The sequence below is a fragment of the Jaculus jaculus genome, chromosome 13 (assembly GCF_020740685.1).
Source record: "Jaculus jaculus isolate mJacJac1 chromosome 13, mJacJac1.mat.Y.cur, whole genome shotgun sequence".
NCBI classification, from domain to species: Eukaryota; Metazoa; Chordata; class Mammalia; order Rodentia; family Dipodidae; genus Jaculus; species Jaculus jaculus.
The window spans coordinates 48,565,787-48,813,677 of NC_059114.1; the positions used below are offsets into that span (position 1 = coordinate 48,565,787).

At 41.8% G+C, this 247,891-nt stretch overlaps 4 protein-coding genes across 10 annotated transcripts; 2 read left to right on the top strand and 2 right to left on the bottom strand.

The window, feature by feature from the left end:
- The first annotated feature begins 31,721 nt into the window (after positions 1 to 31,721).
- On the top strand, positions 31,722 to 113,169 carry Fam13b (family with sequence similarity 13 member B). 4 transcript variants are annotated; one of them, XM_045132292.1, is made up of 24 exons: positions 31,722 to 32,001; positions 40,967 to 41,133; positions 42,223 to 42,348; positions 43,474 to 43,664; positions 44,080 to 44,292; positions 47,873 to 48,050; positions 48,574 to 48,715; positions 68,398 to 68,552; positions 71,539 to 71,580; positions 76,458 to 76,590; positions 78,965 to 79,029; positions 81,898 to 81,943; positions 83,370 to 83,514; positions 89,122 to 89,187; positions 90,661 to 90,871; positions 93,008 to 93,137; positions 93,893 to 93,974; positions 97,124 to 97,353; positions 103,229 to 103,312; positions 103,496 to 103,591; positions 107,616 to 107,699; positions 107,791 to 107,954; positions 109,966 to 110,067; positions 112,997 to 113,169. In XM_045132292.1, the coding sequence occupies exons 4-24, from the start codon at positions 43,508 to 43,510 to the stop codon at positions 113,118 to 113,120; spliced, it is 2,649 nt and encodes an 882-aa protein (XP_044988227.1). In that variant the 5' UTR covers positions 31,722 to 32,001; positions 40,967 to 41,133; positions 42,223 to 42,348; positions 43,474 to 43,507; the 3' UTR covers positions 113,121 to 113,169. The 4 variants fall into 4 exon arrangements, with proteins under 4 accessions (XP_044988227.1, XP_044988226.1, XP_044988228.1 ...); XM_045132291.1 differs by lacking the exon at positions 42,223 to 42,348; XM_045132293.1 differs by lacking the exons at positions 42,223 to 42,348; positions 89,122 to 89,187.
- A 19-nt stretch (positions 113,170 to 113,188) lies between these two features.
- On the bottom strand, positions 113,189 to 212,903 carry Pkd2l2 (polycystin 2 like 2, transient receptor potential cation channel). 4 transcript variants are annotated; one of them, XM_004652468.2, is made up of 14 exons: positions 212,873 to 212,903; positions 212,280 to 212,381; positions 209,775 to 209,908; positions 207,271 to 207,527; positions 200,688 to 200,909; positions 188,679 to 188,907; positions 186,362 to 186,532; positions 184,590 to 184,771; positions 161,710 to 161,830; positions 156,329 to 156,430; positions 149,230 to 149,294; positions 145,775 to 145,829; positions 118,578 to 118,690; positions 113,189 to 113,255 (listed from the first exon to the last, which is right to left on the bottom strand). In XM_004652468.2, exons 1-14 carry the CDS (start codon positions 212,901 to 212,903, stop codon positions 113,204 to 113,206), a joined length of 1,836 nt encoding a protein of 611 aa, XP_004652525.2. In that variant the 3' UTR covers positions 113,189 to 113,203. The 4 variants fall into 4 exon arrangements, with proteins under 4 accessions (XP_004652525.2, XP_012802957.2, XP_012802956.2 ...); XM_012947503.2 differs by lacking the exon at positions 113,189 to 113,255 and adding an exon at positions 117,266 to 117,367 and having other exon boundaries at positions 186,362 to 186,467; positions 188,680 to 188,907; XM_012947502.2 differs by lacking the exon at positions 113,189 to 113,255 and adding an exon at positions 117,266 to 117,367.
- Positions 212,904 to 222,568: 9,665 nt separating this feature from the next.
- LOC123454060 (transcription elongation factor 1 homolog) lies at positions 222,569 to 222,817 on the top strand. The gene has a single exon (XM_045132144.1). The coding sequence runs from the start codon at positions 222,569 to 222,571 to the stop codon at positions 222,815 to 222,817; it is 249 nt and encodes an 82-aa protein (XP_044988079.1).
- A 5,620-nt stretch (positions 222,818 to 228,437) lies between these two features.
- Positions 228,438 to 229,089, bottom strand: LOC101615900 (histone deacetylase complex subunit SAP18-like). Its single transcript, XM_045133047.1, has one exon. The coding sequence runs from the start codon at positions 229,087 to 229,089 to the stop codon at positions 228,607 to 228,609; it is 483 nt and encodes a 160-aa protein (XP_044988982.1). The 3' UTR covers positions 228,438 to 228,606.
- Between the last annotated feature and the right edge of the window lie 18,802 nt (positions 229,090 to 247,891).

Here is a 247,891-nt window from a genome sequence, read left to right on the forward strand (position 1 = left end):
TTTATTCACAGTGTCCTTTGCTATAAAAAATCTTTGTAATTTCATGACATCTGTGGCTTTATTGCCTGAGCAATTAGGGTTATGTTCACAAAGTCTTTGCCAAGACCAATATGTTGAAGGGTTTCCCTATGTTTTCCTCTAGCAGTTTCAGAGTTTCAGGTCTGGTGTTAAGGTCATTAGTCCCTTTGGACTTAATTCTTGTGCATGGAGAGAGAGAGAAGAATCTATTTTCATTCTTCTACAGATACATACCCAGTTTTCCCAGCACCATTTGGTGAAGAGGCTATCTTTTCTCCAATGAATATTTTTGGCATTTTTATTGAATATCAGGTGGCTATAGCTACCTGGACTTACATCTGGGTCCTCTATTCTGTTCCATTGATCTACATGTCTGCTTTTGTGCCAGTATCATGATGTTTTTGTTATTATGGCTCTGTAGTATAGGTTAAAATCAGGTATAGTGATACCACCTGCCTTATTTGCTTCGAACACCATTTTACAACCTTTTACCCTAAGATAGTGCCCATCCTTTGTGGAAAGGTGGGTTTCTTGGAGGCAACAAATTGAAGGATCCTACTTTTTAACCCAGTCTGCAAACCTATGTCTTTTGGTTGGGTTATTGAGGCCATTGATATTAAGAGATATTATTGAAAGGTATGTACTTATTTTTGCCATTTTTTGTAGTTCTTCGTTTTACCTTTGCTCTCTTGTATTAACTATTATTTGGGTATAGTTTGTTTTTTACAGGTTCCTTGTATGTGTGCTTTTCTTTCTCTTCAGCATGGAGGATCCTTTCAAGTATTTTATGTAGAGCTGGTTTTGTCTTCAAATATTTCTTTAGCCTCCTTTTGTTGTGGAATGCCGTTATTGTTATTTCTCCTTCTATTTGCATGGATAGCATTGCAGGATAAAGCAACCTTGGTTGACAGTTGTTATTTTTCAGAACTTGGAATACATTACTCTAAGCACTTCTGGCTTTTAAAGTTTGTGTTGAGTAATCTGCTGTGATCCTGATGGACTTGCCTTTGTAGGTAACTTGATTTTTCTCTCTAACTGCTTTCAATATTTTTTCTTTGCTTCTTATGTTTGGTACTTTAATTATAATATGGCAAGGAAAGAGTCATTCCAGGTTTTGTCTGGTTGGTGTTCTAAAGGATTCCTGTTTCTGCATTCGCACCTTTTCCCAATGCGGGGGAAGTTTTCTTCTATGATTTTGTTGAAAATGCATACTATGCCTTTGGAGTGGAATTCTTCTCCTTCTACTATACCCTGAATTCTTATGTTTGACATTTTCATAGTGTTCCGAATATCTTGAAATTCCCATTCATACTTTCCTATTAGTTTGTCTTTTTCTTTGTTGGATTGTATTAGATCTGCCACCTGGTCTTCTAGTTTAGATATTCTGCCCTCTTCTTCATCTGCTCTACTGGTGAGGTTTTCTACAGAGTTATTTTTTATTTTATTTCATTGACTATGTTCTTCATTGCTAGTAATTCTGACTAGGTTTTCTTTATTATTTCTATTTCCTTATTTATGTCTTGTATTGATCTCTTTATTTCATTAAATTGGTTTCCTATGTCTTCTTTGAGTCCTTTGATTTTCCCTTTGACTTCTTTGAGCATATTTATAATCATTCTTTGGAAATCTTTTTTGCCCCAGCCAGCGGGGAGCCAAACAAGGACTCGAGGAGAAGCTAACCTGAATGGGGGGAGGCAAACAGATACATGAAGGAGACCAAGCTAGGTATTTGTCAAGGTCTTGAAGTTTATTTTTACACATAGGTTTTTATAGGGTTGTAGGGGGAAGGAGTCATAATCAGGCCAGAGATCACAGGGTTACTGGCTAAATGCAATTTCTTTGTTTCTTCATCAATTACCGGCAGCACCAGGAGAGGCTGTCACCCAGGCATAACGGCTCCTTCGTTTCTGGTAATAGATCATTAGATGAGGAAATAGAAACTTAACTTGCTATATGGCGGTTTCTGTCAACATGGCCGAGGTTTGGTTCATAGCTCCCAACATTTTTCATTGCCTTCCTCTAACTCATTCTCACTGGAGGTCATTTCTGATGCATTAATACTTTTTGGTGGATTTATATTGTCTTGATTTCTGGTGTTTCTTGTGTTATAACGTACATATTTTTGCATCTTGGATTAATTTAATGCTTGGATTTTCTAGTTAGCTGCAGTATTGTTAGACGTACCCTCTTTAGTTAGGGTCTTCAAAGATGTGCTAGCCAGTGGGTGACAACTCAAGCTGTTGTGTTCACTCATTCACATTGCAAAGCTTCTGCAAGCACAGCTTCTTTCTCTCAGAAACAGCATCCACTATGGTCCAGGAAACACAGAGCCTTAGACACTCTTAGAAGTTAGGGCATTTACCTGCAAAGCCTAATGACCAAGGTTCGATTCCCCAGTTCCCATGTAAGCCGGACGTACAAGGTAGCATATGCATCTGGAGGTCGCTTACTTGAGGCCCTGGTGTGCTCTCTCTCTCTCTCTCTCTCTCTCTCTGCCTTTCTCTCTCACACACTAAAAATAAATAAATAAATGTTTAAAACAATAAGAAGTTCCATGTAGGGTTGGAGAGATGGCTTAGCAGTCAAGGTGCTTGCTTGCCTGTGAAGCCTAAGAACCCAGTTTCAACTCCCCAGAACCCATGTAAGCCAGATGCACATAGTGGCACATGTGTCTGGAGTTTATTTGCAGTGGATAGAGGCTTGGTGTGCCCATTCTATTTCAAATAAATAAATAAGTGTTTTGTCCAGGCGTGGTGATGCACTCTACCTTGAAAAACCAAGAACCAAAACCAAAAACAAAAACAAAAACTCTTTCTGAATGGGTGTGTGATACACCTGTAATCAGTCTACCATACTTTGTTTCTTCAAGACAGCTCAGAATGGAATGTTGTCAAAGGAGTATTAATTCTGATGTGACCTACGGACTACACAGTGTGAATATCCACTTCCAAACATCTCTTGAGTCCATGAGAAAATTCTTTGGAACTTCTTTCTGGATGGCAAAGGCCTGTTTTTGTTTTTTTTTTGGGGGGTAGGCAGTCTTTCAAGGTAGGATCTCACTCAAGGGCAGGCTAACCTGGGATTCACTATGTACTCTCAGGCTGGCCTCAAACTCACAGCAGTCCTCCTGAGTGCTGGGATTAAAGGTGTGTGCCACCATACACTGCAACACCCAGCTTTTTAATGATTAATTTGAAAAATTAAATTCCTTTGATTAAATGTCATTCTGAAAACAAGCAACTATTAATGGAACTAAAATTAATTAAACTGTAGGAAATACATACAATTATTACATCCTATCTAAAACATTTGTACAAAAATGACATCTAAAAAAAACAAAATAACTAGAATGTGTCCAGTATGCTATCAAGAGATTGAGAGAAAAAAACAGGATCTCAAACGTACAGAAAAAGAATTCCACTTCAAAAGAAAGCACATTTACAGAGCATTTGGGAACATGGTCTCTAATTCCTAAGTTCAATATGAGTCATTTTACTGGTAGCTGGAGTGGTGCCACATGCCTTTGATCCCAGCATTCAGGAGGCTGAGGTAGAAGAACTGTCTTGAGTTTGAGGCCACCCTGAGACTACATAGTGAATTCCAGGTCAGCCTGGGCTAGAGTGAAACCCTACCTCAAAATAGATAGATAAATAAATAAATAAAAACAGTCATTTTACGTTTTGCTGAAGTTCTGAGTCTCTGAACACCTGCACTCAATCAATAAAATGTGTTAAAGTAAGAAACCAAGCTGGGTGTGGTGACACACACCTTTATTTTATTTTTAAAATATGTTATTTTTATTTATTTGAGAGAAATAGGCAGAGAGAGAGAGAGAAATAGAGAGAGAGAGAGAGAGGGAGAGAATGGTGCACCAGGGCCTCCAGCCACTACAAACGAACTCCAGCCAGATGTGTGCACCCCCTTGTGCATCTGGCTAACGTGGGTCCTGGGGAATTGAACCTGGGTCCTTCGGCTTTGCAGGCAAGTGCCTTAACCGTTAAGCCATCTCTCCAACTCGATGCATGCCTTTAATCCCAGCACTGGGGAGGTAGAGATAAGAGGATTGCCATGAGTTCAGCTTGGCCCAGAGTGAGACCCTATCTCAAAACACAAAAACAAACAAACAAATAAACAAACAAAGACCTAGCACATAAGATTCTGAGACAGTAAGTAAATTTATTTATTTATTTATTTATTTATTTATTTATTTATTTATTTATTTATCGAGAGAGAGACACAAACACAGAGTATATGGGTGCCAGGACCTCTTGCCACTGACAACAAACTCCAGATGCATGTACCGCTTTGTGAGTCCAGCTTTGTGGGTACTGGGAAATCAAACTGATGCTGGCAACCTTGGTAAGCAACTTTTATCACTGACCCATCTCCCCAGCCCTATATGAAGAGTTTTTTTTTTTTTCAAGTAGTGTCTCATTGCAGCCCAGAGTGACTTGGAACTCACTCTGGCCTCAAATTCACAGTGATTCTCCTACCTCTGCTAAAGGTATGCACCATTAAGCTGGCCTTATATGTAGTTTTTCTTTTCTTTCTTTCTTTCTTTCTTTCTTTCTTTTTTTTTTTTTTTTTGAGGTAGGTTTTCACTTGAGCCCAGTTGACCTGGACTTCAAAGTCTAGTCTCAGGCTGACCTTGAACTCACAGCAATCCTCCTACCTCTGGCTCTCGAGTGCTGGGATTAAAGGCATGTACCTCCACAGTCTTGCATGTAGTTTTTCTAATCAGTGTTCTATATAAATAGCTTCTTAAACTGTTTGGATCTAGTTATTTAACAGAGACATTTCTTTTAGCCTCAGAGCAGAGTGGAAAATTACTGAGAGCCCATGAGTTCTGTGAACAGAGAGTGTTTGGCAACCTCCAGCATATGAAATATCCTGTCACACAGCAGGTGCTCAACAAGTAGTAAAAATCATTAAGTAACCCTGTAAAGAGAGCTGTTTCTAGACGCCAGGTTAGTAAGCCACTTCCCATCTGCCCCAAGGGCAGAAATATCTTAAAGCAACAGCAACAGATACATGGAAAATGTCAGCTGAGCAAGTGAAGGAAAAGAAAAGGGCACCGGGCCCCAGGGACAGGACCACCAAAGTGAGTAATCTTTTTTTTTTTTCTGAGGTAGGGTCTTGCAGACTTGGAATTCACTGCGTAGTCTCAGGCTGGCCTCAAATTCATAGTGATACACCTATCTCTGCCTCCCAAAAGCTGGGATTAAATTCATGAGCCACAATGCCTGGCTGAGTATCTTCTCCTTTTTTTTCAGAGTCCCTTTGTCTCTTTCTCACAACTTGCACTTAGCACTCCCCCCATCCCCTGAGGTAAGATCTTGCTCTAGCCCAGGCTGACTATGTAGTCTCAGGGTGGGCTAGAATATACGGCAGTCCTCCTACCTCTGCCTCCACAGTGCTGGGATTAAGGCATGCGCCACTGCGCCTGGCTACAATTTTAAAATATTTTAAAAAATTTATTTGCAAGCAGAGAGAGACAGAGAGGGAGAGACAGAGAGAGAGAAAGAAAGAAGGAAAGAAACAAAGAGAGAGAGATTGTATACTGGGCGCACCAGGTCCTCTAGCCACTGCAAATGAACTCCAGATGCATGTGCTGCTCTGTGCCTCTGGCTTAAATGGGTACTGGGGAATTGAACTTGAGTCTTGAGGTTTGGCAGGTAAGCACCTTAACCCTTGAACCATCTATCCAGCCCTGTATTTAGCACAATTTATTCAAACCACAATTTGTTCTTTCCAGAAGGCATTGATCTTTCATCCTGTTTTGTTTTTTAAGATTTTTTTTTTTTAATGAGAGAGAATCAGCATGCCAAGGCCTCTAGCCACTGTAACTGAATTTGAGACATGTGTGCCACCTTGTGCATGCGTCATCTTGTACATCTGGTTTATGTGCGATCTGGGGAGTCGAGCATGGGTCCTTAGCCTTTGCGGCAAGTGCCTTAACTACTAAGCCATCTCTCCAGCCCTTTAGTCCTGTTTTGTATCATTACATTGCTCTGTTAATAGAATTTCAGCTTAAAGATATTTCCATATATTCCATCAGGTTTGGAACCTAGAAGTTATAATCTGGACTGAGTTTGAAACAGACTTGGCTACAATGTAGAGTTGCTCTTCAAGTATAAGTTGGTTAAATTGCCTGCAAAGCCTAAATACCCTGGTTCAATTCCCCAGTACCCACATAACACCAGATGTTACATACATCTGGAATTGGTTTGCAGTGGCTAGAGTACCTGGTACATCCATTCTCTGTCTCTCTTCTCTCTTTCTCTGCTTGCAAATAAATATCAGTATTTAAAAATTAAAGCCAGGTGTGGTGGTACTTGGGAGGCAGAAGTAGGAGGATTACCTTGCATTCAAGGCCACCCTGAGACTACCTAGTAAATTCCAGGTCAGCCTGGGCTAGAGTGGTGAGGGCCTACCTTGAAAAAAATTTAAAAATTATATAAAATATTCATTTACTTAGGAGATAACTATTAGATTCCCAAATAGTATGGGGCCAGACCATTCTCATAATGCACTCGGCTCAGTATTTTCAGTTAGTGGTTTTCATTCCTTGGTTGCAAAATACCTGTTGGGTAAGAGCTAGTAACTTTTATTTTTTTAATTTTTTTCTTAGGTAGGTAGGGTCTCATTTTAGCTCAGGCTGACCTGGAATTCACTATGTAGTCTCAGGGTGGCCTCAAATTTACAGCAATCCTCCTACCTCTCCCTCCTGAATGCTGGGATTAAAGGCCTGTGCCACCACGCCTGGCTGAGCTCGTTAATTTACCTAACAGAAACAAATCAGTCTTAGAAACTGTGCCTTCCTTTTCCTTGGCTTTTATCCAAAGAGTACTTTGTACAACATGCACTTCTCTGTTCCTGGTTCTGTCAGTTAGGGAGCTTTCATGCCAGGGAGACAGGTTTACTAAGCACTTTATTCATCGTAAGATGCAAGACACAAACTTGGACTTTTGTTTCGTGACACTTATTTCTTCGTTTAAAAATTAGGATGCCGGCGCTGGAGAGATGGCTTAGTGGTTAAGGCGCTTGCCTGCAAAGCCAAAGGACCTCAGTTCGATTCCCCAGAACTCACGTAAGCCAGATGTACAGGGGACACATGCATCTGGAGTTTGTTTACAGGGCTGGAGGCCCTGGCACACCCATTCTCTCTCTCTTTCTCCCTGCCTATTTCTTCATCTCTTTCTCTCAAATAAATAAAAAAATAAAATATTTAATAAAAATTAGGATGTGGGCTGGAGAGATGGCGTAGCGGTTAAGCACTTGCCTGTGAAGCCTAAGGATCCCGGTTCGAGGCTCAGTTCCCCAGGTCCCACGTTAGCCAGATGCACAAGGGGGCGCACGTGTCTGGAGTTCGTTTGCAGAGGCTGGAAGCCCTGGCGCGCCCATTCTCTCTCTCTCCCTCTATCTGTCTTTCTTTCTGTGTCTGTCGCTCTCAAATAAATAAAAAAAAAAAAAAAAAAAAATTAGGATGTGCTGGGTGTGGTAGCACATGCCTTTAATCCCAGCACTCAGGAGACAGAGATAGAAGGATTGCTGTAAATTCAAGGCCACCCTGAGACTACATAGTGAATTCCAGGCCAGCCTGAGCTACAGTGAGACCCTACCTGGGTGGGGGTGGGGGGAGATGAATAGTGACTAAGGATGACAGCCAATATTGATTGATTGATGTAAGAGAGAGAATGAGAATGGTTGCACCCAGGCCTCTAGCCACTGCAAAGTCCAGATGCATGCACCTCTTGTGCATGAGCAGAGGGTGGACATCACCCCTGACCAACATCAGCTGGACAACAGGAATAGGAGAGTGTGCAAACACTGGCAAGGGGCAACTGGCTATAACATCCATAAGCCCGACCCCTTGAATACACCACCACCAGGAGGCTTTAATTTCCAATTGCCATCAGCTAGGGACCTAAGTTCAGAACACCTAAGTTTATGGGGGACACCTGAATCAAACCGCCACCCCCCCCCCCATGTTATAGGGCTGGAAAGATGACTCAACAGTTAAAGTGCTGGCTTGCAAAGCCTGATGGCCTGGGTTCGATTTCCCAGTATCCACATAAAGCCAGATGCACAAAGTGGCACATGCATCTGGAAGCCCTGGCATGCCCACACTTTTCTCTCTCTCCTTTCTCTCCTTACAGATACACACACACACACACACACACACACACAGAGAGAGAGAGAGAGAGAGAGAGAGAGAGAGAGAGAGAGAGAGAGAAAGAGACAGAGAGAGAGGGAGAGAGATACAGAGGCAAAGACAGAGATTGTGTTTGTTTTGAAGTAGAGTCCCACTCTAGCCCAGGCTGATCTGGAATTCATTCTGTAGTCCTAGGCTGGTCTCAAATTCACTGCAATTCTCCTGCCTCTGCCTCCCTAGTTCTAAGATTAAGGTCATCGTCCACCACGCTTGGCCAATTAAAAGAAAATATTTAAACTGGGCGTGGTTGCCCACAGCTTTAATCCTAGCACTCGGGAGGCAGAGGTGGGAGGATCTCCGAGAGTTCGAGGCCACCCTGAGATTACATAGTAAATTCCAGGTCAGCCTGAGCTAGAGTGAGACCCTACCTCGAAAAACCAAAAAATAAAAATTTTTAAAAAAAGTTACAAAAAGGTCTATTGTTTCGCAAGCGCTCCTTTCCCTAACTTGAAACCAAGAGCCGCGGGGAGGAGCGGGCTGCACACAGGACCTCCCCACGACCGGCCGGCGGCAAGCTTTGCCCGGAGGAGTCAGCCAACCCCGGCTCGCCCCGATGAGGTAATGCCCCTAGCCCGCGCCTCATTGGCTGCCCGCCGTCGCCTGGCCTGGTGTTCTGTAAACTGGGAAACGGATGTGGGTTTAGGGATCATGGGAGCTTTTCCTTCCTTGTCACCTGCTCTTTCAGTCTTCCTGGTGGAGGGGTTTGCCGGGAACAGGTGCCGCTTTCAGAAGCGCTTAGAAGCCACACGCGAAAGCTCTCCGTGTCTTGGGTGACCTACGACTTGAGCCAGTTCTTCCACACGGGGCTGTAAAGGTGTCTGGTCTGACCACTCACCCCACCCCCACCATCCCTTTGTGAGCTCCCAGGGTGGTCAGAATGGGAACCAGAACGAGAGGGTGTTCTGAATGCAGAGCATATTCTGCAACCTCGAGACCTCAGAGTTTCACTTCTGAGCCGCTTTTTAATTTATTTATTTATTTTTTTAACAGTGTCTCACTCTAGCTGAAGCTGGCATGGAATTCACTATGTAGTCACAGGCTGGCCTCGAATTCACAGCGATCCTCCTACCTCTGCCCCCGGGCTCCCGGGCTGATGACGAGGGAAACAGGGGCATCTTTCTTTTCTCTCTGCATGCCACATTGCCCATTTTCTCTGGGAAACTGTGTGGTCTACATTGTAGCGGCAGGAGGTGTGGTTTTTCTCCTCTCTCTCTCTCTCTCTCTCTCTCTCTCTCTGGCTGTGGTTGAACCCAGGACCATACACATGCTAACTCCATGCTCTACCACACCCCTAGCCCAGGCTGGGTTTTGCCTGTAAACTCATGCTTCTTTTTCCACACTTAGACAACATAGAAGTAAGAAGCCTGCTCCATTATAGCTGAAGTGTCCGAAGCAGTTTTTCAGGGCTAACAAGGTGACTTTCTAAAGAAATGGACTGGCCTGCTGTGGTAGCATTACCTGGAATCCCAACACCAGGCCAGTCTGGGTGGCACAGCAAGTTGGAGGCCAGCTTGGGTTAAATAGTGACTTAGTTATTTATTTATTTTTGGTTGTTCAAGGTAGGGCCTCACTCTAGCCCAGGCTGGCATGGAATTCACTATGTAGTCTCAAGGTGGCCTTGAATTCAGCAATCCTCTTACCATGGCCTCCTGAGTGCTGGGATTAAAGGCGTGCATCACCGCACCTGGCAATAATGAATTTTATTTCAAGAAAAAGAAGTGTCTTGGTATGGTAGGTAACACACGCCTTTAATCCCAGCACTCTGAGAGGTAGAGGTAGGAGGATCGCTGTAGGTTTGAGGTCAGCCTGAGACTACATAGTGAATCCTAGGTCAGCCTGGGCTATAGTAAGACCCCACTTCATAAAACAAAACAAGGGAGCCAGGTGTGGTAGCGCGCACCTTTCATTCCAGCATTCAGGAGGCAGAGGCCGGAGGATCATTGTGAGTTCAAGGCCAGCCTGAGACTCCATAGTGAATTGCATGTCAGCCTGGGCTAGAGTGAAACCCTACCTAAAAAAAACAAAAGAAACAAACAAACAAAAAAAAATGTGTGTGCGGGGACCAGGGGGGCTGGAGAGATGGCTTAGGGGTTAAGGTGCTTGCCTGTATGCTGGACTTGGCTGTGCATACCTGCAACAGCCTCAGTGCTGAGGAGGCAGGGACAGGAGGATCCCTGGGGATTGCTGGCCAGCTACTCTAACCTAGTTGTTGAGCTCCAGGCCAGTGAGAGACCCGTCTCAGAGGTGAACAGTGTTCCAGAGGTTGACACCCAAGGTGGTCCTCTGGCTTCCACATGCATGTGCACGTGTGCCCTCCCCATGAACAGATATACATGCAGAATACACACACACACACAAATGAAGCAAGACAGAATCTGTGGACCCTGAGGGGTGAGAGTCACAGGCTCTCAAGGTAGATGGGAATGCTGCTGGGGCCATTGTCTGAAGCAGATGATCAAACTATTTGAAACAGTGGAGCTTAAATGTCAGTCCTGCCTTTCACATTAAGCCTCACCAAATCAGATTCAGAAAGTTGAAGACAATGAAATTTTCCTCCATTTTGCTATATGAGCTTGGGAAAATGGCTCTTTTTCTGTGCCCCAGGTTAACGGTCAATTAGGAGAATCACCTGGCTTCAAAGGCGATTGCAAAGTTTTTTAAAAGGTTGGAGGTTTCAAAGTTTAGAAGTTTTCCAAGATGTGGTAGCAGCACTTAGGAGGCTGAGGCAGGAGGATGGAAAATTCCATGTCAGCCTGTGTTATATAGCCAGACTCTATCTCAAAAAATCAAAAGAATGAAAGAAAAAAAATTCTGAAAATATTGCTAACAGCAGCCTGAAGCTAACCCCACCCAGGCCTCTACCCATGGGATAAAGGTCTCTCTCCATTCCTCCCACTGACAGAGATCTGGTCCTCCCTAGATTAGATTATCCCAGGAAAACATTGAAAGACCAGGAAGAAAAGGAATGATAAAAAGCAAAAGGCTCCATCAGCGTTTCCCAGTGGCCCCAGGTGGAGTTTGCAATCATAATATGCTTTTACTGAATGAATCCAATAATAGCTTTATGAAAGTATTTTGCAAGCTCTTAGCATGGAAAATGGGATTATTGCCCCTCAGAAAGAGAGTGATCACATTTTACTTATGGTAGGACTTCCAGTGCTCAGCCCATTGCCTGATACCTTTTTATTTATTCATATTTATTTTGGTTTTCCAAGGTAGGGTCTCACTTTAGCCCAGGTTAACCTGAAATTCACTAGGTATTCTCAGGGTGGCCTCAAATCACAGTGATTCTCTGTGCGCCACCATGCCTGGCTTTTTTTTTTTTAATTTTTATTAACATTTTCCATGATTATAAAAAAATATCCCATGGTAATTCCCTCCCTCCCCCCAGCTCATTTTTTAATTATTACAAAAGAATAAATAATATAGAAGTGAGAAGAACGTGTTTGCACATATCCATTACCCAATTTCAAACTTATTTCATTACACGTGTTTAATGCTCCTACAAGGAAGGAAGATAATCTGTCAGTTTCTCAAATATAACTGACTCCACCTTCTTTTTCTCTAAATGATTAGTATAAGTAATAAGGTATGAGAATCATTTCATGTATGTTATAAACTACCAACTTAATCAGATTTGAAGATAAAAACCCAAAAGAAAAAAGCTGTGTGTGTGTGTGTGTTGTGTGTGGTGTGTGGGCTTTTTGAGAGAGGGTCTTATTATGTAACCCAGGCTGCCCTTAGACACAAAGCAATCCTCCTGCCCCAACTTCCTAATTGCTGGGATCGTAGGTGTGAGCCATCACACCCAGCCAGATGAGAACCACATTTTCATTATGGGTTCATTAAAAGATTATAAAATAATCATTTTGATTTCATAAAGAGCAGAGGCAAAGACAGTGTATTTGTTATTCATACCTGTGATTAAATGGTCAACATTAGGGGCTGGAGCTATGGCTTAGTGGTTAAGGCGCTTGCCTGCAAAACCTAAGGACCCAGGCTTGACTCCCCAATACCAATGTAAGCCAGATAGATGCACAAGGTGGCTCATACATCTGGAGTTTGTTGGCAGTGGCTGGAGACCCTGGGACACCCATTCTGTCTGTCTGTTTATCTCTTTCTCTCTCAAATAAGTAATTTTTTTTTCAAGGTAGGGTCTCACGGTGGTCCAGGCTGACCTGGAATTCACTATGTAGTCTCAGGGTGGCCTCAAACTCTCAGTGATCTTCCTACTTCTGCCTCCCAAGTGCTGGGATTAAAGGTGTATGCCACCACGCCCAGCAAAATATTTTTTTTTAAAGAGGTGTACATTAGCCAGGTGTTGAGGTGCACACCTTTATTTCCAGCACTTGGAATGTAGAGGTAGGAGGAGTGCCATGACTTTGAGGCCAGCCTGAGACTATATAGTGAATTCCAGATCAGCCTGGGCTAGAATGAAAGTCTACCTTGAAAAAAAAAAAGTTCTCCGAAACTCATCAAGGTTTCACATGATTGTAATTTCAGCTATTCAGGAGGCTATTGCAGGAGGATCACAAGTTTGAGACCAGCCTGGCTCCCATAGAGATAGTTTAGTAGTTAAGGCACTTGCCAGAAAAGCCAAAGGACCCAGGTTCTGTTTCCCAGTACCCACATAAAGCCAGATGAACAAGGTGGCATGTGCATCTGGAGTCTGTTCTGGTGTACCCATTCTCTTTCTATCTGCATCTTTCTCTCTCTCTCTCTCTCTCATAAATAAGTATTTTTTTAAGTTAGCTTAAAAAGGGGGGGGGTTGCTGGGCTGGAGAGGTGGCTTAGCGGTTAAGCACTTGCCTATGAAGCCCAAGGACCCCAGTTCAAGTCTTGATTCCCCAGGACCCATGTTAGCCAGATGCACAAGGGGGCACACGCGTTTGGAGTTCGTCAGCAGCCCCTGGAGGCCCTGCCATGCCCATTCTCTCTCTCTATCTGCCTCTTTCTCTCTCTGTCTGTCACCCTAAAATAAATAAATAAAAATGACTAAAATATTTTTAAAAAGGGGGTGCCTAGGATGAAGCTCAGTAGAAGAGTTCTCATCTAGTATGGGTAAAGTATGGGTTCAACTTCCAGTTTGTGAATAGAAATGAAGTTCTTTTAAGACTCGGTTTTAAAAACTGGAGCACATTAGTTGAGTGTTGGGAGGTAGGTGGAAGTCTAGGGCTTATTTGTCAGGCTATCAGCTCTTTGCTTTGACTGTGATAGGGATGGAATGGGGCCAAGGTCTCCATGTTTCTTAGTGCTTCTATTTAATTTATCTTCGACCCTTGTCCTGCCCTGCCGGCTTGTTCTTTATCTCTAAGGACACAGATAATAGGCAGCCAAGTTTGCCGAAACAGCCTTTTGGGTGGATTTCAACCTTATTTTCTAGAAGAGCCGCATGGTGAAAAGCCCTGGAGTGATGTGGATGGAAATGAGTTCCTACCAGGCTGAGTGCTGTGGTGAGTCACTGCCCTCTGGGGTTTCCACGCATGAATAAAATGAGAAAGTGCAGCTTTTAAAGTAAAATTGAATAGGGTCTAAATGTCATCTCTATGTAGATGTTTCTTAGATTTCTCATCTCCCCAATTTGTTGCTTTAACAAAGAGTTCTCTTAAAGTCTCTAGGGAGAAGGGTGGTGCATGCATCTAATTCCAACACTCAAGGTTGAGGCAGGAGAAACTGCTAAAAGTTTGAGGCCAGCTTGGGTTCCACAGTGAGTTCCAGGCTAGCTTAAGTGAGTGAGACTGTGTCAAAAAGACAAAACAAAGCAAGTAAACAAATAAAGTTGGCCAAAGTTTAAGCAAAATTTAAGTGTTATTCCTTTTGTTGTTCCTTTAAGGCAGGGACTCATTCTAGCCCAGACTGTTGTGGAATGTACTCTGTAGCCCAGGCTGGCCTCAAACTCACCACGATCCTCCTAGTTCGGCTCTCTAAGGATAGTCATGAGCCATCATGCCCAGCCATTTTTGTTTTATTTTGTTTTGTTTTGAGCAGGGTCTCATGTGGCCCAGGCTGACCTCAAACTCAATATGAATCCAAGGATGGCCTCTACCTCCCAAGTACTAGGATTAGAGTCTTGTGCCACTGTACCAGGTTTCATGTACCGAGGCTCAAACCCAGGGCATTTTAGGGGAGCACGCTACCCACTGAACTACACCCTCAGCCCATGCGAAGCTTTCCTGTTTGTGGTTTCTCACAGACTTCTCTGTGCTTACACATTTAGCTCACACCACCACAGACAATATCTGGGTGACAAAACCTTACTCAAGATAAGGATGGGAATGAGAAAAGGAGATCTTGTTTTAATCAACTATGAAAAGAGTTAAGAAAAACATCGTTCTAATCTTTTAGAATTCCCTGATTTTGCTGGGTTTGGTGGTACATGATTTAATCCCAGCACTTGGAAGGCAGAGGTAGGAGGATCGCTGTGCATTTGAGGCCAGCCTGGGATTACATAGTGATTCCAGGTCAGCCTGGGGTACAGTGAGATCCTACCTCAAAAAAATGGGGTGGGGGAAGGCTAGAGAGATTTCTTAGTAGTTAAGGTGCTTGCCTGCAAAGCCTAATGACCTGAAGTTCAATTCCCCAGTACCCACAAAAAGCTAGATGCACAAAGTAGTGCATGTATCTGGAATTTGTTTATAGCGGCAAACCCATATTTTCCCTCTCTCCCTCTCTCTCCTTGGACAAAAATAAAATATATCTGAAAAATGGGGTGAGGGAGGACTGGCATTGAAGTAGTGAAGGTCTGCATGGGTACAATGGTCCTGCACGCCATCATATGGCTAGTTTACTTCTTGTGAATATTCAGAAGTATGTATAATGTATGTTTAAAGTTGAAGGGCTAAGAGTGTTGTTTAGGTGGTAGAGTGTTTGTCTAGCGTGTATGCGGTCCTAGGTTTGGTCCCCATTACTGCATAAACCTGGGCATGTTGCCATATGCCTGCAACCACAGTGCACAGGAAGTAGAAACAGGAGGATCAGAATTTCAAGATTATCCTTGGCTACATCGTGAGTTTGAAGCTGGCCTGGGTTACTTGAGACCCTGCCTGAAACCAAAGCTCAAAGAATAATTATGAAAATCAAGCCCCAGGTACTCTCAGCTTGAGAAGTAGAGTCTTAGAAAAGCCCGTGTGGGATGGCACAGTCTGGGCACTGCACAGGGGTGCCTTATTAGGGGAGGGGAACATGGTTTCTGCAGAACAGATCCTTTTCCTTAGGTAGAAAGGTACCATTTACTGCTAGACTGTGGGTCCATGTGTGTCCACCCAGGAGAAATGGCAGTCTCTAGTCTCTCTGTCTAGTGATTGCTCCTTTTCTTGGCTCATGGGTCATTCACAGGATAGTGAAATTGTTCCTGGGTTAGGGTTAAATCTATATGTCCATACTCTTCACTAGAAGTCACAATTTCTCTCCAGCCTCCACATTATTTTTCTTTTCTTTTTTTAAAAAAATTTTTGTTTATTTTTATTTACTTATTTAGAGCAACAGAGAGAGAGAGAGAGAGAGAGAAAGAATGGGCAGGCCAGGGCCTCTAGCCCCTGCAAACAAACTCCAGATGCATGCGCCCCCTTGTGCATCTGGCTAATGTGGGTCCTGGGGAATCGAGCCTTGAACTGGGATCCTTAGGCTTTACAGGCAAGCGCTTAACTGCTAAGCCATCTCTCCAGCCCTGTTTTTCTTTTCTGTTTTATCACATGTATCACTGAACTAAGTGTCTCCCTTCGTGCCATTTGACATTGTATTTTTTATAATTAATTAATTGGGTTTGATTTTTTTGTGCGAGGTAGGGTCTCATCTGTCCAGGTTGACCTCAGATTCACAGTGATCCTCTTACCTCAGCCTCCTGAGTGCTGGAATTAAAGGCATGTGCCACCACACCTGCTCATTTTGTTAAAAATACATTTTTTTTAAACTGGGCATGGTGGCGTGCATCTTTAATCCCAGCTCTCAGGAGGCAGAATATTAAGTAGATCACTGTGAGTTTGAGGCCAGCCTGAGACTGCATAATGAATTCCAGGTCAGCCTGGGATAAAGTGAGACCCTACCTTCAAAAAATCAAAGAAATTTTTATTATTATTTATTTGCAAGAGAGAGAGAATGAGAATGGGTGGGCCAAGGCTTCCAGTCTCTGCAAACTAACTCCGGATGCATGCACCACTTTCTGTATCTGGTTTTATATGAGTACTGGGGAACTGAACCTGGGTCATTAGGCTTTGCAAGCAAGTGCCTTAACCTCTGAGCCATCTTTCCCACCCTCATTTTTAAAATTTTTATTAATTTATTTTCAATTAAAGGGGGGGGAGGGAGAGAATGGGTATGCCAGTTCCTTCAGCTGCTTCAAATGAACTCCAAACCCATGTGCCACTTTGTGCATTTGGCTTTACATAGGTGCTGGGGAATTGAATCCAAGTCGTTAGGCTTTGCAGGCAAGTACACTAATCACTAAGCAATCTCTCCAACCCCTCATTTTAAAAACATTTATTTATTTGCAAGGAGAGAGAGAGAGAGGGAGAGAGGGAGAAAGAGAATGGGTGCACTAGGGCCACACTGCAAACAAACTCCAGATGCATGCACCACTTTCTGAGTCTGGCTTTATCTGGGTACTGGGGAATCGAACCAGGGTCATTAGGCATTAGACATTGCAGGCAAATGCCTTAACCACTAAGCAAAGCAATCTCTCCAACACCTCTTCTTCTTTTTTTTTTTTTTCCAAGGTAGGGTCTCACTCTGGTCCAGGCTGACCTGGAATTAACTATGTAGTCTCAGAGTGGCCTCAAGCTCACAGCAATCCTCCTACCTCTGCCTCCTGAGTGCTGGGATAAAGACATGCGCCACCACACCCAGCCAACACCTCATTTTTTTTAAAGTTTTTTTTTTTTTTTTGAGATAGGGTCTTGCTCTAGCTCAGGCTGACCTGGAATTCACTATGTAGTCTCAGAATGACCTCAAACTCACATCAGTCCTCCTTCTTCTGCCTCCTGAGTGCTGGGATTAAAGGCATGCATCACCACACCCAGCTTTAATATTTATTTGCAAAGCGGGGGGAAGAGGGAGAGAATGGGGACACCACAGCCTCTGGCCACTGCAAATGAACTCCAGATTCATGCACCACTTTGTGCATCTGGCTTTATGTGGATACTGGGGAATTGAACCTGGGTCCTTAGGCTTTGTCAACAGGTGCCTTATTGCTAAGCCATCTCTCCAACCCTCTTTTTTAATTTAATATTTTCATTTATTTATTTGAGAGAGAGAGAGAGTAGGGCCTCCTGCCACTACAAATGCACTCCAGACGCCTGCTTCGCTTTGTGTATCTGGCTTTCCTTAGGTACTGGGGAATTGAACCCGGGCCTTCAGGCTTTACAATGAAGCACCTTTAACTGTTGAGCCCTCGCTGCAGCCCATTGTTTCCTTCTTTGGGAAGCAGCTTCTGTGTGAATTGAACCAAATTTGATTCTAGGAGAATCATCTTTGGCATCCAGCCATAGGCTCTTTTCAGTTCAGTTTGTTCTTTTGGCAGCTGCTAGGAAAGTGTCTTCTACAGGTAAATATGTTCTGATCTCCAACACGGAGGAGCAAAGTGAGGTTAGAAAGGTGAATGTGAGCCAGGCGTGGTGGTGCACTCCTTTAATCCCAGCACTCGGGAGGGAGGCAGAGGTAGGAGGATTGCCATGAGTTCAAGGCCACCCTGAGATGACAGAGTTAATTCCAGGTCAGCCTGGACCAGAAACACAGTTGGCTGTGGCAGATACCGGGTGATCTCAGGGTACTGACTGAACATTCAGTGGGAGTCTGCCATGCCACAGGAGTTCATACTGCATTCACCACAGGCAAGAATCATGCTGTAAGAGCTAGCCTGAAAATGCAGTGTTGCAACATGGAGCACAGTACCATCTTTTTCAACCTTTGTCCATTGTTTTCATTTTCATTACATGGAGATAGGATGGGAAGAAAAGAAAGATATCTATTATTTGGCTATTTTTCTAATAATAAATGGGTTTTGATTGTAGAAAAAAATAGCTGATGATAGAAATTTAATCAAGAAGCCAAAACAAATTAGTCTTAGAACTAATGATCACATTGGCTTACATTATTGTCATACACTGAATTCCAAGCTATCAGGCCAAAAAATGTGGTCTTGGCAGAGATAACAATTATTGTCAATTGTTCCTCTTCCTCAAACTGGACGTGGCTGGCACCAGGGGCTCTGGGAGTGAATCTAGAAGCTGAAATGCACATTATGTTGACTTTGGTCCTATTCCAAAATGCTCTATTGTAGAGATATGTAAGATGAAGCTTTTAGGGACAGAGATCATTAGCATTAGTCTCTAGCACATTATAATAGTTACTCAAGAACGATGTATGAAATAAATAAGTGACACAAAGGTTACTTTGAGTTGCTAAGAGCAGAACAGTATTTGCCATTATTTTGGATGCTCGCGTGGGATTTGTACACTCTGGAACAGTTTCTTCTCTTTGCAACCAGTAATATTTTTATGTTTACGGAGAATGCACATTCTTGCACCCTGGTCCAAATTGTGCGGGGCAAAGCACACAGGCAGCCTTGCAGTACATTCTTCAGAAGGCCAGCGATATCAGACTCTAATGGTGAGTTGCTTCTCTTTATCAGAAGATTTTTGTTTGTATTTTTTTTTTTTTGTTTTTTCAAGGTAGGGTCTCAATCTAGCCAGGCTGACCTGGAATTCACTATGTAGTCTCAGGGTGGCCTCGAACTCACAGCGATCCTTCTACCTCTGCCTCCCGAGTGCTGGGATTAAAGGCATGAGCTACCATGCCCAGCTAAGATTTTAATTTTAATGGGGTTTTAGTTCTTCCTTTCTTCACAATAGAGGTGAATACTTCAAAGAAGAGACAATTGATCCCCTCAGACCAAATTGCATATTGTTTCACTGCTCTGCCAGAATCAAACGTCATTACCACCTCCTTTCCCTAGATAGCAATGCCTCCGTCCTCCTCCTACAAAAAAACTGCATATATTTTCCCATTTGTCTACAGTCATGCTTTATATTATAAGCAGGAAGGATAAACATGCTTCTAATTAGGGAAAAGGATTTTTGTTTTGTTTTGTTTTGTTTTGAGACAGGGCCTTGATATGTAGCCCAGGCTAGCCTTGAACTCTCTATGTGGCCCAAGCTCTCCTCAAACCTGCATTGATCCTCCTGCTTCTGCCTCCTGAATGCTGGGATTTGGGCATGTTTTACAATGCCTGGCAGGATGAGGCGTTTTCACTGTTGTTACAACTGTCAAAGTTTAGATCTTCAAATTGGCAGCACGAGTTTGGAGGTTCTTGGTTTTCATTGTATTTATCTATTTATTTATTTGTAGATTTTTTTTTTTTTTTTTTTTTTGGTTTTTTCGAGGTAGGGTCTCACTCTAGCCCAGGCTGACCTGTTGTAATTCACTATGAAGTCTCTCAGGGTGGCCTTGAACTCATGGCAATCCTCCTACCTCTGCCTCCCGAGTGCTGGGATTAAAGGCGTGCGCCACCATGCCTGGCTTTATTTGTAGATTTTTGCTTGTTTGTTTTTTGAGGTAGGGTGTCAGTCTAGCCCAGGTTGACCTGGAACTCACTCTGTAGTCCCAGGCTGGTCTCTAACTCACAGAGATTCTCCTACTCTGCCTCCTAAGTGCTGGGATCAAAGACGTGTGCCACTAAGCCCACCTATTTTTATTTATTTGAGAGAGGGAAAGAGAGACAGAGAGAGAGAATGGTCTGGGCATACCAGGGCCCTTTGCAGCTGTAAACTCTAGACACATGTGCCACTTTGTGCATCTGGCTTTATATTTTAATTTTTGGGGCGTGGGGTTTCAAGGTAGGGTCTCACTCTAGCCCAGACTGACCTTGAATTCGCTATGTAGTTTCAGGGTGACCTTGAACTCACAGCAATCCTCTTATCTCTACCTCCCAAGTGCTGGGATTAAAGGTGAGCACCACCACACCAGGCTTGCATCTGGCTTTATGTAGGTACTGGAGAACTAAACCTGAGCCAGCAGGTTTTGCAAGCAAGTGCTTTTAACCACTGAACCATCTCTCCAGCCTAGTTTTCATTTCATTTTATTTTATTTTGGTTTTTCAAGGTAGGATCTCACTCTAGCTCAGGCTGACTTGGAATTCCCTATGTAGTCTCAGTGTGGCCTTGAATTTATAGCAATCCTCCTACCTCTGCTTTCCAAGTGCTGGGATTAAAGGTGTGCACCACCATGCCCGGCTAATTATTTATTTATTAATTTTTAAAAATTTATTTACTTTATCTGAGAGAGAGGTGCAAAGAGAGAGAGGAAAAAACATAACGGATGTCCCAGGGTCTTCAGCCACTGCAAATGAACTCCAGATGCATGCACCATCTTGTGCATCTGGTTTACATGGGCACCGGTGAATTGAACCTGGGTCCTTTGGCTTTGCAAGCAAGTGCTGTAACCACTAAGCCATCTCTCCAGCCCCTAGTTTTCATTTTATTTCTTTTTTTTTTCACAATTTAAAAAGACATTTAATTAATTAATTAATTTGTGCACAAGAGAGGAAGAGGCAGAGAGAAAGACAGAATGGGTATTCCAGGGCCTCCAGCCACTGCAAACAAACTCCAGATGCATGCACCCCCTTGTGCATCTGGCTTATGTGGGTCCTGGGGAATCGAACTGGTATCCTTAAGCTTTGCAGGTAAATGCCTTAACCACTAAGCCATTTCCCCAGCTCCTCATTTTATTTCTTATTTCTTAATTATGTGTGTGTGTGTGTGTATGTGTGTGTGTGTGTGTGTGTGTATATATATATATATATATATATATATATATATATATATGTACACATACATACATATATACATCTTTTACTTTGAGAGAGAGAGAGAGAATTGGCACACCAGGACCTCAGCCACTGCACTCAAACTCCAGACACATGTGCCACCTTGTGTGCATGTGCAACCCTGTGCACTTGCATCATCTTGTGTGTCTGGCTTATGTGGGATCTGGAGAGTTGAACATGGGTCTTTAGGCTTCATAGGCAAGTGCATTAACCACTAAGCCATCTCTCCAGCCCTATTAAATTTTTTTTGTTTTTGTTTTTTCAAGGTAGGGTCTCACAGGCTGACCTGGAATTCACTTTGTTATCTCAGGGTGACCTTGAACTCATAGCAATCCTCCTACCTCTGCCTCCCAAGTGCTGGGATTAAAGGCATGCACCACCACACTTGGCTGTATTTTTTTATTTTGGTTTTTCAAGATAGGGTTTTCCTCTAGCCCAGGCTAAGCTGGAATTCACTATGTAGTCTCAGGCTGGCCTCAAACTCACAGTGATCCTCCTATTTCTGCCTCCTGAATGTTGGGATTAAAGACATGCACTACCACACCTGGCTCTCTCTTCTATTTTAACATCATTTTTTTCTCTTATTATTATTTAGGTCTTGTGCAGATAGTCTTAGCCACTGTGAGGTCATGAATTCCATGGCCACTTTGTGTCTGAAAGATAGTAAGCATTCCTCCCCTCCCTTTGGCTCATTATCTTCTTTCTAACACCTCTTCCATGATGGTCCCTGAGCCCTGGAAGGTTTGATAGAACTGTCTCAGTTAGTGCTGAACACCCCACTGTTATTTCTCAGCACTATGGTGTCTTGGATCACCCCAGTGGTCACCATCATCTGAAAGGAGAAGCTTTTCTAACCAAAAGTGAGAATAGCATTAATACATGGGCATACAGAGAAGTATTTAGAAAGCAGTTTGGTGGGCAGAATATATGCACTTAGTCAGGCAACAGTAGTACTTTCCCCCTTAGAGCTTATGACCTCACAAGCCAAAGGCTTGCCTGGGTTTTCAGTACCCTCTCATGGACCAGGCAAGTCCAATCAAAGCAGTTGTCACCCCCCATAATAGACGTACCACCATTGCACCAGTTGGCACATTTGGCTTGGTTGTCCAACTGTGAAATTTATAGGATCCACAGTTGGTTGAGACCACTGGTGACTTTTCACCTCCCAAAGGCCTCATGCTGCAGAGCTCTTTCCAGCATGCTGATAGCTACTCAATAGGAGGAAGTTTCCAGCTCAGCTTCACCTTGACTTCTCAGTGACCCTGCCACTCAAGCAGGTATAGCCTTTAGCAATAGGATCTTACCATCTAGCTCTTATGGCAATAGCCTGTAGTATTTGGGAGCCTCAAGGTCCTCTTTGTTTATTTGTTTATTTGAAAGCAGAGAGAGACAAAGAGAAGAGAGACAGAGATGGATTTATGGATGTAGGAAGGGAGGGAGGGAGGAAGAGAGAGAGAGGGAATGGGTATGCCCCATTTAGCCACTGCATACCAACTCCAGACACATGTGTCACTTTGTGCATCGGGCTTTACATGGGTAAAGAGGAATTGAACCTGGGTTGCTGGTCTTTGCAGGCAGAGCCTTAACTATTGAGCAATCTCTCCAGCCCTCAACAGCTTCTTTGATCAATAAATCCTGGAAGGTATCTCACCGTAGCACTGAAATTTTCTAGTAACAATCTATTGATCCTAGGCACAGCATTATCTGCTGCCACAGGATATTTCTGCCCAAAGTCTCTTTTTAAGCATATACATTATTAGCTACTGAAGAAGTAGTTTTCTATATGGCTTATTCATACATCTTAGTTTTTTTGTTTGTTTTTTGAGGTAGGGTCTTGCTGTAGCCCAGGCTGACCTGGAATTCACTATGTAGTCTCAGGGTGGTCTCAAACAGATGGTGATCCTCCTATCTCTGGCTCCTGAGTGCTGGAATCAAAAGCGTGTGCCACCATGCCCAGCCACATCTTAAATTTTTTTTGTTTATTTTTATTTATTTATTTGAAAGTGACAGACAGAGAGAGACAGGGGCAGAGAGAGAGAGAGAGAGAGAGAGAGAGAGAGAGAGAGAGAGAGAGAGAGAAAGAATGGGCGCACCAGGGCCTCCAGCCACTGCAAAGGAACTCCAGACGTGTGTGCCCCCTGTGCATCTGGCTAATGTGGGTCCTGGGGAATAGAACCAGGGTTCTTAGGCTTCACAGGCAAGTGCTTAACCACTAAGCCATCTCTCAAGCCCACATCTTAAATTTTGATAAATCTTCCACACCTCCTCTCCTCCTCCCCTAGCCCCACTAAGACCATTTAACACCCATAAGCCCACCCCTAACAATACACCCACCGCCTCCAGGAGGTGTTAATTTCGAAATCTCCATCAGCTGGGAACCTAGCACTCAGAACACCTAAGTTTATGGGGGACACCTGAATCAAACCATCACACCGTCATATCCCCTCCCTCTCTCCATTAGTCTCTCTTTTAATTTGATGTCATCATCTTTTTCTCCTATTATGAAGGTCTTGTGTAGGTACTGCTAGGCACTGTGAGGTCTTGGATATTGAGGGCGGTTTCTGTCTGGACAGTTGTATGTAAGGAGTGGTGCCCTTCCTTTGGCTCTTACATTCTTTCTGCCACCTCTTCCTCAATGGACCCTGAGCCTTGGAGGGTGTGAGATGTTTGGTGCTGGACACTCTTCTGTCCCTTCTTTTCATCACTGTGTTGCCTTTTGGGTAATTCCAGTGGTCATCGCCATCTGAAAAGAGAAGCTTCTCTAACCAGAAGTGAGAGTAGCATTGATATATGAACATGAACATTAAGTATAGTGCTTTCAGGGCAATTTAATGAGAGTAATATATGCATTTATCCAGACAAGAGCAGGCTTTATACCCCTAAAGATCATGACCTCTCCTGCCATAGGCTTTTGAAATTTTTTTGTTTTAGCTTAAAATTTTTTTTTTATTTTTATTTATTTATTTGAGAGCAACGGGGGGGGGGGAGAAAATGGGTATGCCAGGGCCTCCTGCCACTGCAGGACGAACTCCAGACATATGTGCCACCTTGTACATCTGGCTAACACGGGTCTGGGGGAATAGAACCTGGTTACTTTGGCTTTGGAGGCAAACGCCTTAACAGCTAAGCCATTCCTTAAGCCCCATTATTTCATTTTTATTTTCTTTACTTTTTTTTTTTTTTTTTTTTTCGGAGGTAGGCTCTAGCCTAGGCTGACCTGGAATTCACGATGAAGTCTCAGGGTGGCCTCCAGCTCACATCAATCCTTCTACTTCGGCTGGGATTAAAGGCCTGGCTTCTCTTCTTTTTTGACTAGTGACAACTTTCACAAGGCTAGACAATAAATCACGATAATACTCTCCCAGTTGCAGGTTGTGACTCATTTCAGAGGAAGGCTGGCTCCTGCTTCTCACCTCAAGCTGAGTGAAGGGTGTTCTCAGTCAGTGTAACTGCTCACCAGTCCTGGAGACCATGTCTTGCAGTGAGAGGGCAGAGGGCACTTTGTGTCTGACTCCCTGGGCTGGCAGCTATTTTGGCAACAGAGCAGAGGAATGCCAAATCTGCATCGAGATTGGCTTGTCCTCCTATGTTTGTGCAAGAAGTTCATGTGTACTTCCTGCTGTCCACGTGAGGGCCATACATAGCTGCCACTCACCTAACACAGTTCTTCCAGATACTTCATTCATTTCCATCATATTAACATTAGTCATTAATGTACAGAAAACACTTTACTGCCACCTGCTGGGAAAACTATCAAAATTAATACGTACACAGTTCTCCAAGGTGAAGGCTAAGAAATGGTCCCATAGGTTTGATAAAACTATCTTGTACAGTAGTAAGGAGAGGTGAGGGCCTTTTGCAGAGTCATCTTACAGCCCATCTGATGGGGCCCATACAAAGATGAGTAGCTTTTTATAAATAAGAAGTTGAAGGTGTCTCACCGGACTTTAGGGGTTGAAACAGGGAGTGAGACCTGCCAGAATAGTGTGTGGCTCAGATGAAAGTAAATATAAGAAATGATGAGGGCTGGAGAGATGTCTTAGCGGTTAAGTGCTTGCCTGTGAAGCCTAAGGACCCCGGTTCGAGGCTCGATTCCCCAGGACCCATGTTAGCCAGATGCACAAGGGGGCGCATGCGTCTGTAGTTCCTTTGCAGTGGCTGGAGGCCCTGGCATACCCATGCTCTCTGTCTCTGTCTCTCTCTCTCTCTCTGCCTCTTTCTCTGTCTGTTGCTCTCAAATAAATAAAAATAAACCAAAAAATTAAAAATTAAAAAAAGAAATGATGAGAAAAGGGGGATAATACTGGTCTCTGAAGTAACCATGAAAATATCCATCAGAGGGCTGGAGAGATGGCTGAGCAGTTAAGGCACTTGCCTATAAAGCCAAAGGACCCAAGTTTGATTCCCGCAAACTCATGAAAGCCTGATGCACAAGTGGCACATGTCTCTAGAGTTCGTTTGCAGTGGCTGGAGGCCTGGCACATCCATTCTTTCTCTACTTCTCTCTCTCTCAAATAAATAAAAAATTAAAAAAATTCATCAGAAAGAAAATCAACTTTAAACATTTTCTTAGCCCAGGGAGTGTTAACCTATCATATGGGAGGAAAAAAAATAACCTTCCTCTCTTTTCTTTTCCTCTTTTCTCTCTTTCTCATTTTCATTTTTTTGTCTTAAACCATTTTTTTATTAACAACTTCCATGATTGTAAACAATACCCCATGGTAATACCCTCCCCCCCACTTTCCCTCTTGAAACTCCATTCTCTATCATATCCCCTCCCCCTCTCAATCAGCCTCTCTTATTTTGATGTCATGATCTTTTCCTCCTATTATGATGGTCTTGTGTAGGTAGTGTCAGACACTGTGAGGTCATGGATATCCAGGCCATTTTCTGTCTGGGGGAGCACATTGTATGGAGTCCTACCCTTCCTTTGGCTCTTACATTCTTTCTACCACCTCTTCCACAATTGACCCTGAAACTTGGAAGGTGTGATAGAGATACTGCAGTACTGAGCACTCCTGTCACTTCTTCCCAGCACCAAGATGCCTTCTGAGTCATCCCAAGGTCACTGCCATCTGAAAAGAGAAGGCTCTCTACCAAAAGTGAGAGTAGCATTAACATAAGGGTATGAACATTAAGAGAAGTGCTTACTGGGCAGTTTGATAAGCACAGTACATACATTTAGCCAGGCAGCGTCAGACTTTACACCCCTAGGGCTCATGACTACCCCTGTTTTAAGTTTTCAGTGTCAGGCATGTATTCCCTCCCATGGAGCGGGCCTCCAGTCCAACTAGAGGGCAGCTGGTTTCCACCATGACAGATGTACCACTATTGCACCTGTTGGCTCATTTGGCCTGGCTGGCCATATATAAGGCTTGCAGTGCTCACTGTTGAGTATCTTCACTGGTGATTTCTCTCTCTCCCTCCTTTTGAACTTCATGCAGAATGGTTTCTTCCAGCTTTCTGTCAGCGGGTCTACATGGAGGAGGTTATCAGCTCAGTTCCAGCAGGATTTTTCAGTGGGCTTGCAGCCCAAGTATGTGGAGTCTTCAGCAATAGGGTCTTACCATCTATTCCTGGTGGGAAACCAAGTCTCTTTTTATTTTTTTTAACTTTAATTAATTAACTTATTTGTGTGTGTGTGTGTGTGTGTGCGTGTGTGTGTGAGAGAGAGAGAGAGAGAGAGAGAGAGAGAGAGAGAGAGAGAGAGAGAAAGAGAGAGGGAGAGAGAGAGAGGGAGAGAGAGAGAGAGAGAGAGAGAGGCAGATAAAAAGAGGGAGAATGGGTATGCCATGGCCTCTAGCCACTGCAAACTTCAGACACATGTGCCACTTTGTACATCTAGCATTATATGGGTATTGGGGAATTGAACTGGGGTCCTTAAGCTTTGCAGAAAGCACCTTAACTGCTGACCCATCTCTCCAGCTCCATTTTCTCTTCTTTTTGGTCTGTCTGATCAGCTGGGAGAAGAACATTAGATAGGGTTACAGAAGATAAGTTCCTCATTTCAGAGCAATGAGCCTCTGTCCAAAATTGGAGAGAAAAGCTTCACTGTGACTCAATGACCACAGGCCTCTCTCAGGGAACACAAAGCTTTTGAAACTTGTTTAGGCTTTCAATTAAGTGTGCAATTTACTCCCACTGTACAGATTTAGGGGGTCAGCAAAAGATTAAAAGGTTTTGAATTTTTCTTTTTCTCTCTCTCTCTCTCTTTTTTTTTTTTTTTTTTTTTTTTTGCCTTTGTGGGAAATTGTATTGTTTGCATAAACAAAATTTGCTGGGTGTGGTGGCGCATGCCTTTAATCCCAGCACTCAGGAGGCAGGGGTAGGAAGATCACCATGAGTTCAAGGCCATCCTGAGACTACATAGTGAATTCCAGGTCAGTATGAGCTGTAGTGAGACCCTACCTCAAACAAACCAAAACAAAAACAAAAGTATGAAAAATTTAAGGCATAGTGAACAACTATAAACATTACAAACTGGCCACTATGGGACAAACAACAAAAGGTTTTGAGTTTTTTGAGACAAGGTCTCCCTATGTAGTCCTGTTGGCATGAAAATTAGTGATATAGCTCAGGCTGACCTTGAACTTTTAGTGGTCCTATCTCTGACTTTCACTGGGGTTACAGAAATGTGCCACCATGACCCACCAAGGTCAGTTTTTAAAATTATACTTATGAGTCCTACATATTGAACATAATTGGTTCTATATTGTCAAGTAGTATCTAGAAATATTTCATGCAAGACTGTCCTTTGGAGTATTCCACAGGGGAAATGATCACTGAATCAATTTCACCTTTTTTTTTTCGGGGGGGAGGGTTGAAGGTAGGGTTGCACTCTGTCTAGGCTGACCTGGAATTCACTATGTAATCTCAGGCTGGCCTCGAACTCGTGGTCACCCTCCTACCTCTGCCTCCTGAGTGCTGGGATTGAAGATGAGCGCTACCATGCCCAGTGTTTTGTTGATTTTTTTTTTTGTTGTTGTTGTTTTGAACTAGGGCACATAAATGTAAGGGAATCCTTGTTCCTGGGTGCTAAGATCTTAGATTTTATACAAAGTACTTATTGTAGCCAGTTATGTCAACAGGGGCCTGTGCTGTGTAAGTGGGGAAGGATAGAGAGGGTTTTTTACTCACTCATTATTTTTTACTTATGATTATGCCTTTTTTATTTTGATTTTTTTGGTGCTGAGGACTGAACCCAGGGGCCTTGCCCTTGCTAGGCAAGCATTCATCTGAGCTAAACCCCTAACCCCTGATTACGTTTTTTTTTTTTTAATTGTTTCTTTCTTTGTTTGTTTTATTTATTTGAGAGCAACAGAGAGAAAGAGGCAGATCTAGAGACAGAATGCGCGCTCCAGGGCCTCCAGCCACTGCAAACGAACTCCAGATATGTGCGCCCCCTGTGTATCTGGCTAACGTGGGTCCTGGGGAATCAAGCCTTGAACCCAGGTCCTTAGGCTTCACAGGCAAGCGCTTAACTGCTAAGCCATCTCTCCAGCCCTGATTATTTTTTTAAATTTTCATTAGCATTTTCCATGATTATAAAAAAATATTCCATGGTAATCCCCCCCCCCCCACTTTCCCCTTTGAAATTCCATTCTCCATCATATTACCTCCCCATCTCAATCATTGTACTTACATATATACAATATCAACCTATTAAGTGCCATCCTCCCTTCTTTTCTCTTCCCTTTCTGATTATGTTTTTAAAGCAATCATATTGCCCGTTTTCCAAGTATGGATTCACAGGTAAAGCTTCTATTTAAGCTGTTTAATTTGGCAGACTTTTCAATTTTGACAAACACTTTCAAAGTCTTATGATAATTTCCAACATTTTTCCCTAAGTTTTATATTTCTATAAATCTAAGAGTTATGAAATGCTTGATGAAAATTAATATAGGTATATTGCTCCCAAGAAACCATCATTTGAAGGAACTACTGTAAAAGCTGTAAATTTACTATCTTTATCAATGGCTCATTCTTAAAAGTGGAGCTCTCTACTACTATGAGTTCTCAATCCCTCCTCACACAGAAATATTGAATTGAGATAACTATAACCGTGCCTGAATTTAACATGTATATTTCCTTTTCTTTTTCTCTTTCTTTTTCTTTTTCAAGGTAGGGTTTTGCTGTAGCCCAGGCTGATCTGGAATTCACTATGTAGTCAGAGCAATCCTCCTACCTCTGCCTCCTGAGTGCTGGGATTAAAGGCGTGCACTGCGCCCCTTGCGCATCTGGCTATTGTGGGTTCTGGGGAATCGAGCCTGGGTCCTTTGACTTTGCAGGCAAACGCCTTAACCACTAAGCCATCCCTCCAACCCAAACATGAATATTTCAGTTAAAAATTTTCTCACAGTAAAAGAACATGTTTAAAGAGAGCTACAAGACTAAATGCACAGTCTTTATCCTAAATGGCTTGCTATGAAACCAGACTTTCATCATCAGTTTTGCAGATTTAGAAACTGGCATTTGATTTTGCTTGTTTAGTTAGGCTCTGAGAAACTAATTTGGATAAAACAACTTCATAATTCAACCTGTTGGACATAAGTTATACTGTTAATTTGTTGAGACTGTACAGTTACTATAACTAGTCTCACTCATGTGCCTTGGACAATCGCATTTAACTAGGTATTTTCATTTACTTGAGAGATCCCGTGTATAATGGAAAAGCTGCTTGTTGAGTCTAGAATCACACTGTAGGACTTTGTATGCTCAAGGATACACAAATTTAAAGTTTGCTAGGATATAAGCCCCTTGAAGACAAATATTTTATTTGCTGATACATCATGAGATATATATAGCTAACTGCTCAGTAACTATTGACTGAATGAGTAATTGGATAAGAATTTGTTTTTCTTGAGCCAGCCTGGGTTACAGAGTGAGACCCTGTCTTACAAAACAAAACAACTTAATTTTTTTTCCCTTGTGGTACTGATGATTACTTCCAAGACCTGGCATCTACAAGTGATGGCCCACTAACCTGTACCTGCCCAGCTCTAAATGAGCTTTTAAAATTGCTCTGATAATGGATATTTAGTCCTGGTCATTAGAACCAATCTCCTCTTTACTGGACAGAGTGGGAGCCTCACAATACCTTCTCATTCAGATTATGTGGTTAGACTTTTTGTGGACCCCACCCTTCGTTTATGATATCATTTGGGCACATGACAAAATTTGATGAAATTTGGGAGCTACTTTGATTTCTGTCACATTTCCAGGTCATAACAAAGGGTGAATTTCTTCCTCATATTTTTGTCTTTTTTTTTTTTTTTGCTTTTGAGGTAGAGTCTGAATTATAGATCAGGCTGGTCTTAAACTGGCTTGCCTCCCCCCCCCCCCCCCCCGCTTCTCCCCTCGCGAGATAGGGTCTCACTGTAGCTCAGGGTGACTTGAAATTTACAGGGTGGCCTCGAACTCACGCTCGGGTTAAGCTGGTTATGTTTATCTGAGGATGATCTTGAACGGATCACAGGCCTGAACCACCACTTCTGGTAATTTTACTTTTTTATAAATCTTGTCCTAAGGTCTATGAGGCTTCTTGTGCTACATTTTTCTAGGTCATTTTCTAGGTCAGGCAAGTAGGAAATTGAATTATTGTGGTTGTTTTTGAGACAATCTCACACTGCATATAGCCCAAGTTGGTCTTGAGCCATCTTGGGCTCACTTTATGTGGCCCTACGCTGGCCTTGAACTCCCAGTGGTATTTTTCTGTCTCTGCTTTATGAGTGCTAGGATTACAGATGCATGCTACCAGGCCAGCCGTCAGTGGTTCCTTTTTTTTTTTTTTCCCCAAGGTAGGGTCTCACTTTAGCCCAGGCTGACCTGAAGTTCATTATGTAGCCTCAGGGTGGCCTCGAACTGTCGGCGGTCCTCCTACTTCTGCCTCACGAGTGCTGGGATTAAAGGCGTGCCCGTCAGCGGTTCGTATTTTTTAGAACCCCCCCCCATGTTTTTTGAGCAGGTGTGGATCTCCATGCACCCGGAAGTAGTCTAAAGGCTGAACAGGTTTTCTCAGCTTAAGATCCTAATGCCCCTAACAGACTAAGATGGGCTGCAGGCTGGGAGTTATCCTAGGTTCCAAGAACCCGTCTTTCTACCCTTTTCCACATCTGCTCCTGAAGCTCGGGTTTCCTGTGCCAAGTTCTCCCGTGAGCAAGTAACCTACTGACTTCCCCGTTTCCCCAGCCCTCGGGGCACCGGGGGCTCCGGAAAGATCTTCGGAGTGCAGGTCAGGTGCCTACACAATGGGAGCCGCGGGCTCAGGTGCAGCCCGGTGTTCCCCCTCCGCCCGATCTAACGTGAAGTTAACCGTGGGGCCTGTAGCGCAAGCTTCCGGCGGAGGTTCCGGTAATCCGCACCGGGCCATCCGCATCCCCGGCCAGGGACGGGGCACGGCGATTAGGTGTGCCCTAAGTGCTCCGCTACGTCCCCGTCCCCACTGTGCTTCTCCCCATCCTCCTCAAATCCAGGATCCCCAAGAAAGCGGTCAGAGGCCCGCGGGTGCCTTCTCGCCACGGAGCCCCGGTGCGCGGGTGCCGGGGCTGAAAGCACCGCCCTGCGGCGCCCCGCCCCCGGCCGCCAGGGGGCGCCCGCCCGCCCCGCCCCGCTACGTCACGTCACGTCCGGCCCCGCCCCCGCCGCCCGCCGCCCGCCGCCCGCTCGCCGTCGGGGAGGCTCTGCGCCTCAGCCGCTGCCTCCTTCGCCGCTTCCCGCCCCCTCTTTTTCTTCCGCGTCCCTGCCGCCGCCACCGCCCGGGGTATCCGGGGAAGGTCGCTACCGGGCTGGCCCCGTGCCACCGTCGTCACTTCAGCCTCGGCGCGGAGGCCGCCTCGGGAAGAGACCCGCCGGCCGCGGTGCCACTTCGGGCCGCCGTTCTCGCTTCGTCGACGTCGTCAGGGGTTCTGGAGAAGCGGCCCAAGCCGGGGAACGGGGCTTCGCGGTTGCAACGGTGGGTAAGAAGGGGGAAAAAAAAAAAAGACGAGACAACCGGGCGGGCACCCGGCACTGCGCATGCGCGGGTCGCCCAGCTCCTCGGCCCTTCCCTTCCACCCCCCCACCCCCGCTCTGCCGCCCCGCTCCCACCCCTCGCCCACTCCGCCCCGTTTGGCTTTTCGGGGTTCGCAGCAGCACGGGCACAGCCCCGTGGGTGGGCGTTGGGTAGCCCGCTCTTCCTTCTGCGGGCCGCGCCCCTGGTAGCCCGGGGGGTGTGGCAGCGGTCGTGGGCTTGGAGCCGCTGCAGTGCGCGAGCGGGCGTGTGCGGGCCGCTCCTCCGAGACCCCGGGGGAGGACGCCGCCGCCCCCGCCGCGTGCGACCCACCGCTCCAGCGCCCCCTCGGGGCCCACTTCCTTCCAGCTGGGCTATGGAGTTGATGCGGGGTGTGTGTGTGTGGGGGGGGGGGGCTGTGGTTTATTCTAGGCTCAACTGCGCCCCTTCTTGAGGTCACGTGAGCAGAGTGGCTGCCGACTTCCTCAAGTCGCTCCGACAGTGTAGCCAATTTTTTTTTTTTTTTTTTTTTTTGCATTGGGGCTCCGATGCCTCTGTGACAAGCAGGCCGGAGGGGTCCCAATGTAGGGCATTTCAGGGGGCCAGGCTGCCTGGTTTCCTAGATAAGGTTGTAGGAAATGGAATCAGTTGGCTCACTTGCCAGTAGGAATTGTTAAACTGTGTAATCAATTGAAACCAAACTGACATAGGAAAACGGTTGCATAATTCCATCCGGTTCCCTATTAACTCCTAAGAAGTGAAAAATGTTGGGGGTATTTTACCATACTTTTTGAAGGAGCTAAAGTGCAAATGGCCACCGGAGCTACAGTTAGGCGGCTCTGATCATCACGTAACTGGGGTGTGCTTGCTTATAGCAGACATTAAAGGATAGTTTTGGATTACTTGGCTTCCTGTGGTTGAGTTAGTGTGAAGCTGTTATCTTCAGCCCTACTTCGTGTAACCTTGAAATAATACTGGCCTGAGTTTTCACAAATACTAAGTATTTAACAAATACTTGAATTTTAATGAGTTGGTCATTATTTGTGTGCCCTTTAGGTGCCTCTTTATTTAAAATTTTTTTTTTAATTTATTTGAGAGAGAGAATGGGTGCACCAGGGCCTTTGGCTGCTGCAAACAAACTCCAGACGTGTGCCCCCCTTGTGCATCTGGCTTATATAAGTCCTGGAGAATCGAACCTGGGTGATTGGGCTTTACAGGCAAGTGCCTTAACTGCTAAGCCATCTGTCCAGCCCCTCTTACTCATTTTATTTTTTGTTTTTTTTTTTTTTTAGGTAGGGTTTCACTCTAAAGCTCAGGCTGACCTGTCCCTGCCACCACACCCAGCTTAAGTGCTTCCTCTTTCTTTCTGGTCTTCCTTTTAGGGTAATGGAGTCAGGTGCCTTTAATCCCAGCATTTGGGAGGCAGAGGTAGGAGGTTCTCCTAGAGTTCGAGGCCATCCTGAGACTACATAGTGAATTGCAGGACAGCCTGAGCTAGAGTGAGACCCTACCTCGGAAAACATAAAATAAAATTAGGGTAATGTTCTTTCCAGTTTATGTTTGGCATCTGTGTGCAAAGTATAAGTTCTTGAAGTACTTGGAAGGTTATATTCAGTGGCTTAGCATTCTACATTGCATGGAGTAACTTCGATTGTAGTTTTTTTTGGGGGGGGAGGGAGCTTGGTTTTTTGAGGTAGAGTCTTGCTCAAATCCAGGCTGACCTGGATGGTATTCACTAGGTAGCTGAGGCTGGCCTTGAAGTCACACAGTCCTCCTACCTCAGCCTCCCAAGGGCTGGAATTAAAGATTTGTACCACCACACCCTAGGTAATAGGCTGATTTTTTTAAAATTTTATTTTTATTTATTACAGAGAGAGAGAATGGACGCTCCAGGGCCTCTAGCCACTGCAAATGAGTTCCAGATGAATGTGCCACCATGTACATCTGGCTTATGTGGGTTCTGGGGAATCTATCCTAGGTCCTTAGGCTTCTCAGGCAAGTGCCTTGACTGCTAAGTCATCTCTCCAACCCAGAGGCTGATTCTCTCCCCCCACCCCTCCAATAGGGTCTCGCTCTAGCCCAGTCTGACCTGGAATTCACTCTGTATTCTCAAGGTAGCCTCGAACTCATGCCTCCTACCTCTGCCTCCCAAGTGCTGGGAATAAAGGCATACACCACCACACCCAGCTTTTGGGGCTGAGCTTTTGGAAAAAAAAAATTCTACTTATTTGAGGGAGAGATTGAGGCACACAGAGAGACAGCCAGACAGGCAATTCTCCCACAAGGGCCTCTAGGCAACTCCAGACACGTGTCATCTTGTGCACCTGGTTTTAACTGGAGAATCAAACCCGGGTCCTTAGGCTTTACAGGCAAGTGCCTTAACTGCTGAGCCATTTCTTCAGAGTGCTAAAAAAAAATATTTGCAAGGAGAAAGAGTGAGGGAGGGGAGAGAGAGAGAGAAAATGAAAGAATGGGTGCACCAGGGGCCTTTTGGCTGCTGCAAACGAATTCCATATGCATGCACCACTTTGTGCTTCTGGCTTTATGTGGGTACTGGAGAATTGAACCCAGGCCATTCAGCCTTTGCAAGCAAATACCTTATCCACTGAGCCATCTCAAGATGAGATATAAATCACCCCAAGGTTGATTCTATATCCCAAAAATGTAGTTAGTAGGTCTCTATTTAGGTCTCTACTTGACATCCATTAGTACCAAGAATCTATTTCTGGGGCTCCAGATGTGGCTCAGTTGTTAAGAGTGCTTACATAGCCTGCATGAAACCATGGGTTTGATTGCTAGCACTGCATAAACTGGTGGCACACACTTGCAATCCCAGCAGATGGAAGGTGGGGAGGCAAGGGGTTCAGAAGTTCAAAGACATCCTCAGCTGCATATGGTGAGTTCTATGGGCTGTATGAGACCCTGCTTTAAAAACAACAGAAAAAACCCTGTTTTAATCAATGAATAAATATTTCTCAAAAAAATTCATTTTATAAAGTATCGTATAACATACTGGGAGCAAAGGAGATGGTTATTATAGAAATAGAAGGTATGGAGGCTGGAGAGATGTCTGGGGGGTAATGTGCTTGCCTGTGAAGCCTAAGGACCCAGGTTCGATTCCCCAGTACTCACATAAGCCAGATGCAAGGTGGTGAGTGTGTCTGGAGTTCATTTGCAGTGGCTGGAGGCCTTGGCACGCCTATTCTCAACTAAGTAATAAATAGAGGATATGGAATATGTGAACTTGACCACAAGTTGTATTCATCAAATGGGATGTGTGTGTCCAAGAGGGACTGAATGCTAATTTGTGAGAGCTGAATCTGGCTAGAAATGGAAACAGTGGAATGTGTTTTGAATGGTGTATAAGAAATGAGTTGCTGTTTCAATGTACCAACTCATTTCAAATGATGTATTAAATAGATATCAACTGCTCTCTGCTTGACTTCATACATTTCAAGGAGATTGAAAAAAAAAAACAAAACTCAGGCTGGAGAGATGGCTTAGCGGTTAAGCACTTGCCTGTGAAGCCTAAGGACCCTGTTCAAGGTTCGGTTCCCCAGGACCCATGTTAGCCAGATGCACAAGGAGGCACATACATCTGTAGTTCATTTGCGTGGCTGGAGGCCCTGGTGCGTCCATTCTCTCTCTCTCTCCCTCTTTCTCTCTCTGTCTGTCGCTCTCAAATAAATAAATAAAAATAACAAAATAAAAAATAAAAAAAACTCAAGAGATGGACAGACTGTTAGCAGTTAAGGTGCTTGTCTGCAAAGCCTAAGAGCTGGCATTTGATTAATCAGTAGCCACATAAAGGCCATATGCACAAAGTGGCACATGCATCTGGAGTTTGTTTGCAGCAGCTGGCTGCTATGGTGCAGCCATTCTCCTTGTCTGTCTCTGCTTGCAAATAAATATTTTTTTTTTTTTTTTTTTGAGGTAGGGTCTTGATCTAGTCCAGGCTGACCTGGAATTCACTAGTAGTCTCAGGGTGGCTTGAACTCATGGTGATCCTCCTACTTCTGCCTCTAGTGCTGGGATTAAAGGCATGCGCCACCACGCCTGGCAAAAAAAAAAATAAAATAAAAATAAAATAAAATAAAATAAAAAATTTAGTGAAGGGGCTGGAAAAATGGCTCAGTAGATAAAGGCATTTGCTTGCAAAAGCTGCTGGCAGTGGTTCAAGTCCCCAGCCATCCATGTAAAGTGTAAAGGTAGATAAGCATTTATTTGCAGTAGCAAGAGATCCTGACATGCTTGTATGTGGGCACATGCACTTAAAATATGTGTAATTCAAAAATTTTAAAAATGAAGTGAGAATTACAGCTGCTTAGAAAGAGCAGGCACCTAAAAGCTGATTTAGTTTAAATCACAGATTCAGTATCTTAGAATGTTTAATTCTGTTCCCTTTAGCTTTTTTTTTTTTCTTTTTCCTCATCTGAAAAAGGGCACTGTGAGTAATCTACCCTCATCACACAAAAGATGGCTGGAGGACTCAGTTTGGTAGTGAACTGAAAAGCATTGGGAAATGACAGCACCAATTCAAGTGCTTGGATTCTGCTATTTTATTTTATTTCTTGTGTTTTTTTAATTTTTAATTTTGAGAGCAAGAATGGGCCCCCAAGGCCTTTCAGCCACTGTGAATGAACTCCAGATGCCTGTGCCTCCCTGTGCGCATGTGCAACATTGCACCCTTGTGTCACTTTTGTATTTGGCTATGTGGGATCTGGAGACTTGAACAAGCATTCTTAGGCTTTGCAGGCAAGCACCTTAATTGTTAAGCCATCTCTCCAGCCTGGATTCTGCTATTTGTATTTAGAAATTGGGAAACAAAATGAAGTCAGTCTTGTGATTTCTTTTTTTGCTCAAAGTTTACAATCGAATGTGGAAGGTATAAAAATAAATTTAGTCACTTGTCGTCCCCGTCCCCGTCCCGTCGTCCCGTCCCGTCCGTCCCCCGTCGTGTCCCCCCCCCCCCCCGTTTCACTCCTGTCCAAGTTGACCTGGATTTCTATAGCTCCAGGCTATCCTGGAACTCATAGCAGTCCTCCTCCTACCTCTGTCTCCCAAGTGCTGGGATTAAAAGGTGTGTCCCTTCACACCCAGCTTTTTTTTAAAATTTATTTTTATTTTTGATAATTTTCTTTCTTTATTTGCAAGTAGAGAAAAAGATAGAAGAGAGACAGGCATACAGAGAGAATGGGCACGCCAGGGCCTCCAGCAGCTGAACAGATGGCTTAGTGGATTGATAAAGTAGTCGCAATGCAAGCTTGAGTTTCAATCCCTGAACCCCCAGAACAGCCAGACCCTGTAGAACCTACCTAGAGCAAGGTGGAAGGTGAGACACATCCGAAATTGTTTCCTGAGCTCCACATTTGTGTCAGAGCATGCACAAACACACACGTGTAATAAAGTCACAGAAGGTGATTAAAAATAACCTATGCAACCTGGGTGTGGGGGGGCATGCCTTTAGTCCTAGCACTTGGGAGGCAGGGGTAGGAGGATTGCGGTGGGTTCAAGGCTACCCTAAGACTATGTAGTGCATTCCAGGTCAACCTGGGCTAGAGTGAGACCCTATCTCAAAAAAAAAAAAAAAAAAAATCCTATGCATAAGTACTCACATCTATCTTGTTTTCCTTAATGCTAAAATCTAACTAACTTACTTTCTTTTTTTTTTTTTTTTTTTTGTTTATGCATAGTATGTGTGGTGTGGTATGGTGTATGTACAGATGAAGTACCTTAAGCAAGTGCCTGTGGAGGCCAGAAAAGAATATAGGGTGTCCCCATCCATTGCTCATCCACCTGTTTTTCCTTGAGATGGAGTCTCTTACTGATTCTAGACTCTGCTGTTTTTCACAAGGCCTCTGCCCCCACAGGACTGGAGTTACAAATGTGCATGGCTACACCCAGCTGTTTACATGGGTGCTGGGGTTAGTCTCAGGCTCTTATGTTTGCAAGAGAAGGACAAGACCACTGAGCTCTTTCAACTCCTTTTATTTAAATATTTTTATTTTTGTATTTAAGAGAGAGTGAAAGAATGGGTGCACAAATGAACTCCAGATGCATGCTTCTCCTTGTGCCTCTGGCTAATGTGGGTCCTGGGGAATCAAACCTGGGTCCTTTGGCTTTGCAGGCAAATGTCTAAACCGCTAAGCCATCCCTTTAGCCCTCCACTCTTTTCTTAAAAAATATTTTTATTATTTATTGATTTATTTGAGAGCAAGAAAGAGAAGGGGGCCAGATAGAAAGAGTGGTATGCCAGGACCTCCAGCCACTGGAAACTCCAGTCACATGCACCATCTTGTATTTCTGGGGTCACGGGGTTACTGGGGAATCAATAACTCAGGTACTTAGGTTTTGCAAGTGCTTGTCTTAACTGCTGAGCCATCTCTCCATTCCTTCCCCCCCTTTTTTTTCGAGGTAGGGTCTCATTCCAGCTCAAGCCAACATGGAATTCACTATGTAGTCTCAAATTGTCCTTGAATTCTCATGGTGATTCTCCTACTTCTGCCTCCCAAGTGCTGTGATTAAAGGCATGCGCCACCACACCTGGCCCCTTTTTGTTTTTTCCAGACAGATTTTTAGGTAGCCCAAGCTGTCCTCAAAGTCACTGTATAGCTTAGGTTGGCCTTGAAATCCTAAAATCCTTTTTGCCTCTACTTCCTGAGTCTACAAGAATCTTACGAGTCTACAAGACCATGCCTGGTAAAAATACTATTCTTTCATCTATTTATTTATTTGGGCAGGGGCAGATAAATAGAGAGAATGGGCGTGCCGGGGCCTGTAGCCACTGCAAATGAACTTCAGACACATGTGCCACCTTGTGCTTCTGGCTTATGTGGTGGGTACTGGGAAATGAAGCCTAGGTCCTTAGGTTTTGCAGGCAAGCATCTTAACCACTAAACCATCTCTCCAGCCCCTCTCCCTGGCCCTTTTTATATATTTATTTTAATTTATTTTTTTGCTTTTCGAGGTAGGGTCTCACTCTAGGCCAGGCTGACCTGGAATTCACTATGTACTCTCAGGGTGGCCTTAAACTCACAGCAATCCTCCTACCTCTGCCTCCCAAGTGCTGGGATTAAAGGTGTGCGCCACCAAGCCTGGCAACATCTTCAAAACAAAACTTTGTAGTTCTGAATTCTGTATGAGTTGTGGTTGGTATCTGATAGATTAACAACAGTTAATATAAATTTAATGGTAGGTTCAAATGAATATGAATATTGACAAATACTCCCCCCCCCCATACAAGGTCTCATGGAGCCCATATTGGCTTTGTACTTGCTGTATAGCCAAGGATGACCTTGAACTTCTAATCATCTTGTCTCTACATCCCAAGTGTTCTGGTTATACACTAACACCCAGTGGATCTTGTGTTGGGATCAAATCCAGGGCTTTGGACATGCTAATCACTGACTCTGAATTACTTTCCCAACCTTTGTTTTGTAGCCCAGGCTAGTGCACTGAGCTTGTTAGTTTTTCTGACTTAAGTCTCCTGAGTGCTTGGGTTTTTGAGGTAGGGTCTCACTCTAGCAACCTAGAATTCATGGTGTAGTCTCAGGGTGGCCTTGAACTCATGGCAATCCTCTTACTTCTGCCTTCTGAGGGCTGGGATTAAAGGCATACACTACCACGCCTGGCATGTTTTGGTGTAGTTTTTCAGACAGGATCTCACTGTGTAACTTTGGCTGACCTAGACTCGTGATATAGACCAAGGTGACCTCTAACTTGGGGCAGTCCTCCTACCTCTGAGTGCTGGAATTGCGGGTGTGCACTAGAATACTGAGCTTTTTTCTTTTCTTTTTCTTTTTCTTTTTCTTTTTCTTTTTCTTTTTCCTTTTCTTTTCTTTTCTTTTTTTTTTTTTGAGGTAAGATTTCCCTTTAGTTCAGGCTGACCTGGAATTCACTATATAGTCTCAGGGTGGCCTTGAACTCAGCAGTGATTCTCTTTTCTGGTGCTGGGATTAAAGGTTTACACCACCATGCCTGGCTAGGTTTTTGTTTTCAAGCCACAATGAATGATACAACTTTTTTGCTTATCTGAAAGTTGTATAGGTACTGCAATGTAGCTTTCTGAGCTTTTTGTTCATTACCAAGGATGATGAGTTCAAATGTTAAACATGTTGTCAAGCATGTTCCCCTCCTTGGGCTATTTACTGTATTTTTGTTTTTAGCATGCAAAGAAGAGAGGAAACTGATTCTCTACTACATACATACATTATCTTAGCTAAGCTTAATGGCTGAATAGGTATTATTTATACAAGGAAACCTAGGTATGGGACATGGAAGTTGTTTGGTGTCATATGTCTATAAAAAATGTGGAGTTGGTATTTGAATCTAAGCCTTTCTGGTTCTGCTGTGTCTGCTGTGCCGTTGCTGCTCAGAAGCTATATTGTTTATTCTTTGATCTGAAAAGAGTTCATGTTTAATTCTGAATGTATGAGGAAATGAGGACAGAATGGGGTGGGGTAGAGTACAAATGAAGTGTCTATTGAGAAAAATGGATTATTTGAGCTGTGGAATCCCTGTCAGGAATTCTCCCTTAAAATTCCTTTATTTAGCTGAGCATGGCGGTGCACGCCTTTTAATTCCAGCACTTGGAAGGCAGAGGTAGGTGGATCATCATGAGTTTGAAGCCACCCTGAGACTACATAGTGAATTCCAGGTTAGTCTGAGCTAGAGTGAAACCCTGCCTTGAAAAACCAAAAATAAAAATAAATAAAAAATCCTTTATTTCTCTTCAGCAGAAAGATAAATACCTATTTTAGCCAGCATAAGTTGGAACCTTTGTGTAAGCCTTTAACTAGGTTACAGGTTTTTCTGGCAGAAGAATGCCTTTCTGAACAGATAACCTCCTAAGCGGACTTTCTGCTTATTCTAGTCTTTTCACACAGTTAAAATGTGGGAATTTGAAATAATTCTTTTTTCCCCCCTGTAGATTAACTGCTGAAGTACTGATCAAGTTCTGCGTTTCTTCAATGAGGAACTACAGGCTGATCTTCTGTCATAATCTCAAACAGCCATAAATGACAAAAGAATGCTTGCTCAGTGAGGGTAGCTGGTGCAGAAGACATTTTTTAAACTTAGGTGTTTAAGTAATCAAAGGTAAGCCTTCAAAATGGGAATTGTATTATACTGCATAAGTCACAAAGATTTTTGGGTTTGCCCCTTGTAGCTGCTATTTTGGTTTTATTTTTGCTTTTGCATCAGTTATTCTTGTAGCTGCTTGTTTGACTGATTTTGAGGCTTTAATAACTATCTGGCACCATTTGTGTCAAATAATGGATGTTGCTTTTCTAAGATTATGAAAACTAATGGCATTTTGTCTCTTGAGTTAATTTCTACTGTCACTGCAAAATGGCTGGATTGTCTCCTAGTCATGTGGTAACAGTCTTGTTCTCTAGCTTGAAGGTATACAGTTGGTCAAGTGGGCTGATTTTTTCAAACATCAGAATCTCCAGTAGATTTATCTTTGTGATCTGGAGTTGGTGTCATTTTGTCATTATCAGTATTTGAAAATGGCTTTTCTGCCCCTCTCCCACATAAAGTAACGTGTTGTAGAGACTAAAGTTTTCTTGGGATGAGTTATTTAATGCTTAAATATTGGAGACTGTCATCTGAGGCATTATTTTCTCCAGTTACTTCTTTACTGATTTTATTTCTGACAGAGTTAAGAAAAATTAGTCTTTCTTTTTGAATAAAAATTTGTTTGCACAGGCATGCCAAGGTCTGTGGCTGCAAACGCCAGATAGATGCTTGTGCAACTTTTTGTGTCTGGCTTACATGGGTGGTTTAGGAATTGAACCCTGGTCTGGCAAGTTTTGCAAGTAAGCACCTTTAACTGCTGAACCATCTTTCCAGCCCCAAGACAAACTCTTTTGAATTAATCTGGGTCTGGAATGTCTTTTCTTTTTAATAATTATGATGCAGTTTTGTTAAAAGACTTTATTCACTAAAATTTTTCCTTGAAAAAATTTCAAAAATGCCAGGCATGGTGGCACATGCCTTTAAACTCCAGCACTAGGGAGGCAGAGGTAGGAGGAGCTCCTTGAGTTTGAGGCCATCCTGAGAGACAGTGAATTCCAAGTAGGCTAGGGTAGAGCGAGACCTACCTCAAAAATAAATAAATAAAAATAAAAAATGTGCTATAGCTGCACTATAGAAATAAATGCCAGTTATTTTTTTCTAATTTAGCTCTGAAATTATGCCTGCAGTCCCAGCAGTTAGGAGGCTGAGGTAGGAGAATTTTGAGTTCAAGAGTTGCCTGAGCTACATACTGAGTGAGACCTTGTCTCCAAAAAAAGAACTGATTTACTGCAGGTAATTTCTTTTTAAAGATTTTTAAAAATTTATTTAAAAGAGAGAAAGAAGCGGAGAGAGAGAATGGGTGCACCAGCCTCTGCAAACAAAGTCATGCACTACCATGTGTACCTGGCTTATGTGGGTCCTAGGGAATTGAACCTGGGTCCTTTGGCATTTCAGGCAAACGCCTTAACTGATAAACCATCTCTCCAGTCCAGTTGTTTTTTAAATATTTTATTTATTTAAGAGAGAAATAGGTGGGGAAGGAGTGAAAGAGCGTGCAAGTGCATTTCTTAGCCCAAAGAAGAACTCTCCTTACTTTAAAATGTTTTTATTATTATTTTGAGCTTACACAGTTTAGAGATATTTTTTGAATTTTACACTACCTTGATCACAGTAGAGAGCCAGTAATGATGGCAAAATCTATCTCAGTAATTTTTTTTTAATTAAAAAAAATTTTATTTGCAAGCAGAGAGAGAAGAGAGACAGAATGGGTGTGCCCATGGCCTCCAACTGCTGCAAACAAACTCCAGATGCATGCTGTACCCTGAGCACCTGGCTTTAAGTGGGTACTGGGGATTTGAACCTTAGGCTTTGCAGGCAAGCACCTTAGCCACTGAGCCATCTCTCTGGCCCAAATTATTTTTTGAAATAAACATTAAAAAAAAAGTTCACCAGCTCATCAGTTTACAAAGTGATTCTTTACCATTTAAGCATTTATGAATTGTGGGATTAGATGAGCTTCATACAGCAGAGTACAGAAGTGAGTTGGATTTTGTCTTTTGACTTAAAATATGTCATTAGTAAGCTTTTGAAGTAAAGATCTTTGGGTCAGATTTACCCCTTAATTGTCTTTGATATATTAATGTCATGTGCCAAGTTTTGTATAGTTTTGGCATTGTTGAATATGAAGACACCACAGAACATTCAGAATTAATTTTGTAGTGGAGAAATTGCTTAGATAATTGTATTGAGCTTTATTTGTAGACTACATCATGGGGCCTGATAACTGGAATGTATGTAAGATAACACATTCAGGTGTAAAGCATTTTTCTTTAATGTATTTACTCATATTGCCACCTGTTAATCATTATAGTCTTTTTTTTCCTTTTTTATTTTTATTTTTTGTCTTTCATTTGGCAGAAAAGACAGCTTTGATTCTGGCTGCAAAAAAGATATGAGGAAGAGCTCCTCCCCTTCCTTGAGTAACTGCAACTCCGTTCTTGCTAACAAAATATTTGGAATTCCACTTGATGAGCTGCAGCAGGGAGGACATCCAGACAATGAGGTTCCGTTCATAGTCCGCCACGTTGTGGACTATATTGAGGAACATGGTATACATTTCCTTGTTTTGAGGGCTAGCTTTTGTTTTAATAAACACAGCTTATCCCTTTTTGATTGTGAATTTAATTTTTTTAAATGGTAGTGCAAAACATGAAAAATGATAGAAACCCTTTTTAAGGTTTTAGAATTTTTTTTTTAACTTAAATTCATATACCTGGAAATGACAGTTACCTAGCCTAGAACATTGTTAGTTGGGGTGATAAGGATATTTTTAATGGATGTAAAGGGTGGGATGAAATGGAATATCCCTTAGAGATAGTATGTTGCTAGATAACTTACTTGGAGGTTTTTAGTCAAATTTGGGGAGTCAAGAATGGCTTTCCGAAATTACGAGTATTTTAAGTTGAGAATGAATATAGCCATGTAGTAGAACTTTGGGTTAACTTTTGCCTTAAACTAATGTAGGAGGTCTGGAGCAACAAGGACTGTTTCAAGTCAATGGAAATGCTGAGACAGTGGAGTGGCTTCGTCAGAGATACGACAGCGGAGAAGAGGTGGATTTGGTTAAGGAAGCAGATGTTCCTTCAGCTATTAGTCTTCTTAGGTTTTTTCTTCAAGAGCTTCCTGAACCTGTTATACCTGGAAGTTTGCATATTCACTTGATGCAGTTTTCTCAAGGTAATATAATTGATTCACTTAAAAAAAAATATTTTTATTTGTAAGCAGAGAGAGAGATTATGGGTGTGCCAGGCCCTATTGCCACTGCAAACAAACTCCAGATTACATACACCACTTTGTGCATCTGGCTTTATGTAGGCACTGGAGAATCAAACCCAGGCCAATAGGCGTTGCAAACAAGTGCCTTTAACTACTGAGCCATCTTTCCAGCACTCCCCACCCCTTTTATTTTTGTTTTTTTTCAAAGTAGAATCTCACTTTAGCTTGGGCTTACCTGGCACGCATTCTGTAGTCCCAGGTTGGACTCGAATTCACAGCAGTTCTCCTACCTCTGCCTCCCAAGTACTGGGGTTAAAGGCATATTCCATCACTGCTGGCTCCCACCTCTTTTTTGTCACTAGCTATCCCCCAAACTATTAAAAAATATTTTGGGCTGGAAAGATGATATAGTGGTTAAGGTGCTTGACTATGAAGCCTAAGGACCCAGGTTCTATTTCCCAGAATCTGCATAAGCCAGATGCGCATGGTGGTGCATGTGTTTATAGTAGCTAGAGGCCCTGGCATGGCCATTCCCTTGTTCTCTCCAATGAGTAAATTAATATAAAAAAAATTTTAGAGCTGGTCGTGGTGGCGCATGCCTTTAATCCCAGCACTTGGCAAGCAGAGGTAGGACCGCAGTGAGTTCGAGGCCACCCTAAGAAGACTACATAGTGAATTCCTGGTCAGCCTGGCCTAGAGTGAGACCCTACCTCAAAAAAACAAAAATTAGTAAATAAAATTAATAAAAAATATTGTAAGCAGAGAGGATAATGAGAATGAATGAATGAGTGAGTGGTTAAGACAGGGAATTGTCATGCCAGGGCCTCTTAACACTGCAGTTGAATTCCAGATGCATGTGCCACTTTGTGCATCTGCCCTTATGTGGGTACTGGGGAATTGAACTCAAGCTATCAGGCTTTGCAAGCAAGTGCTTTTAATAGTTGAGCCATCTCTCCAGCTCAGTTAATTGTTAGTCATTTATTACCTTAGAAATCTTGCTGAGTAATCAGTAAGTATTGTATTTGAGTTTTTCTCATTTGCCCTTTGGGCCTTCGTGGTATAGTCAAGGGAATGGTAATTATTTGGATCTCTGTAGTACTTTTTAAAATATGTTATTTATTTATTTATTAGAGAGGGAAGGAGAAAGCAAGATAATGGGCATACCTGGGCCTTCTGCCACTGTAAACAAACTCTAGACGGATGTGCCACCATGAGCATGTGGGTTCTTGGGAGTTGAACCTAGGTCTTTAGGCTTTGCAGGCAAGCACCTTAACTGCTAAACCATCTCTCTAGCCTTTTTTTTTGGGGGGGGGGGGTTGGGTTTTGTTTTTTGAAGTAGAATCTTTGCTCTAGCCCAGGCTGACCTGGAGTTCACTGTGGAGTCTATTCTGGCCTTGAATTTATAGTGATCCTCCTACCTCTGATCCTCTCATCTCTGCTGGAGATTGAAGGTCTATGCTACCACATCTGGCTCTTAGCTAATCTTTTTTTGTTGTTGGTGTTTTGGCTTTGGTTTTTCACTCTAGCTCAGGCTGACCTGGAATTTACTCTAGTCTCAGGGTGGCCTTGAAAACTCTGATCCTCCTACCTCTGCCTCTCAAGTGCTGGGATTAAAGGTGTGCCACCATGCCCGGTTTAGCTGCTGTTTTATAATGGCTTTTTGTTTTATTTTGTTTTGATTTTTTTTTTTTTTTTTGAGACAGGGGCTCGCTTTGCAGCTCTTGGCTGACTGGCCTCAAAGTCGTGAGTGATCCTCTTGCTTCTGCCTCCTGAGTGTTGGAATTACAGGTGTATACCACCATACAGGTTATTTTGTTTGGTTTGTTTTTCAGGGTAGGGTCTCACCTTAGCTCAGGCTGACCTGGAATTCACTGTGTAGTCTCAGGGTGGCCTCAAACTCATGGTGATCCTCCTACCACTGCCTCCCAAGTGCTGGGATTAAAGGCTTTTGCCACCACGCCCAGCTTTGCCCAGCTTTTTCTTTTTTTTCACAATGCAGCTCTTGGCTGACAGGCCTCAAACTCTTGAGTGATCCTCTTGCTTCTTGAGTGTTGGAACTACAGGTGTATACCACCACACAGGTTTTTATCGTCTGTCTGGTTTTTTGAGGTATGGTCTTTTTAGCCCAGGCTGATCTGGAATTCACCATGTAGTCTCAGGTGGCCTTGAACTCATAACCATCCTCCTACCTCTGCCTCCTGAGTGCTGTGATTAAAGTTGTTTACTACTAAGCCAGTAACCATAAACTTCTACCGAAAGTTTGTTTTTTTTTTCCTTCTTGGTGCTGGGCATGTAGCTTGGTTGGTAGAAATGTATGCACCAAATACACTAGGCGTGGTGGCAGCACACCTGTAAACCTAGCGCTTGAGAGAGAGATTCATAAGTTCAAGGTTAGCTACATAGTTTGAGGTCATCTTGAACTACTTTTGTTTGCTTTTGTTTTTTGATTTTTCAAAGTAGGGTTTCACTCTGGCCCAGGCTGATCTGGAATTCACTATGTAGTCTCAGGGTGGCCTTGAACTCACAGTGATCCTCCTACCTCTGCCTCTCAAGTGCTGGAATTAAACGCATGTGCCACCATGCCCAGCTTGAACTACTTTTAATTTTAAAACTTGTAGAAAAATGGAAAATGAAATATGGTTGGGTTGATATTCACTGCCAAAGCAATAAATTCTTTTATTTCGAGGTACCTCTTGACAAATCTAAATGAGATCATCAACAGTTGATTGGGTTAACACGAGTCTGGTTTCTGTTGTGAAAACTCATTGACACGACAACCACAGGGCCTTAGCTTCTGTGAAAAACTTCACTTGAAAGTAAACTAAAAGAACCCAAACCCAGTTATGGTGGTTGATGCCTGTAAACACAGCACTGAGGCAGGAGAATTGCCCATGATTTTGAGGGCAGCCTGGGTACATAGTGAGTTCTAAGTCAGCCTAAGCTACAGAGTGAGACTCTGTCTCAAGAAAATAAGCCCATCAATTTAGGGAAGAGAAAAGGCAAATGAGAAATGGAAGACATTTTAATTTAGTTCTGTTCATACTACTATAGTCATTGTTCTTTCTCAGTGTGTACAGAAGAAAAAAAGTCCCTTTGTCACATGATTCATTCATTGTTTTCTTATTTAAACAGAAACATAGTGTGTTGAATTGTGTGTCTATGGTGACTCCTTAGTAGTAGTTCTTGTTAATTGGCAGGTCAGTTTATTTTGACTTCATATACTTGGCAGTAGTTTGGAAACACATGTACAGTCATGCAAGAGACAGTATAATGAAAATTAAAAGGAAAATTAGTGGGTAATATGTGAGGAAAACATCTTTAAGCAACTGAGTGGCTGAGTTTCCTCCACCCTTCCCTTTCCAATTTTCCACTTGGTAAGTGAAATGAAAAGCCCTGAGGCATTTGGCCACTCCAGAGGAAGCGAAAAGGTTTTGAATTGTTACAGTTAAAAAGATAATGTGGGTGGAATAATGTGAACCTGGCAAAATATCTGAGCTTTACTTTTTATTTCATTAAGAAAACCTGTCATTATGTTTTACAGATTATAATAATGAAGATGAATTTGGACGAAAGTTGAGATTTCTCTTGCAACAACTTCCACCTGTTAATTATAGTTTGTTAAAGTTTCTGTGTAGGTTTTTAGCTAATGTAGCATCACATCATGAAGAAATTTGGTCTGCAAATTCCTTGGCTGCTGTCTTTGGTCCAGATGTCTTCCAGTAAGTCATTCCCATTTTAAAAAAAAAATTAAAAAATTTGGTGAAATAGAAGCATTCTAGGTTATTCCAAGGATCATAGAATACTCTATAAACCATTAATATTATTTTAAATTATTTATTTTTTTATGAGACAGAGAGAGCAGAGTGAAAGAATTGGCACACCAAGGCCTCCAGCCACTGCAGTCGAACCCCAGATGTGTGTGCCATCTTGTGCCTGTATTACCTTGTGTGTCTAGCTTACGTGGAATCTCGAGAGAGATTGAACATAGGTCCTTAGGCTTCACAGGCAAGCGCCTTAACTGCTATGCCATCTCTACAGCCCTGATCCATTATTTTTTATAGTTGATCTGATTAATCTTCAGCATTGCTGTGAACAGGGTACAAATTAGGTAGGTTTTATGATGGGAAAACTGAGCACAGAATGGTGACATAAATTGTTCAGTTTCATAAAGTGACTCATTGGTTCTCTTCTAATTTTACCTGTAATGTAAGAACTCAGTTTAACTTAGACTTTTATTCTTAGCATTTATACAGATGTGGAAGATATGAAAGAGCAAGAAATTGTGAGCAGGATAATGGCAGGACTTCTGGAAAATTACTATGAATTTTTTGAGAGTGAAGAGGAAGATTTTTCATCAAATGATTTGAGTTCAATTACTGAACAGGTGAAATATCTTTACATGCTATTTTGAAGAGAATTTTAGAATGTGTTTTTAAGGGCTTTATACAAACTTATACAGAATTTACTTACTTAACTATAGGTGATTCTCTTGATTATTATATGTAGTAGGTCATATGTCTATGTAGCATTTGGTTGGATATCCCCTTCAAACAAACTTACTCTATACTCAGTTTGAATTTTCATTTACTTAAATTTTGTAGTGATGAGGATTGAACCTGGCTGGTCCTTAGAGCATGCCAAGCAAGTGTTCTCATACTGAACTAAGCTCCCAGCTAGGAAAAGGCATTTGGGCAGAGCGTATAGTAGGGATTTTATTTCCCTTTAAAAATTATTTGTTTGTTTGTTTATTTATTTTTTCAGTTTTTCTTTTTTTTTAAATTATTTATTTATTTATTTGAGAGCGACAGACACAGAGAGAAAGACAGATAGAGGGAGAGAGACAGAATGGGCGCGCCAGGGCTTCCAGCCTCTGCAAACGAACTCCAGACACGTGCGCTCCCTTGTGCATCTGGCTAACGTGGGACCTGGGGAACCGAGCCTCGAACCGGGGTCCTTAGGCTTCACAGGCAAGCGCTTAACCGCTAAGCCATCTCTCCAGCCCTTTTTTCAGTTTTTCAAGGAAGGGTCTCACTTTTGTCCAGGCTGGCCTGGAATTCACTATGTAGTCTCAGGGTGTCCTCAAACTCATAGTGATCCTTTACCTCTGCCTCCCAAGTGCTGGGATTAATGGCTGTGCCACCACTCCTGGCTCTGAAATTCTATGCACATACACACTTTTTGCTTTTTCAAGACAGGGTCTTATGGGATTCATTATGTAGTTCCAGGCTGACCATGATCTTGTGGTAATCTTTCTACCTTCATATACCAAGTGCTTGGATTAAAGGCATCACCACTATGCCTGAGTACAACATTTTATACTGTGGTTTCTTTTCAGATTATACAAACTTTTTTTCCTTAAAAATATTTATTTTAATTAGCTAACAAAGTAACAAGCTTCCTTATGGAATTTTCATACCCACTTGAGTTTTTAGTCTTGGTTGATTGTTCCTTACTTTCCTCATTATGTCCATTTTCCTGCCCTCCTTTCCCTGCTATACCTTCTATTCGCAGTCTTCCCTTCTCCATTTTTTAAAACTTTATTATTTATTTATTTATTTGAGAGAGAGAGAAAGAGAGGGAGAGAGAGAATGGTTGTGCCAGGGTCTCCAGTCATTGCAAACAAACTCCTAATGCATGTGCCCCCTTGTGCATCTGGCTTACTGTGTCATGGGGAATCAAACCGAGGTCCTTTGGCATTGCAAAGAAATGCCTTAACTGCTAAACCATATCTCCAACCCCCCTTCTCCATTTTTATAAGTCATGTGTCCGCTTTCCCTTAAAGCCTTTCTTTTCCATCTTATGGGTCCCTTTCCTGGCTTCTACCCTCCCTTACTTCTGCTTAAATACACATGTTTAACAATTAGAAGCTAAGATCCACTATGAAAGACAATATGCAATATTTGTCTTTCTTGGTGTGGATTACCTTACTTAATATTTTCCAGATCCATCTGTTTTCCTGAAAATTTACTTTTTGGGGGCTGAATAAAATTTCATTGTGTGTTTATACCTTATTTTCAATGCCCATTTATCTGTTGATAGATATCTAGGCTGATTCTATTTCTTTGCTATTGTAAAATGAGCAGCAATAAATGTAGAAGTGAAGTTATTTCTGAAGTAGGATATAGAGTCCTTTGAGTATTTGCCCAGGAGTGGTATATAGCTGGGTCATATGTTCTATTTTTAGTTTATTGAGAACTTTTTACTAATTTCCATAGTGATTGTACCAGTTTCTACTCCCACCAACAGTGAATAGGCTCCTCCCCATTCCCCATACCCTCACCAGTATTTTGATTAGGGTGACATGCAGTCTCCCAAGTTTTCTTTGTAATTATTTATTTAATTTTTTAAAATTTATTTGAAGAGCTAGATTGTGTGGGTGAGTATGGGCACCCCAGGATCCTTTGCCACTGAAAACAAACCCCAGATGCACGCACCATTTAGTGGATGTTTTATGTGGGTACTGGGGAATAAAACCTGGGCAATTAGGCTTGGCAAGCAAGTATCTTTTTATTTTATTTTATTTATTTTTTTTTAAATTTTAATTAACATTTTCCATGATTATAAAATATATCCCATAGTAATTCCCTCCCTCCCTACTCATTCCCATTTGAAATTCCATTCTCCATCATATTACCTCCCCATTACAATCATTGTAATTACATATATACAATATCAACCTATTAAGTATCCTTCTCCCTTCCTTTCTCTTCCCTTTATGTCTCCTTTTTAACTTACTGGCCTCTGCTACCAAGTATTTTCCTTCTCACGCAGGAGCCCAATCATCTGTAGCTAGGATTCACATTTGAGAGAGAACATGTGGCGCTTGGCTTTCTGGGCCTGGGTTACCTCACTTAGTATAATCCTTTCCAGGTCCTTCCATTTTTCTGCAAATTTCATAACTTCATTTTTCTTTACCACTGAGTAGAACTCCATTGTATAAATGTGCCACATCTTCATTATCCACTCATCAGTTAAGGGACATCTAGGCTGGTTCCATTTCCCAGCTATTATAAATTGAGCAGCAGTAAACATGGTTGAGCATGTACTTCTAAGGAAATGAGATGAGTCCTTTGGATATATGCCTAGGAGTGCTATAGCTGGGTCATATGGTAGATCAATCTTCAGCTATTTTAGGAACCTCCACACTGTTTTCCACAATGGCTGGACCAGATTGCATTCCCACCAGCAGTGTAGAAGGGTTCCTCTTTTTCCACATCCTCATCAGCATTTATGGTCATTTCTTTTCATGATGGTGGCCAATCTGACAGGAGTGAGATGGAATCTCAATGTAGTTTTAATGTGCATTTCCCTGATGACTAGTGACGTAGAACATTTTTGAGATGCTTATATGCCATTCGTATTTCTTCCTTTGAGAATGCTCTATTTAGCTCCATAGCCCATTTTTTGATTGGCTTGTTTGATTCCTTATTATTTAACTTTCTGAGTTCTTTGTATATCCTAGATATTAATCCTCTGTCAGATATATAGCTGGCGAAGATTTTTTCCCATTCTATAGGTTGCCTCTTTGTTTTTTTCACTGTGTCCTTTGCAGAGCAAAATCTTTGTAATTTCATGCGGTCCCAGTGATTAATCTGTGGTTTTATTGCCTGAGCAATTGGGGTTGTATTCAGAAAGTCTTTGCCAAGACCAATATGTTGAAAGGTTTCCCCTACTTTTTCCTCTAGCAGTTTCAGAGTTTCCGGTCTGATGTTAAGGTCTTTAATCCATTTGGTCTTAATTCTTGTGCATGGCGAGAGAGAAGAATCTATTTTCATCCTTCTGCAGATATATATCCAGTTTTCAAAACACCATTTGCTGAAGAGGCTGTCTTTTCTCCAATGAGTATTTTTGGCATTTTTATCGAATATCAGGTGGCTATAGCTACTTGGGCTTACATCTGGGTCCTCTATTCTGTTCCACTGATCTACATGTCTGTTTTTGTGCCAGTACCATGCTGTTTTTGTTACTATGGCTCTGTAGTATAGGTTAAAATCAGGTATGTTGATACCACCAGCCTTATTTTTGTTGCTCAGTATTATTTTAGATATTTGAGGTTTTTTGTGATTCCAAATGAATTTTTGGATTGTTTTTTCTATATCCATGAAGAAAACCTTTGGAATTTTGATAGGGATTGCATTAAATGTGTAGATTGCTTTAGTTAAGATTACCATTTTCACAATATTGATTCTTCCAATCTAGGGACAAGGGATGTTTCTCCACTTTCTAGTGTCTTCTGCAATTTCTCGCATGAGTGTTTTAAAGTTCTCATTGTAGAGATTCTTTACTTCCTTGGTTAGGTTTATTCCAAGGTACTTTATTTTTTTTGATGCAACTGTGAATGGGAGTGATTCTCTGATTTCATCCTCTGTGTTTTTGTTGTTAGCATATATGAAGGCTACTGATTTCTGTGTATTTATTTTGTATCCTGCTACATTGCTGTAGGTTTTGATCAGCTCTAACAGTTTGCTAGTAGAGTCTTTAGGGTCCTTTATGTATAGAATCATGTCATCTGCAAATAATGATAACTTGATTTCTTCCTTTCCAATTTGTATCCCTTTTATGTGTGTCTATTGCCTTATTGCTATGGCTAAGACTTCCAAAACTATATTAAATAAAAGTGGGGACAGTGGACACCCTTGTCTTGTTCCTGATTTTAGTGGAAAAGCTTCCAGTTTTTCCCCATTTAGTAATATGTTGGCTGTAGGCTTGTCATAAATAGCCTTTATTATATTGAGATATGTTCCTTCTATTCCCAGTCTCTGTAGGACTTTTATGATGAAGTGATGTTGGATTTTGTCAAATGCTTTCTCTGCGTCTAATGAGATGATCATGTGATTTTTGTCCTTCAACCTGTTTATGTAATGTATTACATTTATAGATTTGCATATGTTGAACCATCCCTGCATCTCTGGGATAAAGTCTACTTGGTCAGGGTGAATGATCTTTTTGATATACTCTTGTATTCTGTTTGCCAATATTTTGTTGAGAATTTTTACATCTATGTTCATGAGGGAGATTGGTCTGTAATTTTCTTTTTTGTTCTATCTTTGCCTGGTTTTGGTATCAGGGTGATCAAGCAAGTATCTTTAACTGCTGAGCCATCTCCATCCCTTAATATTTTATTACTTTATTTATTTATTTTTAGTTTTTTTTCCCACTATGTAGTCTTAGGGTGGCCTCAAACTCACAGCAGTCCTCCTACCTCTGTCTCCTAAGTGTTGGGATTAAAGGCATGTGCCATCCACCACACCCAGCTTTTAGGGTTTATTTATTTATTTTTTTGTCGTGTGTGGGTGGGTGTGCATATTTGTGTGTTTATGCAGTTGATCTAAACATCCAGAGAGGAAAAGGCATTTAAGTTAGAGTATATGGTAGAGATTTTTTTTTTTTGTCTTTTTTCCCGTTATCTTTAGCATTGTTTATTTTGTCCAAGTAGCTTTAAACTTTAGTTTCTCATGTTTCAGCCTGCTGGGTTTTGGGGTTATAGACATGTCAACATAGCTGGCTAGACATAATTTTTCTTATTTAGAGAAAATTTTTTAATTCTGTGACTGTAGATTGTTAAACTCTATTTATTTGTGTGTAGACTTATTTTTGGTCTTTCTAGGTAGGGTCTTGCTCTAGCCCAGGCTGACTTGGAATTTTCTGTCTAGTCTCAGGCTGGCCTCACCTCACCTTACAGTGATCTTCCTACTTCTGTCTCCCAAATGCTGGGATTAAAGGCATGTGCAACAACACCTGCCTCTCTTTCTCTTAAATTTTTTTTTCTTTGTTTGATACAGAGCCTACACTGTAGTCCAGGCTGACCTGGAGCTTACTAGGTGGCCAAGGCTATCTTCAGGCTCACCGTAGTCCTTCTGTATCAGCATCCTAAGTGCTAGAATTGCAAGTGTGTGTTACCATGCCTGGCGCTTTAAGATCCATTGTTTAAAACCACATTACGATCTTTTTTAAATTTTTTGTTTATTTATTTGAGAGTGATAGAGAGTGGGAGAGGGAGAAGGAGAGAATGGGCGCGCCAGGGCCTCCAACCACTGCAAACGAACTCCAGACATGTGCTCCTCTTTGTGCATCTGGCTAATGTGGGTGCTGGGGAATCAAGCCTTGAACTGGGATCCTTAGGCTTCACAGGCAAGCGCTTAACAACTAAGCCATCTCTCCAGCCCAACATTATGATCTTTTAATTAATTTTTTTTTCATGGAACAGGCATCTTTATAAATTTTTATTTTTTCCAGGTAGGGTCTCTTTCTAGCCCTAACTGGCCTGTAATTGATTATGTAGTTTTAAACTGGCTTCACACTCACCAGAATTCTCCTAACTCGGCCTCCCAAGGCAGTAATTGGAATTTTTGTAAAACCATTATTAGTAGAGACTTCTCAGATTTAGAATATGTAATTTAAATGTCTCTCTCTTTTTGGGGGGGGGGGGTTTCTGAGGTAGGGTGTCACTCTGGCCTAGAATTAACTATGTAATCTCAGGGTGACCTCGAATTCATGGCAGTCTTCCTACCTCTGCCTCTTTAAGTGCTGGGATTATAGGCATTCACCACCATACCTGGCTTTAAATCTCTGTCTCTCTCTCTCTCTCTTTTTTTAAAAAAGGAATATTTTTAGAGAGAGAAAGAATGCGTATATTAGGGCCTCCAGCCACTGCAAATGAACTCAAGACACATGTGCTGCCTTGTGCCTCTGGCTTACGTGGGTTCTGGGGAATCATTCTTGGGTCCTTAGGTTTTGCAGACAAGTGCCTTAACCACTAAGCCATCTCTGGCTCTCTTTTGTTTGTTTTTTGGGGTAGGGTCTCTCTCTAGGCCTGGCTGACCTGGAATTCACTATGTAATCATAGTGTGACCTTGAACTCACAGTGATCCTTTTACCTCTGCCTCCCAAGTGCTGGGATTAAAGGCATGCACCTGGCTTTTAAGATGCCACTTTTTTTTTTTTTTTTTTTGGTTTTTAGAGGTAGGGTCTCACTCTGGTCCAGGCTGACTTGGAATTAACTCTGTCATCTCAGGGTGGCCTTGAATTCATGGCAATCCTCCTACCTCTGCTTCCTGAGTGCTGTGATTAAAGGCGTGCGCCACCACGCCCGGCTTAAAATGCCACTTTTTAACAGATGTTTTTATTTAGTGATTTACCTTTGAGCAAAGCAAAGAGAGTGAGTACCTTGTGTAACAGGGTCTCTTGCTGCTACACATTAACTCCAGATGCATGTGCTACTTTGTGTATTTGGCTTTTACATGGATATTGTGGGTAATCGAACCTGGGTCCTTTGTCTTTGCAAGCAAGTGCCTTAACTCCTAAGCTTTCTCTCCATTCCACCCCTTTTTCTTTTCTTTCCTTTTTCCTGTTCCTTTTCCTTTTCCCTTTCCTTTCCTGTCCTGTCCTTTCCTTTCCTTTTTGGTTTTACGAGGTAGGGTCTCACTCTGGCCCAGGCTGACCTGGAATTCACTATGTAGTCTCAGAGTAGCCTTAAACTCATGGGTGATCCTCCTACCTCTGCCTCCCAAGTGCTGGGATTAAAGGCATGTGCCACCATGCCTGGCCACTCCTATTTCTTTAATGGATAATAATGACACTTGTTAAAAAAAAACAAGAAGTAAAAGAAAAGCCCGGTTTGGTGGCTCACACGTTAATCCCAAAACTTGCGAGGCAGAGGTAGGATCTATTTGAGTTTGAGGCCAGCCTGGAAGTGAGTTTCCAGGTCAGCCTGAGACCCTAACTTGAAAAACCAAAAAAGGAAAATGACTGTAAAATGTCTAGTTTTCACCTTGTGCTTCTGGTTTACTTAGGTCCTGGGAAACTGAGGTTGGATGGTTAGGCTTCTCAGGCAAGTGTGTTAACTGCTAAGCCATCTCTCGAGCCCCTCACGTTAATTAGATTTTCATTCATTCATTCATTCATTCATTTTTCGATGTAGGTTCTCTCTCTAGCTCATGCTGACATGGAATTCACTGTTTAGTAACCTTGAACTCATGGCTATCCTCTTACCTGTGCCTCCCAAGTGCTGGGATTATCCATGCCCAGTTTACATTAATTTAAAAAAATACATTTTACATTTTCTGATATTTCTCCTTTTCTGTAAATTCCTTATGTATGTTGAAATATATTTGTGTCTCACATGTAATATATCAGTTTTTTCCCCCCTGAGGTAGGATCTTGCTGTAGGGTAGGCTGTCCTGGAATTCACTATGTAATCTCAGGATAGTCTCATACTCATGGCACTCTTCCTACCTCTGCCTCCTGAGTGCTGGGATTAAAGGCATGAACTACTACACTTGGCTTATATATATATTTATTTTATTTTATTTTTTATTATTTATTTATTTGAGAGTGACAGAAAGAGAGAAAGAGGCAGAGAGAGAGAGAGAATGGGCGCACCAGGGCCTCCAGCCACTGCAAACGAACTCCAGACGCATGCGCCCCCTTGTGCATCTGGCTAACATGGGTCCTGGGGAATCCAGCCTTGAACCGGGGTCCTTAGGCTTCACAGGCTAGCACTTAACCACTAAGCCATCTCTCCAGCCCATATTTTTGTTTTTTTAAAGCACTGTAAATATGTCTTTAAATATGTTGTGCTGTATATTAAATACAATGGTAGTTAAATTTAGCAACCCTTGGAGCATATTGAGAATATTCTAAGTAAATGGGTAGTTACTCTTTTCCAGGATCTGTTTTCTTAACCATTTTAATTATAAAGTTATAAAGTGAGTTGCAAATAACAAAAGTATAGGTTTCTGTGAAGTTGTTTTTTGTTTTTTGTTTTTTTTTCCCTGAGGTAGGGTTTCATTCTAGCCCAGGCTGACCTGGAATTCACTAGATAGTCCCAGGGTAGCCTCGAACTCAAGGGTGATCCTCCTACTTTTGCCTCCCAAATGCTGGGACTAAGGGTGTGTGCCACCATGCCTGGCTAAGTTTGTTTTTCTTAAAGCAAAGATGCTAACTTCAGCTTGATTTTTGTTTTTTTATTTGAGAGGATAGAGAAAGAGGAAGGTAGATAGCGAGAGAATGGGCATGCCTGGGCCACCAGCCACTGCAAACCGAACTACAGATGCATGCACCTTGTTGTGCATCTGGCTTAAGTGGGTCCTGAGTAATGGAACCAAGGTCCTTTGGCTTTGCCGGCAAACGCTTTAACCACTAAACCATCCCTCCAGCCCCTCATGGCAATTCTTGTACCTCTGCCTCCCAAGTACTGGGGTATTGAAGGTGTGTGCCACCATGCCTGCCTAATAGTTTTAATTGTATGGGTTGAAATGAGAAATAAGGACTGCTTGGAAAAGACCGAGTTGACTGGACCTTGTATGGAATCTTTAAGTGAATACAAAGCCTGTGGGGTAGTTTGAAGATGGAGGTGATGATAATGGTTGTTAATATATTTGAGAAAGCAGAGCAGCATTCTTCACAAGCTGGAGTTTGGAGAGCAGGCATTTCACAAGGTCCTAGAGAAGGGAATTACAACAGTCAAGTAAAGAAGAGATGTAAGTATGGATGAGGGTTTTCTGTAAGCAGAGACAGCTGCATAAATAGGCCAAATTCAAAATAGCTCATGAACAGAATAGGATGTTGGTAAGGAGAAGGTCAAGTTGACATGTGTATTAGTTGCTTTCTTGTTGCTGGGACAAAATACCTATTCAAATGCAGTTTAAGGAAGGAAAGTGTTTATTTTTGGCGTAAAATTTCAAGGGGAAGTGTCCACTATGGTGAGGAAGGCATGGGAGGCCTGAGCAGGAAGTTTGTGTCACATCTTATTAGTAGAGAGGAAATAGCAAGAGAGAGAACACCCAGTGGAGCTGGACTATAAAACTTTAAGTCTTTCCTTCATTAACACACTTCCTCCAGCAAGGTTTATGAGGTCAAAGAACATTTTAAGGTATGAGGTCAAAGAACATTTTCCCGTCTTTCATGTGTATGCTTAATAGTTCATTCAGCTCACCCCCTCCCCCATGTAGGGTCTCCCTCTCTAGCAATTCACTATGCAGCCTCAGGGTAGCCTCATCATGGAAATCCTTGTACCATTGCCTCACGCCCCGCTTTGAATCAGTTCTTACTGGAGGGAGTTAGATTGGGGGAATAAGATGCACCCGCTCTTGCTTGTTAATTTTCATAGTGTTGATGGAAATAATGAAAATGCCAATTACATAAGCTTATTGATTTGAATATGCTGTATTCTATATAGGGGAGTATAAGGATTTCATAGTTTCTTTTTTTTTTTTGGTTTATTTTTATTTATTTATTTATTTGAGAGCAGCAGACTGAGAAAGGAAGAGGAAGAGAGAGACAGAGAGAGAGAGATAGAATGAAAATGGGTGCACCAGGGCCTCCAGCCACTGCAAATAAACTCCAGACACATGAGCCCCCTTGTGCATCTGGCTAATGTGGGTTCTGGGGAATCGGCCCTTGAACCAGGGTCCTTAGGCTTCACAGGCAAGTACTGAAGCACTAAGCCATCTCTCCAGCTCAGTTTCAGTTTTTCTTTTTCTTCTTTTGTTTTTGGTTTCTCAAGGTATGATCTCACTGTAGCTCAAGCTGACCTGGGATGCATTATGTAGTCTCAGGGTTTTAATTGTATGGGTTGAAATGAGAAATAAGGACTGCTTGGAAAAGACCCAGAGTTGAGTGGACCTTGTATGGAATCTTGAACTCACAGCGATTGTCTTTCTTCTGCTGCTATACCACTACTATACCCAGCTTGGCTTTCTTAGTGTCTACGGACTTACTTTTTTTTAAATTTAAACATTATTTTTATTTTCTATATTTTATTTATTATTTGAGAGAAAAAGTCAGAGAGAGAGAGAATGAATGGGCTTGCCAGGGCCTCCAACCACTACAAATGAATTCAAGATGCATGCACCCCTTTGTGCATCTCACTTACGTGGGTCCTGGAGAATTGAACGGGGATCCTTTGGCTTTGCAGGCAAATACTTTAACTGCTAAGCCATCTCTCTACCCTAATAAAAATTTTTTTTTGACAACTTCCATAATTGTAAATAATATCCCTTGGTAATTTCCTCCCTTCCCCCACTTTCCCCTTTGAAACTTTACTCTCCATCATATCCCCTCCCCCTCTGAATCAGTCTTTCTTTTTATTTTGATATCATCATCTTTCCTTCCTATTATGATGGTCATGTGTAGGTAGTGTCAGGCACTGTGAGGTCATGGATATCCAGGCCATTTTGTGTCACCTCTTCTGCAGTGGGCCCTGAGCCTTGGAAGGTGTGATAGACATATTTTAGTGCTAAGCACTCCTCTGTCACTTCTAAGCGCCATGGTGCCTCCTGAGTCATCCCAAGGTCACTGCCATCAGAAAAGAGAAGCTTCTCTAACTAAAAGTGAGAGTAGCATTAATATATGGGTATGATAATTAAGAGAAGTGCTTACTAGGCAGTTTGGTGAGCATAGTATGTACATTTAGCCAGACAGCAGCAGATGTTACACCTCTCAAGGCTATGACTACCCCTGTTGTAGGTTTTCAGTATATGGGATGTATTCCCTCCCATGGAGTGGGCCTTCAGTCTAATTAGAGGGTGATTGGTTTCCCCCATAACAGACATGCCACTATTGCACCCATTCCAGCAGGATTTTTCAGTATCCATGTGGTCCAAGTATGTGGACCCTTCATTAAAAGGGTCTTACTGTCTATTCCTCGTGGGAAAGCAAGGGCCTTGGCAATGGCCTGTAATGTTTTTGGGGTATCAGGAAACTCCCTAGCCAACAACTCCCTGGAAGGTATTCCATCCCTGGCACTGAAAATTTCCTAGTAACAATCTATGGCTCCTGAGTGTTCCGTTGTCCAAAAAAGTAGGTTTCCTGATGACTTACTTATAACCTCTTAGACTTTGATTAGCCATCCCTCCACTTTTTCGTTACTCAGTCTCTTCCCCTGACCTCACTTAGGCCTTTTCGCCCCCATTAATCTGTTCTTCTACTTACATATATATAATACCATCCTATTAAGTACCCCGTCCCTCCCTTTCTATTCCCTTTATATCTTCTTTCTAGTTTACTGGCCTCTGCTACTGAGGTTTACTCTGACTCACATAGAAGTCCAGTCATTTCTGGCTAGAATCCACATATGAGAGAGTACATGTGATGTTTGGCTTTCTAGGCCTCGGTTACCTCACTAAATATAATGCTTTCCTGATCCATCTGTTTTCCTGAAAATTTCATAACTTCATTTTTCTTTACCACTGAGTAGAACTCCATTGTATAAATGTGCCACATCTTCATTATCCACTCATCAGTTGAGAGACATCTAGGCTGGTTCCATTTCCCAGCTATTGTGAATAGAGCAGCAGTAAACATGGTTGAGCAAGAATCTCTAAGGTACTGAGATGAGTCCTTAAGATATATACCCAGGAGTGCTATAGCTGGGTCATATAGTAGACCTATTTTTAGCTGTTTAGGAACCTTCACACTGATTTCCACAATGGCTGGAGCAGATTGCATTCCCACCAGCAGTGTAGAAGGGTTCCTCTTTTTCTGCATCCTCTCTAGCATTTATGGTCATTTATTTTCATGAGGGTAGCCAATCTTGACAGGAGTGAGATGGAATCTCAACATAGTTTTAATCTACATTTCCCTGATGACTAGGGATGTAGAACATTTATTTTATTTTATTTTATTTTATTTATTTTTTTTGTTTTTCGAGTTAGGGTCTCACTCTGGCTCAGGCTGACCTGGAATTTACTATGTAGTCTCAGGGTGGCCTCGAACTCTCAGCGATCCTCCTACCTCTGCCTCCCGAGTGCTGGGATTAAAGGCGTGCGCCACCACGCCCGGCTTTTTATTTATTTATTTATTTATTTAGAACATTTATTTTAGATGTATATATGCCATCTATTTTTTTTCTTTTGAGAACTCTGTATTTAGTTCATAGCCTTTTTTCATGGTAGGGTTTCACTCTAGTCAGGCTGACCTGGAATTCACTATGTAGTCTCTCACGGTGGCCTCAAACTCGGTGATCCCCCTACCTTTGCCTCCCAAGTGCTGGGATTAAAGGCGTGTGCCACTATGCCTAGCTCCATAGCCCATATTTAAAATCAAAATTTTAAAATATTTATTTATTTATTTTATTGTTTTGGTTTTCCAAGGTAGGGTCTCACTGTATCCCAGGCTGACCTGGAATTCACTCTGTAGTCTCAGGATGGCCTTGAACTCATAGCAATCCTACCTCTGCCTCCCTAGTGCTGGGATTAAAGGCGTGCGCCACCACACCCAGCTTAAAAATTTTTGTTTATTTATTTAAGAGCAAGCAAGAGAGGGAGAGAGAGAGAGATTGGGTATGCCAGGGTCTCCAGCCTCTGGAAACGAATTCCAGATGTGTGTGCCCCCTTGTACATATGGCTAACATGGGTCTTGGGCAATTGAACTGGGGTCTTTAGGCCTCCTTGGGCAAGCACTTAACCGCTAAGCCATCTCTCCAGCCCTTAAACATTTTTTTATTGATAACTTCCATAATTTTAAACAATACCCCATGGTAATTTCCACCCTCCCCACACTTTGCCCATTGAAACTCCACTCTGTCCATCATATTCCCTCCCCCTCACTCATTCTCTATTTACTTGTTTACTTATTTATTTAATAACTTACATGACTGTAAATGATATCCCATGGTAATAATGCACTCCTTTCCCCCACTTTCTTTGAAATTCCATTCTCCATCATATCCCCTCCCCCTCTCAATCAGTCTCTTTAGTTTTGAGGTCATGATCTTACCTTCCTGTTTTGATGGTGTTGTGTACGTAGTGTCCAGCACTGTGAGGACATGGATATCCAGTCCATTTTGTGTCTGGAGGAACATGTTCATAGCCCATTTTTTAATTGAGTTGTTTGATTTCTTATTATTTAAGTTTTTGAGTTCTTTGTATATCCTAGATATTAATCCTCTATCAGATTTATAGCTGGCACAGATTTTCTCCCATCCTGTAGGTTGCCTCTTCGTTCTATTCACAGTGTCCTTTGTCATACAAAAGGTTTTTAATTTAATGAGGTCCCAGCGGTTAATCTGTGGTTTTATTTCTTGAGCAGTTGGGGTTATATTCAGAAAGTCTTTGCAAAGACCAATATGTTGAAGAGTTTCCCCTACTTTTTCCTTTAGCAGCTTCAGAATTTCAGGTCTGATACTAAGATCTTTGATTCATTTGGACTTAATTCTTGTGCATAGGGAGAAAGAAAGATCTATTTTCATCTTTCTACAGGTGCAAATACAGTTTTCCCAGCATCATTTGTTGAAGAGGCTGTCTTTTCTTCAATGAGTATTTTTGGCATTTTTGTCAAAGAACAGGCTTACATCTGGGTCCTCTATTCTGTTCCGTTGATCTACATGTCGGTTTTTGTGCCAGTATCATGCTATTTTTGTTATGGCTCTGTAGTATAGGTTAAAATCAGGTATGGGACCAACAGCCTTATATTGTTGCTCAAAATTGTTTTGGATATTTGAGGGTTTTTTTGTGTTTCCAAATGAATTTTAGGATTGATCGTGTGATTTTTGTCCATCATTTATGGATTTGTGTATGTTGAACCATCCCTGCATGTCTGGTATAAAACCTGGTCAGGCTGAATGATCTTTCTGATATATTGTATTCTGTTTGTCAATATTTTGTTGAGTACTGTTTGTTTTGTTTTTTTGAGGTACGGTTTCACTGTAGCTCTGGCTGACCTGGTATTCCCTATGTAGTCTCAGTGTGGCCTCGAACTCATGACGATCCTCCTGCCTCTGCCTCCCGAGTGCTGGGATTAAAGGCGTGTGCCACCACACCCGGTTTGTAATTTTCTTTGTTTATTTTATTTTTTTTCTTTTTAAATCTTTGTGTGGTTTTGGAATCTGGGTAATGCTTCGTAGGAGTTAGAATTCCTTCCTTTTCTATTTTATGGAAAAGTTTAAGAGTATTGATGTTAGTTCTGGGAAGGTTTGGTAAAATTTACCAATGAACCCATCTGGGACTGGACTTGATTTAGTTGGGAGATTTTGTTTTGTTTTGTCTTTGAGGTAAGGTTTTTCTTTAGCCCGGGCTGACGTGGAATTCACTACATAGTCTCAGGCTGGCCTCAAACTCATGGCAGTTCTCCTACCTTTGCCTCCCAAATGCTGGGATTAAAGGTGTGCGCCACCTTTTTTTAACTGCTTGGATCTCCATACTTGCTATAGGTCTATTTAAGTGGTTAATCTCCTCTTGATTTAATTTAGATAGGTCATAAAATCAAGGAAATCATCCGTTTCTTTCTGATTTTCAAACTTAGTGGAATATATGTTCTTATAGTATGTCCCTATGTTTTTTTGAATTTCTCTGTTACCTGTTATGATGGTGCCTTTTCATCTCTAATTTTATTAATTTGTGTCTCTTATCTCTTTTCTTTTGGTCAGATTTGCTAAGGGTTTTATCAATCTTGTTTGTCCTTTCAAAGAACCAACTCTTTGTTTCATTGATTCTTTGGATTGTTTTTTTGTTTCTATTTCATTAATTTCTGCTCTAATCTTTATTATTTCTTCCCGTCTACTGATTTTTGGTTTGCCTGGTTCTTCTTTTCCCAATGCTTTAAAGTGAAACAATTAGGCCATTTACTTGAGACCTTTCTAATTTCTTAATATAGGTACTTAAAGCTATAAATTTCCCTCTTAGGACTGCTTTCATTGTGTCCCAAAGGTTTTTGTATGTTGTGTTCACATTATCATTTGACTATGAATTTTTTTATTTCCTTCTTGATTTCTTCATTGACCCTTTCATCATTTAGTAGTGTATTGTTTAGTTTCCATGATTTTGTGTATGCTGTATAGTTTTTCGTATTGATTTGTTCTTTGATCCCATTGTGATCAAATAGAGTGCAAGGAAGGAATTATTTTAATTTTCCTGTATTTGTTACGACTTGTGTCCTAACATAAGGTCTGTTTTAGAGAATGTTCTGTGAGCTGTGAAAAGAATATGTATTTTTTACAGCATTTGATGAAATGTCCTGTATATATCTGGTCTGTTGAGCATTCCAAGTCAGCTTGTGACCAAGTGAGACCCTTCTCTCATGAACAACAGGAGAGGAAACAAAGCCACTATAGAGCAAGAGGCAACAAATGACAAGCCCCAAATATAGTTTATTTAAGAATGGCAAGTCCAACAATCCATCAGATTTAACATATAATTTACCCTGACATGGAGGGTGCAATTAGCGCTTCCGATTCAAGCCTATATACCAGTCTTATTTGGAAGTTACTGACCTGGTGTAATCCCAGTTACCTTTTGGGGTTGGCTTTGGTCTTAATTATGCTGTGCTGTGGGCTCAGGTAGGCTGCCTGGGTCAGTGAGTTTCTGCTCTATTCACCTGTGCCGGGTGCTGTGTAGGTGAGCTCCCTTCCCCAGGTCTCTGGTGCTTGCTGGCGCTTGGGGGAGGGGGAGCTGTGGATGGTGGCTGATGTTCTGCTGTGGTCCACATGATTCTCTTCCTCAAGAGCCACCCGCTTGGTCACTGCTGTCCTCTCTTTACGTTTCTTGAGTTTGCGATGAGTTTCGGTGTGAGTGGAGAATCCCCTCACCTGGCTTTTCCTGCTGCTCAGGGTGAGCCTTCTGTTGGCTGGAGATGCTCTGAATCTCCTACTTCTCTGCTGCCGTTGATAATTTCTTATACACCTCACTTTTTAGTAAAAGAATGTTTGGTTTTGTTTTTTGCTTTTTCTCCCCTAGGTTGCTTTGGTGTGGTTCATAGCCACCATCTTAACCGGAAGTCTCTAAGCACTTTTTGTTGTTGTTTGTTTGTTTGTTTGTTTTTGAGGTAGGGTCTTACTCTAGCTCAGGCTGACCTGGATCTAAGCACTTTTGATTGTACAGATAAAATGATTTTTAAAAAGTGATATAACATAGTTTAAAATAGAATACTTATGCTAAAAATGTGGTGCACTGAAAAGTTATTCCTCTTGAAAAAGCCAGTTTTTAATTCAGTCTTGGGTGGCACATTTAATCCAAAATATTTGGGAGGCTTAGGCAGGAGGAACGTAAGTTCAGGCTTCTCTTGGGGTACAGAATGAATTAAAGTGGCCTGGGTATCTTAGTAAGACTCTGCCTTATAGTAAAAATAAAAGTGCCACCTGAAAAAAAATTTTTTTTAAAATTTTGATATTTTGTGGGATAGGGACTGGTGAGATTGCTGAGCAATTAATGCCCTTGTCTGCAAAGCCTAATGACTCAGTTTTGATTCCCCTGTACCCATGTAAAGCCAGATGCACAAAGTGGCACATGCATCTGGAGATTATTTTCAGTGACTGGGGGTCTTTTTCTTTATATATCTCCACTTCCATACACACACACACACACACACTCAATTTATATACTTTTTTTTTTTTTGGTGTTCTACCAAAAAGCTTTTAGTGAGTAACATTAATTTCCTTTTTTTGAGGAGGGGCCGAGGTAAAGTCTTCCTCTAGCCCTGGCTGACCTGGAATTCACTGTGTAGACTCAGAGTGGACTCAAACTCAGTGATCCTCCTACCTTTGCCTACCTAGGGCTGGGATTTAAGGCGTGCACCACCACTTAACCCAGAGCTTGCTGTTTTTTTCATGAGTTCCAGCAGTCTGGTGTCTCTGCTTCTCCATGAGACTGTGGTTACAGGTGTATGTGGTCACACTCAACTATTTAATTTGGTTTCTGGAGATTCAATCTCCCTTTCAGTCCCTCATCCTTGTGCAGGAAGTGTATTTAACTTGTAGCAATCTCCCCAGCCCCAAAATGGAGCATTTTTTTACCTGTTCCCTTTCCAACCTGGGCCAGTTCACCTCCCTTTATTCAATCTAGATTCCCACTCTAGGCAAGTCCCCTTATTTATGCCAAATTGACTAAGGGCACTCTCTTGGCATAGCTCACTATAGCCCAACTCCTGGATATAAGCCATCCTCCTGCCTTAGTCTCCTGAGTAGCTGGGACTACAGGTGTCACTACCTTACCTGGCCCCAAAATGGGGCATTTTCTCATTGTTATCACTACGTATAGCATGTGGTATTTTTCCTGATAAGACAGTGTCCTGGAATCCTGACAGAAAGCAAAACTGCAGTCAAAACATAATTATATTGTAATGTTAATTCATATATCTAAATTGGTAACTGCAGGCCTTTTCATAATATGTAGGCTACTGATACACTTTCTTCAAAATGTTGTGTTTGCTTTGGGTTGTGGCACACACCTTTATTTAATCTCAGCACTTGGGAGGAAGAGGTAGGAGGATCGCCATGTGTTTGATGCCACCTTGAGACTACATAGTCTCCAGGTCAGCCTGAGCTAGAGTGAAACCCTACTTCACAAAACAAAACAAAAATGCTGTGTTCTAAGCTAGTTGTGGTGGTGCAAGCCTTTAATCCTAGTATTTGGAAGGCTGAGGGAGGGGGATCTTTGAGTTTTTGAGGCAAGCTTGGGCTACATAGTGAGTCAGCTTGAGCTATAGAGTAGGACCCTGGCTCAAAAGATCAGTAAACAAAGCCGGGCATGGTGGCGCATACCTTTAATTCCAGCACTCGGGAGGCAGCGGTAGAGGGATCGCTGTCAGTTCGAGGCCACCCTGAGACTCCATAGTGAATTCCGGGTCAGCCTAGGCTAGAGTGAAACCCTACCTCGCAAAACAAAACCAAACAAAAAAGACCAGTAAACAGCAGTTAAGGCACTTGCCTGTGAAGCCTAAAGATCCAGTTTCAATTTCCTAGCAAGCCAGATGCACAAGGGGCTCATGTATCTGGAGTTTATTTACAGTTGCTAGAGGCCCTGGTGTACCCATTCTGTCTCTCATCTGCCTCTCTTCTCTGTCTCTCTCAAAATTAAATTTAAATAAAAAAAGACTAAAACAATGTTTGATAAACATAAAAGTTAGGCCTGGGAGCTAGCTTAGCAGTTAAACAAGCAGTGCTTGTTTGCAAAGCCTGCCATTCTTGGTTTTCATTCCCTAGTACACATATATAAAGCCAGATGCACAAAGTGGTGCACGTATACGTATATCTAGAGTTTATTTGCAGTGGCAAGAAGTTCTGATGCACCCATATACTCCCCTCTGTTTCTCAAACAAAAAAACAAAAATAATAAGCCAGGTGTGGTGGTACGCTCAGGTTGAGGTAGGAGAATACTATGAGCTACCCTGAGACTAAATCCTAGGTCAGCCTGGTTTACAGCAGAGACCCTAACTCCAAATCAAAACAAAACAAAAAACAAAGAAGTGACTTACTGGTTGTGGTGGCCCATGCCTTTAATCCCAGCACTGGGGAGGAAGAGGTAGAGGATTGCCATGAGTTTGAGGCCACCCTGAGACTACATGGGGAATCCAAGGTCAGCATGAGCTAGAGTGAAACCCAACCTTGGAAAACTACAAAAAAATAAAAAAAGAGAGAGAAAAAGTGGGCTGGAGAGGTGGTTCAGCAGATAAGGCACTTGCCTGCAAAGCCTAATGATCCAGGTTTGATTCTTTAGTACTCATGTAAAGCCAAACACAAAGTGGTACATGCTTCTGGAGTTCATTTGCAGTAGCTAGAAGCAATGGTGAGCTCATATTCATTTATTCATATTTTATCCTTGGAAACAAACAAAATATTTTCTTTCTCTATTTTTTTTGAAGTAGGGTTTCACTTTAGTCCTGGCTGACCTGGGAGTCACTGTGTAATCTCAGGATGGCCTGGAACTCACAGGGATCCTCCTACCTCTGCCTCTCCAGTGCTGGGATTAAAGAGGCGTGTGCCACCACATCCGGCACTTTTCTTTGTTTGTTTTTTTGAGGTAGGGTTTCACTCTAGCTCAGGCTGACCTGGAATTCACTATGTGGTCTTAGAGTGGCCTCAAACTCACATTGATCCTCCTACCTCTGCTTCCTGAGTGCTGGAATTAAAGGCGTGCACCACCACACCGGCTAGGGTCTCACTCTTGACCCAGGCTGGCCTCAAAACTCAGCATGATCCTCCTACCTCAGCCTCCCAAGTGCTTAGATTATATGCCTGGCCTGTAATTTTCTTCTATATGCAAGTTGGCAAATTTGTTTAAAAATTTTTTAAATACTTAATTTTTTAATTTGTTTTGTTAAATTTAAATTTTTGATTTCCTTTTATTTATATAGGTTAATGAACTTTCTGAGGAAGAAGATGAAAAGCTGGAACATATAGAAGAACTTCCAGAAGAGGGTACAGAAAAATCGGATGACATGCCAGAGGTGGTACAACTAAGGATGACTGAAAACATCCTAGAATCAAATAGGGTTACAGCGTCAACAAGGTAAATAGTTAAGTTGAATGAGCTTGTAGCTTTTTCAGTTTTTTTGTCTGTTTGTTTGTTTTTCAAGGTATGCTCTTTCTGTAGGCCAGGCTGACCTGGAATTCACTATGTAGTTTCAGGGTGGCCTCGAGCTCACTGCGATCCTCCTACCTCTGCCTCCCAAGTGCCGGGATTAAAGGCCACCACGCCAGTTTTTTCTGGCTTTTTGAGGTAGGGTTTTGCCCTAGTTCAAGCTGGCTTGAAATTCACCATGTAGTCTCAGACTGTTCTCAAACTCACAGTAATCCTTCTACCCCTGCCTTTCAGGTGATAGAATTTAAGGTGTGTGCCAACTTTAGCTTTTTTTCTTTTTTTCTTTTTTTTTTTTTTTTTTGAGGTAGGGTCTCACTCTCACTCTAGCCCGGGCTGACTTAGTTTCTGGGTGGCTTCAAACTCATGGAAATCCTTCTACCTCTGCCTCCCGAATTCTGGGATTAAAGACATGTACCACCATAACTTTAGCTTTTAAAAACACTTTTTTAAAAAGCTATATAATTTTTTAAAATTATTTATTTATTTATTTGAGAGCGACAGACACAGAGAAAGACAGGTAGAGGGAGAGAGAGAGAATGGGCGCGCCAGGGCTTCCAGCCTCTGCAAATGAACTCCAGACGCGTGCTCCCCCTTGTGCATCTGGCTAACGTGGGACCTGGGGAATCGAGCCTCGACCGGGGTCCTTAGGCTTCACAGGCAAGCGCTTAACCGCTATGCCATCTCTCCAGCCCAAAAAACTATATAATTTTTAATGATGACAAATATAAGCAAAGTAAAAGATAAAAAGATATACAGTAAATTTAGCAAAAAAGGTTTGAATAAGCCAGGCATGGTGGTGCACACATTTTATTACAGTGCTTGGGAGGCAGAAGTAGGAGGATCACCATGAGTTCGAGGCCACCCTGAGACTACATAGTGAATTCCAGGTCAGCCTGGGTTAGAATGAGACCTTATCTCAAAAAAAAAAAAAAAAAAAAAAAAGATTTGATAATACATGATGATATGTAACCTCATTTTGTATTTTTGTTTATTTTTATTTATTTATTTGAGAGCGATACACATACAGGGAGAAAAAGGCAAAGAGAGAGAGAGAATGGGTGTGCCAGGGCCTCCAGCCACTGCAAATGAATTCCAAATGCATACACCCCCCCTTGTGCATCTGGCCTATGTGGGTCTGGGGGAATTGAGCCTCGAACCGGGGTCCTTAGGCTTCACAGGCAAGTGCTTAACTACTACGCCATCTCTCCAGCACCTGTAATCTCATTTTAAAAGAGTTCCCACAATTTAAGAAAAAGCCAAGCAGGAAGGAGTGTTTAGAGCAGCCAGAGCCATGAGCACTTCATGAGCACATGGGTCATAAAAGAAGAGATCCACGCACTCCTCCATGCCCTCAGGACACTTAAAAGGGGATTGATAGCATCTAGAGCAGGCAAAATGCTGCTGAAAAATGCTGGGATTAAAGGCATGTACTACCATGTCCCGATGAGTATTCCATTGGTAATGTAAAATCATTCAAGCAGTAAACACAAATTTGAACTGTATGTAAGATCAAGCTCAACAGTAGTGTTTGCCTAGTGTGTATAAGATCCTAGGCTCAACTTGTGGTAATAGACAAAAAAGGAAAAGAGTTTTGGCCACACATGGTAGCCAGCACTTGAGCAGTAGAAGCTGGAGGAACACTGCAAGTTCAAAGATACCTGGTATACATGTCAAATTCTAGGCTAGCCAGGGATATTAGGCTGGGTATAAAATTCTAGAACTTTGGAGATAGATTTGCTAGAGAAGGTAGTGCCTTGGTTAAATTGACTTGTATTCCCTTTCCCCCCAGTTTTTTTTTTTTTTTGGTGGAGGAGGGGTGAGGAATGAAGTCTCACTCTAGCTCAGCTCAGGCTAACCTGGACTTTAATACCCTGTAACCCATGCTGGTCTCGAACTTATGGTGCTCTATCTATCTACCCAGCCTCCTGAATACTGCACAATCATGATGACCTGAGTTCAAAAAATAAAAAAATCAAAGTACTTATAGGTATGATATATAAATATGTATGTATATATAAATAAGGTAGTTACTATACTACTGCTCATGATGGTGATGTTATGTGTAAACCTTAAGTGTGTACAGCCCTTTTTTTTTTTTTTTTTGGGTCAAGGCAGGGTCTCACTCTAGACCAGGTTGATCTGGAACTTTGTACCTCATGACTGACCTCCAATTCATAGTGATCCTTCTACATGTCTGTTTCTGTGCCAATCCAGCCCATTTTTTTAAAAAAAAAATATTATAACTATTTTTATTACAGAAAGAGAGAATGGGCACACCAGGGCCTCTAACCACTACAAATGAACTTCAGGTGCATGTGCCACCATATGCTTCTGGCTTACATGGAATCTGGGGAATTGAACCTGGGTCCTTAGGCTTTAAAGGCAAGTGCCTTAATCGCTAAGCCATTTCTCTAGCTCTGAAAGTTTCTTTTTTAAAAAATTGTTTATTTTGCTGGTTAGATTGCTCATGGTTAAGGCACTTGCCTGCACAGCCAAAGGACCCAGCTTAAATTCCCCAGTACCCATGTAAAGCCAGATGCACAAGGTGGCACATTGGGAGTTTGTTTGCAGCGGCTGGAGGCCCTGGTGCACCCATTCTCTCTGTATCTGCCTCTTTCAGATAAATAAATTAATTTTTAAAAATAGTTATTTGCAAGTAGAGAAAGCAACAGATAAGGGGATAGTCCTTCCAGGGCCTGTTACCACTGCATTCCAGATGCATGTGTCACTTTGTGCATCTGACTCTCTATCTCACGATTCTACCTCAAAAAAAATTATCTTATTAGTGATGTCACTCAAAACAAAATTTCGTGCATGTTGTTCTAGTTTCAGATCAATGTAATTGTAATTTTCAACACACTTTATAGTTTCTTAGTATTGTAAATTTTTAGAGTAAATTTCTCTTTGATTGCAGTGCTCATATGTCTCCAACCAGCATTGTACCAGCCTCTGAGAAGTAAGTAGTATGCTTATAGAAAACGATTTTTAAAAATTTATTTGCAGCAGAGGGAGTTGGGAATGAGTATGCCTGGGCCTCTTTCCAATGCAAATGAACTCCAGATGTATGTGCAGCTTTGTGCATTTGGCTCTACGTCGGTACTGGGGAATTGAACCAGGGCCATAAGGCTTTGCAAGCAAGTGCCTTTGACCAATGAACCATCATCTCTCCAGCCCTGAAGGCAAAATTTTAAGATTTTAAAGTTTCAACAGGCTATAGAGAGAAACATGTATTTATTGTGCTTATTATAGAGGAAACATAGGCAGTAAACTTATTTTTTATGCAGATAAAATGAATAAAAGACAAAGCATTCATACCTCCTAATATTTATAATAATAAAGATGGGCATTTTTTTATGGTTTAATTTTTTCTTTTTTTTTTTTTGCCTAGATTAGCCTCAAACCTATCCTCCTGACTCAGTTTCCTGAGTGCTGTGAATGCTGGCGTTTGTCATCATGTCCAACTTAAGATAAAGTTTTGTCTTTTTTTTTTCTTTTTAAAAATTTATTTTTATTTATTTATTTATTTATTTATTTTTATTAACATTTTCCATGATTATAAAATATATCCCATGGTAATTCCCTCTCTCCCCACCCCCACACTTTCCCATTTGAAATTCCATTCTCCATCATATTACCTCCCCATTACAATCATTGTAATTACATATATACAATATCAACCTATTAAGTATCCTCCCCTCTTCCTTTCTCTACCCTTTATGTCTCCTTCTTAACTTACTGGCCTCTGCTACTAAGTATTTTCATTCTCACGCAGAAGCCCAGTCATCTGTAGCTAGGATCCACATATGAGAGAGAACATGTGGTGCTTGGCTTTCTGGGCCTGGGTTACCTCACAGTTTTGTCTTTTAAATATTATTTATTTATTGGAAAGAGGCAGAGCAAGAGAATGGGCGTACGATAAAGGTTCTTTTTGTTTGCTTTTTTGTTTGTTTGTTTGGTTTTTCAAGATGGGGTCTCATTCTAGCTGTAGGCTGACTGGAATTCACTATATAGTCATAGGGTGACCTCAAACTCTAAACAATCCTCCTACATCAGCCTCCCAAGTGCTGGGGCTAAAGTTGTATGCCACATCACCTGGCTGAGATAAAGTGTTTTTGTTGTTTTGTCTTTAAATATTTTATTTTTACTTATTTAACATACAAAGAGAGAGAGAATGGGTGTGCCAGGGCCTCTGGCCACTGCAAAGGAACTCCAGATGCGTGTGCCCCCTTGTACATCTCGTTTATGTGTGTCCTGGGGAATCGGACCTGGGTCCTTTGGCTTTGCAGGCAAATGCCTTAACTGCTAAGCCATCCCTTCAGCCCTGTTTTTTTTTTTTTTTAAGATTATTATAATATTTTTTTAAAAAACACTTTTTTTGTTGTTCATTTTTATTTATTTATTTGAGAGTGACAGAGAAAGAGGCAGAGAAAGAATGGGCATGGCAGGGCCTGCAGCCACTGCAAACAAACTTCAGACATATGCTAATGTAGGTCCTGGGGAATCGAGCCTAGAACCGGGGTTCTTAGGCTTCACAGGCAAGCGCTTAACCGCTAAGCTATCTCTCCAGCCCTATTATGATCTTCTGAAAATTTAAAATATTGATAGAGCTTCCTTTAAAAATATGAATAGTAAGGCCGGGCATGGTTGTGCACGCCTTTAATCCCTGCACTTGCGTGGCAGAGGTAGGATCACCATGAGATGCCACCCTGAGACTACATAGTGAATTCCAGGTCAGCCTGGACCAGAGGGAGACTCTACCTTGAAAAACTAAATATATACATACAAATATATATATAACTGTAAAAATATATAAAACTAAATATACACACACACATATATATACATATTTGTGTGTGTGTATATGTATATATATGAATGAATAATAGTGAGGTGTGATGGTGCACAACTTTAATCTCAGCACTTGGGAGACATAGGAGGATTACTGTGAGTTCGAGGCCACCCTAAGACTACGTAGTGAATTCCTGGTCAGCCTGGGCTAGAGCGAAACCCTACCTCAAAAATTGGGGGGGAAAAAGTATGAATAATAGAGCTTGGCATGCTAGTGTGTACCTATAATCCCAGTATTAGTGAAGCTGAGACAGCAGTTGTGCTATGAGTTATGTCCTAAGGCCAGCCTGGGCTATCTCAAAAAAAAAAATAAAGACAAGCACATATACATGACCTAGGCTTGGTGGCACATATCTGTAATCCCAGTATTTGGGAAGTGGAGGCAGGAAGATCAAGATGTTAAGGTTATCCTCTTCTGCATAAGGTGTTTAAGGACTGCCAACCTTGGGCTACAGGTGATCCAGCCTCAAAAAGAGAATAGTCATCTGGGTGTGGTAGTGCACACCTTTAATCCCAGCACTTGGGAGGCAGAGTTAAGAGAATCCGGAGAGTTTGAGGCTACTCTAAGACTAAATAGTGCTTTCCAGGTCAGCCTGAGCTAGAGTGAAAGCGGGGGGGGGGGGGGGTTTAAAAACGGGGATGGGGGACAGACAATCAGTGTGTATGAATGAGTAACATTCTTAGAGTTTCTTGTTTTTGTTTTTTCGAGGTAGGGTTTTACTGTAGTCCAGATGCTGGATTAAAGGCATATGCCACCATGCCCGACATTTTATGCATTTAAAATTTTTTTTTAATTTATTTGAGAGAGAGGGAGAAAGGCAGATAGAGAGAATGTGGGTGCACCAGAGCCTCCAGCCACTGTAAATGAACTCCATATGCATGTGACACCTTGTGCATCTGGCTTAAGTGGGTCTTGGTGAATCAAACTTACCTCCTTTGGCTTTGCAGGCAAGCGCCTTAACCACTAAGCCATCTCTGCAGACTGTATTTTATGCATTTCTTTCTACACTTTGTTTTACCAGATTACTTGTTACAGTTTGTGTTGCCGTATACCCAGTTAGGGCGACTAGATATGTTGTTTGTAGCATCTTAGGAAGAACAGTTAGAACAGCTATGGAACAGCACCTATTTGATCCGCAGTGCAGCATAGATCATGATCTTAAGAATTTACAGCATCATAGGAAGGAGGAAGTATTAATTGTAATGGAGAAAGACCTAATAGCCAGTAAGAAACTTTTACTGCTATTAAAGTTATAAAATTGTTTTAGGACAGGTGTGGTGGCGCATGCCTTTAATCCCAGCACTTGGGAGACAGAATTAGGATTGCTATGCGTATATACTTAACATTGAAAAAACTCATGATTTTTCTATAAAGTATCTTTTTGTTTGTTTGTTTTGAGGCAGGAGGATCAGGAGTACAAGGCTTACATAGCAAGTTTGAGGCCAGGTTGCATTGCATAAGACCCTGTCTCACAAAATCAAAGAACTTCTGGAAAGATGGCTTAGCAGTTAGGGCGCTCACCTGTGAAGCCTAAGGACCCAGGTGTGACTTCCCAGTACCCAACTAAGCCCAGATGCACATGGTCGTGTATGTGTCTGGTGTTTGTTTGCAGTGGCTAGAAGCCCTAGTGTACCCATTCTCTCTCCCTCTCACATAAAGAAACAAAATGTTTTTTTTTTTTTTCAAGTCAAAACATTAGACACAGTCTATTCAAGAGGCATTCATACTGTGACAGGCATGCAATGATGAGATAGCAAATTGACCTCATTCTAGTGCATGAGGTCATTTGAGTGAAATTGCGAACACAAACATCCTTTGCTGTTTGAGTTGTTATCCTTATTTCTCGCCTCTATCCCACTCATAGGATTTTGTTAGATTAGTTATGTGTCAGTTAAGTATATGTTTAACTGTATATTGTTAATCCAGACTTACAGCTGGCCTGTTAAACCTTTTGTTATTTTTTACTGGAATGGAGGAAAGAGGAAAGACTTGCCTCCTTTCCTGTTACCTCGGCCTACACACACACACACACAAGTGTGTGTGCATGCGTGTGTGTGTGTGTACATATAAATGCTTCCCTTAGAGACCATAATAAAATTATTTTCATATTTTTATATATTAATTTGTATTTTAGAGGCAGATGTGAAAGACACACCCAAATTTGGAAGATTCATGATTAAGTAGGAGATAGATAATTGGATTGAATGATTGATTTTTGAAGATTTTAAAAACTAACTACTACAGCAATTGCTAAGTGAAATAATTGATTAAATGAGATAATTGTTTTGGAAGTTTTAAAAAATACTTATTTCTATTTGCGAGAGAGAATGAGCATGCCAGTGACTCCACCCACTACAAACATACTCCAGACACATGCGCCACCTTGTGCATCTGGCTTACATGGGTCCTGGGGAATCAAACCTGGGTCCTTTGGTTTTGCAGGCAAACACCTCAACCAGTAAGCCATTGCTCCAGCCCTTTTGTTTTGTTTGGTCTGCTTTGGTTTTTGAGGTAGGGTCTCACTCTAGCCCAGACTAATCTGGAACTCATAGGCTGTTCTCAGACTTGCAGTCCTCCTTCCTCTGTGCCTCCTCGGTGCTGGGATTAAAGGCATGCGCCACTATGCTGTGCTGAAGATTTTTTTTAACTGACTAGAATATTTGGTATTAAATGGAAACTCAGGCGATATGAAAACTGGTTGGAATGATAATTTTAGGAATGCCATATGGTACATCTATAGCTGGGGCTACATAATAAGATTTTTCTCTTCAAACCAACAAACTATACAACTCTTCCCCTACCTCCCACCTCAAAATCCTATAAGTAAAAATTTTTGGATGCTCATTTATTTTATCCTCCTGCCTCCACTTCTGGGACCTGGGGGTTACATAGCAGTAAGGCAACCACACTGGACTTTGATCATTATTGATTACATATTCATGATTGGTGGATCTGATTTTTTTTTTCTTTATCTTCATTACTAGGGTTAATGCTGCTGATGACATTACTAATGCCACTGATGATAACATAGAATGTTCAAAACCTGTGGCTGGCACTAACTTAGACAATGAAGTTATGCAGCAAGATTTTATATTTGAGGATCAAGAAAATAACCAGGTATGAAGTGTGGAAAACGGACTCTTGATTGTTTTATGTGTTTTTTGATAGCCTAAGTTAGAGTTGAGTAGTTTTACTGGTATATTTATTTGTCTCAGTCATAGTCCCCTAAGAATATACATTTTTTCATAGAATTTAGGAACCATAATTGGGTAGAAAGTTAGGTCTAAAACACATCATTTAAAATTATTTCTTGTGGGGTGTGGTGGTACACGCCTTTAATTCCATACTCAGGCAGATGTAAGAGGATCAACTATGAGTTCAATGCCACCCAGAGACTACAGAGTGAATTCCAGGTCTGCCTGAGTTAGAGTGAGATCTCTCCAGCCCATCCCCACTCTTCTTTTTAACATAAATATTACTGGACTACTGAAGAAATAGGGTTTCATATAGTTTATTCATAATATCTGTAACTTTTAAAAATTTTTATTGTATTTCTGTTTATTTATTTGACAGCAAAAGAAGGGAGAGGGAGGGAGAGAGAGAGGGAGAGAGAGAGAATGGGCACACCAAGGCCTCAAGCCACTGCAAACAAACTCCAGACACAGATGCACCCCCTTGTGCATCTGGCTAATGTGGGTCCTGGGGAATTGAACCTGGGTTCTTTGGCTTTGCAGGCAAACGCCTTAACCACTAAGACATCTCTCCAGCCCCTCTGCAACTTTTATTTACCTTCCTCACACTCCCTCTTCTCCAGCTCCTGCTCTGCATCCTGACTTTTTAGTCTCAGGGTAGTCTTGAGATTAAAGGCATGTGCCACCCTGCCCAGCTAATTCTGACTTTTAAGAAAGTGCTTTATTTATTTGCAAGGAGAGAGAGAGAAATAATGGGTACATCAGGGCCTCTAGCCACTGCAAATGAATTCTAGATGCATGCGCCACTATTTGCATCTGGCTTTATGTGGGTATTGGGGAATCAAACCTGGGTCATTAGGCTTTGCAGGCAAATGCCTTAACCACTGAGCCATTTTTTCCAGCCCCAACAATGTTACATTCTGGTTCATAAAGATTGCTAAAGTCTGATAGATCCGTGGTTTCACATTGGGTTTTTGAACTCCTTTACTCTTTTTTTATTTTTTATTTGAGAGTGGCAGAGAGAGAGAGAGAATGGGCGCGCCAGGGCCTCCAACTGCTGCAAACTAACTCCAGACGTGTGCGCCCCCTTGTGCACCTGGCTAACGTGGGTCCTGGGGAATCGAGCCTTGTACCAGTGTCCTTAGGCTTCACAGACAAGCGCTTAACCGCTAAGCCATCTCTCCAGCCTGCCTTTACTCTTAAAAATTATTAATCTTAAGGGTTTTTAAAAATTTTTTTGAAGTAGGGTCTCATTCTAGCTCAGGCTGACCTGGAATCCACTATGTAGTCTCAGGGTGGCCTTGAACTCATGGCGAGTCTCCTACCTCTGCCTCCTTAGTGCTGGGATTAAAGGCATGTGCCACCATGCCCAGGCTCTAGTAATTTTTGAGTCACCCCAGTGGTCACCCGCCATCTGAAAAGAGCTTTTTTTTTTCTTCAAAGTTTTAAAAAGAGAGAGAGAGGGAGAAAATGGGTGTGCCAGGGGTTTCAGTCACTGCAAAGGAATTCCAGGTGCATGTGCCACCTTGTGCATCTGGCCTATGTAGGTCCTAGGGAATTGAACCTGGGTTCTTTGGCTTTGCACACAAGTGCCTTAACCACTAAGCCATCCCTCCAGCCCTAAGAAGCTTTTCTCTAATCAAAAGTGAAAGTAGCATTAATAAGTGGGTATAATCATTGAGAAAAATGCTTGCAAGGCTGTTTGGGCATATGCATTTAGCCAGACAATGGCAGTTACTACTATCCTTGGGCTCCTGACCTCCCTCACCATAGGCTTTTGACAAGGCTTTCAGTACCAGGCATTATTCTCTCCCAGTCCAATAACAGAGCTGTTGGTTTCTCCCATAACAGATATGCCACTGTTGCACCGGTTGGCACATTTGGCCTGAATGGCCAGTCTTAAGATTTGCAGTGTTCATTGCTGTCTACCACCCTTGATGACTTTTCTCTCCACTAGGGCTACATGCAGTGTAGCTTTTTCCAGCTTTCTGTCAGGTGGTCCACAGGGAGAAGGTTTTCAGCACAGTTCCAGCTTGATTTCTCAGTGACTTTGCAGCCCAAGCATATGAAGTTTTCAGCAATAAGGTCTTACCATCTAGTTCTGGTGGGAAACCAAGAGATGTTTGCAATTTTGAGGGAAGATATATTACTCTGTTTAGAGAACTGCCAGTAACTTTAGACTAATGGCAAAAAGGGGGTGTTTGACTAACTTGTAGTCTGATGTCCTTATTTAGGTTAGCAACTTTCTCTCATATAACTCTTGTGAACTCTGGTGATACAATAGTAGTATTCCTTGTCAGTCTGTAGGTATACTGTTAGAGCCATGCAGTGACCATGGTGACAAAGAAGATGGCTGTCCTAAGAGGTAAGCACTTCTTTCATTGTTGCATATAAACATTTTGAGTGTTGAAAGCCCTTCATAGATTTTGAACTGAATTTTTGTCTGAATATACCTATGTAATTATAAATTATAATTTAGGTAATCTCAAAAAATTCAAGCTTGGCCAGGTGTGGTGGCACACACCTTTAATCCAAGCAGTCTGGAGGCAGAGGTGGAAGGATTGCCATGAGTTTGGGTCAGCAGTGAGTGTCAGGTCAGCTGGGCTAGAGACCCTGTTTTGAAAAAAAAAAAAAAAAAAAAAAAAAGATGAGGGGCGGGGACTGGAGAAACAGCTCAGCAGTTGCATTTACCTTTTCAAAGCCTATCAACACTGGTTCAGTTCCCCAGCACCCATGTAAAAAAAAAAAGTGGTGCATGCATCTGGAGTTGTTTGCAGTTGTGCACCCACCCCATCTGCCTTTCTCTCCTTTTCTCTCTCTCTGCTTGTGAGTAGATATAATTTTTTAAAAAACTTTTCAAGCTTATCTTAATGATAGGCATAAAGCATATTAAATATCATAAATATTTAGAGTTACCTAACTTCAGATAGAAATTAGTTGTAGCCATGGAAATACCACAAACTAACTTACAAGTCATTTGGGAAATGTTTTTTTTTTCCAAGGCAGGGTGTCACTAATGCACTCACTCTATAGTCCCAGTCTGGCCTTGAACTTATAGCGATCCTCCTCCCTTTGCCTTCTGAGTGCTAGGATCAGAGGCATTCACCACCACACCTAGCTCCCTTCTACTTATTGTGTCCCATTATAACTATAGGCATTTGGTGTTTGTTTATCTTCCTGGCTAGCTATAGAATAGGGAGATGGCCGAAGCACTGAGATTGCACCCAAAGGTAGTCTCCACAAATAGCAGCTTTTCAAGTAGAAGCTTTGTAGAGTGTTTTTTCAGTGAAATAGAAATTTTTCAGTCACTGGGGTCTTGGTACCCTTTACAACATTCTTTAGAATGCTGCAAGAAGTATATTTTCTTTTTTAATTTTTTGAGAGAGAGAGAAAAGGCATGCCAGGACCTTCAGCTTGCTGCAGACGAACTCCGGACATGTGTGCTCCCTTGTGGCACATGTGTGATATGCACTTGTGCCACTGTGCATCTGGCTACATGGGACCTGGAGATTTGAACAAGAGTTCACAGGCAGGCACCTTAACCATTAAGCCATCTCTCTCCAGCCCAAGAAGTATATTCCAACTTCCTTAGGAAAGATGATTTGGTACTCTGAAAATACAAGTAATGAAGTTGCAAACTTGCAAATATTGAGATCCAAACCAGCATTACCAATTTGCTTATAGTCCATTGGCCAGGATAAATGTTGTTAATGCTATATTGTCTCTTTCAGTCATTCATAGGTAACCTATTCTCTAAGGGTAAGTGAATTCTTTGGAGCCATGTCTCTGGAGTGTCCTCATACTCTGAAGGTCCACAGATTTCCTGCTTACAGCAGTTCCTTGTGCTTCCTTTCAGGAGGCAGGACTGATCATCTTCCAGCCCAGGGAGTTTTGGAGCTATGGGCTGAAGATATAAGATTAACAGCATTAACAGGCATCCCCAGAATGATGACATCTGGATATGGTAGAACAATAAGGATCCATTTAGTGAGGACCCAATCTTTTTGGAAAAGCTTTTCCTCTTCAACTTGTGTATAGGTTAGCAAACTTGTTTTTAGATCCAGAGTGCCTTGGTTAGGTGGATTACATTTTGCATGTTTTAACATTTCATGTTTCTCAAATTTAGGTGATTAGTTTTTTGGTCAATTAGAGCAGAATCTAATTCATTCAACCATTAACTTCCACAAGCAAACTAAGACCTTGAGCTTGTCAGGGAATTTAGTTCATTTCTCATGCTAGCCTAGGATAAGCTACTTGTGAATATGAAGAGATGACTTTATTTAAATCAAGGCCTGTCTTCCATGTGCACACTACCATTAACTACCAGTAAGAAGTAGCTTTTACATGTATTATAAATTACAGACGTCAGGGCTGAAGAGATGGCTGAGCAGTTAAATGTGCTTGCTTGCAAAGGCTGGCAACACAGTTTTGATTCCCCAATACCCCCATAAAGCCAGTCGCACAAAGTGGTATGTGCATCTGGAATATGTTTGCAATGGCAGGAGGTCTCAGTTTGTCCATTTTCTCTTCTATACCTGCCTCCGTCTGTCTCATATAAATAATAAAAATAGGAAAATAGATGTCTTTGGGGAGAAAACTGTCCCACTCTAGGCAAATTGATAATATATTGATAGCATATGCTCTGTTGATGGCCAAGTAAGTAGAGATCAATTGTGACAACATGTTATTTTTTGTTTGAGGGACTAAAATTTAAAAGAAATTTTCCTTTTTATGTTTTGACTAAGAAGAGTTTAAGTACTTCTTAAACTGCTTTGGATTACACTATAACTTTGTGATATAATAGACTTGAAGGACAGATGTATACCTCTTCAAAAGTTGTTTGCGTTGGGAGTATAAATATAAAATTATTGGTTAAAACTAACATATTTTATCAACTCTTCCATTATGCATCTATTCTTTTTGGCTTCTATACTATGGATTTTAATTTTCAATTTATAAAGATTTTTCTTTTAGGGGGTGGTTTTCTGTATGGAGGGGATGGTGGGAGTGTTAATTTACTTTTTCCATCTGAAGTGATTCTGTGGATCTTTTCAGTATTGTGTGATTCTCAGATATAGGGCTCCAAAGAATGGGTACAAGCCCTGTTGTGGTTTTCTCCTCTCAAATGTTAAGTGCTGAATACATTGGGGAAGAAAAGAATATAGGTAAAAAGTATGTAATAGTTACTTTTTAAAAATTCTTAATACACTAATTACTTTACATGTGTTTTTAGGAAGGAGCATTTATTTGACAGTGATAAATTGCCACACTTGTTTCTGGTAAGAACTATTTTTATCTTAAAGTTCTTAAAAATGTTGCTTAGGATTAACATGTTATGCCTGGCCTTTAACTCTTGCATTGGATTAGTTAAAGGAGATGTAAATATAAATACTCATCAGATGTGCTACAGTTGATAGTAACTCTTTTGCTACTGTTGCAGTCAGGTTCACATTGCTGGTAGAAATCACCCAACCAAGAGCAGCTTGTGGGGAAAAAAAGAGGTTTATTTTGGTTTACAGGCTTGAGGGCACACTCCATGCTGGCAGGGAAAACTATGGCATGAACAGAGGGTGGACATCTCCCCCTGGCCAACATAAGGTGGACAAAAGCACCAGGAGAGTGTGCCAAACACTGGTGAGGGGAAACTGGCGGTAACACCCATAAACCTGACCCCAACAATACACTTCCTCCTGGAGACATTAATTCCCTCAGCTGGGAACCTAGCCTTCAGAACACCTAAGCTTATGGGGGACACCTGAATCAAACCACCACAGCTATTTTTGATGATTGTAAGATTGTTACGGAAATTCTTTCTTAAACTTGACATTAAATGTAATCTTCCAGTAAGACAATATAAAACTGCAAATTTACATTTAAAAATAGCTTGGGGACTCCTGGTTCCTCTGTGCTGAAGGCAGCGAGAATAAAGGAGATAAACCATCCCTCACAAATCAGCCAGGGCCCAGGTGAAACCATGGAGGATTTGGCATGTTGAGGAAGAGTGCTATTTCCATGGTGAGCCTGACAACCAGCTCCAGGGTGATGAAGACAGACACAGGATACTCAAAACACAGCAAAGCAGAAATCCAGAAGTGCTGAGAACACAACACTAAAATAGACTTAATAAACAACCACAGTGACTCGGAATTTTGAAGAAGAAGGGGCAAAATTATAAGAGCCACAGAGTGGAAGGGAATGTCCAGAGACCTTGTCCTTCCTCTTCTACCTTACAATGACTGATTGATGCTCTCAGATCTCATAAACCACAACCCCCTGGTGAATTCCAGCAATCCCACTGAGGAGGGCCCTTAGTGGAATGGGAGCAGGGAGGAGAGAAATGATGGTATCAACACATGATGTGTCCATACAAAATTTCTACTTAATAAAAAAATAGGTTGGCTGGGCGTGGTGGTGCACACCTTTACTCCCAGCACTCAAGAGACAGAGGTAGGAGGATCGCTATGAGTTCAAGGACACTCTGAGACTACATAGTGATTCCAAGTCAGCCTGGACCAGAGTGAAACCCCACCTCAAAAAACTAAAAAAAATTTTAAAAAAAGAATGATAATAGTTTGGATGGTAGGAGTGGAACAATTAGCCTTACAGACACTGAACTAAAAAACTACACAGGGATATGTTCTAATTGTTAGTCATATGTAAAAAGTTTTCATTGTTGTGAAATGTATTCCTTATTTTAAAATACAGGATTCTAGCAAGATGCATGATTTGAATGCTAATACAGAATCAGAAGTGCCAGAAGGTCAAAGTGTTGGTTTTCTAGGAGAAGCAGCGTGTGTCCAAATTCCGCAGTTAGATCTGAAGACTGATTCTGATGGTGACAAATGGGAAGGTAATTTTACCCAAACATGTCATTTTCTTGGAATTGTTATTTCTAGCTGAAACAGTGAGACTGCTGCCCTTGTCTGGACAGTGTTTTTTATCCTGAGTTCCTGGTCTCCTTTTCATGTAAGATGAGAGTAAAGGGTTGCTTTTTTATTTTGTTTTGTTTTAAAAAACCAGTAAGTGCCTTACTGCTGAGCCCTGAGTCTTGTTTAAACTTGAGCAGACCATTTTGGGGAAGCTACCTCATCAAGTTCTTATCTGATCTCTTAGCTGTGAAAGTACAGTTACAACTGGATATGGTGGGTGCTTCCCCCCCCCCACGGCCCAACACAAAGGGTATTAGAATGGTTTGAAATTTTAAAAAAAAACTCTTCCCAAGATGAGCCTTTGTTAATTATTAAATCAGATGGTATCTCCTAGTCTTAGGAAGTGAGTATTTTATCAGTTCAAATGGAGGAGAATGAGCTAGCTTTTCTTATGATCATGAGGAATACTTAAAAGGAAAAAAAAAAAGCATCAAGTATACTTCCAAGCAGAGATTGTACTGGATCTCTGGTTCTGTATTTGGTTATAAAAGTATGCTGAGGGCTAGGGAGATGGCTCAGAAGTTAAGATCATTTCTTATGCAAGTATGAAGGCCTGAGTGGGCCTGAAATTGCTTGGTTTGATTCCCCAGAACCCACAAACTCATAAATGCCTGTAACCCTAGTCCTGCGGGGAGCACAGAATGGAGACTTGCTGGGTCTTTCCAGAACATAAAGGCTTCCAGTTCAGTGAGTTTCCAAGAAACAAGCAGATGAGTGAGTGATGGAAAAGGACCAGTCTTCTTCCCTGGCTTCCATGTACACTGGACACTGCCATCTGCACACTCAAACACACACCTTCACATACCATTATCACACCTCTTATATACGTACTAAAGAAAGAATGTAAAATTTGAGTTGGATGTGGTGGTATGCGCCTTTAATTGCAGCACTCACCAGACAGAGGTAGGAGGACTGCTGTAAGTTCAAGGCCACTGTGACAATACATAGTGAATTCTAATGTCAGCCTGAGCTATAGTGAGACCTTACCTTGAAAAACCAAAAAAGAAAAAAAAAAAAGTAAAATTTACACAACAATGAAGACTTATTTAATAACAACATAAAGGCTTATGCTTTTTTATAAGATTTAACATTGTTTATTTGACATTGCTCTGAATTTAGTGAAGTAATTAACTTAGACATAAAATATTTTCATTAAGCACCAAGAACAGTTTCCAATATTCACCAAGAACAACTTTATTACTGAAAGACTAATGAAAATGTAACAGATTGTGGAAAAGGGAGTGGAAAGCAGGTTAAGAGCCACAGATGGAAAGGCGTACTGTGAGGTACTGTCCTCCTGACAGGAACAGACGGGTACATTCATGGGCATATACTTTTTTAAACTCAGCAGATGTAAACAAGATTTTTTGTGGTGGTGCACGTCTTTAATCCTAGGACTTGGGACTACAGACAGAGTGAATTCCAGGCCATCCTGGGCTAGAGTGTGACCCTATCTTGAGGAAAAAAAAAAAAAATTATTTGCATACTGAGACGTTCATGGGGAAAAACACAAATGTCTGAAATTTACTTTGAAATCCATGGAACAAAATAAGATGGCTAATGAGGTGGATAAATAGTGTAAAGCAAATGTAGTAAAATGTTAATGGTAGAACCTAGGCGATTGATTGATAGGTATTCACTGTAAAATTCTTTCAGTTTTGAAGTAAAATGTTAGAGGGTAAAACAAATTTGGATCTTTGAGTTTTTTAAATTTTTTTGTTCATTTTTATTTATTTATTTGAGAGTGACAGAGAGAGAATGGGGCACGCCAGGGCTTCCAGCCACTGTAAATGAACTCCAGACATGTGTGCCCCCTTGTGTATCTGTCTAATGTGGGTCCTGTGGAATCGAGCCTCAAACCGGTGTCCTTAGGCTTCACAGGCAAAGGCAAGCGCTTAACTGCTAAGCCACATCTCTAGCCCGGATCTTTGAGTTTTTGTGGATCATAAACCTTCATAGAGAAGGGAAAAAATGAGATAAGTTGGGCATCTTACATGGGGTTAATATATTCTGAAGATACCTCACTATCTCACCTTGGCAAGAGGAATTGCAATGTCAGTGCTATTAGCACCTTTTGCCACTTGATCGTAGTTGCAAATGTGTATATGGTGGGTTTTGTTGTTTCATTTTGGGTCTGGGCAGTTTTTACAAGTTTCTACCTACTCCTTATCTGTTCCAGCCTTTATTGCAGTGCTCTGCCACCCACCAGTTTTAGCGCTCTCTATCATGTTCAGTGGCATACTATGATTACTAACTTAAACTGTATCAGCAAGTTGTCTTTTCTTTGTTTTGGACTGACTATTCAGGATGTTGATAATATATGAAGAAGCTCCCCTTAGTTGGATAATCTCTTAGCATACTGGTGGCAGTGCAGATCAGATGGTTGTTTTGGGCAATTGTTGAGAAGGAATCCCTTGAAAAGGAGCAGCAGTTAACTCTGCGTCCCTGGGAGACCTGGGAAGGAGTCTCAGAAAGATGAAGCTTGGGATTATGAAGAAGCCCTTTTGGTTTTCCTGTTTAGATGATGCAGATAAATAACTTTAAGAGCTTCAGTAGGGGTCCTTATTCTATTTTTTAAAATATTTTTTAATATTTTATTTTTATTTATTTGACAGAGAAAGAGAGAATGGGTGCTCCAAGAACTCTAGCCACTGCAAACGAACTCCAGATGCATGCGCCACCTTGGCATCTGGCTTATGTGGGTCCTGGGGAATTGATCCTCTGTCCTTTGACTTTGAAGCAAGTGCCTTAACCACTAAGCCATCTCTCCAGCCCCTGTTTTAAGTGTGGAAGAGTACTTACTTGCCAGTGTCTAGGGAAATTGGTCATTCTCTCTCTAGCTTCAGTTTTCTGAAGACCCTTGAAAAAAACTGATGCTTTATTATTTCCCCTACCCTTGTCAGAATCCGACCTGCCTATCTTGTGGCAAAATAAATGTTTAAGCTGCTCTGTTGATCCAGTCTGGCTCAACAGTCATAACAAGGCCATGCAGACCTTCTGATGGCTTTTCCAGGAATAAGGCTCAATAACTTTAGAAAGCCAGTGGTGGTAGAATAGCTGAATAAACTTCTTAGCCCTGGGAGAATGGATGTCAGTAAAATGTATTGTTTCTTCCATTGCTTTCGCACTATGAACATTGTTTTTTCTACAATAGATGTAACATCCTAAATAAAAATCTTAAGATGACAAATGTATTTAGGCTTTGGTTATCTTGAAATTTATAGACACAGGGAAGGTGGCTCAGTGAGTAAGAGTGCTTGCTGTGAAATTCATAGACATACCTTCATGTGCCCTCTAATAGAGAAATGAGAGTAATTCCAAATCAAGACCCACTTCATTATAGTTTGGGTTTTTTGAGGTAGGGTCTTATTCTAGTCCAGGCTGACCTGGAATTCACTGTGTAGTCTCAAGATGGCCTCGAACTCATGATGATCCTCCTACCTGTGTCTCCCTAGTGTTGGCATTAAAGGTGTGTGTCACCACAGCTGGCTTTTTTCTTGTTGTTTTTTGTTTTTCAAGGTAGGGTCGCACTCTGGCCCAGGCTGGGATTAAAGGTGTGTGCCACCACTCCTGGCTTCTACTTCATTATAGTAAGAAGTTCTTTTTTAAATTTTTTTAAAAAATTATTTATTTGCAAGAGAGGGAGGCAGTGGGAGTGGGGTGAGATTGGTCATGCTAGGGCCTTCAACCGCTACTAAGAAACTCCTGACTCACGCTCCACCTTGTATGTCTGTCATATGTGGGCCCTGGAGAATCAAACCTGGGTCCTTCGGCTTCACAGGCAGGTGCCTTAACCTCCTAAGTCATCTCTCCAGTTCCAGTGTGTATGTATGTATATATTTATTTGCAAGCAGAGGAAGAAGAGAGTCAAAGGGAATGAATTGCACCAGGGCCTCCAGTCACTGCAAACGAACTCCAAATGCTGTGCCACTTTGTGCATCTGGCTTTACATGTGTACTGGGGAATCAAACCCAGGTCATTAGGCTTTGTACCTTAACCACTAGGACATCCTTCCAGTCTAGTAGTACTGTTCTGTTTTGTTTTGTTTTCAAAGTATAGTCAGGAGAATGCATTCAGCAAGCATGTTGCATATGAGCTTGTTGCAGCTGTTCAAAATTTTTCTTTTTTTTTTTTTTTTTTGAGGTAAGGTTTCACTTTAGCTCAGGCTGACCTGGAATTCACTCTGTGGTCTCAGGGTGCCTCAGACTCAAAAATCCTTAATGAGGTAGATACCATTTTTCTCTCATGTTCTCTTCTAACTAAAATGAAACACAAAAGTATATTAGAATGGCTCTTCAGAGCATGAAGCAAGGGAGATCTTTTTATTCTTTTTGGTCCTAGTGGTTGAACCTAGAGACTGTGAGGGAGATTTTTGTCTGTCATATCATCTATACTGAAAAACTTAATGAGTTTCTGCTTGGGGGTTGGGTATTTAGAGATTCTCAGTGGTTAAAGCTGCTTTTTTAAAAAAAATTTTTATTTATTTATTTGAGAGCGACAGACACAGAGAGAAAGACAGATAGAGGGGGAGAGAGAGAGAATGGGCGCGCCAGGGCCTTCAGCCTCTGCAAACGAACTCCAGACGTGTGTGCCCCCTTGTGCATTTGGCTAACGTGGGACCTGGGGAATCGAGCACTCGAACCGGGGTCCTTAGGCTTCACAGGCAAGCGCTTAACCGCTAAGCCATCTCTCCAGCCCTAAAGCTGCTTTGATTGCAAAGCCTGCTGGCCCAAGTTCAATTCTCCAGTACTCACATAGAGCCAGATACAGACTGGAACAAGCAACTAGAGTTGATTAACAGCCACAAAAGGCCCTGTTGCACCCATATTCTTTCTCCCCCTTCTTCTAGTTTTTGTGTTGTTTTTTTTTTGTTGTTGTTGTTTTTGTTTATTTATTTGCAAGGTGAGAGAGGAGAAAGGAAGAGAGAGAATGGGAGTACCAGGGCCTCCTGCCACTGTAAATGAACTCCAGACGCATGTGCCAACTTTGTGCATCTGGCTGTCCATGGGTGCTGGGGAATTGAACCCAGGCCATCAGTCTTTGTAAGCAAGCACCTTAACTGCTGAGCCATCTCTCCAGCCCACTGCCCCTTCTTGCAAATAATTTTTTTTTATAAAAGAGTTTCTGTGGCTGGGTATGCTGGTGCAAGCCTTTGTTCTGAAGCAGAGGTAGGAGAATCACTATAAGTTCGAGGCCAGCCTGGAGCTACAGAGTGAGATCCAGGTCAGACTGGGCTAGAGTGAGACCCTGCCTTGAGGGGAGTGGGAGGATTCATTCTTTTTTAGTTTTATGTTTAGTTTAAATAAAATGTCACTGCTTCTTTCTGGAGGGGGGATTTACTTAGTGAAATAGAATGTATGTTTGTTTGGTTACTAGTAATTTTTTTGAACAAAGTTTTGTAGCATAATGCCTAACTAGTTTAGGGAAATATTTTTGGTATCTTTGGCTTTGTGTTATGTGTATGGTTTGTTTTGACTGTGCTGTGTGTTCACTTTAGTATTCTTTGCCATTTTTTTCCATTTTATTAGCGTCATGCCCTATCACTTTTCCCCTCATTGATTTCAAAACAATGCATCTACAGAGAGATGGGGAGGGTAAGTATGGTTCACCATAGTTTAGTTTTCTTGCCTTTTATGGTTCAGTTTGCTTGTCTTTATTAGCCCTTCTCCTGCTGTCCCTGAATCTTAGGAAAGCTGTTTTGGATTACAAACTAAGACAAAATTTATTACTCTTTTCTTAAAACAGGTGATTTCTTATAAAAATTTCAATACTAGTTATATTTGTTGGGACACAGGTATAAGGGTTGCTTTGAAACCACTGTATTGTTGAGTTTATTGTGGGAGTTTTTACTTTTTTAATAAATTTTTAGTTTTCAGATTGATCTGCTTTTCAAAAACAAATTGTTTTCTAAAACTCTTAAAATATAATGTCTTAAATAGAGTTAAACTGTATTACTAAAATAGCCATCTTGACTATTGTCTGACAACTTTTTGAATTTTGATATGTCAAGCCATTTTCCCATTTACTTTTGTGAATAATAACTTTTGCATCAAGATTTTAAATTGTAGGTATAAATAAATACAACATATAGGTGGGAAACCTATACCCCAATGATACTGAAAGATAATTTTGTATTTTGAATTTGTATTTGATGTATTCTGTATATAGTCAAACTTTGTTTATAGAGAAATTATACTAAAATGGTTTTATTGAGATTGTAAAAGTATAACAGGATAACTAATTGATGTGTTTAAGGAGATGCCCCAAACTACTATTGTGGTCTTCAAATGATTAAAGTATATATTACACATAGGAATACATAACAAAAATAATCATCACAGTTTTAATATTAGAATTAACGTGCTAACTCACAGTTTAATAAAATTAGGTGTTGATAGGTGACTTAGCTCCTCTTTTGGAAATATTAGCGTTCTTATGGAATTAGAGTTCCATTTCTTAGTGCTCTTTGTAGCATGGGGAAAAACTTCCACATTTTATTTTAAGCATAGCTGTCCTCTTTGATACACTGCTCATTGTTTTAGAGTAAAGATATATTTACTTGAAATGTTTCTCTTTATCACATGCTAAATTTTGCTAAATTATTACAACTTCAGAAATAAATTTTAAAGAAATTGGCAGTCAGTTGCTTTGTTATTGCGTTTAGAAATTTAAGTTGTGCCGGGCGTGGTGGCGCACGCCTTTAATCCCAGCACTCGGGAGGCAGAGGTAGGAGGATTGCCATGAGTTCAAGGTCACCCTGAGATGACAGAGTTAATTCCAGGTCAGCCTGGACCAGAGTGAGACCCTACCTCGAAAAAACAAAACAAAAAAAAAAAAAAAAAAGAAATTTAAGTTGTAGCTCTTGTGAAAATAAAACTCTGGCCTATAAAATGAAATTTTGATTATTTTAAACCTCAAAAGGGATTGTGAAGATCTTAGTATCTTTTGTTTTGACATAAAATAAATGTATGAACCACTCCATAATAAGATTTAAGGAACAAACAGTTGATATTTCGTGGCATGAATTAAGTTACCCATGGTACTATTCTTTTTTGCTTGTTTTACAGAGCCATTTCCTGCTTTTAAGTCTTGGCAGGAAGACTCTGACTCTGGAGAAGCTCAGCTGTCTCCACAAGCTGGAAGGATGAACTATCATCCCCTGGAAGAGGATTGCCCTCCAGTATTATCACATCGTAGTTTAGATTTTGGGCAAAGCCAGCGTTTCCTACATGATCCAGAAGTGCTGGATTCCTCATCTAAAGCACTTTCCTTTACTAGGTATAGGATTTTATGTATTTATAAGAAGCATTTCAAATCCTTAGATATATGTGTTTTCCCAGGCCTGTATTCCCTTCTTCCTGAAGAATGTTTTTTAATTTTTTACCTGCTATTATATTCTGAGTTCATTAAAGATAGTGTTTAGGGAGGTGGAGAGAGGTAGCTCAGTGATTAAAAGCACTTGCTTGCAAATCCTAACGGCCCAGGTTTGATTCCTCAGTACCCATGTAAAGCGAGATGCTTTACAAAGTGGCACATAGGTCTGGAGATTGTTTGCAGTGATGCGAGGCCCTGCTGTGCCCATACTCACTCCTCTATGTCTGTCTGCCTCTATTTCCATCTCTCTCTCTCAAGTAAATAAAATATTGCAAGAAAGAAAGTGTTTAGAGTTTGCAGTCAAGTAGGTGGTGTTCATAGGTTATTCCTCACTTGTTTAGGGGAGTAACAAGTACAGTTGACTGGTTCCTAATGTTTTTGTTAAAATTTAAAGTGAACTCTAAACGTCAAAACTTTTCTCTGCAATTTGAACACTTAGCTCAGAGCTGCTAGGTATCTTTGTTTCTTTTCCTTCTTTTCTGTTTTTAATTTTTTTTATTGACAACTTCCATACATGTGCCAATATAATACCTCTCATCTTCCCTTTTTCCCCTTGCCTTATCCCACTAAACTCCACTAAATCTCTTTTCCAACTAGTTCCTATTCCATTTTGATATCATTATTTTCTCCCTCCTTTTGTGCAGGTTTTTGTAGGTAGCATCAGCTAACCACTTTGTCTGGAAGACAGGATTGCAAAGCACTCTTCCCCTTCCTCTAGTTCTTAAATTCTTTCCACCACTTTTCCTGTAGTGGTCCCTGAGTCTGAGAGTGTGTGGTAGTGCTGAACACTCCTGTCTTTTCTCAGCACTTTGCCGATTTTTGTGTCTCCCCAGTGTTCACCACCATTTGAAAAGAGAAGCTTCTCTAATCAAAAGTGAAAGTATGGGGGGCTAGCGAGATGGCTTAGCAGTTAAGGCATTTGCCTGCAAAGCCAAAGAAAGGATCCTGGTTTGATTCTCCAGGATCCATGTAAGCCAGATGCACAAGGGGACACATGCATCTGGAATTCGTTTACAATAGCTGAAGGCCCTGGCATGCCCATTCTCTCTTATCTCTTTGTCTCTCTCTCTGCCTCTTTCTGTGTATCAAATAAATAAAATATATTTTAAAAAAGCAAAAGTAGCATTAACATGAGTAACAAACGTGAGTATTTAGAGGACAGTTTGGTGATCATAGTATATCCATTTAGCCAGATAATAATAGTTTCATCCCTAGAGATTATGACCTCCCCAACCATAGGCTTTTAGGTTTGTTCTGTACTTGGAAATTCAATCAGAGTAGCTTGTTTTCATCCTGGCAGACATGCCACTATTGTCTTACTTGGCACATTTGGACTAATGTGCCTAAAAACTTGCAGGGTCTGCTGCTGGTTAGACCATTGACTTTTCTTTCTCAAAACGATGGATAGCTTTTCCATCATCCTGACAGCTACTTACCAGAGAGGGGGGCTTCCAGCTTGATTTCTCAGTGTCCTACAGCCAAAGCATGTGTTCTTGGCTGCTTTTATTCTTCTGTTGTTTTTGGTTTTTTGAGGTAGGGTCACATTCTAGCCCAGGCTGACCTGGAACTCACTTTGTAGACCCAGACTGGCCTCCAATTTATAGTATCCCCCTATGCCTGCCTCCCAAGTGCTATTATTAAAGGTGTGCACCACCACACCTGGCTGTCTGCTTGTAATCTTTTAATTTTTTTTTTCTTTATTTGAGAGAGAGACACAGTAAATGAGGCAGAGAGAAAGTATGGGCTTTCTGCTATTGCAAACAAACTCTAAACATCTGCACCTCTGGCTTTACTTGGGTACTGGGAATTGAACACAGGTGGTCAGGCACCTTTAACCACTGAGCTATTTCTCCACCTTCTTTTCTGTATGTATTCAAACAAGTTTTAGAGCTTTTGACACTGTAGTGTTTGTCATTAGCTGTCTTTTAGTGTTAGGGACTTACTCCCTTTTAAGATTAGTAAATGTAACACATCAGGACAATAAACAATACGGTGTTGAGATTGAAAGTTTAATATGCAGTGCTGGTTGTTTCAATTTAGGATTCGAAGATCATCCTTCAGTTCAAAAGATGAAAAAAGAGAAGATAGGACACCTTATCAGTTGGTCAAAAAACTTCAGAAAAAAATTCGACAATTTGAGGAGCAATTTGAAAGGGAAAAAAACAGCAAGGTAAGTTTATAACATCCTAAGCCAAACTAGATCGAATGTTAGAACTGTGAAGTCTTTGGAGAATATTACCTTAGCTCTTTCCTGAGAGAAATGGCAAGTCTGAGGTGCTCAGAGAATCAGCCATGAACTAAGATCCAATTGATCTTTGTTTCTTAATTTCTGCGCCATAATCTTGCCATTTTACTGTGTTTTTGAGACAGGTGTCATGTATCCCATGTTGCTGTGTAGCTCTCAAAATGATCTTTTAACTTCCTGTCCTCCTGATTATGCCTCCCAAGTCCTAGCATAACAGCCGTTGCCACCACACCAGTTTATGTGGTGCTGCTGAGGAACTGATCCCAGGCCTTGCTGTGCTTTTTATACAAGAATTCTACCAACTGAACTATATCCCATCCCCACCGTTTTGAATTTTAAAGCAAATTCTTTACATAAATAAATCATGTTTCTGGTATTTTTCCTCTGACAAAAATCACAAGTGCCACAGGAAGTGGAAGGAAGGTATTTTTAATAAATAATTAGAACATACGATGTGGTAAGTGCCTGGAAACAAAAGACTTGTGTTCAAATATGGCTTCTAGTTGTATATCTCTGGTTTGAAGACCTTTTACTTAATATCCTGCCCTGTGTAGGTTAAAGTGCAGTGAGGATTGAGTGAAACCTATGTTGCATTAACCATAAAATATGACTTGAGCCTAAAGTAGCTTAAATATTTCTTACTACAGAAGTGCCAGTGATACTGCTTTATATATTTTCAGCCCTCCTACAGTGATATTGCAGCCAATCCAAGGGTATTAAAATGGATGACAGAGCTTACTAAACTGCGGAAGCAAATTAAAGGTATGAAATGTTCATGTTGTATTAAGTTTGCTTTTTTTCTTTTTCTTTTTGTTTTTTCAAAATAGGATTTTCATTCAGGTGACCTGAAATTCACAGTGATCCTCTTACCTCCGTTTCCCATGGGTTGGGATTAAAGGCATTGCACCACCATGCTGGGCTCTAAGTTGGAGGTGTTTTTTTTTTTTTTTTTTTTTTTTTTTTTTTTTTTGTGTGTGTGTGTGTGTTTGGTTTTTCAAGGTAGGGTTTTGCTGTAGTTCAGGCTGACCTGGAATTCACTCAGGATAGCTTTGACTTCACGGCATTCCTCCTTCCTCTGCTTCCCCAGTGCTGGGAATAAAGGTGTGCATCACCATGCCCTTCTTCAAAGTTGTGGTTTTATTTATTTATTTATTTATTTATGAATGAGAGGGAAAGAGGCAGAGAGAGAAGAGAATGGGTGTGCCAGGGCTTCTAGCCACTACCAACGAATCCCAGATGCATGTGCCACCTTGTGCATCTGGCTTTAAGTATCAGGTATAGAAACAGACCCATCATGGGGTTTTATAGTCTTACATAGTTAAGGTAATTTCTGTTAACTTTTTACAATCTTTTTATTGACAACTTCCATAAATAGAGATCATATAACATGATCATAATGAGGAAGAATTTGCCCCTGCTTCTGGAGATTATATAGTTAACTAAACTGGATGGTTCATTGGGAATGATTGCAGTTAGCTGGAGGCAGTTATGAATGATTGCATCCCTGTTGTACAGCTCACCTTGTTCCCCAGTACAAAAGATTCTTGATTACTGCTAAGAAACTTTCAGTAGACAATCAGCCTAGCCCTCTTTGAATTAATAGGTAGGAACAGTCCCAATATAAACTCATGAATTCAGTTGAGTTTCCCAACTTAGGGGCTCCCACCCTGACCAGTGCTTTTCTGCTGGCAAAATCTTCCTGCCTGTGCTATAATCCTGATTCATGTATATAAAAGCCTGTTGTATTCCTTCCCCCAGACTTTATGGATCCTCTCTCAGAACAATAATTCTTTACCACTCCCTGGGTAAGAACCCTTTCCAGCATAGCTCACTTGGAACAGTGCCCCACTTCCCCTTCCAAATCCCCCTCTGCTGAAACTCTTCTTTCCAACTAGTCTGTCTTCTTTGTTGATGTCATTGTTTTCCCCTCATATTCAGGTTTTTATGTAGGTACCTGCAGCCATTGAGGTCATAAATATCCAAGCTACTTTGTATCTGGAAGACAGTAGTATAGCATTCTTCCCACTCCTTTGGCTCCTACATTCTTCTGCTACCTCTTCCACAATGGAACTTGAGCCTTGGAGGGTATGATAGATGTAGCACTTAGTCCTAAACACTGAATTTTTATTTCTCAACACTGGTGACTTCTGAGTCACCCCAGTAGTCACCACCATCTGAAAACAGAATAAAAAATAAGAGTAGTATTAGTATATGGGTATAAACATAAGTATTAACAGGACATTTATTCAAATATCAGTAGTATACTTCCCCTGCCCCCCAAGTGACCTCCCAAACCATAGGCTTTTCATTAGGTTTTCAGTACCAGGCAAAAATTCCCACCCATGGAGCTGGCTTCAAATTCAACCAGAGAGCAGATGGTTTCACCCATAACAGATGTGCCAGCATTACAGCAATTGACATATACATTTGACCAAACTCCAGACTTGCGTACCACCTTGAGTGCATGTGCGACCTTGTGCGTTTGGCTTATGTAGGATCCAAAGAGTTGGACATGGGTCCTTGGACTTTGTAGGCAAGTGTCTTAACTGCTAAGCCATCTATCTCTCCAGCCTTTTTTTTTTTTTTTTTTTTGTTACTGATGTTGTTAAATAATGTTTCTGCTGGGTATAATGGTACAAATGATTCCAGCACTTGGGGAGCCGAGGTAGAAGGATCACCATGAATTCAAGGCCACTCTGTGTCAAAAAAAAAACACAAAATCATGTTTCTCTTTCGGGTTTTCCTTCCCACTTGGAATTTTCTAAATTCATATTTTGTGCCCTTTTTTTTTTTAATTTTTTGTATGGCCTTTTCAAAAGGATTTTTTAAAAGAATTTTAGCTTTTATTTATTTATGAGAGAGAATGGTTGGAGCAGGGCCTCCAGCCACTGCAAATGAACTCTAGATACATGCACTACCTTGTGCATTTGGCAAATGTGGATTTTGGAGACTTGAACCTGGGTCCTTAGGCTTCACCCATCTCTCTAGCCTTAAGGGATTTTATTTTATTTTATTTGGTGTGTGTTAATGGTACTTACACAGAAGTGTGTCTGTGCCCTTTTAAGGGTTGATCATATTTTCATTTTCTGTTTTTAAGCATGCAAAAATTTAGGTCCTTTGTATAAGTTATTACCTCATTTGTTGAAAAATGTTTTCTGCTTAATTCTTCCATGTTAAGTCAGCTTGTCCTATTCCACTTTTGGCCTTCCCTTCTAGTGTAGTTCCTCTTCCATGAAGTACAAGTTCTAGAAAAATACTTATTATATATAGAGAGAATGGGCACACCAGGGCCTCTAGCCACTGCAAATGAACTTCAGACATATGCTCTACCGTGTACATCTGGCTTATGTGGGTATTGAGGAATCGAGCCTATGTCCTTACGCTTGGATGTAAGTGCCTTAACTGTCATCTCTTCAGCCCCATGTATACTCTTTCAAGGATTATAAGTCTTGTCTGTTACCATTTTTATAGCACTTCATGTATTAATCTAATTATTTAATTACTATTTTCTTTTCCTTGAATGTTTTCCATGAGAATGTTTTATGTTCAGTGCTTATCAGAGTATCTTACTTTATAGTAAAGTCCTTATGAATATTGATTGAAAGAATGCATAGGGCTGGAGAGATGGCTTAGCGGTTAAGGTGCTTGCCTGCAAGCCAAAAGACCTAGGTTCAATTCCCCAAGACCCACATAAGCAAGATGCACAAGGTGATATGTGCGTCTGGAGTTTGCAGCAGCTGGAGGCCCTTGCATTCACATTCTATCTGCCCCCCCTCAAATAAATAAAAATGAAATATTAAAAAATGAACAGAATAGCTCTTAATATTTTTATAACTAAACATTTGACTTTGAAATATCTGAACCTTTGTGTAATCGATCTTTATTAATCTATCCTTTTATTTGAAATATAGATGCAAAACACAAAAACTCTGATGGGGAATTTGTCCCTCAGACACGTCCACGTAGTAACACTCTTCCGAAAAGTTTTGGCTCTTCTCTAGACCATGAAGATGAAGAGAATGAAAGTGAACCTAGAATCATTCAAAAGGAGAAGAAGCCATCGAAGGAAGCAACTCTTGAATTGATTATGAAAAGACTCAAGGAAAAACGTGTTGAGAGGTGTCTCCCAGAAGATGTCAAGGTAATGCTGAACTAAGATTTCTGCCACGAATCACGCTTAGAACTCCTGAAACTAAAAAATGACCATAGCAAGATAGAAGTGTCTAGGTATTCTCTTGTGTATTCTTCAGTTTGCAGAAACATACATTTATCACATCTTCCAGGGATTAGGTCACAATACTAACACTTGTATTTTTTTTTTTTTTTTTTTTGCATTCATGTGTGTATATGCTTATTTGCTTGTTGGTTGTGAGGGAGCATGTGTGTGTGAATACATGTGCAAAAGTGTGGGCATGTATATAAATGTATATAGATACAGTGTTGGGTGTCTTCTGTAACGATCCACCTTATTTGAGAACAGTTTGTCTCTGCCTCTCCAGTGCTGGGATTATAAGTGTGCTCCACTACATCCCTCATTTTACATGGGTACTGGGGATCTGAACTCAGGTTCTCATGTTGTGCTGCAAGTACTTTACCTACTGAACCATCTCCTCTACCCCCAAGCTTATTTTTAAAAGGCTTTCTTTTCTTTTAAATAAAACTAGAGTGCTGAGTTCTACTCAGCGGTAAAGAAAAATGAAGTTACGAAATTTGCAGAAAAATGGATGGACCTGGAAAGTATTATACTAAGTGAGGTAACCCAGGCCCAGAAAGCCAAGCGCCACATGTTCTCTCTCATATGTGGATCCTAGCTACAGATGATTGGGCTTCTGCGTGAGAATGAAAATACTTAGTAGCAGAGGCCAGTAAGTTAAGAAGGAGACATAAAGGGAAGAGAAAGGAAGGGAGGAGGGTACTTAATAGGTTGATATTGTATATATATAAGCACAATGATTGTGATGGGGAGGTTATATGATGAAGAATGAAATTTCAAAGGAGAAAGTGTGTGGTGGGAGGGAATTACCATGGGATATATTTTATAATCATGGAAAATGCTAATAAAAATTAAAAATAAAAGCCAGGCGTGGTGGCGCACTCCTTTAATCCCAGCGCTTGGGAGGCAGAGGTAGGAGGAGCACTATGAGTTCGAGGCCACCCTGAGACTATACAGTGAATTCCAGGTCAGCCTGAGCTAGTGAGACCCTACCTCAGAAAAAAAAAAAAAAGAAAGAAAAGAAAAAGAGTATCTATTATAAGCCGGGCGTGGTGGCGCATGCCTTTAATCCCAGCACTCGGGAGGCAGAGGTAGGAGGATCGCCATGAGTTCGAGGCCACCCTGAGACTCCTTAGTGAATTCCAGGTCAGCCTGGGCTACAGTGAGACCCTACCTCGAAAAATCAAAAAAAAAATAAAAATAAAAAAAGAATAAATTCTGATATAGACATCTTTAAAAAAAAAAAACTAGAGTGCTGGTGGGTTCATTAATGTGGGAGGGTAGTGGGCAAGATGAGTATGTAAAAGGATGAATCATTGCTGAGTTTTATTCATATTCATTATCCAGAATTAAGGTTCAGTCTTGAAAATGAAATCACAGTGTTTTATTGAGTCCTGCACTTACTCACTCTCTACTCCATAAATATAATCTAAGCAGCTGGGCATGGTGGCGCACACCTTTAATCCAGCACTCAGGAGGGAAAGGTAGGATTGTGAGTTCCAGGCCACCCTGAGACTACATAGTGAATTCCAGGTCAGCCTGAGCTAGAGTGAGGGCAGTCAGGGAGCTGTTGCAGTTACCTTCTCATTGCTGGAACAAAGCACCTGGCTAAAAGCAACATTGTAGGGAATTTTTTTTTTTTTTCCTCTCCAGGTAAGGTGTCACTCTGACCCAGGCTGACCTGGAATTCACTCTGTAGTCCCAGTCTGTCCTTGAACTCACTGTGATCCTCCTGAACTCTGCCTCTGATTAAAGGTGTGTGCCATGATGCCCAGCCTAACATTTTTATTTTGGCTTACACTGTTAAGGGGAAGCTTCATAGTGGCAGGAAAAGCATGGCATGAGAGGGGCTGGACATCACGTCTACCACAGCACGTGGAAGACAGTAGCAGAAGAGTGAGCCAAGTTCTGGCAAGGCGGAGCTGGTTACAACATCCCTAAGCCCTCCCCAACAACACACCTCCTCTGTCAAGGCTCTGTCTCCCAAATTGCTGCTGACTGGGGAACAACCATTAAAAACACATAAGTTTATGGGGGTCACTTTATTCAAACCACAACATTCCACCCCAGGCCCCCATAAATTGATGACCATCCATGACATATAGTACATTCAGTCTAAGTTTAAAAGATCTCGGGCTGGAGAGATGGCTTAGCGGTTAAGCGCTTACCTGTGAAGCCTAAGGACCCCGGTTCGAGTGCTCGATTCCCCAGGTCCCACATTAGCCAGATGCATAAGGGGGCGCATGCGTCTGGAGTTCGTTTGCAGAGGCTGGAAGCCCTGGCGCGCCCATTCTCTCTCTTCTCCCTTTACCTGTCTTTCTCTCTGTGTCTGTCGCTCTCAAATAAATAAATAAAAAATTTTGGAAAAAAAAAAAATCTCATAGTAGCTGGGCACATGTCTTTAATCCCAGCATTCAGGAGGCTGAGGTAGGAGGATTGTTGTGAGTTCAAGGCCAGACTGAGAATACATAGTGAATTCCAGATTAGCCTGGGCTGTGGAGTGAGATCCTCCCTCAAAACAACAACAAAAGTTCATAGTTCTTAGCAGTCCCAGTACTGTTGAAACATGCCCATAGTCCAAGATCTCCTATGAACCTATAAAACCAAAACCACATAATAGCACAGAATAAACATTCACACTGCAAAAGACAGCATTGGGCATAACAAGGAAAGATTGAACCAATACAAGATCTAAATCTAACTCTAGCTCCAAGTTAGACATTTGTAACAAGTGACAAATACTCTGGGGTTCTAATTCTGCCCCTCCTACTTGGCTGCCCACGGCCCAAGGAAAACTACATCCTAAGATGGCAGCTTTCCTTGTCAGCTCTCCCATAGTCTTGGCATCTCAAAATTCCCAAGGTCCCAGTAATCCATAGTTCATCCTCAAGGCTCCATCAGGTCGGTCTTCAGTCAGAAATTTCAGTAACCCTCCTTCACATTGCCAAGTGGCCACCTCCAAAAAACAAACCTCACTGCAAATCAAATGATACCTTTTATCCTGGTTTTGTTATATTCCTGTACTACCAGGTAGGCTACCAAAATTTGTTAATCCAGGGAGGAACAAAGCCAACTTCAAAGAGAGGACACTTAAAGAGTCGCATTCTTCCTGCTATCCTAATGCAATGTAGCTGGCCTAATCTGAATGGTGTTAATTGCTTGAACAATTGCAGCTACATGGGCATCAGTTTCAGCCCATACTTTTCATTCATTCCTTTTTTGGGGGGAGAAGGGTTGTGGGGTTCAAGGTAGGGTCTCACTGTAGCCCAGGCTGACCTGGAATTCACTATGTAATAGTCTCAGGGTGACTTTGAACTCATGGTGATTCTACCTCTGCTTCTCTGAGTGTTGGGGGACACACACACACATACAGAGAGAAGAGAGTAGAGGAGAGAGAAGGATCTCTTGCCAATGCATTTGAAATCTAGATGCATACACCTCTCTGCATCTGGCTTTTCATGGGCACTAGGATATTGAACCCATTAAGCCAGTGCCTTTAACCACTGAGCCATCTCCCATCCCCAAACTTCACTGTTTCTGTTCCATGTCCTCTTGCTCACACCAGTCTCTTTCTTCCAAACTCAGTGCTGTTCAAGTTCTTAGGGTATGGGCTGAACATAGCAGGCCTTGCACAAACTGCTTCTTCTAATCCAATTCTGATGAAGTTCTTCCTCTCATAATAAACCAAGTTCACAGTCCTAGTTCTTACTGCACCCAGGTCTCTCAACTCTGACTACAATGTCCGCTAAACTCTACCACAAGGCATCTTTTAGGCCAAGGTTTCGAATCTTTCCACATGCCTCCTCCAAATCAGTTCCAAAAGGACAAAAGCCACAGTCAGGTTTCTAATTCTAACAGCAACAGCCTCACACCTCTGGTACTAATCTTCTGTATAGTTATTTTCTTGTTGCTGGGACAAAGCTCCTTACCAAAAGCAGCTAATGGGAGGAAAGTTGCTTTTTTTTGTTTGTTTTTTTTTGTTTTTTGTTTTTTGTTTTTTTGGCTTACAGTCTCAAGGGAAAGCTTCATGAGGTCAGGGGGACAGCATGGCATGAGCAGAGGATGGGCATCTCCTTTGACACAACATATGGAAAACAGCTGTAGGAAAAGTGAGCCAAGTTCTGGCAAGAAGGATCTGGCTATAACACTCCTAAGCCCATCCCCAGTAACACATCTCTAGCAAAGCAGCACCTTTCAAATTGTCACCAGCTAGGGCATTCAAAACATGACTTGGGCTGGAGAGACGGCTCAATGGTTGAAGGTACTTTATATATGTATTATATATATATATATGTGTGTGTGTGTGTGTGCGTGTGTGTGTGTGTGTGTGTGTGTATCTGTTTTGAAGGGCATCTGATTCAAACCATCACAGGAGCCTATAGAACAAAAGCAGTGGTTCTGTGGACAAGTAAATTTGGAAAAAGAATGAGCCCACCCCACACTGGGAAACTGAGGTCATAGAGTACAAGTCTGGAGTCACAAGTTGATGTTTTTGTGCTTTTTCTAAGACCTCACCCACTGCAATTCTCTTTAGTAGTGCAGCAAGTAATGGCTTATAAAACATACGCTTGTGTGAGAGATGTGCCTGGCACTAGTCTGTCTTTGGAAGGGGATTGGTGGTTTTGGTTGGGTTTGAACCCAGGCACCTTATATATTCCCAAGTTCTACCGCTAAGTTTTATCAGCAATACTTACTTTCATGAGAAAGGATCTAACTGTATGCCAGGTTGGCTTGAAACCTGCATTCCTCCTGCTTCCTGAGCATTGGGATTATAAATAGGTATTTGCCACCATGCCTGGCCTGTATCCACTATTTTATGTATTTTTCCTTTTATTATTTATTTTTTATTGACAACTTCCATAATTGTAAACAATATCCCATATTCCCTCCCTCCCACTTGCCCTTTGAAACTCCACTCTCCACGGTGTTTTATTTTTTTTTTTTTTTGTTCGAGGTAGGGTAAGGTCTCACTCTAACCCAGGCTGACCTGGAATTCACTGTGTAGTCTCAGGGTGGCCTCAGACTCACAGTGATCCTCCTAATTCTGCCTCCTGAGTGCTGGTATTAAAGGTGTGCGCCACCATGCCCGGCTTGCACATTTTTGTTTTTGTTTTTGTTTTTAAGTTTTATTATTTGACAAAGAGAAAGAGGGAGGTAGAGAGAATTAGTGTGCCAGAGCCTCCAGCCACTGCAAACAAACTCCAGACATATGCACCATCTTGTGCATCTGGCTAACATGGGTCCTGGGGAATGGAACCTGGGTCCTTTGGCTTTGCAGGCAAATGCGTTTACTGCTAAGCTATCCCTCCAGCCCTATTTTATTTATTGTGTGTGTGTCTGTATCTGGGCATGCCAAGCCTCATTAAGCTCCAAATGAATTACAGACACTTGGGCTACTTTTGGCATCTGGATTTGTGTGGATGGTATGGGAATTGATCCTGCGCTTACAGGCTTTGCAAACAAGTGCCTTAACTACTACACCATCTTCTCAGCTTCCCCTGTGTCCCTTGTTCTCGATGCTAACATAAAATGAGAAGTAGTTGCATGTGTTGACTGTGTGCTCAACAGGCACTATTCTAGAAACATAACATATATTATTTAGTCCTCATTTAAGCCCTATGAGGTAGAATGAAATATTACCATTTTACAGATTTGGATATTGGATTTAAAAAAAGATTAACTTTCCCAACACCCCAATATTCGTAATTTATTCAAATAGAATGTACAGGCTATACTGATGACAGTATGTCCTCAACCAATCGTAACAATGTTTTAGTGCTTCTCTTTCTTCCCCTTATTTTAGAAAATGACAAAAGATCATTTGATAGAAGAGAAAACTTCTCTCCAGAAGAGTCTTCTTTACTATGAAAGTCAACATGGAAGACCGGTAAGAACTCTTGCTAAAAAGATTTCCTGTCTTTGGTGGCCTGTATTCTTCAAAGCAGCCATATAGAGCATTATTTAAAAACTTCAATCTGGGGTGGGGGGTAGGGTAATCATATGGTTCATTGTTTTCATTATCTCTTAAATTTCTGGTAAGGTTCTTTGTTTTGTTTTTGTTTTACTTCAGGTGACCAGGGAAGAAAGACACATTGTTAAACCTCTCTATGACAGATACAGGCTTATAAAACAGATGCTGACAAGAGCTAGCATTACTCCTGTCCTTGTAAGTAAACAAAGGAATTTTTTCTTTGGTTTTCTGAGGTAGGGTCTCACTTTAGCTCAGGCTGATCTGGAATTCACTACGTAGTCTCAGGGTGGCCTCGAACTCTTGGTGATCCTCCTACCTCTCCTTCCCGGTGCTGGGATTAAAGGCATGCACCACCACATCTGGCATCTTTTTCTTTTTTCTAGGTAGGGTCTCACTCTAGCCCAGGCTGACCTGAAAATCACTATGGAGTCTCAGGGTGGCCTTGAACTCACAGCAATCCTCCTACCTCTGCCTCCCAAGTGCTGGGATTAAAGGTGTGTGCCACCAAGCCTGGCAATTCTTCATTTTTTTAAATGTATTTTTATTTATTTATTTGAGAGAGAGAATAGGCACGCCATATGTGCCCCCTTGTACATCTGGCTTAAGTGGGTCCTGGGGAATCCAACTGTGGCCCTTAGGCTTCACAGGCAAACACCTTAACCATTCATTAAGCCATTTCCCTAGCCCTTCTTCATTTTTTTTGAAAAACAGTTTGTTTATTTGCAAGTAGGGAGAGTGTATGTGTGTGTATGAGTGTACCAGGGCCTCTTGCTGCTCCAAAGATACATGAACCACTTTGTGCATTTGGTTTTATGTGGATACTGGGGAATTGAACCCCTGAGCCTGCAGGCTTTGCAAGCAAGCAAGAAAAAAATTTATTTGCAAGCAGAGGGGGAAGAAAGAAAGTATGGACATGTCAGGACCTTAGCCACTGCAAACAAACCTCTGATGCATGTGCCCCTTTGTACCTTTGGCTTTATATGGGTACTGAGGAATCCAACTGAGTTGTTAAGCTTTGCAGGCAAGCATCTTAACTCCTGAGCCATCTCTCCATCCCCCTTCATTTTTGTTGTTTTTTTTTTTTTTTTAAACGGGGTCTTGAGCTGATGAGATGGTTCACTTGGTAAAGTACAAGCAATGAAGACTTGTACCTGTACCTATGTAAAGCTGAGCAAAGTGGTTTGTGCTTATAATCCCAGCACTGGGGAATCAAAGACAGGAGGATCCTTGGAGCTTGCTGGCTAGCCAGTCTAGAAGGATTGCTGAGCTATCGGTTCAGTGAAAGACCTTGTCCCAAAATATATAGTGGGTTGTGATTGAGGAAGATATCCAACATCCTTTACATGCGTACACACATACCACATGCACACAGTGAAACAAAAATAGTTTCTTACATCCAGGCGGGCTGGATGGAACTCACTCACTGTGTAGTCTGGCCTGGCCTCAAACTTGTAGCAGTCCTCCTGCTTCAGCCTCCCAAATGCTGCAGTTATAAGCCATAGTCAGCGTCCAATGGATATTTCTTTTTAGTTCATTTTTCAGTGTGTATTTAAAAATAATCTTTCAATGGTATTTTGGAGAAAAACATAGTCAAGGTTGGAAAATCAGTAATTTTAAAGGATAAGAAATGAATAAGTGCTTAAAACTATTTCCCAGGCACTTCAATAAGCATTTTTAAATTTTTTTATTTTTTTAAATTTTTATTTGACAGTGAAAGATGGAGAGGGAGAGAGAATGGGCACGCCAGGGACTCCAGCCACTGCAAAGAACTATAGACGCGTGTGCCCCCTTGTGCATCTGGCTAATGTGGGTCCTGGGGAATCGAACCTGGGTCCTTTGGCTTTGCAAGCAAATTAAATGTTCAATAAGCATTATTATGTATGCTATGACATTAAGTCTTGGTAAGCAAAACATCACACCCTCATTTTTCAGGAGTTGATGATTTAGGTGTTGATGTGCCCAAAGTTATCTATATAAGTGTCAGGCTCTTCACCTAATCTTTAGTGTCCACATTTTCTATCAGCATTCTGGTCACCTGCGATCTCATCAGAATTACCAAGTAAGCTTGGCTTACTACATTCTAAGACCTTTCTATTCTGCTTCTCCAAACTTCCACAAATTCTTCCCACAAACTAATTTAAAAGGCTTCTGTGACACATTGTCAAGTTGTCATAGCAGTGATCCCAATACTTTGATAGCAATTGTTGGTATTAGTTTTAGGTTTACTGTGACAGAAATTTCTAACATAAACTGTTTAAAGGAGGAGGAAAGATTAAATTTAGCTCACAGTTTCAGAGGTTAGTCGTCACTATGGGGACGGGTATGGAAAAGCATCTCACATCATAATAGTCTAGAAAATAGAGAAAGCATATGTAATGCACTTTGTAAAAAGTAAAATTATAGCCAGGTCTTTTATGTATCAATCACCTTTAATTCCATAATAAAGTAAGTCTTTGAAGTTTCTTAATGGAAAACAATTTTTGAATTCCATAGGTATTTCTTTAAAACCTAAGTTAGTAGGAAGGAAGCAGTTCTAGATTTTATGGACTCCTGACTATGACTTCATATTATTACTATTTTTTGTACATAGGTTTGTTTTTTCAAGGTAGGGTCTCACTCTATCCCAGGCAGACCTAGAACTTACTCTATAATTCCATACTGGCCCTAAACTCACAACAATCCTCCTACCTATCTCCCAAATGCTGGGACAAAAGACACGGGCCACCATGCCCATCCTATGACCTTATATGAGAAAGTAGAATTGGGAGTCTAAAAGTTAAGCTAAGACAAATCAAGGAATAGTTTTTTTCCAGTATGTGTTGCAGACACTTCTAGATATCTACATGGAAAAAAATCTTTATCCCACGCCACAGGTAAAAGAGCTAAAATTTTAAAACTTTCAGAAAACAAAGTGAATCTTAGTGAATTTGGAATGTAAGTTGTATAACTAGTTCCCCAGAAGTTCAAATATTACAGCCAGATATTGTGGTAACACATGCCTATAATCCTAATTGCCCAAGTGGCTAACACAGGAGGTTTGCAAGTTTAATGCCAGCCTAAGCAACTTAAGACCCAATCTTAAAGTAAAATATTTTTAAAAGTAGGGGAGTGCTGGGTTGTAAGTTGATTGTGTTGTATGAATGAAGCATACTAAACATAAACTAAGGTTTAGCTCCTAGAATAATAATTTCTCAACAGATAAATAGCTAAATAAAATATGACATCCATACACTGGGATCTTATTTAGCAAAAAGGGATGAAGTAACTGATATGCTTCAACATGAATTAATCTTGGAAGCATGGTGAATGAAAGGAGTTGGACACAAAAGGCTACATTTTATATGATCTCATTTTTATGGAAGATTAACAATTGGCAAGGCCACTTTAAAAATGAACAAAGGGGGCTGGAGAGATGCTCAGCAGTTGAGGTTTTTGCCTACAAAGCATAAAGACGAGGATTCAATTCCCTAGTACTCATGTAAAGCCAGATGCACAAGGTGCCACATGTGTTTGTAATTACTTTGCACAGGCTTGAGTTCCTGGTATGCCCATCCCCCCCATAAATAAACAAATATTAAAAAAAGATCAAAGTTGGCTGGAGATATTGTTTAGCGGTTAAGGTGCTTGCTTGCAAAGCCAAAGGATCCAGTTTCGACTCCCCAGGACCCACGTAAGCCAGATGCACAAGGCGGTGCCCACATCTGGAGTTGTTTGCAATGGCTGGAGGCCTTGTCGTGCCTGTTCTTTCTCTCTCCGTGCCTGTTTCTGTATCCCTGTCTCTCAAATAAATAAAAATTAAAAAATATTTTTTTTAAATGAAGAAACTTAAACTATATTTAACACTGTCTTTTAGAGTTTAAGCGGTATGTGAAAAAGAGTATCTTCAGGTTTGAATGAACTCTTGATTTTTTTCTGGACTTACATCAGCTACTACCCTTATGAATGCATAAATAAAAGTATATAAGCAAAAAATAAATTTATTAAGTAACGTCTAAAAAACTTAAAAGGACATGCTTTTAAGGTTTTGAAAGTAGGTTTGCTTGCTTTTATCTGTTTGGAACTGAACCCAAGGCCTTGGGCAGGTTAAGTACATGCTATACCACCAAGCTTCAATACCCCTGCTGAAAATAAACTTTTGTATCTATTAGAGTATGTGAAGCTTCACTAAATACCTTAAAAATACTCGAAATTCAAAACTTTGTATTACTGGTTTTTGCAGGGATCTCCCTCCACAAAGCGTCGTGGTCAGATGTTACAGCCAATTATAGAAGGAGAAACTGCACATTTTTTTGAAGAAATCAAGGTAATCCTTTAGAGAAGTCATTCTTTAATTGCTTTATGAATGGGAAAGTTGGAATTCATGGCCTACTTGATTCTATTTGAATGTCATTTAGGAAGAAGAGGAAGATGGTGTTAGTCTGTCATCTGAGTTAAGTGATATCTTGAAAACAGCTGTACAGGCACAGTCTTCACTCGAAAACTCAGAATCCGATTTTGAAGAAAATCCAGAAAAACTGGCTCGAGATCTCCGATTAACAAGTACTCGAGCAGCTTCTATGTATGTATGCTGGTTTGTGATTTTATCCTATTTGTATTTTATTGTTACAGGGATCTCCCTTTACAAGAAATCGTATGTTAGGACTTGGAAAGATTGCTCAGTGGTTAAATAAAGGCCCTTGCTTACAGAGCCTGATGCCTGGGTTTCATTCCCCAGTATTCACATAAAGCAAGATGCACACAGTGATGTATGCATCTGGAGTTCATTTGCAGTGGCATGAGTGCCTATTTTCTCTATCTCTCGAATATATATGTTAAGGGCTGGAGAGATGGCTTAGTGGTTAAGGTGCTTGCCAGCAAAGCCAAAGGATCAGGTACGGTTAAAGCCAGATGCACAATATAGTGCATGTATCTGGAGTTCCAATTGCAGTGGCTAGCATGCCCAATCTCTATCTGCCCCTTTCCCCCTCTTTCAAATAAATATTTAAAAAACAAAACAAAACATTGGAGAGGCTGACACAGTGTTGCATGCCTTTGATCCCAGCCCTGGGGAGGTTGAGGTTAGAGGATCACTTTGAGTTTGAGGCCAGCCTTCCAGGTCATCCTGGGTGAAAGTGACATCTTTCCTTGAAGTAAATAAATAAATAAATAAAAGGCCAGGCATGGTAGTGCACACTCTTAATCCCAACACTGAGGAGGCAGAGGAAGGAGGATTACTGAGAGTTTGAGACCACCCTGAGACTGCATAGTGAATTAGCAAGATCCTACCAGGAAAAAAAAAAATGGATTGGAGGACATACCCTTATTATAAAGTATAATAAATATATAGTATAGTTCTACCTTATTTAAATAGTGTGTTTTAATTTTTTATTTTATTTATGTGAGAAAGAGAGAGTGTGTGTGTGCGCGCGCGCACACACACACGCCCATGCCAGGACCTCCAGATGTTGCAAACAAACTCCAGGCGCATGTGCCAACTTGTGCATCTGTCTTATGTGGGTCCTGGGGAATAGAACCTGGGTCCTTTGGCTTTGTAGGCAAGTGCTTTACCTGCTTAGCCATCTCTCCAGCCCTTCAATTGTTTTTAAATCTGTGCAATTTATAACAAAGTATAGGAACCAGCTAAAAAATTTATCTTTTGTTATGTATTTACTTGTTTATCTTTGACTATAAAATTAATGACACTTGTTCTCAGCCCTTCACTTTACAGTCAATTTAAGAAAAAACTTTTACTGCTGAGTGTGGTGGTACAGGCCTTTAATCCCAGAACTCAGGAGGCAGAGGTGGGAGGATCGCTATGAGTTCGAGGCCACCCTCAAACTACATAGTGAATTCCAGGTCAGCCTCAACTAAAGTGAGACTCTACTTTGAAAAACCACAAAAAAAAAGAAAAAAAAAATTTAAAGTAGTCATACTAAGCTCTAACTTCAAGTATTCTGATTTAGTAGGTTTATAGAGCTGTGTAAGCATGAGTATATTTTAAAAGCTTCTAACTGGTGTTAATGTATAGCCAGGACTAGAATTACTCTTAAGAATATAATGAGAGGGCTGGAGAAATGCCCTAACAGTTAAGGCACTTGCTTGCAAAGCCTAAGAACCCAGGTTCGATTCTCCAGGTCTCACATAAGCCAGATGCACATGGTGGTGTATGCATCTGGAGTTCATTTGCAGTAGCTAGAGGCCTTGGCATGCTCATTCCCATTTTTTCTCTCCTCCCCCCCGTCTCAAATAAATAAGAATAAATCTTTTTTTAAAAAAGAATATAATGAGGGCTAAAGAGATTGTTCCACAGTTAAAGCTGTCTGTTTACATAGCCTGCTGGCCCAGATTCAACTTCCCCCGTGCCCTCATAAAGCCAGATACATAAAGTAGCATGTACATCTAGAGTTGTTTGCAGCAGAAAGAGGCCCTTAAATTAAAAAAAAAAAAAAAAAAAAGTATTAAAAAAGTACAAGCCAGGCATGGTGCTGCACATCTTTAATCCCAGCACCTGGGAGGCAGAGGTAGGAGGTTCGAGGCCACCTTGAGACTACAGAGTGATCATTTGTGCCCTTTAATAATCTCCTTTCTAGGCCTGAATTGCTGGAACAACTTTGGAAAGCCAGAGCAGAGAAAAAGAAACTACGTAAAACATTACGAGAATTTGAAGAAGCATTTTATCAACAAAATGGAAGGTTTGTTAATCACAAATATTGGTATCTTTCTCCTTTAACTTTCAAAATGCCCATATATTAAAATAGTACACAGGGGCTGGAGAGATATCGTTTAAGGCAATTGCCTGAAAAGCCAAAGGACCTATGTAAGTTGGATGCATAAGGGGCTGCACGCATCTGGAATTCGTTTGCAATGGATAGAGGCCCTGGCACGCCCATTCTCTTTCTTTCTCTCTCTCTCTCAAATAAAATATGTTTAAAAATATGCAGAATTATGAAATGAATTGTGCTTGTAGATTGTTAGCATTGAAAATAAAACTTTGGGGATTACATATCTTAACCAGTAGTATAGCATTTGCCTAGTATGGTCAAGACCCTAGAATTTGATCCCCAGCATTGCAAAAAGAAAATTTCATAATGTCCCTTTATGTTCTAAATTCCTGCTATTATTAATGGCAAGGAAGAGTCCAAGCTGGAGTAAATGCCACATAAGAAAATATATTTTGGGCTGGAGAGATGGCTTAGCGGTTAAGCTCTTGCCTGTGAAGCCTGAGGACCCTGGTTCGAGGCTCAATTTCCCCAGGACCCACATTAGCCAGATGTACAAGGGAGCGCATGCATCTGGAGTTTGTTTGCAGTGTCTGGAGGCCCTGGCGCGCCCATTCTCTCTCTTTCTAGAGCTCTGTTGCTCTCACATAATTAAAAATAAACAAAAAATATATATTTTAAGATTGTCTGGGTCATGTATGGTGGCGCACACCATTAATCCCAACACCCAGGAGGCTGAGGTAGGAAGATTGTGAGTTCAAGGCCATCTCGGGCTATAGCGTGAGCTCCTAGGCCAGAGTGATACCCTACCTTGAGCAGGGGGAGGGATTGTCTTGAATTTTTGTGTTTGTAGTACTTGGGCTTAAACCCTTGAACATGTTAGGCAAAGGCTACCACTGAATTATAGCCCTAGCCCATAGTGGTTTTGTTATTTAGTTCTGTAGCCTCACCTTTTAGGAAATAGTTGTAAAAGGAGATGCTTCTCTTTTCAAAGGGGACCCAAAGTAGGAGTGGACACCTCAACTAGTTTGGATTCTTAATTTAAAATACATACATACATACATACATACATACATACATACATATATATAAATAAATACATATAATTTATTTATTTATTGCTTAGAGAATGGGCTTGCCGGGGCCCCTAGCCTCTGCAAAACAACTCCAGACACATGTGCCACTTGTGTATCCTGGGGAATTGAACCTGGGTTCTTCGGCTGTGCAGGCAAGCACCTTAATCGCTAAACCATCTCTCCACCCTGGATTCCTAATTTTTATCCTGAGATCTTTGTTGTTACAGTCAGTTTTGAGTTGCTGGGACAAACACCTGACCAAAAGAAACTTACAGGAGAAAAGGGTTCATTTCAGGCTGCGTTACACAGTCCAGGGGAACATCATCAATGGCAGAAGAAGCTGACTCATTTCCATAGCTCAGTAGCAGAGAGGTACCATTAAACAGCCAGCAAGCATTAACAGCCAGAGCTCCAAACTGCTGTCCATACACCATAGGGCTGAGCTCAAGATCTGTCCCCCAATGAAACGCCCCTTGTGGTAGGAATCCATCTGCTAGGGGCTCAAGTTGCAAGCTCTGGTTTATTTATTTGAGAGAGAATGGGTGTACCAGGGCCTCCAGCCACTGCAAATTCCAGATGCATACGCCCCCTTGTGCATCTGGCTTATGTGGGTCCTAGAGAGTTGAACCAGGATCCTTTGGCTTTGCAGGCGAACACCTTTAACTGCTAAGCCATCTCCAGCCTGCAAGCTCAGTTTTTATTAACACATGAGTCTATGTGGCCATACATTCGAACTATCACAATTGTGCTTAAGCTACAATCATTGTCCTTAGATTATTTGTTGGGTTAATCCACACTGCCCACTCTCAAGATATGTAATATTGTAACTTCCTATAAAATAATAAGGTACATGCTTTGCCTAACTGATGTGCACTATTGACCTCTGGAGAGAGAGGAGGCTCTGTTAAAAGATGAGAACTAGCAGGGCATGGGGGCACACATCTTTAATCCCAACACTCTGAAGGCACAGGTAGGAGGATCATCATGAGTCAAAATTAGTTTGAGGCCACCCTGAGACTACATTGTGAATTCCAGGTCAGCCTGAGCTAGAGCAAAAAAAAAATTTTTTTTTCAATGTAGGGTCTCACTCCACCCCAGGCTGACCTGGAATTCACTATGGAGTCTCAGAGTGGCCTGGAACTCACAGCGATCGTCCTACCTCTGCCTTCTGAGTGCTGGGATTAAAGACATGCGCCACCACGCCCGGCATGAGCAAAATTCTACCTCAAAAAAGAAAAGCTGGGCGTGGTGGCACACATGCTTTTCAGCAGGAGTTTCATATCTATCTAGGTTAGCATAATGTGGTTAAAAAAATCTGAAGGTCAAGAATGCATTTTCCATGTGTCTTACGGATATCATTGGAAGAAAATCTTGCATATAATTATACTTGGGTGATTTCATCCTTTAGCTGATGATTAAACTGAATTAATTAGGTCATTGCACTACTCTTGTTATAGGTAAAATTATTTACTTACACATTTTACCTCACTGGAGCATATATAAATGAACCCTCCAGTATTTAAGGACATGGACCTAGAAGAGCTTAGTGTAGTGACTTTTATTAAGATATTAGTTACCTCTAGTTTTCTACACTAACCATTGCTAAGAAATATATAACATTATTTAATCTATTTAGTAGATAAGTTCATCAAAAATAACATTTTAGGAGTGTTTTTAGGGGCTAGAGGAGTTAATTCAGTAACCTTTTCTCTTGGAGAGAAACTTTTATTTCAATTTATAATTTGTAATTTTGTATTTTGTAGTTAGGACAACTTGTACTTTCCAGGTGGTCTCTAGAGTATTACAGATTTTATCTTCTCCTTTAGGAATGCCCAGAAAGAGGATCGTGTTCCAGTGCTTGAAGAATATAGGGAGTACAAGAAAATTAAAGCCAAGCTTAGGCTTCTTGAAGTTCTTATCAGCAAACAAGATTCTTCAAAATCTATATAAAACATGTTCCTTGAAAATTCACATCATAAAGTCAGTTGTGTTCCTTGAAGTTATCATCATATGTTCTTGGCTGGAACTTGAGTTCATTTTGTCAGGCACTTAGAGAATGTCATTTTGTACTTGGTTTTGGTACCACTACAAAAAGGATGGGAGGGTAAGTAGGCCCTCTCTGGGGAATGTAAGTGATGTTCCATATTAATCACAGACTCTCGTCTCCACTTCTAGCAAACATGCAATTTCCTTCCTCCTTTTATACAACAGATACATCCAGAACTTTACCTTTGAACTCCAAGAGCTTTGGAAATACAAATGTTTTGTTCCCCCCACCCCCCCCCCTTACTGAAGAAAATTGAGAGGAAAATCTTCACACTGAATTCTTCAGTTGCCTTTTTCTTACAGAATGAAAATTTGAAAGAAAAGCCTGTAAAAGTGACATATGCAACTGTGTTTTATGTTTCTCCTAGAAAACCAAAATCAAACTGAAATTTCAAGTCCTAGTGTGGAACACTTCTGTTTAATTCCTGAAGTGACACCTTGCAGATAGTATATTAACTAGAATTTGCAAATCAGTGGTCACAGTACTCTGGAATGAAGAGAACAGTGGGTACACCAGAAAGCGATCTACTTAGTCAATTGAATACACATACCACACACATACAACTGAACTGAATCATAACACATGTTGCTTATAGGATTTTAAGTTAATTGTTTGTTCATCTGCTGGGCAATGATGTGATTTATTTGGATCAGATCTTGTGCTGTTCCCCCTACCCACGTCCAGATAATGTGAGAAAATAACCTTGTCAGTATGTTGGAATTCTGATGGTGCTCAGATTTTGTGTTTCTACTCCAATGGGCCTAAATTGTCAAAACAATCATTATGCCTGAGTAAATCTGTTCTTACAAGGGCTATGCCACTGCAACTTTACATGTACATTCAGGGGACATTTTTTTTTCCCCCCCAGCAAAATGGGGATTAAAAACACCCTTTATAATGAGTACCTCTTGCTCAGTCATTTGCTATTTAAAGCAGCCACCTAGAGGATATGTAATGGTGTGCCCATTGTTGTATACACTTAGTGTTTTTTTCCTTTGGCTTTGTGTGGATTTTCTCCAGGTACTCTCCTGTTATCATTTGCTTATTTTTATGGAATAGAGACTTGATTTGGGTCAGGCTTAATCTTAAGCAGTCCCGTCGTGTCCCCCCCCCCCCCCCCCCCCCCCGTGCTTTTTGGATTGTCGTCTCACTTTGTGCCCATGTTCTGCATGCCGGTGACTCATGCATGGTTTTCTTAACTAGCTAATACTAAGTTTGTTCCATACAAAAAAGGAATTTTGCAACATCCTTTCCTAAGTGAGGGAAGCATGAACCTCAGATGTTTGGCACTATTACATAGTAAGCACATGAAGTAGCTTGATAATAAATAGTGTTTCTAGTACTTTACATTTCACTTGTGTGTGCAATGTCTTTTTGGGATTGGCAGGGGGGGGTCCAATAGTAGTGAATGTATAGTTTGGAAAATTTTTAAAAAGCACTAAATAAATCTTGATGGTTTCATTTTGATAAAACTAGCTTATTCATAATGTGTTCCTAGAAAAGTGAATGCCAAAAAATGTATCATTTGATTTGAATTCATCATGTGGTGTACTTTTTAGTTAATTTCTTTTGGTCTTCAGATAAGATTGTTACATCTGATTTTATGTGCACTGTATATTTTTATGAATGTTTTATTTTATATACCACATGCAAAAATGTCCATGTGCACTATTTAAATGTTTTAAATAATATATTCCTCCTTTATAACGCTAACTCTATTTTTGTAAGTCAGCGGCCTGGCTGGCTTCATCAGGCTTCTCTGCTCAGTGCTAAGCTTGGCTGAGTAGGAGCAGCGTGGCAGCACTCCACTCGCGCTGTGGAATAGCATGTAAGCGTGTCACAGGTGAACACTAGAATTAGGCAGTTTGTGATAGTTTTACTTTGGTACAAATAAAAATTATATCTATATACAGATATATATCTGTCCGCCAGTATAATTGCATTGCTGAGTTCGGCACTTCATTGTACAGACTTTTGTAATAAAAGGACTTTAATGTTCCCAGTCATTGTAAATGTATGTTGTTTTTCCGGTAGAGATTTAAAAAGAAAAATGAGACTGAAAATACTAGCGGGAATGGTGGTGCACACCTTGAATCCCAGCATTTGGGAGGCAGAGTTAGGTGGATCTCAGTGAGTTCAGCCTTAGCCTGAGACTACATAGTGACTTCCATGTCAGCCTGAGCTAGAGAGACACCCTACCTTGAAAAATCGCAAAGAAAAAATTCCTGATTTTAGGCTTACTTGTTTCATGGCACACACTAGGACTACTGAGAATTTTGGCTGGCCCAGTTCTGGGAAGAAGTCCATTGTTTGCTTCCCTTAAGTTGTAGAGATGAGTCACAATTTCCTTTTTTTGGGGGGACGGGGGGGGTTTCGAGGTAGGGTCTTACTCTAGCTCAGGCTGGCCTGGAATTCACTATGTAGTCTCTCAGATTCATGGCATCCTCCTACCTCTGCCTCCCGAGTGCTGGGATTAAAGACATGTGCCACCATACCCGGCTCATAATTTCCTTTTTTAAAAAATTTTTGTTTATTTGAGAGCAACAGACAGAGAATGGGTGCACCAGGGCCTCCAACCACTGCAGATGAACTCCAGATGCATGTGCCACCTTGTGCATCTGACTTATATGGGTACTGGGGAATCGAGCCTCAAACCTGGGTCCTTAGGCTTCACAGGCAAGCAGGCAAGCGCTTAACCACTAAGCCATCTCTCTGACCACCACAACACCACAATTCCTTTTTTTTTTTTTTTTTTTTTACAATTCCTATTTTTAAAAAATGAGAATCTAGCCTAGAAGTTGATATGTAGGCAAGGATAACTTTGAACTCCTGATCCTCTTGCTTCCATGTCCCAAGTTCCAGGGCTACCCGCCATTCCTTGTTGCAGTGAATTATTGTACTTAGAAAACAAAGGTGGTGCACACCTTTGACCCCAGCACTTGGGGAGGCAGAGGTAGGAGAATTGCTATGAGCTTGAGAATAGCCTGAGACTATATAGTGAATTCCAGGTCATACTGGGCTAAAGCAAGACCCTACCTCAAAATAACAACAAGAAAAAAGTATATACATAGTTTTTCTAAGAAAAGAGCTAGGCCTGAGGAAGGCAGTTAGTAATTTTAAAATTCCTTTATTCATTGGTATGATGACTCTTAGAAACACTGAATCACAGATCCTCATCTTCACTTATCTTAGTATTGGAGTACTCCCAACTACTGCAGAAACTGAGGTTGAAAGATCTCGAGTCCAGGAATTGAAGGCCAGCCTAGGCAACATAGTGATCACCCTGCCTCCAAGTAAACAAGAAATAGAATTTAAAAATAAAAATTCCTTTATTCAACTGGGTGTGGTGGCACGCACCTTAGTCCCAGTACTCAGAGGTAGAGACAGTTAAATTCAAGGCCAGCCTAGGACCACATAGTGAATTCAAGATCAGCCTGGCTAGAGCAAGACCCTAACTCAAACAAGTGGTACATGATGTGCTTGAAACTTTTATACTCGGCAGCTTTTATACTCCGTATCCATGGGGAAACTTTACCTCCTTATTTAACTGTTAATTAAAAGATGATGCCCCATGAACTATAAGCATCATTTTGCAATTGACATTCCTAGAATAATAAGCCTCGTAATGATACTTGATGCATGTGCCCATGTAGTGAGCCTGGATTATACAGGGCATTGTGTTCAGCCACACTTAGTTTCTGGAAACCATGAAGTTACTATAATTGACAACAATAGTGTTTTATTTCATGTAGGGCCTACTGTAGGCCAGGCTGACTTGAAACTTACTCTGTAGTCCCAGTCTGGCCTGTAATGCACTGTGATCCTCCTACCTCTGCCTCCTGAGTTTTGGGATTAAAGAAGTGCACCACCATGCCCAGCTAGTTTAGTGGTTAAAATGTGTAAAAGCTAGGGATATGTAATTTAGTGATGCGGCACATGGCTACTACCATACGCAGTGTGTCTGGGTTCAATTCCTGGTTCCATGTAAACAGGAAATAAATAAGTCATTGCCAGAAACACTAGTTGTATCACAGATTCTCACCTCCAGTAGTCTCAATATTGTAGAGCTGAAAGTTTTCACATCACTTGGTTTAGTTTTAAACTGATGTAGTGTAATTCCTTCTCCAGCTCCACAGCATATAAAAAGAGTCTGGAAGATAATTTAGAAGTTAGTAGAGATATGAGTCATTAAGGTATTTGTAATGGGCAACAGGTTACTAGTGCCTATTGAGAAACACTGAGAGGGAAGACAGTATAGTAAGCTCCTAAAATATGCATCATGTGGCCATCATAGAACAGCATCTGCTGTGGTTATTAAGTATTTGACAGTTGGGGTCTTTCAAAACAAGTAGTCATGTGTTTTAGTTTTATAATGGGCAGATGTAGCAGTCAGCTTATGTTGCTGGCAGAAAACCCCTGACCAAGAACAGCTTGTGGGAGGAAAGGGTTTATTTTGGTTTACAGACTAGAGGAGAAGCTCCATGACGACAGGGAAACGATAGCATGAGCAGAGGCTGGACACCACCACCTGGTCAACATCAGGTGGACAATAGCAACAGGAGTGTGTACCAGAAGCTGCCCTTTAATACCCAAAAGCCCGCCCCCAGCAATACACTGCCTCCAGGAATCTTCAGTTCCCAATTTCCCATCAGCAAGGAACCTAGCATTCAGAACACACACAGTTATAGGGAACACCTAAATCAAACCACCACATTCTATCCCTAGACCCATAAACTATATATATGATGTAAAATGCAATGCATTTAGTCCAACTTTAAAAGTCCCCATAGGTTGTTTTTTTGAGGTAGAGTCTCTCACTGTAGTCTCAGGGTAGCCTTGAACTTGAACTCAAGAGTGCTGGGGTTAAAGGCATACACCACCATCCATGCCTGGCAGGTTTTTTTTGTTGTTGTTTTTGTTTTTAATCAGTTTCAATGCTGTTCAACCCAAGACTATTCACAGTCCTGGAAAACTTCATTTGGTGCTGGCAGCTGTCCTTGGCAGCCATCCCATAGTCCTAGCAGACTCAAGGGGAAGCTCCATGATGGTTTGAGCAGAGGGTGGACATCACCTCCTGGCCAACAGGTGGACAACAGCAGTGAGTGTGGCAAGAGGGAGCTGGCTTTTAACACGCATAAGCCTGCCCCTAACAATACACTTAATCCAAGAAGCTCCAATTCCCAAATTTCCCCTAGCTGGGGACCTAGCATTGAGAAAACCTAAGGTTACGGGGGACACTTGAATCAAACCCCCACAACATGTAAAAGAGGTAAGGCTCTGGGTTGGGAAAAATACTCTAACTCGTCCCAATACTCAAATCATGATGTGTCCCTTAACACCCTGTTAGAACCGATGCTTACTCTCTAAATTCTTGTTGAGTGACAGGCTGGTAGTCATCTTGAAGTTCTGCAGAATAATACTTTTTCTCAAGTCTTTCTTTCCACTTTTTCATCTGCTCTGCCCTTTGAATCTCCTGTCAATTAAGAGGACAAACACGGGCTGCCATCTTTTTTTTCTTTTTTTGTTTTTGTTTTTCAAGGTAAGGTCTCATTCTAGCCCAGGCTGACCTGGAATTCACTTTGGAGTCTCTAGGTGGCCTTGAACTCATGGTGATCCTCCTAACTCTGCCTCCCGAGTGCTGGGATTAAAGGCGTGCACCACCATACCGGCAGCTGCTATCTTTCTATTTTGAGTCTTTGGTACACAAACACACAGGATTCAATTGTTGAGCCCTATTGACTTTATACAGCCTGGATGTCTGTGTTAGCAAAGTCGCTTCAAAGGATTAGGGAGTGTAGTTTTTTTGTTTTGTTTGTTTTATTTTTTGAGGTAGGGTCTCACTGTAGCCCTGGCTGACCTGGAATTCCCTCTGTAGTTTAAGGACAACCTCAGACTCAAGGGGTCCTCCTATGTCTGTCTCCTGAGTCACCACGCCAGACCTATGACTAGTCTTTTCTATTTTGATATGGGTTATTTTTAATATTTTATTATTTATTTATTTGAGAGAAAGGCAAAGAGAGTGAGTATGGGCACACCACGCTTGGCTGGCTTCTTTTTAACCAACTTTGATGGTGGTTAATTTTGAATATTAGCTTATAAAGCAAGCTAAGGTCTTGTGGGATTGTGATTCATTTAGGAGAGGTTTCCAACCACCCCAAGCTGGATACACTTACTTTTGGGACACAGGGATGTCTCTGTGTAAAGGAGAGTTGTTTGTTTGGCTAATGCCTCTGAATTCAGAATGCATCCTCTTAAACTCCACTCTACTCTGTGAGGCTTTGCAAACTTCATTCTCCTACTCATGCTAGAGTAGATCCTGTTAGTATTTGAGGAATACAGAGAAGGATTTCTTTTTTTTTTCTCAATTTTATTAACATTTTCCATGATTATAAAAACGATCTCATGGTAATACCCTCCCTTCCCCCACTTTCCCCTTTGAAATTCCATTCACAGAGAAGGATTTCTTGATTTTTTTTTTCTCAATTTTAACATTTTCCATGGTTATAAAAAATAACCCATGGTGGATTTCTTGATTTTTGATTATTTCTTAAATATTATTTAAAATATATTTAAAATACTTTAAAAATATTATTTATTGCCAGGCGTGGTGGCGCATTCCTTTAATCCCAGCACTTGGGAGAGTAGGTAGGAACACTGTGAGTTTGAGACCACCTTGAGACTACATAGTGAATTCCAGGTCAGCCTGGACTAAAGACAGAGACTACCTTGAAAAACCTATCTATCCATCTAAATTTATTTGAGACACAGAAATAGACAAGAGAAAATGAATATGGGTACACCAGGGCTCTACCACTGCAAACTGAACTCCAGACACATGCATCACTTTGTGCATCTGGACTTATGTGGTACTCAGGAATAGAACTTGGGCCATCAGGCTTTGCAAGCAAGCACCTCTAAATAACCACTGAGTTGCTCTCTGGTAGTATTTTTTTGAGGAGGATGGGGGTTCAAGGTAGGGTATCATTCTAGCCCAGGCTGACCTGGAATTCACTATTTATTTATTTGAAAGAGAGATATTATTTCTTATGCAACAGGAGTTAGGTCCAGCAGCAATGACTGGCTCCAGGCTGCAGTGTCTAGCAATTTTTTGGTATAGCAGAAGATGAGGCACAGCAGAAACAGCCCATCACAGTCCCTTAGAATGACTAGCAGCAGTGGGGTGGGGACACTTGAAATGAACAGACATTTTCTCTAAGATACTAGGTTCCAATCATCCCATGTTTTTTTTTTTTTTATAACTATATATTTTAAGTATTTGAGAGGGGGTGGAGAGAAAGAGACTAACATAAAGAGAATGAGTGCTTCAGGGCCTCCAGCCACTGCAAATGAACTCCACCTTGTGCATCTGGCTTATGTGGGTCCTGGGGATTTGATCCTGGGTCTGCAGGCTTTGCAAGCAAGTGCCTTAACTGCTAAGCCATCTCTCCTGTCCTAGTGTGTCTTCTTAATTGTTCACATGCAATTTTGTATCATTAATATTAAAAAAAAATGTTCTTGGCCCTCTAATTGGACTGGAGGCCCACTCCATGGATACAGGCCTGATACTAAAAACCTACAACAGGGTTAGTCATGAGCCCTAGGGTTGTAACATCTGCTGCTGTCTGGCTAAATGCATATACTATGTTCACCAAACTGCCCACTTCTCTTAGTGTTCATACCCATATATTAATGCTACTCTCACTTTTGGTAGAGAACCTTCTGTTTTCAGATGGCAGTGACCTTGGGATGATTCAGAAGGCACCATGGTGCTGGGAAGAAGTGACAGAGGAGTGCTCAGCACTGCAATATCTCTTATCACACCTTCCAAGGCTCAGGGTACATTGTGGGAGAGGCGACGGCAAGAACGTAAGAGCCAAAGGAAGGGTATGACTCCTTACAAGGTGCTCCTCCAGACACAAAATGGCCTGGATATCCATGACCTCACAGTACCTGGCACTACCTACACAAGACCATCCTAATAGGAGGAAAAGATGATGACATCAAAATAAGAGACTGATTGAGAGGGGGAGGATATAATAGAGAATGGAGTTTCAAAAGGGAAAGTTGGGGGAGGATATTACATGGGATATTGTTTATAATCATGCAAGTTAATAAAAAATAATTAAAAAATATTCTTGGGGCCGGGAAGATGACTTAGTGGTTAAGGCATTTTCCTGCAAAGCCTAAGGACCCCAGTTCGATTCCCCAAAACCCACATAATCCAAATGCACAAGGGGGCATATATGTCTGGAGTTCATTTGCAGTGGCTGGAGGCCCTGGCATGCCCATTCTCACTCTCTGTCTCTCTTTCTCAAATAAATAAAATATAAATAAATAAGTTCTATTTTAAAAATGTTCTTGATCTAGGTTTTAGGCATTTTCTATTTTGTATATATATATATATATATATATATATATATATATGTATATGTATATTTTGTGTGTATATATACATATATATATATATATATATGCATACTTTTTTTGTTTTGTTTTTCAAGGTAGGGTCTCACTTTAGCCCAGGCTTGACCTGGAATTCACTCTCTAGTCTCAGGGTGGCCTTGAACTCATGGTTATCCTCCTACCTCTGCCTCCCAAGTGCTGATTAAAGGCATGAGCCACCACACCTGGCTGTATTTTGTTTATATTTTAAGTAGGGTCTGCCTGGTGTTTGAATTATTTTTCTTACTGCTTTACTAAACTCTTGTTAGAATTTTCAAAAATAAAATAAAAAAATTGCCAGGCATGGTGGCACACATCTTTAATCCCAGCACTCAGGAGGCAGAGGTAGGAGGATTGCTGTGAGTTTGAGGCCACCCTGAGACTCCATAGTGAATTCCAGATCAGCCTGGGCTAGAGTGATAACCTACCTCGAAACCCCCCACCCCCCGCCCCAAAAAAAAAAAAAAAAAACCTGTATGAAGCTGAAGAAAAAAAAGAGTGTTCAGCTTATCATGATCTGAACAATTAGAACAACACTCAGAGGCAGTCTTACCTCTTTTGACTTTACAGTCCTTATACCTCTACTGCCCCTCTTTCCTTCTTTGTCCACTTCTCTTCCTCCTCCCCCCTCCCTCCCCCTTCTCTCTCTCTCTCTCTGGTGCACTGGGGGTTAAACCATGGCCTTGTGCCTGCCAAGTAAGCATTCTACCAGTCCTCTAGTTTATTTTTTTTCTTACCTAATCATTTTAACAGGCCTTTCCTAAACATACTTGTCTTGTCCTAGATGTGTCCAATGTATTCCTTTTTTTTTTTTTTTTTTTGAGGTAGGGTCTCACTGTAGCCCAGGTTGACCTGGAATTCACTAAGGAGTCTCAGGGTGGCCTCGAACTCTCAGCGATCCTCCTACCTGTGCCTCCTGAGTGCTGGGATTAAAGGTGTGCGCCACCATGCCTGGCTTCAGTGTATTCCTTTTTCGTTGAGAGAGAATGAGAATTGGCATGCCAGGGCCTCACCCACTGCAAACTAACTTCAGACGCATGCACCACCTGTGTGCATGCTTCACTTTGTGGATCTGGCTTACATGGGTTCTGGGGAGTCGAACCTGGGTCGTTAAGCAGTCTCTCCAGCCCTAGTATTCTTAGCTGGGCGCGGTGGTGCACACATTTAATCCCGGCACTTGGGAGACAGAGGTAGGAGGATCGTCATGAGTTCGAGGCCACCCTGAGACTGCATAGTGAATTCCAGGTCAGCCTGGGCTAGAATGAGACCCTACCTTGAAAAACCAAAAATTTTATATATATATATATATATATATATACACACACATACATATATATATGTATGTATGTATGTATGTATGTATGTATGTATGTGCAAGCAGAGAGGTAAGAGAGAATGAGCACACACTAATGAGTATGGATGTGCCAGGGGCTCCTGGCACTGCAAACTCCAGACACATGCACGCTTTGTGCATCTGGCTTTACATTGGTACTGGGGAATCGATCCCAGGCTGTAAGCCTTTGCAAGCAAGCACCTTTAACTGCTGAGCTCTCTCTCCAACCCCAATGTATTATTTTTTTTTTTTAAAGAATGTTTTCAAAATATTTTATTATGTGTTTGTTTGTTTATTCAAGACAAAGAGGCAAATAGAGAGATATGAGCACTCCAAGGTCTCTTAACCACTGCAAACAAACTCCAGATGCATGTGCTATCTTGTACACCTGGTGTTACATAGGTACTGGGTAATTAAATTTGGGTCCTTAAGCTTTGCAGGCAAGTGCCTTAATCGCTAAGCCATTTCTCCAGCACCCCCTCACCCCCGCCCCCCCCCACACTAACTAAGGTGACAGCTTAGAGGATGAGATAAATGTTATAGCAAAGGATGTATCAATCATGCCTATCTTTTGGTATGTATATGTGGGATGTATGTAGATGTGTGTGCAGATGCATGGGCCTCATGTGCACACATGCAGAGGTCAGGGACACGTGTCCTCTTGCTGTTCCACTTCAATTCCTTGAGCCATTTTATAGAACTCTCTTGTGCAGCCATACAATCGTGGAGATGTCTTCTACAGAATGGATGTGTTCAGACATTCTATCTCCTCATTGGTTTTGATAAATTTTATTTTCATAGGAAAATATCAGGCTGGGCATGGCAGCAAACATTGGTAACTCCAGAACTCCAGGAAACTGAGGCAGGAGGATTGCCCTAAGTTCAAGGCCAGGCTGGTCTACATAGTAAGACTGTCCCTGAAAAGGTTATTTATTTCAGTTTTTCAAATGCTATTTGCTGGAATTCTCTAAAACATCTTTATGACATGTCTTAAATTTTGCTATTAAAATTTATTATATTGCATGTTTATGCTTTTTTCATTATTCCAGTAGTTAGTGATTTCTTTTCATTGATCTTTCCAAAGAACCAGCCTTTGGTTTATGCTGTTTTTATTAATGATTTCTCATTTCTGTTATCTGTTTGCTTTCTGATCGCCTTTCTCTGATAAATCATTCTTGTTTTTTTTTTATTGTTTTATTTTTATTTATTTGACAGAGAAAGTAGGGGAGAGAGAGAGAATGGGCGTGCCAGGGCCTCTGGCAACTGCAAACAAACTCCAGATGCATACACTCCATTGTGCATCTGGCTAACGTGGGTCCTGGGCAATCAAAGCTGGGTCCTGGGCTGGAGAGATGGCTTAGCGGTTAAGCGCTTGCCTGTGAAGCCTAAGGACCCCGGTTCGAGGCTCGGTTCCCCAGGTCCCACGTTAGCCAGATGCACAGGGGGCGCACGCGTCTGGAGTTCGTTTGCAGTGGCTGGAGGCCCTGGCGCGCCCATTCTCTCTCTCTCTCTATCTCTATCTGCCTCTCTCTCTCTCTGTCACTCTCAAAATAAATAAATAAAAATAAAAACAAAACAAAAAAAAAAAAAAAAAAAAAAAAAAAAAGAATTTGTTTAAAAAAAAAAAAAAAAAAAAAAGCTGGGTCCTTTGGCTTTGCAGGCAAGTGCCTTAACCGCTAAGGTCTCCCTGCAGCCCTTCATACTTGTTTTTTATTTACCTTTTCTCATAGTGCCCTGTGTCATGTTCCTATTCTTTTGGTCTCTAGTAATTCTACAATTTCATTTTGTATTTCCTCTTTGATTCAAGAGTTATCTAGTGGTTTCATAACATTTGGTCAAAGAATCTTCTCATTTAATTTTTTAAATTTTTATTTATTTGAGAGAGTATATGTGTGTGAACATGTCAGGACTTCATGCCACGCATGCGCCACTTTATGCATCCAGCTTTATGTTTGTACTTGTGAACTGAACATGGCCATCAGGCTTTGCAAGCAAACGACTTTAACTGTTGAGCCATCTCCCCAGCACTTTACTCACTTTTTAAGTTTTATTTTTATTTGTTTATTTATTTGAGACAGAGAGGAGGGGGGAGAGAGAGAAAAAAAAGGCCATGCCAGGGCCTCTAGCCACTGCAAATGAACTCCAGATGCATGTACCACCATGTGCATATGGCTTACATGGGATGTGGAGCATCAAACCTGGGTCCTTAGACTTCGTAGGCATGTGCCTTAACCACTAAGCCATCTCTCCAGCCCACTTTACTCATTAAAAAATATATTTATGAGGGCTGGAGAGATGGCTTAGTGGTTAAGCGCTTGCCTGTGAAGCCTAAGGACCCCAGTTCGAGGCTCAGTTCCCCAGGTCCCACGTTAGTCAGATGCACAAGGGGGCGCACGTGTCTGGAGTTCGTTTGCAGAGGCTGGAAGCCCTGGCACGCCCATTCTCTCTCTCTCCCTCTATCTGTCTTTCTCTCTGTGTCTGTCGCTCTCAAATAAATTATAAAAATTTATATATATATATATATATTATATATATATATATATATATGAGAGGTAATATATATATATATATGAGAGGTAAGAGGCAGGGAAAGAGAAAGAGTATGGGTGCACCAAGGCCTCCAGTTGCAAATGAACTCCAGATGCATGTGCCACCTTGTGCATCTGGCTTTACATGGGTACTGGGGAATTGAACCTGGGTCCTTAGGCTTCACAGGCAAGTGCCTTAACCACTAAGCCATCTCTCTAGCCCCATTTTCTCATTTTAACTTATAGTTTCACTATGTTCTCTTTAATTTTATTCTTTAGAATTTATTGAGATTTTCTTTGTGGTCCAATAGATAAACAATTTTCACCAAAGTTTTATAAACAATATGTTTTCTGAGGTTATAAAATTTAATATATAAACACAAGATCACCTTATTCATTTTATTGTTTTGGTTTACTTTATCCTTTCATTTTTCCTCTGTTCTCCATTTTTTTGTTTCTGAAAAAATTAGATGATCATAACTGTTAAAATCCATCCGGGGGCCTCTGATGTACCCATTCATATTCTCTCTCTTGTAAATAAAGATTTAAAAAATCCATCTTGAGCCGGGTGTGGTGGGATGCATGCCTTTAATCTTTAAAACTTTTAAAATGTCCTTAAAACTCGAGAGGCAAAGGTAGGAGGATTGCTGTGAGTTACTGTCCACCCTGAAACTACATAGTTAATTCCAGGTCAGCCTGAGCTTGAGTGAGACTCTACCTCGAAAAAAAAAAAAAATCCATCTTGGTCTTTTAAAATGCCCTTCATATTGTTGCAGGATTTGGGGGGCTCAGGAAGGGTCCCTCAAATTTATAAACCCCAATTTGTGTCCTGTCCTACCTTTAACAAATAACTGATAAAGGCAGACTCAAGAAGGTTAAATTAGGAATTATTAAATTTATTTAGGGAAAATCATAAATTGTGGGGGTTACTTAAGGAAAACTGGGATCCAGGAAGAAGGCTAAAGCAGAGTCCTAAACACATGGGAGGCAGGAAACACACACCCACATGGAAAAAACAGCCTAGTCTGTGACATTCATTCAAGAGAAATGGCTGCTCAGGCAGAGCCCTAAACATGTGCCAGATAGAACCTAGGTGCTGAGGTAGATTTAGAAGACCACCCATAGTGTCTACCCTGAGTTTCCCCATGGAAGAAAGTCAAGAGGGCAAATGAAGAATAGCAGAAAACATCAAAGCAAACACCAAGGAATGTAGAGGAGAACGGAGTAGTAACGAGTTACACTCAAGGTTAGCCCGAGTTCAGAAGTTACATAGGTAGCAGGCCTAGCGTTAGAGAAAGCACCCACGTGATCTGCAGTGTACAGGAAATATGCATGCATGTGGTAGATTCAGAGACTGAGGAAAATCACACACATGATTAAAGTGAGGAGTTACCCCAAAGTGTAAAGCAGAGGCAAGTAGCAAAACCATCCAGACCAAGAAGCAGTATTCTGCTCGCCCTCCCCACCCCAGCCAGGCTGGGTGAGGGGGAAAGCCGCTCACGTGCATCCAATCCAAGCAGAGATGACAGGGGGTCCAGAGAGAAAAGAGGGCGCTGGAACAGCCTTTACAGTTCATTGAAAGTGTATTCTTTCCTCAGATTCAGGTATGTAAATGGGAAGACCCCATAGGTTTGTAGATTTGAAGGGGCAAGCTCCAGGGCCAGCCCACCTGGGTAGAGAAGGCCTTAGCGTGTTAGACTGTGGACTGTGGACAGCAGGGGGCGCTGTAGCTGAGTCTTGATCAGACAGGAGTTCCATTCTCGCCAAGAGTCCCATTTATGCCAGGGGGAGATGGCGTTTGTTCTCTCTGGGCTTGTTTCTTATTGAAACTGCCTAAAAGAATCTAGATTTCTCCTATTTTTCCTTCAATATGATTGTGCTTTTTTTATTCATGTGTGTGCATGTGTATGTGTTTTGTGGGGAGGGTACACACGTGTGTGTATATGTGTGTGGAAGACCAGAGGACAATCTTGGGTATCACTCGGGATACCCATGCTTTTTTTTTTTTTTTTTCTTTTTTTGAGATAGGGTCTCTGGCCTTGAGCTTGCCAATTAAGTTAGCCTGGCCCAAGGAATCCTTCTGTCTCTGAAAGGCCCAAGAATTCAGAAGCTCAGAAATACTATCACGCTCCAAAGGGAGCTTAAGCGGGCCACCTGCATACCTCAAACTCCAGGTTTTACTCTCTGTCAGAAGCAAGTAAAGAATCCCTCTTCTCATTGTATCAGAGCCCACTCCTAATATAAAACTAGGTAAAAGGGCATGAGATAGCCCTCAAGGATGGGAAATGAGTAATAAAGTGAACCACTTATTTGGTTTCTGTAAATAGCCTGCACCATAAGCCTTAATAGCCCACACTGTAAGCCTTAGTAGCCTACACTGTAAGCCTTAGTAACTCGCACCATAGGCTGTAGCAGCCTGCCTCAGACCACCAAGGTCATAGGAGGCTGATACCATACTCTGTTACCCCCACCTAAGGAATTGCACAAGTGCTGACCTCCAAGGTCACAGGAGACTGATACCACACTCTGCTACTCCCACCCAAGGACCTGCGCAAACGCTGACCACCAAGGTCATAAACTAATTGGCTTAGAAACTATGGGGTGGCACCAACTGACTGGCTAACACCCTGCAGGGCTCCTAATATTAGAAAATGATTGGTCTAAGGCACAGGCTTTGTTAGAAACCCTATAAAAACTGTCCTGTTTCTGCATTCAGGGCTCTGCAGTCCTCTACCCCTGTGCGGTGTACGACTGTGGGCCCCAGCGCGCTTGGAATAAAATCCTCTTGCAGTTTGCATCAAGACCGCTTCTCGTGAGTGAGTGATTTGGGGTGTCGCCTTATCCGGGCAGAGCGTGGGGACCCCCTGTGGGGGTTTTTTCCTACATTGGGGGCTCGTCCGGGATGTGAAGGCCCCCACACACACCCGAGAACCGACTTGGAGGTAAGGGGGCCCCTTCTGGAGTGAGTGTGTGCCGGCCGGTGTTTGTGTTCTGAGTATCTGGTTTCTGGGACGCGCGCTTTGTGCCGGCCGGTGTTTGTGTTCTGAGCCTCTGGTTTCTGGGACGCGCGCTTTTGGCTCAGTCTGATTTGCAGCCGTCCTCTAGGGCCGTAAAGGACCAGAGGACCGTGATCAGCAGACGTGCTAGGAGGATCACAGGCTGCCACCCTGGGGGACGCCCTGGGAGGTGAGGAGACCCAGGGACGCCTGGCAGTCTCTTATACCCAGTCAGAAGACCGGGTGCTGTTATTAGAGCGGAGGCTTCCTCCTCCGCGGCCATCCGATTCTTTTGCCTGCTTGTGGAAGACGCGGACGGGTCGCTGGTATCTGGATTTGTTGGTCTCAGTTGTGTGTGTTGTTGTTGTTGTTCTTTGTGTCTTTGTCTATAGTTCTAAGATGGGACAGACGGTGACGACGCCCCTTAGCTTGACTCTTGACCACTGGACTGAAGTTAAAACTAGGGCCCATAATTTGTCAGTTGAGGTTAGAAGGAGACCCTGGCAAATGTTTTGTGCCTCTGAGTGGCCAACTTATGAGGTCGGATGGCCACCAGAAGGAACCTTTAATTCTGAGACTATTCTGGCCGTTAAAGATATTTTTTTTTCAGAGTGGACCAGGCTCCCGTCCCAACCAAGAGGCTTATATCCTCACCTGGAAGGATTTGATGGACAACCCCCCTCCGTGGGTCAGGCCGTGGCTGAATAAACCCAGGAACTCAAGCTCCAGAGTCCTGAGTCTTGAGAATGCAAAATGAAAAAAAAAAAAAAAAAACAAACCCTCTCCTCCCCCTCGCATCTACCCTGAGATCGAGGAACCTCCTCCAGCTTGGCCGGAGACTCAGCCTGCCCCTCCCCACCCCTTATCTAGTCCCGGGAGCTGAGAGAGGGCTTCTCGCCCCTCCCGAAGCTCCACGCTTTGGCGTGACTGCTCCGCCCCTCGCCCCTCCCGAAGTTCCGCCCTCCACCCTTCCCACACCTCCGCCTCTTGCCCCTCCCATGCCTCCGCCTCTCGCCCCTCCCGAAGCTCCACGCTCCGGCGTGACTGCTCCGCCCCTTGCCCCTCCTGAAACTCCGCCCTCCACCCTTCCCAAGCCTCTGCCCCCCTTCCTCCCAGAGCCTCCACCCCCAAGCTTGTCCGGGCTTAGCCGGAGACTCAGCCTGCCCCTCCCGAGCTCCTAGAAATGGGAGGGCCAACTGCAAGGACACAGAGCCAGAGAGATGCTACCCCAGAGGGAGCAAATGGAATTGTAACACTGCCGCTACACGAGGCAGATCCTCCCATGCTGGGGGGCCAACTACAACCCCTCCAATATTGGCCTTTTTCCTCTGCAGATCTTTATAACTGGAAAGCTAACCATCCCCCTTTTTTCAGAGGAACCCCAACGCTTCACGAGGCTGATAGAATCTCTTATGTTTTCTCATCAGCCCACCTGGGATGATTGCCAACAGCTGTTGCAGACTCTCTTCACAACCGAGGAACGAGAGAGAATTTTAATAGAGGCCAAAAAAATGTCCCTGGGGCCAACGGGTGGCCCACGCAGCTGCAGCATGAGATAGACATGGGGTTCCCTCTGACTCGCCCTGTTTGGGACCACAATACGGCTGAAGGTAGGGAGAGCTTAAAAATCTATCGCCAGGCTCTGGTGGCGGGTCTCCGAGGTGCCTCCAGAAGGCCCACCAATTTGGCCAAGGTAAGAGAGGTGATGCAGGGGCCAACGGAGTCTCCCTCAATGTTTCTTGAGAGGCTCATGAAAGCATTTAGGAGGTTCACACCCTTTGACCCCACCTCTGAGATTCAAAAAGGCTCAGTAACATTAGCTTTCATAGGACAGTCAGCTCCTGATATCAGAAGGAAACTTCAGAGATTGGAGGGATTACAGGAAGTTGAGCTACGTGATTTAGTAAAAGAGGCAGAAAAGGTATATTACAAAAGGGAGACAGAAGAGAAAAAGGAGCAAAGGAGAGAAAGAGAGAGAGAAGAACGTAAAGAGAGACATGAGAAAGAGAAAAAAGAAAGGATAGGCGCAATAGACGACAAGAGAAAAATCTGACCAGGATCCTGGCCACAATGGTAGAGAAAAAGGGAAAAGGAAGAGAAATTTTCACAAGTTTAGAACAGGCCCTAGGCAGATAGGGAACCTGGGCAACAGGACCCAACTTGATAGAGATCGATGTGCCTATTGCAAGGAGAAAGGACACTGGGCAAGAGACTGCCCTAAGAAGAACAGCAAAAGACCTAGGGTCCTAACCCTTGGAGAAGATGAAATCTAGGGAGGACAGGGCTCGGAGCCCCTCCCCGAGCCCAGGGTAACTCTAAAGGTGGAGGGGAAGCCAGTCAGATTTCTCGTGGACACTGGCGCTGAACATTCAGTGCTTTTGGAACCAATGGGAGGGCTAAAAGATAAAAAATCCTGGGTTCTGGGTGCTACTGGACAACGGCAATATTCATGGACTACCCGAAGAACCGTTGACCTGGGAGTGGGACGGGTAACCCACTCATTCTTAGTCATTCCTGAATGTCCAGCGCCCCTCCTTGGAAGGGACTTATTAACCAAGATGGGTGTTCAAATTTCTTTCAAATCAGAAAAACCAGAAGTGTCTGCTGGAGGTCGACCCATCACCGTGTTGACCCTCCAGCTAGATGATGAGTATCGATTATACTCATCCCCGGTAGAGCCTGCTCCTCACCGACAGGATAACGTTTACCTCTCCTGCCATCCTCAACCCCGCTACCCTTCTGCCTGAAGAAACTGATGAGACAGTGACTCATGACTGTCATCAACTGCTGATTGAGGAAACTGGGATCCGAAAGAATCTTACAGATGTCCCACTGACCAGAGGAACATTAACCTGGTTCACAGATGGAAGCAGTTACATAGTAGAAGGTAAGAGGATGGCTGGGGCGGCGATAGTAGACGGAACACAAACAGTCTGGGCCAGCAGTCTGCCAGAAGGAACTTCAGCACAAAAAGCTGAGCTCATGGCCCTCACACAGGCCTTACGACTAGCTGAAGGAAAGTCTATAAACATCTACACGGACAGCAGGTATGCTTTTGCTACTGCACACATACACGGGGCCATCTACAAACAGAGAGGGCTACTTACCTCAGCAGGGAAAGAAATTAAAAACAAAGAAAAAATTCTAAGTTTGCTAGAAGCCCTACATCTACCCAAAAGACTGGCCATTATGCATTGCCCTGGCCACCAAAAAGCCAAAGATTTTATCTCAAAAGAAAACCAGATGGCTGACCAAGCGGCCAAGCAGGCTGCCCAGGGGGTCAACCTTCTGCCCATAATTGAGAAACCAAAGAACCAAAAAAGTGAGCAACGATATACCCCAAGTGACTGGCAAGAAGTCAGAAAGTTGGGCCAGTTCTCTGAAACTCCAGAGGGGGCCTGTTTTACCTCAGAGGGAAAAGAGATTCTACCTCAAGCAAAGGGACTACAGTACGTTCAACAAATACACCGCCTAACCCATCTGGGAGCCAAACATCTACAAAAACTGCTACAGACGTCTCCTTACCATATTCTGAGGTTGCCAGAGATAGCTGGCTTAGTAGTCAAGCATTGTGTACCTTGCCAGATGGTCAATACTAATCCCTCAAGAATGCCTCCTGGGAAGAGGCTAAGGGGAGACAGCCCAGGTGCTCACTGGGAAGTGGACTTCACCAAGGTAAAACCGACTAAGTATGGTAATAAGTATTTACTAGTTTTTGTAGACACTTTTTCAGGATGGGTAGAGGCTTATCCTACCAAGAAAAAAAACCTCAACTGTGATGGCTAAGAAAATACTGGAAAAAATTTTCCCAAGATTTGGGATACCCAAGGTAATAGGATCAGACAACGGTCCAGCCTTTGTTGCCCAGGTAAGTCAGGGACTGGCCAAAGTATTGGGGATTGATTGGAAATTACATTGTGCATACAGACCCCAAAGCTCAGGACAGGTAGAAAGGATAAATAGAACCATTAAAGAGACCCTCACCAAATTGACCGCAGAGACTGGCGCTAATGATTGGATAGCTCTCCTACCCTTTGTGCTCTTTAGGGTTAGAAACACACCTGGACAATTTGGACTGACCCCCTATGAATTGCTATATGGGGGGCCTCCTCCACTGGTAGAAATAACCTCTATACATAGTATTGATGTGCCACTTTCCCAGCCTCTGTTCTCTAGGCTCAAGGCGCTCGAGTGGGTGAGACAACGAGCATGGAAGCGACTCCGGGAGGCTTACTCAGGAGAAGGAGACTTACAGGTCCCACATCGCTTCCAGGTGGGAGATTCGGTCTTTGTCAGACGTCACCGCGCAGGAAACCTTGAGACTCGGTGGAAGGGCCCCTACCTCGTCCTACTGACTACTCCAATGGCCGTAAAAGTTGAAGAAATACCCGCCTGGATCCATGCATCTCACGTCAAGCCTGCTCCGCCACCGGGCCCCGAATGGCAAGCCGAGAGGACAGACAATCCCCTTAAACTCAGGCTTCGCCGTGTGGCTTCTCCTTCTCCAGCTAGGTGATGCCTCCAATCCCCATGCCCCCCAAAAGTTGACTTGACAAGTGCTTTCTCAAATGGGGGATATAATATAGACTACAACTAGGGAAGCGCCCCCCTGGACTTGATGGCCTGTCCTGACCCCAGACATGTGTGCCCTGGTAGCCGGGATAAAATTTTGGGATATCCCAGAGCTCACCCCAAAGAAGGTCTCTAGAGAAGTCCACTCTCATGTGGCAAAGCAGGCACTCACACAAGGGGTCATCTCCCAAGGTCAATATATGGCAGACAACCCGGGGTGCAGCTCTGGGCCAACCCAACGTAAGATGCAGCATACCCCATTTTATGTCTGCCCCCGAACTTCTAAACGAAGTTATGGAGGGACAAAAGAGTTCTACTGTAAACACTGGGGTTGTGAAACTACAGGTAATACCTACTGGCACCCAGCTTCCTCCTGGGACCTGATTACTGTGCAGGAAGGATTATATGGGAAAAAAAGCAGTTCCTCTCAGCATCTCTTTCACCCCCCAAGGTCGAGAGTCCAGAGACTGGATAAAAGAAAAAACTTGGGGACTCAGGTTTTATATGACAGGATGGGATATGGGCCTAACCTTTTACTATACAACTTAAGATAAAGCCTCCCACCCCAAGACCAGTAAGACCTAATAAAGTTCTAGTAAAACAGGGACCCCCTAAAATGACATTACCCAAGCTCCCACCCACAGTGGCAACTAAGACCCATCACATAATAACTGCTAGAACCCCTTTGACTAGCCCACTCTCAGAAGCCCCACATGGGACAGGACAGAGGCTCTTTAGCCTAATCCAAGGGGCCTTCCTCGCCATAAACGCCACCAACCCCAACATTACCTCTACTTGCTGGCTTTGTTTATCCTCAGGACCACCCTACTATGAGGGGATGGCGACTATGGGAGAGTTTAATATAACTAAAGAACATGATAGCCGGTGTTCATGGGGGACCAAAAACAAGTTGACTATCCCTGAGGTCTCAGGAAGGGGGACATATATAAAAAAAAGGCCCCCCATCCCACCAACACCTTTGTAATGTTACTCTGACCTATAGACAGACTTCAGACAACCAATATTTAGTGCCAGGGTATAACAGGTGGTGGGCATATGATACTGGGCTGACTCCCTGTGTTTCTACTTCAGTTTTTAACCCATCCAAAAATTTCTGTATTATGGTCCAGCTTGTCCCCCGGGTTTACTACCATCCTGAGGAAGTAGTCATTGATGAATATGACTACCATCCCACCCGATCCAAAAGGGAGCCTGTAACCCTTACCCTAGCAGTCATACTTGGCTTAGGGATAGCCGCCGGTGTGGGGACGGGGACCACAGCCCTGGTCACGGGACCACAACAATTAGAAAGAGGGCTTGATGAACTACATGCTGTCATAAATGAGGATCTCCAAGCTTTAGAGAAATCTGTTAGTAATCTAGAGGAGTCCCTGACCTCCTTATCTGAAGTGGTCTTACAAAACTGGAGGGGATTAGACTTACTGTTCCTAAAAGAAGACGGATTATGTGCAGCCTTAAAAAAAATATTACTTTTATGTAGACCACTCAGGAGCTATCAGAGACTCCATGAGCAAGCTCAGGGAAAGACTAAAAAAGCGTCAAAGGGAGAGGGAAACTAACCAAGGATGGTTTAAGGGATGGTTTAACAAGTCCTCCTGGATAACTACTCTGCTTTCCACCCTGATGGGACCCCTAATGGTTTTGCTCCTGATGCTTTCAGTTGGGCCTTGCATACTTAATAAGATTTTTACTTTTGTTAGAGAACAAGTGAGTGCGGTCCAGATCATGGTACTTAGACAACAATATAAGGGCCTTCAAGGCAGCAGAGAGGAAGATTATGTCTAGTCTTTCTAAGTTCTAGGATTAGAACTATTGACAAGAGAAAAAGTGGGAAATGAAAGGCCCAAGAATTCAGAAGCTCAGAAATACTATCACGCTCCAAAGGGAGCTTAAGCGGGCCACCTGCATACCTCAAACTCCAGGTTTTACTCTCTGTCAGAAGCAAGTAAAGAATCCCTCTTCTCATTGTATCAGAGCCCACTCCTAATATAAAACTAGGTAAAAGGGCATGAGATAGCCCTCAAGGATGGGAAATGAGTAATAAAGTGAACCACTTATTTGGTTTCTGTAAATAGCCTGCACCATAAGCCTTAATAGCCCACACTGTAAGCCTTAGTAGCCTACACTGTAAGCCTTAGTAACTCGCACCATAGGCTGTAGCAGCCTGCCTCAGACCACCAAGGTCATAGGAGGCTGATACCATACTCTGTTACCCCCACCTAAGGAATTGCACAAGTGCTGACCTCCAAGGTCACAGGAGACTGATACCACACTCTGCTACTCCCACCCAAGGACCTGCGCAAACGCTGACCACCAAGGTCATAAACTAATTGGCTTAGAAACTATGGGGTGGCACCAACTGACTGGCTAACACCCTGCAGGGCTCCTAATATTAGAAAATGATTGGTCTAAGGCACAGGCTTTGTTAGAAACCCTATAAAAACTGTCCTGTTTCTGCATTCAGGGCTCTGCAGTCCTCTACCCCTGTGCGGTGTACGACTGTGGGCCCCAGCGCGCTTGGAATAAAATCCTCTTGCAGTTTGCATCAAGACCGCTTCTCGTGAGTGAGTGATTTGGGGTGTCGCCTTATCCGGGCAGAGCGTGGGGACCCCCTGTGGGGGTTTTTTCCTACATCTCCACCTCCCTGCAGTGGAATCCTGATACAACTTAGGGGTGATAGGGCCCCAAAGCGAATAGCTTTCTCTTGGCTAAATGGGGGACTTGTCCTTGGACCTGTAACAGAATATCTAGGTCAGCAATGTCAAAAGGTCTGCCCTTTCCTTATCTGCACTCGTAGGGAGTCCTTCCACTCCTTTCTGAGAAGGCCCTTAAAAGGATGAAGATCTGTGGAAAGATTGCCCTTTTCCAGAAATCCTGACCCCAGACACCCGACTGAGAACTCGACTGCTTCTTCCACCATCCATCCATAGGGCTCATAAAAGTCCCCAATGGAGTAGTGGTAGAGACCCCACACCACAGCCAGACCCCAAAGGCGGGGACCATGTGGCTGTGTTTTTTGTTTGTTTGTTTGGTTTTTTGTTTTTTTCTCTTAGCAGAAACAGTATCATAGTTGGGCAGAAGGCTCAAAGAACAGGCTTATCAACTGGGGCCTAAAAGCCAGCCATCTTGGAGCTGAGAGGATGACTCAGTGGTTAGAGACTGCTGATGACTGCATCTGTTTGTTTTCTGATTTGCCTTTTGTTTAGAAAAATATTTTGCCTATAGACAGTTTTATATTCTCTAAATTACATGGGGTAAATTACAGTGTGGTTTTCTTAATGCAGACAGCCTAACAAGCTTTTACAAGGAGCTCAGCCTGAATTTTTTTTTTCTTGCTGTTTTTTCAAGGTAGAGTCTCACTCTAGCTCAGGCTGACCTGGAATTCATTCTGTAGTCTCAGGGTGGCCTCAAACTCATGGTGATCCTCCTACCTCTGCCTCCCGAGTGCTGGGATTAAAGACACGCGCCAACACACCTGGTTTATCTCTCTCTCTTAAAGGCGTAAAGGCATGCGCCACCATGAATGGCTTCACCTTGAATTTCATCACGCTTGTATCCTTTTTCCCCCCCCCCCCAAGGTAGGGTTTCACTCTAGCTCACGCTGACCTGGAATTTGCTATGTAATCTCAGTGTGGCCTCAAACTAATGGTGATCCTCCTACCTCTGCCTCCCAAGTGCTGGGATTAAAGACGTACACCACCAAGTCCAGCTTTGTATCCTATCTTGATTAAAGAACAAGGAGTCAACCAGGCGTGATGGTGTACTCTTTCTTGCTCCAAGATACAAAACTGCTGTCACCTCAGCGCACTTCACTGACTTCTGGCTGAGATCCCCCCTGCAAGGACTTGTTTTTCTGACTGATTAAAAGTGCCACACAGGGACTTCCGGTTAAGATGGCGGCGTAGGTACCACGCCAAAGCAGCCTAGGGGGGGGAAAGACAAAAAAAAACTCAGCAAAATACACACTTTTACTAAAAAGTGAGGTGTATAGGAAGTTGAGGCGGCAGCGGAGAAGTGGAAGAGTTATAGAGCATCCAGAGCCTGCACAGGCGGGAACAGCGGCTCCGGGGCGGCTCGGCCACCCGCCGCAACCGCGGAGCGGCAGAAAACCGCCGGACTCTCGGCTCGAGCCGCAGGACAAGCCAGGTGCGGGATTTTCCCCTCACACCGCGCTCTCCGCAACTCGGGAAACGTGAGGGGAGAGCGGCAGCGAGCAACGGAGGGAGGAGCAGACCGCGAGGTAAAAGCACACGTGGAGAAGCGATACAACCAGAGCAGCCGCGGCTCCCTCCCCTCCCCCGCCACCTGAACCCAGCTCCAGCGAACACAGCAGCGGCCCGGGACCCGGCCACGCCAACTTGGGCTGACGGCGGGACCCAAGCAGGAGCAGAGTTCGGCAGCAGCTTCAGCGGCTCCAGCACCGGTACCAGTGGCCCCAGCAGCAGCAGACCCAGGAGCGGCAGCGGTGGCAGATCCCGCAGCAGCGGCTTCGGGGTGAGCAGCAGCGGTGGACACGGCAACGGCAGCTTCAGCAGCGGTGGGGGCTCCAGAGGTGGCAGCTACAACAGCTGCAGAGGTGGCAGCAGCGGCTCAGTTTGCCCCGTAGGAAAAGCAAGTGCCCAGCTCCAGAAATCAGAACAGCAGCCCAACGACCCAGGCAGCAACTTGACTGAGACCACAATCACCCAAGGTAACTGGGATTGCACCAGGGAAGGGTCTCACTTGGTCACAAGCTGACTTGGATACCTCAACAGACCAGAAATCTAAACCTCTTTGTTGATAGAGGATCTGGTCATTATAATAACTACTCTTGCATACATACTCGGGGCTGTTTTTGATGGAATGGGTACAGTGTTTAGTTAAATTTTAGAATCTACCAGTATATTATTCCACTCAGCCTGCTTGAATACTCCTATAGCAGGGAAACTCAACCCCTAAGAACATCTTTGTAGATACTCTGAGAGTCTTAAGAGCCACACCTAATACCTTAAGGTCCTACCCTGAAAATATATTACATCAAATCAATTGATACAGCTAAGAATACACAGCTAGCTAGAAAATCCAAGCATTAACTTAATCCAAGATGCAAAAATATATACATTATAACACAAGAAACACTAAAAAGCAAGATGATATAAATCCACCTAAAAGTATTAATGCATCAGAAATGTCCTCCAGTGAGAAAGAGTTAGAGGAAATGCCTGAGAAAGAGTTCAAAAGAATAATTATAAATATGTTCAAAGAGGTCAAAGAACACATGAAAACAATCAAAGAAGAAATCAAAGAGGAAATCAAAGAGGAAATCAAAGGAATCAAAGAAGAGGCAGGACACCAATTTAATGAAATAAAGAAGGCAATACAAGACATAAATAGAGAAATAGAAATAATAAAGAAAAACCAGTCAGAATTACTAGCAATGAAGAACAGTTAATGAAATAAAAAAAACTCTGTAGAAAATCTCACCAGTAGGATGGATGAGGGAGAGGACAGAATATCTAAGCTAGAAGATCAGGTGGCAGACCTAATGCAGTCCAACAAAGAGAAAGACATACTTATAGAAAAGTATGAGTGGGAATTTCAAGATATTCGGGACACTATGAAAAGATCCAATATAAGAATTCAGGGCATAGTAGAAGGAGAAGAATTCCACTCCAGAGGCATAGTAGGCATCTTCAACAAAATCATAGAGGAAAATTTTCCCCAAATTGGGAAAGAGGTGCCAATACAGATACAGGAAGCCTTTAGAACCCCAGGCAGACAAAACCCAGAAAGAAACTCTCCTCGCCACATTATACTCAAACTTCCAAACACACAAACCAAAGAAAAAATATTGAAAGCAGTTAGAGAGAAAAATCAAGTTACCTACAAAAGCAAGCCCATCAGGATTACAGCAGATTATTCAACACAAACTTTTAAAGCCAGAAGGGCCTGGAGTGATATATTCCAAGTTCTGAAAGATAACAACTGTCAACCAAGGTTACTTTATCCTGCAAAATTATCCATCCAAATAGATGGAGAAATAAAGACATTCCATGACAAAAGCAGGTTAAAGGAATATCTGAAGACAAAACCAGCTCTACAGAAAATACTTGATAGAATCCTCCATGCTGAACAAAAGGAAAAGCACACATATAAGGAACCTAGAAAAAACCAGCCATACTCAAATACCAGTTAACAGAAGAGAGCACAGGTAGAACAAGTAACACACACACACACACACAAATGGCAAACATAAATACACACCTTTCAATAATATCTCTTAATATCAACGGTCTTAATGCCCCAACGAAAAGACATAGATTTGCAGACTGGGTTAAAAAGCAGGATCCTACAATTTGTTGTCTTCAAGAAACTCACCTTTCTACAAAGGATAGACATTATCTTAGGGTGAAAGGTTGGAAGACGGTGTTTCAAGCAAATGGGCCTAGAAAACAAGCAGGGGTTGCTATCCTAATATCAGACAGGGTGGACTTTAGTCCGAAGTTAGTCAAAAAAGATAAGGAAGGTCACTTTATATTGATTAAGGGCACACTACAACAGGAGGACATTACAATCCTAAACATATATGCACCTAACATGGGGGCTCCCAAATTCGTCAAACAAACACTATTAGAACTAAGGTCACAGATAACACCAAACACGGTGGTGGTGGGTGACTTTAACACCCCACTCTCATCAATTGACAGGTCATCCAGGGAAAGAATAAACAGAGAGGCATCTGGACTAAATGAGGTCATAGAAGGAATGGACCTAACAGATATATACAGGACATTTCATCCAAAGGCTGCAGAATATACATTCTTTTCAGCAGCACATGGAACATTCTCTAAAATAGACCATATATTAGGACACAAAGCAAATCTTAACAAATTCAGGAAAATTGAAATAATTCCTTGCATTCTATCTGACCACAATGGAATTAAACTACAAATCAGTAGCAAGAAAGGCTATAGAGCATACACAAAATCATGGAAACTAAACAATACACTACTAAATGATGAGTGGGTCAATGAAGAAATCAAAAAGGAAATCAAAAAATTTATAGAGTCAAATGATAATGAGAACACAACATACCAAAATCTCTGGGACACAATGAAGGCAGTTCTAAGAGGTAAATTTATAGCCTTAAGTGCCTATATTAAGAAATTAGAAAGGTCGCAAGTAAATGACCTAATGCTTCGCCTTAAAGCCTTGGAAAAAGAAGAACAAGGCAAACCAAAAAGTAGTAGACGGGAAGAAATAATAAAGATTAGGGCAGAAATTAATGAAATAGAAACAAAAAGAACAATCCAAAGAATTAATGAAACAAAGAGTTGGTTCTTTGAAAGGATAAACAAGATTGATAAACCCTTAGCAAATCTGACCAAAAGAAAGAGAGAAGAGACACAAATTAATAAAATCAGAGATGAACAAGGTAACATCACAACAGATTCCAGAGAAATTCAAAAAATTATAGGGACATACTATAAAAGCATATACTCCACAAAGTATGAAAATCTGAAAGAAATGGATGATTTCCTTGATCTATATGACCTACCTAAATTAAATCAAAATGAGATTAATCACTTAAATAGACCTATAACAAACATGGAGATCCGAGCAGTTATCAATAATCTCCCAACTAAAAAAAGCCCAGGCCCGGATGGATTCACTGCTGAATTTTACCAGACTTTTAAGGAAGAGCTAACACCATTGCTTCTTAAGCTTTTCCAGGAAATAGAAAAAGAAGGAATCCTACCAAACTCCTTCTATGAGGCCAGCATCACCCTGATACCAAAACCAGGCAAAGATAGAACAAAAAAAGAAAATTACAGACCAATCTCCCTCATGAACATAGATGCAAAAATTCTCAACAAAATATTGGCAAACAGAATACAAGAGTATATCAAAAAGATCATTCACCCTGACCAAGTAGGCTTTATCCCAGAGATGCAGGGATGGTTCAACATACGCAAATCTATAAATGTAATACATTACATAAATGGGTTGAAGGACAAAAATCACATGATCATCTCATTAGATGCAGAGAAAGCATTTGACAAAATCCAACATCCCTTCATGATAAAAGTCCTACAGAGACTGGGAATAGAAGGAACATATCTCAATATAATAAAGGCTATTTATGACAAGCCTACAGCCAACATATTACTAAATGGGGAAAAACTGGAAGCTTTTCCACTAAAATCAGGAACAAGACAAGGGTGTCCACTGTCTCCACTTCTATTTAATATAGTTTTGGAAGTCTTAGCCATAGCAATAAGGCAAGAGACACACATAAAAGGGATACAAATTGGAAAGGAAGAAATCAAGTTATCATTATTTGCAGATGACATGATTCTATACATAAAGGACCCTAAAGACTCTACTAGCAAGCTGTTAGAACTGATCAAAACCTACAGCAATGTAGCAGGATACAAAATAAATACACAGAAATCAGTAGCCTTCGTATATGCTAACAACAAACACACAGAGGATGAAATCAGAGAATCACTCCCATTCACAATTGCATCAAAAAAAATAAAATACCTTGGAATAAACCTAACTAAGGAAGTAAAGAATCTATACAATGAGAACTTTAAGACACTCAAGCGAGAAATTGCAGAAGACACTAGAAAGTGGAGAAACATCCCTTGTTCCTGGCTTGGAAGAATCAATATCGTGAAAATGGCAATCTTACCTAAAGCAATCTACACATTTAATGCAATCCCTATCAAAATTCCAAAGGCTTTCTTCATGGAAATAGAAAAAACAATCCAAAAATTCATTTGGAATCATAAAAAACCTCGAATATCTAAAATAATACTGAGCAACAAAAAAGAGGCTGGTGGTATCACCATACCTGATTTTAACCTATACTACAGAGCCATAGTAACAAAAACAGCATGGTACTGGCACAAAAACAGACATGTAGATCAGTGGAACAGAATAGAGGACCCAGATGTAAGCCCAAGTAGCTATAGCCACCTGATATTCGATAAAAATGCCAAAAATACTCATTGGAGAAGAGACAGCCTCTTCAGCAAATGGTGTTTTGAAAACTGGATAAATATCTGCAGAAGGATGAAAATAGATTCTTCTCTCTCGCCATGCACAAGAATTAAGTCCAAATGGATTAAAGACCTTAACATCAGACCGGAAACTTTGAAACTGCTAGAGGAAAAAGTAGGGGAAACCCTTCAACATATTGGTCTTGGCAAAGACTTTCTGAATACAACCCCAATTGCTCAGGCAATAAAACCACAGATTAACCACTGGGACCTAATGAAATTACAAAGATTTTGCACCGCAAAGGACACAGTGAAAAAAGCAAAGAGGCAACCTACAGAATGGGAAAAAATCTTCGCCAGCTATATATCTGATAGAGGATTAATATCTAGGATATACAAAGAACTCAAAAAGTTAACTAATAAGGAATCAAACAAGCCAATCAAAAAATGGGCTAAGGAGCTAAATAGAGAGTTCTCAAAGGAAGAAATACGAATGGCATATAAGCACCTAAAAAAATGTTCTACGTCACTAGTCATCAGGGAAATGCAGATTAAAACTACATTGAGATTCCATCTCACTCCTGTCAGATTGGCCACCATCATGAAAACAAATGATCATAAATGTTGGCGGGGATGTGGAAAAAAAGGAACCCTTCTGCACTGCTGGTGGGAATGCAATCTGGTCCAGCCATTGTGGAAAACAGTGTGGAGGTTCCTAAAATAGCTGAAGATTGATCTACCATATGACCCAGCTATAGCACTCCTAGGCATATATCCAAAGGACTCATCTCATTTCCTTAGAAGTACGTGCTCAACCATGTTTATTGCTGCTCAATTTATAATAGCTGGGAAATGGAACCAGCCTAGATGTCCCTCAACAGATGAGTGGATAATGAAGATGTGGTACATTTATACAATGGAGTTCTACTCAGCGGTAAAGAAAAATGAAGTTATGAAATTTGCAGAAAAATGGATGGACCTGGAAAGTATTATACTAAGTCAGGTAACCCAGGCCCAGAAAGCCAAGCGCCACATGTTCTCCCTCATATGGGGATCCTAGCTACAGATGACTGGGCTTCTGTGTGAGAATGAAAATACTTAGTAGCAGAGGCCAGTAAGTTGAAAAGGAGACATAAAGGGTGGAGAAAGGAAGGGAGGAGGATACCTAATAGGTTGATATTGTATATATGTAATTACAATGATTGTAATGGGGAGGTAATATGATTGAGAATGGAATTTCAAACGGTAAAGTGTGGGGGTGGGGAGGGAGGGAATTACCATGGGATATATTTTATAATCATGGAAAATGTTAATAAAAATTTAAAAAAAAAAAAAAAGAAAAAAAAGTGCCACACAGGCTATCGAGACTTTATTGATTTATTTTTTTGTTGGTTTTTTGAGGTAAGGTCTCACTCTAGCCCAGGCTGACCTGGAATTCACTATGTAGTCTCAGGGTGGCCTCAAACTCATGGCGATCCTCCTACCTTCGCCTCTGGAGTACTGGGATGAAAGGTGTGTGCCACCACGCCCAGCTAGCTATCAAGACTTTAAATCAGGATCAACATAGTGAGAAATTGACTCTTTCTCTTGCTTTTTCTACCTCAATGCAATGTAAATTATACGAATCAATCATCATATGCCATATGCTGTTTAAATTCATGGTGCACTGAATTCTGGGAATTGGGTGCCGGCCTGATCTCAGACCCAAATCAGGCTTAACCCATATGTTCTGAGGCAGAAATGGCCACGTGCCTCTGTGGAGGAAAAGGAGAATGGTAGGCAGCATCTAGTTTTGGTTCTCTATTTTCTCTCTAGTCTAAGACCACTCATGCTTCCTTAGACTATGGTTCTCAGACTTTGTGAAACAAAAAACAAAGAGCATAAAAAGCAAGTGAGAGATTAAACTAAGGCTTACAACAAGCTAGAATTTTATAATTCAACATGTGAACAAGTAATCTTAGTTTGTTACATGAAGTCATGAATAATTCAGATTTTTCATAGATTAATAGATTTGCTTATGCTAGGGTTAAGATGTGCTTCACTGACATTGGTTTGCTCATGATGACAGCTATAAAAACTAGCTTCAAAATGTTTAACAAATTTGACTATGTTTCTGCTAAGCTTTTAACTCCTAGAGAAAGTCTTAACAAAATCAAGATTTATTTAATAGTGTTTTTTATAAAACTAATTCTGCTAAATGGTCATTGCTAGGCTTATCATTTAAATTTTATAAAAGAAATAATGAAGCATCATTTATTATGACTTTTTTTGAGGTAGGGTCTTGCTCTTGCCTAGGCTGACCTGTAATTCACTATGTAGTCCCAGAATAGCCTTAAACTCAGGGTGATCCTCCTGCCTCTGCCTCTTGAGTGCTGGGACTAAAAGCATGCACCACCACGCCGTCCTTGCTCATTATGACTTTTATACTCCAAGAAGCAAGGATGACTCCCCCATACTCTGATAACTGTTTTTGAGGGGTTCCATTCACAATTCTTGTATCAAAGTGAGTTAACCCTAAGTTAGAACAATTTAAACAAACTGATCTAAGCTTCATCTGTTTTATTTTTTATGTTTTTATTTATTTATTAGCGAGAGAGAGAGAGAGAGAGAGAGAGAGAGAGAGAGAGTGAGTGAGTGAGTGTGTTTGGGCACGCCAGGACCTCTTGCCACTGCAAATACCCATGGACCACTTTGTGCATCTGGGATCTGGGGAATCGAGCCCAGGCTGGCAGCTTTGCAAACAAGTGCTTATAACCAATGAGCCATCTCTCTAGCCCAGCTTCATTTATTTTAATAGTCATGAGTCACTACTATGATGAGACATAAATTGCTTTCTGTTAATCAGAGCAACCCTAAACAAGGCACTTCAAATTGCTTGCTATGGATTTCTATTTCAAGATAAATTTGTGTCTGGTACGGTTTAGACAAAAAGTAGTAAAAGCCACTAAAAATGTACGCAGGTACATAAACTTTTTGATGTTGCTACTAAAAACAGGCTTCTAGGTTTTCAGCTTCAAAACAAGAAGTGTTTGTTCATGCTTGCTACAATGGTAGACAGATGTTCTTAAATACAAACAACATGGCAAACTTTAGCTCTGCTTTTATTTTTATTATTGTTTTTATTTTATTTTATTATTGTTAATCTTTATTTATTTTATTTATGTACAAGGAGAGAGAGAGAGAGAGTTGGCTTGCCAGGGCCTCTACCTCTAGCCACTGTAAATTCCAGATACATGCACCACTTTGTACATCTGGTTTTATCTGGGTACTAGGATATTGAAACCTGGTTGTTAGGCTTTGCCAGCAAGTGCCTTAAGCACTGAGCCATCTCTTCAGCCTTCAGCATGTTTTTAATATAAAAGTAGTTACAGCAATTCATCACATAAATGAATACAAAAGTAGTTAATCTCAATAGAATACACACACTACCCGGTAAGGTGATCCCACAGTGGGTTTGTCCTATAGGACCAGAGCTAAGAGTATTTATTAAGAGCAAAGAGGAAGCACCTGGAATCCAAATGGTCTGCCTAAATGAGAAAGGATCTGGATTCTGGGAGATATATTTATAGGTGAAAACTATTGCCTTAATCAAGCAAATTATTACTAGCCAGAGCTTTTCAGTAAGTAGATTGCTAATAAAGCTATCATTTTCATATTTGGAAAAAAATTAAAACTTACATTTTCATCAAAGCCTTCTCTTCTGGCTTGCTCAGCCAAATCACTGGTTTTGCCTCTGGAAATGTAAAATAAAAACATATGAAAGTCAATATAATCAGGTATAGTAAGGGTCTGAATTGTGTTTGTGTGTGTGTGTGTGTATGTGTGTGTATATGTGTGTGTGTGTGTGTGTGTGTGTGTGTGTGTAATTTTTTGCTGGGCATGGTGGCACACACTTTTATGACAGAGAGAATGGTGGGGCAGGGGAGAAAAAATTGGCATGCCAGGGCCTCCAGCCACTGAATTGAACTCCAGATGCATGTGTCACCTTGTATGCATGTACAACCTTGTTCATATCACTTACATGGAACCTGGAGGGTTGAACATGGCTCCTTAGGCTTCACAGGCAAGTGCCTTAACCACTAAGCCATCTCTTCAGCCTATTTTGTTTTTTGAGGTAGGGTATCCCACTAATCCAGGAATATACTATGTAGTCTCAGGGTGGCCTTAAACTCACAGCAATCCTCCCACCTCTGCCTCCCGAGTGCTGGGTTTAAAGGCATGTGCCACCACACCCAGCCTGAATTTTAATTTTGTTCCTTTTGAAAACAAATAATTATTTAGAAAATGATAGGTTCTCCAGAGTATCATGTCTACAGCTGTAAAGAAAAAAGTACAAAGCTGGGTGTGGTGGCGCATGCCTTTAGTCCCAGCACTCAGGAGGCAGAGGTAGGAGGATCACTGTGAGTTCGAGGCCAACTTGAGACTACATAGTGAATTCCAGGTCAGCCTGAACTAGAGTGATACCCTACCTTGAAAAAAGTTCACTTTTTGCCACCAATCCAGTTAATATAAATACTATATTTATTACAAGTAATAACAAGTATCATGAGTAAAATATTTCTATCTTAATAACTATACAAACTATGCGCTTAATATCAGCTAAAGTTGTTTGTTACCTTTTTAGAGGTAACAAACACTCCCAGATTCCTGTCAAGGCCTTTTTTATTTTTATTTTTATTTTATTTGAGAGCGACAGACACAGAGAGAAAGACAGATAGAGGGAGAGAGAGAGGGAGAGAGAGAGAATGGGCGTGCCAGGGCTTCCAGCCTCTGCAAATGAACTCCAGACGCGTGCGCCCCCTTGTGCATCTGGCTAACGTGGGACCTGGGGAACCGAACCTCGAACCGGGGTCCTTAGGCTTCACAGGCAAGCGCTTAACCGCTAAGCCATCTCTCCAGCCCAAGGCCTTTTTTGTTTTATTTTTATTAATTTATTTTTTATTTTGGGTTTTCTGAGGTAGGGTCTCACTGTAGCCCAGGCTGACCTGGAATTCACTCCATAGTCTCAGGGTGGCCTTGAACTCACGGTAATCCTCTTATCTCTGCCTCCCAAGTGCTGGGGTTAAAAGCATGCACCACCATGCCTAACTTTTCCATAATAGCTATTTTTAAAATATTTTGTTTATTTATTTGACAGAGAAACAGGGGAAGAGAGAGAGAGAGAAAATGGGCATACCAGGGCCTCTAGCCACTGCAAACGAAATCCAGACCCATGTACTCCCTTGTGCATCTAGCTAATGTGGATCCTGGGGAATCAAACCTGGGTCCTTTGACTTTGAAGGCAAACACCTTAACTGCTAGGCTATCCTTCCAGCCCTCAAAGTCTTTTTAAAATAAGTATTTTATTTATTTGAGAGACAGAAAGAATGGGTGTGCCAGAGCCTCTCATCTCTGCAAACAAAGTCCAGATGCATGCACCACCTTGTGCATTTGGCTTATGTGGGTCCTGGGGAATCGGTCCTCGGTCCTGTGGCTTTGGAGACAAGTGCCTTAACTGCTAAGCCATCTCTCCAGCCCTCAAAGCCTTTTTATTTTATTTTATTTTATTTTGAGGTAGGGTCTCGCTCTAATCAAAGAAAGCCTTTTATATATATATATATATATGTATGTATGTATGTAGGTATATGTATACATATACATATACATATACATATACATATACATATACATATACATATACATATATACTTTATTTATTTGAGAGAGAGAAAGAGTGAGAGAATGGGTGCCAGGGCCTCCAGCCACTGCATGTGAACTCCAGATGCATGTACCCCCTTGTGCATCTGATTTGCATAGGTGCTGGAGAATCAAACCAGGATCTTTTGGCTTTACAAGCAAATGTCTTAACTGCTAAGCCATTTTTCTAGTCCTGCCTCAAAGCCTTTTTTTTTTTTTTTAAATGTTATTTACTTAAGAGAGGCGAGGTGGGGGGAGTGTATGGGTACATTAGAACCTCCTGCCGCTACAAATGAACTCTAATGCATGCACTCCTTTGTGCATCTGGCTTTATATGGGAACTAGGGAATCTAAGGCGGGCCAACAGGCTTTGAAACAAGCTGAGCCATCTCTCTAGTCAAGGCCTTTTTGAGTAGCATGACATACATTGTATTTTATTTGCTTACTTTTAGTTGTACCAGGGATTAAATCCAGGGCTTGACACATGCTTGACAAACCTTCTATTATGGAGGGAGCTACATGCCAGACCTACATTAATTTTAAATCAGTTTAGAGTTACATGACATCCTCAGAAATTAGAATTACCACATTGAATGGTGGCAATTTTGCAATCAAAACCTTAATTCTTGTGTTTTTCCCTGTAATACAGATGTTCCTGATTTAACCATGCTTACTTTAGGATTTATTTTATTTTATTTTATTTTATTTTTTACGTTGTAATGATGCAGTAGTTGAACCTGAACTTCAGATTTTGCTCTTCCCTCAGGGTAGTGCTAATGGGGTGAGATACTGTCACCATGCTGCCCAGCAGCAGGGAGCCATGGGGGGGGGGTCAGCCCTATAGTCAGGCAGGTGACAGCTGTTCCTCTACAGTCTGCAGCATTGTCACTGGGTTCTGTGCGTACATACATGTGTGTAGGTTGCATACCCATGAACACATGTGCAGAGGCCAGAAGAGGACATCCATCAGGTGTTCTCTGTTGCTCTCTTCTCTGTTGTTCTTTGCCATATTTCTTTGAAGCAGAGTCTCTCACTGAACCTGGAGCTTGCCCTTTCTTGGTTTGGTTGGTTGGTCAGGGATTCCCAGTAATCCTCCTCTCCCTACTCTGTGCTGGGATGATGGACATGTGTGGTCAGGCCCCACTTTTTAGGTGGGTGCTTGGGATTAAACTCATGCTTGCATAGCAAGTGCTCTTACCTGCTGAGTCTCAGTCTCTCTAGTGTTTTTTGGATATAGAAAACAAATAAATTAATGTGTGACAATCAATACTTGACTATCAAATAGGCTGTGTGTCAGAGAGTTTTGCCCTGCTGTCAGCAAATGAAAGTGTTCTGAGTATATTTAAGGTGTGCAGACTAAACTATGATGCTGGATAGATTAGGAGGACTAAATGCATTTCTAATTTATCAGTATTTCCACCTTATAATGTGTTTATAGTAATGTAAAGTCATCTTACATTTTCTTGCTTTTCTCTTTTTCAGCTTTCTTCAGTCTGAGTTTTTCAAGAGCATTATGGTAACTCTGGGTATAATTAAAAAAGAGTATGAAAATTTGCTAAAAATTATTTCATACATTATTAACATTTGATCAAGGTAAATGAAATGAATGTTTGGCTCTAGGAACTGCTTCCCTAAGAAATCTGCTGGGACCCAAGAGAAATTGCAGAGGAAATACTGCTCCCACTGCTAGCCTGACAACCAGCTTCAGGGAATGGCAACAGAACTGTGGTCAATCAAAACACAATGAATTAGAAACCCAGAGGCTACAAAGGACTCAATACTAAATCAAACTAACAGACCCACCAAGGCTGAGGGACCATTGTGGAAAAGGGGCCGGAGGATTATTTTTTCTTTCTTTCATTTTTTTTTAAAGTTTTTCAAGGTAGGAGCTCACTCTAGCTCAGGCTGACCTAGAATTCACTATGTAGTCTTAGGGTGGCTCAAATTCATGGTGATCCTCCTACCTCTGCCTCCTGAGTGCTGGGATTAAAGGTGTGTGCCATCACGCCCAGCTGGCATGAAGATTTTAAGAGCCACAGGGTTATCTTCAGGCACGGCCTCCCCCCACTGACTGATACTGTATTTACCAGTGAACACCAAAAACCCTACAGAGGAGAATCCTCAGGGAAAGAGTAACTGGAGGAGAGGAAATATAAGACTACAGCTTTTGTAAAAAACTGAAAATAAATAAATTTTAAAAAATTTAAATGTGTAAATAAAATGTCATGATTAGCTAGACATGTCTTTAATTCCAGCACTTGGAAGGCTGAGATAAAGGTAAAAGAATTGCTGTGAGTTTGTGTCCAGCCTGGGACTACAGAGTGAGTTCCAGGTAAGTCAGGGCTAGAGTGAGACCTTATTTAAAAAATAAAAATAAATAAAAAAAAAAAAAAGCACAGGGGTTCTCTTGAAGGTATAATAGTTAAATTTGACACTAATTTTAAACATAAATCTTTCAAAAAGTATTAGCATGGACTGCATATAACTAACATATTCAAGACATAAAAGATGAAAATCTCTACAATTAAACTCATCATAAGAAGGTTTTCTTTTCTTTTCTTTTTTTTTTTTGGTTTTTAAGGTAGGGTCTCACTCTAGCCCAGGCTGACCTGCAATTCACTATGGAGTCTCAGGGTGGCCTTGAACTCATGGCAATCCTCCTACTTCTGCCTCCCAAGTGCTAGGATTAAAGGCATGCGATACCACGCCCAGCATGTTTTTTTTTTCTTTCTGATTTTTATTTATTGCATATGTTGGAGAAAGGGGCCACACCAGGTTCTCTTGCTCTGCAAATGAACATCAGACTCATGTGCCACTTGTTCATGTCTGGCTTTACGTGGCTATTAGGAAATTAAATTTGTTGCCTCCAAGAAACTCACCTTTCTACAAAGGATGGACACTATTTTAGGGTGAAAGGCTGGAAAACAGTGTATGAAGCAAGTGGGCCTAGAAAACAAGCAGGGGTTGCTATCCTAATATCTGACAAGGTAGACTTCAGTCCAACATTAGTTAAGAAAGACAAGGAAGGTCACGTTATATTGATTAAAGGCACACTCCAACAGGAAGACATTACAATCCTAAACATATATGCACCTAACATGGGGGCTCCAAACATCACCAAACAAACACTATTAAAACTAAGGTCACAGATAACATCAAACACAGTGCTAGTGGGGGACTTCAACACCCCACTCTCATCAACTGACAGGTCATCCTGGCAAAAAATAATCAGGCATCTGGATTAAATGGGGTCATAGAAGAAATGGACCTAACAGATATACAAAGGATATTTCATCCAAAAGCTGCAGAATATACATTCTTTTCAGCAGCACATGGAACATTCTCTAAAATAGACCATATATTAGGACACAAAGCAAATCTTAACAAATACAGGAAAGTTGAAATAATTCCTTGCATTCTATCTGACCACAATGGAATCAAACTACAAATCAATTAGCAAGAAAAGCTATAGAGCATATACAAAATCATGGAAACTAAACAATACACTACTAAGTGATGAATGGGTCAATGAAGAAATCAAAAAATTCATAGTCAAATGATAATGAGAACACAACATACCAAAACCTTTGAGACACAATGAAGGCAGCCCTAAGAGGTAAATTTATAGCTTTAAGTGCCTATATTAAGAAATTAGAAAGGTCTCAATTAAATGACCTAATGCTTCCCCTTAAAGCCTTGGAAAAAGAAGAACAAGGCAAACAAAATATCAATAGACCAGAAGAAATAATTAAAATTAGGGCAGAAATTAATGAAATAGGAACCAAAAAAACAATCCAAAGAACCAATGAAACAGAGTTGTTTATTTGAAAGGATAAACAAGATTGATAAACCCTTAGCAAATCTGACCAAAAGAAAGAGAGAAAAAAATTAATAAAATTAGAGATGAAAAATGCAGCATCACAACAGATACCAGAGAAATTTAAAAAATCATAGGAACATATTATAAAAACATATGCTCCACTAAGTATGAAAATCTGAAAGAAATGGATGATTTCCTGGATTTGGATGACCAACCTAAATTAAATTAAGATGAGATTAATCACTTAAATAGACCTATACCAAGCATGGAGATCCAAACAGTTATCAAAAATCTCCCAAATTAAAAAAGTTCAGGCCCAGATGGATTCACTGCTGAATTTTACCAGACCTTCAGGGAAAAACTAACACCACTGCTTCTTAAGCTTTCCCATAAAATAGAAAAAGAAGGAATCCTACCAAACTCCTTCTATGAAGCCAGCATCACCCTGATACCAAAAACCAGGCAAAGATAGAACAGAAAAAGAAAATTACAGACCAATCTCCCTCATGAACATAGATGCAAAAATTCTCAACAAAATATTGGCAAACAGAATACAAGAATATATCAGAAAGATCATTCACCTGGACCAAGTAAGCTTTATACAGAGATGCAGGGATGGTTCAACATACACAAATTGATAAATGTAATGCATAATATAAATGGAATGAAGGACAAAAATCATATGATCATCTCATTAGATGCAGAAAAAGCATTTGACAAAATCCAACATCCCTTCATGATAAAAGTCTTACAGAGACTGGGAATAGAAGGATCATATTTCAATATAATAAAGGCTATTTATGACAAGCCTACAGCCAACATATTACTAAATGGGGAAAAACTGGAAGCTTTTCCACTAATCAGGAACAAGACAAGGGTGTCCACTATCCCCACTTTTATTTAATATAGTACTGGAAGTCTTAGGTATAGCAATAAGGCAAGAGATGCACATAAAAGGGATACAAATTGGAAAGGAAGAGATCAAGTTATCATTATTTGTAGATGACATGATTCTATACATAAAGGACCCTAAAGACTACCAGGAAACTGTTAAGAGCTGATAAACACCTATAGCCATGTAGCAGGACACAAAATAAATACCCAGAAATTAGTAGCCTTCCTGTATGCTAACAACAAACACACAGAGAATGAAATCAGAGAAGCACTCCCATTCACAATTGCATCAAAAAAATAATAAAGTACCTTGGAATAAACCTAACCAAGGAAGTGAAGGATCTCTACAATGAACACTTTAAAACTCTCAAGTGAGACATTGCAGAAGACACTAGGAAATGGAAAGACATCCCTTGTTCCTGGATTGGAAGAATCAATATTGTGAAAATGGAAATTGTACCAAAAGCAATCTACACATTTAATGCAATCCCCATCAAAATTCCAATGGCATTGTTCATGGAAATAGAAAAAACAATCCAAAAATTCATTTGGAATCACAAAAAACCCTCAAATATCTAAAATAATACTGAGAATCAAAAATGAGGCTGGTGGTATCACCATAACTGATTTTAACCTATACTACAGAGCCACAGTAACAAAAACAGCATGGTACTGGCACAAAAGCAGACATGTAGATCAATGGAACAGAATAGAGGACCCAGATGTAAGTCCAGGTAGCTATAGCCACCTGATATTTGATAAAAATGCCAAAATACTCATTGGAGAAAAGACAGCCTCTTTAGCAAATGGTGCTGGAAAAACTGGATATGTATCTGTAGAAGGATGAAAATAGATTTTTCTCTCTCTCCATGTACAAGAATTAAGTCCAAATGGATTAAAGACCTTCAGATCAGACCTGAAACTGTGAAACTGCTAGAGGAAAAAGTAGGGGAAACCCTTCAACATACTGTTCTTGGCAAAGACTTTTTGAATATAACCCCAGTTGTTCAGGCAATAAAGCCACAGATTAACCACTAGGACCTCATGAAATTACAAAGATTTTGTACTGCAAAGGACACTGTGAATAAAGCAAAGAGGCAACCTACAGAATGGCAGAAAATATTTGCCAGCTATACATCTGATAGAGGATTAATATCTAGGATATACAAAGAACTCAAAAAATTAAATAATAAGAAATCAAACAAGCCAATTAAAAAATGGGCTATGGAACTACATAGAGAGTTCTTAAAAGAAGAAATACGAATGGCATATAAGCATCTGAAAAAATGTTCTACATCCCTAGTCATCAGGAAAATGCAGATTAAAACTACATTGAGATTCCATCTCACTCCTGTCAGATTGTCTACCATCATGAAAACAAATGACCATAAATGCTGATGAGGATGTAGAAAAAGAGGAATGCTTCTACACTGTTGGTGGGAATGCATTCTGGTCCAGCCATTGTGGAAATCAGTGTGGAGGTTCCTAAGACAGCTAAAAATAGTCCTACCGTATGACCCAGCTATAGTACTCCTAAGCATATATCCTAACGACTGATCTCATTACCTTAGAGATACTTGCTCAACCATTTTTACTGCCACTCAATTCACAATAGCTGGAAATGAAACCAGCCAAATGTCCCTCAACTGATGACTAGATAATGAAGATATGGCACATTTATACAATGGAGTTCTACTCAGTGGTAAAGAAAAATGAAGTTATGAAATTTGTAGGAAGATGGATGGATCTGGAAAGGATTATACTAAGTGAGGTAACCCAGGCCCAGAAAGTCAAGCGTTGCATGTTTTCTCTCATATGTTGATCCTAGCTACAGATGATTGAACTTCTGTATGATTAGGAAGAAAACTCAGTAGCAGAGGCTAATAAGCTAGAAAAGAGATCTAAAGGGAAGAGAAAGGAAGGGAGGGGCACTTAATAGGATGGTATTTTATATATGTAAGTAGAAGAATAGATTAATGGGGTGAAAAGGCCCAAGTGAGGTCAGGGGAAGAGATTGAGTAAAGGAAATGTGGAGGGAGGGCTAATCAAAATCTAACAGGATATAAATAAATCATACAGAAACCTACTTTTTTGGACAATGGAACACTAGGAGCCATAGATTGTTGCTAGAAAATTTTTAGTGGGATAACTTCCTGTAAGTTGTTGGCCAGGGAGGTCCCTGATGCCCCCAAAACATTAAGGGCCACTGTCAAGACCCATCAGGTTTCCCATTAGGAATAGATGGTAACACCCTATTGCTGAAGACTTCACATACTTGGGCTGCAAGGCCACTGAGAAATCCTGCTGGAACTGAGCTGATAACCTCCTACAAGTAGACCAGCTGTCAGAAAGCCTGAAGAAGCCATTTTGCATGCAGTTCAATGGGAAAAAGAAAACACCAGTGAAGATACTCAACAGTGGACACTGCAAACTTTATATTTGGCTAGCCAGGCCAAATGATCCAATGGGTGCAATAGTAGAATGTCCGTCATGGTGGAAATCAACTGCCCTCTAATTCGATTGGAGGCCCGCTCCATGGGAGGGAATACATCCCTGATACTGAAAACTTAAAACAGGGGTAGTTATGAGCCCTAGGGGTGTAATGTCTGCTGCTGTCTGGGTAAATATATATACTATCCTCATCAAACTGCCCAGTAAGCAATTCTCTTAATGTTCATACCTATATATTAATGCTACCCTCACTTTTGGTTGAGAAACTTCTCTTTTCAGATGGCAGTGACCTTGGGATGACTCAGAAGGCATCATGGTGCTGGAAAGAAGTGACAGGAGTGTTCAGTACTGCAGTATATCTATCACACCTTCCCAGGCTCAGGGTCTATTGCGGAAGAGGTGGCAGAAAGAATGTAAGAGCCAAAGGAAGGGTAGGACTCCTTACAACGTGCTCCCCCCCAGACACAAAATGGCCTGGATATCCATGACCTCACCGTGCCTGTCACTACCTACACAGGACCATCATAATAGGAGGAAAAGATCATGACATCAAAATAAAAGAGAGATGGGCTGGAGAGATGGCTTAGCGGTTAAGCGCTTGCCTATGAAGCCTAAGGACCCCGGTTCGAGGCTCGGTTCCCCAGGTCCCACGTTAGCCAGATGCACAAGGGGGCGCACGTGTCTGGAGTTCGTTTGCAGAGGCTGGAAGCCCTGGTGCACCCATTCTCTCTCTCTCCCTCTATATGTCTTTCTCTCTGTGTCTGTCGCTCTCAAATAAATAATAAATAAAAAAAATTTAAAAAAAAAAATAAATAAATAAAAGAGAGAGCAATTGAGATGGGGAGAATGGAGTTTCAAGGGGGAAAGTTGGGGGAGGAAGGGTATTACCATGGGAGATTTTTTTATAATCATGGAAGTTGTTAAGAAAAAATATTTTTGAAGCTGGGCATGCTGGCGTACGCCTTTAATCCCAGCACTCAGGAGGCAGAGGTAGAAGGATCACCGTGAGTTCAAGGCCACCCTCAGACTACAGAGTGAATTCCAGGTCAGCCTGTGCTAGAATGAGACCCTACCTTGAAAACAACAACAACCAAAATTATTGTTTTTGAAAAGAAAAAAAAATTACCTTTGGGAAGGAAGTAGTAGTTTTATTGTAGCACCTAGTCATGCTTTGCACTTGGTATTTGATGTGTGGCCCTCTAAAATTATTTCAGCTACCTTTTCTAAGTCTAGAGATCATACTTCATTTTCCTAGTGGTGAAATATGGCCAACATAAGTAATGTTGCACCAAAAGATCTGAAAACCACCATCACTTGAAGGTTTAAATGTTATTTGACTTACAAGATTATAAAGTTTGAGAATTATAGTTAGAGAAAATAATTTTACTTACCTTTTTAATCATTTTACCAAGTTCAAAATCTGGTCTTCTGCCTATGGAATAATCAGCTTTCACTTCAGAATAGGTATCATTAATTATTGCCAAGAACATGTTCTGGGGAAAAATATTCAAATAACTATTTCAATAAAAATTTACTTTAGGGGTGTAGCTCAGTGGTAGTGCACTTGCCTAGTATGCTCAAGTCCCTGGGTTTGAGCTTCAGCACCCTTATCCCCAAATTTATAAGTGTTAGTGAGTTTAAAGATGGGGTTGTGGGGCTAGAGAGATGGCTTAGCAGTTAAGGTACATATCTGTGAAGCCTAAAGACCCAGGTCTAATTCCCCATGCAAGCCAGATACACTAGGCAGCACATGCACCTGGAGTTTGCAGTGGCTGGAGGCCCTGACATGCCCATTATCTCTCTTTATTTTCCCCTTTCTCTATCTCCTTCTTTCTCTCCCTGTCAAATAAACAAATAAAATATTTAGAATAAAAAAGTTGGATGTTGTGGCAACGATCTGTACTCAGGAGGCTGAGGTAGAGAATCATTTATGCCCACAAATTTGTAACCAGCCTGGTAACATGAGAAGACCTTGTCTCAAAATAGAATGAAGCTGGGCATGGTGGCTTACACCTAAAATCCCAGCACTTAGGAGGCTAAAGTAGGAGGATCACTGTAAATTCAAAGCCAGCCTGAGTGAGTTACAAAGTGAGTTCCAGGTCAGCCTGGGCTAGAGTGAGACTCGGCCTGAAAAAAAAAAAAAAGTATATTTGCAAAGTTAGATTTAAATTTTAAAAAATAATGCATATGCCATATGCAAACCCTAGCTTCAAAATTTCTAGATTAGTGGCTATTAAATTGGAATGTCCATAGAGACCAAGATGCCAGAAAGGGGCTGTGGTGGGAGGTTTGTTGAGAGAGTGGGGACAGTAGAACACATGGGACATGAAGTAGAGAGGGAGAAGAGTGGTTTGAACAGGAATAGAGGTGGGAGGGTAAGTGAGTAAGCCATATGGAAACTTACTACCTACTACTTGGCAGGTGTTTGAATGAAGGTCCCCTACATGGGTGGATAAAACTGCTCCCACAAATCACAGGTGATGTGGTTTGATTCAGGTGTGTATTCCCCTCCATAAACTTAGGTGTTCTGAATGCTAGGTTCCCAGCTGATGGAGATTTGGGAATTAACACTTCCTGGAGGCAGTGTATTGTTGGGGGCAGTGTATTGTTTATGGGTGTTATAGCCAGTGTCCTCTTGCTAGTGTTTGTCATATTCTCCTGCTGCTATTGTCCCCTTATGTTGGTCAGGGGGTGATGTCCACCCTCTGTTCATGCCATCATTTTCCCCTGCCATTGTGGAGCTTCTGCCTCAAGCCTGTAAGCCAAAATAAACCCCTTTTCCCCACAAGATGCTGTTAGTTGAGTGATTTCTACCAGTAATGGGAGCCTGAGTGCAACAGGTGATATTATTATTGTTTTTTTCAAGGTAGTCTCAGGGTGGCCTTGAACTCAGTGATCCTCCTACCTCTGTCTCCAAAGTGCTAGGCTTAAAGTCATGCGCCACCACACCTGGCAACCACAGGTTATTAACAGTAAATTCCAGTACCAGGGATGAGATTCCCCTCCAATACAGGCCACTGCCACTGCTCTTGGCTGTCCACCAAAAGCAGATCCCTATTGCTGAAGACACCACATGACTGCTACAGGACAGAAAAACTAAGCTGGAACTGCGCTGGAAGCGTCCTCCCTGCCAGCTAGCTTTCTTTGTACCAGAAGGTGCTATGTGAGGTGCTGGGGAGAGAAGCCATCAACAGTCCTACCCAGCTGTGGACCCAGTGTACTCCACAACTGACCTGCCAGGTAAGATGTGTCCACTGGTGCAACTGTGTCATGATAACCAACCAGTTTCTTATTGGATTTGAGGCCCATTCTTGGCACTAAACCTGGCCAAAACCTTATGGCTAGGGACATAGGTCCTAGGGGGGACCCTACTACTAAGGTTATATGCTAAATTGACAACATGTCAAACTACCTGCTACATATCTCTATCTGTCCCAGTAGATACTAGTACTGCATGAAGCTTCTGTCATAGAAGTTTCTTACTACAACAGCCAGTTGCTATTGCAGAGATGCACAGCTGGCAAAGTTGCTGAGAATAAGTGACTACTGTGTACTCAGCCTCAAACAGGATATTTAAACTATGTCCTCCATATGCCCTCTAAAGCTTAGGGAACCTCACAGAAGAGAGGAGCGGAAAGAACAGGAGAAAGGGTAGGAAGACTGAAACACTGTCTTCTAACACAACATGGCCATTCCACTCATGAATTTATAGCAGCTGTGGCTTCCTGCACAAGACAGCCACCAATGAGGGAAGAATACATGAAACCCCACACCTTCTCGAGTACCTGGCAGCACCTGGTGGTTGCTGGAAGAGGGGAGTCAGAGAAGTCATAAGGTGCCCATTCCACGGTGACCTTCCATATACAATCATGCATGCAACCCTAATTTAACTAAATGGATGAAAACAGAAAAGACAGGCATGGTGGTACACACCTTTAAGCCCAGCACTCAGGAGGCAGAGGTAGGAGGAATCCCAAGAGTTTGAGGCTATCCTGAGACTACATAATAAATTCCAGGTTGGCCTGGGTTAGAGAGAAACCTTACCTCAAAACACAACAACAAAAATACATCAAGCTGGGTGTGGTAGTGCACATCTTTAATCCCAGCACTTGGGAAGCAGAGGTAGGAGGATTGCCATGAATTCAAGGCCACCCTGAGATTACATAGTAAATTCTAGGTCAGCCTGAGCTAGGGTGAAAACCCTACCTCGAAAAACCAAATAACAAAAAAAGGGTTGGGGGAGTGGCACTGGAGAAATGGCTTAGCCATTAAGGCGCTTGCCTGCAAAGGCTAAGAACCCATGATGTTCCATCTCTCTCTAGGTCCTGCATTAGCCATATGCACAAATGTGAGGCAAGTGCAAGGACGCATATGCCCACTAGGTGGCGCATGTGTCTGGAGTTCGACTGCAGTGGCTGAGGACCTGTGCCAGTTAAGGTATCTCCCTGCAAAGCCAAATGACCCAGGTTCAATTCTCCAGGACCCACATAAGCTAGATGCACAAGGGGGCACATGCATCTGGAGCTCATCTGCAGTGGCTGGATACCCTGATGCACCCATTCTCTCTTTCTCTCAAATAAATAGATAAAATATGTTTTTTTAAAAAAATGTCAAAAAAAAAAGAAGGAAAGAAACCCACAGAAGCTGGCGGGGATGGAGCATGTCTTTAGTCTTAACACTGGGGAGGCAGGGGTAGGAGGATCACAGTGAGTTCAAGGCCACCCTGTGACTATATAGTGAATTCAAGGTCGGCCTGGGCTAGAACAAGACATGACCCTATCAAACAAAACCCCAAGCTGGGTTGAGGAAATGGCTTAGTGCTTAAGGGATTTGCCTGTGAAGCCTAAGGACCCTGGTTTGATTCCTCAGGACCCATGTAAGCCAGAGGCCCAAGGGGGTGCATGCATCTGGAGTTCCTTTGCAGTGGCTAGAGGCCCTTGTGTACTCATTCTATCTGCCTCTTTCTCTATCTCAAATGAATAAATGAATTTTTTTTTTAAGTCTCATGAAATAAATTCTTAAAAAAAAAAACAAACCAAAACCAGCCAGGTGTGGTGGCACAAGCCTTTAATCTCAGCACTGAGGAAGCTGAGGTAGGAGGGTCACTGTGAGTTAGAGGCCAGCCTGAAACTACATAGTGAATTCCAGGTCAGCCTGCACTAAAGCAAAACCACAGATTTATTTAGAGCATCTCTGAGAGACCTATCTGAGACACAGAGGGCTGAAGAGATTGTTCAGTGCTTAAAGTGCCCACTTGCAAACCCTGCTGGCCCAGGTTCGATTCCCCAGTAAAGACAAAAAGTCAGATGCACTAAGTGGCACAAACATCTGGAGTTTGGTGGCAGTGGCAAGAGGCCCTGGTGTACCCATATACTCTCTTTCTCCCTCCTTACAAATAAAATTTTTCTAAAATTCTATTATTTATTTATTTGTGATAGGGAAAGAGGCTGAAAAGAGAGAGAGAGAGAAAGAATGGGGGTTCCAGGGCCTCCAGCCACTGCAAACAAACTCCAAATGCATGCATCACCTGTGTATTTGGCTTATGTGGGTCCTCGGGAATTGAACCGAGGTCCTCTGGTTTTACAGGCAAGTGCCTTAACCACTAAGCCATCTCTCCAGCCCCAATAAAAATATTTTTAAAAACAGAAATCACACCAGGCATGGTGGCACACACCTTTAATCCCAGCACTCAGGATAGAAAGGCCAGAAGCCACTGGAGTATGAGAAGAATATTAATGAATTCATCTCTCTTGGTATGGACTGTCCCAGCCTGGAGAGGCTTGGGATACTGAAGTTATTTGTATAAAGGACCTAATGTTTTCCCCTGTTGAACAACTTATAAATAGTAGTTACTAGGCTAAAGAACTTGGAGTGCTAGTAATCCATGCCATTCTTAATAAATGTCAAGAGCTCTGGAAGGCAAGCAATATGATACAATTTCTTCTCTGCTTTAATTTTTTAAAAATTTATTTTTATTTATTAATAAGGGGGGGGGGGAGAATGGGCACACCAGGGCCTCTAACCACTACAAATGAACTCCAGACACATGAGCCACCTTGTGCATCTGGCTTAGGTAGGTTCTGGGGAATCAAACCTGGGTTCTCAGGCTTGCAGGCAAGTGCTTTGACTGCTGAGCCATCTCTCCAGCCTGCTTCTCTGCTTTTTGATTTTCAAGAGAGTCTCAATTTTCCATAATTCTGACAAGTGAGAATGAGTTTATAAAGTTTTTATTTATTTATTTACTTAAAAGCGACAGACAGAGAGAGAAAGAGAAAGAGGGAGAGGGAAAGAGAGAGAGAGAGAGAGAGAGAGAGAGAGAGAGAATGGGCGCTCCAGGGCCTCCAGCCACTGCAAACAAACTCCAGATGCATGCGCCCCCTTGTGCATCTGGCTAATGTGTGTCCTAGGAATTGAGCTTTGAACCAGGGTCCTTAGGCTTCACAGGCAAGCGCTCAACCGCCAAGCCATCTCTCCAGCCGGAGAATGAGTTTTTAAAGCTCATTTTACTGACTGTGTGTGAGTGGCATGCTTATAGGGTTAGTCCATGCCTTCCACCTCATTTGAGGCAGGGTTTCTCTCCATGTTCCTGGACATCTTTTGCTTCCTTTCTTGCCATATGTACACTAGGTTACAGAAACTGGCAGGCTTTTATATGGGGCCTGAGGCTCTTGAGCCATCTCTCCCCAGCACCCACAATTTCTTCTAAATTAATAGTTAATTGTTCTAAAAAGTGTGAGCAAAAATTTAAAAAGGGGTGGATTGTAAATCTTACCAGCAGGACAAAGAATACAAAAAAGATGAAAGTGATGAAGTAAATAGGTCCCAAAATCCAATTGGCTTGCTGGATGCCAGCGAAATTAAAATCTCCAAGAACAATTCGAAATTGTGTAAATCTTTGATGAGAAAAAAAAGAACACATTAGAAGATGTACATATGTGACAACTGTTGGGCATTACTAATATGTCTAGAAAAATACCTAGCTATATATGGCATACTCTGACTTTTGAGGTGCTGGGGATACCCAAGGTGTTGCAGTCCAGTTCGCATTGCTGGTAGAAATCACCCAACTAAGAGCAGCTTCTAGCAAAAATAGGTTTATTTTGGCTTATAGGCTTGAGGGGAAGCTCCACAATGGCAGGGGAAAACGATGGCATGAGCAGAGGGTAGACATCACCCCCTGGCCAACATAAGGTGGACAATAGCAACAGGAGACTGTGCCCAACACTGGCATAGGGAAACTGGCTATAATATCCATAAGCAAGCCCCCAACAAAACACTCACTCCAGGAGACATTAATTCCCAAATCTCTATCAGCTGGGAACCTAACATTCAGAACACCTAAGTTTATCGGGGACACCTGAATCAAACTACCACATTCCGCCCCTGGCCCCCATAAACTCATATCCATATGTGATGTAAAATATAATGCATTCAGTCCAACTTTAAAAGTTCCCATAGTTTTTATCAATTCCAATGATGTTCATACATCCCCATAATCCAAGGTCTTTTAACTGAGCCATAATACCAAAAAATTCCCCCAAAACCATAATGGCACAGAATAAACATCCACACTACAAAAGACGGCATTGGGCATAGCAAAGAAACATTCAACCAATACAAGATTTTAAACAACCAGGGCAAACATCAAACTCTGTAGCTTCAAGTCCAACAACTCTAGCCAGTGACAAATCTCCAAGTCTGATAATTCTAACCAGCAACAAGTCTCTGGCATTCCAATTCCACCCCTCCAGCTAGGCTACTCACAGTCCCGGAAAACTTCATCCAGGGCCGGCAGCTTTCCTTAGCAACCATCTCGTGGTCCCAGCATCTCCACTGGGTCTCCACTGCAATCCACGGTTCATCCTCATGGCCCCGTCGGGTATCCATGCAGGCATCCAGCAAACCTGTTTTACACTGTCCATGGCCATTTCCAAAACACAAGACTGTGTTGCAAACTCAATGACCCTCTTTTTCCTGCATTTCTTATGCTCCACAATACCAGGTACGGTGCCAATTTGTTAATCCAGGGGGTAATAAAGCAGACTTTGAAGAACAGGACACTCCTTGCGCACTCAGGCCCCTTCAAAGAAGTCTACATTCTTCCTGTTGCCCCAGTGCAGGTCAGCTAGCCCAGTCTCAAAGGTTGTAATCTCTCAAACAATTTTCAGGTGAATGGGCAGCAGTTTAGGCCCAAAGATTTCATTTATTCTGTGCCATATTCCTCTGTTCACACCAGTTCATTTCTATGCAAAGCATTCCTGCACAACTTCTCAGGACCCAGGCATAACAGCAAACTTCTCACACAAACTGCTAGCCCAGTCCAAGCAAAGCTCTTTCTCACCCTCATAAGCCAAACCTCACAGTCCATAGTTCTCACTGCATTCAGGTCTTGCAGCTCAGACCAGAATAGCCCATCAAGCTGTACTTACAGCATTGCAAGGCATCTCCTAGGCCAAGGTTTCAAATTCTTCCACATTCCTCTTGGAAATCAGCTCCAAAAGGCCAAAGCCACACAGTCAGGTGTCTAGCAGCAACCCCACTCCTTGGTACCACTTAACTGTTGCAGTCCAGTTTGCATTGCTGGTAGAAATCACCCAACTAAGAGCAGCTTCTGGGACAAAGGTTTATTTTGGCTTACAGGCTTGAGGGGAAGCTCCACAATGGCAGGGAAAATGATGGCATGAGCAGAGGGTGGACATCACCCCCTGGCCAACATAAGGTGGACAACAGCAACAGGACAGTGTGCCAAACACTGGCATGGGGAAACTGGCTGTAACATCCATAAGCCCGCCCCCAACAATACACTCCCTCCAGGAGGCGTTAATTGCCAAATCTCCATCAGCTGGGAACCTAGCATTCAGAACACCTAAGTTTATGGGGGACACCTGAATCAAACCACCACACAGGGCCTGATGCATGCCAGGCAAGCGCTCTATCTGCCACAGAGTTCCTTCTCCAGCTTTAACTATGGCTACACACTTCAATGAAACTGGATGTGGAAAATTCTCCTAAGGGCAAGATTAGAGGCACCTCAACTGCTGAGCAAGAGGGGCTGGCAATGATAGGCTTCAGTTTATTTAAACAATATAAATTCAACACTCATCTACAAGATTTGAATCTAAGATAAGCTTACAGACTGGCTTTACAAGGGGCTTCCTTGGCTAATCCTGTGTACTTTCCTGTAAAACGACTTTCTGGCTTTGCTCAGCAAGTGATTTTTCAACTTACCTAGATGCAAGAACCCTAATTTCTTTCTCTCTCTCTCCCCCTCCCTCTCTCTCTCTCTCTCTCTCTCTCTCTCTCTCTCTCTCTCTCTCTCTCTCTGTGTGTGTGTGTGTGTGTGTGTGTGTGTGTGTGTGTGTTACGCCCAATATGTCACAGGTCAGAGGACAACTTTCAGCCACTGGTCCTCAACTTCCCCCTTCTGTGGGGCAGAGCCTCTTCATTCAGCCACTGTGTTCAGGCTGGTTGGCTCACAAGGTTCTGAGCCCCCTATCTCACTCTAGGCACACTGGGACCCAGAAGTGTGCTACTGTGTCCCACTGCCACTGTGTCCAGCTTTTACATAGGTGCTGGGTATCAGACCCCAGGAACTCACCCTTGCTCACTTTACCCACTGAGCCATCTCCTTAGCCCCAATAGCCTTAAGCTTTCATTCATCAATGATATATTTAATTGTGTTAACCACTTCAGCTTCTGTTAAAACAGTAATTCCAATAATTCATCACTTTTTATTAAATATATTTATTTATTATTTATTTGCAGGGAGAGAGAGAGAGAAATGAATATGGGCACAACACGACCTCTAACCTCCACCTTGTGCCTCTGGCTTTACATGGTTACTGGGGAATCAAACCAAGGTCGTTTGAGTAAGCAAGCATCTTACCTACTGAACCATCTCTCCAGCCTACTTGATTTTTTTAATTTTGTTTGTTTTCTTTTTTCTTTTTTTCCCTAGGCAGTGTCTAACTCCAGGCTGACCTGGAAATCACTATGTAGTCTTAAGACTGACCTCTAACTCATGACAATCCTCCTACTTCTGCCTCCCAGTGCTGGGATTAAAGGTATATGCCACCATGGTTGGTTCTTGGTTTTTTGTTTGTTTGGTTGGTTGGTTTTGTGTTTGTTTGCTTTTTAGGTAGGGTTTTGCTCTAGCCCAGGATGACCTGGAAATCACTCTGTAATCCCAGGCTAGCCTCAAACTCATAGCCACCCTTGTACCTTTGCATCCCCAGTGAGTGCTGTGATTAAAAGCGTGCACCACCATGCTTGGCCTTATCACTTGTTTTTGTTGTTTCAAAAAGTGCCGGTAGAGCTAGGAGTGGTGGCGCACGCCTTTAATCCCAACACTTGGGAGGCAGAGGTGGGAGGATCACCATCCTAGAGTGAGACCCTACTTCGCGGAGCAGGGGGAATGTGCTGGTGGATGGAGGAAATAGCTCAGTAGTTAAATGCACTTGCTGCAAAGCCTCTCAGCCTGGGTTTCAGTTACCCAGTACCTACATTAGGTCAGGTTCAGAAAGTGACACATGCATCTGAACCTCTTTTGTAGTGGCAAAAGGCTCTGGTACACCCATTGTCTCTATCTCCTACTGAATAAATAAATTTAAAAAATATTTTTAAAAAGTGCTGAGTTGAGTGTGGTGGCACATGCTTTTAATCCCAGCACTGGGGAGGGAAAGGTAGGAGGATCGCCATGAGTTTGAGGCCACCCTGAGACTACATAGTGAATTCCAGGTTAGCCTGGGCAAGAGCGAGACCCTACCTCAAAAAACCAAAAAAAAAAAAAAAACAAAAAACCAAAATCAACAACATCAGAAAAAAAAAAACAATGCTGATAATCATTCCAACTAGACAACTTATAAACAGGCACCACCATGCCCAGCTCTAAATTTCTTCTAAGTAAGGTTTCTTTATTCTTTATAACAATGCTAGGGAAGTGGTTTTAATGCGAAGTACCATTTGCAAAACTGCCTTAATTCTTCAAACCTTAAAGGTGGCAATGAAGAGTCAGAAGTGAAGGCATTGAAAAACAATGGTATCATGTAAAGGAAAAGTTACAAGGTCAAGTGTGTATGCCTGGGGAAAGCACAGGCTCAGAGAAGATGGTTTTCTTTTTTTGTAAAGCAAGCTGACACTTAGCATGGAAACAAACTAGAGCAATCAAAACCAAAACAAAGCAAGCCCAAAAACAATCCAACAAACTCTAGGGAGGGGAAAAGTCTGGTTTCTAGAGTTATCAACGTAACAAAATACCATTCTGTACACCATCAACATAAACTTCTTTTTTCATAGTTCAGAGAGACTTGACTCGATTAAGAAAAAGAAGGGCTGGAGAGAAGGCTTACTGGTTGAGGTGCTTGCCTGTGAAGCTTAAGGACTCGTGTTCAACTCTCCAGGTTTCACTTAAGCCAGATGCACAAGGTGATGCAAGCATTCAAGGTTACACATGTACACAAAAGGGCACACTCATCTGGAGTTGGACTACAGTGGATAAGACCCTAGCGTGCCAATTCTCTCTCTCACACACACATTTAAAAAAAAAAAAAAAAGGCCAGTTTGTTGGGCTTGCCTAAAAACAAATAAAGAAAAGAAAAGAAAAGAAAAGAAAAGAAAAGAAAAGAAAAGAAAAGAAAAGAAAAGAGGGGCTGGAAAGATGGCTTAGCAGTTAAGCGTTTGCCTGTGAAGCCTAAGGACCCTGGTTCGAGGCTTGATTCCCCAGGACCCACGTTAGCCAGATGCACAAGGGGGCACATGCGTCTGGAGACTCTGGCACATCCATTCTCTCTCTCTCTCTCGGCCTCTTTCTCTTTGTCACACTCAAATAAATAAGTAAGAATAAACAACAAAAATATTAAAAAAAAAAAAAAAGAAAGAAAAGAAAAGAAAAGAAGAGAGAGTATGAAGGGCTCCTGACCATGAGAAGACAGAAAGGGGTTAAGCCCACCCGGAGACCCAACTTGGGGTCATTTAAAGGTGCTGAATGGGGGCTAGGCTAACCAGCCATGATGACAAGTTTTGGTCTTTTTTTTAAGGTCTTGTGTAGCCCAGAGTGGCCTTGAACTCAAAATGCTTCTACCTTACTAGTTGTTGCAGTCAGGTTCTCACTGCTGTAGAAATCACCCAACCAAGAGCAGCTTGTGGGAAAAAGAGGTTTATTTTGGTTTATAGGCTCTAGGGGAAGCTCCACAATGGAAGGGGAGAACGATGGCATAGCAGAGGGTGGACATCACCCCCTGGCCAACTAGGGCCACAGAACGAATGTAGACTCTTTTGAAGGGGTCTGAGTGCTCAAAGAGTGCCTTGTTCTTCAAAGTCTGCTTTATTCCACCCAGATAAACAAATTGGCACCCTACCTGGTATTGTGGAATATAAGAAATGCAGGAAAGAGAGGGTCATTGTGTTTGCAACACAGTCTTGTGTTTTGGAAATGGTCATGGGCAGTGTGAAGCACGTTTGCTGGATGCCTGCATGGAGACACGATGGGGCCATGAGGATGAACGGTGGGTTGCAGTGGAGACCCAGTGGAGATGCTGGGACCACGAGATGGCTGCTAAGGAGAGCTGCCGGCCCTGGATGAAGTTTCCCGGGACTGTGAGTAGCCTAGCTGGAGGGGTGGAATTGGAATGCCAAATACTTGTTGCTGGTTAGGATTATCAGACTTGGAGATTTGTCACTGGCTAGAGTTGTTGGACTTGAAGCTACAGAGTTTGATGTTTGCCCTGGTTGTTTTACATCTTGTACTGCTTGAATATTTCTTTATTGCTATGCCCAATGCCATCTTTGCAGTGTGTATGATTATTCTGTGCCATTATGGGTTTGGGGATGATTATTTTTTGGTATTATGGTCAATTAAAAGACCTTGGATTATGGGGATGTATGAACATCATTGGAATTGATAAAAACTATGGGGGCTTTTAAAGTTAGATGAATGTGTTGCATTTTACATCATATATGGTTATCAGTTTATGGGGGCCAGGGGCGGTATGTAGTAGTATCCCCATGCCAGTGTTTGGCACACTCTTCTGTTGCTATTGTCCACCTTACATTGGCCTGAGGGTGATGTCCACCCTCTGCTCATGCCATTGTTTTCTCCTGCCATTGTGGAGCTTCCCCTCGAGCCTATAAGCCAAAATAAACCTCTTTTCCCACGAGCTACTCTTGGTCAGGTGATTTCTACCAGCAATGCGAACCTGACTGCAACACTAGTGTTGAGATTGTAGACTACTAGGCTTGACTAATATGTACCATTTTCATTGTCATTTGTACTTCATTCTAGAGTTGTGGAGCAGATCTTATGATTTGAGTGTATGTTATAAAGAAGTGAAGCACAGCAAGGCATGGTGGCGCAGGCCTGTAACTCCAGCATTTGGGAGGTGAAGCCAGGAGGAGCAGGGGCTTAAGGCAAGCCTAGCTTACCCTGTGTCAAAACACAAAAGAACAGAAAAAAATGAGCAATGGGGGCTGGAGAAATGGCTAGCAGTTAAAGTGCTTACCTGCAAAGCCTAACAACCTGAGTTCCCCAGTACCCACATAAAGCTAGATGCACAGGGGTGCATACATCTGGAGTTTGTTTGCAGTAGCTAGAGGCCCTGGTGCACCTATATTTTTCTCTCTCTCCTTGCAATATATAAAAAGAAAAAGAGAGCCCACACCTTTAATCCCTTGGGAGGCAGAGGTAGGAAGATCACTATGAGTATGAAGCCACCCTGAGACTACATAATGAATTCCAGGTCAGCTGGGCTACAGCAAAACCCTACCTCAAAACAAAACAAAAGAAACAAACCCAAAGAATAGAAAGCAAGGTACCAGAGGTGTATTTGTATTTCTATGATCACAGTTGTAACAGTTACAACATAGAACCAACTCAAATGTCCGTCACCAGATACGTGGAAAGTTGGGCATGGTGGCTTACACCTGTACTCCCAGTGCTCAAGAAGCTATGGACAAAAGATTGCCGTGAGACTGAGCACAGCCTGAGCTACACAGGTCACTCTGGGTTACTGAGTGAGTCCCTATCTCAAAAAAACACTTTCAGGCCGGGCATGGTGGCACATACCTTTAATACTAGCACTCGGGAAGCAGAGGTAGGAGGACTGCCTCAAGTTTGAGGCCACCCTGAGACTACATAGTGAATTCCAGGTCAGCCTAAGCTAGAGTGAGATTCTACCTCAAAACAAACAAAACAAACAAACAAACAAAAACCTTTCAATTTTTCAAGATGAAGAGTTCTAGACATATGGATATACCACTTATCACTGAACCATATGTTTAGAAATAGTTAACATAGTAAAATTTGTGTTATGTGTACTTTAACACAGTAACAAAAATCAGTTTACGATAGAGGGCAAGATAGCAGAATAGAGGTGCTTAGTTCTTGTCCACTCCTTCATGGACAGAAGCAAGGCAACTGGTTGCCGAGGGCATGTCGAAGTGAGGTGAGCTGCGGCACCACACCCAGGGAAGACGAATCCCTCTGCCTCTGCGGGAGGGGGCGAGAAAGAGGGTCCGCAGAAGCAGTCACTTTAAAGATACAAAGTCTAAGCAGAGGAGAGAGCTAGAGCCCGGCTCTGCACAGGTGCTGGGCTCAGGGGAGGAGTTCCCAGCATCTCCCAGGGCACCCCAAAGAGCTGCAGCTGGGAGGGCTCTTGAGGAAGCTCCTGCCTGAGACTGTGCCACTAGAGGAGTCAACGCCTGTGTTTTCCCACTCACCCCTGGGGCCCACAGTCATTCCAGTACACTGCCTCACAAGACTGTCCTGGCTCAGGGGAGTAATGCTGACACAAACCCTGAGGGTCCTGTGCTGTGGAGAACGTGTGCTGGCACACTGTCCTCCAGAACCAAGGCTTGGGGAACTTACCCTCTGAGAACCGCGGCCATACTTGCTCTCACTAGTTGTCAGGCGTGAAAGCACCAGGATTGGTGGCAGTAGGTCATGTGGTTCCTGCTGCTTCCCTATCAGCACAGCTGTTTGGTATTCAGCTGCTTCCGCAAAGGTGTCAAACCAGCCCTGCTACAGCTTGGCCTTGCTCCCAGGTCACAACACCAAAGCAGCTCCCCAGAGAATTCCACACTCGAGGGCTGGGGGCACAGCTCGCTCTGTGGTAGAGCACTTGCCTGGCGTGGGTGAGGTCCTGGGTTCAATCCCTAGTATAGCAAAGCAAGTCGATGTCTGATGATGCCTGCAACTCAGTGACCCCTCTTTGGACAACTGCTGGGCACTAGAATGCAATGATGAGGAGAAGCAGACCTGGACATTCCCCTTTGCTCAGCAGCTTGCCAACATCTGCCCTTGCGAACTCCTGCAATCTCTTCTGCTGGAAGCAACTTTGTTTTCTCTTTTCTTTCTTTTGTCTTATTACTAGTATTAGTTTTGTGTGGTGCTGATCATTAAACTTTCCAGGGCTTTGTACACAGTGGGCAGGCATTCCTCCACTCAGCTATACTTCCAGGCCACTTGTGTCCAGCTCTAGCTTTCAGTCCTCTGTAATTCTGGTGGACACACCCCTTTAATGTAAAGAATGGAGGAAGCAAAACTTCTAGCCATTGACCCCATCCCCAGGTGAGCACAGCTGAAGAAAGGGTTTAAGATCTCCACCCTGGGAAGTCCCCCCCACCAACAGCAGCAGAAAAATGTAATACAGCCAGGTATGGTGGCACATGCCTTTAATCTCAGCACTCAGGAGGCAGAAGTAGGAGGATTGCTGTGAGTTCAAGGCCACCCTGAGAATACAGAGTGAATTCCTGGTCAGCATGGACTACAGTGAAACCCTACCTCAAAAAACAAAAACAAAACAAACAAAAAAGGAATTTTTTTTTGTTAAAACAGCTATGTTTGTCCTCTAAATTGGCACAACAAATTGTCCACTTCATGGTAGCCAGGAAGCAGAGAAATAGGAAGGGATTAGAGACAAGGTGTATGTTTTCAAGGCATGCCCCCAGTAATCTACAAGTAGGCCTCACCTTTTGGTTTTCTACTACTTCCAAATTAATCCATTGATTTTGTCAAGATACAATTACTTCTAAAAAACGTCCAGTAGCTGGCAAGTAAACTTTTAATGCATGAGCCTTTGGAGGACATTTCAGATTCAAACAGTAGCAATAACACAACATAATCAAACTGGTGTCATTCCAGGGATGCAATGATGGTTCAATTAACATAATTAATTAATGTAATAGATCACATAAGTAGAATTATATGAAATTCATATGATATCTCAACAGATATAGGAAAGCCTTTGACAAATTTAAACATCCCTTTATGATACAAATTATTTATATAGGGACCTTAACTCAACATAATTAAAACTGTATTTTGACAAATCCATGGCTATGTTGGCTAACATCATACTGAATGAGGAAAAACTGACAGTATTTCCTCTGAGATCAGGAATAAGACCAGTGTGTCTACTCTCATTGTTCTTAATACTAGAAATTATAGCCTGAGCAATTAGGCTAAATTTTTTTTTTTTTTTTTTTGGCTAAGGGCTTAGTGGTTAAGGCACTTGTTGGCAAAGTCCAAGGACCCAGGTTCAATTCCTCAGTACTCATGTAAAGCTGGATGCACAAGTTGGCACTTGCACCTGTAATTCGTTTGCAGTAGTTAGAGGCCCTGGTGTGCCAACTGTATCTGCCACACCATAACTAAACAAACTTAAAAATTAGAAAAAGAGGAAAAGATCAGGTTAAAAAAAGAAAAAGTTGGGCTGGAGAGATGGCTTAGCAGTTAAGGCACTTATCTGCAAAGCCTAAGGACCCAGGTTTGATTCCCTAGCACCCACATAAGCCAGAGGCCACCCTAAGACTACACAGTGAATTCCAGGTCAGCCTGGACTAGAGTGAAACCCTACCTCAAAAAACAAAATAAAAAACAAAAAAAAAAAAGAAAGAAAAAAAGGGAAGAAAAGATATCTAAAGGAGGAGAGACAAAAGAGGCTAATTAGGTGAAAATATTAGGTACATGACATATACATGTACAATGAACATAACTTAATTTTTTTTTCTAGGTAGATTTCACTGTAGCCCAGGCTGACCTGGAATTCACTATGTAGTCTCAGGATGGCCTTGAACTCATGGTGAATCTCCGACCTCTGCCTCCCAACCATGCCCAGCTTGTAATATGACCTAATTTTTAAAAATACATACAAATAGAAAAGGAGGATGTCAAATTACTGATTCAGAGATAATATGATTTTATACATAAACAAATCTAATGAACTCAGTAGAAGATTATTAGAAAGAATAAATAAATATAGAAGGTGGCAAAATATAAAACCAATATATAATATATATTAATAAGGAATTCACTGCAAAAGAAATCAGGAAAGTAATTCTATTCATAACACCCATAAAAGTGAAACTATGAAAGAACATATCTAATTAAATATGTGAAAGGCTCTACAATAAAAATTAGAAAACAAAGCCAGGCGTGGTGGTGCACACCTTTAATCTAGCACTCGGGAGGCAGAGGTGGGAGGATCACTATGAGTTCAAGGCCACCCTGAGACTACAGAGTGAATTCTAAGTCAGCCTGGGCTAGATTGAGACCCTACCTCGAAAAACAAACAAAATCCTTACAAAACAATTAAGAAAGAAGCTGAAGAAAACACTAAAAGTTGGAACAACCTCCATGTTGAGAAAGTAAGAGAATTAACATTGTTGAAACATCTACACACTCAAAATAATATAGAGATTCAATGTCATCTCCATCTAAATATCAATGACATTCTTCAAAGACTAGAAAAAAATTATAAAGTTCATATAGAAACACAAAAGTACGTGAATGACCAAAGCAATCTTGAGAAAAAGAACAAAGCTGAGGGCTAAAGAAATGGCTTACAGTCCCCAGACAGCCTGTCTAGTGGTGGAAAGCACTGCATGAGCTGCTGGAGGAAAAGTGGCCAACAACGGTCTGAGCAACCAGAGGTCTGAGCTACTCAGAAGCAAACACCCTGACAGGATGAACGCCAGTGCACAGCCTCGGTGGATAACCAACAGCTTTCTGGTTAGCTAATAAAAAACAAAATTTTAAAAACAATGCTTATCCCATTTAAACTATGCTGATTCCACTCTCTGTTGGAGAATCTGTTCTTTTTTAGAGGGTAGTGAGACCAGAGGAGATCAACTACCCCTCGCACTTCAGCCAAATCACAGCTGAATCCACAGAGGAATGGGGAGACAAGCAAGAGTGCCTCCATGCTGTACCTGATAATCAGCACAGGGTGTAGGAGACAGACGCTGAGGATACTCAACACTTATGAAAGCAGAGATCCAGAGGTTCCTAAGAGCTCATCACTGAAGTAGATTTAAAATCCAAACACCACGGCTCAGGGAATTTTGTGGAAGAGAGGGTGGAAAGACTATAAGAGTCATAGGTTAAGACATCATGCCCAGAGGCATTCGACCCCCCCCCCCAACAAAATAACTGACTACTGCTCCCACAACCCCATGGGGAATACCTGCAACCCCACTGAGGAGCATCCAAAACGGAATGGGGGCAGGGACAAGAGAAAAGAGTGTACCAACACATGATGTATCCATATGAAATATGTTGTTAATAATAATAGTAGTAGCTGGACGTGGTGGCACATGTCTTTAATCCCAGCACTCAAGAGGCAGAGGTAGGAGGATCACCAAGAGTTGAAGGCCCTGCTGAGACTACACAGTAAATTCCAGATCAGCCTGGACTGAGTGAAACCGTACCTCAAAATAAATAAATAAATAAATAAATAAATAAATAAATGTTGTTGGGCATGGTGGTACATGTTTTTAATCCCAGCAATAGGGAGGCAGAGGTGGGAGGATTGTTGTGAGTTCAAGGCCAGCCTGGGACTACAGAGTGAGTGCCAGGTCAGCTTGGGCTAGAATAAGATGCTACTTCAACACCCTCCCCAAATTCAAAATGTTATAGTTAAGACATATGGAAACCTACTTCTTTGCTAGCTAATAAATATATAATATAATATAATATAATATAATATAATATAATATAATATAATATAATAGTGTTAAAAAGAGAAAATTTGTCAATAAAAAGTTAAAATAAAAGAACAAAGCTGGAGGCCTCACAATCTCTGATTTCAAAACATACTATTGAACCAAAGTAATAAAAATAGCATGATGGTGTTGGAATAAAAAATAGACACATAGGGCTGAAGAGATGACTTAGCAGAACAGATGAGACTGTAGGATTTAGAAATAAATCCCAACATCTTCAACCAACTGATTCTTGGCAAAGATACTAAAAGCAAACCTTGGAGAAAGGGAAACCTCTGCAATAATAGTTCTGAGAAAACTGGATCTCACATGTTTAAGATTAAAACCTGACCTGTACACCTCTCAGTGATCCCAGGCTAAGGCAGAAGGAACATGAGTTATAGGATGGCTTGACCTATATAGTGTCAAAAAGACTAACACAAAACAAACAAAACAATTCAAAATGAGTCAAAGACCACAATATAAAACCGACATGGAAACTACCAGAGGTAAACATAGGGGAAACCCTTTAAGATCTTGGCATAGGAAATGGCCTTCTGGACAGACATCCAAAAGCATGGAAAATAAGGGCATCAACAGCAACAAAAAAAAGCAACAGGGCTGGGGAAATGGCTTAGTGGTTAAGGCATTGCCCGCAAAGCCAAAGGACCCAGGTTCAATTCTCCAGGGCCCTTGTGAGCCAGATGCACAAGGTGATGCATGTGTCTGGAGTTCATCTGCAGTGGCTGGAGGCCTTAGTGTGCCCATTCTCTCTATCTGCCTTTCTCTCTCTCTCAAGTAAATAAAAATAAAATATTAAAAAAGATAATACATCAATAAATTTTTAAAAAGATAACATGCTATCTACACAAGACCAGCATAACAGGAGGAAAAAAATGATGGCATCAAAATAGAAGAGACTAGTTGGAAAGAAGCAGGGATTCAGTGGAGTGGGGACTGGGAGGGAGAAAGGTGGCAGGAGGAGATGCTGATCATGGCATATTGTCTATATGTATAGAAGTTGTCAATAAGATTAGGAGAAAGACAAGGGTCTGATTCCACTTTCTCTACTCCTATTTAATATCATGCTTGAAGTCTTAGCTAGAGTAATATGAGAAGACAAGGGAATAAATAGGATACAAATACAAAAGTAAGAAGTCAAAATATATTATGTGTAGATGATATGATTCTATACATAAGAGATTAAAGACTCCATCAGAAACCTCCTAAACACTTTCAACAAAGTAGCAGGATACAAAATTAACATACCAAACCCAGCAGCCTTCCTACATACCAATGATAAACATACTGAACAAAATCAAGGAAACAATTTCATTTACAATAGTCTCCTCCATAAAAAAAAAAAAAGATAGAGGCCATATAGACCCTAAAACAATACAGGCTACTGACACTGCTCTCAGTTATCCACCAAAACTTGATGGTAAGCCCCTATATCTGAAGAACCCACATAATTATGTTACAGAAAATAGAGATACCAAGCTGGGACTGAGTTGGAAGCATCTTCCCTGATGGATAGCTTTCACAGTACCACCAGAAGTTGCTATTCAGGCTGATGGGGGAGAAAAGTCATCAACAGTCTTACCCAGCTATGGCCTGCCTGTGACACAACCAGTCTTGCCAGGCAAGATGTACCCACTGGTGCAATGGTAGATGCTCTGGGACACAAGATAAAAGGGATTTGGAAAACACTCCAGTATATTTTGTCTTCCGGATGGGTAGTCACATGTCTTTTTTGTTTGTTTGTTTTTGTTTTTGTTTTTCGAGGTAGGGTCTCAATCTAGCACAGGTTGACCTGGAATTCATTATGTAGTCTCAGGGTGGCCTTGAACTCAAGGTGATCCTCCTACCTCTGCCTCCCAAGTGCTGGGATTAAAGGCGTGCGCCACCACACCCAGCTCACATGTCTTTGACAAGGACTCCCGTGCACTGTATCTTTACCCCACACACTTCAGTTCAAAGAAAAAGAGGTGCTTGATACTCTTCTGCACCAAGCCTAGCCTGAATATAAATTAGAGGGCAGCAAGAAATGGCTTCTAGAGGGAAATATTAGTTTTAGTATGATTTTACAATTAGACCTGCTGTAAGAAAAAAACCAAACTTATGTAGGGAGTACAATACAGATTCAACTCTCTGAGCTGCCCCCACATCAAGGCTGCTACAAGTCTCTTACAGGTATAGTCACCTCTAGAACAGAAAGAGGCATCTCTGCTCTCTTGTTCTCCTTACCCAGGACTCAGAGCCTGCTGAGGCTTCCAGCCCTCCTCAAATATATCCTCTCCTACCACTACAGGGGACAAGTATTGAAACAAGATCATAGTGGAGCAGGACTCAGAGAACAAGTTGGGTCCTAAAGTCTGCCAGGTAAAGGCTGAAAGCCAGCCACCTAGGGACTGGTAGGTTTGCTTAACGGTTAGAAATACTTGCTGTGATTACTTCCACCTCACTGTAATGTAAATTATACTGACTGTGATACACTGTTTAAATTCATGGTAAGCTGGATTCTGAGAAATGGGCTGCCCCCCTAGCTCAGACCCTAATCATGTTTAAAACCATGTGTCATCCATACCTTGTTTTTAGGCAAATTGGCCAATTACCTCTGGACAAGGAAAGGGAAAATGACAAGCAGCATGTAGTTTTTGCTCTCTCTCAATTTCTCTCTTGCATAAGATCACTAAAGCCCTGTTAGCATTCTCAGTTTTTTGTGACAGAGAAAATAAACATAACAAAAAAGCATCAACCAGATCTTACTAGGGTTCATAGCAAGTTAAAATCTTATGATTTAACAATATATGAACAGGTAATCTTAGTTTGTTGTATCATAAATATAGCTCAGATTTGCCATTACTAATAAAACCATTTCCAGGTGTGGTATATTATTTTCAGGGCACTTTTTTTTACCTGCATTTACAAATCCATGTTTTTAAAATGTATTTCATAGGAAAAACAAATGCTTCAAATCAATAGGTTTAAAGTCTAAAATTCAATTCACAGATGTGGTCTTGTTCCTGGTGACACTTATGGCTTACCATGTCAATAGACAATGTACATTACATGTTACAAAATAATGTTGAGGTTTTTTTTTTTAATTTTTTTTTGTTCATTATTTATTTATTTGAGAGCGACAGACATAGAGAGAAAGACAGATAGAGGGAGAGAGAGAATGGGCGCGCCAGGGCTTCCAGCCTCTGCAAACGAACTCCAGACGCGTGCGCCCCCTTGTGCATCTGGCTAACATGGGACCTGGGGAACCGAGCCTCGAACCGGGGTCCTTAGGCTTCACAGGCAAGCGCTTAACCGCTAAGCCATCTCTCCAGCCCGAGGTTTTTTTTAATATCATGTTTTAACTAGATCTGTTTTGCTAAAGACAACAGGTACAGACATACTCTATATTCCCCCTTTTAAAAATATGTTATTTTTATTTATTTATTTGACAGAGAGAGAGAGAGAGAAAGGAAGGAAGGAAGGAAGGAAGGAAGGAAGGAAGGAAGGAAGGAAGGAAGGAAGGAAGGAAGGAAGGAAGAAAGAAAGAAAGAAAGAGAAAATGGGCATGCCAGGGCCTCCAGCCACTGCAAACGAGCTCAAGACGTGTGTCCCCTTGTACATCTGGCTAACATGGGTCCTGGGGAATTGAACCTGGGTCCTTTGGCTTTGCAAACAAACATCTTAACAGCTAAGCCATCCCTTCAACTCCCATTTTTCACCTGGGTGCTTATCAACTAGATGTAGTAACCAAAACTAATGAGGACTTTGGGGCTAAAGGGTACCCAATATTTTGGTCACAGTCCCTCCAGGTCAAAAAGGCTCAGGAGGTGACAGGACACTTCTTGCTCCAGAGGGTCCTGTCTTCTTGAACAGGGAAGACATGGAGACCCAGAGAATGGATTCCAATCAATATATAGTCTGTAGAAGGAGAGTCAGAACAAAGAGGAAGCCCCTTAATACTTCCACAGGAAGGGAAGCCACGTGGTCAGCACAGCCCTGACCTATCCTAGCAGATAGCACAAACACTGAGAGAGCCATAGAGCTCCTCCCAGGTTCTTAAAAGTCTCCCCTGAATAGCCACAACTGAACTTCAAAATGACAATATAAAATTACACTCTGGGATGTTATTTGCTAAACTAGAACCAAAGGAGATGGGTTGAAGGCAATGGTGAGTTCGGTGGCAGGCCTACTGAGGTTGAGGTACTTGGGAGCCAGGGAGCCTTCTCCCAGACTGCATCTCCATCTATGATGTGGGACAGGTAAGCCTGACAGCTAGGATCCCTTCCTCTAAATTATCCTGCCCTGTATGTCAGTATTCCCAGTGAGCCCTGTGGTGTAGGAATGAGGAAGTAGCTGCCTTCAGGGCTGCAGGGATGTGCCCTGGTGGTCCAGAAAAGGCTATGGGAATGTGTTCCCTCAGAGGCAGGAGAGGGAAAAGAACCCAGGTATGAGGATTAGAGGTGGGGTGTGGAAGGACTCCACAGGCTGCAAACCTGCAATGGATACCAGTAGCAAGGGGGCAAGGTACTTTCACTGCTATTTTCTATATAAATATAAATATAATTTATAAATATATTTATAAATAAAATTGTTGAGGATTTTGTTGTTTTGAATGTAAAAAAAAAATTACACTCTGCCTACCTACTTGCTCTTAGCACCAAACAGAAAAATGTAGCTGAAAAATAAAGTATATCTTGAAGAATTTAAACATCACAGCCCAGCCTATAACATTTGATAGATATACTAACAATAACTCAATAGCAGCTGGACCATTATCAAAGGCAAATGCTGTGTACCTACTCTTGATAATTCTGCTAATGTCTCATCTGCTTCATAAGCACAGTTATAGACCACACTATTTGGAAAATTTCCAGATCTTCATGGTGAAAGAATCATGCCTACCATTTCTGATAATAATTCTGCTAATTTTGGGACATTGTGTGTTTAACTGTTATCTTAACCTTATATCCTCTCATCTACAGTTAGCCCACCCTCAAGTGGTCCTGCTTCAATTCAACTCCATCTATCTGGGTCCTCTGGATCGCTCTCCAAGACCTGAAATGCTACATGAATAGGAACCCTCTCTAAACCCCAATTTACCTCGTGCTTGCTTCTCCCTGATTTCTTCCATTTTCCCCCACCAATGTCTTTATCTGAGAATCATAGGTTTATTCCCACATCATAAAACTACCAGTAAACTTTTGGGGTCCTGTAGACCCACTGGAGAGGTACCCTAGCGACCCTGCTCATCTTGAAGAAGCCAGATCAATCCATCACCCAAATCCCCTAACAGCAGTTAGGGCACCTCTTCAGAAAGGGGGAAATGATAGACAGAAATTGGCTAGGCTGTCAGGGTAACAGAACCCCAAAATTTAATGGTATTTTTTTTCAAGGTAGAGCATGACTCTTTAGTCCAGGCTGACCTGGAATTCACTATGTAATCCAAGGGTGGCCTCAAACTTAGAGCAATACACTTACATCTGCCTCCCAATGCTGGGATTAAAGGCAAGCACTACCACCCCTGGCTTGAATTTCTTTTAAATATTTTACATTTTGTTCATTTATTTGAGAGAGAGAGAGAGAGAGAGAGAGAGAGAATGGGCATGCCAGAGACTCCAGCCACTGCAGATGAACTCTAGGTACATGTGCCACCTTATGCATCTTGCTTACATGGGTTCTGGGGAATTGAACCTGGGTCCTTTAGCTTTGCAGACAAGTGCCTTAACTGATAATCTATCTCTCCAGCCCTTGAATAGTATTTTGTATTTCTTGACTAAAAGCAAGAAATGTCAGGCGTGGTGGCACACGCCTTTAATCCCAGCACTTGGGAGGCAGAGGTAGGAAGATCACCATGAGTTCTAGGCCACTCTGAGACTACACAGTGAATTCCAGGTCATCCTGAGATAGAGTGAAACCCTACCTCAAAAAACAAAACAAAACAACCCCCCCCCCAAAAAAAGCAAGAAATATCACTAAGCTTACAGAAACCTGGATGTTACACCCTCCAGGAAAGAACTCTAGATTAAGCTTGTATCCTTCGTAGTGGACAGAAACTCTGATCCTTACCTAAGATTACTGGCAAAGCTATAAAATCTGGTCTTTGTCCATAGTAACCTGCTGACCTGGTCTTCCTCATGTAGCCACTCCCCATAAAAATGCAGATGTGAGTCTCAAGAAGGTCTTTCAAACCCCCTCTTGCCTCTCTGGGCAAGAGCTCTGCCCTCTTCCTTTATGGGACTTCTCAAACCCCATTTAGCCTCCCTGGGCAAGAGATCCACCTTGCTTCCTCCTCTTATGTTTTAGGCTTAAGCCCTTGTATCTTCTTAGTCAAGAAACAGATTGCTGGGGGTGGAATGACCTAAGTGGGGTCAGGGGAAAGGATCAAATAAAGGGGGGACGATTAATCAAAATTTAAGACGTCATGAATCAGCCATATGGAAACCCACTTCTTTGGATAATAGTGCACCCAGAAGCGATACATTATTACTAGAAAAATTTCAGTGTTAGGGATGGGATACCTTCCAGTGATTTGTTGGATAGGAAGGCTCATGATGCCCCCAAAACATTACAGGCCATTTCCAAGGCTCTTGGTTTCCCACCAGAATTAGATGGTAAGACCCTATTGCTGAAGACTCTACATGCTTAGGCTGCAGGTCACTGAAAAATCAAGCTGGAGCTGAAGTGAAAACTTACTCTTTGTTGGCTAGCTGTCAGAAAGCTGGAAAAAGTCTATCTTGTATATAAGTAACCCTTTGGGAGAGATAAGTCAAAATGGTGTTAAACAGTAGTGGACCCTGTAAGCTCTAAGACTTGTCAGCCAGGGCAAACGTGCCAATTGGTGCAATACTGGAATGTCTGCTATGGGGGAAACCCTAAACTCTAATTGGATTGGAGGTTCACTCCATGGGAGGGAACTCATGCCTGGTACTGAAAACCTAGTCAAAAGCCTATGGGGAGGGCATGAGCCCTAAAGAATATGGAAGTAGCACTGCTGCTGTCTGGCTAAATGCATTCATTATGCCCACCAGACTGCACAGTAAGCACCTCTCTTAATGTTCATACCCATATATTAATGCTAGTCTCACTTTTGGTTAAAGAAGCTTCTCTTTTCAGATGGCAGTGACCACTAGGGTGACTCAAAAGTCACCATAGTGCTGAGAAGAAGTGACAGAGGAATGTTCAGCACTGAGATATTTCTGTCACACCCTCCAAGGCTCAAGGTCCATTGAGGAAGAGGTGGCAGAAAGAATGTAAGAGCTAAGGGAAGGGTAGGACTCCTTACAACGCAATCTTCCAGTCACAAAATGGCCTTGGTATTCAAGACCTCACAGTGCCTGACACTACCTACACAAAACCCCTATAATGGGAGAAAAAGATGATGACATTGAAATAAAAAAGAGACTAATTGGAAAACAGAGGGCGTATGATGAAGGGTGGTCTTGAGAGGGGGGAATGGGAGTGTATAAAAGTAATTATCAAGGTTTTATTGTCTATACTTATGGAAGCTGTCAATAAAAAAATCAAGTAAGTAAATAAAAGAAGTAGTGGGCTGGAGAGATAGCTTAGTGATTAAGGTATTTGCCTGCAAAGCCAGAGGATCCCAGTTCAATTCTGCAGGACCCACATAAGCCAGATGCACGAGGGGGCACATGCATCTGGAGTTTGTTTGCAGTGGCTGGAAGCCCTGACATGGCCATTATCTGTTTCTCTCTCTCTTTCTCTGCCTCTTTCTCTCTCATTCATAAATAAATTAATAAACAGATTTTTTTTAAGTTAAAAAAAAAGCAGTAGCAAATGGTATTACATAAAAGAGTTTCAGTTGGGCATAGTGGCACATGCCTTTCATCCCCGCATTGGGGAGGCACAGGTAGGAGTAGTACTGTGAGTTCAAGGGCAGCCTGGATTAGAGTGAGACCCTGCCTTGAAAAATCCAATAAATAAAAAATAATTTCTACACAGCAAAGGAAACAATCAACAGAGTGAAGAGAAAGCCTACCAAATGGGGGAAAATCTTTGCCAGCTATTCATTTGACAGAATGTCCAGAATACAGAAAAAAACTTAGCAACAAAAGACCAAGTAACCCAATTAAAAAAAAGCAGGCGGGAGCTGCCACAGTGGGTAAAGAGCTTACTGGGCAAGCACAAGTACCTAAATTTGGATCTGCAGAATCCACACAGAGCTGGGCGCTGTAGTACTAGCATCTATCCTAGCATACTGTTGCAGTCAGGTTCATACTGCTGGCAGGAAACACCAAACCAAGAGCAGCTTGTGGGAAAAAAATGGTTTATTTTGGCTTATAGACTTGAGGGGAAGCTCCATGATGGCAGGGAAAAATGGTGGAATGAACAGAGGGTGGACATCAGCTCCTGGACAACATCAAGTGACAACAGCAATAGGACAGTGTGCCAAACAATGGCAAGAGGAAGCTGCCTATACAACCCCTAAGTCTGCTGCCAAAAATACACTGCCTCCAGTAGATGTTAATTCCCAAATCGCCATCAGCTGGGGACCTAGCATGCAGAACACCTAAGTTTATGGGGGACACCTGAATCACACCACCACACATACCTACAGCATGGAGGGAGGAGGACATCTCTCTGGCCAGTTAGTCTTGGCAGCAACAACACAGACCCTGCCTCAAACAAGGTAGAAGGTGAGAACCGACTTCCAAAGTTCTCCTCTGACTCCACATATGGCCCACGGCACATGTGCTCACACACTCATGAACATGCACACACACACCCTACACACCCAAAATAAAGAGAGTCATTCAAGGGCTGGAGAGATGGCTTAGCAGTTAAGGTACATGCCTGTGACTAAGGACCCAGGATCTATTCTCCAGGTCCCATGTAAGCTAGATGCAAAAAGTGGCACATGCATCTGGAGTTCGTTTTCAGTGGCTAGAAGCCCTGGCATACCCATTCTCACTCTTTTACTCCCTCTGTCTCTAATAAATAAATCAATAAAAATAAAATGTAAAAAAAAAAAAGAGTAATTCACGCTTGGCATGGTGGCACATGCTTAAAACTCCAGAACTGCAGAGACTGAGGCAGCAGGGTTAAAGGAGTTTTGAGGCCAGCCAGCCTGGTTGATAGTGTGAAATCCTGTCTCAAACAAAACCTAAGTAAATCTTTTTTTCTGGAGGCTGGTGTCTCATGTATCCCAGGCTGGCCTTGAACATGCTATGTAGTCAAGATCACCTTACAATCCTGATCCTCCACCTATACAGTGCTGGAATGCACCGTTTTTATATGGTGCTGGGACTAAACTCAGAGCTTTATGTATGCTAGGCAAGCAGGCTACCAACTGAGCTACATATAAAACCCCCAAATGAGTAAATCAAAACATTTCACTTTTAAAGAAAAGCCCAAATATTTTTGTAGATGTTCTACTTACTCTCTCCTATAAAGTTTGTTGTCTGTTGAAGACTTATTTGTAAAGCTTTTTTTTTTTTTTTTCGGGGGTGTGTGTGGGGGAGACAGTCTGGCCTCAAACTCACAATCTTCCTGCCTCAGTAACATATACCACCAAACTCAGTATGATAAATCTATTTTTGTTGTTGTTGTTTTTCAAGGTAGGATCTTGCTCTAGTCCAGGCTGACCTAGAATTCACTATGTAGTCTCAGAGTGGCCTTCAACTCACAGTGATCCTCCTTCCTTTGCCTCCCAAGTGCTGGGATTAAAGGCATGTGCCACTATGCCCAGCTCGAATAAACCTATTTTTAAAATACATTTTTAGCAGATCAGCATAGAATAGTCAACTTAATAGGAATAAAATAAATAATTAAGAAGGATCACTCTAAAACAAACTTTTAAGATTTATTTGCCCCAGAGAAAAAGAACTATAGAAACGTGGAGGCCAATTTCTCTTATTTTAGGTAATTTTCTCACTTTCAATTAAAAGGTTTTGTTTATTTTTATAAACATGCGTGGTCTAAAAAGTTATTTATTTTTTATTTTGTTTTTCAAGATAGGGTCTCACTCTGTAGTCTCAGGGTGGCTTTGAACTCATGGCAATTCTACTACCTCTGTCTCCTGAGTGCTGGGATTAAAGGTGTGTGCCACCATGCCTGGCTTGAAAAGTTATCTTTTAATATCTATATTTATTTGAGAGAGACATAGAGAAAGAGGCAGACAGAAAGAGCATTAGTATGGACATACCAGGGCCTTTGACACTACAAACAAACTCTAGATGCAGTGCCACTTTGTACATCTGGCTTCATGGAGATACTGGGGAATCAAGCCTAGGCTATCAGGCTTTGTAAGCAAGCAACCTTAACCACTGAGCAATCACTCCAGCACCCAAAATGATTTTAAAATGTATTTTTATGTGTTTGGCATAAGCATATGCATGCCATACATATACCACTTGACCTCCAGCTTTACATAGTGCTGGGGAATTGAACCAAAGCTAACAGGCTTGACAAGCAAGCACTTATAACCACTGAGGCATTTCCTCGGGCCAAAAAGCAAGTATTTTTAATTTGATCTAAATATAATTAAAAAACAGCTACCACCATGCATTTGGATTCTCCAGTACCAAAACTTGTTTAGCCTTAAATGAAAACACAGAAGCAAGTTTAAATTAATCAAGGCTAATGTTCCTATTTATCATAGGTATTTCCATGATTTTTCAGTTGGAAAATATAATGAAATTCACAGTAAGCGCTTACATGGAATTCTGAAAAGTGGAAAAGTCATCAACTTGTGACCCAAAGACAAGAAATCCTAACTGGGCATAAGCAAAGAATATTATGAAAAACATGATGGCAAATCCTACTATGTCTTTCATACAGCGGGACAAGGTTGATGATAGCTGAGACATCGTCTTATTAAAGCTTATGAATTTGAAAATCTGAAAAAGAACAAATTTAATTAAAATAGAATATCAAAAGTTACTTAGAACAAATTAATTTCAGAAGGATTCTTTAAAAATATTTTTACTTATCTGCAAGAGAGAGAGAAGGTATGAACACAATAGGGCCTGCTGCCACTGCAAACAAGCTCCAGGCTCATGCACTACTTTGTGCATCTGGCTTTGTGTGAGTATTAGGGAATTGAACCTGGGATATGAGGCTTTGTAAGCAAGTACTTTTAACCACCAACCCATCTCCCCGGCCCAGAAAAATTCTTCAAATTAAATGAGATAATGATAATGTTTGGAGGCTGGCCAGCTGTCATTATAAGGCCAAAACACTTTTTTTTTTTTTTTGAAGTAGGGTCTTGCTAGCCCAGGCTAACTTGGAAACCACTATTGTAGTCTTTGGCTGGCTGGGAACTCATGCTGATCCTTCTACTTCTGCCTCCCAAGTGCTGGGATTAAAGGTGTGTACCATGGCATCTGGCTTCTTTTTCTTATGTATTATGTAAATGCAATGTGGTGTGTGTAATATATGCACTTGCATATGTCCATGAGGTGCCCCAAAGCTCTGCTGGGGCTGGGTGTGCTCACCTGGGTGGCCAATGGGAATACCGGTGTCCTGCTCTGTCACTCTTCTGTCCATTCTTTTTTTAAAAATATTTTATTCATTTTTATTTATTTGAGAGCAACAGAGTGACAGACATAGAGAAAGAGGCAGATAGAAAGATAGAATGGGCATGGCAGGGACTCCAGCCACTGCAAATGAACTCCAGAAGCGAGTGCCCCCTTGTGCATCTGGCTAATGTGGGTCCTGGGGAATTAAGCCTTGAACCAGGGTTCTTAGGCTTCACAGGCAAGCGCTTAACAGCTAAGCCATCTCTCTAGCCCTCTTCTGTCCATTCTTTTTGTTTGTTTGTTTGTTTGTTTGTTTGATGTAGGGTCTCACTCTAGCTCGGGCTGACCAGGAATTCACTATGTAGGCTCAGGGTAGCCTTGAATTCACTGTGATCCTCCTACCTTTGCCTCCTGAGTGTTGGGATTAAAGACGTGTGCCACCACGCTTGGCTCTTCTGCCCATGCTTTGAGTTGGAATTGCTTACTGATCCTGGAGCTCACTGTTTTTGTGAGCAGATGCATGTGACTATGTCTAGTTGTTTATGTGGGTTCTAGGGATCAAACTTGAGTGATTGGCAGATCCTTCTCAGGTCTTCATGTTTGCACAGGAAGTGCTCTTAAACTCTGACCCACCTCTCCAGTCCAAGGCCAAATTACTTTAATTTTAAAATACTTTTATTTACTTGAGAGGTGGAGAGAGAGAGAGAGAGAGAGAGAGAGAGAGAGAGACAGAGAAGGAGAGAGAGGGTGACTCCAGATGCATGCTTTACATGGATATTGGGGAATTGAACCAGGCTTTGTAAAAACACCTTTAACCACTGGGCAATTTCTCCATCCCCCCAAATTACTTTCAAAATCACTTAATAGTTGGGAAAATGCTTTCCCCCTTCAAGTTTCTCCCATAGTTATTTCAATATGCTATTATACCATTGTAATATACCATTATGCAATATAATGAAATATAAATACCTTTATCCATGCAAAGAAGATAGTAACAGCAAGTATATTATTGTAATAAATTTGCCAGTATGCAAGCAAATAGAAATCTGGATATTTCTCAGTACTTTTTAACAGTTGTCCAAGGAAGATAAAATTTTGCAAATTACAGTATATGTAGAAGGAAATAGCCACAAAACACAACTAAATGGGAAAATAAAAAGGATTAGAGACCATTTCTATCTCAAAATTTCTTGCAGTCTATGACAAAAGACATTAATTACAAGAGCTCATCAAAGGTTTAATAAGAAGAAAGGGAAAGATAGGACACAGACATTAATATAAATGGCAGTAAAACTCAACTTTAAAGGAAGAGCAAAATTCTCAACATAAGAGACATTAACTCCCTGGCTATCCTAGTCTTTCTTCCTGCTCCTTCAAAGCGTAAAGCACAAGCGTGGAAAATGATTATGTCACTCCAACTTCGGTGTAAGGATTTCTCTCCACATGATATGTAAAAGTTCATTTGCTACCATGTATAAACAGACCTTAGTACAGCCTGTTTAAAAAAAAAAAAAAAAGATTTCAGAGGCTGGGCATGGTACTGCATGCCTTTAATCCTAGCACTTGGGAGGCAGAGGTAGGAAAACTGCTCTGAGTTCTGAGTTCAAGGCCACCCTGAGAGTACATGGTAAATTCCAGGTCAGCCTGGGCTAGAGCAAGACCCTAACTTGAAAAAAAAAAAAAAAAAGATTTCAGAATTGGGTACAGCATACACATTTAATCCCAGAACACGGGAGGCAGAGGTAGGAGAATAGTCATGGGTTTGAGGCCACTCTGAGATGACATAGTGAATTCCAAGTCAACCTCAGCTAGAGTGAGATCCTACCTCGAAAAAGCAAAACCAGTACAAAACAGAAAAAGGATTTCAGGGGCTGGAGTTAAGGTGCTTACCTGCAAAGCTAAAGGACCCAGGTTAGATTCCCCAGGACCCATGTAAACCAGATGCACAAGTTAGAACATGAGTCTGGAGTTTGTTTGCAGTGGCTGGATGCCCTGATGTGCCCATTCTCTCTCTCCCTTTCTCTGCCTCTCTCTCTCTTTCTCTCAAATAAATAAAAATATTTTTTAAAAAAGGATTTTAGAAATACCAATTCAGTTAAGTATTTGATGCTCTGACCTTTGTTAGACTTACTAGGGATGCCAGAGGGGTAGATGGGATACATAGTCTAACTGAGAAACTTCAGTCTGATTTTTGGGAAACAAAGCTTTTATACTGGATTTGCTATAACTAGGTAGAAATAAGGTTAAAAGAGTAGATTGTATAAACCAAGAAAATTTGTTCATTAAATGCCCCTAAGACCAAGCTCACAGTTGTCTTTTCCTGCCTAAATCTCTGATTGCTTTCCGATGTCCCGAGACAAGGCCAGGGAGTCCTTGGCGTTTTGTTTAGGGACTAACTCCACAATCTTGGTTGTCTTCTGTCCCTGCTAGCTGCTGCTGGTTGTTCAAGCTATCTCCCTACCTTCAGGTTTTTTTTTTTTTGTTTTTTTTGACTATTCTTTAACAATTTCTTGTGGAATGCAAAACAGATTAAGGCAACATTAAAGAGTAAATTTTAGTGCATACCTTTAATCCCAGCACTTGGGAGACAGAAGGAGGATCTCTGTGAGTTTGAGGCCAGCCTAAAACTAGATTACATACTGAATTCCAGGTCAGCCTGGGCTACTGTGAGACCCTACCTCAAAAAAACAAACAAAATAAAGCAAAACAAGAGAGTAAAATTTAAAGAATTCCTCAAAAACATCCAAGAGGCAGAGGTAAGAGGATTGCTGTGAGGCCAAGGCCACCTTAAAACTACATAGTGAATTCCAGGTCAGCCTGGACCTAGAGTGAGACATTACTTACTTCAAAAATACAAAAACAAAATCCAAGATTGATCAAAGAATTTTTTGTGGTTTATGGAGTTTTTATATGCTTTTTGAGACAGGGATGGATTTGAACTTCTGGACTCAATTAATCCTTTGACCTCAAGCTCCCAAGGATCTAACACATTCAGTATCAACCCCCACAGGAACACATGTTTTGAGTGTGGTAGGGGAGACCCCTAGTGTGCATTAAATCATAGTACCTATAGAGTCACTGGTTCCTTTAGTTTTTTGCTGATCCTCCCAAGGACCAAATCAGAAACAAACAGATTGACCTCTTTGGGGGCATTCGTATGGACTGTGACAGCTCATCGTATGTTTGTCACTGTCAAAACCAGTCTTGGGTGAAGTCTGTTTTACACACCCTTATTGGAGGGTTCATATGTAATCCCTTTAAATCACATATGTGACTATATACTCACCAATAAAAGTAGCAATTCTAGCCAATTCCAAATACTTTTGAAATAGGCAGACCTAAATTCATTCACTTTCTTGAGCTCTTGTATTGTGAAAACAAAAAGAAAAATGCAAAAAATGATTTCACAGGAAGCAATAAAATAATCATAGTAGCTAACATATCTGAGGAGCTTCACAGAGTAAAACTGCCACGAAGTAATTATTCCTCCAGTTGCAGGGAATTCAGCTACCAATCTACAAAAGTAAGTTTGTGAAAGTATTTATACATTTTAAGTTTTAACATTTTAGTAATTAAGTTGCTGTGAAACTTCAAAATCATAATTATATGTACTTTCATGATAATTACTTATTTTGTACAAAATGTGTTTCCTTGGGTCTACAGGTTCAATTAAAAATTTTGCTACATTTGCTTATTATTTGTGACACTTTTGCTATACCTTGAAAATATAAAGAGCAATGTATTTAAAAAGATGATTTTATCCATATATTTATTTTATTTTTATTTAAATTTTCTTTCTGAGGTAGGGTTTCATTCTAGTCCAGGCTATCTGGAGTAGTCCCAGGCTAGCCTCAAACTCACATTGGTCCTTCTACCTCTGCCTCTTTAGTGCTGGGATTAAAGGCATGCACCACCACGCCCAGCCAATCTATTTTTTTAATTTAGATTTCTCATTCAGAACCAGGAATACTAATTTATTGCCCTAGGAGGATGAAGTGTTGTTTAAGAAAATGCAGGGACTTCCGGTTAAGATGGCAGCTTAGGAACCAAAGCAGCCTAGGGGAGAAAAAGCTAAAGAATACCCAGCAAATTACACACCTTTACTAAAAAGTGAGGTGTGTAAGAAATTAAAATGGCAGCACAGAAGTAGGAGAAATCCAGAGCATCTGGAGCCCACACAGGCAGGCCTAAGCAGCCCCGGCAGCAGCAGCTTTGGCTCTGGCAGCAAGAGCAGCAGCTCTGGTAGTGGCGGGTCCAGCAGCAGCGGCAGCAGCAGCTCCGGCTCCAGCAGCAGCAGTGGCGGCGGTTACAGCAGCAGCAGATCCAGCAGCAGTAGCGACAGCTACAGCAGCAGCAGATCCAGGAGCAGTGGTGCCAGGTCTGTGGGGTCACAGCTGACAGGCTTGGCTTGCCCCACAGGAAAAGCCAGTGCCCAGCTCCAGAAAACAGAACAGCAGTCTAGCGATCCAGCCAGCCTACTTGAACCCACAGGGCACCAAAGAGGGACACATAACTGAGACCAAAATCATCCAAAAAGGTAACTGGGATTGCACCAGGGAAGGGTCTCACTTGGTCACAAGCTGACTTGGAGCCTTCAACAGACCTCTTTGTTGATAGAGGATCTGGTTGTTTTAATACCTACTCTTGCATAAATACTCGGTGCTGTCTTTCATTGAATGTGCACATCGTTTAGTTATATTTGAGAATCTATTTGTATTTTGTTCCACTCAGCCTACTTGAATACTCCCATAGCAGGCAAACCCAACGCCTAGGAATACCTTTGTAGATACTCTGAGAGTCACACCTAACACCTTAAGCTCCTACCCTGAAGATATATAACATCAGATCAATTGATATAGCTAAGAATACCCAGCTAGCTAGAAAATCCAAGCATTAACTTAATGCAAGATACAAAAATATATACATTATATAACTCAAGAAACACTAAAAAGCAAGACAATATAAATCCACCAAAATGTATTAATGCATCAGAAATGACCAGCAGTGAGAACAAGTTAGAGGAAATGCCTGAGAAAGATTTCAAAAGAATGATTGTAAATATGTTCAAACAAATCAAAGAAGAAATCAAAGGAATCAAAGAGGAATTCAAAGGAATCAAAGAAGACACAGGGCACCAGTTAATGAAAAAAAGAAGTCAATACAAGACATAAATAAGGAAATAGAAATAATAAAGAAAAAAACAGTCAGAATTACTAGCAGTGAAGAACACAGTTAATGAAATAAAAAATTCTGTAGAAAATCTCACCAGTAGAATGGATGAAAGAGAGGACAGAATATCTAAGCTAGAATAGCAGGTGGCAGATTTAATACAGTCCAACAAAGAGAAAGACAAACTAATAGAAAATTATGAATGGAAATTTCAAGATATTTGTGACACTATGAAAAGATCAAACATAAGAATTCAGGGCATAACAGATGGAGAAGAATTTCACTCCAAAGGCATAGTAGGCGTCTTCAACAAAATCATAGAAGAAAACTTCCCCCAAATTGAGAAAGAGGTGCCAATGCAGATACAGGAAACCTTTAGAACCCCAGCCAGACAAAACCTGGAAAGAACCTCTCCTTGCCATATTATAATCAAACTACCAAACACACAATACAAAGAAAAAATATTGAAAGCAGTTAGAGAGAAAAATCAAGTTACCTACAAAGGCCTATCAGGATTACAGCAGATTATTCAACACAAACATTAAAAGCCAGAAGGGCTTGGAGTGATGTATTCCAAGTTCTGAAAGATAACAACTGTCAACCAAGGTTACTTTATCCTGAAAAGCTATACATTCAAAAAGACATAGAAATAAGGACATTCCACAACAAAAGCAGGCTAAAGGAGTATTTAAAGACAAAACCAGTTCTACAGAAAATACTTGAAAGAATCCTCCATGCTGAAGAGAAGGAAAAGCATACATATAAGGAACCTGGAAAAAACAAACAATACTCAAATACTAGTTAATACAAGAAAGCAAAGGTAGAACCAGAACTAAAAAAAAAAAAAAAAGGCAAACATAAATACACACCTTTCAATAATATCTGTTAATATCAATGGCCTCAATGCCCCAACGAAGACATAGGTTTGCAGACTGGGTTAAAAAGCAGGATCCTACAATTTGTTGTCTCCAAGAAACTCACCTTTCTACAAAGGATGGACATTATCTTAGGGTGAAAGGTTGGAAAACAGTATTTCAAGCAAATGGGCCTAGAAAACAAGCTGGGATTGCTATCCTAATGTCTGACAAGGAAGATTTCAGTCCAACGTTAGTTAAGAAAGATAAGGAAGGTCACTTTGTATTGATTAAGGGCACTCTCCAACAGGAAGATACTACAATCTTAAACATATATGACCTAACATGGGTGCTCCCAAATTCATCAAACAAATGCTATTAGAACTCAGGTCACAGATAACACCAAACACAGTGGTAGTGGGGGACTTCAACAACCCACTTTCATCAATTGACAGGTCATCCCAAGAAAAAATAAACAAAGAGGCATCTGGACTAAATGAGGTCATAGAAGGAATGGACCTAACAGATATCTCATCCAAATGCTGCAAAATATACATTATTTTCAGCAGCACATGGAACATTCTCTAAAATAGAACATATATTAGGACACAGAGCAAATCTTAACAAATACAAGAAAATTGAAATAATTCCTTGCATTCTATCTGACCACAATGGAATCAAACTACAAATCAATTAGCAAGAAAAGCTGTAGATCATACACAAAATCATGGAAACTAAATAATATATTACTAAATGATGAATGGGTCAATTAAGAAATAAAGAAGGAAATCAAAAAATCCAGAGTCAAATGATAATGAGAACACAACATACCAAAATCTCTGGGACACAATGAAGGCAGTTCTAAGAGGTAAATTTATAGCTTTAAGAGCCTATATTAAGAAATTAGAAAGGTCGCAAGTAAATGACCTAATACTTCACCTTAAAGCCTTGGTAAAAGAAGAACAGGCAAACCAAAAATCAGTACATGGGAAGAAATAATAAAGATTAGGGCAGAAATTAACGAAATAGAAATAGAAAAAAAAAAAAAACAATCCAAAGAATCAATGAAACAAAGAGTTGGTTCTTTGAAAGGATAAACAAGATTGATAAACCCTTATCAAATCAGACCAAAAGAAAGAGAGAAGACATACAAATTAATAAAATTAGAGATAAAAAGGTAATATCACAACAGACACCAGAGAAATTCAAAAAATCATAGGGACATATTATAAAAACATATACTCCACTAAGTATGAAAATCTGAAAGAAATGGATGATTTCTTGATTTATATGACCTACGTAAATTAAATCAAGATGAGATTAATAACTTAAATAGACCTGTAACAAGTATGGAGATCCAATCAGTTATCAAAAATCTCCCAAATAAAAAAAGTCCAGGCCCAGATGGATTCACTGCTGAATTTTACCAGACCTTCAGGGAAAAACTAACACCACTGCTTCTTAAGCTTTTCCATAAAATAGAAAAAGAAGGAATCCTACCAAACTCCTTCTACGAAGCCAGCATCACCCTAATACCAAAAACAGGTTAAGATAGAACAAACAAAGAAAATTACAGACCCATCTCCCTCATGAACATAATTGCAAAAATTCTCAACAAAATATTGGCAAACAGAATACAAGAATATATCAGAAAGATCATTCACCTGGACCAAGTAAGCTTTATACCAGAGATGCAGGGATGGTTCAACATATGCAAATAGATAAATGTAATACATAATATAAATGGAATGAAGGACAAAAATCATATGATCATCTCATTAGATGCAGAAAAAGCATTTGACAAAATCCAACATCCCTTCATGATAAAAGTCCTACAGAGACTGGGAATAGAAGGATCATATTTCAATATAATAAAGGCTATTTATGACAAGCCTACAGCCAACATATTACTAAACGGGGAAAAACTGGAAGCTTTTCCACTAATCAGAAACAAGACAAGGGTGTCCACTATCCCCACTTTTATTTAATATAGTACTGGAAGTCTTAGGTATAGCAATAAGGCAAGAGATGCACATAAAAGGGATACAAATTGGAAAGGAAGAGATCAAGTTATCATTATTTGCAGATGACATGATTCTATATATAAAGGACCCTAAAGACTCTACCAAAAAACTGTTAGAGCTGATAAACACTACAGCCATGTAGCAGGATACAAAATAAATACACAGAAATCAGTAGCATTCTTATATGCTAACAATAAACACAGAGAGAATGAAATCAGAGAATCACTCCCACTCACAATTGCATCAAAGAAAATAAATTACCTTGGAATAAACCTAACCAAGGAAGTAAAGGATCTCTACTATGAAAACTATAAAACTCTTAAGCAAGAAATTGCAGAAGACACTAGGAAATGGAAAAACATCCCTTGTTCCCGGATCGGAAGAATCAATATTGTGAAAATGGAAATCTTACCAAAAGCAATCTACACATTTAATACAATCCCCATCAAAATACCAACAGCATTCTTTAAGGAAATAGAAAAAATAATCCAAAAATTCATTTGGAATCACAAAAAACCTCAAATATCTAAAATAATACTGAGCAACAAAAATGAGGCAGGTGGTCTCACTGTACCTGATTTTAACCTATACTACAGAGCCATAGTAACAAAAACAGCATGGTACTGGCACAAAAGCAGACATTTAGATCAATGGAACAGAGTAGAGGACCCAGATGCAAGTCCAAGTAGCTACAGCCACCTGATATTCGATAAAAATGCCAAAAATACTCATTGGAGAAAAGACAGCCTCTTCAGCAAATGGTGCTGGGAAAACTAGATATTTATCTGTAGAAAGATGAAAATAGATTTTTCTCTCTCTCCATGCACAAGAATTAAATCCAAATGGATTAAAGACCTTAATATCAGACCTGAAACTCTGAAACTGCTAGAGGAAAAAGTAGGGGAAACCCTTCAATATATTGGTCTTGCCAAAGACTTTCTGAATATAATCCCAATTGCTCAGGCAATAAAGCCACAGATTGACTCCTGGGACCTCATGAAATTAGAAAAATTTTGTACAACAAAGGACACTGTGAATAAAGCAAACAGGCAACCTACAGAATGGCAAAAAAAATTTGCCAGCTATACATCTGATAGAGGATTAATATCTAGGATATACAAAGAACTCAAAAAATTAAATACTATGAAATCAAACAAGCCAATTAAAAACTGGGCTATGGAGCTGGAGAGTTCTCAAAAGAAGAAATACGAATGGGATATAAGCATCTGAAAAATGTTCTACATCCCTAGTCATCAGAGAAATGCAGATTAAAACTACATTGAGATTCCATCTCACTCCTGTCAGATTGGCCACCATCATGAAAACAAATGATCATAAATGTTGGCGGGTATGTGGAAAAAAAGGAACCCTTCTACACTGCTGGTGGGAATGCAATCTGGTCCAGCCATTGTGGAAATCAGTGTGGAGGTTCCTAAAACAGCTAAAGATTGATCTACCATATGACCCAGCTATAGCACTCCTAGGCATATATCCTAAGGACTCATCTCATTTCCTTAGAAGTACATGCTCTACCATGTTTATTGCTGCTCAATTCATAATAGCTGGGAAATGGAATCAGCCTAGATGTCCCTCAACTAATGAATGGATAATGAAGATATGGCACATTTATACAATGGAGTTCTACTCAGTGGTAAAGAAAAATGAAGTTATGAAATTTGCAGGAAAATGGATGGATCTGGAAAGGATTATACTAACTGAGGTAAACCAGGCCAAGAAAGCCAAGCGTCGAATGTTCTCTCTCATATGTGGATCCTAGCTACAGATGACTGGGCTTCTGTGTGAGAAGCAAAAAACTCAGTAGCAGAGGCCAGTAAGCTAGAAAAGAGATAGAAAGGGAAGAGAAAGGAAGGGAGGGGGTACTTAATAGGATGGTGTGGTGGTTTGAGTCAGGTGTCCCCCATAAACTTAGGTGTTCTGAATGCTAGGTTCCCAGCTGATGGATATTTGGGAATTAATGCCTCCTGGAGGGAGTGTATTGTTGGGGGCAGGCTTAAGGGCTTTATAGCCAGTTTCCCCATGCCAGTGTTTGGCACACCCTCCTGTTGCTGTAGTCCACCTTATGTTGGCCAGGGGGTGATGTCCACCCTCTACTCATGCCATCGTTTTCCCCTGCCATCATGGAGCTTCCCCTTGAGCAGGTAAGCCAAAATAAATCTCTTTTTCCCAGAAGCTGCTCTTGGTTGGGTGATTTCTAACAGCAATGCAACCCAGACTGCAACAGATGGTATTGTATATATGTAAGTAGAAGAATAGATTAATGGGGGTGAAAAGGCCCAAAATGAGGTCTGGGAAGAGATTGAGTAAAGGAAAGGTGGAGGGACAGCTAATCAGAACCTAAGAGGGTATAAATAAAACATATGTAATCCTACGTTTTTGGACAATGGAACACTCAGGAGCTGTGTATTTTTGCTAGAAAATTTTCAGTACCAGGGATGGGATATCTTCCAGTGAGTTGTTGGCCAGGGAGATCCCTGATGCCCCCAAAACATTATAGGCCACTGCCGAGGCCCTTGATTTCCCACCAGGAATAGATGGTAAGATCCTATTGCTGGAGACTCCATATACTTGGCTGCAAGGTCACTGAGAAATCTTGGTGGAACTGAGCTGATAACCTCCTCCATTTAGACCAACTGACAGAAAGCTGGAGGAAGCCATTCTGCATGCAGTTCAATGGGAGAAAGAGAAATCACCAGTGAAGATAGTCATCCGTGGACACTGCAAGTCTTATAATTGGCCAGCCAGGCCAAATGAGCCAAACAGGTGCAATAGTGGCACGTTTGTCATGGTGGAAACCAACTGCCCTCTAAGTGGACTGAAGGCCCGCTCAATAGGAGGGGATACATCCCTGATACTGAAAACTTAAAATAGGGGTAGTCATAAGCCCTAGGGATGTAACGTCTGCTGTTGTCTGGCCAAATGTATATACTATGCTTATCAAACTGCCCAGTAAGCTCTTCTGTTAATGTTCACACCCTTATATTAATGCTACTCTCACTTTTGGTTGAGAAGCTTCTCTTTTCAGATGGCAGTGACCTTGGGACAAAACAGAAGGTATCATGGTGATGGAAAGAAATGACCGCAGTGCTCAGTACTGCCATATCTGTATCACACCTTCCAAGGCTCAGAGTATAATGCGGAAGAGGTGGCGGAAAGAATGTAAGAGCCAGAAGAAGGGCAGGGCTCCTTACAACATCCTCCCTCCAGACACAAAATGGCCTGGATATCCATTGCCTCACAGTGCCTGATACTACCTGCATAAGACCATCATAAGAGAAAGAAAAGATCAAGACATCAAAAGTAAAAGAGAGACTGATTGAGATGGGGAGGGAGTATGATGGAGAGTGGAGTTTCAAAGAGGTAAGTGGGGGGAGGAAGGGTCACCATGAGGTATTTTTTATAATCATGGAAGTTGTTAATAAAAAATTAAAAAATTTTAAAAAATAATTCTTGAAAAAATAAATTTTGTATAAAAAGAATAAAAAAAGAAAATTCAGGAAGCTGGGCATGTTGGCTCATGCCTTTAATACTAGCACTTGGGAGGCAGAGGTAGGAGGACTGTTGTGAATTCGAGGCCACCCTGAGACTACATAATAAATTCCAGGTCAGCCTGGGCTACAGCAAGACCATACCTCAAACCCCACCCCCCATAAAAAAGAAAAAGAAAAAGAAAAATGCAGAGGCTGGAGAGATGGCTCAGTGCTCAAGGTGCTTGCCTGCACCTTAAGAAAAACATGTGAGACCTGTGAGCAAAAGTGGCTCCATGAGATTTTTGTAGTGTGTTGCCTGTCCAGCAGTTATTTTCCCATAGTCTTTTCTTTTTGTTTTTAACATTTTATTTATTTGAGAGAGAAACAGGCAGAGGAAGAGAGAGAAAGGACCTAAGGACCAGGGTTTGATTTCTCAGTACCCATATAAAACCAGATGTACAAGGTCACACACACATTTGGGGTTTGTTTGTAGTGGCTAGAGGCCCTGGCATGCCCATTCTCTCTTCTTTCAATCTCTCTCTGCTTGCACATAAATAAATTAATTAAAAAAAGAAAATATGGGGTTTAGAGAGATGGTTTAACAGTTAAAGCACTTGCCTACAGAGTCAAAGGACCCAGATTTGATTCCCCAGGACCCATGTAAACCAGATGCACAAGGTGGCACATACGTCTGGAGTTCATTTGCAGTAGCTGGTGACCCTGGTGTGCCCATTCTTTGGCCCTCTCTCAAAAAAAAAAAAAAAAAAAAAAGCTGGGCATGGTGGTGCACACCTTTTCCCCGCACTTGGGAGGCAGAGGTAGGAGGATGGCTGTAAGATTGAGGCCAGCCTGAGACTACAGAGTGAATTCCAAGTCAGCCTGGGTTAGAGCAAGACCCAACATTGAAACACCACAACCCCCCCCCCCCGCAAAAAGAAAGAAAGAAAGAAAGAAACATAGCCTAGAGATATGGCTCAGCAGTTAAGGCACTTGCCTGCAAACCTGCAAAGCCTAAGAACCTGAGTTCAATTCCCCAGTACCCACATAAAGCCAGACACACAAGGTAGCACATGTGTCTGGAGCTTGTTTGCACTGGCTAGAGGCTCTGGTGCATTCATTTTCTATCTGCCTCTTTTTCACTCATAGTAAATCTATAAAATAGTAAAACTCTTTTAAAAAAGAAAATGCTATACTGTCATTAATGTGACTAGTTAGCCTCTGCTCAAAATGCACAATTTTTATGTAACAGCATAAGCATAATATTTAGTTAGGCCAGGCGTGGTGGCGCATGCCTTTAATTCCAGCACTCAGGAGGCAGAGGTAGGAGGATTGCCATGAGTTCAAGGCTACCCTGAGATGACAGAGTTAATTCCAGGTTAGCCTGGACCAGAGTGAGACCCTACCTTGAAAAAAACAACAAAAAAAATTTAGTTAGGAAGTCTGGATTTAATATCATTACAGGGCTGGAGAGACAGCTTAGCGGTTAAGCGCTTGCCTGTGAAGCCTAAGGACCCCTGTTCGAGGCTCAGTTCCCCAGGTCCTACATTAGCCAGATGCACAAGGGGGCGCACGCGTCTGGAGTTCGTTTGCAGAGGCTGGAAGCCCTGGCGCGCCCATTCTCTCTCTCTCCCTCTATCTGTCTTTCTCTCTGTGTCTGTCACTCTCAAATAAAAAAAAAAAATCATTACAAAGAATTCTTCATGTGCTTTAATCCTGTCATCCCAATACTTCCTACCTAATTTAGGGCACAGAAACAATTATACTTTTCACTTTGTCCTGATTAGGACTACTGGGAAGGATGCATGATGTTAATGAAAAGCTCTTGCTTCCTGAGAGAAAGATAAGACCTACCAGATGAAAGGTATGATGGATCCACTGGCTATCGAAGGTAGTTGTTATTTATTTACAAATGTTAAAGGTCAAGGTGTACTTTGTTATTGTCATTGCACAAGAGCAAAATCCCCCAGTTTGAATGAACTCTCATTCCATGCTGAGAAAAACATGTGAGACCTGTGAGCAAAAGTGGCTCCATGAGATTTTTGTAGTGTGTTGCCTGTCCAGCAGTTATTTTCCCATAGTCTTTTCTTTTTGTTTTTAATAGTTTATTTGAGAGAGAAACAGGCAGAGGGAGAGAGAGAAAGAGAGAGAATGGGAGTGCCAGAGCCTCCAGCCACTACAAACGAGCTCCAGATGCATGCGCCACCTTGTGCATCTGTCTTAACGCGGATACTGGAGAATCAAACCTGGGTCCTTTGGCTTTGCACAGACAAGCACCTTAACTGCCAAGCCGTTTCTCCAGCCCTCCCATAGCCTTTTCTTTAAGAGAACCGTGATTGTATTCAGTTGTCAGTAATCTCCAGATCACTTAGGGGAGGCAAATCTCCAGATGGACAAAACCATGGCAATCTTAGTTCTTTCCCAGTGCTCAGCTCTAGAGCTCTAGAGGTTCTATGATAGCATGTCTGGAGGCTGAAGGTAACTCAACCTGACTGAAGGAAGGAAAGTTTTCTTAATTTGCTGTTCTCTGTTTATGAATATCAATGATGTATAACCACAGTTTCCATGTGTGCACAACCATCCTGCAGAAGGTACGACTCACACCAAGGACAAGCTGAAATCATCTAAAAATATGAAGCTAGACCTCTGCATTTATTACAAAAGGTATTTGCCCTGGTTCTGGCATTGCTGTTATGTGGCAGAAGTTCATTTCTTCATGGTTTAAAGCAATATAAGCTGGGGATTTAGGCCTTTTATCAATTAGGGTTTTTTTTTTTTTTTTTTTTGAGGTAGGGTCTTGCTATAGCCCAGACTGACCTGGAATTCACTCTGTAGTCTCAGGGTGGCTTCAAACTCACAGCGATCCTCCTACCTCTGCCTTCCAAGTGCTAGGATTAAAAGCATGTGCCACTATGCCTGGCTAAATTGTTCATTCTTTTTTTTTTTAATTGTTCATTCTTGAGACAAATGTGGCTAACTTAATACCAAAGTCCATTCTAGGGTTGAGGAGATGGCTCAGTGGTTAAAAACACTTGCTTGCAAAGACTGACAGTCTGGGTTTGATTTCCTAGTACCCATGTAAAACCAGATGCACAAAGTGGCACATGTATCTGGAGTTCATTTGCAGTGATAGGAGGGCCTAAGACACCCATAATCTTTCTCTCCATTTCACTCTTAAATAAATATATATTTTTAAAAGACATCCAGGGCTGGAGAGATGGCTTAGCAGTTAAGGCACTTGCCTGCAAAAGCCTGACGACCCAGGTTTGATTCCCCAGTACTCATGCAAAGCCAGATGCACAATATGGTGCAGAGTTACAGAATTAGATGGTGTATGGTTACAGAGTTCGTTTGCAGAGGCTGGAAGCCCTGGTGAACCCATTCTCTCTCTCTCTCTCTGTTTGATTTCTCTATGTTTAAATTAAATAAATATTTTTTTAAATCAACAAAGAAATTTTAGTATTCTGATTACATGAAGAAATTATCATGACTACATGCTAAATCTGTGTAACTGCAGTGACAAGGAGGAAAAAAACTTACATAAATATTGTTATATATATCATAGTATGTTATGATTCTGTATGTTCCTATATGGATTTGAAATTAATGAAACAGTGACTACATGTTACTTCACTTCCTTTTTCATTATTATCAGTAGACCTACATTTATTTATTCTAAAGCTTATGATTTTAATCTCAGCATAAAGCATGTGCAAATTGGAATATATTTAATATACTAAGAAGAAAGTTTTGAATCACTCACCTGATGATGCAAAACAAATTTACATTAGCATTGTATAATGAAAAATCAATAAAGACAACCCTGGTCCCTCTTGTGATCCAGCTGTTCAGTTGGAGGTCCGCGAACTTGGTTTTGGTTTGAGATTTTGATTTTGATAAGGTGAAAATATACCCTCCACTTCGGTAAACACCAACAAATCCCCAGTGCCAAGGGGTATTGGTATTATGAGAAGAGTATTTCCATCTGTTAGATGTAGAAAGAGTAAGAAAAAGATAAGAAAACACAATTGGAAAGTGTTTTAAGAATTTAACAATTGGTTCAAAATAGTAGTTTCAAAATTGTAGTAGAGGGCTGGAGAGATGGTTTGGTGGTTAAGTGCTTGCCTGTGAAGCCTAAGGACCCCGGTTTGAGGCTCAATTCCTCAGTAGGTACATGCACCTGGAGTTCATTTGCAGTGGCTCGAGGCCCTGGCATGTGCATTCTCTATCTGCCTCCTTTCTCTCTCTCTCTCAAGTAAATAAATAAAACAATAAAAAATTGTAGTAGAGAGTTCATAAGATAATGAGAAAAAGCACATAAATTTAATATATTTTTCTTTCTAGTGCTTATTGCAGGAAACACACTGGGCTAGATACTATGAGAAGAAAATTTAAAAACCTCTTACCTCTGAGAAATAGAATCTACATATTTAGAATCTATAAATGATGAGCTGTTTTTCTTTAGCATATTGTCTCTGTTGGCTTATAATATGTTTAGGCTTTGAGTGGAACAAAAGTGTCAAAATTATTGTACTGCAAAAATATCAAGTTTTGATTCAGCAGTATGTGTGTCAGTGTGAAGAAAAGAGTGCTTCACAGTTTGTTATGTAAGTCATACATAATGATATATAAACAGCCAATATGTAAAAACTTTGTCTAAATGTTTATACTGTTACATAGCTACCTGATTTTATTTAAAGTGCATAGACTAAAGTTAAACATACATAACTAAATTTGATTTCCACATCCTTTTAGAAGAAAGCTTGATTTCTGAAGTCTTCTCCCTAAAATGTATTTGTATCCAAAGATCACTGCTTAAACTTGTTCTTCTTTTTATTTATTTGCATGAAGGTAGACAGGGAGGAAAAGAGAGAAAATGGGTGCACCAGGACCTCTTGCCACTGCAAACCAACTCCAGACACATGTACCACTTTGTGCATATGGCTTTATGTGGGTACTGGGGAACTGACAAGTGCTTTTAAACACTGAGCCATCTCTCCAGGCCCTTAAACTTGCTTTTCTATTAATATGTTTTCAACAGGAGGGAGAAACTGACACCACAAGGACAAAGCACTTATATTTTCATGTCTGTTTAACAGTTTTTCTTTTTTTGTTTTTTTTTTTTTTTGAGGTAGGGTCTCACTCTGGCCCAGGCTGACCTGGAATTCACTACGTAGTTTCAGGGTGGCCTCAAATTCACAGCGATCCTCCTACCTCTGCCTTCTGAGTGCTGGGATTAAAGGCATGCACCACCATGACTGACTTAGCTGTATTTTTTTTTAAATTTATTTATTTGCAAGCAACAGACAGAGAAAGAGGCAGATAGAGAGAGAGAATGGGCGTGCCAGGGCCTCCAGCCACTGCAAAAGAACTCCAGACGTGTGCGCCCCCTGTGCATCTGGCTAACGTGGGTCCTGGGGAATTGAGCCTCAAACCGGGGTCCTTAGGCTTCACAGGCAAGCGCTTAACCAGTAAGCCATCTCTCCAGCCCACTTAGCTGTATCTTTGAGATTGTTGGGGTTGAATGTAAAACGTCTCCCACAGGCTCATGAATTGGAATGCTTGGTCCTCAGCAAAGTGGTGCTGTTTGGGAAGGTTGGAGAACATCTGGGAGGCAGGGACTTGCTGAAGGAAGCGTCACTGGGGCAGGCCTTGAGGCGCTATTTGTTTTTTTAAGTTTCTTAATTTTTAAATTTTATTTGAGAGAGATACAGAAAGAAAGAGAATGGGTATGCCACAGCCTGCAGCCACGGTAAACGAACTCCAGATGCATAAGCCATCTTGTGTATCTGGCTTACATGGGTACTGGGGAATAGAACCTGGGTCCTTTGGCTTTGCAAGCAAACACCTTAACAGCTAAGCCATCTCTCCAGCCTCTGCTCTCTGCTTTCTGACTCTGATAACATGAAAGTCCTTGGCTCTCTGCTCCTGTCATACCTTTCCTCCACTGTGATGGACTCTTCCCTCTGTAATATACCCACTCTCTCCTGGCTTCTAATTCTTTTTAAATAAATCTAGTTTTACAAACAAGGTTCTTTTTTTCTGTTTCAAAAGAAAAGTTTTATACAAGGGTAAAGAGTTTAAAATGGGCATGCCTTTCATCCCAACACTCGGAGGTGGAGGTAGGCGGACTGGATAGCTATGAATTCAAGGCCATCCTGAAACTACATAGTGAATTCCAGGTCAGCCTGGGCTACAGGCAGAACCCTCCTTGAAACACCAAAAAAAAAAAAAAGAAGTTTAAAATGTTCTCTCCCCTTCCATCCCAGATTCTGTCACATAGATCTGAGTTACTTTTTAAAATTTAAGATTAAAATTTACGTAATCCCCTCCCCACCACCCTAATTTATCATAGCTCCCTCATTCACCTCCACTAGTTGAACACCCTCTTTTTTCATCCTATTCCTTTTCTTTCTTTCTTTCTTTCTTTCTTTCTTTCTTTCTTTCTTTCTTTTTTTTTTTTGGTTATTTTTTTCAAGGTAGGGTCTCACTCTAGCCCAGGTTGACCTGGAATTCACTATGGACTCTCAAGCTGGCCTTGGACTCATGCCAATCCTTCTACCTCTGCCTCCCCAGTGCTGGGACTAAAGGTGTGCACCACCACGCTTGACCCCTCTTCTATTTACTTATTTTAAATATATTTTATTTATTTACTTATTTGTGAGAGACAAAGAGAGAGAGAATGGTTCTGCCAAGGCCTCTAGCCACTGCAAATGAACTCCAGACATATGTGCCAACTTGTGCATCTGGCTTACATGGGTACTGGGAAATTAAACCTGGGTTCTTAGGCTTTGCAGGCAAGTGCTTTAACTGCTAAGCCATCTCTTCAGCCCTATTTTATTTTTGAGGTAGGGTCTCATTCTAGCTCAGGCTAATCTGTAATTTAGTATGTAGTCTCAGGCTGGCCTCAAACTCACAACACTCTTCCTACCTCTGCCTCACAAGAGCTGGAATTAAAAGTGTGTACCACCATGCCTAACCCCTCATCTATTTTTTTTTTTTTTTTTGCTTTTTCAAAGTAGGGTCTTTCCCAGGCTGACCTGGAATTCACTATGTAATCTCAGGCTGGCCTTGAACTCATGGCAGTCCTCCTATCTCTGCCTCTGGAGTGCTGGGATCAAAGGGTATATGCCACCATTCCCGGCTGTCCCTCTTCTTTTTTTAATAGGTAATGTTTTTATTTCTTTTTACTCTTTTTTTTTTTTTTTTTTGGTTTTTCGAGGTAGGGTCTCACTCTGGTCCAGGCTGACCTGGAATTAACTGTAGTCTCAGGGTGGCCTTGAACTCACAGCGATCCTCCTACCTCTGCCTCCCGAATGCTGGGATTAAAGGCGTGCGTCACCACGCCCGGCTCTCTTTTTACTCATTTTTTTGAGGCAGTGTCTTACTCTAGCCCATGCTGACCTGGAACTCACTATAGCCTAGACTGGGCTTGAACTCACTGTTACCCTCTCACCTTAGTCTCCTGAGTGCTAAGATTATAGGTGTGAGTAACCAAGCCTAGCTTAGGGAAATGTTTTTAATTAATGAATTTACCTTTTGGGTAGATGAACATGCTATTTATTTTGGATGTGGAGGAATGGCAGGCACTAACTCACCGTTCTAGTTAAGTATAAAGTGGTAACTACATCTAATCCACAGTGTTAATTGTGGTACTTAAAGTATAGGAAGCTGCTTTGGAAACTTAGAAAACTAGAATAATTTAAGAGAGTGGTCTTATGATTCCAGTTTAAAATGTATAGTGAAATAATTGGTTTATAGCCACACTTGGTGGCACACGCCTTTCACTCCAGCACTTGGGAGGCAGAGATAGGAGGATCAGAAGTTCAAGGCCACCCTGAGACCATATAGTGAATTCCAGGTTGGCTTGGACTAGAGTGAGACCCTTTGACAAAAATAATAATTAAGGGGTTGGGGATTTAGCTCAGTGGATAACTGCTTGCCTAGCAAGCACAAGGCCCTGGGTTCTGTCCTCAGCACTGAAAAAGAAAGACAAAAAATAATAATAATTAAGGGGCTAGAGAGATGGATGAGCAATTAAGGCACTTGTCTGCAAAGCCAAAGGACCCAGGTTCAGTTCTCCAGTATCCACATAAAGCCAGATGCACAAGGTGTGTGTGTGGGGGGGGGGGGCATATGTCTGGAGTTTGTTTGCAATGGCTATAGGCCCTGGAGTGTCCATCCTTAAAAAATAAAAAAAATTTAAAAATTTGATTTATTTTGTAATTTTGGGTTGAAAGGGAATGTGGCTAGTACTGTAATATTTAAGATACTTTTATACCTGTGCCTTTATAGTAGTGAATTTATTAGATTTATAAGGATTATACAAGTTCTCAAGAATGCCCAAACTCAGCCACTTGGGCTGCATAGTAAGATCCTATCCCAAAACAAAATAATAAAACCCAAAACGCATACAAAGAAGAAATAAGTCAATGAAACCCATAAAGCAATTAACCCTAGGGGCTGCAGGAAGGCTACTCAAAAAAAGGAAATGCAGGGCTGGAGAGGTGGCTCAGAGGTTAAAAGCACATGCTAGCAAAATCTGACAGCCTGGGTTTCATTCCCCAGTTCCCACACAAAGCCAGATGCACAAAGTAGTGCAAGTATCTGGAGTTTGTTTCAGCAGGAGGCCTTTGTACACCCATACTCTCTCATAAATAAACAAATGAAAAAATAAATTTAAAGAGAAATATTCATAATTCATATTCATAATATAAACTGACTAGTAGCTAAAAGCAATATGAAAAAGAAGTCATGGTATAACTAATACTGAGAGGCTAACAGGGGCAGGAGGACTGAACAGGAAGTAGAAAAAGGGAGTCATTTGATAGATCATGTGCCATGATTGAAAATAATACAGGCGTATAATTATAAAACCAATCAGCAGCAGGATGAGATGCTATTTAAAAATAGGAAGTAAGCCTGGAGAGATGGCCTAGTGGTCAAGGTACTTGCCTGCAAAGCCAAATGACCCAGGCTCGATCCCCCAGGAATTGAACCAGGATCCATGTAAGGTAGATGCACAAGGTGGCACATGCATCTGGAGTTCGTTTGCAGTGGCTAAAGGCCCTGGTGTGCCCATTTTCTCTCTCTCTCTATACACACACACACACACACACACACACACACACGTGTGCATCTATGTGCCTCTATCTCTCAAATAAATCAAACTAGGAAGCATATGCCTGGAGAAGTAACTAAAAAGAGCAAAGAGCAGCTATTCCTGGAGAGTGGGCACTATGCGTAGAAAAGGGAGAGCAGCACTGGCGCCAGCGGCTCCTCTGTCAAGGGGTGGTGGGGCACTGCAGTACTGAGTCTACACTGCCAGCAGCCTCAGCTGCCCTGAGGACAATGGCCACAGTGTTCCTGGCAGGCAGCATCAGGTGCAGTGCTTGCAGTGAAACGGTCCCCTTTCAGTACTGGAAGCCACAGGCTCTGTCAATTAGCAAGGCAGAGTAGGAGGGAGAAAGGTCACAGAGCACACCTCACACTCTCCTGAAGCATCCTACAAAGTTTTCTGTTTTTTTTCGGGTGGGGGGAGGATAATTGGGAGAGCATGGCTAGCCAGAAAAACTGAGTGAGTATTTTAAAAGGCAAAACCTGATATTTTGTCCCATATCCACTATGACTACACATTTCATGTCACAGCCTGCTACACTCGCTGTAAGGCAAACAGACAACAAACCCAACCCAAACCTGACACACAGGCTCACTCCTCTCAGCGCTGCAGGCTCCAGACTTTCTTCTGTGATTCCAGTGCTCGAAGAGCCACTGGGCCTACCAGCTCCCAGCACGAGTACTTGAAATCCACATATTTTCAATGTGTGTTATTATTAAGATGTTTCATACAGATACATCATGTGTTATGCATTGTGGGAGCAGTAGTCAGTTATTTTTGCGGGGAAGGGAATGCCTCTGAGCATGATGTCTCAACCTGTGGCTCTTAAAATCTTTCCAACACCCCTTCCCCAAAATTCTGAGCCTTAGTGGGTGAGTTTTAAGTGTACTTCAGTGATGAGCTCTTAGGAGCCTCTGGATCTCTACTTTGGTAGGGAAAAACAATCATTTTAATATAATGTAAAAAATTTTAATAAAATTTATAAATAAAAATATTTTATAGTTTTTGTATATTTTATATATTATAGAGTGGGAGGGGCACAGAATGGGCATACCAGAGCCTCTTGCCATGCAGACAAACTCCAGAGGCATGAACCATTTTATGTGTCTGGCTGGATGTCGGTACTGTGGAATTGAACCTTGGCTGGAAGGTTTTGCAAGCAAGTGCCTTTAACTGCTGAGTATTGTCTTCAGCCCATAAACTTAAAGTATAATCTAACTTTACTTACTCAGTATCATGTTGAAGGCCAAAATCAGACAGGTCTTCATTTTCAGGAGTGTATTTGTCATAACATTCACTCATCAAAGATTGAAAGGATGAATAGACCTTGCATGTATTGTTGCGGACTTTCAGCTGCCGGACTCTGGGGACTCCCAGAAGAACATTCTCATAGTAGATGCGACTAGTGTTCTTCAAATTGTACAACTGCTGCTTATTGTACCATGAGTCCCAGTACAAACCTTCCAAAAGTGGTCCTTCCATAAACTTCACATAGAATGAAAAATATTTTTCATGTCAATAGAATCTTTATTCATAATCTTGTGCATAACAGATTCTGAGTATGAAAAATATTACCCAAGACACCCTAAATGGTAATGACAAGGTTATTGTTATACTCCTGGGTTTATGGCCCTATGCACAAGCATGAACTCCTTCAATCTGCTCTCCTTCTCACTGATATACTAAAAATTGTCTTTCAGGATGTAAGTATCATGCACCACAAATTCAAATCTCACAAATCTCAGGAACTCCTGAAATGTCCAGCAAGGTGTAATGCAAACTCCGTGAAGCAGCTCACACAAGTCACCACCCATGCTGCGGTGGGCTTTTTGGTGAGGCAGCTGCCTTCCAGTCATCTGTGCTCCTGCAAACTCCAACAAACTCCCTAGTGCACCAAGCTAGATTTGGGTGGAATCATTTCTTTGGTCTGTCATTGGTGCCCTGTCTACAGGGAATAGACATTGGCTCATGTGTCCCAGGGAAAAGTTAACACAACACATACAAAAATCATAAACATTATCTTTCCTGGGCAACTAAATAAAATTCTTTTGAGAGACAGGGTCTCACTTTAGCCCAAGTTGACCAGGAATTTGCTATGTAGTCCCAGACTGGTTTCAAATTTCCCAGCAATCCTCCTACCTCAGCCTCCTGAATGCTGGGACTAAAGGTGTACACTACCATACCTGGTACATCTCGAATTTACTTTGCTGTTTTAGATTTTTTTTTTTTTTTGTTTTTCAAGGTAGGGTCTCTAGCTCAGGCTGACCTGGAATTCACTATGTAGGCTCAGGGTGGCCTCAAACTCGTGGTGATCCTCCTACCTCTGCCTCCCGAGTGCTGGGATTAAAGGCATACACCACCACGACCAGCTAGATTTTTTTTTTTTTAAATGTTTTGAGGTAAGGTTTCACTCTAGCCCAGGCTGATCTGAATTCACTACATAGTCTTAGGCTGGCCTTGAACTCATAGCGATCCTCCTACCTCACTGAGTGCTGGGATTAAAGTGTGCCACCACACCTGACAGACAGTGTCAGAGAGGGGGAGTTAGGGAAGAAGAGGGAGAGAATGAGCGTGCCAGGGACTCCACCTGCTGTAAGTGAACTCTGGATGCATGTACCACCTTGTGCATCTGGCATAACATGGGTACTAGGGAATTGAACTTTGGTCATTAAACTGTGCAGGCAAGCACTTTGACCACTGAGCCATCTCTCCAGCCCAAATCTTGTATTTTCTAATTGAAATGAGAATGCTTAAAAATATATATATAGGGCTGGAGAGATGGCTTAGTGGTTAAGCGCTTGCCTGTGAAGCCTAAGGACCCCGGTTCAAGGCTCGGTTCCCCAGGTCCCACGTTAGCCAGATGCACAAGGGGGCGCACACGTCTGGAGTTCGTTTGCAGAGGCTGGAAGCCCTGGCGCGCCCATTCTCTCTCTCTCCCTCTATCTGTCTTTCTCTCTGTGTCTGTCGCTCTCAAATAAATAAATAAATAAATAAATAAATAAATAAATAAATAATATATATATATATATATATATATATATATATATATATATATATATATATATATATATATCAAGGGCTGGAGAGATTGCTTAGAGGTTCAGGCTCTTGCCTGCAGAACCAAAAGACCCAGGTTCAATTAGCCAGGACCTACATAAGCTAGATGCACAAGGGGGCATATGTATCTGGAGTTCGTTTGCAGTGGCTGGAGGCCCTGGCACACCTATTGTTCTCTCTCTCTCCCCCTCTGCCTATTTCTTTCTCTCAAATAAATAAACAAATATTTTAAAAAATATATCAAGGGTAGGAAGATCACAGTGAGTTTGAGACCAGCCTGGGACTAGAGTGAATTCCAGGTCAGTCTGGGCTAGAATAAGACTCTAACTCACATAAATAAATAAATAAATAAATAAGAACAATATCATACTGTGAACACAGTTCCTCAACTGTACTAACTACTGGTTGATTCTAATAAGGAAATTATATCCTTATTTTTTTTTTTTTAGGTAGTGTCTCAATATAGCCCAGGCTGACCTGGAATCCACTAGGTAACTCAGGGTGGCCTTAAAGTCATGGCGATCCTCCCAAGTGCTGGGATTAAAGGCATGTGCCACCACACTCGGCATGATATCCACTTTTACTAATTCCTTCAATAAAAATTCTCTGAGCACTTATTATGTGTGGCAAAGGTTTATAGAATATCTAAAGTTGTCTACTTATGTGATATCTTACCTTCCAAAAATCAGTTATGCTTCGAATAGATTTAAAGTTAATTCTTTCCTCATCAGGCACAGAAGTGTCCAAAAATAGAGAGGCCATAACTTTGTTTAAGTAATACATATGTGGGTTTACCATCCCGAAAGTCACTAAGGAAAAGAATTTTTGTTTAAAAATTTACATTTAAAAAACTCAGTTATTAGGATCAAAATGTTATCTCAATTTCTTTCCAATTTGGGCTTGTAATTCAACTATGTTATGCCTAATTACTAAAAGAAATATTTTTCTAAAACCTAAAATAGAAATATTTCAGGCAGGAAGAAGTTTCTTGTAATCCTACTATTAAAGCTAGGCATAGACTTTTCAGGTTTTATGCACACACATTTATAATTTTGTCTTTTAAATAATGAGTTCACACTGACTCTGAATATCCATTTTTCTTCCACATTGAGAATAAGCAATATTCAAAAAAAAAAGAAAGAAAGAAAGAGGGAAAAGTAAAGAAAGAAAGAAGGGCTAGAGAGATGGTTTAGCAGTTAAGGTGCTTGCCTGTTTGACTCTCTAGGTCCCACATAAGTCAGATGCACAGTGATGCAAGCCAACACTGCACATGTGCACAAGGGGGTGCAAGTGTCTGGAGTTCAATATGGCAGTGGCTGGAGGCCCTGGCATGCAAATTCTCAATCTCTCTCAATAAAAAAAAAAAAGTCTGTTGGGCTTACCTCCAAAAAGGAAGAGCAAAGGAGAGGGAGGAAGACAGAGAGAGAGAGAGAGAGAGAGAGAGAGAGAGAAAGAGAGAGAGAGAGAGAGAGAGAGAGGGAGAGGGAGAGAGAGGAGGAGGGAGGGGAAGGAGGGAGGGGAAGAGAGAGAGAGGGAGAGAGAGAGGGCAATATTAGGCAAAATAGCTCAGTTGGGAGAGCACTAGGTTATAGGCAATATTCTGTAGTAGGTGGTTAAGGACATGGAACTTGAATTCAACCAGGTAAGGGTTCTGAGTCTTATTACAGGAATGCTATCTCTTAGTTCTTAGTTTTGTTCTGAGAAGGAGATGGTGGATATAGAATATTTAAAATGATGCTTTGGCACACAGCAAGTTTTTAAAAATATTTTATTTATTAGAGAAAGAGAATGTGCGTGCCACGGACTCTAGCCACTACAAATGAACTCCAGAGGCATGTGCCACTTTGTGTATCTGGCTTATGTGGGTCCTGGGGAATCAAACCTGGGTCCTTAGGCTTCACAGGCAAACACCTTAATCACTAAGCTCTCTCTCCAGCCCCAAGAGCTTTTTTTTAAAAATAGTATTACTTCTTTTTGGGTATGTGTTAATTTTATAAAGAGATATAATTTCTTGCAACAAACAAATTTAGAAAAGTATCATCATCATTTCATTCTATGTACAAGCCCATGCCATTTATTAGTATAGCATTTATTTCATTGCTATACTGTAATGTTAAACAAATCCCCTTACTGAAGGTTTAGGCTGTTTTCAATTCTTTATTATAATAAAAGTGTTAAAATACTTCTGAATAGTGGATTAAGAACAATATTTTTGTGTTCAAGATAGGGTTCTCTCTCTAGCCCTGGATGACCTGGAATTCACTATGTAGTTTCAAAGTACCTTGAATTTAAGGGAATCCTCCTACCTCTGCCTTCCAAGTGCTGGGATTAAAGGCGTGTACCACCATACCCACCACACCCAGCTTTCAACAATCTTTTTGCTTACGTTTTAATACTTTCTAAATATGCAATATTAAGCATGTATTATCTTTAAGACTAAGTTTTAAAAAAAAATTTTATTTGCAAGCAGAGAGAGAGAGGAGAGGGAGAAAGAATGGACACACCAGGGCCTCTAGCCACTGCAAACGAGCTCCAGATACATGTGCCCCTTGTGCATCTGGCCTATGTGGGTCCTGGGGTATCAAACCTGGTTCCTTTGGGTTCACAGACAAATACCTTAACAGCTAAACCATCTCTCCAGCCCAGGCTTTTTTTAGGTAGGGCCTCACTATAGCCCAGAATGACCTGGAACTATGTAGACCCAGGTTGGCCTTGAACTCTCAGGAATCCTCCTACCTCTACCTCCTGAGGGCTGAGATTAAAGGCATGGGTCACTAGACCTGGCCTGTAACTAAGTTTTTATAAACCAGTCTCAGATACTTATCAAGTTGATTCTACTAGTCTTTAATTAATCTATGACTAAAAATTAACACCTGCAAGACCAATTACTTAGGTAATTGGTATACAATTACCAGTTGGCACATGCTGACCTAAGAGAATGCTACAAGAGATATTTTTATTAGTTATGTATATAGGGATTATGTTTTAAACAGACCTTCCAAATAAAATAAAAATACTGTTGACTATGAAAATTGGTAGTTACATCCGTGATCCAGGTTTGCCCTTAAAAACTGGAAATAGTCTATCATGGATAATGATCTTTAAAATCTGTCATTTTTTTTTGTTGTTTTAGTATGTTTTTCTAGGTCAACCAACCTTTGCCTCCATCTGCGTACTTACATATACATAGGTTTATTAAAAAAATGAAGTACAGCAACAATTCCTGAGGTGTAGTTCTAATTTCTACTTCCCTTCTGTAATGCAGCTTAGGTTTTGAAGTCCCTGTGAAATGTAAAACAAACAAATTTTTTTTTCCTTCATATTACTATGTAATTACTATGTCTGGAAGTAGAAACGATAACTTTTCAGTTGTTACACCGGCGAAAGGAAACTTCAAGGGCTACGGGTTATTTTTCATTCCCACTCTCAGGAGGCTGGGGTCATCGCTGAATCTTGCCCCGGGGTGAGCAGGCAGTCGTCTGCGGGCTGGGAGGACAGCACAGAGGCGGTCCAGCTGAAGCCGGCAGGGTCCCGACTCCCCAGATCCACGAAGGCCTCTGGAGACCCGCCAGGCCAGGCGACAGCCGTGCCGTGCGCTGGGTGGCAGCGCCCGCGGGGGCGGGGCACGGGGCGGGCGCTGTCCCTTGTCAGGGCCTCCCTCCCCTCTGTGTGACCAGACTGCGGTCGGTCGTCTCCCGTCGGGTTCACAAACAGCTCTTTTCTGGCCGTGTGGACTTGCCAAATGCGCCCGGCTACACCCACGCATCCCTCACCTCCCCGGTGCCACCGAGACGCCTCGGCCATCGCCGGCGGACCGCAGAACGCCGCTGCGCCTGCGCAGTCGGCCTTAGCGGGCGCTAACCCAGCGTCTGCGCTTGCGCTGTTCTGCGGCCGCTAACAAGGCGGGTGCGCCTGCGCAACCGAGGGCCTGTCAGAGCTGCTCCCGCCCCCCTGGAGGGCTGCAGGTGGAGCCTGCTGCTGCCTGTCACAGGGACGTTGGTAACTCATTTTTCTGGATGCAAAAAGGAAACCAGTACCACAACCTAGCTTCCTTCCATGCCTGTGGCAGCTTGTCTGTCCTATTATTGTTCAACTTAATCAAAATAACTAGAACTAAAACCCCACCTCGAAAATTACAAATTGAAATTAGGAATTAGAAAGGTTCTAAGTAAACAACTTAATACTTCACCTTAAGGCCTTGGAAAAAGACGAACAAGGCCAACCGAAAATAAACAGGAAGAAACAATAAAGACTAGGGCAAAAATTAATGAAATAGAACCCCCCCAAAAAATTACCAAAAAAAATCAATGAAACACGAGTTGGTTCTTTGAAAGGATAAACATGATTGATAAATCCTTAGTCCTTAGTAAATCTCACCGAAAGAAAGAGAGAACAGACACAAATTAACAAAATTAGAGATGAAAAAGTCACCATCACAACAGAAATGAAATTCAGATAATTATAAGGATGTACTTTAAGAACATATACTCCACTAAGTTTGAAAATCTGAAAGAAATGATTTCCTAAATTTCTATGACCTACAAAAAATAAATCAAGATGAGATAAATGACCTAAAAAATCTCCCAACTAAAAAAAGTCCAGGTCCAGATGGATTCACTGGTGAATTTTTTTATTTTTTAAATATTTTATTTTATTTATTTATTAAAGACAGAGAGAAGGAGAGGGGGGGAGGGGGGGGTGAGAGGGAGAGAGAGAGAAAGAGAGAAAGAGAGAGAAAGAGAGAGAGAGAGAGAGAGAGAGAGAGAGAGAGAGAGAGAGAATGGGTGCGCCAGGGCCTCCAGCCACTGCAAACGAACTGTAGATGCATGTGCCTCCTTGTGCATCTGGCTAACGTGAGACCTGGAGAATCGAACCAGGGTCTTTGGGCTTCGCAGGCATGTGCCTTAACAGCTCAGCCATCTCTCCAGCCCTCACTGGTGAATTTTTACCAAACATTCATGGAAGAACTAACAGCAATGCTTCTCAAACTTTTCCATAAGATAGAAAAGGAAGGAATTCTACCAAATTCCTTCTATGATACCAGTACCACCCTGATACCAAAACCAGACAAAGACAGAAGAAAAAAAAAGAAAGAAAGAAAAAAAGAAAGAAAGAAAGAAAGAAAGAAAGAAAGAAAGAAAGAAAGAAAGAAAGAAAATTACAGGCCAATCTCCCTCAGGAGCATAGATGCAAAATTTTTCCACAAGATATTGGCAAACAATACAAGAATATATCAAAAATATAATTCACCCCAACCAAATAGGCTTTATCCCAGAGATGCAGGGATGGTTCAGCAGACACAAGTTGATAAATGTAATACACTATATAAACGGACTGAAGGACAAAAATCACATGATCATCTCAATAGATGCAGAAAAGACATTTGACAAAATCCAACACCCTTCATGATAAATGTGCTGCAGAAATTGGGAATAGAAAGAACATATTTCAACATAATAAAGGCTATTTATAACAAACCTACAGCCAACATAAAACTAAATGGGGAAGACATAAAACTTCTCCACAAAAATCAGGAAAAAGACAAGGGTGTCCACTGTTCCTACTTTTTAAAAATGTTTATTTATTTGACAGAGGAAGAGGGAGGGAGAGAGAGAATGAGAGCACCAGGGCGTCCAGCAACTGCAACTGAACTCCAGACATGTACGTCCCCTGTGCATCTGGCTAACGTGGGTCCTGGGGAATCAAATACCTGGGTCCTTTGGCTTTATAGGCAAACACCTTAACTGCTAAGCCATCCCTCCAGCCCTGCCCCCACTTTGTTTTAAAATTTATTTTATTTATTTATTTGAGAGAAATAGGCAGGTAGAGAAAGAGTGTGAAGGACAGAGTGTGTGTGGGGGGGGAGAGAGAGAGAGAGAAAGAGAACAGGCATGTCAGGGCCTCCAACCACTGCAGACGAACTCCAGATGCATGCACCCCTTGTGAATGTGGCTTATGTGTGTCCTGGGGAAATTGAACCTGGATCCTTTGGCTTTGCAGGCAAGCACCTTAACCACTAAGACATCTCTCCAGCCTTCCCACTTTTATTTAATATAGTACTTGAAATTTTAGCCATAGCAATAAGACAAGAGACACATAAGAGGGATACAAATTGGAAAGGAAAAGCTTGAACAATCATTATTTGCAGATGATATGATTCTACACATAAAGGACTCTAAAGACTCTACTAGCAAACTGTTAGAGCAGGTAAACACTTTTAACGATGTAGCAGGACATAAAATAAACACACAGAAATCAGTAGCCTTCCCTTATACTAATAACAAACATATTGAGGATGAAATCAGGGAATCACTCCCATTCACAATTTCCTCAAAATAAATAAATAAAGAAAGAAAGAAAGAAAGAAAGAAAGAAAGAAAGAAAGAAAGAACGAACGAACGAACCTTGGAATAAACCTAACCAAAGAAGTGAAGACAATGAAAACTTTAAAACACTCAAGTGAGAAATTGCAGAAGACACTAGGAAATGGAAAGACATCCATTGTTCTTGGATCAGAAGAATCAATACTGTGAAAATGGCAATCTTACCAAAAGCAATCTACACATTTAATGCAACCCCCGTCAAAATTCCAATGGCATTCTTCACAGAACTAGGAAAAAAAATAAAAACAATCCTAAAATTCATTTGGAAGCTGTGGTGGTTTGATTCAGGTGTCCCCCATAAACTTAGGTGTTCTGAATGCTAGGTTCCCAGCTGATGGAGATTTGGGAATTAATGCCTCCTGGAGGGAGTGTATTGTTGGGGACAGGCTTATAGGTGTCATAGCTGGTTTCCCCATGCCATTGTTTGGTACACTCTCCTGTTGCTATTGTCCACCTTATGTTGGCCAGGGGGTGATGTCTACCCTCTGCTCATGCCATCGCTTTCCCCTGCCATCATGGAGTTTCCCCTTTAGCCTATAAGCCAAAAGAAACCTCTTTTTCTCAGAAGCTGCTCTTGGTTGGGTGATTTCTACCAGCAATGCGAACCTGATTGCAACAGTAAAGTGGTACCGAGGAGTGGGATTGCTGCTAGACACCTGACTGTGTGGCCTTGGCCTTTTGGAGCTGATTTTCAAGAGGAATGTGGAAGGACTTGAAACCTTGGCCTAGGAGATGCCTTGCAGTGTTGTAAAGTACAGCTTGATGGACTATTCTGGTCAGAGTTGAAAGGCCTGAATGCAGTAAGAACTATGGACTGTGAGGTTTGCCTTATGAGAAAGAGCTGTGCCTGGACTGGGCTAGCAGTTTGTGTGGGAAGCTTGCTGTCATGCCTGGGTCCTGAGAAGTTGTGCAGGGTTGCTTTGCATAGAAATGGACTGGTGTATAAAAAAAAAAAAGAAAGAAAAGAAAAAAGAAAAACAAAAAAAGACAAAAAAAATGGACTGGTGTGAGCAGAGGGCACAGAAAAAAATGAAATCTTTGGGTCTAAATTGCTGCCCATTCACCTGAAAATTGTTTGAGAGATTACAACCTTTCATATTGGGCTAGCTGACCTGCACTTGAGCAACAAGAAGAATGTAGACACTTTTGGAGGGGCCTGAGTGCTCAAGGAGTGTCCTGTTCTTCAAAGTCTGCTTTATTCCCCCCTGGATTAACAAATTGGCACCCTACCTGGTATTGTGGAGTATAAGAAATGCAGGAAAGAGAGGATCATTGAGTTTGCAACACAGTCTTGTGTTTTGGAAATGGCCATGGACAGTGTGAAGCAGGTTTGCTGGATGCCTGCATGGAGACCCCATGGAGCTGTGAGGATGAACGGTGGATTGCAGTGGAGATCCAGTGGAGTTGCCAGGACCACAAGATGGCTGCTAAGGAGAGCTGCTGACCCTGATGAAGTTTTCCAGGACTGTGAGTAGCCTAGCTGGAAGGGCGGAATTGGAATGCCAGAGACTTGTTGCTGGTTAGAATTATCAGACTTGGAGATTTGTCACTGGCTAGAGTTGTTGGACTTTAAACTACAGAGTTTGATGTTTGCCCTGGTTGTTTTACATATTGTATTGGTTGAATGTTTCTTTGCTATACCCAATGCCATCTTTTGTAGTGTGGATGTTTATTCTGTGCCATTATGGTTTTGGGGGAATTTTTTGGTATGATGGCTCAGTTAAAAGACCTTGTACTATGGGGATGTATGAACATCATTGGAATTGATAAAAACTATGGGATCTTTTAAAGTTGGACTGAATGCATTGTATTTTACATCATGTATGGATATCAGTTTATGGGGGCCAGGGGCAGAATGTGGTGGTTTGATTCAGGTGTCCCCCATAAACTTAGGTGTTCTGAATGCTAGGTTCCCAGCTGATGGAGATTTGGCAATTAATGCCTGATGGAGGCAGTGTATTGTTGGGGGCGGGCTTATGGATGTTATAGCCAGTTTCCCCATGCCAGTGTTTGGCACACTCACCTGTTGCTATTGTCCACCTTATGTTGGCCGGGGGTGATGTTCACCCTCTGCTCATGCCATTGTTTTCTCCTGCCATTGTGGAGCTTCTCCTCGAGCCTGTAAGCCAAAATAAACCTCTTTTTCTCAGAAGCTGCTCTTGGTTGGGTGATTTCTACCAGCAATGCGAACCTGACTGCAACGGAAGCACAAAAATCCTTGAATATCCAAAAGAATTCTGAGCAACAAAAATAAGGTTGGTGGCATTACCATACCTGATTTTAAGCTATATTACAGAGCCATAGTAACAAAAACAGCATGATACTAGCAAAAAATAGACATGTAGATCAGTGGAACAGTACAGGGGACCCACATGTAAGTCCAGGTAGCTAGTCACCTGATATTAGACAAAAATACTCATTGGAGGAAAGACAGCCTCTTTAACAAATGGTGCTGGGAAAACTGGATATCTATATGTAGAAGGATGAAAATAGATCCTATCTCTCTCCATGCATAAGAATTAAGTCCAAATGGGGGGTTGGAGGGATGGCTCAGAGGTTAAGGCATTTACCCTACAAAGCCCAAGGACCCAGGTTCTATTCCTCAGTACCCATGTAAACCAGATGCACATGCATCTGGAGTTTATTTGCAGTGGCTAGAGGTCCTGACACATGCACTCTATTTGCCTCTTTATCTCTCAAATAAATAATTAAAAAAGAATTAAGTGCAAGTGGGTCAAAGACCTTAATATGAAACTCAAAACTGAAACTGCTAGAGGAAACAGTAGGGGAAACCCTTCAGCATATTAGAATAGGCAACGACTTTCTGAATATAGCCCCAGTAGCTCAGGAAATAAAAACACTAATCAACCACTGGGATCTCATGAAATTACAAAGCTTTTGTACAGCAAGGACACTGAATAGAGCAAAGAGACAACCTACGGAATGGCAAAAAGTCTTTGCCAGCTATACATCTGACAAGAGTAATGTCCAAAATATACAAAGAACTCAAAAAAAAAAAAAACAATAAGAAATCAAACAATCCAATTGAAAAATGGGCTATGGAACTAAGGAGTTCTCAAAAGAAGAAATACAAATGTCATATAAACATCTAAAAAATGTTCTACATCCTTAGCTATCAGGGAAATGCAAATTAAAACTACTTTGAGATTCCATCTCACCCCTGTCAGAAGGGCTATCATCAAGAAAACAAATGACAATAAATGCTGGAGAAGATACAGAAAGAGAAGAACCCTTCTACAATGTTGGTAGGAATCAGGTATAGCCATTGTGGAAATCAGTGTGAAGTTTCCTGAGACAGCTAAAAACATATTTACCATGTGACTCAGCTATACCACCCCTAGGCAAATATCTTATGGACTCATCTCATTACTTTAAAGATACTTGCTCAACCATGTTTATTGCTGCTCTATTCACAATAGCTAGGAAATGGAACCAGCGTAGATGTTCCTCAACAGATGAGTGGATGATGAAGATGTGGCACATTTATACAATGGAGTTCTAATTGGCAGTAAAGAAAAATTAAATTTGCAGGAAAATGGGTAGATTTGGAAATGATTATACTTAGTGAAGTAACCCAGGCCCAGAAAGCCATATGCTGCGTGTTCTCTTTCATATGTGGATCCTAGCCACAAATGTTTGGACTTGTATATTAGTTGGAATAAAACTCAGTAGGCAGAGTCCAGTAAGCTAGAAGGGGACTATAAGGGAGGGGGGACTTAAGGGAATGGTATTTTATATATGTAAGTAGAAGATGAGTTTAATAGGGATGAAAAGGCCTAAGTGAGATCAGGGGAAGTGGTTGAGTAAAGGGAAGGTGGGGGGAGGGCTAATCAAAATCTAAGAGGGCATGAATAAGTCATATGGAAACCTATTTTTTTTTTTTTTGGACAATGACACACCCAGAAACCATAGATTGTTACTAGAAAATTTTCAGTGCCAGGGATGGGATACCTTCCAGTGAGTTGTTGGCCAGGGTGGTCTCTAATGCTCCCTGAAACATTACATACCATTGCTGAGCTCTCGGTTTCCCACCAGGAATAGATGGTAAGACCCTATTGCTGAAGACTACACATGCTTGGGCTGCAAGGTCACAGAGAAATCTTACGGGAGCTGAGCTGAAATCTTCCTCCCTATGAACCAGCTGACAGAAAGCTGGAAAAAGCTACGCTGCATGCAGCTCCATGGGAGAGAGAGAAGTCATCAGTGGAGATAAAATACAGTAGACACTGCAAGCCTTAAGTTTGTCCAGCTGGTCAAATGTGCCAATGGGTGCAATAGTGGCATGGCTTTTCTGGGGGAGACAAACCAGTCTCTATTGGACTGGAGGCCCACTCCATGGAAAGGAATACATCCCTGACACTGAAAACCTATGACATGGGAAGTGATGAGCTTTAGGGATATAATTCCTGCTGGTGTCTGGCTGAATGTATATATTATGTTCACCAAACTGTCCAGTAAACACTTCTCTTAATGTTTATACCCACATATTAATGCTACTCTCACTTTTGGTTAGAGAAGTTTCTCTTTTCAGATGGCAGTGACCTCTGGGATGAGTCAAAAGGCACCATGATGCTGAGAAGTGACAGAGGAGTGCTTAGCACTGAAACATCTCTAGCATACCTTCTGGGGCTCAGGGTCCATTGCAGAAGAGTTGGCAGAAAGAATGTAAGAGCCAAAGGAACAGTAGGACTCCTTACAATGCTCTCTTCCAGACACAAAATGGCCTGGATATCCGTGACCTCACAGTGCCTGACACTACCTATTCAAGACCATCATATTAGGAGAAAAAGATGATGACATCAAAAGAGAGACTGATTGAGGGAGGCAGGGGATGGAAAGTGGAGCTGCCAAGAGGAAAGTATGGGGGAGGGAATTACCATGGTTTACTGTCTATAATTATGGAAGTCGTCAATAAAAATTTATTTAAAAAGTTTATACCAGGCTGCAGAAATGGCTTAGCAGTTAAGGCATTTGCCTGCAAAGCCAAATGACCCAGGTTCGATTTCCCAGGACCCACATTGGCCAGATGCACAAGGTGGCACATGCATCTGGAGTTCATTTGCAGTGGTTGGAGGCCTTGGCGAGCTCCCATTCTCTCTTTCCCCCCTCTTTCTCTCTGTCAAACAAATAACTAAATGGAAATAAAATATTTTTTAAAAGTTTATACCTACCAAAAACTAAAAAAAATAAAAGATCATCAGACAGCAATAAAATAAAAATAAAAGCCATAAAAACAACTTTCTAGGGCTGGGAAGATGCTCAGTGGTTAGAGTGCTGGCTTGCAAAGCCTGTGGCCAAGGTTTGATTCCCCAGTACCCATGTAACATCAGATGATCAAAGTGGTGTGGGAAAAAACCCCCCCAGAGGGTCCCCACGCTCTGCCCGAATAAGGCGACACCCCAAATCACTCACTCACGAGAAGCGGTCTTGATGCAAACTGCAAGAGGATTTTATTCCAAGCGCGCTGGGGCCCACAGTCGTACACCGCACAGGGGTAGAGGACTGCAGAGCCCCGAATGCAGGAATGGGGTAGTTTTTATAGGGTTTCTAACAAAGCCTGTGTATTAGACCAATCATTATTTAATATCAGGAGCCCCTGCAGGGTGTTAGCCAGTCAGTTTGTGCCACCCCACAGTTTCTAAGCCAATTAGTTTACTTTGCTCAAGCCCCTCATGGACCAATCACTCTCTTATGACTATGACCTTGGTGGTCAGCGTTTGCGCAGGTCCTTGGGTGGGAGTAGCAAAGTGTGGTATCAGTCTCCTGTGACCTTGGAGGTCAGCACTTGTGCAATTCCTTAGGTGGGGGTAACAGAGTATGGTATCAGCCTCCTATGACCTTGGTGGTCTGAGGCAGGCTGCTACAGCCTATGGTGCGAGTTACTAAGGCTAAGGCTTACAGTGTAGGCTACTAAGGCTTACAGTGTGGGCTATTAAGGCTTATGGTGCAGGCTATTTACAGAAACTAAATAAGTGGTTTACTTTATTATTTATTTCCCATCCCTGAGGGCTATCTCATGCCCTTTTTACCTAGTTTTATATTAGGAGTGGGCTCTGATACAATGAGAAGAGGGATTCTTTACTTGCTTCTGACAGAGAGTAAAACCTGGAGTTTGAGGTATGCAGGTGGCCCGCTTAAGCTCCCTTTGGAGCGTGATAGTATTTCTGAGCTTCTGAATTCTTGGGCCTTTCAGTGGCACATGTGTCTGGAGTTTCCCATGGCATGCCTACACTCTCAAATAAATAAATATTTTTTTAAAAAAAACTTTCTATTCGGAGAAACTTCCAGATTCATCACTAGTTGTAAGCAGAGAGATCTGCTTGACCTTTACCCAATATCCAACAATGGTAACATCTTGCAACACTGTCGCTTAATATTACAACCAGGACACTGAAATCCAAAGTCAAGATACAGCATTTTCAGCATGACTAAGTTCCTTCACATTTAATTTTTAAAAAGTAGTACTTTCATTATTTATTTATTTGCAAGCAGAGAGAGAATGGGCACACCAGGGCCTCTAGCCGCTGCAAACAAACTCCAGACACTTGTGCCACCTTGTGCTTCTGGCTCGTGTGGGTACTGGGGAGTTGAACTTGGGTCCTCAGGCTTCACAGGCCTTAAGCACTAAACTATCTCTCCAACCCAGATTTAGTTTGTTTATTTTTTTTATTTTTATTTTTATTTTTTTTAAATTTTTTATTTATTTATTTGAGAGCGACAGACATAGAGAGAAAGACAGATAGAGGGAGAGAGAGAATGGGCGCGCCAGGGCTTCCAGCCTCTGCAAACGAACTCCAGACGCGTGCGCCCCCTTGTGCATCTGGCTAACATGGGACCTGGGGAACCGAGCCTCGAACCGGGGTCCTTAGGCTTCACAGGCAAGTGCTTAACCGCTAGGCCATCTCTCCAGCCCCAAGTTTGTTTATTTTTTTATGTATAGTAACTTTTTAAAAATGTCTAGGTATAATGAACATCTGTCTTTTTGTTTCCTTTTTAAAACTTTTCAGCATGAGAGTCCCCTAGGTGAAGGCCGCCTTGGCGGCAGCGCGGAGCCCATGCTGGTTCATGCACCTGCCGCCACGTGGCCCAGAAAAGTCCAACCGGAAGCCACCTCCCAAGAAGAAGATGACAGACACCCTGGAGACACGGTTCACCTGCCCCTTCTGCACCCATGAGAAGTCTCGTGATGTGAAAATGGACCGTGCTTGCAATACCGGAGTTGTCTCTTGGACAAGGTGCCTCGTGGAATTCCAGACCCCGTCTCGCATCTGTCACAGCGATTGGATGAATGCCTGCGAGGCAGCCCATCAGTAGCAACGCAGAGGACCCCCCCCCCCGCCCCCGCTTTGGCATCCTTGCCTGCTGTGCACCCCCAGCTGCTGGATCCCAATCCAGAGACATTCCAAGGGGTCCAGGGTGTGGGTCCAGGGCTGTGACAGCCCTGTGTGTGTGTTTGGAGTGGGAGTGGCCATGACTGTCTGCTCAGAGACACAGACATGAAGGGCAGCCTTAAGCTTGAGCTCCTCCTGCTCCACTTGGCCCCGGAAGCTTTGAATCACACCCTTCTCCAGCCTCCACTTCCAAGCTTTGAGGTTCTGGCACCTCTGCGAACACTTTCTTGAAATCCCAAGCAAGGGTAGCTGCAGCCTCCTCAGCCATCTCGCCGGCAGCCTGACCTTGGGTACTGGACTTTCAAGGCCACCACTCCCCAGATGTAGGGCTTGGCAAGAAGCTAGCTCCCCAGTACTAACCACAGTCCCATTTTCTGTTCACTTGCTTTTATGGAATAAGTATGGGTTGGTATGGGGACAGCTGTCATTCACAAACCTGCCAGTAAAGCAGCTGATGTGAAAAAATAAATAAATAAAACAACTTTTCAGCGTACGTTCTATCTTGGATAGCATGGAGCCATTTTTCCTTCAGGAACAATTCTCCCATTCTTGTTCTTGTGTTGAGGACGGGGTTGACTCCCTACTTTCAAACCCTCAACCTTAACTCCCAGTCCCCAACATGCTCTGAGAGTGGAACAGGAAGGGAAAGTATTGGGTAAAAGGATTACCCTTTCCAAGTCAGAGGTTAAGTAATAAAAGATCAAGTTGGAAGTGAACAAAAAGATTTGGGCAGTTTTTCTAGTCAAGCTGGAGGCATCTTTTCAAACTGGGAGGGGCTGCGGACAGGACCTGCTCCTTTGGGGTCCAGCTATTTGCACAGCAGAGAGAACCCTGCAGACTGGGGGTCAAGTCCTGATTTTCAGTAATGTTGAAAATGCCATTTTAGAACATTTCTTTGGCCTAAAACCTTTTCTTCTTTAAGAATGCAAATATTCATGAAAATACATTAAATTTTATCTCTCATATCACAGTTGAATCAAGAAATCTATTTTTAAAGAAAAAGAGTGAGTGTCCTCCATTTTACTGCTTAAAAGAGCCTCATTGTTCTTATAGTAAATGACTCTCTAGAAGTGAATTTTCCTAACTTTGTATATGGAAAATTAATACAAATCAATGAAAGGACTTGCTGTGAGAATAACCAATGCAGGCAAAATGTATGCTTACCCAAGCCATAATGTTATTACTATGCAAAAGTAGACAGTTAATTTTCAAACATTTGCTCACACATCCCATTCTGAGCATGACAGTAGCATTATATAATCCAAATATTATGGATTCCAAAATTCTTTGCATCTTAAAGATTATCTACATCTAGCATTTGAATATCATTTCTTCGGCTATCTTTGCTTGGGGAGGGATGATAAATAATGCACGGTAGGCAGGCTGCCAGGTATCAGTAGAACTGCTGGTTTGGCCTTGTTTCAGTACCAACATTAAAATCTGCTCATAAATTTTAATTTGCATTGCTAAGCTTGGATAATATAGTGTGTATCTCTACTCAGCTAGAGCCCTATAATTAGAAAACAACCAAAAAGGCGATGGAAAAGCATATGTAAGCTTTCACAACTTAAAGTTTCATTAGCAAAGTATCAGCCCACTCTGGATAGGTGTTGAGCTTCTAGTGAGTTGTGGATTCATTGCTCACTTCCTCTTCCTACTTACAATCCCAGGCTTGCCTACCTCCCTTCTTTTCCCTTTCCCTCCTAGCCCCGTCTCCCAACTCTTAGGAACTCTGGGGTGAACTCTTGCATACTTTCTCCAATTTTATTTTTTTAATTGTTTTATATTCTTTAAAAATATTACTTATTTATTTATTTGCAAGAAGAGGGAGAGAGATTGAGAATGGGCATGTCATGGCCTCTTGTCAATGCAAAGGAACTCTAGAACATCTTCCACTGTGTGTATCTGGCTCTATGTGAGTACTGGGGAATCAAATTCTTGCCAGCAGGCTTTGCAAGGAAGCACCTTTAACTGTTGAGCCATCTCCCCAGCCCAACTCCTTACTTTTTTTTTTTTTTTTTTTTTTAAGGAGGAAGGGATTTATTGAAACTTACAGATCCAGGGGAAGTTCCATAATGGCAGAAGAAACTGGCCTGCTTTCACAGGTCCAAGTAGAAAGAAGCACAAGCCAAAAAGCCATACAGCACAGCATACTTCAGGAACCCCAGCTAGGCACACTTTGCATATCTTTAGATTGTAATCTCAAACCCACCACCACACTTTAGGACTGGACCCTAAAATCCACCTAGTGACACAACCTCCAGCCAGGTGGCTGCAGAGCCAAACTACAAGCTAATAAAACAATGAATATCTTGGGGGTCATATATTAAAACTATCACATGTAGATACTGAAGAATCAAACCCAGGCCATCAGGCTTTGCCTTTTACCTTTTACCACTAAGCCCCTTCTCCAGTCCTGTGTGTTTTTTGTAAGACAGGGTCTCACTCTAGCCAGGCTGATAAGGAAATCACTGTAGCACAGGCTGTCCTCCAACTCATGAGGATTTCCATCCTGAGCTTCCTAAATTCTGGTGTTAAAGGAGTACTATACCAGCACACTTGGCATAAACACATGATTTTTTTAAAAAATCATTTATGACAGAAAGAAAAAGAATAGGCACTCTAAGGTCTCCAGCCACTCACTACATGCACCACCTTGCGCATCTGATTTTTATATGGGTCCTGGGGAATCAAACCTGGGTCCTTTAGCTTTGCAGGCAAGTGCCTTAACCGCTAAGCCATCTCTCCAGCCCCACATTATTTTTATAATGTAAAATACTACTGCTTGTCACTTCCACTAGCATGGCCTATCCCCAAGTTTTTTCCCCATCTTTAATTTCACCTTTAGAGATTGTATTGCTGTTATATAGTGGGCTACCTGTAATCCCAGAACTTGGGAGGTGGGGAGATGCAGAGTCCAGTGTCACCCTCTAGTACACAGTGAATTCAAAGCCAGCCTAGGCTATATGAGACTACCACATCAAGAAGAGGGAGGAATATTGATGTTTGAAAACCCAAAGATACAGCTTTAAACTAAAGAAGACTTTCCAGCATAGATAACACTGAGTCCAGTGGAGGTGTAATGAGGTCCTGGCTGGAATGAGGGACTCAGTGCTTTTTTATTTTCTCCCAGCTTTTCACCATGTTTTTGTTTCATTCGCTTATAACAGCCCTGCCACATGGTTGTTGACCCTCTCTTAGACTTTGCTTTCTAGCTTTACCAACGGAACCTCACAGTAGTAGTTACCTTCTTATGGCTGGGACAAAGCACCTAACCAGAAGAAAAAGGTTTAGTTTTGGTTTACATTTTTAGGTGAAGTCTTATCATGGCAGGGAAAACATGGCAAGAACAGACAGCAGGGTCATCATCACGTCTAGTCCCATCAGTTGGTAGGAAGCAGCAAGTGTCCTAGCTGATGAGACACCCAATGGGACTAGACTAATAAACCTCAAGGTCTGTCCCCAGTGACACCCCTTCTCCAACAAGGCCCAACTTTCCCAAATTGTCAAACCTGAGCCTTATGGGGGACATTTCATTCAACCACCACACTCTGGAAGGCTCTAAACACTTGACCAAATCCAGGGGCCTCCTGTGTATACTGTCAGTTTTGCTATAAAGAAGGACCTGTAAAATCACACTGTCCTGGCCATAGAACCCTAGATCATTCGGATTTAAAAAGAGTTGGAAAGCAATCTAATTCATGATTGAACTTTTCAAATTGGAAAAAAAAGGACCCACCTGTATTCTGTAGAATAACACTGAGAAGAGCTGGAGGTAGTGGCACATGGCTCTAAATCGAGAGTTAGGATTACTCTGAGTCTGAGGCCTACACTGAGTTGCAGGTCACCCTGGGTTACAGTGAGCCTATCTGGAAAAGTTTTTACAAGAAGAAACAATTACCACAGCATGATAAGCACATCAAAGGCTTTAATGAAATAGCTTTAGGCAATTTCGGGTGGTAAAAAGTGTCATAATTGTGTATTGAAAATTAAAGGGAAGAATTATCATAAGTATGATTTTTGTTATATAATGTAAAAATAATTTTCCTTGTTTTTTCCAAGGTAGGGGCTTCACTCTAGCTAAGGCTGACCTGGAATTAACTATGTTGTCTCAGGGTAGCCTCGAACTCACAGTGATCCTCCTACCTCTGCCTCCCGAGTGCTGGGATTAAAGGCGCACGCCACCATGCCCGGCTCAAACAGTGGGATCTTTCAAGAGTGTCTTGCCACAGTTCTTCAGATTAGATCTGAAATCCTTAATGTCACCCAAACAATGCTGTGACTGCATCCCAGCCAGTTTTTCTACTGCAAGGGTACCCTAACCACTTCACTGCCAGATTACAATTCTTGCCTCTGCTCGTTGTACATATTGACTGCTTCCCATCTAGAACACATTTTCCTGCCTATTCTGCTCTGCTTTTTCTCCTGTTCTTAAGCAGTGAACACCTGACATTTTCCTGCCTGCCCACTTACTGTCTTTAAAAACTTTAAATGCCCAGCATGAGGCCTAGCCAAGCAGTTCCTGACCACAATGACAAGCTACACCCTAAGTCAGTGAGGGGTGGTGCTGAGTCCTCTGCAAAGTGAGGCAAGAGCAGATTGTGTGGAGATGCAGATGCATGCCTGGAGCCATGCAGGTCCAGCCTACCTGGGCAGAGTCCACATAGGCCCTAGTAAAGACAGATAGGGCATCTCAGACTAACTGGGCTCATGCCAGCTAGCTGTATCAGTTAAATGATTCACAACTCCTTCTGCATAGCTACCTAGAATTGCTACTTCAAATATTTGAGTCCTAGGCTGGGAACAGTGGCACATACCTTTAATCCCAGCACTTGGGATTTAGGACTAGTAATCCTAAACATAAACTGTTTCATCTTAAACACGACGATACTACCTCTCAAATGAGGTATGCAGCAGTCCCCAGCACTTAAAAGAACTTGATTTCTTCACAGCTCCCTCGTTTTCACATCTTCAAGGCAAACCTCCTCATCTAAGTTCTAACCCTTGTTCCTTCTGTACTGCTTTCCGCCTTCAAAATGCTACTCATTGTAGTACCTGTGCCCCTCCCCCCCCACCCCAGTAGGGTCTCACTCTAGCCCAGGCTGACCTGGAATTCACTATGTAATCTCAGGGTGGCCTCAAACTCATGGCAATCCTCCTACCTTTGTCTCCTAAGTGCTAGGATTAAAGGTGTGTGCCACCAAGCCCGGCTTGTAGTACCTGTAGTCCCATTTCAGTGCTCCCTGGTGTCTGGGATGGAAGGGCACTCCTCCAACACAGGCATCTTCTTCACCAAGGCCACTTTTCTAACTGTATACTATTATAGTCTGCCACAAACTGAAGGTGTTTCATACAATTCTAGAATTCTGCCTCCACACAGCTTAAAATTAACTTTCACACTCAGGTTAATTGCACGCATATATTTCACCAATACAGTTTTACAGAGAATCCTAAGAGCACTTTTCTTCATATTTTACAGGGCTTGAAACATATGGACTTTCTATAATACTCATACCATTGTACATCCAAATCTAACTCCTAAATAGATGCATTACAATTTATTTAGAATTTCAAGGCTTAATGGCAAAAAAAAAAAAAACAAGGGAAGAAAAAGAATATGTAAATTTATTTTACATAACTGCCTGAAAAATAAAATTCAAGAAGTAAATAGAGTACTTAATATGGTCTCAAACGCCCTGAAGGAGGTGGTGCTCAATTTGGAGGGGTGATTGCTATGTCCAAGTAATCGCCAATTTGGAACTTCTGTGACTGCAGTGTCATGGAATCATCAGTCCCCTTTCTGCCAGACATGGTGCTGCCAATCTCCTTGACTCGATAACCAGGTCTCTTAAGATCCATAAAAACAATTGCAAAATTAAAGTGTGTGCCCTTCTTTCTAGCTTCTGGGTAGACTTCTTTCAGTAAACTAGTCAGTTCTTTCAAGGTTGCATCCATCCAAGTGCAGATCTGCAGCTCGCTGGAGGGCACGTTTCCGCGGGAGAACTTGTCCATGCGGTGGTGGCGGCCGTTGGTGGTGGTGAAGACCCTCAGCAGCAACGGGCATGTCTTCTCGCCGTCAATCGGCTTCTCCGGCTCCTTCTTAATCTCCTCCTGTGCAACGCGCGACTCCCCCGCCCTCTTCCTCCTCTGGCCCGCGAGACGCTCGCCCTGACCTCCGACCCCGACGGCGAGCATGAGCACTGAGTCTCTCCTTACTATTTTAATTAAGCAGACTCTGCACACAGAGATCATCTCATTGATTTACTAAATATAATAAAAGGCTATGCTCCCTCTGTTTTTTTTTTTTTTGTCAAAATTCTTAATGGAAATCTAAGTCAACTGAGTTCACTTATTGTTTTGAGAAAATCATCTGTGTTGCATAATATTCCTTTTTAGCCAGGCAGAGAGAGGAGGAGTGCCATGAGTTTGAGGCCACCTTGAGAATACATAGTGAATTCTAGGTCAGCCTGGACTAGAGTGAGGCCCTACCTCAAACAACCAAAAAAAAATTATTAAAAAAATTATTAACTAGAAAAAAGGAGAGAGGGTATATGAGTGTGCCAGAGCCTCCTGTCACTGCAAACTCCAGATGCATGCACCACTCTGGGAAGTTGAACCTGGGTTCTTAGGCTTTTCAAGCATGCGCCTTAATAGCTAAGCCATCTCTCCAGCCCTCATAAGGTAGGGTCTTCCTCTAGCTCAGGCTGACCTGAAATTCACAATGTAGTCTCAGGGTGGGCTCAAACTCACCATGATTCTCCTAACTTTGCCTCCCTGAGTGCTGGGATTAAAGGTCTGCACCATCACACCTGGCTCAAACACAATTTAAAAAAATTTTTTTTAAGCTGGGAGTGGTGATACATGTTTAATCCCAGCACTCAGGAAGGCAGAGTTAGGAAATCATGGTGAGTTTGAGCCCACCCTGAGACTACATTGTGAATTTCAGGTCAGCCTGAGCTAGAGGAAGACCCTACCTTGAAAAACAAAATAAGAATTTTTTTTTATTAGTTATAGACATACTTAGTATGGAAACATTACGTGTTGGTACTGTCCTTTCTCTCATCCCTGTCCCCTTTTCTTCCTCATTGGGGTTGCAGGTTACCCCCTTAGGGATTTTGGGTTATACTCTGTGGGAACAGTAGTCAGTTATTGGGGAGAGGCAGGGCCTCTGGGCATGATGTCCCAATTTGTGGCTCTAACAATCTTTCTGTCCCTCTTCTGCAAAATTCCCTGAGCCATGTTGTGTGTGTTTTAGTCTACTTCAGTGATGGGCTCTTAGGAGCCTTTGGATCTCTGTTTTGGTAGGTGTTGAGTGTCCTCAGCATCTTTCTCCTTCACCTTGGATCAAGTACAACTTTTTAAAATTTATTTGTACTTAGTTATTTGCAAGGAGAGAGAGAATGAGAGAGAGAGGAATTGCCATTACAAACGAACTTCCAAATGCACGTGCAACTGGCTTTACATGGATACTGAATAATCAAACCCAGGTCATCAGGCTTTGCTAGCAAGCACTTTTAACCATTGAGCCATCTCTCTGTCCCCTAAAACTTTATGACGATCTCCCTACATATAGACAATATACCATGATCATAATGCCTTCCCTCCAATACTCCCTTTTCCCAGAATCCCTCCTTCACTGAATCCCTTCTTTCCAGCCAGTTCCCCTTATGTTTTAATGTCATCATTTTTTACTCCCTTCTATTATGCAGGTCTTGTGTATGTAACATCAACCATTGTGAGGTCATAAATACCATTTTATGTCTAGAAGACAGTATTGCAAAGCACTCTGCCCCACTTCTGTTGGATCTTATGTCCTTTCTGCTTCCTCTTCCAAAATGTATGGTACTTGAGCCTTGGAGAGAGTGATAGAGATGTCTGGTAGTGCTGAATACTGCCATGAAGTACATCTTTTTTTCTAGGTAGGGTCTCAGTCTAGCTCAGGCTGGCCTGGAATTCACTATGTAGTCTCAGGGTGGCCTCAAACTCATGGTGATCCTCCTACCTCTGCCTCCAGAGTGCTGGGATTAAAAGTGTGAGCCACCACACTTTTAATCTGGTGGGAATGCAATCTGGTCCAGCCATTGTGGAAAACAGTGTGGAGGTTCCTAAAACAGGTAAAGATTGATCTACCATATGACCCAGCTATAGCACTCCTAGGCATATATCCAAAGGACTCATCTCATTTCCTTAGAAGTACGTGCTCAACCATGTTTATTGCTGCTCAATATAATAGCTGGGAAATGGAACCAGCCTAGATGTCCCTCAACTGATGAGTGGATAATGAAGATGTATCACATTTATACAATGGAGTTCTACTCAGTGGTAAAGAAAAATGAAGTTATGAAATTTGCAGAAAAATGGATGGACCTGGAAAAGATTATACTAAGTGAGGTAACCCAGGCCCAGAAAGCCAAGCGCCACATGTTCTCTCTCATATGTGGATCCTAGCTACAGATGATTGGGCTTCTGCGTGAGAATGAAAATACTTCGTAGCAGAGGCCAGTAAGTTAAAAAGGAGACATAAAGGGTAGAGAAAGGAAGGGAGGAGGATACTTAATAGGTTGATATTGTATATATGTAATTACAATGATTGTAATGGGGAGGTAATATGATGGAGAATGGAATTTCAAATGGGAAAGTGTGGGGGTGGGAGGGAGGGAATTATCATGGGATATATTTTATAATCATGGAAAATGTTAATAAAAATTAAAAAATAAAAATAAATAAAAATTTTAAAAAAAAGTGTGAGCCACCACACCCAGCTATGAAATACATTTTTTTTTTTTTTTTTTTGGTTTTTCGAGGTAGGGTCTCACTCTGGTCCAGGCTGACCTGGAATTAACTCTGTAGTCTCAGGGTGGCCTTGAACTCACCGTGATCCTCCTACCTCTGCCTCCCAAGTGCTGGGATTAATGGCATGCGCCACCACGTCCGACGAAATACATCTTTTAACAGAGCCTTGCTATAACTCTATGGTTAATTCTCTTATTTTTTTTTATTTTTTTAAGGTAGGGTTTCACTCTAGCCCAGGCTGACCTGGTATTCACTATGAAATTTCAGGGTTACCTCAAACTTATGGTGATCATTCTACCTCTGCCCCCTAAATGTTGGGATTAAAGGTGTGTACCACCATGCCTGGCTCCTAGTTCTCTTATTTTTATATGTTTAGTTTGTATATAAAATGTATTTTTCCCAAGTATTTATTCTGCCCTTCCTGTACAAAGTATTCAAATAGTACTTGAGGAGAAGCTTATTATGAAAATTTATTTACAACTGAAAAAGGATCATTAAATTTAAGTATCACCATTTTGCAATTTATAATGAATTAATGGATTAATGGTTGCTAGCATCACACAGATATTAATAATGAGATATTATATGTCTCTTTAAAAATATTTTATTTATTGATTTGAGAGAGAGAAAGAAGCAGGGGGATGGAGAATGGGCACTCCAGGGCCTCCAGCCGCTGCTAATGAATGATAGACATTTGTACTACTTTGTGCATCTGGCTTATGTGGGTACTGGGAAATCGAACCTGGGTTCTTAAGCTTCACAGGCAAACACCCTAATGGCTAAACCATCTCTCCAGCCCATGTTATATTTCTCTTATATGTTATATACAAAGAAATATTGTCCTAAAATCATACCTTAATCTGATCAAATCTATTATCCCACTATACATGAACAGAAAAAAATTAGAAGACAGAAGCATAGGATGAATTACATGGGAATCCAGATAGGGTAACTTCTGTAAGTCAAGTAAAAACAATCCAAAATTTTCCAAAACTAAGTGGTGTAGTGTTGTAATTGTGTAGTGTTGCATGGCAAAACTCCTTCGCTTTGAAAGCAGTGAACAACTATTTTAGCTTTTTTCAAGAGCAGCTGAGAGAACTCATGAGCGAAGGCATGGGGAGGGTGAATAGACCCCCACCTGTGACCTCAGGTGCCCCCATGCCACCTGAGCACAGTAATGCACTGGGTCTGGTGGCCTCGGGGAGGAGAGATATATAGAGGCCAAAGATCAAAGGACAGTGAGATCCACAGAGGCGGCTTCTGTGGAGTCGCCATGCTCTGTAAGTAAGCTCTCAACCCTGAGACTGAGGGAGGAACATTCCAGAAGTAATCTTGACACAAGTTCCATCCAAAGTGGTTGCTTTGGGGGAATCCATGTTCCTATAAATAACCCCTCTCCATGTTCTGTAAGTGGCCCCCAATAAACTCATTGTTTCACCCAACTGGTATTGGTGCAATTCCACTTTGGTCTGCCATCCTAGCCCTTTTTGGGGTGAAGATGTGTTGTCTCCCCAGGGGACAAGTTTCCCACAACATGTAGGAAAAGGTCAGAAAAAAAGTAAAGAGATATTGAAGGGATATGTGACAAGAGACATGAAAGATGTGCTTTTTAAAAGGCAAATTAAGTTGCAAAATTTAGAGATACATGATAGTTGATAGAACTTTGAAGAAAGCAAGAAAGCAATGCCTATAAAAGTCAAGATAGGGGGCAGGAGACATGGCTTAGCAGTTAAGGCATTTGCCTGCAAAGGCAAAGGACCCAGGTTCAATTCCCCAGGACCCATGTAAGCCAGAAGCACAAGGTGACACATGTGTCTGGAGTTTGTTTGCAGTGGCTAGAGGCCTTGGCGCACCCATATTTTCTTTCTCTCTATCTCTCTCTCTTTATCCCTCAAATGAATATATAGAAATAAAATGCTAAAAAAAAAAATGGGGACTGGGGAGATGCTCAGTTGGCAAAGTGCTTGCATTGTGTGATGGTTAATCTCTGGCTGTCAATTTGACAGATTTAGAATTACCATGAAAACAAATCTCTGGGAGTGTCGTGAGAGATTTTTTTTAGATAAGGTTAATTGAGGTGGAGGACTCACCATCGCAGGTAGCACCATTCAGCAGGCTGGGGTCCTACACTGAATGAAAAGAAAGCTGGGCTAGAGAGATGGCTCAGCAGTTAAGGTGCTTGCTACAAAGCCTAGGGACCTGGGTTTGATTCCCCAGTACCCACATAAAGCCAGACGTACAAAGTGGTGTATAGGTCTGGAGTTCATTTGTAGTGGCTAGAGGCTCTGGTGCACCCACTCTCTTTCCATTGACCTTTTTCTCTCAATAAACAAGCAAACAAACAAATAAGTAAATAAATAAATACATCAACAAAGGAGAAAGCTAACTGAGCTATTCATCACTTTCTGCTTCCTCACTGTGTACTGAATGTGGCCAGCTACTTCAAGCTTCTGACACCATGCCTTTCCTCTCATGATGTACTGTAACCTCAAACTATAAGCCCAAATAAGCCCGCCCACCCTCCCTCCCTCCCTATTATTATTTTGTTTTTTTCTAGGTAGGATCTCACTCTAGCTCAGGCTGACCTGGAATTCACTATGTAGTCTCAGGGTGGCCTTGAACTCATGGTGATCCTCCTACCTCTGCCTTTTGAGTGCTGGGATTAAAGGTATGTGCCACCACACCTGGCTATTTTTATTTTTTTATTATTGACAACTTTCATAATTACAGACAATAAACCATGATAATTCCCTCCCTACTGCACCGCAGTCCTTCCCTTTCTTAAGTTGCTTCTTATAAGGTATTTTATCACAGCAACAAGAAAATAACTGATATACCTTGCAAGCATGAGAACTTGGTTTGGATCCCAGAATCCATGGAAAATGCTGTACATGATATCATGTGCCTACAATCTATACACTGAGGATCCACAGAGTTTTCAGGCTAGTCCATCCAGTCAAATTGGTGAGCTCCAAGGCAACAGGAGACCCTGTCTCAAAATGAGGTGGAGAACACTCCTGAGGAAGACACCTGAGGTTGTCCTCTGGCCCCCAGCTGCATGTACACTCATGTGCATGTACAACTGCACACACATATGCCCACACACATACAACATGTACACATATCACACACACACAAAATCAAGATATAGTTATGCTTAGGGGAAAAAGAAAGGAAATATAAAATTCAGTTGATTCCATATGTCTAAGTAACACAACATAAACTGCACAAAAATGTAATTATTTGACAAAGCTAATAAGTAAGACTTTTTTCAATTATATTATGGTCTTTTTTTTGAGGTAGGGTCTCACTGTAGCTCAGGCTGACCTGGAATTCACTCTGTAGTCTCAGGGTGGCCTTGAACTCATGGCGATCCTCCTACCTCTGCCTCCTGAGTGCTGGGATTAAAGGCATGTGCCATCACGTCCGGCTTATGGTCTTTTTATTCACTTCAATACATTTATTTAAAGATTTATTTATTTATTAGAGACAGAGAGGGAAAGAGAAAGAGAGAAACAATGGGTATGCCAGGGCCTCCAGCCACTGCAAACAAGCTCCAGATGCATGCGCCACCATGTGCATCTGGCTTACGTGGGACCTAGAGAATCGAACCTGCATTCTTAGGCTTCACAGGCATGTGCCTCAACTGCTAAGCCACCTCTCCAGCCCAACATATTTATTTATATTGCTGTTCTTTCTGACTTAACAGTTCTTTAATTTGATGACCTTTTAGGAAGAAAACAAATGAGAAATAAATAGAAGCACAAGAAGCCAAGGCCCTGCATAGAGAAGAGACATCTGCAGGTATCAGTAGCGTCAGTGCATGTGGACAGAATTTTATGAACTCACTTCTTTTGCCACAACTACAAGCATGCTCCTTGCAGATACAGGGGTGTGTTATGTTGGTGCTGTCTCTTGAGATATACAGTGAAGGTCTAGAGATTGTCCCAGACTTGATCATTCTAGCTTCAGCTTTGTCTTAAACTCCATTCCCTATTTTTTATTTATTTTTATTAAGAACATAATTTGTATGACTATATCATGTGTTGGTACCATCTTTTCCTTCCTCCTTGCCCCCATTCTGCAGGGGTCCCTCCTCAGTGGGGTTGCTGGTATTGCCACTCCCTATTTTTAAAAGACTTTAAAAAAATTATTATTTATTTGCAAACAGAGTGGAGAGAGAATAAATAGGCCTATCAAAGCCTCCTGTTACTTCACACAAATTCTAGATGCATGTGCCACTTTGTGCATCTGGCTTTACATGGGTACTGGGGAATTGAACCCAGGGCATCAAACTTTGCAAAAAAAAATGCCCTTAACCACTGAACATCTCTCCAGCCCATCCATTACCTATTTATAATAAACAGATGCCCTTGGCCAAAATGACCCTGAATGGATACAGTTCAGATCTTTCTTTCTGGAAGCAGATTTTTAAAGAGAATGAGGGGGGGAGTAGAAGAGTTGTCCCTAGAGGAGAAAAAGGTATGGAAAAGGCTGTGAAGGGCTCAGGCAAAATGTTTCAATTAGCCAGGGACCAAGTTTGCATATCAAGCAGCACCAAGAAGCTGAAGAACTCTTGTGAAAAGGTGTTATCCCTCTGCTAACCTTGGAAGGCCCATTGCTCTGGATGCAAAAAGGAAATCAATCTCACCATTGACAGCAAATAACAAAAATAGGGGGACAAGGAGAGAGATTGTGGTTCAGCTCTTCCCCTTCTGGCAGCTTTGGTTTATCCTGTCATTGCTGGATGTCATAGAAAAGCTAAGAGAACACAACCACAAAAGCAAGCTCCATCTCATCTAGAAACCCTGAAATCATAAATCACTTTATAAATACATACTCTTTACGTAGCTCATACTTTGACTTACTAAGGATAGTAGCACTAATCCACTATTTACCAGTATGACCTCGGCCAAATACATCACATTTCCCAGTAATTTTAAAAAATATATATATACATATATTTTAAATTTTATTTATTTGCAAGCAGGGGGAGGGGAGGGAAGGGGAGGGGAGGGGAGGGGAGGGGAGGGGAGGGGAGGGGAGGGGAGGGGAGGGGAGGGGAGGGGAGGGGAGGGAAGGGAAGGGAAGGGAAGGGAAGGGAAGGGAAGGGAAGGGAAGGGAAGGGAAGGGAAGGGAAGGGAAGGGAAGGGAAGGGAAGGGAAGGGAAGAGAAGAGAATGGGCACGCCTCTAGCCACTACAAACAAATTCCAGACACATGTGCCCCTTGTGCTTTGGGCTTACGTGGGTCCTTTGGCAGGCATTTTGCAGGCAAATGCCTCAACCACTAAGCTATCTCTCCATCCCTTATTTTTTACCTTTATGATGATAATGTTTTATTCTGGTTTTAAAAAATGAGAACCGGCTGTGGTGGCACACACCTTTAATCCCAACACTTAGGAAGCAGAGGTAGAAGGATCACCGTGAGTTCAAGGCCACCATGAAACTACATAGTGAACTCCAGGTCAGTCTGGGATAAAACAAGACCCTATGTCAAAAATCCAAAAAGAAAAATCAATAAACATTATGAGCAAGTGCTGCATATTATTATTTTAAAAGTTTAAGTATTTCCTTATCAAAACAATTCATTTAAATATTTTAACAAAAGAAGGATGAATATAGAAAAAAAAAAAAATCACTCCAAGGAGGATCCTACTTGCCCAAACATTTTTCTTTGTCTCCTTTCAATTCTACAAAAGTAGATTCACTCCCTATGTATTGTTTTGTAATATTACTTACATATCCTAGACATTTGCTACATGCTATAGAATAAAAAGGATAGTAACTGAATAATGTGTGTGTACATAGTATGGTCCACCACATTATGTTAAAAATTCGTGTATGTTTATATGTAGATACAAATATCAATTCATATTTAAAGTCACAGATACATGGTTTTACTTGTGCAGAATATAATCTGGCAAGTTATAACAACATTTACTTTAAGGCTTTAAGTGTCTTAATTTCCAGGTTGCCCTTGAACTCAAGATTTTCTGTCCTTAGCTTCCCAAACACTAGACTACAGGTGTGCATCATCAATGTTGATTTTTTTAATATATTTATTCATTTTTAAGCAGAGACACAGACAGAATGAGTGCACTAGGGCCTATAGCCACTGCAAACTTCAGATGCATGCACCCAGGAATCAAACCCAGGTCCTTGGGCTTTGCAGGCAAGTGCCTTAACCACTAAGCCATATCTCTAGTCCCAGATTTCTTATTGGCGAATTTTATTTTAACTTATTCCACAGAGAGAAGGGGAGAGAGAAAGAGGCAGGTTGAGAGAGAGAACGAGGGACAGAACAGGTGCTCCAGAGCCTTTGGCCCCTGCAACCAAACTCCAGACACATGTGCTATCTTGTTTATCTGGCTTATGTGGGTCCTGGGCAATTGAACTTGGGTTCTTTGACTTTGCAGACAAGCACCTTAACTGCTAAACCATCCTTAAGCCATCCTGGTGAATTTTAGAATTGTTTTGTTGTCTCAAATGTTGAGGCTGTGTGAACACTTGTGCTGGATACGTGCATGAAGAATTAATGAATTTATAATAATGAAAATACCCTGGTTTATTATGTTTCTCAGTCAGGTTCCACTATATTCCCACTGAATGTCTTTTCAAATTTATGTTTAACTATTTTATATTTTATGGGTTTAGCTTGGCAGCACACACCTATAATCTCAGCACTCAGGAGACAAAGGCAGAGCTCAAATCCAACCTAGAATATAGTGAAACTCTGTCTTAAAAACAAATCAGGGGCTGGTGAGATGGCTCAGCAGTTAAAGGCTTGCTTGCAAAGCCTGTCAGCCTGGGTTTGATTCCCCAGCACCTACATAAAGCAAGATGCACAAAGTGGCCCATATCTGAAGTTCATTTGCAGCACCAACAGGCCCTGGTGTGCCATGAACTAACTCTCTCTCTTTGACAGAAATAAATAATTACTCCAGCTTCTATCATCTGTCCCTTTCTGGGATCACTTTCTGGCCTACTGGATATGACAACACTCTTCTGTTCTCTGACTTCCAGTAACCAAGTTCACCGCCCAGCTCCTGACCTAGCAGATTCAGTAATATGGCAACCAAGAATTTGACTCCTCTTTCTCTAACTTAAACCTGTACATCTCAGGATACATACCTTTTGTTCTCCAAAGAATTCAACTTTGAAGAGATGGGGGAACTAGAGAACCATTTGGCGGTAGATGTTCCTCCAGCCCTCTCCTCGGATGTGCTAGCAGAGTCATGGAATCAATGCCCAAGACCATATTTGGTGCCTGTACAAACTCCTTGCATCCAACGTTAATACGCAAGAAAGAGTCAACGTGGGGTGGTTTCAATGAAAGAAAACCAGGAGCAAACCATTTTCATCAGGCAGTTTTACAGTCGGTAGCTGGTGGCTTGCTTATCAATCGACAGATTAATTTTAAAAGTCTATCCCACACAGCTTGATTGAAAAGCTCGGAGGGTGGTTTCAGGCGGGAGAGGTAGTATGCTGGGCCTTATTGGCCAGTCTCTCTGACACAGCACCAGATACGGTGACTTGCAACCAAGTCTCTAAATCCTTGACTCCAAGGTGCCAGATATGGAGCCCAGAGTTGGTGTTGCAGTCAGGTTCATACTGCTGGCAGGAAACCCCCCACCAAGAGCAGCTTGTGGGGGAAAAGGGTTTATTTGGCTGACAGACTTGAGGGGAAGCTCCCACGATGGCAGGGAAAACCAATGGCATGAGCAGAAGGTGGATAACAACAACAGGAGAGTGTGGCCTACCTACACTGGCAAGGGGACACTGGCTATGACACCCACAAGCCCGCCCCCAACAATACTCCGCCTCCAGGAGGCCTTAATTCCCAAATCTGCATCAGCTGGAAACCTAGCATTCAGAACACCTAAGTTTATGGGGGACATCTGAGTCAAACCGCCACAGCTGGCTTTGCTGAGGGACGAAGCAACTTCTGCCCTGCGGTAGTTCAGAAGGTTGGAGACAGCCTGCTGAGGCTTCTCTCAAGACCCTTCCTGGGGCGCAGCAGCAGCTCCATGGGGGCTCGCTTGGGCTGCACAGACTCTCTTTTTGACAATGGCGCAAGTGTGGCTCTCACGGTGGATTTCTGGGGGGCGGAGGCGGGATGGGCCCCCTCACATTCAAGATCAGGTGAGTAGGAAGCAGGGTCCATCAAGCCTGAGTGTCCTCACTCCTGAGATACTCCAAGCGCCTCCCTTTCGACTGTGATTCTCTCACATCAGTGGGATGTCATCTGCCACCTCCGTAGTCCCTAAAATTGTTACTCGACATGAGAAAAGAGCTTACGCTTCCACCCAGTGTGGATCCACAAGAAGGCCAGTGTTACAGTGACAGACACATAGACATTGAAATGCACAAATGCATGTGCCAATCCCAAGTATAAAGTGAGTTCACTGTTGAAGACACCCAAAAAGAGTTACTCCTTTCACCCAGGCTTCCTTCAAAGTGACAGAATGAGTGGAGGGGAGTGTAGATAAGTGATGTGTGGACTGGGTAGCTCCAAAGGGCATTATAGGAAGGACCCCAAACAGGTCTAAGTTATAGTAAGTAGTGCTTGTAGGTCTAGAATGGAAATATCTCAGACCTAGATCCAGGGTACTAAGGACAATCATGACAATTGGAAGCAGGGCACCCATCTCTAGATCCAGGAGTGTAGATACAGACCTCTTTGCTTTACAAAGAGAAAACACAAAGACACTAAAATATGGGAACTTTGGTATGGCAATATATGTCTAAAAGTATTTTGTTGTGTAGGATATGGTGAAGGATGAATCAGGAAACTCTCTCTTCTTTTGGCTTGTTTGTTTGTTTTTCAAGGTAGGGTCTCACTCTAGCTCAGGCTGACCTGGAATTCACTATGTCATCTCAGAGTGGCCTTGAACTCATGGTAATCCTTCTACCTCTGCCTCCCAAGTGCTGGGACTAAAGGCATGCGCCACCATGCCCGGCTGCACTAAGATGCCTTTTGAGTCATACTAGTGGTCACCACCATCTGAAAAGAGAAGCTTCTCAAACCAAAAGTAGAGTAACACTAATGTATGGGTATGAATGTTAAGCGAAGTGCTTACAGAGTAGTTTGGTGAGCATAATATATGCATTTAGCCAGATAACAGTTGGCATTATGCCCCCCGGGCTCATGATCTCCCCTGCCATAGGCTTTTGACTAGGTTTTCAGTACCAGAGATCTATTCCCTCCTGTGAAGTGGACCTCCAGTACAATTAGAGAGCAGTTGGTATTCCCCAGAACAGACAAGCAACTATTATACCTGTTGGGTCATTTAGCCTGGCTGGCCAAACTTAAGGCTTGCAGTGTGCGCTGTTGTTTATCTCCACTGATGACTTCTCTCTCCCATAGGGCTGCATGCAGCATAGCTTTCTCCAGCCTTCTGTCAGCTGGTCAACAAGGAGAATGTTTCCTGCTCAGCTCCAGCTTGATTTCTCAGTGACTTTGCAGCCCAAGCATGTGTAGCCTTCAGCAATAGGGTCTTACCATCTATTCCTGGTGGGAAACCAAGGGCCTTGACAATGGCCCATAATGTTTTGGGGGCATCAGGGATCTCCCTATCCAGCCACTCACTGGAAGGTATACCATCTCTGGCACTGCAAGAAATATGATTTTTAAAATTTATTTGAAAAAGACAGACAGAGAAAGAGGCAGAGAGAGAGAGAGAGAGAAAGAGAGAGAGAGAGAGAGAGAATGGGCATGCCAGAGCCTCCAGCCACTGCAAGTGAACTCCAGATGCATGCGCCACTGAAAGGCAGGATAGAAAATTTTAAAGTAAACTTAGTGAAGAAACAGCTGGTTGCTACAGCTAGGGGACAGCCTGAACTGTATATTCAGAAAGGAGTAAATCACAAATAGGTTAAAAGATAGGCTGCAGGTGGCCCAAGATATGGGTTGGTCGGGTCAACCTAAACTTTGTGTCCCGGGAAGAGGATAAACAAAAATACAGTTTTGAGAAAAACCAAAATAATAAAATAGTTTCCCAAGACAGCCTGACCAAGGACTTAAACTCTGGTTATGCACAAATAAGATATGTAGACATAACTGTACAAGCTTGGCAAATACCCTTGTGAAACCCCCTCCCCTTTCCCTTCCTTGCTAAAAACCCTATAAAAAGAAACACCCAATAGGGCTCAGGGTCGACTCCTCTGTCTCCTGCATGAGATACGTGTCGACCCCAGAGCTCTGGTTTCCCGAATAAAGCCTCATGCTTTTGCAGCAAGTTTGGTCTCCTGTGTGTCTTTGGGTGCGTGCTATCTCGAGACTTGAGTGAAGGTCTCTGTCTGGGGGTCTTTCACCACCTGTGCATCTGGCTCATGTGGGTCCTGGAGAATCGAGTCTTGAACCAGGGTCCTTAGGCTTCATAGGCAAGTGCTTAAACACTAAACCATCTCTCCAGCCCCAGAAACTATGATTTTTTTTTTTTTTGAGGCAGAGTTTCACTCTAACCCAGACTGACCTGAACTCACTCTGTAGCCCAGGCTGGCCTTGAACTCATGATGATCTTCCTACCTCTGCCTCCCAAGTGCTGAGAGCATAGGCATGAGCCCCATGGCCAGTGGAAGCTACAATCTTCAAATTTCTTTGTGCAAGGATCTGCATAACACTTGGCACATCCAAGATATGTGGGAAATAGTGAAGTTAATGGATAACCAGCTCACTTCACCGCTTGCCTTACTGGTTGATATGCCCAAAGCCAGTCACACAGTTATTGTGGGGTGACCACTACTCTGCTACCTTGGCTGCCTTTCCTCAGAGTTACTCATGTGGGATGGCATGCTAGAATCTCATTGCTAACAGATGTTAGGTCTGGGGTGTAACAAACAATTGCTAACACAGTCTGCACTAAAGTAGGACAATCAAGTGTCTATTTATATAGTTTTAAGTGTCTCTCTTAGAAGAAAAGATCATTGTCGGGAGATGCTTGGTCGGGTCGTTGATGAGCTCTGTCTTCTATTCCTCAGGGATGTGGTCATTTCACAGCTGGCAGATCTAAGGAAGTCCTGGGAGACTGGGAGGTGAGAAATGACCAGCAGCTCCCCACCGTGCTACTCAATTTTTCCATTGTTAGCATGAATGAATTTATTATATAATGTAGTAAAACGATGATTCAACTAGAGGTCTCTGCTTGGTGAAAGGGAAATGAAAAACTGATGGAGATTTTTTTTTTCTTGGTCTAAGACTTTATTGTAACAGGAGAGAAAAAAAAGGGGGAAGAGAGAAAAGTGCACCAGATAAAGAGGAGGAAAAAAAGAGGGGAGAAAAGGGGTGATGCATGCACCTGAGAGTCAGGAGATCCAGAAAGAGCTTTTTTTTTTTTTTTGAGGTAGGGTCTTGCTCTAGCCCAGGCTGACCTGGCACTCACCCGGCTGGCCTCAAACTCACAGTGATCCTCTTCCTCCCAAGTGCTAGGATTAAAGGTGTGCTCCACCACCCCTGGTGCCATGGTCATTTTCTATTGTGAGACCTGCAGATCCTGGGCCTTACGTCCCTTAGTTCTGTCAGCACCTAGCAGATGGTAGGCTCCCAGTAAGCAGCTTTTGAAAAAACAGCAAACACTTGAAGCTTATTAGCTTTCAACCACTTCTTGGCCTTTTGACTAAGACCAAGTGGAACTCATTAGCTTTCTGCAAAGATTGTAACTGGGCTGGGAACAAAAAAGTACTTGCTATAGCCAGACATGGTGGCACACGCCTTTAATCCCAGCACTCGGGAGGCAGAAGTAGGAGGATCATCATGATGTAGTCTCATAGTAAATCCAGGTCAGCCTGAACTAGAGTGCTTGCTGGGTTGGAGAGATGGCTTAGCAGTTAAGCACTTGCCTGTGCAGCCTAAGGACACTGGTTCGAGGCTCGATTTTCCAGTACCCATGTAAGCCAGATGCACAAGGTGGCGCATGCAGTTGGAGTTTGTTTGCAGTGGCTGAAGGCCCTGGTGCGCCCATTCTCTCTCTTTGCCTCTTTCTCTCTCTGTCTGTCTCTCTCAAATAAATAAATAAAAACAGTGCTTCCCTTGAGAACATAAGTACCTGAGTTTGATTCCAGCATCCACATAAAAATGCCTGCACCTGTCATCTCTGTGCTGAGGAGGTGGAAAGAGGGTCCCTGAGGTTTTCTACCAGCCAGTCTAGGCTAATTGGCAAGCTCCAGACCAATGACAGACCCGTAGCTCTTAAAAATTTTTTTCAGCCGGGAATGGTGGCACACATCTTTAATCCTAGCACTTGGGAGGCAGAGGTAGGAGGATTGCTGAGAGTTCAAGGCCACCCTGAGACTACAAAGTGAATTCCAGGTCAGCCTGGGCTAGAGTGAGACCCTGCCTCAAAAAACAAAACAAAAAAAAATTTTTTTTTTGTTTTGAAGGTGTGCCTGAGGTTTTCCTCTGGGCTCCATGTGTATGAGTGCAGAGAGAGAGAGAGAGAGAGAGAAAGAGAGAGAGAATGGGCACATCAAGGCCTCTAGCCACTACAAAGAAACTTGAGACACATGCACCACTTTGTGCATCTTCCTTTACGTGGGTACTGGGGAATTGAACCTTGGGCCAGCAGGCTTTATAAGAAAGCACTTTTAACCACTGAGCCATCTTTCCATCTCCTGGGATCTTTTCACTCTATCTCAGGCTGACCTAGAATTCACTATGTAGTTTCAGGGTGGCCTTGAACTCATGGAAATTCTCCTACCTCTGCCTCCCAAGTGCTGGGATTAAAGGCGTGCACCACCACACCCTCCTCTGGGATCTATTTTTTTTAAAGATTTTATTTTTATTTGTTTATTAGAGTCAGAGAGAAAGGGGGAGAGAGAGATAGACAGAGAGAATTGGTGCACCAGGGCTTTCAGCTACTGCAAATGAACCCCAGGTGCACGTGCCCTCGTGTGCATGTTGCGTACATGGGACCTGGAGAATCGAACCTGGGTCCTTAGGCTTCACAGGCAAGCACCATAACCACTAAGCCATCTCCCCAGCCCTGGGATCTAATTTTTAAAAATATTGTATTTATTTGCAAGCAAAGAGAGACAGGCAGAGAGAGGAGAGAGAGAGAGGGAGAGAAAGACAGAGAATGGGTGTGCCAGGGCCTCCAGCAGCTACAAAGAAACTCCAGACAAATGCACCACTGTACATCTGGCTTTACGTGGGTACTCGGGAATCAAATCAGGGTCTTTAGGCTTTGCAGGCAAACTCTTTTTTAAAATATTTATTTATTAGAGAAAGTGAGAAAGAGGCAGAGAGAGAGAATGAGCAGTCAGGGCCTCCAGCCACTGCAAACAAACTTCAGACACATGCATTCCCTTGTGCATCTGGCTTATGTGGGTCCTGGGGAATTGAACCAAGGTCCTTTGGCTTTGCAGGCAAATGCCTTAACCACTAAGCCATCTCTTCCTCTCTCTAGCCAAGGAATCTATTTTATACTTCACAAAAACAGCACTGAGTTATTCCTTGGTTTCAAACTAAGTTGTCCTGAAAAGTCTAGAGCTATGTCTAATTGCTCTGTTTGAAGGCCATCATCTATATTAAGTAATTACTGACAGCCTTTTTATTAGTAACATCTTTTTTTTTAAATTTTTTTTAATTTTAATTTTTATTTATTTGAGAGTGAGAGACACAGAGAGAAAGACAGATAGAGGGAGAGAGAGAGAATGGGCGCGCCAGGGCTTCCAGCCTCTGCAAACGAACTCCAGACGCGTGCGCCCCCTTGTGCATCTGGCTAACGTGGGACCTGGGGAACCGAGCCTCGAACCGGGAGTCCTTAGGCTTCACAGGCAAGCGCTTAACCGCTAAGCCATCTCTCCAGCCCTATTAGTAACATCTTAAGACACTTAATTCCACTTTCTTCTGCAAGTGTAGATGTAAACTATGGCAAACAGGAACAAATCACATTGTATATGCTGATTCTGGTTTTCAGTTCAGGGTGACTTGGTGTTTTGCACACAAATGTGTGTACAGAACTTATGATGTGTTGTGTTATGTGGGGTGGATGCACATGTGTGCAGATGTGCATGCTGCTGCCAGAGGAGAACTTGGGGGTACCCTCTGTAATTTCTTGAGATGAGTTTCTCCCTCAACCTGAAGCTGCCATATTAATTTAGGGAACCGGTGATTGATTCTCCAGTCCCTGCACCCTTCCTCCACCCTTCCCCTATTCTCCACTCTTGTCCTCCTCCCTTGGCCTGTCCTGTCCAATGCCACTGTGGTTACAGACATACATGAGTGCTGGGGTAACAGAATCCAGAGGTATTAGACCCTTCCAAGTCCTCAAGCTTAAGCAGCAAGCACTCATTACCCCTGCGCCATCTCCCCAGCTCCACAGTAACTTTAAAAACATTTTATGTATTTATTTATTGGAGAGAGAGGGAGGAGTGCAGATAGAGAGAATGGGTGTGCTGGAGCCTCCAGCCACTGCAAACGCATTCCAGACACCCGAGCCACCTTGCACATCTGGCTTACTCTCCAGCCTCCATAGTAATAGTTAAAAAAATATTTAGACACACAAGGTGATGCACAAGGTCACACATGCGCACAAGATGGCACATGTGTCTGGAATTCAACTGTAGTCGTTGAAGGCCCTGGCATGTCCATTCTCTGTCTCTCATAGAAAAATATTTTTATTTATTTTTTAGAGAGAGAGAAAGAGGGCTGGAGAGATGGCTTAGCAGTTAAGCGCTTGCCTGTGAAGCCTAAGGACCCCGGTTTGAGGCTCAATTCCCCAGGACCCATGTTAGTCAGATGCACAAGGGGGCGCACGCATCTGGAGTTCGTTTGCAGAGGCTGGAGGCCCTAGCACACCCATTCTCTCTCTTGCTCTCTCTCTCTCTCTCTCTGCCTCTTTCTCTCTCTCTGTCACTCTCAAATAAATAAAAATAAACAAACAAAAAAAATAGGTAGCTATTTAAAAAAATAAAGAGAGAGAGAGAAAGAATGGGCACACCAGTGCCTCTAACTACTGCAAATGAACTCCAGATACATGTCCCACCTTGTATATCTGGCTTTGCTGGGGAATTGAACCTTGATCCTTAGGCTTTGCAGGTAAGTGCCTTAACTGCTCGCTTGCTCTCTCTGCCCCTTTCTCTCTCTCTCTCTCATTGTCTTAAATAAATAAATAAATAAATGACTGAAAAACCAAACAAGTTAGAAAAGTTATTTGAGGTAACTATAAAAAAAAGATTCACGGGCTAGAGGGATGGCTTAGCGGTTAAGGCGCTTGCCTGCAAAGCCAAAGGACCCTGATTCAATTCCCCAGTACACAACTTAGCCAGATACACAAAAGGGTGCACGCATCTGGAGTTCATTTGCAGTGGCTGGACACCCTGGTGTGCCCATTCTCTTTCTCTCTCTCTCTTTCTCTGTCAAATAAATAAATAAATAAAATATTTTTTAAAAAAACGATTCACACCTTTAATCCCAGCACTTACTTGGGAGGCAGAGGTAGGAGGATCGCCGTGAGTTCAAGGCCACCCTGAGATTATATAGTGAATTCCAGGTCAGCCTGGGCTAGAGAGACCCTACCTCGGGAAAAAAAGGGGGGGGGGCTGGGAAGATGGCTCAGTGGTTAAAGGCACTTTCTTGGAAAACCGGCTGCCACCTGGGCTCAATTCCCCAGTACTCATGTAAAGCCAAATGCACAACATAGCAGATGTGTCTGGGCTTTGTTTGCAGTGGCAAAAGGCCCTGGTGCCATGTTCTCTGTCTTTCTCTCTCACTCTCTTTATCTCATAAATAAATAAAAAATAATTAATTAAAAAATGTTTTTGAGGTAGGGTCTCACATTTGCCCAGGCTGACCTGGAACTCACCCTGTAGTCTCAGGCTGGCCTCAAACTCACAGGGATTCTCCTACCTCTGCTTCCCAAGGGCTGGGATTAAAGGTATATGCCATTATACCCAACTATAACAATAATTTTTAAAATAATAATTTAGCCAGGTGTGGTGGCACATGCCTTTAATCCCAGCCCTTGGGAGGCAGAAGTAGGAGGATCCCTGTGAGTCTGAGGCCACCCAGAGACTACAGGGTGAATTCCAGGTCAGCCTGGGCAAGAGTGAGACCCTACTTTGAAAAGAAAAAAAGACAAATAATAATAATAATTAGCTAGGCATGGTGTTACACACTTTCTTCTTCTTCTTCTTCTTTTTTTTTTTTTTTTGTTTTGGTTTTTGGAAGTAGGGTCTCACTCTCGCCCAGGCTGACCTGGAGTT

Bases quoted from the DNA above. Each gene is read 5' to 3' on its own strand.
- Fam13b (XM_045132292.1), top strand. From the start codon at position 43,508: ATGAGGAAGAGCTCCTCCCCTTCCTTGAGTAACTGCAACTCCGTTCTT. The intron at 48,716-68,397 runs GTGAAATATCTT...TTATTTATATAG, and splicing joins TGAGTTCAATTACTGAACAG to GTTAATGAACTTTCTGAGGA. The intron at 81,944-83,369 runs GTAAGAACTATT...TTTAAAATACAG, and splicing joins AATTGCCACACTTGTTTCTG to GATTCTAGCAAGATGCATGA.
- LOC101615900 (XM_045133047.1), bottom strand. From the start codon at position 229,089: ATGCTCGCCGTCGGGGTCGGAGGTCAGGGCGAGCGTCTCGCGGGCCAG.
- LOC123454060 (XM_045132144.1), top strand. From the start codon at position 222,569: ATGCACCTGCCGCCACGTGGCCCAGAAAAGTCCAACCGGAAGCCACCT.
- Pkd2l2 (XM_012947502.2), bottom strand. From the start codon at position 212,903: ATGGCCGAGGCGTCTCGGTGGCACCGGGGAG. The intron at 209,909-212,279 runs GTAAGTACGCAG...TCTTTTCCTTAG, and splicing joins TTTAATAAACCTATGTATAT to TGACTTTCGGGATGGTAAAC. The intron at 145,830-149,229 runs GTAAGATGACTT...TTACATTTCCAG, and splicing joins AAAGAGAAAAGCAAGAAAAT to AGGCAAAACCAGTGATTTGG.